Source organism: Sminthopsis crassicaudata, chromosome 1, assembly GCF_048593235.1.
Source record: "Sminthopsis crassicaudata isolate SCR6 chromosome 1, ASM4859323v1, whole genome shotgun sequence".
Taxonomy (NCBI): domain Eukaryota; kingdom Metazoa; phylum Chordata; class Mammalia; order Dasyuromorphia; family Dasyuridae; genus Sminthopsis; species Sminthopsis crassicaudata.
In genome coordinates, this window is record NC_133617.1 from 615,385,530 (window position 1) to 615,673,887 (window position 288,358).

At 33.4% G+C, this 288,358-nt stretch overlaps 1 protein-coding gene and 1 non-coding gene across 2 annotated transcripts; both read left to right on the top strand.

Moving 5' to 3' along the window:
* The first annotated feature begins 40,472 nt into the window (after nt 1-40,472).
* Nucleotides 40,473-40,580, top strand: LOC141552441 (U6 spliceosomal RNA). The gene has a single exon (XR_012485221.1). It is a non-coding gene; the product is annotated as a U6 spliceosomal RNA (small nuclear RNA).
* A 20,667-nt stretch (nt 40,581-61,247) lies between these two features.
* Nucleotides 61,248-206,321, top strand: FGF10 (fibroblast growth factor 10). The gene is made up of 4 exons (XM_074282558.1): nt 61,248-61,722; nt 61,865-62,684; nt 195,662-195,765; nt 202,696-206,321. Exons 2-4 carry the CDS (start codon nt 62,333-62,335, stop codon nt 202,891-202,893), a joined length of 654 nt encoding a protein of 217 aa, XP_074138659.1. The 5' UTR covers nt 61,248-61,722; nt 61,865-62,332; the 3' UTR covers nt 202,894-206,321.
* The last annotated feature ends 82,037 nt before the right edge of the window (nt 206,322-288,358 follow it).

The following is a 288,358-nucleotide window of genomic DNA, read 5'->3' on the forward strand; positions in this document are numbered from 1 at the left end:
AGAAAGACCTAGTGAATCCAGCGAGTAGATTGGAGCAGGGACATTGCTGGCTGCCATCACTTGCTAGGGAGTTTTGAAATTTGGCAATAATATTCCTATGTGTTTTCCACAAAGGATCCCATTCAGGTGTTATCAGTGATTTTTTTTTGTATTTCTACATTCCCCTCATATTCTATCATCCCAGAACCAATTTTTTCTGGATTATTTATTGCATTATTATGTCATTTCTTTTATTTTGGTCACAACTTTCAGGTAGTCCAATTATTCTTATATTTTCTCCTCTTGATCTGTTCTGCACATCTGTTGTTTCTGTTGTTATTGCTGAGGCTCCAGCCAAACCCAACTAACCCCAGGGCTCTCTACTTGATATTTACAGGGTGCTAGCTTAGAGATGTTTGCACTTCACACTAGTTAATCTCTGGTCTGGGGTCTTTCTTTTTATCTTTTTAGGCTGTACTAAGTGAATCCCGTTCTTTCCAAGTCTTCTTTATTTTTCACCAGTCTAGGTTCACTCTGAGGTGCAAATTTCTTCTATTTGCGGAGGAAATCTGAAGAGCTTGAAATTTATTGACTTGCTCTGCCATCTTCTCAGAATCCTACCTCAGAATGTTTTAAAATGCATAAAATAAAATGCACAGGGTTATAATGGAACAAACATATAATGAAATGTTTTTCTTTTAAGTTCATAGTTTTTATGTTAAGAATCACTGATCTATTTCAATCACTGGGGTCTAGAGAATTTCTATTACTTTCCTAGATAAAGGGTGTTAGAACTAAATCTACAAGTCAGGTGCTCTTTCAAAATCCAGTGCTCTTGACACTGATATTTCACTAGCTATTCATCAAAGAAATGAAAACCATTGTTGCAGTAGTTATAATTTTGACATGGCAATGAATGTATTGATTTTCTTTCAGAACTGAAGGGGAAACCACAAGAAAACCACAGCAATCCCCTCCAAAGTGAAAATTCAATACTTTGATTTGAAATTTATTGTTTATTTTATTTTTCTCCTTTATTTTAAGAATATATTAAAAATAACAGTATTGAAACAAATTCACACAAAAGATTGAAACAAAATCAAAAAGTAAGAAATTCTTAGAATTTTTTAAAAAACCATTTATTCTACCACCTAAATGTATCTACTTGTAATGGATTTGATTTCTTTAGATCATGACCTCATGTAATCTTGATTCCAAGTCCACTAAATTCTCCAGCAAGTAAATCACCATTCCAAGGAAAATTCCAGGACAAATACAATAACCTTGAAACTGAAGACTAAGAATTTGATGAGAATTTAAAGCAATTTATTTTCTGTACCCTAGGAAGTCCATGCTAAGATAGAAACAAACTCAAGCCAAAGATTGCTTTGACTTGGAGTATCTTGCGCTGCTGACTACATGCAGCTGTGTATAAGATTCACACACAAAAAAGAAATAACCCTAAAACTATGAAGTACCTCACAAAAAGAACTCAGGCAACTCCCCTGAAGTGGTGAGTTCAAGTTGCTACTATTTAAAGGGAAAATAGCAAATAAGAATATACCAGAAGAAACAGACCAACTGATGACATTAGCATGCCAACAAAATAATAGCAGCAAGCAATGGCTTAAGAGACAGAGAAGTGGTCCAGTTGAAATTTAACAATAGAATTATGAGTATGGATTTAGAAGGTCTTGTTGTTGTTAATTCAGATGCCATTCTATTTAATTTGATACACTTGTTCTGAGCTAATTTGCTCTCTGATTATCTAGTATAAAAAACAAGGAAGCATTGCATGGTTAATTATGGGTTAAGGTTTTGAACAGAGGCTGACCTAAGCAAAATCCTAAAGTTGAGTATAGCTTCAGAGAACAACATTAAATGGGGGTTCAGGAAAGGCTACTTTATAAGGGTTAAGAGTTCAGGAAATACAAAATATAATGAAGCTTAAATCGTTTTTAATAGGGAATTTCTTTTGGGGACATAATTAAATTAGATGGTAACTGAGATCCCATAGAATTCTAAAATTCTGTGATTCTAAGATCATTTATAATTTAATCATAATTTAGAAAAAAAGCTGTTTACCTTAAATTCTATAATTAATACCCCTTTAGAAAATAGAGAGTTTATGGAAATTAATATGGCAGAAATTAGATATGGATCCACACAACACCATATACCAAGATAAGATCAAAATGGGTCCATGATTTAGGCATAAAGAGTGAGATAATAAAATAGATTAGAGGAACAGAGGATAGTCTACCTCTCAGACTTGTGGAGGAGGAAGGAATTTATGACCAGAGGAGAACTAGAGATCATTATTGATCACAAAATAGAAGATTTTGATTACATCTAACTAAAAAGTTTCTGTACAAAAAATACTAATGCAAACAAGATTAGAAGGGAATTAACAAATTGGGAAAATATTTTTAAAAGCAAAGGTTCTGACAAAGGTCTCATTTCCAAAATATATAGAGAACTGACCCTAATTTATAAGAAACCGAACCATTCTCCAATTGATAAATGGTCAAAGGATATGAACAGACAATTCTCAGATGAAGAAATTGAAACTATATCCACTCATATGAAAGAGTGTTCCAAATCACTACTGATCAGAGAAATGCAAATTAAGACAACTCTGAGATACCACTACACACCTGTCAGATTGGCTAAGATGACAGGAACAAATAATGATGAATGTTGGAGGGGATGTGGGAAAACTGGGACACTGATACATTGCTGGTGGAGTTGTGAAAGAATCCAGCCATACTACTGGGCTTATATCCCAAAGAAATACTAAAGAGTGGAAAGAGACCTGTATGTGCCAAAATGTTTATGGCAGCTCTTTTTGTTATAGCTAGAAACTGGAAGATGAATGGATGTCCATCAGTTGGAGAATGGTTGGGTAAATTATGGTATATAAAGGTTATGGAATATTATTGCTCTGTAAGAAATGACCAGCAGGAGGAATACAGAGAGGCTTGGAGAGACTTACATCAACTGATGCTGAGTGAAATGAGCAGAACCAGAAGATCACTGTACACTTCAACAACAATACTGTATGAGGATGTATTCTGATGGTAGTGGAAATCTTCAACATAAAGAAGATCCAACTCACTTCCAGTTGATCAATGATGGACAGAGGTAGCTACACCCAGAGAAGAAACACTGGGAAGTGAATGTAAATTGTTAGCACTAATATCTGTCTGCCCAGGTTACATGTACCTTCGGAATCTAATGCTTATTGTGCAACAAGAAAATGGTATTTACACACATGTATTGTATCTAGGTTATATGGTAACACATATAAAATGTATGGGATTGCCTGTCATCGGGGGGAGGGAATAGAGGGAGGGGGGGGATAATTTGGAAAAAATGAATACAAGGGATAATATTATAAAAATATATAATAAATTTAAAAAAAAGAAAATAGAGAGTTTAGTAAAGATGTGAATCATATATATTTCAAAGATTAAAACATTAGCAAGACATTATGATGAATTCACTGCACTTCAATTAAGAAAGAATGAAGCACATTAATATTTATACACATTATATTGAGAGGAAGCATGACATAGTGAATAAAAAGTCAAGACCGGGAATCAAATCATTTCTGACTGTGACCCTGGGTAAATCACAGCATCTTAGTATTCTGGCCAGCTCTCTAACACAAAGTTGCAGATCAACTTTGATGGGAAGTATTTCTTAGAGCAGTTTTATTACACCAACCACAGGTCCAATCCAGTTACATATTAAATTCTTTCCTTTGCTTTATCATACAATGCAGATAACTCAGGGTTCTTAGAAATTTTACCAACAACTCTCAGTCCATTCATGTATTCTTGTTGTTGTATTGATTTAATCATATCCCACTCTCTGTGACCCCAATTTGGGTTTTCTTGGTAAAGATAGTGGAATGATGCACCATATCCTCTTCCAACTCATTTTATATAAAAACTGAGACAAACAGGGTTGAGTGATTCACCCAAGGTCACATAGCTAGTTAGTTTCTGAGACTGGATTTGAAAAAAGTCCTTCTTACTCCAAGGCTGGGACTCTTGTCAACTGTACCATTTAGCTATCCTACCAAACAAAAAAAGCCTCTAGCACAAGCTTGGTGATAGATAGACTGACTATTGTCCAATGGCTATTCTAGTTCATTCTGAAGTGGCTTGTTACAAGAAAGGTGACTGAAATGTGAAATACTTAGGGTTGTTGAAACTCATAAGAACCACTGAGGATAAGAAAATATTATGATTTATACCAAGAAGTAATCCCACCAATCAATTAAACTTAACATATTTTTATTAAGGATCCATAGAATACAAGGGAAGAATGAAGTTCAAAAAAACTGGGCTCAAATTTTCTCTCTAATGTTTATTATCTATGTATCTTTGGACAGATTACATTGCTGATCTTCAGTTTCCTTATCTGTAGAATTAATAGATTAATCTAGATAATCTCTGAGATGCCTTTTAGGTTTCGATACATAATCTTATGAACAACAATAAATGAGAGGTGGTATTAAGAGTTGAGAATACAAAGATACAGTTTTCTCAAGAAGCTTAGAATCTAACAAAAAAATCAATACAAAAGAGAGTAACCTTTTGAAGAGTCTACATGTGTATATACATAAATGTAAGATATGTCAAGGGCTCAGAAAAACAGACCAAAGTTATGTAGAACAAAGGTTCCAATATCACTCAGGATTATGCATGGACAAATCATCATTTACAAAAAAAAAAAAAAAATTGCATCCAAGAGAGAGGCTGCTGGGGTTATGTTAAAACAAATTCTTATCCATACTATCTCTCATCATATTTCTATTTAAGAATAGTGTCTTGAGAAGATTTATCTCAGTAAGAGAGTAATATAAATTCTAAAATAAATAATTGGTCCAAAGATAAGTGAATGTTGAACTGAGGGATTCAACAGAGAGGTCTCCTAAAAATCTGGGATGGAGTAGATGAATGTTATTCCTGAGAGTCTGACTCTCAAAAAAGATCAGGTTCTCTTTTCAGCTAATTGTCTCAAATCCAAAGTTTAATTCAGAGAAATCATTAACATAAGAACAACTTATAGGTTTCTGCAAATTTGAATAAAAAGAGTCCCTAGCACCCTACACACATTCAAGTTAATAATTGAAATGTGGATTGTGTGAGCTTTTAATACATTCCCCCTGAAAATATAGAAGACATAAAGGTATTATACAAACACATTACAGAAAACACATTAAGTACTCATACAGCCCAGGAACTCTTCTACCCTCAGAAGGAAATGAAATTTTGTGACTCATGATTATGTATACCCCTTTCCAACCTGACTGACCCTGTTCAAGACCCAAATCCAATGATGCCTTAGATTTGCTTTTCAGTTGCAAAAGGCATGTGGATAGTTTTTCCCTTTACCTGAGAAGCACTATTTCTCTGGAAATTCACTTATTTTTTCTGGTTAGATATTGTTGAGGAAATTTTCTTTCATTAGGGCAGAACTATGAACCAGAAGGGAAACAGGCTGCAACACTTATAAACCACATTAAAATGTGATTGGGAAATATTTAACAAAATACAATAAAAAATAAATGGCATTACATTTTAAAACTAAGTTAATATGTGGCCCACAGGAATCAGTATGTAGGGATTAATGGCCCTGTTTTATTTGAATTTAACACAACTGCTCTAGAAAGCGAAACCCAGAGTAATGATATGACACCTAAGGGTTGTGCTCCCCAAGAAATATCCTTTCTTTTGCAGGGGGATTGATTCTGGAATCATGCTAAGAATATCTAAGTCCCTTTCTTCTAAACAGGAAGTTGTTATTCAGGAGCATTTTTGATTCATTTGTCTTTCAGGCTGAAGAGGAATACACATTTCTTCTTTTACCATGTGCTTTTAAAAGAAATCCATTAGTGCTCCAGCTGCTTTCTCTGCTTGAAATGGAAAAAAAAAAGTCCTCTTAAGAACTTGAATCTCTGGTCCTATACTCAGAAAGCCATGAGTGAGCGCCTGCCTCGATGAAGCTATTACTGGCTCCTGAGAGAAAGAGACTGCTTCCTCTAGCATGAAGACCCTTCTGGTACACACTGATCTATCTTCTGAGCAAGGAAAGAACAAAAAGGCTGAAGTTGTTTATCATATTGCTTTTGTATGACATGAAGCTTCCACCAAGAGTAGCCTCCGAAATCCAGAAACACCCAGTCATCTTGAAAGTAGTTTAAGTAATTGGAAACCAGACAGGATATAGATGAGAACATAAGGGCAAGTCTGAAGAAAACACTGATAAGCAGAATAATTTTGGAAATTAAATTATGAATTTATTATATATCTTAAAGAAAAGTCAGGCTGATAATAAAAGCTTCATGTGTAAGTCTTCTCTATTCTACTTTATGTATAAAATTATCATTTTGTTTGTTGTTTCTTAAATTTAGGATAAAAATAAACTTAAAAAAAACAGGAACTGTATTCATCTTTTAAATAAAGTTCTAATGTTGCAGTCTCTGTTTTATACGTAGAGGTATTTCTTGCCATAGCCAAAAGCTTAATATCTGTAAGTTCACCCTTGTTGAGGGTTGTTAAGACAATATTTTTTAAATAGCTGTTGAAGTTTTAGACTACATTGTCCCCTTAACATAGTATCCAATATCAGATTCATTCTCATTTGTTCTAGAACACTGTAGACTATTCTAATGGTAACATTTTCAGTGGGACCTAAAGAGCAAGAGAGTCAGGATATTGACACATATTTATGTTATTATTACTTAGTAGCAGGATGAGATTAAGAAGTAGTAAGGCTAAAAACTTCGGTATTAGAAAATTTTGATAAAATGTGATAGAAGTATAACACATAGATTCTGCTTTCCAAACACATCCTCAGATGAATAGATTGAATCCCTAGAGAATGGCTGACTATATCTATTCACAGGCTTTTTTGGAAATGGAAATGGATGGAAACTCCAGCAGTGTGTTCCTCCTCAATATCAATTGCCATTCATGTCACTTCCATATAATTTAGTGAATTAAAATTAATTACTTTTTACAAAGGACTATTTGCTGAGAAGATACAGCAAAGACTAATATATCAATACATTCCCCCTCTGAACATGAAGCACACTCTCCCCTCTACACACCATCTTGGGCTTGGGAGAGTGGACTTAATATGATAGCTACCAATATCTTCGCCAATTAATTTTATTTTTCTAAGGGATGCATAACCAATGGATGCATCATTCTCTTGCTTATGGAATATGGTTTCATGGCTATTCAGTTAATTCACTTCTGAGTGGGATCAAGAAATTTACTTCTCAGAATTCGTTTCTCAGAAACACCAGCTCTAATAATTGATTAAGCTATGGGCAAACTACATTGTGGGCTACTGTTACTTGAGTACTAGTATCTCTTCTAAACTTTTTAACATTCCAAGATTATAACATGGTCCTTCCATCTTTGATATTCATTAACCTAAAACAAGACGATCTATCACTACAGAAATAATAAGAAATAGCAGGCAACATGTTCACTTACAAGTGGTAAAGAGATAATCTATTTGTAAGCTACCAGGACTGCTGCCTCCTTTCCCTTCCTAGAGATTTACAGTTCTTTTCTTAGCCAGTCATAGGGAACCAGAAAAGGAATTCATCTCTTTGAGCCTTCTTTTGCAGGGATACTAAGAAACCAATTAATGTTTCAGTTGCTGCACAGTAATGCTGTAACTTGACAGAATACAATTATCAAATATCTAGGCATTTTGTGAATCAGGGAGAGAAAGATTCCTCCATCAAACCTTTCTGGAAATATTTTACCAAGCATCCTTGTGAGTAAGCATACACAGAGAATATTATCCATTTTGTAAGAACTAGAGTCCTCCCTCATTTGTGGCTATACTCTTACATAAATCTTCAAATATTTAAATAATTATAATGAAAAATAAAATCAGCTCTATTCTGAGTAACTAGCAGGCAAAACTAAGACCAATGGTTGAAAGTTTCAAGAGAGTAGATTTAGTTCAACATATGGAAAAAAACTTCCAAACTAGAATAGTCCACCAATGAAACAGATCATTAAATGAAATAATGAGCTCCATGCTACAGAAGTATTAGAGACGAAGTTGGATGACTCTTTCCAAGCCATTGTAAAAGGGGATTTACTTGGAAGGGACTTTGGATTTTACTTAATTCAATGACTACCACTCCCCAAAGGAAAAAAAAAGAAAAGAAAAAGAAACTAGACATTGTCATTGTAATGACCAAGCTTGGCCTTCAAGTAAAGATATGAGAATAGACACCCCCCCACCTTCATCTTCATGGGTGGAGGACCCATGATGTGGAACAATACATGTAAGTGTGTGACATGGTGTTGGTTAGATTTGCTGAGATGTGCTTTTTATTCCCTGTTAATCTTTATAATAAGGAATAGTGTTTATGGTAGGGAAGGAGAAGGAAAATGTTATGAAATGGTCATCTAAAACCAAAACTAATCAACATTATTATTTGAAAAGTGATGGCCATTTCAGATTTTGATTCTAGGTTTCCCACAGAAATTTGTGATAATTAGAAGTGAACTGAACTGAAGTTAATTTGTATGGGGAGGAAGCAGAGAAAGAACTGCTTGGCCAATTTACTTTGTAAACAAGATTGAAAGAAACTTGTATAATCATTTAAGAGAACAAACTGTTTTTAAGGCCTTTGGACAAGAGACACAAAGGAGGAGTATTCAATTTAATTTAACAACTTAACAAGCATCTATTAAGCATCTACAGAAAGAAAGCCCAATTCAAATGCCAGTGTAAAGAATGTTGATCTTGAACTAAAGGGTGGAGAAGGAGAAATACAAAGAAAAAGGGAAGTTACTAATCTGTTTTGGGAGAACTGTTTAATATTTGTGGAGTTCATCTTTAAGGCTTGAGCTCAATGTGTACTATTCCAGAACACCAATTTACCCAGTTGTCACCTGCCTAATATATTGGGGTTGCTTCTTGTAAATTGAGCACTTCTCTACAAAGAGAAGGAAAGGGAACGAGCATATATCCTGAGTTCACAGATCCATAGAAGAATGGAAGTATCAATGCATTTTTTGTATGCAAATGAATTACATGAATCTTCTGTTCACTGGGACTGCAAGTTAATAGATAGATAGAGCACTGGTCCTGGAGTTAGAAGGATTCATTTTACTGACATTATTAGCTGTGTGACATTGGCCAACTCACTTAATCCTATTTGCTTTAGTTTCCTCATCTGTAAAATGAGCTGGAGAAGGAATGGCAAACCACTTTAATATCTTTGTCAAGAAAACACAAATGGGGTCACAAAGTTAGACACAATTGAAAATGTCTAAACAACAAAAACATTGATTCACTAATAAGAAAATTGTTAACTTTAAGGTACTTTGCCAGTCTGAGGATTCTGCAAAAGCAAATTAAATATACAAAAAGTCTATTACTAAAAATTGTAATACTCACTAACTTAGATTACTTGTTTTGCCTATCAGTTGAAATGAGTAAATTTGTACTATAGATGCAAACTTCTCTGATAGATAGATAGATTCTCTGACATCTAATCCTCTCTTAAAATTGTGCAGAGTATATTATTTGAGTTGTTCCCATATGTATTCTTACTCCTGTGTGAAGGATAGCAAGTTCTCATTCTCAATACTGAAAACTGACAATATTTAGACCTTAACTTAAAGTAGGTAAGTCAATGTTGAAGGAGTTTTAACATATGATGGTCTTTCTCCCAGATCCCTTTTCATGTACTTTCCCTTTCGCCCACCACTTTAATGAAGAAAAAATGTGAGATTAAAAAGGGGAAGTGGGGAAAATATTTAATTATTCTTTTCTGAAATAAATCTAACAAAAAGGAGATTTGACAATCACTCAAAGTCTATAGTAGATATGTAATAAATGCATGAATGAATAACAAATCATTTACACACACATATAATTTATAGACAGAAAAAGACAGAGAGAGAGAATGAATATTCTAGGGAGAAAAGGATTTCAGACAAGAAAATGAAACCCAAAGAAAGGAAGTAAATTGCCTACTCACAGAGGGATGGCCTTAATTCCTAAATTTTCTATTCTTCTGAGCTGAAATCTACTTCTATAACTCCTACCCATTAGTTGTAGTTCTTCCATTTGGAGCCAAGCAAGACAAATATAATTTCTTATTCATATAACATCAAACATTTGGAGATGTAAAACATATTTCAATTGTCTTCCCTTTTTCAGGTTAGACATTTCCAACTGCTTTTATAGATCTTTATATAATAAGATTTCTTTTTTCCTTATCATCTGGTCAATAATTTGTAGGGCATAATAGTTTTTCAATGTCCTTCCTAAAATATAGTGATCAAAGATAAAGCAATATTCTACATATAGGCTAATGAATAGGACAAAATACAGAGGGAATAGCACATCCTTAGACATTGAGACTATGCCTTTCTCAATGCATACTGAAATCATATTAATCATTGTGGCTTCTAGGTCATACTGTTTATACACCTTGACTTAAAGTCCACTTTAAATCCTTAAATCCATGTCTCATAAGCTATTTTCTAATCATACCTTCAACATTCTGTTCTTTTACAGTTGAATGCTTTATATCCCAAATGTATATTCTGTAATTCTATTAATTTTCATATTATAAAATTCATTCCAGCATTTCAATTTGAGGTCTTATTTGGCTCCTAATACTACAAACCAATGTATTCTATAGTTCTTGGTTTCCTATAAATAGTATCTGTAACTTTATCTCAGTCATTTACAAAATTTTCAATAGATTAGTGCTAAAGCATAGCTACCAACTAGAGACTTTCTGACTTAGAATAGCACAATTAATAAACACTCAGGGTCTGGTCATTCAGCAAGTCCAAAATTTGCCTAATTCTACTATTATCCAGTTCACATTTCTCCATTTTGTTCACAGAGATGTTATGATAGACTATGCAAGCTGCTATGCTAAAATCTGGGTATACAACCTATACTTATACCATTGCTTTGCTTCAATAATAACAAAAGATGACATTTATACAAACATTATAAGATTTGCAAAGCCCTTCACACACATTATGTTATCTGATATCCACAACATAGCTCTAAATGTAACAGGTATTTTTATTTACATTTTAAAAATAAGAAAACTAAGAATCTAAATGTCTTGCCCTCAATAGTATACATTATAAGTGTCTGAGGTTAAGTATGAATATAGGCCTTGCTCACTTTAAACAATGTTCTTTTTGCTATACTATCTAGCTTCTCCTACTCTGCCTAATAACTTTCTGCAGAGGAAATAAAATCAGTCTGGGTCCATCATGATTATCTATAAATACATTACCAATGATCTATACAGACAGTGAATTGTATATATAAGAGATAGTGCTTCTAGGTGGGATGATCTAGAAAAAGCTATTTCTGAGAGTGAAGTTTTAACTAGGTTTTATAGATGATTGAGATGAGATGTAATAAGATTTGTTTGGGTAAGCAAAAGACAGAAATAAGGAAGGATATTTCCTATATGAAAATGCAATGAACAAATATATAGAGTGGATGTTGGAACTTTGAGGTGTGTTTAAGGCATGACAAATCATAAATGGATGAGTTGGAAGATTTGTTAAAATTTGTTAAAAAATAAAAATGAAAAAAGAAGTCGGGCATCATCAAGTGCAGGTAAGAAAGATCACCACCTAACATGGTGGACAAACACTGAAGTTGGACTCAGGAAGACCTGGGTTTCAATGTTCTGCACATTTTCTAGTTGTTTAACTTGTGACAAATCATTGAATTTCTCTGAGTCTTTGTTTGCTTGTCTTTAACATGGAAATAATAATAATATTAAAATCACAGGGTAGTTGTGATAATGAAATGAAAGAATGTATGTAAAATACTTTAAAATCTCCCAGTACAACATAAATGCAGAAATTTATTATAAATTCTCTTAGCTATAGGATAGAAATAGACCAGAGAAATTAAACATAGCCATGAAACAGAAGGAAATGTCTTTTATTTAGTTGTATCATGTATATGCTTCTCCTGTGTTCAGTCAACCTCAAATCCATTATGCAGAATTTCCATTGATGTCCAATGGGAGTTCTGTGTGAGGTTTAAGTACAGAACACGCAATTGCAATCTGCCCTCTGGACAAAAAAGAAGAAAAAACTTGGTTATGCAGACAGCAGACAAGGGAAAGATTGTTGGCCATTCTACTTGAGACTGAGCCCACATGCTTAAAACATATATAAGCTCTTTGGGTGATCAAAAAGTGTCACACTAATAAGTCAGTCAGGGTAGTCTTCAACATGAAAGCACTTCAGTTTTAAAAGCTTCTTAGTGTTCATTAAAAAGTTCAGACAAATACTCATACGATACATAATTGGTTACACATAGTTAATTCTTAAAAACCAAAAGCATGCTTTGGGTTGTCCTGGTATAGTTTTGATCCTTAAAGGTTTGAAATTCTGAGACACTGCATGATCATTTCTCTCCCACCCTCCCTCTCTCTTCCTCTCTTTTCCCCTCTCCTTTTCTTCTCTTCCTCTCTTCCTCTCTGTCTGTCTCTCTTCTCTCTCTCTCTCTCTCTCTCTCTCTCTCTCTCTCTCTCTCTCTCTCTCTCTCTCTCTCTCTCTCTCTCTCTTCTTCTCTCCTTCTGTCTTCCACAGGTGTTAGCTCTCAAGTATGAACAAACAAGGAGAATCCTCCAATCTCAGAGTTCCAGAATTAGATAAATCATTCTGACTTCTATGTGATTTCAAAGATACAGATCTTTTGATGTATCTTTCTTCTTTCTTTTACTGTTTTCATCATCAATTATATTGGAAGAATTTCATTAAAATTTGGACTTCCAAAGGATTTAGGAGCTGGTATTTTTCATGGAATTTATTTTTTCCTATTTGAAATTTTTTTCTTTCCTTTTCTTATTCCATTTTCGTATGTAATTTTGTGAAACATAATGGAACAGAATAAACCCTGCCCTTAGGTAATTCCTTGTTCCATCCTAAATCACCATATTCTCTATCCTGTATGAATTTTTGAATTATTTTCTTAAATTTTTGTAGCAGAACTGGGATACTAAACTTTTCTTTGGACTACACTGTTGCAAATAGAGCTACTGACTGTTCCTTTAATTGTCCTATCTCATGTACTATCTCAGTGCCTAAACACAAACTGTGCAACATAGTTGGAAGTAACTTCTACCTCCCTTACGCCCTTTAGAATTCCTCTCTTCCTCAACTCAGTTGCATTATCTACAGCTTTCTCTCAATGCTACCCCCTATCCAATTGTTCCTGTCCTCTCTTCCTTCAAAAATATCTTCTATTTATTTCTCCCTCTATCTCCCTTTTCTCATCCTCCATCTCTATATACATATATGTATGTGGTATACATGTATGTATGTGTATATGTGTGTATAAAATTGCTCCCTTCCCTCACAGTAGAATGTATTTTCTAGGAATGTAGAAGCTATTTTGTTTTTGTTTTTTTATCCTCCCCTGATGCCACTCCACTGCCTTATACACAGTGGACTCAACATATTTATTGAATTGAAATGAATTTCTAGAAAAAATGTAAATTCTATATATGACCAAAGGATATTTTAATATATTAAAGAAATATGGTTTAGATTTTTCTATCTTGCTTTTATTAACAAATTATCATCTAATTCATTTCATTAATTCAGTTGCGGAATATATGCTTTTATTAAAGTGATTATAGTACACAGATGTTTATCCTAAGAGGATATGAAGCATTAAAAATTTTTATTCCTTGTCCTTGTGGCTTTTAAAACTTAAAGAAACTTATTAAAACACCTTTTGAAAGTCCACTAAATTATACTTAAATCTTCAAAAACTAAGAATTTTTTAACTTTTATGGAAAATTCTAGTAGTTTACCTTATAGAAAGATCTCATATGGTCAGCTTATTTGTTTCTGTGACTCTAGGCAAGACTAATTATCATAAAGAAAAGATTTCAATGATGAAGAAGTGGATTTCACAAAAACCTTATAAGACTTGTATGAACTGATGCAAAGTGAAATGAACAGAATAAGGAGAACATCATACACAGTACCAGCAATATTATGTGATGACCAGCTGGGACTGACTCAGCTCTTCTCAGCAATACAGTGATCCAAAACAAGAACAATGAACTTGTGAAGGAAAATGCTATCCAGAACCACATAAAGAACTGATGGACTCTGGATGCAGATCAAAGCTTCTTTGTGTACTTATTTCATCTTCATCATTTTTTTCTTTTGATCTTTTTCTTCTTTCACAACTGTGACTAATATGAAAAAGTTTTATATGATAGCACATGTATAAACTATATCAAACTGCCTTCCCTTTTTGGAAGAGGGAAGGCAAGGGAGAGAGGGAGGGAGGGAGAGGGAAAAAATTGAAACTTAAAATCTTGTAAAAATGAATGCTAAAATTTTCCTTGAAATGTAATTAGGGGGAAAATAAAATACTATTTTAATTTTTTTTAAAAAAAGGTTGCAATTCTCTCCTTAAGAGTGGATAAGAAAGATTCCAATATGTAAATAATTTTCTTACCTATCTGTGTCCTAGTACTACAATCTTTGCTATGATACTGACTCATAATACTATTTCATTATAAAGTTCATTTTTCACATAATTCTATACAGAATGGACTAAAATTCTAACCATGTATAGTTTTATTAACTCACTTATTTCCTTCAGTCAATTAGCCATAAAATATTAAGCATCACCATGTGTTCAACATTATTATATGCTGTGTCTAAGTTAAAGAATGAACTCTCCTTTGAGTTGCTTTTATTCTAATTGAGGAGAATGCATATAAAACTATTTTGCAAACAACAGACATATGTGAATATGCTTGAATATAATATAATATAGTATAGTATAATTATAATATAATATATAACATAACATAATTAAATTAATATAATATAATTTATGTATATATTAAGAGTTATAATGCTGAGACTATAAGTGCTATAAAAGATCTAAGAAGGAAGAGATAAATGAGGCCTAAAAGATTCATAGGGGAAGTGGGATTTAAACTGAGCCTAATAATGGCAAGCAGTGTTCATCATTAAGGAAAGATGATTTGGTCCTATCAATTTATATAAATTCTTTTGGTTGCTCCATAATTTCTCTTCTATTTTGTGCCTTAAGATCATTCTATCCATGACAGAGTAAAGAAGTTAGAGAACGTGTCTCTTACCCATCTTTAAAAGATGTTGCTTTTGTACAAATAGACATTTGGGATGTTCTGCTTTTATATCTTTCTTACTCTGTAAAATGAATGTTCCATTTTCTCTTAGGTAAGGCAAGATTTTTCTATGTATTCTTCCTTAATGTTTATACTTCTAAAGAACTCACTGTTTTATTATTAGCTTGTTGTTCAGTTTTACCAGAGGGCATACTTCCTTCATAGTCAAGACAACAAGGAATTTTACTTAATAGGGAAAGAATCCAGAACATAAAATGTTTTCTGAGTCAAGACTTAAACTTTTGAACATTAAATGGTGAAAATCATTAAGTAAGGGAAAAGATGGGAAATTGTTATAGTAATACCATATCAGATGTCCTTCCAGCTCAGATTGCTTTGTGCCTAATGGCCTACTGTACTCCACAACAGTGGCCAACATTTAGAGTTTCCAATGAAATTTAAGTAATCCACAATATATCTGACTACTAGTGCCCAGCTCAATAAGACAATGAATGAATCATGTTCATTGTCTGATTCCTTTGCTTTGTTCTGTTAATGTTCCAAAGACAAATACATCTCAAGTGTTACTTATTTTGTTATGCAATGTATATAACCCACATACTAACTGTGCTGCTAAATGGTCTCATCAATATTTCCAAAGATGTTACACTTAAAGAAGGAATAATTCTTCAAAGAATATTGACTTGAGGCCCATAATGTAGATTCTAGCATTAGTTCTCTCTCTAATAAGCTGTCTGACAATGAATGAATCATTCCAGTCCTCTTTAACTCTGAATTAGTCCAGTCCTCTTAAATTCAGTTTGGTTTCTTTGTAAAATAAGGAGAATTGACTAGAGGGTCTTTTAAATCCCTTCCAAATCTAAGATTTTGCAATATACATTTTTAGCTTTGAGGTAATTGACAGAAAATTAGTGAAAGGATCTTAAGAGTTTTGATCAATTTTTTTAAAAAAAGTATCGGACATTCTGCTTAGTATTATACTACATATCTGGGAGCTTATGAGATCCAAATGAATTACCTGAACAAAAAATATATGCATAACTGTTTTATGGTAGCAAAATCTGGAAACAAAGTGAATCCTATCACTTGGAGAATAGACTGTGGAAGGAATATAATGGAAAAATATTGCAGTGTAAGAATTATGAATGCACTTCTGTCTGAGATGACAACCTGAATGGAACAGTCTACACTGGTTTCAAATATATACTCCTGCAAAAATCTGAAAAATGTACCAGATCAAATAACGATCAAACATGCATTGAGATTCTATGAAGTTAATGAGTCCTTCCATTTCAGAGCTGCATTAAAAAAAGAAAGTTAGCCAGAAGCCTCTAAGTAATAGAAAAGTGGATTGTCAACAAAACCCTGTATAAGTATAGACAAACAAGCCCAGATTCACAACTCAATAAATCAAATACTCATGCAGCCTGCAAGATTCAGTATCTAGAGTGAACAAGAATAGAGTCCCCTGGGAAAGACCAAAAGACATCTGAGACCACTACTGTAGTTAAAAAAAAAAAAGACCTAGGCTTAAAACAGGACAACTCAGGGGTTCCAAAGTCCTTTCCATTTCTCTGAAGATAAGCACAATAAGTACCATAGACCTGAAGATCCAAAATTCTGGACCATAAAGATAGGATGTGAATGTCAGTGAGTGAATGTTAGGAGCGACCAGTATAAAACCAAACAGGATCAATCACATCATTCAAAAGTCCAAGAAAGGGCAGAGCCTGGCCCTGGCACAAAACTCCAATCTAAGAATTAGAGTTGAAGAGATGAATAAACCAAAGAAAACATCAGAGGTTTTAAAAAACCAGTATAGCTCTAAAGAGTTCCAAAAAGGAGTAAGTACTATAAGCAATGATTCAAAGGAGAGGTGAAAGTGTGTACACACACACACACACATGCACACACACACACACACACACACACACACACATACATATGCATACACACTATTTTCCCCATAAGAATTACAAGGACTAGAAATACAGCAAGAAAAATTTAAAAGAATAAAACCTCTAGAAGAAAGTATTGGTGGAGATCCATGTATCTTTCAACTATCCTATCCTATCTCCATCAGTGATACTTCACAGAGAATTTGGCATTTGAACAAGAATATTTCAAGATCATCCCACAAGGTTATCAGTGGCCCATAGCTGAAGGAGGTGATAAAACTGAGGTGTGATGTTTATAGGAACCTCTGTGACTTTAGAAATATATTACTCTATGTTAAAGAACTGCATGATAGAATATGTGAGACCTACCCTGTCTCCTCAACAATTTTTAATAGGTTCTTTTGGTCACAAAGACATGTGACAAAGGAATATAATTAGTGGTGTGGGGAAGCCCTCAAAATAGGTGATCAACTGATGGCTGTCAAGTGATTTTATCTTTAAATACAGAAAAATAAAACTCCATATGATATCACTCTTGTTTTCATATGATTATGATTGTGATTGTTATTATTATTATTATTATATAATTTCTGCAAGGTACTTTGGCAAGAATGTTATTATATTATATAGGAGGAAAAATAATGCATAAAGATTTTATCTATTTGTCTCAAGAAAGGGAACTTCAGGAGAACTCGGACCTTCATTCACCAAGTGAAAACCCAGTGCTTAGTTATATGCTATTTAATAGCTTGTGAACTTGATTAACTCAAAATTTTTCTGAATCTCAATTGTTCATCTGTAAATGAAGAATGAATGAACTAAATGAAAGGTAGGCTAATATCCCTTTGAGTTTTAAATGTTATAATTATCCCACTAGTTCCTCAGAACTCAAAATTTTTCTGCCCAGATGAACTGTGTCCACCATATTGTTGTTCTCAAAATTTTGCTCTTATCTCTGAGCCCACAGTTAATTATTTTGGTATTAATCTCAAATATAAAAGATTAGACCAGGGTGCAAAGGCTCCTTCAAAATGGACACAGTCATCAGAACAAAAATAATTTTATGCTCTTTTATCATTTTAAGCACACAATGTTCTATTTCATATCCTGATATGATAGGTCTAGGATTAGTGTATTTGTATCCTACTAGAACAATTTGCTTCATAGCTGAGAAATATTGGAGCTATACTCTTGGTTTTATTCTAATGTACTCTTTATTTTGCTGTGAATATTATATTCTATGAGAGACATTTTTCCAAGAACAAAACATATTCAAAATGTAGAAAATCATATAAGTGTACATTTATTCAAGGGTGTACCAGTAAATATTTAATGACAAGCTCTCAAAAAAGGGCATGCATAAACACACTTTTAAATTTAGTATGCATTATCATTTTCCACCATTTCCTTATTTATACAATCAACAGAGAAATAAATCAAGCTCTGCTTTGTAGAATGTAGTACATTCTAAGGTGTAAATGTTTACACTGAAATTTTAATAATCAGTTCTCCCCAGTAAAAACTGGTTTTATTATACAACTTCATTTATTTACCACAATATTGAACCAAAAGTTATATTGAATATAAAAATTTAGGGACTGTGTCAGTACGTGTTTCAGTCTTTTTATACTTAGTGAATAAAATGGGATACTTCTTTGTATATCTTAGAATCTAAGAATTAGAAGAAATGTCAGAGGTCGTTTAGTCCAACCCATTCTTGTGCTGCAACCTACCCAATACATGGTCATCTGCCTTTTAAAAAGATCTCTAGCAAAGGAGAGAGCAGTTCTTCCTGAGGGAACTCATTTTGGTTCGGGAAATTTTTCCTTATATCAGAATGAAATTGGCCCTTCTGAATCTTCATTACTCCTAGTTTTGCCTCTGGACTCAAACAGAACGCTCATCTACATGTTAGTCTTTCAGATATTGGATAAGAGCCATTAAGCTGCTCCTCTACACCTACCACCCTTCCCTTAAAAACAATAACTAGAGTATAGCATTTAAAGTCAGGAAGACCTGAATTCAAATGTGACTCTAGATGCAAATCACCTAAACTATGTTTGCCTCAGTTTCCTAAACTGTAAAATAAAGATAATAATAGTACCTATCTCCCAGGATTGTTGATGGGATCAAATGAGATTACATTTGTTTAAAGAAAAGAAAACATGCCACATATACTTTCTTTCATTAAGGGCTAAACACCTCCAATTTCTATAACTAAGGAGGCAACTTGATAAAATGGAAAGAACTCTGCCCCTCTAACTTATTGAATGACCTTAAAATGTCACTTAACCTCTGAATTTTGGTTTCTTCATCTATAAAATGAAGGTATTGACCTTCATTAGATAGTCTAAAGGGTCTATTGTAGATCTAAATCTAATTCTAAGACCATATGGGCTGTTCAAATTGTATGACCACAAGGTCTTAACTATTTTGGTTGCACTGCTCTGGTTCCTACATTACATCTATGTTTTCCCCCTAAATTACAATATCAAGAATTGGACACAATACTTCATATATGGTCAAGTTCCAGGGGAATTCTCAGCACACTTCCTGATTCTGCATAATTATTCTTTCTTCAGGAAGCCATATTGTACTATTGGCATACTATTGAGTCTTAATCAAAAGAACTACTTTCTAGCTATGCCTTTTTTACCTGGTCCTTGCTAAATTGAATTTTTGAGATTAAGAATAAGACTTTGAATTTATAGCTGCATCTTCAATTCTGATCAATATTTTATCTATCCAGAAAAGATTTAGAATTTCTTAAAATTCATTTTGAATTTAAGCACAATTGCACAACTTGAATCTTAACTTAATTTTGCCTTTAAAATAAGATGCCACACTTCTGTGAATAGTTATTCTGCTTCCTCTACCAACCTCAATTATTTAGACAATTGGGTGACTTAGTGTGATTAGAATAATGACCTTGGAGTATGGAATCAATTAGTATATCAATAAACATTCACTAATCCTTTATTATGTGCTAATATTTTGCTAAGCAATAGGGATTCCCAAAAAAAGGCCTGAAAGTTTTGAGTTCATATCCTATCTGACACTTATTCTGCATCCCTGGGCAAATAACTTAATCTTGTCTTAACCTCAGTCTCCATATCTGCAAAATACAGATAACAACAGCAAATATCACACAAGGTTGCTATAAGGATCAAGTTAGATAAGATATGTAAAATATTTTATAAAACTTGTGTTAGTCTCTAAACTATATATCAGTCTTAAAAGACCCTGATTTGAGTGACATTCTTCCTTTCATATCCACAAATCACAGTCCTTATATGACTTAGTAAATGGTGTTTCAGAGTGTTATTGATTTCCCAAAATATTTTCCTCATGTCAATCTGGTATTGAACTTCAACAAGTTCATCACCAAGACTGTATTTGAATTCTTTTGGCTCAATAATATCTCTGAACTTTTACTTCTGTGGTATGACCTTTGAGAACCTAGGATCACTGCTCATCATAGTGAGCCATCAGTGCATGACTTTTGTGAAAAAGACTTCAAACTCTACAGACTTTGTTAATTTATGTCCCCAAAAAGATGTCTCTTTTCATCCCATAAGAAATGTATTTCATTTAAAGTAAAACATTTGGTTTGTGGTAACCCTTTTCATAGTGGCAAGAAACTTTTTATAAGAACAAAGGTCATTCACATATGCTTCTACTGACAATAAGCAGAAAATGTGATAGAAAAATGATGCCTAATATTAACAAAGTAATAATTAACAAAGTAATAATACTAATAACTAATCCTGAAAAAATCCCATATATCAGAGGGGCTACTGAAAGTGGAAATATTTAATTTGTTTCTTTTCAGTATATATAGATTTTTTGAGGTTGGAAGAAAAAGAGGACTAGTAAGAGAGATAATAGTTAACTGTTGCTATAAAGATTTGCCATAGATAATACAAAAAATACTATAGTACCACAATTTGGGCAAATATTTTTGCTATAATATAAGTAATCATAACAAAATTACATATGTCATTAAACAGTTTAAAGATGTAAAAAAAGTTACAAGTAATATACATGTACCCATATTTATACATACATATGTGTGTGGTACGTGTGTGTAGCATATACACACACATAATTTTGTCATAGTTAATTTCCACGCCAGTATAGAAGGTGGGTTTTAAGATCAGTTTGAAAGAAAGTAGGGATTCTAAGACATGAAAATTAAAAAGGAATCTTTTCTAAGAATATAGGGCAGCCAATTCAAAGGAAAAGGGATAGAAGAAAGAGTTTCATGTATGAAAATCATTAAGCTAGTTTGGCTGTACAAATGAAAGAGAGTAATTTATAATAATGTTGGAAAAGTAGAATGAAATCATCTTGTGAATGACTTTAAATATCTAAAATAAAGGTTTGTATTTAATCATTAAAGCAATCAGGACCCACTAGGAAACAGATATTTTAGGAAAATCACTTTGGTGGGAAGAGACTAAGCCAGGGAGAATAATTAGAAATCTGTTGCTCTGGTTTAAGATGAGAGATGATAAGGGCATTCTGTTTGAGTTAAAACTGTGTGATCTAGTAATATACAGAAGAGAAAGTAATATATATGCAAGTTCTACATATTTCATATACATAATAACATATGTGCATATATGTATGAATTATAGGATTTTGCAACTGGTGCAAATATTGAGTCAATTAGAGAAGGAAAGATGACACTTTTTTTGTGAAACTGACACCTGGAAGGACAGTGGCATCCTTTATAAAATAGAGTCCATTTTGTTCCTGAATGTTCATGTTTGGCCTAAAAGCTTGTGATTGTTAATGCCCCTCTTCTGTCCCCTTTTCTGTTCATTCTGTCACTATCCTTACAGTAAACATCACAAGAATAACAACCATTTTGGATTTTTCCATGGTAACCTATGAAACCAAACATTAATGACCAAGTGATCAGCCTACAAGGAATGATATCCTTATCTTATCCATATCTATGCTTATCTTTGGAATAGAATCACAGTCTGCTATTAGAGTCACTCAAAGACATTACAACCTGGGAGAGCCTTTATGAATCTACATCCTGTTGGTATAACCTCTAGGAATTCATTTCCTCCCAAAATCCTACTTTAGTGTCTAGAACTTGTTCTGAGTTTGCAAACATATTCTTTTCCAGTTCTTTCTTCTAGCATTCATATTTCACTTATAAAATCATTTTAAACTCTTTAAAAATTCTTGGTTCATCTCCTAGGAACTTAAATTAATTTGTTTCTAAGCTGTGTTTCTCTTTGATGTTTTGCTTGCAAAAGTTTTTTTACACTTTTACACTTGCATCTTTGGCATTTTATTACAATAATACTTCTTTATAGTGGGAATCTGTTTGTTTCTATACTCATTCTTCTTTACATCCTGAATAGGGATTTTATATTAGATCCAGGTTTTTTGCACTTTAAAAGGAATTTATCTGAGTCTTGTTTGGTCATGTTTTGTAATTTCAAGTGTTGTTTCTTTCTTTGCATACTGAATCCTGGATGCTTCAGAAATCTCAAGGGAAGTTCATTCATGCCCAAAATTGTCTGATTTAGAAAAAATTCTGATTGTTGCTTCTTGATCAAAACTTCTCAGACTCATCAGAATGACAACAGTTTTGGATTGCTCCTGGTTGGCGCTCTAGTTAGTTAGTACCTTGTTGTGGTCTTCAGATTCCTTTTAGCTAGCTGGAAGGTTTGTATTCTCTTCTCTGACTTGTCAGTTGAAAGTGTTAGAATAGGACAAGGGCTAAATCCTAGACCCTCATCTTTGGTCAGAGTTTTGCAGCTGCATTTATCTTCTGTTTCTTATCCTTGCCCAGTAACATTTTATATCTTGGTCTGTTACCTATAAGTTTAGAGGATCTCCTCAGTCTGAACTGGGTCTTATGACCTAACTCTAGAGTATAAGAAATAAATCTTCCAGATGACTCCATTTCCTATTGAACAGTTTCAAGACTATTCTGGGAACTCTTCTTGTCATAATAGATAGCCACCAGATCTGCAAGGTAGCCTCCTTGTTAAGCCCTATTTTCAGTGTCTGCATATATCTATCAATTTCCCCATGTTAACCTGGACTAGAAATCTTAATTTTGATTTCTCAATAATAATTTAGTCTAGCATTCTCTCTTGGTCTTTGTTGAGGTAGTTGTGAGGGAGTGTTGAGCTATACTTTTCCCTCCTGGTATACCATCTTTGTTGGTCTCAAAATCATAATGTTATTTAAATATAAATTATATATATGAGTGTGTATATAAATTCCTTGAAAAGAAAGTACAACCTCACAGAGTTATCAAAAACATTTTTATCAAAGCATCCAAATTCTATAAACTTAATTAGTTTATGCATTATCTATAACCTTTAAAAAACTGTTTATTAGACATCTGATTTATAGGACTGCATTTTGGTAGATATTCTTATCAATCCATTATTTTCTGTGTCTACTATACTTTGAGGCTTAAATGAAATGATAAATGTAAAGAGTTTTGTAAATTTTAAAACACTACATAAATACATGTCTTAAAATTTTATCTTATCCTTATTATTTGCCTAGTTTCAGATAAAATTTCATAGCCATACATTTATAATAATTAAATTATTGAAAAACAGAATAGGGTCATTTTTTTCTTTCAGAACTTTGAAAAAAGAAATCCTGGCATTGTAATAAAATAAAACCCTCATTTAGTAAATCAAATTGGAATAACTTTCTAATTTCATAACTAAATCTTGATTTGAATAAAAATCATTTTTAGAAAAGAGGTGAACCCACTATCTCCTAAGGGAAATCATTCCATTTCAGTAGCTCTAATTGTTCCAAAGTTTTTTCTTACACTCAAGGCTAGATCTAAATACTCTATAATTTCCATCTCTTCTTTCTAGCTCGCCCCTCTAGAGCCTATCAGAATAAGTCTAATCTACTTTCCATTTGAAATACTTCATATACTTGAAGACAGCTATCATGGACCCCTTAATCTTTCTTTCCTTCTGGTTAAATAACCCCAAAACCTTCCATCAATTTTCATACAGTATGAGGTTCTTGAGACTGCTGATTATCTTGGTCATCCAGCTCTGGACTTTGTCCAAAATTTATTAATATACGTCCAAAATGTATCACCCAGAATTAAACCCTGTTAACTTGTTAGGTAACATTAGGTTAGTAAAGAAACTTCCTGATCTAAATAAGTTTGTTTGCTCTTTTGGAAAGGATACAGCAGCAATTGATTGCATCTGAGTTTATACTTTAAAAATATTTTTCAATCAACAAAAATCTTTCTTTTCTCACTTCCCTTTGAAAAAAAAAGAAAAACAAAATTTATTTTACAAATATGTATAGTTAAGCAATTTCTCCATTGACTAATGGAGTTCTTATCAAATAAGTCTCATCTAAGTTTGTTACCTCTTTGTCAGGAAATGGGCAGCATGTTTCATTATAAGTTCTTTGGAATCATGGTTGGTCAGTGCATTATTCAGCATTCCTTAATCTTTCAATTGTTTGCAGGAGCTTTCACTTTCATCAGTGTTCTATGCACCTAATTATTTTGGTCTACTTAAAACACAGCTGTGAGAGGAACAACTCCCAATAAGTCTGTTTCTTCCTTTTCATTTACCCTTCAGGTTTTATTCTGAGATATATAGTTACAGTCAGCCAAGAGGACAACTCATAGAAATAACACTTGTGCAGATGTGGTAGTTCAGATATAGACAGGGGAACACATGTAACAAAGCAAACTATATTCTAACCTGTTCCTCAAGGGGGAAGTTTAAGTCTCCCCATTATAGCAGTTCTATTAGCTGGATGTAAATAGCCCTTATTTTTCTTGTCATTCAGGAGGCATTGTTACCAATTAGGTTTGGGGAGGTAGCTCCATGATTTGCAAGCTTTAGCTTCAGAGTAAACTGCTTTTATCATGATACTTCCCCCTTTATTGCAGCAGGCTATGGCATTGGCACAAATAACTGAGTCTCTTATAGTATCCTGCTATGTACATAGCATGATGTAGCATGTAAGAATGCTCACTTTGGAATCCGGAAAACCCTAGGTTCAAATCTCACTTCAGATATTCCTAACTGTGTATTGCTAGGCTAGTTATTGAAACTCTTTTTAGCCCTAGTTCTTTTGCCTATACAATGAAGATATTAATACCTATAATACTAGTCTCAGGGACGTGATGAAAACAAAGATAAAGTGTTTTGTAAATCCAAAATTGTAATATAAAGTTCAGTAACTTGGTATTGATATGTCTTAAATATACCATTCTTAATTTTTATTTATCAGCATTTTGTAGATTAAGAGCAAAAGTTCTATTTGTAATAATTAACTGGATTTTTGTGCAGTTTCTTTGTTGATTTTTAAGTTTATTTTGAGGTATTTTGTCAGATAGAGATTTGTTGTCTATTTGAACTCTTTGCTTTGAATTGATAATTAAATTTAATTGTATGGAAATTTATTATACTTCTATTTTCTGCGTGTTTCATTGTTGTTGTTGTTGGCTCTAACTGGATAATTTGACATCCACATTTTCTGTTGTGTTTGCTTCTAGTGTTATCTTCTGATCTTTCTGTAGAGCCTTTATGTAGTTCAAAAAATTTTCTCAAAGCACTTCTTTCATGTGTTTTCTTTAATAGCTTCATCATTCCTCATGTGATTCTTTTTTCCTTTTTTATTTTTTAATTTTTTATTATTTTAAAGTTAAATCTAAAATGGGGAAAAAAACATTTCCACATACACAGCTGAACATGAGAGGACTCAATAAAAAATAATAAATTTCCATATCAAAAAAGTATATAATAAATATTACATGTCAGTTTCAAAGCTAGTCAGCTTTTCTTATATGTTTTCCTTTGTTCTATGCTGCGTTCTTTTTATTTTTGCTCTCCCCCCCTAAAGAAGGCTACAATTAAATAATTATAGATATCTGTGTGTGCATGTACATATATGCATATAGATTTATACACATATACACTCATAAACATATATGTAAGAACATACTATGCATATTTCCACTTGAGATCTTTTTTTTTTTTTTTTTTGGAGGTAGATATTATTTTCCTTCATTGACCCAAATCTTTCCATGTTTTTCTAAATCAACCAGCTCATCATTTCCTATAGCACAGCAGTATTCTATCACATTTTGTCTGAGGGATTGCCCATGAAAGTTTTTTCCCCAAAATTTTCTGCATTTCTTCTATTCTTGGCTACATTGTTTTTTTTTTCCTGCAAAACTTTTTAATTTAAAATAATCAAATTATCCATATTTCACTTTAATAATATTCTTGTATCTTCTACTATTCTTAATATGTAGTAGCCACCACACATAATGCTACATTTAAGTTAAAGATTTTTCTGTCAATTTTTATATTCTCTGTCAAATTGTGAGAAAATAAAATTTTAAAAAATTTATTAAAAATACCAGATTTTTAATTACTCTGTTTTGTTATTATTGTTTTAGGAGGTATATTTGTAATATCAAACTCAAAAAAAGAGTCTTAGAAGCCCAGTCTAACTATGCCCATCTTTTTGATGATCATTTTGATATATCCATTCTGTTTTTATAATGTTTCTTTATTAAATGAATTTCTGAAATTTGGGTTAAGGAAACATATCTTAGGACCTCAGATTATTAATATTTCCTCCTTCAGATTTCAGCTACTGTGTAATTTCATCTTTTACTGCATCTAATGGGGGTTTAGGGACAAAGTTATTTCTTTTCAGAATGAATTTTATTCGTATATTTTGTTATACCATTTAAGTTACTACTTGTATAATTTTTCCTCTTTCTCAGAGAGCCATCCCAGCTTAAAAAAGAATTTTTCAAAAAATAGAGAGAGAAGAGAAAACAAAACATTTAAAAGCATCCCTATATTCAGCCTATTTCATACCCATTTAAGGTTGACTTGAGCTACTCACCCTGAAACATTTCTGATCTGATATATATATATATGTTCATAAGTGGGAACCAAGATGGTAGAGAGGACACACATGTCTTTCTGAGATCTCCTCTACCCTTAAAATATTTTATGAAACTCAGCTTCTTAATTAGTTCTTGGCTGTCAGAACCCATGAATATTGTGAGCACAACACATTACCAATAGAAGATAATCTCGAAATTTGCCAGAAAAAGTCAGTTTTAACTCACTGCATGGGGACAGAACAGGGCTAGTCCAGGTGCAGACTCAAGCAGATAGGCAGTGAGAGCATGGAGAACAGCTCATGCTGAGCAGACCAGAGGGGGGCGGGGTACGGTCTCCACCAACAGAAAATCTGCAGGGAAAACTGTACCACAGTGTCAGCTACTCTGCTCTGGCAGCAAGCAAATAGATCAGCATAGAAGCCATAAACACAGAGGGTAAGGACTATAACCCCAAAATGCTAGAGTCTCTTGGGAACTGACCACACTCACCCAGCACCTAGAGGGACTCAGCACAATTTCAGCACTCAACCACTAATCTCAGCACAGCCACTGCTGTTCCACTGCTATTTCACTCTCACTTCCTATTGTCTGTCGAGGCAGCTTGGAAATACCTCATTGCTCCATAAGCAGACCAAAGTATTTTTGTTTGTTTGTTTGTTTGTTTTAATGAGTAAAAAGACAAAGTGGGTTCTAACTATAGATAGCTTCTATACTGAAGGAGCAGATTTCAAACCCTGAGGAGACTAGAAACAGTTTGTCTCTAGATGAAAACGCACAGGTGGATATGATCTGGTCTCCACCACATAAGGCTCTCATAGAAGAAATTTAAAAGGATCTTAAAAGAGAGCTAGAAGAAAAATGGGGAAAGGAAAGGAAAGTACTGCAAGAGGGTCTAGATAAGGCATATAAGTCATTAAAAGATAGAGTGGGAAAAGAAAACAACTCTCTGAAAAACAGAATTTGTGAATTTGGAAAAAGAAAATAATTCCTTAAAAATGAAATTGGCAAAATGGAAAAAAAATTCCATAGAAAGCATAACTCATCTAAAAACCAATTGCACAAATACAAAAAGAAATGAAAAAGTAAATGAAAAAAATAATGTATTAAAAATCAGAATTGAAAAAATTGAAATGAATGACTCAAGCAGATATCAATAATCAGTCAAGCAAAACCAAAAAAATGAAAAAAAATTGTTAAATACCTACTTGGGAAAACAACAGACATGGATCTAGGAGAGACAATCTAAGGATTATTGGACTCCCTGAAAATTATGACAGAAAAAGAGCCTAGACACTATTTTTCAGGAAATCATCAAAGAGAACTGCTCAGAGGTCATAGAATCAGAAGGTAAAATAGCCAGTGAAAGAATTCATTGATCACCTACTAAAAGAGGTCCCAAAATTAAAACTCCAAGAAATATTGTGGCTAAATTTCAGAACTATCAGATCAAGGAAAAAATACTACAAGCAGCCAGAAAATAAACAATTCAAATGTTGAGGAGCCACAATAAGGATTACTCAGGATCTATCAGCATTCACATTAAAGGATCACAGGCCCTGAAATCTGATATTCCAAAAGGCAAAGGAACTTGGTATGCAGCCAGGAATAACTTACCCAGCCAAACTGAGCATTTTCTTCCAGGGAAGAAGATGAACATTCAATGAAGTAGATGAATTCCATTTATTTCTGATGAAAAAAAAAAAAACCAGAGCTAAACAAAAAAATTTGACCTCCAAATATATGACTAAAGAGAAGCATAAAAAGGTAAAAAGAACTCTTGAGAACTGTATTTCCATTGTGATTATACATAAAGAACACATGTATAACCTGGATTTGCAGTTATAATATAAAAAAGAAACTAGAGGTGAAAAGGAAATTGAACCAGAAAAAAGGTAAAGTGGGGGTACTACATCTCATGAAGAAGCAAAGGAAACATTATATCTGAGGGAAAGAAGGGAGGGGATGAACATAGTGTGAATTTTACTCTCATCAGAATTGGCTCAAAGACAAAATAGACATATTTGGTTTACAGAGAAACTTCTCCCACTTCATTGAAAAGTGGGAGGGAAAAAGTGAAAAGGGAAGGGATAGGATAAATAATACAGAAATATTAAGGGAAAGGTTTAAGAAAAGGGGAGGAACACTAAGGGGGAAGGAAGGATTCTAAAGAGAGGGCTTCTTGAGGCAAGTGGTGCTCATAAGTTTAATACTGGGGAGGGGGATATGCGGGAAATAAAGAGAAAAACATAATCTGGGATAACAAGATAGCAGAAAATACAGAATTAATAGTTTTAACAATAAATATGAATGGTGTAAACTTCCCCATAAAGCAGAGGCTGATAGCAGACTGGATTAAAAGCCAGAATCCCACAATATAGTGTTTACAAGAAACACACTCAAAGCAGAGCAATACATACAGAATAAAGGTAAAAGGCTGGAGCAGAATCTGCTATGCTTCAGGGGAAGTTAAAAAAAAAAAAAAAAAAAAAAAGAAGGGCTACCCATCTTGATCTCAGATAAAACAAAAGCAAAAATTGATCTAATTAAAAGAGATAAAGAAGGGCACACTCTATTCACACTACATAGCACACTATGCTAAAGAATAGCATAGATTAATGAAACAATATCAATCCTAAACATATATGCACCAAGTGGTATAGTATCTAAATTCCTAAAGGAGTACTTAAGAGAGCTGCAAGACGAAATAGACAGCAAAACTATAATAGTAGCGGATCACAACTTTGCACTCTCAGAACTAGATAAATCAAACCACAAAATAAATAAGACAGAAATTAAAGAGGTAACATAGAACAATGGAAAAGTTAGGTATGATAGATCTTTGGAGAAAACTCAATGGAGACAGAAAGGAGTACACTTTCTTCTTGACAGTTCATGAAACCTGTACAAAAATTGACCACATATTAGAACATAAAGACCTCAAATTCAAATGCAGAAAGGCAGAAATAGTAAACCCATCCTTTTCAGATCATGATGCAATAAAAATTACATTCAATAAAAAGCCAGGGGAAAATAGACCAAAAAGTAATTGGAAAATAAATAATCTCATCCAAAGGAATGAATGAAGGAAACAACAAATCATAGACACAATTAAAGTTTTCACCTAAAAGAATGACTATAATGAGACAATATACCAAAATGTGCGAGATGTAGCCAAAGCAGTAATAACAGGAAATTTTATATCTCTAGAGGCTTACTTGCATAAAACAGAGAAAGAGAAAATCAATGAATTAGTCTTGCAACTAAAAAAGCTAGAAAAAGAACAAATTAAAAACTACCAATAAAACACTGAACTTGAAAACTATAAAAATAAAAAATGAGATTAATAAAATTAAAAGTAAAAAAAAAACTATTGAATTAATAAAACTAAAAGTTGGTTCTATGAAAAAAAAACTAACAAAATAGATAAACCTTTGGTAAATTTGGTAAATTTGATTAGAAAAAGGAAAGAGGAAAATCAAATTGTTAGTTTTAAAAAAGAAAAGGAAGAACATTCCACTAATGAAAAGGAAATTAGGAGTTACTTTACCCAACTTCATGCCAATAAATTTAATAACTTAAATGAAATGGATGAATACTGTCAAAAATATAGGTTGCCCAGATTAACAGAGGGAAAAGTAAATTGGTTAAATAGTCCTATTTTATAAAAAGAAATAGAACAAGCTATTAATTAACTCCTTAAGAACAAATCCCCAGGACCAGATGGATTTACATGTGAATTCTACCAAACATTTAAAGAACAATTAACTCCTAAGCAATATAAACTATTTGAAAAAATAGGGAATGAAAAACTCCTACCAAATTCCTTTTATGACACAGATATGATATTGATACCTAAACCAAGTAGGAAGAAAACCAGGTAGGAGAAAGAAAAGTATAGGCCAATCTCCTTAATAATCTCAATCTCAATCTCAAATAAAATATTAGCAAAAAGTTTATCAAAAAAAAATCATCCCCAGGATAATACACCATGACCAAGTACGATTTATACCAGGAATGCAGGACTGGTTCAATATTAGGAAAACTATTAACATAATTGACCATATCAATAACCAAATAACAAAAAACATATGATCATTTCAATAGATCCCAGAAAAAGCATTTGATAAAATCCAACATTCATTCCTATTAAAAACACCAGAGAGTATAGGAATAGACTTTTTCTTAAAGTAGTCAGTAGCATCTATTTAAAACATCAGTAAGCAGCATATGTAATGGTGACAAACTAGAACCATTAGCAATAATATCAGGAGTGAAACAAGATTGCCCACTATCACCATTACTATTCAATATTGTATTAGAAATGCTAGCTTTGGCAATAAGAGTTGAAAAAGAGATTGAATGAATTAGAGTAATGAGAAAATTAAATTATCACTCTTTGAAGATGATATTATGGTCTTCTTAAAGAACCCCAGCGAATCTACTAAAAAGCTATTAGAAAAAATCTACAACTTCAGTAAAGTTTCAGGATACAAAATAAATCCACATACTTCACCAGCATTTTTATACATCACTAACAAAAGCCAACAGCAAGAGATAAAAAGAGAAATTCAATTTAAAATAACTATCTGCCAAGGGAAAGTCAGGAACTTTATGAGCAAAACTACAAAACACTTTCCACCCAAATAAAATCAGATCTAAACAATTGGAAAAAATATTAAGTACTCTTGGATAGGTCAAGCAAATATAATAAAGATAACAATACTACCTAAACTAACCTATTTATTTAGTGCTATACCAGTCAAATTCCCAAGAAACTTTCTTACTGACCTAGAAAAAAATAACAACAAAATTCATATGAAAGAACAAAAGATTAAGAATTTCAAAATAACTAATGAAAAAAAAATCAAATGAAGGTGGTGTAGCTGTGCCTGATCTAAAACTATATTATAAAACAGAGGTCACCAAAACCATTTTGTATTGGCTAAGAAGTAGACTAGTTGATCAGTGGAATAGGTTAGGTTCACGGTACAAAGTAGTTAATAACTATGGCAATCTAGTGTGAAGACCCCAACTTTTGGGATAAGAATTCACTATTTGACAAAAACTGCTGGGAAAATTGGAAATTAATATGACAGAAACTATGTATGGACCCACACTTAACACTGTACACCAAGATAAGATCAAAATGGTTTCATGATTTAGGCATAAAGAATGAGATTATAAATAAATTAAAAGAACAAAAGATAGTTTACCTTTCAGCCTTGTGGAGGAAGGAATTTGTTACCAAAGAACTAAAGAATATTAGGATTACAAAGCAGAAAATTTTGATTATATCAAGTTAAAAAGTTTTTGTACAAACAAAACAAATGCAGACAAGATAAAAAGGGAAGCAATGAATTGGGGAAACATTTTTACAGTCAAAGGTTCTGATAAAGACTTAATTTCCAAAATATATAGAGAATTGACTCTAATTTATAAGAAATCAAGCCATTCTCCAAATGATAAATGGTCAAAGGATATGAACAGACAATTCTCAGATGAAGAAATCAAAACTATTTCTAGCCATATGAAAAGATGCCCCAAGTCATAATTAATCAGAGAAATGCAACCCGGGGGGGAGGGGGGCAGAGCCAAGATGGTGGAGAAGTTACATGTGACTTTCTAAGCTCTCTCTTATCCTAACTACCAACTATTTAATTCAGCCTCAAATATAGCGCTTGACTGGTAAGACCTATGAAGATAAGTACAACAACTTACCAGCCAAAGAGAATGTGGAATTTCATCAGAAAAGGTCTGTCCTGAGGGGTGGGGAAAAAGACTGGGCAGTGGACAGTGATAGAACTAAGCTAGCATATTGTGCAGATTGGGCTGGGGAGGCCTCTGGGATTAGAAAATCTATAGAGACAGACGACTCTGGCATAGACTGATTCCTCTACTCTGCTTGCAAAACAGCAGATCAGCAGAAAAATCAAAGCCACTTTTTAAAAATGCCAAAAACTAGTCTGCCTATAGCTACCCCAAACAGGAAGTGACTCAGCACACATCTCAGCATGGCTGTGCAGCCCCATTCTGCTGTCCAGGACTTTTCCTTGGGGCAGTTAAGAATCTGCAAGGTAGGGGGAAATAGCCCGGGGCAGCCTTTAATCTGCACAGTGGGAGGCTTGGCCTGAGGCAGTGGAACTTCTACAGCAGTGACTATACTTTCCAGGGCAGAGACACTTCTTGTCTGTGCACTGGGGCTATTCACTGGTCAGCTGCTAATATCCATAGCCCCACAGGGGGCTTTGGCTTGGGGTTGTGACACTTTCACTGTTCAGCCTCTTGCGACAGGGCAGTCACTAGGCCATACAGCAGAGGTTCTTCACTGGGAACTTCCAGAGTCCATCCCATGCTAACCAGCTCTGAATCACTTCTGGTGGTGGTGGGGGAACTTTCTCCCAGAGGACTCTCATACCTTTGCAGCCTGTTCACAAGACAGCTGCTATCCATATACCTATCCCTGTTCTGCAGAGGAAGATGGTAACCTCTTTGCCCTGAAGGCAAACTCTATAGGTTTTTAAAAATGAGTAAAAAAAATGAAGAGAATGATTGATAACTTCTATACAGAAAGAGAGCAGGTTTGCAACCCCAAGGAGACTAATAGGAGACAGTCTCCAGATAATACTCTGAAGGGGAATGTTACCTGGCCCCCATCACATAACTCTCTCCTAGAAGAGACTATTAAAAACCTCAAAAGATAGTTAGAAGAAAAATGGAGAAAAGAAAGAGAAGCTATTCAAGGGAGTAGCAATTTCCTGAAATTTGAATTGGAGAAGATAAAGAATTCACAAGAAGTACAGGGAAAAAAATTCATGAATTGGAAAAGGTTAAAAAATCCCTGGAAAATAGGATTTGTGAATTGGAAAAGATAAAGAATTCCCAAGAAAGTAGGATTTGTGAATTGGAAAAAGAAAATAACTCACTAAAAAACAAAAATAGAGAAATGGAAAAAAATTCCATAGAGCAAAATAACTTTAAAAACTCAATTGGACATATACAAAAAGAAATTTTAAAAAGTGAATGAAGAAAATAACTCATTAAAAATCAGGACTGAACAAATAGAAATGAATGATTCATTGAGACACCAAGAATCAGTCAAGCAAAACAAAAAAAATGAAAAGCTGGAGAAAAATGTCAACTATTTACTTGAAAAATCAGCAGACCTGGAAAATAGATCTAGGAGAGATAATATGAGGTTTATTGGGCTTCCCAAAAATTATGATGAAAAAAACAGCCTAGATTCTATTTTACAGGAAATCATCAAAGAGGACTGCCCAGACATAATGGAATCAGAAGGTAAAAGAGGTATTGAAAGTATTCATCAAACACCTTCTGAAAAAGACCCTAAAAAAAATACCTCCATGGAATATTGTAGCTAAACTTCAGAAATATCAGACTAAGGAAAAAATATTGCAAGCAGCCAGGAAAAAACAATTCAAATACTGAGGTGCCACAATAAGGGTCACTCAAGATCTGGCTGCCTCCACATTAAAGGATCAATCAAGGCATGGAATCTGATATTATGAAAGGCAAAAGAACTTGGAATGCAGCCAAGAATAATATACCCAACTTCCGTGGAAGAAGATGGGCATTTAATGAAAGAGATGAATTCCATTTGTTTCTAAGGAAAAAAAAAAAAAAAAACAACAGATCTAAACAAAAAATTTGATCTCCAACCACAGGACTCAAGAGAAGCGTATTTCTGTTGTGGATATACAGAAAGTACACATGAATAATTTGATTTTACTGATATAACATAAAAAGGGGAAGTAGAAATGGAAAGGGGATGGTGTCAGAAAACAGGAAAAGGGGAGATAAAAAGAGGGAAACTACAAACCAGGAAGAGGCAAAGAAAACTTATCATATCTGAGGGAATTTAGAGAGGGGGAGGAACATTGTGTGAATTTTACTCTCATCAGAATTGGCTCAGATTGAAAATAATTGACATATTTGTTTTACAGAGAATTCTCTCACACATCATTAAAAGTGGGATAGGAAAAGGGAAAAGGAAAAGAGTAATAAAGGAAGGATACAAGAAAGGGGAAGGGATTTTAAAGGAGCGAGAAGGGATATGAAAAAGGGAGGCCTGCGTGATACAAGTGGGCCTATAAGTTTAGTACTCAGGAAGGGGTTCAGGGGGGACAAGGAAAAAAGCATAATCTGGGGATAATATGATGGCAGGAAATACAGAATTAGTCGTTTTAACTGTAAATGTGAATGGGATGAACTCTCCCATTAAGCAGAGACAGAGAGCAGACTGGATCAAAAGTCAGAATGCTACAATATGTTGTTTACAGGAAACACACTTATAGCAGGGAGATACATACAGAGTAAAGGTAAAAGGCTGGGGGAAAATCTATTATGCTTCAAGTGAAGTCAAAAAGCAGTGGTAGCCATCCTTATCTCAGATCAAACAAAAGCAAAAAATTGATCTATTCAAAAGAGATAAGGAAGGAAACTATATCTTGCTAAAGGGTAGCATAGACAATGAAGCCATATCAATACAAAACATATATGCACCAAGTGATATAGCATCTAACTTCCTAAAGGAGAAGTTAAGAGAGTTGCAAGAAGAAATAGACAGCAAAACTATAATTGTGGGAGATCTCAATCTTGCACTGTCAGAATTAGACAAATCAAACCACAAAACAAATAAGAAAGAAATTAAAGAGATAAATATAATATTAGAAAAATTAGGTATGATAGATCTTTGGAGAAAACAGAATGGTGATAGAAAGGAGAATACATTGTTCTCAGTAGTTCATGGAACCTATACAAAAATTGACCATATATTAGGACATAACAATCTCAAAATTAAATGCAGGAAGAAAGAAATAGTAAATATTGTCTTTTTAGATCACCATGCAATAAAAACTACATTCAACAAAAAGTTAGGGGTAAATAGTCCAAAAAGTAATTGGAAACTAAATAATCTCATCTTAAAGAATGATTGGGTGAAACAGCAAATTATAGAAACAATTAATAATTTCACTCAAGACAATGACAAAGATGAAACATCATACCAAAATTTGTGGGATGCAGGTAAAGTGATAATAAGGGGAAATTTTATATCTTTATAAGCTTACTTGAATAAAATAGAGAAAGAGAAGATCAACGAATTGGGCTTGCAACTTAAAAAGCTAGAAAAAGACCAAATTAAAACCCCCCAATCAAATACTAAACTTGAAATTCTAAAATTAAAAGGAGAAATGAATAATATGGAAAGTAAAAAAATATTGAATTAATAAATAAAACTAAGAGTTAGGGTTTTTGTCTTCAATTTTTAAAAATTATTTTATTAATTTTATAAATATAACTTTTTTGATAGTACATATGCATAGGTAATTTTTTTACAACATTATCCCTTGTACTCCCTTCTGTTCTGAATTTTCCCCTACTTCCCTCCACCTCCTCCCCTAGATGGCAGGCATTCCCATACATATTAAATATGTTATAGTATATCCTAGGTACAATATATATGTGCAGAACCGAATTTTATTGTTGTTGTTGTTGTTGCAAAGGAAGAATTGGATTCAGAAAGTAAAAATAACCTGGGGAGAAAAAAAAAACACACAAAAAAAATACTGACAGTTTACACTCATTTCCTCGTCTTCCTTCTCTGGGTGTAGCTGATTCTGTCCATCATTGATCAATTGGAATTAGTTAGCTCTTCTCTAATGTTGAAGATAGCCACTTCCATCAGAATACATCTTCATACAGTATTGTTGTTGAAGTGTATAATGATCTCCTAGTTCTGCTCATTTCACTCAGCATCAGTTCATGTAAGTCTCTCCAAGCCTCTCTGTATTCATCCTGCTGATCATTTCTTACAGAATAATAATATTCCATAACATTCATATACCATAATTTACATCATCACTCTCCAATTGATGGGCATCCATTCATTTTCCAGTTTCTAGCCACTGCAAAAAGGGCTGCCACAAACATTTTGGCACATACAGGTCCCTTTCCCTTCTTTAGTATTTCCTTGGGATATAAGCCCAGTCAGCAGCAGCACTGCTGTATCAAAGGGTATGCACAATTTGATAACTTTTTAGGCATAATTCCAGATTGATCTCCAGAATGGTTGGATTCTTTCACAACTCCACCAACAATGCATCAGTGTCCCAGTTTTCCCACATCCCCTCCAACATTCATTATTATTTTTTCCTGTCATCTTAGCCAATCTGACAGATGTGTAATGATATCTCAGAGTAGTTTTAATTTGCATTTTTCTGATAAATAGTGATTTGGAACACCTAAGAGTTGGTTTTATGAAAAAAAATGATAAAATAGATAAATCGTTGGTAAATCTGATCAGAAAAAGGAAAGAGGAAAATCAAGTTGTTAGTCTTAAAAATGAAAACAGGGAACTTTCCACCAATGAAGAGGAAATTAGAGTAATAATAAGGAGTTACTTTGCCCAACTTTATGCCAATAAATTTGATAACCTAAATGAAATGGATAACTACCTCCAAAATATAGGCTTCCCAGATTAACAGAGGAGGAAGGAAATTGCTTAAATAGTCCCATTTCAGAAAAAGAAATAGAACAACCTATTAATCAACTCGCTAAGAAAAAATCCCCAGGACCAGATGGATTTACATGTGAATACTACCAAACATTTAAAGAACAATTAGCCCCAATGTTATATAAACTATTTGAAAATACAGCAATGAAGGACTCCTACCAAACTCTTTTTATGAAACAGATTTGGTACTGATACCAAAACCAGGTAGGTTGAAAATGGAGAAAGAAAATTATAGACCAATCTCCCTAATGAATATTGATGCTAAAATCTTAAATAATGTATTAGCAAAAAGACTACAGAAAATCATCCCCAGGATATCACACCATGATCAAGTAGGATTTATACCAGGAATGCAGAGCTGGTTTAATCTCATGAAAACTATTAGTATAATTGACCATATTAATAATCAAATTAACACAAACCATATGATCATCTCAATAGATGCAGAAAAAAGCATTTGATAAAATCCAACATCCATTCCTACTAAAAACACTTGAGAGTATAGGGATAAGTGGACTATTCCTTAAAATAAAAAGGAGCATATATTTAAAACCATCAGTAAACATCATATGTAATGGCAATAAACTGGAATCTTTCCCAGTCAGATCAGGAGTGAAACAAGGTTGCCCACTATCACCATTACTATTCAATATTGTACTAGAAATGCTAGCTTTGGCAATAAGAGCCGAGAAAGAGATTCAAGAAATTAGAGGAAATCAAACTATCACTCTTTGCAGATGATAAGATGGTATACTTAGAGAACCCCAAAGACTCTGCTAAAAAGCTATTAGAAATAATTCAAAACTTTAGCAAAGTTGCAGGATACAAAATAAACCCGCATAAATCATCAGCATTTTTATATATTACTAACACAATCCAACAGCAAGAGATACAAAGAGAAATTCCATTCAAAATAACAGTCGATAGTATCAAATATTTGGGAATATATCTACCAAAGGAGAGTCAGGAATTATATGAACAAAATTACAAAACACTTGCCACAAAAATAAAGCCAGATTTCAAATTGGAAAAATATCAAGTGCTCTTGGATAGGCTGACTGAATATAATCAAGATGACGATACTCCCTAAACTAATCTATTTATTTAGTGCTATACCAATCAGATTCCCAAGAAACTATTTTAATGACCTGAAAAAAATAACAACAAAATTCATATAAAAGAACAAAAGGTTGAGAATTTCAAGGGAATTAATGAAAAAAAAAAATCAAATGAAGGTGGCCTAGGCTGTACCTGATCTAGAACTATATTATAAAGCAGCAGTCACCAAAAACCATTTGGTATTGGCTAAGAAATAGACTAGTTGATCAGTGGAATAGGGTAGGTTCACAGGACAAGATAGTGAATAAAAATAGCAATCTAGTGTTTGACAAACCCAAAGATTCAAATTTTGGGAATAAGAATTCATTATCTGACAAAAACTCCTGGGAAAACAGAAATTAGTATGGCAGAAACTAGGCATGGACCCACACTTAACACCACATACTAAGATAAGATCAAAATGGATCCATGATTTAGGCATAAAGAATGAGATCATAAATAAATTAGAGTAATATAGGATAGTTTACTTCTCAGACTTGTGGAGGAACAAGGAATTTGTGACCAAAGGAGAATTAGAGATCATTATTGATCACAAAATAGAAAATTTTGAACATCAAATTAAAAAGGTTTTGTACAAACAAAAATAATGTAACTAAGATCAGAAGGGAAGTAACAAATTGGGAAAACATTTTTACAGTTAAAGGTTCTGATAAAGGCCTCATCTCCAAAATATACAGAGAATTGTCTCTAATTTATAAGAAATCAAGCCATTCTCCAATTGATAAATGGTCAAAGGATATGAACAGACAATTTTCAGATGATGAAATTGAAACTATTTCACTCATATGAAAGAGTGTTCCAAATCACTATTGATCAGAGAAATGCAAATTAAGACAATTCTGAGATATCATTACACACCTGTCAGATTGGCTAAAATGACAGGAACAAATAACGATGAATGTTGGAGGGGCTGTGGGAAAACTGGGACACTGATGCATTGTTGGTGGAGTTGTGAAAGAATCCAACCATTCTGGAGAGCAATCTGGAATTATGCCCAAAAAGTTATTAAAATGTGCAAATGCAAAATGACCCAGCCATACTACTACTGGGCTTATATCCCTAGGAAATACTAAAGAAGGGAAAGGGACCTGTATGTGCCAAAATGTTTGTGGCAGCCCTTTTTGCAGTGGCTAGAAACTGGAAAATGAATGGATGCCCATCAATTGGAGAGTGATGATATAAATTATGGTATATGAATGTTATGGAATATTATTATTCTGTAAGAAATGATCAGCAGGATGAATACAGAGAGGCTTGGAGAGACTTACATGAACTGATGCTGAGTGAAATGAGCAGAACTAGGAGATCATTATACACTTCAACAACAATACTGTATGAAGATGTATTCTGATGGAAGTGGCTATCTTCAACATAGAGAAGAGCTAATCCAATTCCAATTGATTAATGTTGGACAGAATCAGCTACACCCAGAGAAGGAAGACGAGGAAATGAGTGTAAACTTTTAGCATTTTTTTGTTTTCCTCCCCAGGTTATTTTTACCTTCTGAATCCAATTCTTCCTTTGCAACAACAACAACAACAACAACAACAACAACAACAAAATTTGGTTCTGTTTTTATATATTGTACCTAGGATATACTATAACATATTTAATATGTATGGGAATTCCTGCCATCTAGGGGAAGGTGTGGAGGGAAGTAGCGGAAAATTCGGAACAGAAGGGAGTACAAGGGGTAATGTTGTAAAAAATGGTATAATTATAAAATTAATTTAAAAATTAAATTAAATTTTTAAAAAATCCAACGGCAAGAGATACAAAGAAAAATTCCATTCAAAACAAGTGTGTGAATATGAATCATATAGAATAATAATATCTTGTGTTTGCTTTGGCCCCACATATACTAAAATTGGAACAATTCAGAGAAGATTAGCAGCATGGCTCCTGAATAAGGATGACATGCAAATTTGTGAATAATTCCATTTTTTTTAATTGAAGGCCATTTAATGTATAATCTGCATCTAAGTGAGTCTAAAATTATGGTCATATATTATATTTATGCCTTTAATTGAAATTACACTTGCATCAGATTCATTGATGTGTATAAGGAAGAAAAAAAGAAAAAAAAATTAATTCACATTGATACAAATTAGAGCCATGAAGTTTCCATGAGAATTGATTACCATTATTGTTAGTGAATATGTGTATACTAGTATAATTCTAATTGAGTGATATCTCAACATATCACTAGTCTAATTGTTGTGACTCTCATTTTGCTACATATTGAAAATATCTCTTAAAAGTATCCACAGATAGGATCCTAGCTTCAGTTAAGATTCACTTCAGACACTTAATTCTTCCTAGCTGTGTGATCCTGGCAAAGTCACTTAACCCAATTGCCTTACCAGAAAATAAGCATCCTGAAAGCCAATGTGACTACAGTGAGAATACTAAATTTGAGATGGCATATAACTTATTTTCAGTAATTTATTTTGTTATATTTAACTTCTATTCATATGTATAAACCTCAGATTCTTTTTTGTATAATTGGGAACATCTTTTCCTTAGAAGGTTGCAGTTCTAAAACAGGAATAAGGAAGTTAGAAAATTGTCTATGGTACTATTTACTATTTAGCAAATACTTCTTAAAAACATTAGGGGCAATTTAGTCACAAAAATTGTACAAAAAATCTTTCCTAAACTGATAGAAACAGAACTGGCTCATATTTAATTAATTGAAATTATGTGTAGCTTGGAAAAAAAAAAAAGATGGATTCATTCATGGGGGGGTTCTATGTTTTTTTGTTTTGTTTTGTTTTGTTTTGTTTTGTTTTTTGCTAAGGCATTTGGGGTTAAGTGACTTGCCCAGGGTCACACAGGTAGGAAGTGTTAAAAGTGTTTGAGATCAGATTTGAACTCAGGTCTTACTGACTTCAGGGCTGGTATTCTATCTACTGTACCACCTAGATGCCCCAAAGAAAAATCTTGTGATTTAAAGAACAATAGAATGGATGAACACACTTCAGAGACTTTTACTAAATTTATCCCATCATTCCAAATAATATTAGAAAAAAGATGCCATATCAATGCTCCACGTATCCATTTTAATCTTAAAAATTCTGAGAATTTGTTAATAAACATGTATCATGATTAAACAAAACATTTGTCTTTAGTGCATTTAGTTGGCTTCCCAGAAACAATTCAACAAAATCTCAGAAGAAAAGTAAAAAAAAAAGAATAAAAGAAAACCTTCATATATACATTGTATTTATAAGAAAAAAATGACAATCTCTGAGGTACATAATATATGCTAACATTTGAATTTTACAGTGAAATCTTAAAATGTAAGATCTTCCATTTTCTTCTTTAAATAAAAAAAAACCTCAAAAGTAATTCAAAAGGCAATATCCCTGGATTACTCACAACCTTTGTTTTCAAAATATCACTAAATATACAAGCTATAAAAATAATTTAAAATAATGCTGGACCTCATGTCAGTCTTCAATTTTGGCAGAGCCCATTTTGATTTGATGTGAAGTGGTGGTTATTGCAGTGCCTGGCATAATATAGGTAATACTTTTTTGACTGATTGACTATTATTGGCTGATTGGCACTAAAATGATAAGAATTTGATAGGTGTGATTTTTATGCACTCTGATAAAGAAAAGATATGAGGAAAAATTTCAAAATTTTTTTACTTGCCACCACATATAAACAAAATCTTTAGAACTTTGTAAGCAATTTTGGCTTCCCTGAATTCATTGATATCCTAAAACAAATCTTGTTAGAGTTGCTGTTCTCAAAGGATATAAATGTTTTCTCAGATCTATTACCCATACCAAGGGTAATTGAAGTGGAATCTAGTGTTATTAAACTTATGTGCAATAAAAGGACCTAGAAGCTAGTGTCTTAACTATCATTAAAGTCCTAGGAGCTGTCATCTAGAAAATTACTCGCTGATAACTGTATTTGAATCTTAAGTGTAATTATTAATGATTCAATTTGGAGGGTTTCCCCAGAGTTAGAGATTTATGATTAGCCTAGAGATACTTGAGATTAAATACCAGTAAAAACCAAGAAAACTTTACATGCAACAGAACATCTTCATGAGATATTATCACTAACTTCTTTTTTCTTAGGTAGCACATTGTCCATTGATTTGTATTGAATGATAGCTTACATGATGAAATCCAAAAGGCCATCTCTCCCTTTGGGAAGATTATAAATGTAGTTTGATGCACATTTGACAAGTGCAAAAGCAAAATGAAGATCTCTCAAGAAGTGCTCTTCAACTTCTTGAGCAGAAAAATCTAGACCTACCCTACTCATTAAACAGCTGCCTTCTTGGATTGTTTTGTCAATATGGCAAGATAACCAAGACCTACAGCCAAGGTCACAAAAACTGGAATGGAGTCAGTTTGACAGCATTAATTTTGTCCTTGTTGCAACATAATTCCATGGAATTGCCATGTGTAAAAAATAAATCATGGAGAATACCCAACCATTATGGTGTAGTTCTGGTACATGTGCATATTTAGAGTTTGTCATGTTTCTACCATCAGTGGTATACCATACTTGGAACTTAAATGTTGTAAGTTATATAGTATCATCTTTACTATACCGTACCATCTTAAAATAATATTGCTAGAGAATGGAAATTGACATGTCTTTGTAAAAAAATCAAATATACATTTATTAAGTACCTTTGATATACATGGCTATATTTATTAAGAAACAGAATAATCCTCAATTTTTGCCTGCAGGAAGCTTATGTCCTACTAAGGAAAAAACCTGTAAAATATAAAAAATAATAAATATAAAAATATAAAAAATATAAATATGTACAAGATCATTTGAGAGGAAAAGAGCACTAGTAAGTAGGGGGATTAGGAAAGACAAAGATCCCTGCTCTCCAGGACATGTTCTTCTGGCTAATTATTATTAATTTTATGAGAAATATATATTCTACTTTGTTTAAAAAATTAAAAAGGAAAGGAATCTCTCTCCTGCATTCGAGTGGTAAGAAGAGAGTAAATGAGAAACAAATGAAAAGTAGCCCATTTACTAAATTTTATAATCCATATTGACTATTCTCAGAAGTACAGATGTGGAAATCCCACCTGCAGCTGGGCCACATTCAGGCCAAATACATGAGTCCAACAGTTATGTAATGTAACATGAACCACTCATAAAGGACTTGATTTTGTAATCCTCACTTAGGCAGTTCTTGCTTTGAAGTCAGTGGACTGAAATCAGGAGTGGGCTATGCCTCTTTCACATTCATGTTTTCCCAACAAAAGCAGCATTTCATTGTAGATGCTGAAAGGCATGTATGAAATATTATTGAAAACATAATTTTGCCACTCGCATGGCAATTTGAAGATTGCCCGAATAACAAACTCTTATCTGAGGGATTCTGGAAAGTAAAGAAACAATTTGTATGTGAAACACTAAACCTTCATCAAAAATGATTCCTAAGGTGATAGGAGAAGGAAGAATGGAGAAAACAGAAAAAGGAAAGAATAAGAGGTAAAAAAAAATAAAGAAATTGAGAAAATAAAAAGTAATTTTTTTGAGTTTGAAGAGGAAAAGTATTCTTCAGGGTAACACAATGAAGAAATAAATGTATCAGAAATCAGAATAGGCAGTTGTGAATCACAGTCCGGTACATGCTACTTGTGTGATTTGAGATAATTCACTTAATGTAACTGAGCATAATTTTACTCATCTGTAAAATGAAGACTTGACTGAATGAATTATAATATTCCCTTCAACTCCAAATCTGGGATCTTTAGTATTAAGTTGTTGCTAATGTGTACTCACAACAATTAATCATTATTTTCCCTTTTTCCTTGCTCTCTTTATCTTGTGAGATAAGCAATATTTCTTCTTTTTTTTTTTCAAGCTATTTCTCAAAATATAATCAATTCTAGAAAGCCTTCATAGAATTATAGAATTGGAAAGAATTTCAATGGTAATTCAACTCATAAACATACAAGAATGTCTTATATACTACAAAAGTGGCCATTCTTTGCTTGAAACTCTTTTTTAAAAATTATTATTATAGCTTTTTATTTACAAGATATATGCATGGATAATTTTTACAGCATTGACAATTGCCAAGCCTTTTGTTCCAAATTTTCCCCTCCTTACCCCCACCCCTATCCCCCAGATGGCAGGTTGACCAATACATATTACATATGTTAAAGTATAAATTAAATACAATATAAGTATACATATCCAAACAGTTATTTTGCTGTACAAAAAGAATTGGACTTTGAAATAGTGTGCAATTAGCCTGTGAAGGAAATCAAAAATGCAGGCAGACAAAAATAGGGGTATTGGGAATTCAACATAGTGGTTCATAATTATCTTCCAGAGTTCTTTCACTGGATGTAACCGGTTCAGTTCATTATAGCTCTATTGGAACTGATTTGGTTCATCTCATTGTTGAAGATGGCCACGCCCATTAGAATTGATCATCATATAGTATTGTTGTTAAAGTATATAATAATCTCCTGGTCCTGCTCATTTCACTCAGCAGCAGTTCATCTAAGTCTCTCCAGGCCTTTCTGAAATCATCCTGTTGTTCATTTCTTACAGAACAATAATATTCCATAATATTCATATACCACAATTATTCAACCATTCTCCAATTGATGGGCATCCACATAGTTTCCAGTTTCTGGCCACCACAAAGAGGGCTACCAGAAACATTCTTGCACATACAGGTCCCTTTCCTTTCTTTAAGATCTCTTTGGGATATAAGCCCAGTAGTAACACTGCTGGATCAAAGGGTATGCAGTTTGATAACTTTTTGAGCATAGTTCCAAATAATCCTCCCCAATGACTGGATGTGTTCACAATTCTATCAACAATGTATCAGTGTCTCTGTTTGAAACTCTTTAGTAAGGAGGAACCATATAGTTCTTGAAGCAGACTTGTAAATAGCTCTAAATTTAGAAGTCTATTGAAGGTAAATCAAATTGATTGGGAGAACCAACTGTTAAATTTTCAGTATGAATATTTACACTTCAAAAATTTGCAATGTTAAAAATCAGGGCATGACTTATTGTTTTGTTGATTGTTTACTTTAGAAAGTAATAGAGAACATGTTAACAATAACAGATTAAACTTGAAAGTGTGTCACATGTACATTATCTTCTCAGAGAGCCAGATGTTAAATTTTGCTGGCTCCAACTGGTAAAATGTTTATCTTTACATAAAACCTAAATTTGTTCTTTTCAGATATAACCCCTTGCTCCTACTTATGCCCTCTGGAACCAAGTACAACAAATCTAATCTCTCTTCCATTTTTGAGCCTTTCTAATATTTGAAAAAAATATTCTCAAAGTATTTTATTCTGTAAGCCAGACATCTCCCAGCTCCTTCATGTTCTAAACTCGAGTCTCCATCATGCTAATTGACCTCTTAACAAATTGTAGACAATCCAGTTTACTAAAGTCAAAGTATTTCTGACTATTCAGCTATTACCCATTGTGTAAAGCTATCCCTCTCAGCTTTTTGTCACCTACAAATTTGATGATTATTTCATTAATATCTTCATTCAAGTCATTAACCAAAAACATTAAGTCAACATTAAGTCAAAAACCAAAAACACAGAACCAAGGATAGATCACTGATACTTTTTCCACTGTAGTTCACTGTTCTTGGGCTGAGTGTTAGTATAAAAGATAGGTTAAGATGAAATAGAAATAAATCAGCCTTTTAATAATATAAGAATAAATTGATGAGTATTATGGTACAAGGCACTAGGATGTCATTGAGAAAAAATGGATAGAGCCAAGAAAAATCTTGAAAGAAGAAATAACAACTTAGTGATGATTTGGATGATCAGTAAGAAAAACAAAGAAGACTTGGAACAGAACTGGGGTCTTCCTGGGACAACCCAAGAAGTCAGTAAGAAAAATCTCAAAGTGGGGATTAATTAGTGTGAAGTACAAACACTTTCGGTGCTAGCTCCAGACAAACACCAAGTAGGAAACCCTGAGGTTAAGTGATGTGGCTAGAGTCTCTGCAGGAACCACCAGACTCTGTGGAGTCAGGGGTCTGAGTTGGAAAGGCTGAATGAACCTGGGCTGATTAGGAACAACAGGCCCAGCTATGCTTCAGTGACAGGTCCTGGTTGAGAAGGAGTCAACACATAGTGGGTGCAGAAGCAGTAGGGCAGGAACTCTGCTGACTGCCAGCACTTGCAGGAGCCGGGAGCTCTTGGTTTAGGGTTTCAGGACAGAGGGGAAAGCAGAAATGATGCTAGAGACACTATTCTCCTGCCCCAAGATTAAACATGCTTACACTAATGCTTCTCATTAAAAAAAAAATTTGACAAAGTAGAAAGAACCCAATCACATGAAATTTACCATGGGATTAGGGAAGAATGGGATTCATCTTCAGGGGAAGACACTGAAGTAAAAAAAAAGTCTCTTTTACCCCAAAGAGTAACATTACATGGCTCTCTGGCCAGAAAGAATTTATAGAAGAACTCCAAAAAGAATTTAAAAATCAAATGATAGAGATTGAGGTAAAACTAAAAATATTAAAAATAAAAACCATCCAAGAAAAGCAAGATTATGTTTTAAAAGTTAAGCAACTGGAAAAGGAGATAGATTCTTAAAGAAAAAAAATAATTCTTTGAAAATTAGAATTGAGCAAGGAGAAGACCTTGAAACTATAAGAGACCAAGAAATAACAAAACAAAATATAAAGAACAAAACAAATAGAAAATATAAGAATAATTAGACTACTTGAAAACTGCAACAACAACAACAACAAAAAAAGAACATTGACACAATAATGCAAGAAATAAAACAAGAAAATTGTCCTGAAGTGATAGAATATGAGGTAAAAGTAGAAATTTTTAAAATCCATTGATCACCACCTCAAAGAGATCCTTTGAGGAAAACACATAGGAATATTATTGCCAAATTTAAAAAAAAACCCAGATTAAAGAGAAAACATTTCAAGAAACAAGAAAAAAACAATTCGAATATACTGAAGCTACAATTAGAATTGTACAGGACTTATCAGTAGGCACATAAGACTGCAGGTCCTGGAATCATTATGGCAATCAAAAGAACTAGGCTTGTGACTAAAAATATCACATCCAGAAAAATTATACATAATGTTAAATAAAAATGGATATTCAATGAAGTTGTAGATTTACTCATTTTGTCTCAACCAAACTGAAACTTCATAGAAAATTTAACAAATAAGAGCTAATTTCAAAGATTAATTTCAAGGAATTTAACGTGGACAAATTTTGTTTTTGTTTTTTTATACATGGAAATTCATATCTTACTTTAAAATGGCAGTAATTGGGTAGTTCAAAAGAAAGATTGGAACAGAACTGAGTATGATCTGATTCTAAAAAGCAAAACTATCTAGGAAAAGGTAAAAAATAGTAATTATGTTATATAAATGAGATGCAGAGGAAAAGTAGACACAGGCATTAGAGAGGGGAGGAGGGCTCACAGTTCTGAAAACCTATTTACATCAGAAACTGGTTATATAGTTTAAAATTACATATATACCATAAAGGGCATAGCATCCTCCAAAATCCATAAAGAAGGGAAGGAGGGAATAGAATAAGGTGGGGTATAAAAGGGTATGTAGAATTAAAGTTGTGGGATAAGGTGTATAAATTAATGGAAAAATGGATAAGGGGGGAAGCTAAAGATAGCATAGGATAAGGTGAGGTACAGAAGGATGTTTAATAGAAGTGAGATAAGGTGAATAAAATAATAAGAAGGAGATGCAGAAAGAAGGAAGGGGTAGGGGAGAAGATAAGGGAGAGATCTATGGATAGAAGGAAGTTAAATAATAGCAAGGAAATTTAAGGAACAGAATTAAGGTAGAAGAATTAGCAAGGATAGGAACTAAGAGATATTCACAAACTAAACTCTACAATAAGAATCAGGAATAGAATTTATTAGGAAAAAAAGTAGGGCTAGTAATCATTGATCTTAGATAAAGTCAAACTTAATGATTAAACAAGAGAGAAATCTAATATGTCAGCCACATTAATATTGCTTTAGATGTATGTTTATGTATGGGTAAATGCTAACATATATTTATATGTGTTTGTATGTCTAAGTGGGTATGTATGTATGTAGGTATAGATGTATGTGTGTAGATATATGTATGTGTGAGTGTATATATATATATATATATATATATATATATATATATATACACACACGCATTGGATAAATATGTGTGTGTGTGTCTGTGTGTATGTGTTTGTGTGTCTGTGTATATAAATATATTTGTGCTTAACGTAATCTGCTCGGGGAAGATGGGGGCATAACAGGGGAGAAGAATTAAGTAAAAAGTGCACAACAGAGAACAAAGAAGCAAAGAAAAGATAGACACTCATGAATATAATCTCTATCATATATATATATATATATATATATATATATATATATATACTTTCTTGAAATGGAAATTTATTATTATATATTTTGAATATTTCCTTATGTTCTTCTGGACACATAAAAATATTTTGTTTGTTTTTTATTTTCCTTTTCTGCCTTTCTTTTTCTACTCTTTCTTTCTTATTCTGTATTCAGTTCAATTAAAAAATCCTAACTATAAATTTATGATGTTGATTCAAACTTTTTAATGAAAAGTTGTTTTTTATATTTTCCCTGTTATCATATCTTAACCTTTTATGATTTTTCATTTCACTTCACTTGACTGAATAGACTAATTATTTATTTGTTTTATTTAATTACATTTTTTAGGAAAAAAGTCATTTTTATGTAGTTGGATTTTTAGAAATCAAATTTAGTTTTTTAAATTTTTGGAAGATTTATGAAGTCACTTTTTAAAAATTTAAAAACATTTCATTAGGTCTGCTTTTTTTAAGTGCAAAAATCCACTGGCAAAGACCAAGAATATAGAATGTTATAGAAATAACTACAACAGAGATTTATATAATGCTTCACAGTTATAAAATACTTAGCTAATTTTGTCATCAATCATGTGATACTGGATTTAAAAAAAATTGTTTCATGGATGACCAGCCAAAGAATTCATTAGTTAGTACTCAATTTTCTGGTGAAATGACTCTCCATATGCAAGTATGTACTCAGATAGCAATCTGTCCTCAAACACTTCCTTCTTAGTAATTCTTAAGAACTAAATAAATATCTGTGTCATACAATGTGGCAGCATCATTCTACATTTTAGATTGAATAACTTACTTGCTCTAAGATTTTTGGAAAGTTTGTGTTCTGTGTCCTGAAATAGGGAGTATGAACTAAATCACAGTTCTTTTACATATGTGATATATTTCTCTGAGTTGTCTCATCTACAAAATGAATTAAAATAGTTAGCCTTAAAGTTCTTCCTTTTCTAAATTCTGTGATTCTTTTAAATTAATCCATTAGTTTCAAATGACATCTTTTCTATTCTTTTTGAGAGATCCATTTTCAAAGTCCCTAAACCCTAACACTTTTCTGGAATATAGCAGGTGACATGAACCCAAGCTTTCTGATCCCAAAACTATAACAACTACAACAGTGACTGGCATTTATATCTTTCTAGGTTCCAGGAACCTTTCCTCAGAATCAATAAGAGAAATGCATTGCCTGAGGCCTGCATGCATCCAGAAGGAACTAATATTAGTCTTATTTTAGGTGTCTTTGCAAGATGTGACTCTACATCTACATGTAACTAACATCTACAACCAATGACCTGAAGAATAGGATCTATGGTACCATTGCATATTATGCACAATCTTCTGGTCTTAAACAAAACTTCCATGAGCAATTTCCAAATTGTTTCTCCATTACAAAAAAATTGAAAAACTCTGATGCTATTGCTTTGGAAAAAGGAGGGAAAAAGCAAGCAAGGTGATTACACACTTGTTAGGAGTTGGAAGTACTTAAATAACTATTCACAAAAAAGCAGATGTTAATGGTTCTGTTATCTTGGAAGGGGTTCTCCAGTAGAGTCTTCCACAAACTATGTTTCATTGTATGCCATTTAGCATTTTTTATCAATGACTTGGATACAGGCTACATAGGTGGCATATTTTTTCAAGTTTTCATGTGGCACAAAAGATGAGAATGATTTAACATATGAATGAAAGTAAGGATCTCTAAAATTCTTAATGGACTAAAATGTGGGCATAACTCCAATGAGGTAAATTTTAATAAGAATAAAGTGGATGTCTTGGATTCAGAAACTTAACTTTAAAAATATAAGATGAGGAAAGTATGGCTAGAATAGCAGTTTATCCAAAAGAGATTTAAGGGTTAAGAGGATTGAAAGCTTAATGACAATCAAAAGTGTGACATAGTAAAAGAAAGCAAAAGGCTAATGTAATTTAGGGCTACATTAGAGGTGATGAATACACCAAACATCAAAGATTGGAGAAGCAGTCTATCTACTATATTGTTCCATAATCAAATCCCATCTAGAATATCTCAGTTCTGAGTGACACTTTTAGGAAGAGCAGTATCGAGAAAAGGAGTACCAGGATGTTAAAAAATTGAAAGAGAATTAAGTATCTAAAAGAAATGCCTTTGTTTTTTTCATCTTTTTTTCAAAATAAACTGGCAGGGTTCATTGTGTAGGGATTCAAAATTTCATGTCATCTTGTTTACAATAGCTACTAAATAAATGAATTAGTATATATTTAACAGTGAAAAATTATATAATTGTTCACCATATTTTTTTGTCTATTTGAAGTCCTACAAAATAAAATGCAAGCGGATACTGGATGTGGAAAGTTGTCCACAGTTCTCATTTAAAATGTAAAAAAATTGGAAGTAGAATAGAGGAATAGAAAGAAGACTAAACTCCAGATCAGAAGATTTTAAGAATTATGCCTCAAATATTAGCCAGGTACCCAGAGGTCAAGGGTTCTTAACCTGAGGGCCTGGTTTCAGGATGTAGGAATAAATTGCAAAGGGTCCTTGAACTTGAATTTTCCAAAAAAAAAAAAAAAAAAAAAACCTTTTTTCACTAATCTTTATTTTCTTTTTTTTCCCTATCTATTTCATTATGCTTTGTGCATTTAAAAGCATAATTTTGAGAAAGGATCCATAGGTTTCATCAGATTACCAAATGGGTCCATGGCAGAAAAAAAGTTAAGAACTCTGGAATTTAGGCAAATTACTTAATCTTTCTGGATCTTAGTTTTTTTTTTTTTTTTTTGTTTGTTTTTTCCCTACAGAATAGGAACTATGAGTCTGGAGACATTTGCTTTACAGGGTCATGGTGAGGAAATTGTTCTGTAAATCTTAAAGCACAATATATACTGTTATATGCTGAGTCTAGATTTCCCTGGAAAACTACAGTAAAAATCCAGAAGGCAGAGTCATGTAACTCTTATCTTCAGTCTGTGTGAACTACACACACACACACACACACACACACACACACACACACACACACACACAAAGAGATCTATCAGTGTTTATAAAATTTAAGTAGTTAGTTGAAAACTAGTTAATTGTTTCCTTTTCTTCTTCACATATTGGAAATATCTTTAGATATTTCCAAATCTTACCCTGGTACAATGACTTTATGCTATCCTGAGGACTCTTTGAAAAGGTGTAAAGTCATAGAAAAATGATAGAAGGATGATAATATATTTATTATTTGCATTGAATTGTATTGATATTTCCAGAGGCCCAAAGAAATAAATTACAAATGGTAAACATGGAAAGTAGTTACTAAGGACTCTACTATTGAAACAGAAATGATGCAATTTTGAGACCACATGGTGAGAATAGAATGGACTTTAGATACTGTGGAAAGTCTGCTCAGAGGAGGTATTCTCTCCTCCATAACCAGTGAACCAATGACAATATCTCAGAAGCCCAGTAGAACACTAATCCTGGGTTATTAGACAGGTACAACCAGAAGAAATTTAATATGGAAACTATGGCATTTTTTACGAAGATACCAGAGAGTTTGAGGGTGTGATTCAGTGATAGAGCATGTGTAATGTCTGTAAGATCTGAATTCTATTCGTGACATCTTTATCTACTTTGGAAAATCTATTTATTTACTTTGGAAAATAGTAAGGTATAATGGAAAGGAAAGAAAACTGGATTTTAATTCAGAGAACCAAGGTTTAAATGCTAATTCAACTACTTCCTACTTTTATGACCTTAGTCAAGCTATTTAATTTCTCTGGATTTCAATATCTGCATCTATAAATATGGGATTGGTAAGGTATTTTCCAGTTCTAAGTCTGTGATTCCAGGAAAAGAATTATTTGAGCCAGAGCCAAGGCATGCCACAAAGGTGATGCATTACTGGTAGGTAACTGATGGAAAGATAGAAAAATTTTGGACGGTCACAAGGGACCTGCCCTTAACTTAAATTCCTTGAAGACCTTTGTGATCAAAACTCAAATTTTTTTTCAAGATCTTCAAAAGTCAATATGATATTTCTGACATCACATATCTATGTGAAATTCCTCCATACTCCAGGGAATAGCAAACATGATCTTGGACAAAGCAATAGCAAAAATACACAATTAAAAAAGATAAACAGGAAATTACATTAGACTTAAAGACATCATAGACAATGAATTAACATCAATACTTAACGAATCTACCAAATGGCATAGCAGAGACATACTTAAAGAAAAGTTAAGTGAACCACAGGGAGAAATGGACAGAAAACTATAGTTGCTGCAGAAAATAATTTACCCCTTTTAGGCCCAGAAAAATTTAATTAAATAAGAAAAAAATCAAATAATACAATTTTACAAAAAATTTTACAATAAATAATAAAATTTTACAAAAGTTAGATATGATAGATCTCTGACATTTACTCAGTAGGAACATAGAGGAGTATATATGGCATCCCTACAAAAATTGACTATGAATTAGGGAATAAATGTGCACAAATATCACACGCAAATGTATACATTACAAATGTATAGAAAAATAGAATGATCTGTTAATTTGATTCTTTCAGAGAGTTACCAGAGAGTTTAAGGGAGAGTTAAGAAAAAGGGGAAAGGCTAATTCGCAATAATTAAAGGAATAAGGGAAGTTATTTGAAATTATTTTGTTCAACTGTATGCAACCAAGTTGGCAATTTGAAATGTATTGAATATTTGACATATACATACATATATGAGTATATATATATACACATGTATACACATATATACATATATGTGTATACATGTACATATATATGTATGTATGTATATGTGTGTGTGTGTGTGTGTGTGTGTGTATAATGACCAAAATAACCAAATGAGAAATAAAGCATTTGACTCAATTTCAGGGAAAAAAAAGAAATTGTGAACATTAAATGAACCTCCAAAGGGGGGAAAACAGGACACACATACAAATACATACACCAAATATATGTGTATGTATATGTGTATATATACATAGATAGGCTATCTCTAGATCTCATTTTCATTTATATAGGAAACTATCAGATTAAGAATTTTTTTCCAGAAATACAAACTAGTATTTTGTATGAATTGGCACACATATTTACATATGTAATTACATTAAAGATAAAATTAATTGGGATAATCACAGTCTGATTTTAATGTATAATTACTAATTATTTGGTTGATTGATCTTATAGTCATCATAGGTTAGAAGTAAGTCTTGAACCCATGGCTTTGTGTACACACACACACACACACACACACACACACACACACACACACACACATACACACACACCACTCTAAATTCAACTTAACTCAGTTTGTAAAAGTCTAATAGAAGGGTAGCTGGATGATACAGTGGATACAGTACCAGCACTAAAGTTAGGAGGACTTAATTTCAAATCTAGCCTCAAACACTTAACCCTTCCTGGTTGTGTGACTTAACCCCAATTGCCTCAAAAAAAAAAAAAAAATGTCCAGCAGACCACATAAGGCACATGTATATTTAAAATGAAAGCATTGAATTAAGATGATAGATAGATAGATAAACAGATAAAGATAGATAAACAAACATGTATAGATAAATGAAAATTGGAGAGCATCTAACCTCTGGCACCACTTATTTTACAAATAAGGAAATTGAGTCTCAGAGGGATGAACCAATTTTTCCAGTGTCACACATGTAATATGTATATGTGTATGTCCTATATTTTAAAAAAAATGATTTTCTACAGGTAGATAGATAGTATATAGAATGATATATGAATAGTAAAACTATTACAAATCATGCATTTCCGCATAGTCATAGACAAGAGTAACCATACTCTGATTTATAAAGAATTTATTCTCTGTTTGAATAGAGGCATTTTACTAGGTTAGCTAAACTGCAATATTTTGGTATGTAAAGTATACTATGCATCATGCCTTTTAGCAATATGAAAGTGCTAAAATTATTATTATTGTGATTATGAAAACTACTTCTACTTTACTGTCTTCTTTCTTCAAGTGGTGTGGTATATATAGAGCTAATCTTAGAACCAAGAAGGCCTTACTTTTTCTTTTTCCAGTCCTAAAACAAGGAAATATTTTTTTAAAAATATGAACCCAAGTAATTTTCCAGGATACATCAAATATGTTATCTGGGAGTTTGAGTCAAAGAGGCTAGCTAAGGGATTAGGTTGACTTTAGAAGAGGCACAGGAGGATTTTAAAAATAAGAAGTTCAGATTTATGAAAAGACACCTTCAGGGAACCTGTGCTAGGACAAATCAGACTAGATTTTGAAACATCCCCTTGACATAGGTTTCTCAGCAGCAGTGGGAAAAGATCTGCTGCTGCAATTCAGCTTGGAAGTAAAATCCCACCCAGATGTGATTTTCAGTCTCACATCCCCCAGAATATCTCCCCACCTGCTGGCCAATACTCTACATTCCTTTAATAGGAGATAAAGTCTTTCATTCCACAATTAGAGATAAAAGACTTAAAATGCAAATGTTGGTTCAGATAACACATTAAACTCATTCATACTCAAGTACAATCAGTCTGATTGTACAATCAGATAAGTGTAAACCCCTGCTATCAAATCCTTTTGGTTTGGCAGTGGGGGAGGAGTAAAGAGAGTGAGAAGCTTTGGGTGTCTGAAGTGAGGGGAAAGGTTTCTATCAATGACCAAGGAGAAAAGGCACAAAAATTAGAAACCAGAAACAGAAAAATAATCTAAAATCATAGGTTTATAATGAAATTTACCCAAAAGATTACTAATATTTTATAGATAACTTAACAGAGACCCAGAAAAGTTAAGTGACATATAGAGATGAAATTAGAATTCTGATTCAAAATCATTGCTAGTTCCACCATGATATGCCACTTCATTATGAACTTAACTTTGCCAAGGCTAACTTTATTTATATTGGGAAGGGACAAATAGAAACCCTATGAGATAAGATAGAAAGATATCTACATATATATTGACAGCATGCACTTGTGTTTCTCTAATAATTTATAAAGCTTTTTCTTTTTGCTTTTTTTTTGTTGTTTTAACTATAGAGAATAGACTCTTGATCTTTGTGTGTGCCATGGATCCTTTTGAAAATTTGGTGAAAACTATGAAACCCTTCACAGAATAATGTTTTTTAACCAATTATAACTAATTATAAAATTGGTTTTCTTTAAATATATAACATTACAAAGAAAACCAATTTTATTAAGAGTTTTTTTTGAAATTCACAGAGCTCAAGTTAAGAATATAACGAAATACTGTGTTAGAAAAAATGTATCAATGTATTAGAAAAATAATAATTTCTTGTGCAAAGAGGGAATTTTTTTCACTTTCCTAGCTGTACTTTCAAGGTCAGAAAACAGTATTAGCTCCAAAGATGAAAAGCATTCAGGATGCTACAAAGCTAAACTTAATTTTAGACTTTGCAGAAACCTTTGCTTAACTATTTGGCAGAGTAGTTATTCTTTGATGAACTTTGGAACTTTATGCAAATGTGTTATTAGATGCTCAGAAATCTTAATTGGAAATCTTACCGTCTAAAGTGGCAAACCTCTGCTAACTAAGAATCACATATTCTTAAGACAAAACTTATGAAAATCCTAATCATATCTTGTATACTATCACTATCCCTGTTTGTGGTATGGAACTTTGTAGAAATTTCCTCTTCATAAAATATAGTAGTAACACTGAGGACTAATTATTCATTGTTCAATAATTAAACACTGAACAATTTTATTAATTCTGTTCAGTTAATGTGTTGTAGTAAGGATGCCTAAACTTTTAATTGAATGCAAGATAATTAACTTTCAAGAAATTCAAGGACCTATCCTTAAATTTAAAAAGTATGTATAGGGGTTGGGAAAGAAAAAAAAAGGGGGGGGATAAAGAAGAAAATAGAGGGGAATTCAAAGGAACACACTTTTCTTCTTTTGGCTGATCATAGTTATTACCTTGATACCTTAGAAAGAAAATTAGGGATGAGAAAGAAAGGAGAGCAATAGAGAGTTTTACTAGAATAAATCAAAGTAACTAGGAAACCTAGATTCTTTCAGATGTTATTTCTGTTCTGATTTCTAATCTATTTGACTTTTCAGCCTTAATTTCTTCAACAGTAAAGTGATGGGTTTGAATTAAGATTATTTCTAAGGTTCCATCCTCCTACAAAATACTACACTTCTAAAAGTAGTGTCTCAAGGTGCTTGGGGGATATTAAAATACTAAAAGAAGTAAAATTCAATATGTATATATTGCTTCAGATTATAGCACATAGAATATTGGCCTTATTATCAGGAGGGCCTGGTTTCAAATTCTGTATCAGACATTTGGTAGTTGTATAACTCTGGACAAGTAACTTCAGTTTCCTTATTTGTAAAAACTAAGGTATTGTTAACAAGTACAAGAATTGATACCTCGATAACAGGGGTTCAACTCAATGCCCTCTGCAGTCCCTTTCTTGTTTTAAATCCAGAGTCTTAAGATCTTCTACCTCAAGACTTGAACAACAAACAACTGCAATAACCATATCACTCCCATAAAATGTTAATATTTATAAAAAGGAATACCTCTTACCAGATTGCAACATGAGTAGACTATAGATCTTTGTGCTTTCAAGGAGCATTCAGCTTCAAAATAAACAATTACTATATTTTGGTACTTATATTCTCTAGGATTGCACAATTGATTTAAAAATAAGGACTGCAGACATCTACAGAGAAGAGCTTGTCTAACTTTCAACCTGTTATTTGTTGCAGCTTATTGACACTGTAACATCATAGTTCAATAAAACATACACAAACACACACACACACACACACACACACACACACATCCTTTAATTGACCCATTGATAGTTCTGTACAGCTAAAATCATTTAGGAATGACAATGCTGAAATGTCTATTTAATCAGCAGAAAAGCTACAGAACCACCTAGTAGTTTAAAAAGATTGCTTGTCAGCTCTTCATTATTTATACATTAAGGGATATTTATTGGCTGCAAAAAAATCTTCGTTGAATACATTCTAACTTCTTAAAATATAGCTTTGTAAAAAGATAGGTTTATTCTTTAGGATAACGGTTGGACACAATACTATTGAATAGTTCATGGTCCAAGGATGATACATGTATAAACCTTCCAGGATTTAAAAGAGGAAGAGGGGGAGAAAAACCAACTATTTTAGAGCAAAATAGTAGATACCTTTCTAATTGAGAGCTTATTCTGTCTTTTTCAGACTTAGCAGAGAAACAATTAATAAAGGAACCCATTAAGGTCTGATTATTGCTGCTAAAAAGGGAGGTTGAATTTCAGTCCTTTGAAGTAACTGAGAATGATTCAGGCCTCATTACAGAGATATAATCTACATTCATACATTTATGTTAGTGATTCAAATCTATTGGGAGAGATTGAATTCCGTTAAATAGTGCATCTTTCCTGTGGAACTTTTCTCAGGCTTTCTCAGGCTAACCTAAGAGGTGACCCAACAATACAAAGTAGTAGGGTATTTAGGGATTCGACTGTGCTATAAAAGAAAGGCTATACAAAAAAGAGAAAAAAGAATGAGATATAATCTAAAAAGCTATGTCAGCTTTTCATTTCAGCTGTTTTGTAAATGCCCTTTCTGTCATCACACAGCAGAGAAAAGGCTCTAAGGGCATTTTACAGAATGCTAGAATTGGAAGGGGCCTTGGAGATCACCTCTTACAATCCCCTCATCTCATCCAATCTTTTTACAGGTGAGGAAACTGAGGCCCAGGGAGATGACTTAATCAAGATCACACAATAAATCAGGCAATAAATCAGGGGAAGAGCTGATTTTTGAGCTTTTTAAAAAACTCTTCTAAGTTGTTTTTTGTTTGTGTTTATTCCAAATTGCCATCCTATTAAACACTGCATTTGGAATAACCTGATTTTAATGTTTACTTGTTGAAGATGCTTTTTGGACACTAACATTTAACTAATTGGATACTTTAGGTTGAACTTTGGGAACATAGAACTCCTATACATGTTGGAGGTGAAAGAGTTCCCCATGGAAGGAGAGGAGAGGAGATGAGGCTATCCTGCCTTAAGGAGAGGAAAAAAAATTAGGTTTTCAAGCAAATGACCACAAAACTTCAACAATATTCTTGGTTCCCAGTGCAAAGAAACATTAAAACAATAATTTCCCATGTTTTGCAACTTTTGACAGCAAGGATCATTATTTTATGGTTTCATCAAACAGAACATTTTAAAAACACGTAGTTTTGATTACTGTTGATTCAAACATTTGGATTCAACTGTGCTCCTGGGCTGAAACTCAAGTCCCTTAGAAACTCTACACTCTGTTTCAGGCATTTGTCAATCTAGGTATAAAACAGTGAACTAGGAGACTGAAATTAGCATTTTGGGTCATTTTAAAGTCACCACGCTTTAATTAAAGAGCAATATTTGGTTGACGCATGTTTTTTATTTTCTTCACTTTCCAATTATTAAACTACAAAAATCAAGTCTAATTAAATTAAAACCAACAATCTTCTCTGGTTCTTACCACACTATTGAAATCTTATGAATAAGTATTGGGAGGACCATAAACAATGCAATTAAAAATACCAATTCCAGCATTAAACTGTTTCAACTCCAGCCCTCTTAAATGCCACCCTGGAACATAATAAGCACGTAAACTAAACTTAAAACTACTTTTCCAGTCAGTAAACAATAGAATTGAAAATCATTTCAAATTTCCACTTGTGAAGTTAATGTCATTTAAATTCCATTTTAAGAACTGGATTAACATTTCTTTAGGTATATTATGTTGTTTATAATAAAAATGCTATTTCCAAGTCTCAGTAGGTACAAGCTAGTTTTGTTTTTAATTGCATAAACTATACAGATTTTTCTTTCCCAAACTTCAACTGTCCCCAAACAGCAGTCTTTTGGCACAAGGTTGACTTTTATTTAACAAATTACTCATGGTTAGTTAGTTAGGCTATCTAAATGATAAACATTCAGTAGAAATCCTGGTACTGCTGGGCAAGCTTGGATTCTATTACGAAAATAACAGATACCATGATAGCATTTCATTCTGAATACAGATCAATTTCTGGCAACAACCAAAAAAAAAAAAATTCCCAGCCTGGGATTGCATTCTTCTTTACCTAACATGTATGTATGGTAATGAATGCCTACCTTGAAAGAACTTGGGGAGGAATTGGACCGGCAGGAAAGGAAAAGGGGGTGGGGTGGGGAAGGAAAGGGCGACTCCTTTTAATGATAGAGTTTGTTTTAGTTTGTTTATTGTAAAACAGGGTTCCTTAAACATTAAATTTGAAGATGGAAAAAAAAAAAAAAGCTCCCCTTTATGGCAAAGTGCAAAGGAAATTGCATAGAAAACAGACAGCAAGGCATTCAGACAGATTTTATGGTAAAATCTTTGCAATCCCAGTAAAGTGCCATTTGCTTTGAAGTGCACGCGTGATTCAGTAAATGACTCATGTTAGCAATTAGAAATTGGTCATTTGGGTCCCTGATTTCATTTGAGGCAAGAGAGGGGCGACTTTAAGGAGGTCGATAAATCTCTTTGGGCTTAAAAGGCAGAGCGAGGCTAAAGTGTGAACTTTTTATTTCAGCAACGGAAGCGAGAAATCAGTGATTCATTAAAGCAAAGACCTCCTTGGAAGCTGGCAGAAGAGGAGGAAAGGAAACTAATTATGTCTTCGTTGTCCTCTCCCCCCCACCCCTTTTCCGTGTTTGCCCTGACCAGTGTAAAATCTGCTTTTGAGGGTTTGTCGGAAACACTTTCCCCATCTCTCCCTCACTCCTTTCTCAAAGCGAGAACGAAAAAGTCAGTAAAGAAACAAACTCCATGTGGCTCTCAAGCACTTCACTGCCCCCCCCCCAAAAAAAAAAAAGGAAGAAAAGAAAAGAAAAAGAAAAGAAAAAAGAAAATCTTACGCTAGAAAACAAGTCAGAAAGGGGCTCCCAGAGGGGATTAGTTCAGGCTGAAAGACAGCAAAATTAGGAAAGCGTGAGTATACAACGCACGCTGGTGGTCAGCGTGCAGAAGAACGCTTTAAGAGCAATTAGGAAGAGTCAAAGGAGTCTGTGGCTGGTGCCTCTTCAGAGGCGAAGAAGAATAGGCGGTACGCAACTCCTGCTTCTAGTTCGGCTGCAAAAGCACTGTTCTTTGCCTGATGCTCTGAATCTCCCTAGTTCTCGGAGTCTCTATTCCCCACCCCACCCCCTATCCCTTCTTTCCCTTTCCTCTGTCTCTCCCCTCCCTCTCTCTCTTTCTCCCCCTGGAGTTCTCCCGTCCTCGCGTTCCCTACTGCAGAGAGTTTCAGATGTCCCACCGCTGCTTGACCCCCCCTTCCCCCCATCTCCCCATCCTGGCAAATAAGATTTGACCACCAGAGGCATATCCCACCTCTGGCTTGTAATCACTGACATTTGGGCTACAGCCTTCAACCTGTTTACAAGTGGTCTGGGGAGGGGGGGGGGTGGAAACCCAATCCAAAACACCAATCACCACCACTGGAAACAAGAAGTTACTTTCTGGAGGCTTCAAATGAACAACTACCTCCACCACTAAAAAGAGAAAGAGAGAGAGAGAAAGAACGAGAGAGAGAGAGAGGGGAAAGCAACCACCGGCATCAAACTGCTCCCTTTAGAGCCCACAACTCCGAAGCAACGGGCTTCTTTATGTCTACAGCTGGCTAACTGGTTGTGGGGCTCAGGATAGAAAGAACGAACAGAAGGTGCTAATCTCCAGAGGGGCTCAGGCATCCCCCTCCCCAGTCCCCACCCCCATTCTCTTTGGTTTTTGTTCACTGTGCTGTCATCTGTTTTTTTTTTTTTTTTTTTTTTTTTTTTTTTTTTTTTTTTTTTTTTCCTTTCCAGACTTTTTCTCCCATCTAACATGGTGAAGAAAGGAGTGAAGAAGAGAACAAAGTAGCTACTGGAAAATCTGGTGTGAAGGAAGGAAGATTGCGGGCCACCAGCAGCAGCAGCTACCACTGCCACCCAAGTGACACCGCTTCCTGGGAAACTTACATAGACAGACCACAGAGAATTAGAGAGAGAGAGAGAGAGAGAGAGAGAGAGAGAGAGAGAGAGAGAGAGAGACAGAGAGAGAGACAGAGAGAGAGACAGAGAGAGAGACAGAGAGAGAGACAGACAGACAGCCGGCTGTTCATTTGTGCCCCTGAGTTATGGATGTTGATGCGTTCACTTCAGGCCAGATCAGAGCTCTGAGGAAGATAGCCAGCAGCAGCCAACAGCAGCTTTCTACTCATCTTTTACCGGGTTTTACCCTTCCAGTATGTTTCTTCTGATGAGACATTTTCTAACGCCGAGAGTTTCAGTACAATGTGGAAATGGATACTGACACATGGTGCCTCAGCCTTTCCCCACCTGCCCTATTGCTGCTGCTGCTTCTTGCTGCTCTTCTTGGTGTCTTCTGTGTCTGTCACCTGCCACGATATGGGCCAGGACATGCTGTCACCGGAGGCCACCAACTCTTCTTCTTCCTCTTCCTCCCCCTCTTCCTCCTCCTCCTCCTCCTTCTCCTCTCCTTCCAGTGCGGGGAGACATGTGCGGAGCTACAATCACCTCCAAGGAGATGTTCGCTGGAGAAAGCTGTTCTCTTTCACCAAGTACTTTCTCAAGATTGAAAAGAATGGAAAGGTCAGCGGGACCAAGAATGAGAACTGCCCATACAGTAAGTAACGAATACAATTTTGTTCTCCCTCCACCCACTTTGAAATTATTCACCCCTCCAGCCTCCACGGGGGAAAAATATGTTCCAGATGTGACCCGCTAAATATCGATGTTCTCAACCCCCTGTAAAATGATTGAGTAAAATAGTTTCACTCTGGAGACCCCTGCATATATTACATCAAGCTGAGGACACCCGCTCCCTTCTTTTTATTCACTCTCCCCACCCCATCTTCCTCAACTGGCTTGTTCAGGAAACCTCTCCTACGAGAAGGAGGGGGTTCTTGTGCCTGCAGTTATCTGTGTGTGCTTTCTCTGCATGCATCCACCCTCCACCACCATCCTGGTTGCAGACAGACCTCTTCTTTCTCCCCTGTAAATGCTCTAGAAAACAAATTTTGTTTCTGTTATCTGGCAGTCTTGCTAAGAGTTTTGGGCCGATCTACTTCAATCTGAAAATAATTACCCAATGTCAATTATAGTGGTTTTATGTGAAATTTTATTACACAGAGAGTGAAGTTTGATTCCACTCTTGTCGGTTCTTCCCGCCCCTAGCCCTACACAGACTGCTCCACTCCCCCATAGAAGGAAAAAAAATATATTTTCTCCCTGGTTTTGATTTTTCTATATCCCTCCGTGTTGGTTTGAGTGATTGCAGTCCATGAAGTTAACTTTTAAGGCATCACTGCCGCTATTTGTCTTCTTCCTGCCTTCTCTTATGGTAACATGATGCGCTTGTATGCATTGTCAATAGCATATGGGCCGCTTTGTGGTGTCCTATCCTACTCTTTTCTTCAGAAACCTCTCATATTGCACAGCTATATTACAGCAGCATTGTAAACATCTGGGGCTGTCTTCTCAGAGACCTCACACACATTTCATTGTCATTCTTTATTTTCAAAGTAAAAGGCACAAAAGTCTTTTTCCATGAATATAGTTTACCCCATAGAGTGAACTTTTCTTCTCAGAACAAATTATGGAATAGGATTTTGGTAAGGTATTTTTAATCTCCTTATTAGAAAGAGAGGGAATTAACATGTGTGCTTCCTTCAGTCACTCTGGAAATGCCATTATTATTGAATTCACTGCTTTTCCTGGCCATTTTCAAATAATGGCATTGGGAAATTGCTAATTGTTATTTGAATGTTTCCCAAATATAAAATATGATACATTGAAAACATTTAATAAGTTATGAGATCAAAATAATTTTACTAGTCACATTAGGGTAGGAGACAATGAATTGCAGATAGAGCCTTTTATTCTTGTCTTTTGATAACTCTAATTGTGAAGTTTTTTTCCAAGGTAAAATATCCAGGGTAGATAGTGGTAGTGATGATTGAAGGTAGAGTGGGAGTGATAGCTTGCCACACTAAGTAAGAACTTATATTAAAAATGTAGGTGAAAAATGTTTTTCGAAGTTGGTTTTTCCATAATATGTGTGTACCAATGAAAACATGAATAAATATGTTTTCTTATAAACTACCCCAATTGCACATTTCCTCCTTTAACTTCTCTTCCTCCTTTTCCCAAATCTAGAAGTTTTTCATGTTATTTGTAGTTTTGAAGATTTGGATTTATGGCTATTATATCAGAAATGTCAAATATTTCACTTTGATGTGTTTTTTCCCTACTTTTCTGATTCATAGAAAGTGGTTTCAGGTGATATAATGTCATAGTAAAGTTGTTTGCAGTAGAAAGCCATTTGTCATCATAATTCTTGAGATGATGTTTATAGTTTTTTTGTTTTTGACCAAAATTTTGACAACACCAGTGTGTGCTTAAAAGATAAAATAGTTGTGGTTTTGTTTACTAAAGACTCTGGGGGAAAGCTGTTCAAATATTTATTGACAACTGAGCATGGACTCCTTCCCTATCTATCCTCTTGCCCTATGTAGTACTTTTCTGAGTTTTCACCTCACAAAGAAAATTAAAGATAGAGTGTTTATCTTGAGTAAACTCATTATATTAAGGCACACTTTCTTTATTACCAACTTCAGGCATGCCAACTCTGAATGTCTTTATGATGAGATATAAGAAGATCCTAGGAAAGGTGATTTAAATTTAAAATTCAGAGCATGTGCTAAAATCAGTCTTTTCTAAAAGAACGATTTGTGTTATTAACCATTTAATGGGATGAGTCATTCCATTCTAAACAACTCTATTTTGTGCTGAACTATTTCCATGTAAGGAAAAGAATAAAATTTGATTGGCTTTTAGGGGGAAAAAAAGGGGGTGGTATTAGTACATGAAGTCATTGAAACTACCCAAAGTGTAGCCATGTGTTCTGTGATTGATAAAATTGAACAAGTTACAGGATGTATGTTATCAACTTAAGCATTTTTAAAATAACTTGTATTTTATTCTTAGTGGTACACATGAAGGGAGAGGGAAAAAAAGTTGAAAAGAGATTATTTTGTTAAATTATGCCAAAGTGCATGCTGTTTAGTCTTTCCAAGAACATCTGTATCAAAACATCACAAGTGAAAAGCAGAGGTTGTACAAGTCTTAATTTTACATGTGCTTGGATAATCAGAATGTTGCCACAATTTCCAGCTGGCCTGATTTAGCTGAAGTGCATGGTGTCATTAAGATATTGTCTAAATGTTGTGTAATTACATGTGAAGAACTAACTTGTGTCATGCCTACAGGCGAGTCAGCCAGCCCACCAAATGGTAGCCTGTTAAATATTAGGGTATCTAACCTCTGAAGTAGTGTGTCAGTTCCTTGTCCAAAACCACATTTCAGTAACATTTTCCTAAACAAGTTATTAATTACTCTCCATACACAAAGCTGATCTTTTAAGATTTGTTTATTTGAAGCTTAATTTTCGTTGTTACTTATGACCCTAGTGATATGACTGCTAAAATAAAGTCACAACTTATCTTGGAGGTTACATGCCTGTTATATACTGGATAATTAAACAACTGTTTGAATGGCTCTTTGCCAGCAAAATACTATCAAACAAAAAGCAAATAAGAAATCACCCACAAATATCTCAAAAGCATGTTTGTTTTCTACCTTCAAAGATAATTCCCAGTGCCTGAATCATGCTAAAAATACTTCATGGGCTAAATAAAGACTTATTCTGTCTAACGTTTACCGTCTTGGTGATTGAAGAGTATTAGCTTTTTTCACTTTGTGTCTCTTCATGCTTATAGAATAAGAAAATGGAGATGAATTATGTCTCTTCTGTCAGAAGTCTGGGAAAGCTTGAATAATTTAGAGTAGCTGTACTGTGTCTGTCACTAGATATGTGCAGGCTACTTTAAGGTTTGGTTTATCATTCTTTACATCTAGAGCTTTGCCCTTGAAACACAACCACTCAGCACTAGCTCTTACCTCAGAGAAATCCTGGATACAGCTGCTCACCCCTCTTGCCCCAATGCTGGTCTGAAAGGTTTATTTCCAGGAGGGAGTAAAGCAGCTGAGGACTTCTCCTGAGACAATTACTTAGAGAAAGGGATGAGCTCTCATATGAATCTTAATAAATCTATTGGCCTCTTGGAATTTCCTATTGAGGTTTCTGAATAACTGAATGCTATTGATTGTCCATAATCAGTTAAGAAGTATTGTTGGTTTCTTTGCCCTTTCTCAAAAGAACTGACTATATCCAAGAACAGAATTTCTTTTTGCTTTGAATATAAATGAGAAGCTTCCTGGCAGCATGTATAGAAAAACTGACCCAGACACATACTAACTGTACTACTGTGGGGTAGTCACCTATCTTCTCAGTGCCTTTTGGCCAAGCTACTCTCTAAGAAATTTACAGAGTTGTTGCTAATTTGTATTAGTGAAGAAATTCTCAACATGAATGATAGTAAGCCTAGCCCTGCCTACCTCCCCATCTTTCAATTTTTCACCCTGAATCTCTCTTTCCTTCAAAAACAATTCACTCACTCATTCTCATTCTATCATCGGTCAGTCTTTGATTCAATTTCTCTCTCAATATGTCTCAGTGTGTCACTGTAGCAGAAATGGCATCTCATTCTTCTATAGATGCTTTCTCCTTACTTAACAAGGCATAAAATTCAAGGCACAGTTATCTAGAGTTGGGCAAAATTACTTTGGTTTTCTGGTGATATTTTTCACTTCCATGATAGAATAGTTGGGGGATATAATTGGTCCTGGATGCACAAACAATATATCCACAGATCAATCTCACTTATGTTAACTGAGGTCATTAGGAATACATGGATACTTAAGGAAAAGCCACTAATTTCATTGTCTATAGTAATTGTTTACAGCTGACAGCCAAATGTTTAATTGTTCCCAGGTGTAATAAACTAATTTGATTCTGAATGCCATTGGGAAGTCAGGTTGTTCTAAGAATGTCTGCTGTCCCTCCCTGTGTGTTGTTGCATAAAAAACTGAACTGAGATTAGGAATCTGGATTTTAATTCTTTCAAAACAGTTTTCCCAGTCAAAAAGTATAGACAATTTTTCCAGGATGGAAGCTTTCCATGCTTCCATGATTTTTAAATTAGGACAAACACTTTTGTTGGAAGTTTACTTAATAAATGAGAAGGGTGGCAATGACTTCTAAAGAAAATACTAAATTATTACTGCTTCCTAATAAGGACTTTTGGATTTTCTGTACAAAAGGAAACTTTACATGTCTTTATGACTTTAATTGGTCTCTCATTTGAGTCCTAGTGGTTTCTAGAGTTCACTTACATAATTTATAGCAGTGTTCAGTCATGAGCATGGACGATTTATGAATGTTAAAGGCACTGTATTATTTAATGTTTACATGACACTGTTCTATTACCTTTATTGCATTCCCATCGTATAGACCCTCCACATTGATAGCACTATCATAAATCTATTAAAAATGTACAATTGGAAAGAGCTTCCTCCTTCATAAACCTGATTTATCATCTCCTGCTAAAAGAAGTCTAAGAAAATATTTGGTAAGGATGACAGTGCTGATATAAAAAAGTACAAAAAGAGCTTGCGAGAATTATTTCAAGACTGAAAAAGGTCTCAGATGTTTTCCTAGGGAAATTGCCTTTGGTTTGAAAGCAGGTGTTTTTAAAGAGATGGATCACAGAACAATGACATTAGATGTATTTCTATTTGTATACTGAACTGCCGCCAACTTTAGATTGAAAAAAAAAAAAAAAGCAAAGCCATATTGCCTAGGAAATACCGTTAAATTTCCCATGGATTATGTTAAACAAATTTTACTTTAGAGGAAGAGTTATGTCTGTCTGTGAATTTTTTAAAAAGTGCTGGGAAAGGTATGCTAGTTTATTTTAAATAAATCTCATGTTCCTTAAATTAATAAACTTCTGTTGAATAAAATCCAACTCCCGTGGACCTTAAATGTCAAACCACTCATACAAAAATCATGCTAATGATAACTTCTATTTTTATAATGGAAGTATAAATCTATACTAGTTTAAGGTGATCTGAATTAATGTAAAATAAATTCTAGAAGGTGTTTTTTTTTAATTGAAGTGGAGGAAGTGTGTAGGGAAGAATTAAAGTACTGTCTCCTACACTTAATAGTCAAAAGGCAAATCTTCTCTGGGCCTCAGTTTCTTCACTGAAGTGGTTGAACTTGACCTCTAAGTTTCTTTTTAGCTCTAGATCCATAATCTTAAAATGATCTTCTTAATTTAAATTTCATTTTAAAATATTATTAGTTGAAATTAGGATATTAGGGTTAAATGTTTAGGGGGAACTGATATCCTTCATTCAGTTAAGGAAAAAGTAATATTTTCACTAAAAAGGGTGATTTTTTTTCAGGGAGTACTAGTTCTATTTTTTTCATATTTGAGCAATGATTCAATCTTCTTTGATTATAGCATAACTTGTAAATGGATTTGTCTTCATTTTGTGACAAATCCATACTTTATCTCAATGGATATTAATCTCATATATAATACCATAGATTACCAAGCTCATAGATCATATCAGATTTCGATCTAGGCTCCATTTATTTATTTAGAATTAATATTCAATTTATTTATTTTACAAATTTTACTCATTTTACAAATGCTTTGCATTTTCCATGTGAACATTCTTATTTGTCCTCTAGGACTATTTCTTTTTACCTGGGGCTCCTACCTATCCTGCTGCTGCAAGTCAGAAAAATGTCTGAAGATGTTTTATAATTGATGACAAAACAATAAAAACAAAACAAGATAGAAAAATGATTGAAAAGAAATCAATCTGGATCATGGGAAGCCATCACTGACTATAGACCATCTAATTAATCATGAAGAAAAAATGCTGATATATTAAGGGGGAAAAAGTATTAAAAGAGTCTTTAATTTGTATCCATTTTACACAAATAGAAAATTTCAAGATATCTCATTAGGAGACAGGTCATATACTAAATAATAGCTCTAAAGGTTCCCCTGCTTTTAAATCAAGTCCCTTGTGTTCTTCTTTGAACACTGTGTTCTAATTGGAACAATAAATCAAAGAAGACACACCAAGTAGATTCCCATGTAAGGTGGACAACTGGACAGTGCTTTTCTACTGCTGCTAACATGTGCATCCAATTACTGTTTGATAGATTCATAGTGCTGGCTGTAAAGTATTGCCTTATTTTATAGTTCACCTAATAATTCTTTAGCCAAACTCTGTCCACATTTACCTATAGCTAATCTCTTCTTCCCTCCCTTCATCTCTCTCTCTCTCTCTCTCTCTCTCTCTCTCTCTCTCTCTCTCTCTCTCTCTCTCTCTCTCTCTCTCTCTCTCTCTCTCTCTCATCATAATGAGGAATTTTCAGACATGGGACATGTTTCCCCTACAAATGAATGATGGCAAGGGCTAATCTTCTGTTATAATATAGGAAGGAAAACAGCTCCCAAATCTGAGCTTCAAATAGTTGCCATCAATGTCCCCAGGTATAGCCTAACTCTGGTGATTAGAATTTTACTGCAAGAGTAAAGAGTAACTTTAAATTACCATGTAATTACTGTTTCTAATATTACTTTCCTCCAAGGTTAACATGTTTGATTAATTTAACACAGGGATTAAATTAATTTATTCTTAAAATTCTCTCGGATGTATTCCCCTTGAGTGAAAGGTCAGAATGAATGATCTTCAATATCCCCTACCAGTTCTAAAATTTGGCTCTATGATCTAAGATGACTTGACACTTTTATAGAGGCTTTAAAATTAAAGAGTCATCAACCTACTCTCTAATAGTCCTGTCTTCAAGTGCCTTGACATTAAAATCAGGAATCAGCATGCTGTGGCACTTGTATCTCTGAGTAACTAATCCAAATGTTACTTAGAATGTTTCCTCACCCTTCCCATCTCCCTCCCACTGTGAGATCATTGATTTGGAGCTAGAAATGACCTTAGAGATCATCTAGGTAAACCCTCTCACTTTATGGATAAGGAAACACAAAACTATATCTCTTCTCTGTTTTTTCTTCCTACTCTTTGAATTTTCCCTTTCTGTCCTCTTCATATTCTGCACCTATGAATTAAACTACAGTCCTAAATTGACCCAAATAATTGCTTTGAGTATTGAACAGATTGTAGAAATTTAATCAGATCATATGGACAGATTGTGGGGTAGTGAATATACAGGTCTAAAGTCGGGAAAATTCATTTTTCTTAGTTCAAATTTAGCCTCAGACACTTAACTAGCTTTGTGAGCCTACACACATCATTTAAGTCTGACTTAGTTTCCTTATTTGTAAAATAAACTAGAAAAAGAAGTGTCAAACCACTCCAGTATCTCACAAAAAAGCCCCAAATGGAGTCAACAAGAGTTAGTCACAACAGAAAATGCTGAACAACCAATTATATTATAGACTCTTAATTTGTAGTACCTAGGATTTGACTATAAATTCCTTGAAGATAGAGCTATCCTTTTTTCATCTTTGTTTTCCTGGAACCTAATACACACCTAAATATGACAATGAAACATAATTTTTCCTTTCTAGTATACTAGCTCCCTCCAACTAATCAAATGAAAAACTGTCTATGACTTAGTAGATATGTCCTAGGTAATTAGCTACCAGAGATTAAATGTCTTTTCTTGGGTTCTCCCAAAATATAAATTTCAGAAACAACATTTAAACTCATCTGATTCCAAGCCCAGAATTCTGTTTAATTTGCCACACTGATTCTAACTAGTATATAACAGGAACTTTACATCTAGTGTTTGATGTATTTGTTAAAGTGAATTGAAGTATTTTCTGTTCTTATTAAAAATCTCTAAATAGAACTTCAGTATCGTCCATCAGTGGCCTGGTTCAATTTAATCTCTACCTCATGGAAGTTTAGCTCATTTTCTTTACTGGAACTCCCATATGAAGAAATTCCCTCTAGCATTACAAGCAGGCACCTTCTCCCTTATTTATAGCCTTAGAGATTTTCTTGAAGCACTGAGCAGTTAAATAAATTGCCCAAGGTCACATAAGCAGTAAGTGTGTATATGGAAACTTGAATCTAAGTCTTCCTGGCTTTGAGGTCAGCTCTCTATCCACTACAGTCATCCCCTCTTTAGTCAATAACAATAACATATTTTATGGTACTTTATTTTGTCCAAACTCTACCTATTGGGATTGTGGTATAACTTACTGCCATCACTTTTATAGATGGGAGTCAAAGTTCAGAGAGGGAAGAGGTCAAATATTAGGAAAACATGTTCCATATATAATTTTGGTCAATCTTAGAATTCGCTTTTCCAGGCTACATTCAATTCTATTCAATATAACAAATATTTAAGTGATGGCTATGTGCAAGGCATTGTTCTGGGTTCTTTCTTGTTCCTTGTAATTTCCCTCAGGGACTCCATTTTCAATCCCTTTAAGACCTTATGTCACCTATTACATTTCCTATCATACATAGATGTTGATATTTTGCCAATGGCATTTCTGGTAATGGAACATAAATATAATTTAAGGAATCACATAAATTTTTTACCATTTTATATATATAGTCAATAAGCGTACATCAGACAATAAATGACATTCATAAAACTAATTTTAGCTCATAATTTGTAAATTGCCAGGTTTGTTTTTGTTCAGTATTTTATGTAATACTTCTCTAAGTGTCACTAGTTTGAGTCCTGTGTGGTGTATAAGGTGGAGAGTGAAATCTATTTTCTTACCGTAAAGTAATTTATGAGCACCTTTGCAAAGTAGAAATAGTGATGTATTGGAGTTTAGAGAGATTTCTGTATATAAATGCTAGCACTGACTCTTAGTTACTAGCCAGCTGTGTAAACAATCTGAGCCTCAGTTTCCTTTTTTATAACATTGAGCTAATACTTGTAGTACCTACTTCTGGGGATTGTTGGGAAGATTAAATGAGTTAATACGCATGAATTGTTTGGCAAATTTTGCAACATCAAGTAAAATGTCAGTTATTATTATTGTAGAAGGTTAGACATAGTGTGTGATCTAAGTATGAATTCCACCTTATAATTACATGTTATGTGTTAATTACATGTTATGTGTTCAAGGATCATAGAAATCTATGATAGATAAAAGGAATCTCAGAAACCATTTAGTCCAATGTCTTTATATTAAAGATAAAGAAGCTTTAATTTAATTCAGGATTTTTTAATCTGTAATCTATAGCCTGCATAAATTCTGTGGAGGAGAGTGAACTCAGGATTTTTAATATTTTGATAACTACAGATAAAGTGCTAGATTTGTATTTAAAGAAGACTTAAGTTTGAATCTTGTCTCAAATAGTTATTAGCTGTCTGACTATGTAAGTCATTTAACCTTTGATACTTTTAGTTTCTTCATCTAAAAATAGGGATATTAATAATTTACCTCTAAATGATATAATATGTAAAGTCTCTTGTGAAGATTGAAATGCTAAATAAATATTTATCAGTAGTAGTGGAAAGTGAAGAAGGAGGAGATAGTAGTAAGTACTAATAGAAGGAAGAGGTGAATTAGGAGTAGGAATAGTAAAGCTTGAGAAATGTACCAGAAGTCAGAGGGAGATTTGATTACTGAGAGCTAGGATATTCTTGGATGAGGGAGGTGATCTCCCCAAATATTTGCAATGTTATTTTGGCATTGAAGGATGAGGATGCAATAGATGAATGAAGGAATGGGTTGTGCCAGGTGATTGGACCAATTTGAACAAAATATGTAAGTGAGTATGTATTTGATGGTGAGGCTATATGAATATACTCTTGGTCAGATTAGAAGATTTCAGTTCTAATGTGCAACACATAGCAAGGTGTGCTGCCTTACAAAGAAAACAGAAACAAAATGTACTATAAATTATATGTCCAAGTTGAGTTAAGATGGTAAGAGCTTTAATTTTAGAATTTCCTGATATTTCAGACCTTAAGATCTCAGTTGGAATGTTGCATTAAACAATATTTGCATCCAAATCTCTTTTCTCTCTCTGGGGGGAAAAAGAAAGAAAAAGAGACCATCAGCATTTTTGGAAATAAAAACTATTAGCTTTGGGGATATTGAAATACCCAAAGTACATGAACTTTGTAAGAGTTCAAGTTTGGTCATTTCAAGAACTTGTACTTGGGGGGGGGGGCAGAAGGGAAAGGAAAACACTCATGGAAAGAAAGAATTGGAAAATTGGCTTCAATCTTCATTCCAAAGACATTATGTCCAAGAGCTCTTGGGTGTCAGTTCACCATTGAATCAAGAGGAAACGTACTACCTACTGTGTCATCAATCCAAATGTCTTTAGTTTAGCAGCTCAGCTTTTTCTATTGACCCATCTTTGTTTTATTTAATTTTGATAATCTAAAGAGATTAGCCCAAGGTAGTAGACTTACAACTGTTTTTTTTTTATGTTGAAGTCAAAGTCTGAAACATTTTTAAAATAGTGATGTGATTTAAAAGAGTATTTATACAACTGGAACTATTCTTTATAATAATTAACTTGATTGTGAAGGAAATCATTTTAAGTCTCTCAAAATTTACTACTTATTACTGCATTTCTTTCTATATACAGGGAGGCATAGTAGAGGTAGTAGTTAAAATTCTGACTCTAAAGTCATGAAAGTCTGGGTTCTAGCTTTGCCCCTGACTATCTGTGAGATCTTGGGGAAAGGTACCTTAGCTATTGCTGTTTGTTCTTTATACATTCAGTTATGTTTGATTTTTCATGACCCCATTGTCAATCATGTTAACTGGCTTTTATTGACAAAGATACTGGAATAGTTTGCCATTTTCATTTTCAGTGAATTGAGGCAAAAATGTTAATGACTTGCCTGGGGTCACACAGCTAATACATGTTTGAGGCAAGATTTGAACTCAGGTCATCCTGACTACTAACCCAGAGGTCTATCCAACTGAACCATCTCATACTTTAATTATACAGTATAGAGAAATTGTTTATCAGCATTAATAGGGACAGGCTGCCACCAGAATTTTGTCAGACTGAAATCATAAGTCTGGTCAAAAGAAATGTTTCAAAAAGTCTTAGAATAAGAAAGAGAGAGAGAGAGAGAGAGAGAGAGAGAGAGAGAGAGAGAGAGAGAGAGAGAGAGGAAAGGAGGAAGGAATAGGAAGAAAAAGAAAGAAAAATTAATTGCCTTATGTTTGCATGATACTTTGTGGGTTTACAAAACTTTCACATATGTTATTGCTTTTGATTCTTCCAACAGTAGAGGGAGACTGACAGAGTAGGAGTTATTCTCAGTTTGTAGATAAAGTATATGAATCCTAGAAAGGGTAAGTAATATGCTGGGAATCCCTAGCAGTCTAGAAATAATAGGGCTGAAAATTGGGCAAAGAATTTCTTGATTCCCAGTTTAATGTTCTTTCCACAATACCATGCTGCCATTGAAGGAAAATGTTGAATATTTTCTGAGATCCAGGGGACAAAAGAGAAAGTATTGAAGTAAAATTGAAAGATCCTCATTTGATGTTTAGTCCAATTTCTTCCACTTTATACATATTTTATTGTAAGCAATTCATCTAATTTTGGCTTGACTCAGATGCCTAATTTGTTTTTTTTTTAGATTACTTACAATTCTCTTTTTTATTAATTTTATAATTATAACTTTTTTTGACAGTACATATGCATAGGTAATATTTTTTTTTACAACATTATCCCTTGTACTCCCTTCTGTTCCGAAATTTTCCCCTCCTTCCCTCCACCCCCTCCCCTAGATGGCAGGCATTCCCATACATATTAAATATCTTATAGTATATCCTAGGTACAATATATATATGCAGAACCGAATTTTGTTGTTATTCTTGCAAAGGAAGAATTGTATTCAGAAGGTAAAAATAATCTGGGAAGAAAAAAAAACAAACAAAATAATAATAATGTTCACAGTTTACACTCATTTCTGGATGTAGCTGATTCTATCCATTATTGATCAATTGGAATTGGATTAGCTCTTCCCTATGTTGAAGATATCCACTTCCATCAGAATACATCCTCATACAGTATCATTGTTGAAGTGTATAATGATCTCCTAGTTCTGCTTGTTTCACTCAGCATCAGTTGATGTAAGTCTCTCCAAGCCTCTCTGTATTCCTCCTGTTGGTCATTTCTTACAGAACAATAATATTCCATAGCATTCATATGCCATAATTTACCCAACCATTCTCCAATTGATGGACACCCATTTATTTTTCAGTTTCGAGCCACTATAAAAAGGGCTGCCACAAACATTTTGGCACATACAGGTCCCTTTCCCTTCTTTAGTATTTCCTTGGGATATAAGCCCAGTAGTAGTACTGCATATTTTGACAACTTTTGGGGCATAATTCCAGATTGCTCTCTAGAACGGTTGGATTCTTTCACAACTCCACCAACAATGAGATGCCTAATTTGTAAAAAAAAATGTTATATTTATAGAAACCCATTTCTATACATATTTGAAGGCAAGATGATTTCTTGGGGTCCCATCTACATTTTATGAATCTTAAGACTTATAAAATTTGTGTAATTATCATCTGTTCTTCCCTCAGTCATATCCAGTTGAATCTGATGCATTGTCCTTGTTATGGCCTTATTCAGTCTGATGCCTCTGTGTTTATGGAGTTGGGAAGACTGGAAATCTTGCTAGTGCCAGAATTAGTTTGGAGACAGAGAAATCAGAATGTATTCAAAGGATCTGTTTTCTCAAGTAATGAGAAACTCTGTTCATTAGGCATTAGGTTCACACTGTTTTTGTGTATTATCCCTTCCAAAAACATTGATTTAGTGCTATCATGCTAACAATTCTGGGATTCTGTATAGAGAAATACTTTTATCCAGCACTCTACAAATCATTCAACCCATACAACAATCCAATAGAGATACCATCATCCTCATATTACAGGATGCTCTGTAATTGAGGAAATTGAGATGCTCTGATGGAGGAATTTGGTCAAAATCACACAGCTAGTGAGTGTCAGAACTATAATCATAGTCTTTCATGGCATGAATACACCCAAATGCAATTGGTATTGAGTGTGGACTAGATGGGCTTCTTGTCTCTGCCACATGGGATGTGGCATTTAATTTACAATGATGCTCCACATTGGAGTTCCTTGATTTCATTTTTAAGATGGACCTCTTTGGTAGTCTGGTGAGGGCTACCAAGTCACTTTCAGAATGGTCTTAAATACTCAAAATAATATGTATAACATGAAATTATATTAAAATGCAAATATACATAGATATGTAATTATTATTGTAACTTATTCACTAATTCCAACTTAAGAATCCCTTGTTAGAGGATAACCTACAGATGACTCCTTCATTGAGTATGTCCATAATAGATTATCATAACAACTTCTTATTCCAAGATCAAGAGCTTACTTTAGTGAAAGAAAAATAAATATGTATTAATTTTCCTATTATAAATCCTTCAGCTTCATGGGCTGGTATGAACAAGGTCCCTATGACGAAGTCCAAGGCTGTGCTGAACAATAGACACACCTGGTTGTCTTGATGTTACAAAAAAGGTTCAGCTCTGGTGCTGAGGCTTAATAACTTTGTGACTTTGAATCAATATCTTGAACTCCTTAGAATTTGGGTTCTTCAACTATAAAATGGGATTAATAATATTTGCTCAGGGCTATTGTAAAGAAAATGTCTCATAAGACAATGTCATCATGAATTCTCTAATTATTATACAGACACCAGAGAACATTCAACATTTTAAACAAGAGACATAGTTGGAAGATGCATACAAATTCTCCACAAAGACTTTATCACAGGAGAAGCAAAGTACACTCAAATGGTAGAGGTGGTTCAAAAATTAAAACTGCAAAATAGGGAGAGAACAGAAGAAGAAAAACAAGACTACCTCAGCCCAAGGCACTTCAAGTAGCCTATTACATTCCTTTCCTAAGTAGAACCCAGAGGCTGCTTTATTCATGAATGTGATCCTTGCTTTCCTGGCTCAGACTAGAGCAGCATGTATTCTTGGGCTAGGAGTGGGAGGGGAAGTGGGGAAAAAAAACGCTTCATAAAAAAGGGATTTTTTTTCTTTTTTTTTTCTTAGTTTTTTTTTTTAATATTATTCTTTCCAATTATATATTGAGACAATTTTTAGCATTCATATTTACAAGATTTTGAGATCGAATTTTTCTCTCTCCTTCCCTTCTCTCCCTTCTTCCTAAAATTGTAGGCAATTTGATATAGATTACACATGTGCTTTCATGTAAAACATATTTCCATATTAGTCAGAGTTGTAAAAAGAGAAATATGACAGAAGGAAAAGATATATGAAAAAGAATAAAATACATGGGAAAAAAAGCATGCTTCAATCTGCATTCAGAGTCCATCAGTTCTTTATCTGGATGTTGATAGCATTTTTCTTTGTGAGTTACTCATCTTAGATCATTGCTTTGCTGAAAAAAGCTGAATCATTCACAGTTTATCACACAAGTTGTTGATACTATGTATAATGTTTTCGTATTTCTGCTCATTTCATTTTGCATCAGTTCATTTAAGGTTTTCCAGGTTTTTCTGAAATCTTCTGGTTCATAATTTCTTATAGCAGAATAGCATTCCATTACATTAATATACCATAGTTTGTTCAACCATTCCCTAATTCATGGACATCCCCACAATTTCTAATATTTTGCCACCACAAAAAGGGTTGCTACAAATATTTTTCCCATGTAAATAATTTTAAGCCTTTTTATGGTTTCTTTGGGATACAAAGCTAATATTGGAATTACTAGATCAAAGGATGTGCACAGTTTGCTTATCCTTTGAATACAGTTTTAAATTGCTCTCCAGAATGATTGGATACACCAACAGTGTATTAGTGTCTTAATTTTCCCACATCCTCTCCATTATTTATCATTTTCCTTTTTTTGGACACATTAACCAATCTTACAAGTTAGACGGGGTAACTCAAAGTTGTTTTAATTTGCATTTCTCTAAGCAAAAGTGAATTAGAGCAAGAATCCTTAAACTTTTTTCACACACAACCTCTTTTTGCCCAAGAAATTTTATATGATCTCAGATATACAAATCAAACATTTACTGATAATAAATCATAATTTTATGACCTTCACATTCAGTTATATGATCCTATATGGAGTCATATCCCACCAGTTTAAGAAGCTTTGATTTAGATCACTTCTTCATATGCCTATAGATACATTTGATTTGAAATTTGAAAATTACCTGTTCATATTCTTTGATCATTTACCAGTTAGGGAATTGTAATATTTTTCAATCAAGATATCCCCAGATCCTGAAGTGCTTCTCAAAAAGTATGTCACTAATGGAATTAATAAATATTAAAGCAAGAGGAATAGTTGACTATCAAAGAATGAGCCAGGGATTTTGGGGAAATTTGAGAATTTATTTTGCTAGACTATACTTATTTATTATGAGGTTTTTACTTTTTCTCTTTTTATTATTTTATTTGTGGGAGGAGTTGGTAGGAAGAAGAAAAATAAATGTTTGATAATTTTAAAAAATAAATTTAAAAAGGAAACCCTTTCTCCATTGGATTTCTTAGCAGCAGACACACACACACACATACACACACACACACACACACACACACACACACACACACACACACACATAGTGGCTTTCCTGCAGAGAAGACAAAAATAGATAGAGAAATAAGTGGATGCTTGCCTCAGTCTTTATTGGATATACCTCATGTGAGACAATCTATCCAACTTTTGAGAGAGAGAAAGCACACTGAGTCTCAGTAGTTTTTTGTTGTTGTTGTTGTTGTTGCTGTTATTGTTGTTATTTGTTGTTTGTTGTTTTTACCTGCCAAAGAAAGAGAGAAACTCCATATTCTCTTGGAGCTGAGGGAGTGCAACTGTCTGCTTTTCTGTCTGTTTTTCTTATTTATAGATAAAAGAAAAGGCCTTCCCTGTTCTTCTTATTTAATTAGGCTACGTATAATAACCTTTTAGGTTCCCTTGGGGGTTTATGATCTAAATTCTATCATTTACATTGTTTTTCTTTAAGGGTCTGTCCTTGTAGAACTGAGAAGATTGGATAACAAAAACTCCATATATCAAATTGGAGTGTTGTGTTAAGAGAGTTGGGTTGCAAGTTTGGAACCAATAAGTTTGATGAGCAGAAAATTGCTTTTTTATTGCAATCTTGTGACCTATTATTGATAACTTCCCCCTTAATGAAAGCTATTGCATTGCTTGGACTGAAATGATGGGTGTACATCAATGTTCAAATTTATGAAGGTATTGAATGTAGAATTAATTATAGAAGCTTGGAGTTGAAAGGTATCTAAGATATCATTTAGTTCAATCAATGTTGGAATCTTCTACCATATTCTTCATCAACAGGTAGCTAGGACTATGGTGAAGGGGAACCCACAAAGGGCATTACCTTTGGAGATAATTCTAATTGCTTGGTAATTTTTCTGTAAGCCTAAATATGTCACTTTTTACTTCTCCTAACTTAGGCTGGTTTTATCTTCCAGAGCTAAGCAGAGTTAGTTGAATTATTGTTAATAATGCCTTTGAAGATAGCGATGGTGTACCTAATGAATTCTCACTTTTCCAAATCACACATACCCAATTCTTCTATTCATCTTCATATGGGATGGATGTTAGTCCTCTCAACAAGCAGCTAAGTGGTGTAATAGGCAGAGCACTGGACTGGAGTCAGAAAGACCAAAGTTCAAATTGTGCCTCAGTTATTTACTATTCTTTGACCTTCAACACAAGATCTGCCTCATTTTCTTCAACTGTAAAAGGGAATATAATAACATTTCTCTTTTAGGATTGTTGTAAAATTTAAATGTATGATATTTTTAAATCACTTAATACAATGTCTGGCATATTATAGAAAGGCTTGCTTTCTTCCTTAATTTCATTATCCTGATCAGGGCCTACTCTGATCTATTTTTGTAAATCATAAAATATATAATTAAGTGCTGAATATGAAATTCTAAGTATGATCTAAAAAGAGTGTCATAGAACTATTATTTGAACATTAATTTACCAGCCCAAAAAATCTGATGTCAGTTTTAAGCTCTCATAGCTTTATATTCCAACAGCTTAATAGAGCTTAATAACTCAGAACTCCAACTTCCCTGAGACTTTTGGAAAATCCTGTATATGTTCCTTAGTTTAGCCTGAATTCATCTAAGCACTGTTGCTACCATGTTACACTGATGATTCATACTAAACCTGAAGTGCACTAAAATCCCTAAATAATTATCACATTGGTAATAGAATATTACATTTATAAAGTAATTTAAAGTTTTCTAAATGCTTTCCTCCAAAAACTCTGTAGTACAAGTATAACCATTTTGGAATTGTTTAGCTAGGTTCTGTAATCTTATATTTATATGGTTAATTTTATTTTTTGTAAAACTTTACATTGATCCTTACATGCTAAGTAAATGGATCTCCCCCTCACCCTAAAAAATCACATAAAAAATTCCATTTGCAATCTACACATAAGGTCAGAACATAGAGACTGAATTTCATGGCTAGAGAGAAATGGTGAAACCATTCTCTTATTGCCTCTGGAAGCAGAATAATGGGGATCCTATTACAGCTGAAATATTGAACACTTTGTTCTATGCATAGTTTCTATCAGACAACCTTTCAGATCTAACCCTATTTCTGGGAGAGCTCTCATGTTGTGTGTCTTCTATTTTAGAGGAGATGAGGAGCCTATTTCAGGATCAGGTAGCAACAATTAGAAATACTTTTTTTTAATGAAACCAGTCTTTATTAAGAGATAATATTATTTATTTTTAAAGAGATAACAAAGACTGGTTTCATCAAAAAAATTCTCTGGAGAAAGAGGGTTCTGTGTAAAGTTTATTGTAAAAGAGAAATTGATGAGATATTTTAAAAAAAATCTTAGTAATAAGAAATTTACAATATAATATCTAGATCTACCTCAGGAAAAAAAACTTATCATTCATGGACTTAAAATTTTATCTTTCCTCATCATTCTTTTACCTCTAAAGGAAAGGAAAAAATATGTATACTGAAAGCTACCTCATCTATCACATCTGGGAGGGAAATCAACTTGTGAAAGGATTAAGTTCTCCTCTAAAAATATTATAGAGTAGTCCTTTGTCATCCAAAGAAGCTACTTTCTAATAACTTTCAGAATCATAGCATGTCAAATTTGAAAGTTTCTTCAGAAGACCACTCTCTGTCTGAATGAGAATTTCTTCTATAATATTGTTAACAATAAAAATTGCTGACATGTGGAACAAACCTCCACTTAAAAACCTCCATTAAGATAGCACCACTTCTGGAGATAGTGTGGAGCCTGAAGGAGCTTTTGATTGAGCTGAGTAGTTTTGGTTAGATTTGTGCTCTTCTTTTAAATTTTGGATTTAGAAACATGGATATCTTATTCAAATACAAGTTTGTTAAGTGAAAATGAATAGAAACGAGAATCTGGGACACAGAATACTCAGCTTCTTCTCTCTTCCTGCCCAATGGGAGTAGATGATATGTAGGTTTTTGGTCTATAGCAAACTACTATAGATAGTAACATATTATATATGTATATGTGTGTGTATTCATATATGCATACATACACACATATAAATATATATATATATATATATATACAGTAAACTGTAGTGAGGGCTCACTTTCATCAAGGGCAATAACTGCATAAGAAGCTAGAGCTTCAAGGAAAAAGTACATTTTAATGTCCAGTCATCATTAAAGTTGCATTTGGATTAAAATCTTAAACAAGGATTTCTTAGCCTTAGCCAGCTGTTCACTTAGCTGATATAATAATTAATACAATAATTCCTATAAATCGAATCTTTGGGCTATTCCTTGATATTGACTTTAATAGAATTTGCTCTCTTTGTATTAAGGAAATAGGATAGAATCTTAACTTTAGAAAGCAGATCCAGGTAATGTCAACCACATTCTTGGAAACCCTTCTGTCCATTTCTTTCATTTTTCCATGCCAGGGAGAAGAATTTTCATTAGAGAAATTTAGCTACTTAAAAAATCTCAGGAGCAGCTAGGTGGCACAGTGGCACCAGCCCTGAATTCAGGAGGACCTGAGTTCAAATCTGGTCTCAGACACTTAATACTTCCTAGCTGTGTGACCCTGGGAAAGTCATTTAATTGCCTCAGCCAATAAAAAAATCCCTTATACATAATATGGGATGATTTTATATATAAACACACACACACACACACACACACATATATATGTATATATATATATATATATATATATATACATACATACTCATATTTATATACAGACACATACACATATATCTATAGCTATATATTAGCATATCAATCACCCTGGAGAACAACTGATATAAATTTATTTTTAAAAAAGATGTTTCCTATATAGTATTATTTAAAGTTTCAAAAAGATCTTCTTCAATACTTTTAAATACATATGATTCCTTCAATGTGAGTGTTTCTTAATGTAACAGTTTATAATTGCTCCCTTATTTAGTCTTCATGAATTGCTGTGTCTGAAAAAAAGTATCATCACTTAAAATTAGATTTGTACATATTAGTAGCGGTGGTGATGGCAATGAGTGAAAAGAAGGAAAACATTTTCTGTAAAATAAATAAATAAGTAAAATATGTAGGAAAATGTCTTACCTTATTGAATATCATGTCATGGTGAACAAACTAAAATGCTTCCTCATCTGAAAAAACTGTATCCTTCTTCCAATAATGACTCACTTCATGATGCTGAATAAGTCATTTAATTTCTCTATACCTCAGTGTCCTTCTTTATAAAATGGTAATATCAATATTATGTCTTCCGCACAGGGATGTTTGGAGGCTTAAATGACCTAATACATTCTTACACATACATACACACACACACACACACACATGTATTGGGGAGCTATTATTGAAGGTTAAAGTTGCAAAAGACTTTTGGACATTGTATTTCTGAATTATTATTTTTGTCCATATGTTATTAGTATACATACTTCTGACTGATATTTTCATAACTTTCATTGCCTTATTCCCTCTGAAATTCACTGGTCTCTCTATACTTTCCAATTTATCATTCTAGATAAGGTTAATTTAATTTTATCAGAATTTCTTAACCTAAAGCCTGTGAATTTTTAAAATACTTTGATAATATTTTACTATAATTGGTTTCCTTTGTAGTCTTACATATTTAAAAATATTCTGCAAAGGATTCATCTCATAACTAAAGTGCTTCATTACACCAACCCCAAAGGTTAAGAACCTTTGGTTTTAATATATAAAATGGAGACTGAGTAACTCCTTTTTCAAATTCACATTGGATTCTTAGGTAAATGGGATTTGGCTAACAACTACGTCTTTGTTCCTACATATATTTATCAGTTATTACTTCCTGAGAAAGGGGCAGCTAAATGGTACAGCTGGGAAAACACTGGGGTTGGAATCAGGAAGACTCATCTTCCTGAGTTAAAATCTGGCCTCAGATACTTGCCAACTATGTGACCCTGGAGAATTCACTTAATCCTGTTTGCCTCAGTTTCTTCATCTGTAAAATGAAGAAACATGTAGAAGAAGAATCTGTAAAATGGACAAAATAGAAAATATCTTTGACAAGAAAACACCAAATGGGGTCACCAAGAACTAGAGACAATTGAACAACAACCCCTGTTTATTGTATTGGAGAGTCTGGATCAAATGAGGGATCTAGGCCTTTGGCCTATTATATAGTTAAATTAGCAATGTGATCTTATACATCAGTTCTGTCATCTATAAAATGAAAGGATTGGTTGACCTCTAAGATCCTGCCCAACTCTAAAATTATAAACTTCCTAGGAGGGAAATTATTTTAAAAGTATAGCCTAGGGTAGTCTTACAAATGTAGTGCCAAACTCTCTAATTAGGACTAATTGGAAGGAAGATAGTCCGAATTAATTAAAAACTAGTTAAAGTTTAGTCTAATTTTAGAGACATACTTAATTTAAAGGATTCCAATAATGAAAAGCTGTCTAACCAAAGCAATATGATACAACAAAAATAATTCTTGGATTAATATAAAAGGACCTGGATTTTAATCCTCAATCTACTACTTATTGTGTGACTTCTACTGGGTCTTTGCACATCTTTGGATCTCAGATTCTTCATCTGTAACATGACAGATTTGGACTCAGTAATTTATAGAGCTTTCACTTTGTTATCCTAAGGAAAGGAATTTGAATCCTAAGGAAAGGAATTATCAGTTTTTGAATCTTAGTTTTACTCCAATCTTTGACCAAGTTACTTGGTCTCCTCAAATTTCTTGTCTATAAATGGAGGAGTGGAAAAAATTCATATGGTCCTCCCAACATGGCTCCAAATGATATGAACCTAGGAATTCATTCTAATAAACATTTATTAAATACTGATGTTTGCTCCTGATGTTAAAAAGAAAAAAAAATCACTACTCTCAAGGAAGTTATGTTCTACTATATATTGATTGTTTTTATGTAAATGAATATTTCTCTAGATATTTTTAAAGTAGTTGCAAACATTTAGTCTGGAACATTTTAAGCATTCCTCCATTCTGTTCCCATCTCTCTTTCCTACCCTTATACCCCTTCCTTTCATCTTCCCTTTTACTTGTTGTTTTCACCTATGAGAATGTAAGTTCTTTGAAGTGAAGGACTTTACCTTTTTTGTGTGTTTGTATTTTCATCACTTACCACTATATCTGTTGAATTGTTGACATTTGATCTTGATGCAATACTGATTTGCATCAACTATAAAGAAATAAGTACTTTACAGAGCAATAATTTGTTTGGGTCATATAATAAATTTCAAATAAGTGAATTGTGAATTATTAATGCTTCACTTAAATTCAAATAATTTACTTTAGTAGACTATAATATCAAAAACTAGCCCAACTTCTGCTATCTATATAAAAGTAGTTCACAAGATGACTATATTAGCATGATATATCTTTTTTCATAGTACATTAAAAATAGTAAAAACCCATGAATTAAATAAAATAAATTCATGTGTTTGTATTTTTTTTATTTTAAAGTACTTTGATTGAGTTTTTATTATTTGTTCATGAATAACCCCAAACAACATGATTTTATAATTTGTAAAGCTATTTACTGTACATGTGTGTCAGTTATTAAATTTATTGTAAATTTTAACAAACTAGTCAATAGAAACACATACATTTGTGCTTCCAGATAAATCACTTACCGTTTTAAAGTTTTGCCAAACACTGTTCTTGTATAATTTTAATTCCTATGTATATGCAATTTACCCCACAAATCAAATACAAATATTTTTAAAATAACAAAGAGAAAAGAAATAATTTCAGCACATCAGAGGAGTCTGACTCTCAGTGCAGTGTTCCACACCCATATCATCTTATCTTCAAAAAAGTATGACAGGAACATTTTCTCACCTGTTTTCTGGGAATACAGCCAATTTTAAATATGAGTATATAAATTAATAACTGATCTCAATAGTAACTATTGAGTTAGTCTGTGGTATCATGGATGTTAATAAACTATAATGTCCATATGATCCAGAAAGCAGAGAAAATTATCTTTTTCTCTTGCTTGATTCCCATACCAGACTTATGTTGGGTCACCTGGGACTAAAGAGCAGTCCTACAACAAAAGTAGTAAATCATTATCAAGAATATTCTAGAAATTATCACCTCCTTCACACTGTTCTTACAAACTGGGTGGTACAAGCAAGACAAGTAGGATCTAAGCTGTGATTTTTAACATTTTTCACCCTTTTTTGTATATCATGTTCCTTTGGCAGGCTGATAAAACTTTTTTATCAGAAAAAAAAGTTTGAATGTATAAAAACAAAATGTTTTGGATTACAAAAGAAACCAATTTCATGGGAATGTACTTTATATACATATACATATATGTATATACATACACACATATAGATAGAGATATACAGATATAGATATATGCAAAGTTCAAGGACCCCAAAGTAGGAAACCTTGAGCTAAGGACATATGGGGTTCATATTGGGAGATGGAGTTAAAGAACTGGGGACTGAAAGGGGAACAAAGAATATGAAGAGTAGATAGCATGTTATTAGGATAGACTCCTGCTGAGGATTTCCTCTGTCAAAATGGACATGGTGCCCGTCAACCCTGGAATGGATTTATAGATTCCTGCTTCTGCATATTGAAATGGGACTAGGTAGCTAGGTAGCCAGGGTTGTTATTTTGAGGTTGGGCTGTATTACTATTAAATTTAGATAGAGATACTTAAGATGAATATCATTTTCTTGCTCTATCTGAAAATAAGATTTCTAAATAAAAAGTCCCTATTGATAAAGTGGAATGTCCATGAAAGACAAGAGCAGGCAAAGCAGATGAAGAGAGCAGAAGGTCCTGAGCCTGATAAGAGGTGAACCTGAGTAGACTTCCAAAAGAACTAAATCAAAATGCTATGGGACAGAAGTAGGAAGTGATTGGAGACTGACTCAGTTTGAATAGTTTAGAAAATTGTGGCACTGCACTCCAGCAAACCCAAAAAAATATCCATACTTTTTACAGAGAGGAAATCTAGTTTAAGAGTAAGCTAAAACATATGCTAATGTTTACACCCCGATTAGTGGTAGAGGTTTGCAAATGAATCTGAAATCAATTCAATTTTTAAATAGACGGTGAATGGGTTTTATAAGAAGAAAAGTTACCTGCTTGAACTTTCCTTCTCCCCTATAATATCTTTATTTCTCACCCCCTTGTTTACTAGGAAAATCCCTGGATGCTTCACCCAGTGATCCTTGCATAAACAAACTTTTAGTGAGTCAGGGCTCCTCCCTCATTTCTTTTTTCTTTTTCTTTTTTTTTTTCCTTTTGCTTTAAACCACAGGAATTTGTACATGAGCTCCCTGCCTCCAATGAGTATTGGCAAGAACTTATCCCTCCAAGTGGTCACTTGAGTTCACAATTAAGGCTCCCAAAACTGGGAACAAGGAGAATTATTAACAAGGTCCTAATGTCTTTTCTTTAAAAGTGTGTGCGTGTGTGTGTGTGTGTGTGTGTCTGTGTGTGTATACAATATCTCCCCAATAAAGAGGTAATCATTCATGCTTTGTGGGAAGTGAATTCTTTGTTCAATGGGTGCATGTTTAATACTGCGTTAAACTTTCTCATTCACTTTAAGTTGGGGCTGCCATCACTATGCAAAAGGATCTGGGATGCATCTTGTGTGTTCATATGTATGCAAATGAGTGCATTTTTTCTGGTGATACTGTCGGAGTTTTCCATAGTCATATGATGTAGTAGTAGATGAAAACCTACATTCCCTATACCTGTGAAAATTTTTCTGCAAAATAAGTATCTGGCATTGTTAACAACAAATTAGCAAATGTAGCACCTCCTATAGCAGTTCTATGAGACCCTACACATTTTTTACTTTTATAATATTTTTCTTTGTACTCAAGACCTCACAGTCATTTAACATGATTAAGGGAATATGCACAGATGAATTTGGCAGAATATAACAATTGACATTAACCACAATCTGCAGCTTATTAGTCTGTAACTTCCATTGTGCTGATCAACATAAAGAAATGGGGTTGGGTTTTTCAAAATCTAAAATGACTTTATGGGGTTTGAAATAATTTGTTATATCCTGCTGGGTTATGTCTCCTGAGGCAGTTGGCACAATGCCTTTTTATCCTTCCATTCTGTACTGAGGTATTCCCTGATCTTAACTGTTAAAATGCTAGAAAAAAAAATCCCTATCTTTACATTATTTACTAGGGAAAACTCATTGTGGAAGACTTTCTTTGGTGCAATTGGTTATAAAGTAAAAGCATGCCATCCTAATTATGTCTTAACTCTACTTATGTTACAGACTTTACTTTTTAGTGTTATTTACTTTAATTGACTATTAAAATTCAAGGAGTAAGTAGAAGAGTTCTTCAGTCTAGGATCAAGATGAAAAATTAAGATCAAGATGAAAAGTGTTCATTAGTTTGCACACAGTCTATATTAAAAGTGAGTGAAATATGCATCAATGACATCCTGTTTGTCCCTGAGACCTATATAAGTATATCCAGATATCTTTCTGTCATGGTTCCTTTTGTCCATCTGGGTAAGTCTATTGACACCTTATCAGAATGATGTCTTAAATGCATAAAATTAATTAATGGGATTAAAAAGGAAAGAAATTATATTGTAATCCAAGCTTACTTGGTCTTTGTTTTGGCCCACATTACCTCCGAGTGAATATAAATAGCAATTGGGCTGTTTTGGCCAGAAACCCCAAAAATCTTCCCCTCCCAAATTGATTCCTTTATTTATTTATTTTGACTAGGTAAAATGCCATTCTTTGCCTTAATCAGTGAATGGGAAGATGCCTCAGTTGAACTGAGGCTTGTTAAAGACCTCAAATTAAAAAAGCCAAGGTCTCCCATTGCATCTAGGGACATTTCTAGTCATCCAAATTTATATCTGACCACTATACCCAGGTGGCTCTAGAGGAGAAAGTGAGAATTGTGACCTTGCATATCCCTCACTCTCAAATCTAGTTCACTTGCATGTCTTGTCATCACTTCCCTGATGTCAAAGTTATCTTCCAGGACAAAAGATAAAAACAAACAATAGCAATCAAAATATAAACAACAAAAACAAAACTTAAGTTAGGAAATTTTACCCCCCAAGTGTGTGTGTGTGTGTGTGTGTGTGTGTGTGTGTGTGTGTGCGTGCGCGCGCGCGCGCGCGCACACGTGCGCATGTGCTTTATCTCTTTGAGTTTTGGCAGATAGTGCTGAGCATATTAAGACATCTGGTTGAGAGTTGGAAATGGCATCAACATCTTAGAATCTAGTGTAACCCACTCCTCTAATAGTAACAACTCATATTTATGTAGTGTTTTAAAAGTAGGATTCTAATCTAGATCTTCTTGCTTATTCCTTGCAAATTTTACATACTTGCATTATCCTTTCAAGTATCCATTCTATATAAAAAGGTAGTCCAATTTTTGCATGAAGGTATCTATTGTCAAAATATTTGCTGCATCTTGAAGCAACCTGTTTTGTTTTAAGTTAGTACAGAAGGATAAATTTTCTTTACATTAATCTAAATGGGCAGCTTTGCAACTTCATAGACTCTCAGATCTAGGCCAGAAGGGATATCAGAAACCATTTATGTTAGCCTATAACTGATTAAGAATCTCCAACACATAGTCATCTAGAGGCTACTTAAAAGTCTGTCATGAATGAAAACACACTAATTACCTTAATAATTTATTATTAGAAAACTTTTCCTTATTGTGAGCCAAAATCTGCCCATTGAAAAATGTCCACCCATTGCTACTAGAAAAACAAGTTGAATCCTCTTCCACATGTCTGCTCTTCATATAATAAAATATATTTTATTAGGCAGGACCCATAAAGGGAGCCAGATTTCATAGGAAGTGGCCCCAAAAAGTGGGGGCAATTGATTCAAAATTTCCAAGTCCATTATATCAGAGAGTTCTGTGTGTTCTGTTCTTGGGGACTAGAAAACCACTTTATCTTTCTAATAAACTTAAAATTCCTACCTCCAAAATTTCCTATCTATAAAGCATACTATAAAAAGAATATTCAGTATAAAACCACGAATTTGTATTTTACAATGTACTTTTTTGAAGAAAAAAGTGATAAACACTACACATTATTTTCAAAGCTACCTTGCTTTTCTGTGCTTCTAAGTTTTTTTTTTGTTTGTTTGTTTGTTTTTTGTTGTCTGCTGTGTGCTCTTTTTCTCCCTCTCTCCTCACTCCATGCTAGAGAAGGCTACCATTAGAAATAAATGTGTGTGTGTATGTGTGTATATACACACATACACAATATTACACATTAGTTTTATTTATCAATTTTTTTTTATCTGGACAGTATAATTCTTCATAGGTTCTTTGTAGCTTATTTGAATACTTATAATGTTCACACAACTAAGAAATTCAAAGTTGTTCTTAGAATTTATTACTGTATATAACATTCTCTTGATTCTGCTCTTTTCATTCTTCATTATTTCATGTAAATCTTTCCATGTTTTTCTAAAACTCAACCAGCTTATCATTTCTTATAGCACATTAATATTCCAAGGATTGATCTTTGATTGTAGTTGTTGTGTTGCTGTACAAAAAAACTTTTTTTTTTCTCCAAAAAGGCAGTGTGAAGAAAGATCTTACCAGCAGTCAGTTGTCCTAGTGCCAGATCTTTCTCTGCCCCTCACTTTGTGACCATGAGTAAATCATTCAACTTCTTTGTGTTTTAGTTTCCTCATCTGTAAACTGAGAGGATTGAGCTACATATTTTCTAAGATTTTATGAGTCTCTGCATATATGAAAGACACAGATGTAAGTTGTTTATATTCCTCCTAACACAGCAAATGGGCATTTCTCATTTTATGGAATAAATGCATGTCAGCAAATTAGTTTATAAAATGTTTTTCTGTCAAAAGAATCTTATTTTTCCATTTAAGTCAGTGCATCAGTTTTTATGGAAAAAAAAAAAAAAAAAAAAAAAAAAAAAAAAAAAAAAAACTTCCAGAGACGAATTTGAAAGCTTGGTAAGGAAGGAATTAATAATAGCTAATACCCTTACACCACAATGGGTATTATAGTGTGTTAATGGATTTTTCCTTCTGGGAATTGTACTCTTTATGCTTGTGATGTTTTTTTCTTTCTTTCATTTTTTAGAAGTTAGGTTTTGCAGTTGCCCAACTATGACTTTGGCCACAGGAATTTTTCCACCTCAGGGGATCTTTGTACACGTGTAGCTTCCAAAACTTCAGTCCTTTTCTTTCTCGTGTTTGGTGTTTCTGTCAACTAGGCTATAATATCTTTCTTCCACAGGGATCTTTACTAGCAAAAAAAATCAATCAATTAATGAAAAATTGTTTATTAAGTGCTTACTACATGTCAAGTACTGTTAAGTAATAGGAATACAAAAAAAAAAAAAAAAAGATAAAACTACATAGTTCCTTCCTTCAAGGAGTTCATGTTTTAATAAGGGAGACAACAGGAAAAATAACTAAATTAAACTAAACTAAACACTAGACAGCTTAAATTATATTTACAGATTAGAAAGGAGATAATCTCAGAAGGGAAGAAATTAAGAGATCTAAATGCCTTGGAAAGGTTAGGAAAGTGGGATTTACATTGAAATTTGAAGAAAAACAGGGTAAATGTGAAGGGAAAGAATTCCAAAAACAAAAATTAAGTTTCAAAGATAGTTTCTGTTTTTAAATAAATTGCTTTCAGCTATGATATTCCTACCATTTCCCCCCCACTGCTAATTGGTCCATTCATTGTTACAAGGAAAATCATTACATATTTGGGTTCCATAGAGACCTCATTCTGTTTCCTCAGCCTCCCCTCCCATATACACACTCAATTTTACTGAAAAAGAGAAGTGTTTCATCATCCCTTCCCCAGGGCCACTATTAATCGTTAAAAGATTTGATTTAGTGTTCTTTTCATATACATTATTGGAATAATTGTTTATATTATTCTAATTCTACTTCACTCCCCATCAATTCTTTTAAGTTGTCTCATGTTTTTCTGGATCCTTCACTATTCCTTAAAGCACCATAATAATCCATTATTCAGATAACATCAAGTTGTTCAGCCAATGAGCAACCACTTTGTTTCCAGTTTTGTTTTTGTCTTTTTTTTTTTTTTTTACTACTGAATATAAGAACGTACAGTATTAGAAATGTTTGCCTCATGCTATTAGAGACTTTACAGCCTTTCCTTTAAAAAGCACTTTCAAATAGAAGTTTATACTGTAAATCTAGTGATTCTTCCTGTGATTTGATCCAAGGATTTAATATTTTTGAGTTCCTTAAGGTTTAATGTAGCTCATTTATATTCTGAAAAGTACTTTATACATATTGTCTCATTTGATCTTTACTATAACCTTGTAAGAGAAGTTGTTATCATCCTTTAAAAAAGAGGAAATTGAGGTTAAGTCACTTGTCCTGGGTTAACACAGCTAGCAAAAGTCTGAGATAGGATTTGAAGCTAATTTTTTTCTACCTGTAAGTCCATTGATATTTCAAAGGTATAGTTTGATTATATTTTCCAACTTACCAAAGCCATTTCAAAGATTATATCATGACCACATAAGAACTATTTTAAAAATTATCCATGTCGGCTTTTTATTGTCTTTGCCAATAAATTTTAACCCACCCTTTTGTATATCAGATTTTAGCATGTTTCATTCTAATAGAGTTTACTTCTTTTGAATGAGAATTGATGTTCACAAATCATATGTCACAAGCCACTGCAAGTGTCAGAATCCCACAGCAGGTCCTTGGTGGCTTGTTAATCTCTCCTGTTTAAAGGAAACAGGCTAATTCACTTAAATATAATGAAAGCCATACCTGCCCATAGCCATAGCCTTGTCCCTCAAAGAGTGTCAGTTCATGCAAATCCTGCCTTCTTCACTTCCTTCTTTTCTAGATCTGACAATAAAACATTAAATTAAGAAACAATGATTTCCTTAATGTTTCCGTTTCTGAGTTTTTTTCAGATGTCACATATGTGAAAAATATAGACTAAAGGTTTTTGCATTGGATAAATATAAAAAAAGAACTCTATTCTTCTCCCCCAAGCCTTCTCAACAAAGTATAAAGATAAACCTGGTTCTTACTTGGGTAGACCAGATGTATGCATAACCTTTTGCCCTCATTATTCTAATTGGTTTACATTAAGGGATTGGTGTTGAGAGGAGGAAATTAAAATAGTAAGAAAGGAGATAGTGAATTAATCTATGATTTCATTCTTATGGAGAACTCCCATGTGGGAAAACTTCCTCTATCAGGTCTTCTCTTCAAATTATAGTCTTAAAGAGTCATGAGAAATCAAATTGTTTGCTAAGTGTCACAGAGCTAATATGAATCAGTGATAATGAGACTTAAATCCATATTTCCTGGAATCCCAGTTAAAGTAATGTAGTACTAAACAAAAATAGACTGATATTCAAACAAAATATTCAATTTTTTAAACTTCATTTAGCATGCATACCAAACTATCAGACTGTCCTTGAAACAGTTTGTGAATAATTATCTCAGCTGGATCAGGTGCTAGTTCTACTTTTCTCTTCCCCTTTTAACAACATCATCAATAATAGCTCACATTTATGCATCACACATTGTATTTCAAGTACTGTGCTAAGCACTTTACAATTGTCTTATTTTGATCTGGACCATTTCTACTTGAGAAACTCATGAGAAACATAACAGATTATGCCTAATCAAGAATATGACCCAATATTGAAAAGAGAAAATCTTTTTTGTCCTAACCCATACATCCAGAAGCATGTTTATGAAATCTATCACTTTATAAATTGTTATATTAATACCGAATATTCACATTCTAATCAAGTGCTCTAGTGAATGAAATTGGCTTACTTGGAACTTTGTTGTCTCTCCTACTGACCTTTTTTTGGTGGCTATAATTGTGGATCTAATATGATCCTGACTGGTTCTGTGCTCTGAAACATCTTAGAATCAACATGATTCTGACTGTTCACCTTCATATATGATTCAAGATTACAAAACAGCTTATAATGTGGGTCCAGGAAAAATCTACCTTATGACTAAAAGTGGAGGAAAGTTGAAAATGAGCCAAAAACCTATCATGGAACAAGTAGGATTTTATTTTAAATATATGTATTAATCATAATTCAGAATTATGAAGGAAACACTAGAATTAGCATAGAGAAAGGGAAAGCAACTTTTTCTGAAACCTACATGTTCATCATGACTCAGAGTGAAGAAGAAATCTGATAGAAGGAGAATACAAGAAGAAAAGGTTTTGAGTTTCCTTTTGTGTATTTCAATATTTCTTAAATAGTGAAGAAAAGATTTAAAACAAGGAAAAAAGATAATTAAAAGAGGCAATCTTTACAGCAAAATTGAGATGAATACCTTTAGGGCTAATGAGGCATGATTTTGTAAAGGTAGAATCCCAAATATCACCCAAAATAGAACCATTTGGCATAACCTAACAAAAACCTGCCACCTGATTTCATAGAGTCAAAGGGGTGATCCTTAAAAGGACCTTCAGAAATCATTTTATTCATGACCACTCAAGATCATGATTAAAGTATTTGAGTTGTCTCAGATAAAGAAAAATCTGTCCTGTTTGCAAAGAGGTGGAATGTTAGCCCTGAAGGTAGGAAAACAGAGTTGAAACTGAACTTTAAATACTTATTAGATAGTCACCTAATCTCTGTTCTGTATCATTTTTCTTATTTGAAAAAAAAACCTGCCTATTTTCTGGGAAAAAATGAGATGATATTTTTAAATGTTTTGCAAATCTTAAGGCACTATATAATTTCTAAGAAAAAAATAGTGATATAGTATACTTTTATAATAACCTCTTTAGGAGTTTAGATACCTTGTTAGGAGTTCCATTCTCATATCTACCCGATATCATTCCTGTTGCTTAAATTTCTTTTTATTTTTATAACCAAAGCTGATTTGATATGAACTTACATATTCAAGAACCAAAAGGTTCAATTTAATAAATAAAACCCCTAGAGGTTGTGGTTCAGAATTTCTATGTGAATCCTTTTGGATAAATAGGATGAGAGTACTGGCTGAATTCACCAGGAATAAAAGCCTTTATTCAGGAAATTGGGATATAGGGATGGCAACAGATCCAAGTTTTTCAGTGATTCTATGCTCTTCTACTTTATCGCCTCGAGATTGTATCTAGTAGACCCTCTGCAGTTGCACACAAGCTCTTATCAGATTCTACAAAAACGAAAAGATCTTAAAGATCTTCCTTGCTTTTAGTTTTTTTTGGCCTTCCCTTCCTTCTTTTATTCCTTTCTTCTTTCCCTTCCTTTCTTTTCTTTCTTCTCAAATCTCTACTACTTATCAACAACTTTTCAAAGCCTTTCAATTTCTAATTAAACTTCAAATACACTGAAATGATTTTCTTTTGGGGAAAAAATCAATAGCTATGCCATTTTGAAAGACCCATAGAATCATGGTATGGAACCATATGTACCTTTTAATATATTTTTCAATATGAAAATAAGTTCTTAGGGCTAGTATTTGCCTGCTCAGTTGTGGCAATAAAAATAGTGTATATTGAGTCACTTGGAAATGAATTTCTTGTAGCTTAGATCAAACCATTGGGCAATTTAGAATCTACTTTCTTTGTATTGAAAAGAGAATGCTATTATGCTGGTGAAAAATGTTATTAATAAGTAACTAATGTCATGTTCACCAGGCTGTTCATTTCTCATGTTCCTTTTTTAATTTGCAATGAATCAGCCAAGTTTAAAGTGTCCAAATCCTTCCCGTTACATTTTCAGTTTTCAAACCTTCAAATTTGTCAAAATTGTTCATTATTTTGTTCATCTGGTAAGATGTGAATGTCTCATGGGTTCATTCCAAGTGCTATTTAACTTTATTAAGAAAGGTCAAATATCATCTCATGGCTTTCTAATTGCTTGACTTTACCACATGGAAATAGAATGGATTTCCCTGGTGACATTACAACCTATTATAAAATGTATTTTTTTAACAGATTGATCATTTGTTTGTTTTCTGTTATAAAATAAATCTAAATATATTTACTCCTGCTGTTGAAAAGAACAAAGAAAATGGAAGATGGTCATTCTGTATTCAACTACAAGCATTTAGAAAAAAGGTATGCTCAAGAAAAAAAATTTTTAGAAGATTTAGAATTGTCTGTGCTAATAGTACTTTTTTTTTCCCTGAGGCAATTGGGGTTAACTGACTTGCCCAGGCTCACACCAGGGAAAGTATTAAGTGTCTGGGATCAGATTTGAATTCAGGTCCTCCTGACTTAGGGCTGGTCCTCTATTTACTGCATCACCTAACTGCCCCAACTAATAGTCCTTTGAATTGGAATGAAGTTCTATTTTTTTTAAAGGTTATTGGCATAAAATCTCAGATAGGCATTATAAGAACTCGGTACTAGAGCCTAAGAATTTAGCTCTCTTAGAAATAGAGAATATTATTGAACAATACACTCTCTTAGTAGACCAATCACCAAGCATTTATTAAGTACCTACTAAGTTTTGAATGACTGTGCAAGGTACCAGGAAAGCAGAATCTGTCTTCCTACTAAAATTTGAGCTTTATAGAAAGAAAGAGGGAGAAAAAGGAGAAAAAGCATTTCAGGCAATAGGAATAGTCTGTATAAAGGTAGCAAGAAGAGATAGTGTTGTCAAAAATTCATACTCCCTGAAGATCAGAATGTAAGTTGACAGAGAGACCAGTAAGGAGCATAGGGAATAGAATCAACTTGAATGAAAAATATTTTAATTTGGTTTAAGTCCCACTTCTGACATATGCTGTATATATGCCCCTGGGCAAATTATTTAATTTCTTCATGTCTCATGGAATTTTCTTTTTTTTTTTTTCTTTTCTTTTCTTTTCTTCTTTTTTTTTTTTTTTTTGGTTTTTTTTTTAAATTTAATTTTTATTTTATTTTATAATTATAACTTTTTTTGACAGTACATATGCATGGGTAATTTTTTACAACATTATCGCTTGTATTTACTTCTGTTCAGATTTTTTCCCTTCCTCCCCCAAGCCCCACCCCCAGATGGCAGGCAGTATTATACATGTTAAATATATTACAATATATTCTAGATACAATATATGTGTGTAGAACCGAATTTCTTGTTGCACAAGAAGTATTGGATTCAGAAGGTAAAAATAACAGTTTACACTCATTTCCCAGTGTTCCTTTTCTGGATGTAGCTGATTCTGTCCATCATTAATCAATTGGAATTGGATTAGCTCTTCTCTATGTTGAAGATATCCACTTCCATCAGAATACATACTCGTACAGTATCATTGTTGAAGTGTATAATGATCTTCTGGTTCTGCTCGTTTCACGCAGCATCAGTTGATGTAAGTCTCCCCAAGCCTCTCTGTATTTCTCCTGTTGGTCATTTCTTACAGAACAATAATATCCCATAGCATTCATATACCATAATTTACCCAACCATTCTCCAATTGATGTACATCCATTCATCTTATAGCTTCTAGCCACTATGAAAAGGGCTGCCACAAACATTTTGGCACATACAGGTCCCTTTCCCTTCTTTAGTATTTCCTTGGGATATAAGCCCAGTAGTAGTATGGCTGGGTAAAAGGGTATGCACATTTTGATAACTTTTTGGGCATAATTCCAGATTGCTCTCCAGAATGGTTGGATTCTTTCACAACTCCACCAACAATGCATCAGTGTCCCAGTTTTCCCACAGCCCCTCCAACATTCATCGTTATTTGTTCCTGTCATCTTAGCCAATCTGACAGGTGTGTAATGATATCTCAGAGTTGTCTTAATTTGCATTTCTCTGATCAATAGTTATTTGGAACACTCTTTCATATGAGTGAAAATAGTTTTAATTTCATCATCTTAAAGTTGTCTGTTCATATCCTTTGACCATTTATCAATTGGAGAATGGCTTGATTTCTTATAAATTAAAGTCAATTCTCTGTATATTTTGGAGATGAGGCCTTTATCAGAACCTTTAACTGTAAAAATGTTTTCCCAATTTGTTACTTCCCTTCTAATCTTGTTTGCATTAATTTTGTTTGTGCAAAAACTTTTTAATTTGGTGTAATCAATTTTTTCTATTTTGTGATCAATAATGGTCTCTAGTTCTCTCTTGGACACAAACTCCTCCCTCCTCCACAAGTCTGAGAGGTAAACCATCCCATGTTCCTCCAATTTATTTATGATTTCGTTCTTTATGTCTAAATCTTGGATCCATTTTGATCTAATCTTAGTATGTGGTGTTAAATGTGGGTCCATGCCTAGTTTCTGCCATACTAATTTCCAGTTTTCCCAGCAGTTTTTGTCAAATAATGAATTCTTATCCCAAAATTTGGGATCTTTGGGTTTGTCAAACACTAGATTGCTATTTTTATTCACTATCTTGCCCTGTGAACCTAACCTATGCCACTGATCAACTAGTCTATTTCTTAGCCAATACCAAATGGTTTTGGTGACTGTTGCTTTATAATATAGCTTTAAATCAGGTACACTTGGACCACCTTCCTCTGACTTTTTGTTCATTAGTTCCCTTGCAATTCTCGACCTTTTATTCTTCCATATGAATTTTGTTGTTATTTTTTCTAGGTCATTAAAATAGTTTCTTGGGAGTCTGATTGGTATAGCACTAAACAAATAGATTAGTTTGGGGAGTATTGTCATCTTTATTATATTTGCTCGGCCTATCCAAGAGCACTGAATGTCTTTCCAATTATTTAAATCTGACTTTATTTTTGTGGCAAGTGTTTTGTAATTTTGCTCATATAATTCCTGACTCTCCTTTGATAGATATATTCCCAAATATTTTATACTATCGACCGTTATTTTGAATGGAATTTCTCTTTGTATCTCTTGCTGTTGGATTGTTTTGGTAATGTATAAAAATGCTGAGGATTTATGTGGATTTACTTTGTATGCTGCAACTTTGCTAAAATTCGGAATTATTTCTAATAGCTTTTTAGCAGAGTCTTTGGGGTTCTCTAAGTATACCATCATGTCATCTATGAAAAGTGATAATTTGATTTCCTCATTTCCTACTCTAATTCCTTGAATCTCTTTCTCGGCTCTTATTGCCAAGGCTAGAGTTTCTAGTACTATATTGAAAAGTAATGGTGATAGTGGGCAACCTTGTTTCACTCCTGATCTTATAGAGAAAGATTCTAGTTTATCGCCATTACATATGATGTTTACTGAAGGTTTTAAATATATGCTCCTTATTATTTTAAGGAATAGTTCATTTATTCCTATACTCTCAAGCGTTTTTAGTAGGAATGGATGTTGGATTTTATCAAATGCTTTTTCTGCATCTATTGAGATGATCATATGGTTTTTATTAATTTGATTATTAATATGGTCAATTGTACTAATAGTTTTCCTAATATTAAACCAGCCCTACATTCCTGGTATAAATCCCACTTGGTCATAGTGTATGATCCTGGGGATGATTTTCTGAAGTCTATTTGTTAATATCTTATTTAAGATTTTAGCGTCAATATTCATTAAGGAAATTGGTCTATAGTTTTCTTTCTCAGTTTTCAATCTACCTGGTTTAGGTATCAGTACCTTTTCTGTATCATAGAAGGAATTTGGTAGGATTCCTTCAATCCCTATTTTTTCAAATAGTTTACATAGCATTGGAGTTAGTTGTTCTTTAAATGTTTGGTAGAATTCACATGTAAATCCATCTGGTCCTGGGGACTTTTTCTTAGGAAGTTGGTTAATAGCTTGGTCTATTTCTTTTTCTGAGATGGGACTATTTAGACTACGTACTTCTTCCTCTGTTAATCTGGGCAAGCTATATTTTTGAAGGTATTCTTCCATTTCATTTAAATTATCAAATTTATCGGCATAAAGTTGAACAAAGTAGCTCCTAACTATTGTTCTAATTTCCTCTTCATTAGTGGTGAGTTCACCCTTTTCATTTTCAAGACTATCAATTTGCTTTTTCTCTTTCCTTTTTTTAATCAGATTTACTAAGGGTTTGTCTATTTTGTTGGTTTTTTCATAAAACCAACTCTTAGTTTTATTAATTAATTCAATAGTTTTTTACTTTCAATTTTATTAATCTCACCTTTTATTTTTTGAATTTCAAGTTTTGTGTTTGTCTGGGGGTTTTTAATTTGTTCCTTTTCTAGCAATTTTAGTTGTAAGCCCAATTCGTTGGCGCTCTCTTTCTCTATTTTATGGAAGTAGGCCTGTAGAGATATAAAACTTCCCCTTATTACTGCTTTGGCTGTATCCCACACATTTTGGTATGATGTCTCATTATTGTCATTTTCTTGGGTGAAGTTATTAATTATGTCTATGATTTGCTGTTTTACCCAATCATTCTTTAGTATAAGATTATTTAGTTTCCAATTATTTTTTGGTGTATTTTCCCCTGGCTTTTTATTAAATGTAATTTTGATTGCATTATGGTCTGAAAAGGATGCATTTACTATTTCTGCCTTACTGCATTTGATTTTGAGGTTTTTATGCCCTAGTATATGATCAATTTTTGTATAGGTTCCATTTCATGGAATTTTCTAAGGCTTTGAGTTGTAGATCAGTCTCTATCTACACTGATATGCAGAGTTTCTAAACACTAGTGATACAAGCTAAAATAAAGTTCATCAAACATACAAAATTAAAATCTATATTGTTTTTGAAATTCAATTTTAATACACATTTATTTAATATACATTTATTGTGCTGGGAGAGAAAAAAACAGAATAAAAGTTAAAAACAATGAGAAAGAAAAAAAAAACATAAAAAAGAAGTGAATGTAGAATGTGTTGATTTACATTCAATCTCCATAGTTCTTTTTCTGGCTGTGGATGACATTTTCTATGCAAAGTTTATTAGGATTGCCCTGGATCACTGAACCACTGAGAAGAACCAAGTTTTTCAAAGTTGATCATTACACATTCTTGCTATTACTATATACAATGTGTTCTCAGTTCTGCTTTATTGCTCAGCATCAGTTCATGTAAATCTTTTTAAAAAGATTTTTAAAATCAGCTTATTCTTCATTTTTAATAGAACAATATTATTGCATTACCTTTCTATATTACAACTTAATCAACCATTTCCCAAATGATGGGAATTTACTCATTTTCCAATTATTTGCTGCCACAAAAAGAGCTGCTGCAAACATTTTTTGTACATGTGGATCCCTCCTTTATGATTTCCTTGAGCTACAGACCCAGTAATAGTACGCTGCATCAAAGGGTATACACAATTTTATAGCCCTTTGGGCATAGTTCCTAATTACTCTCTAGAATGGTTATTTTTTGAGCTAACATTTCACTTGAAATATAAAATATGCATTGACAACTAATAATGCTAAATTAGCTGGAACATGTATAATTTATGTAATAATTAACTTAAATAATATCACATTAATTCATACAATATCATGAGATAGAACATAATGCCCACACAGAAAAAAAGACCAAAATTTGGGTTTTTTTATTCTATAAAATAAGATGGTTACAGCTGCCCTGTAAATTCTCTTACAGCTTCAATCTATATTCAATCTATAATTGTAACCACTTAAAAATGAGGCTTGAGGTCAAGTATTTAAAGATAAGTCTTTTTAAGAAGGAAAATAAGGCAGTGTTAAGAAAAATCCTTGCATGACCTTTTTGAAACTATTTTGCTTAACATTCTCACTGCTCCTAGATATTCAGCTGGGATGGAACCCTTGAGCTTATTATCATAACTATAATGTGCCTTCCTTGACCATTCGGAAAAGCAATATGCTATATCTGTTATCTTATTTTGTTCAAATTTCTCCTATGCACTTAATTTTAAGATTGCAATTTTCTTTTTTTTAATCTTTTTAAAATTAATTTTATAATTATAACATTTTTTGACAGTACATATGCATAGGAAAAACAATTTTTTACAACATTATCCCTTGTACTCCTGTCCTGACTTTTTCCCTTCCTTCACTCCACCCCCTCCCCTAGATGTCAGTCATTCCCATACATATTAATTATCTTATAGTATATCCTAGGTACAATATATATGTGCAGAAACAAGTTTTGTTGTTGTTGTTGCTGCAAAGGAAGAATTGTATTCGGAAGGTAAAAATAATTGGAAGAAAAACAAAAACAAACAAAAAATGTGCACAGTTTACACTCATTTCCCAGTGTTCCTTTTCTGGGTGTAGCTGATTCTGTCCATCATTAATCAATTGGAATTGGATTAGCGCTTCTCTATGTTGAAGATAGCCACTTCCATTAGAATACATTCTCATACAGTATAATTGTTGAAATGTATAATAATCTCCTAGTTCTGCTTGTTTCACTCAGCATCAGTTGATGTAAGACACTCCAAGCCTCTCTGTATTCCTCCTGTTGGTCATTTCTTACAGAACAATAATATTCCATAACTTTCATATACTATAATTTACCCAAACATTCTCCAGTTGATGGACATCCATTCATTTTCCAGTTTCTAGCCACTACAAAAAGGGCTGCCATAAACATTTTGGCACATACAGGTCCCTGTCCCTTCTTTAATATTTCCTTGGGATATAAGTAGCACTGCTGGGTCAAAGGGTATGCACATTTTGACAACTTTTGGGGCATAATTCCAGATTGCTCTCCAGAATGGTTAGATTCTTTCACCATTCCACCAACAATGTACCAGTGTCCCAGTTTTCCCACAGCCCCTCCAACATTCATCATTATTTGTTCCTGTCATCTTGGCCAATCTGACAGATGTGTAGTGGTATCTCAGAGTTGTCTTAATTTGCATTTCTCTGATCAATTGTGATTTGGAACACTCTTTCATATGAGTGGAAATAGTTTTAATTTCATCATCTGAAAATTGTCTGTTCATATCCTTTGACCATTTATCAATTGGAGAATAACTTGATTTCTTATAATTTAAAGTTAATTCTCTGTTGGAGATGAGGCCTTTGTCAGAAACTTTAACTGTAAAAATGTTTTCCCAATTTGTTACTTCCCTTTTGTTTGTGCAAAGACTTTTTAATTTGATGTAATCAAAATTTTCTATTTTGTGACCAATAATGATCTCTAGTTCTCCTTTGGCCACAAATTCCTTCCTCCTCCACAAGTCTGAGAGGTAAACTATCCTATGTTCCTCTAATTTATTTATGATCTCGTTCTTTATGCCTAAATCTTGGACCCATTTTGATTTTATCTTAGTATGTGGTGTTAAATGTGGGTCCAGCCTAGTTTCTGCCATGCTAATTTCCAGTTTTCCCAGCAGTGTTTGTCAAATAATGAATTCTTATCCTAAAAGTTGGGATCTTTGGGTTTGTCAAACACTAGATTGCTATTTTTATTCACTATCTTGCCTTGTGAACCTAACCTATGCCACTGATCAACTAGTCTATTCCTTAGCCAATACCAAATGGTTTTGGTGACTGTGGCTTTATAATATAGTTCTAGATCAGGTACAGCTAGACAACCTTCATTTTTTTTTTCATTACTTCCCTTGAAATTCTCGACCTTTTGTTGTTCCATATGAATTCTGTTGTTATTTTTTCTAGATAATTAAAATAGTTTCTTGGGAGTCTGATTGGTATAGCACTAAATAAATAAATTAGTTCAGGGAGTATTGTCATCTTAATTATATTCGTTTGGCCTATCCAAGAGCACTCAATGTGTTTCCAATTATTTAAATCTGACTTTATTTTTGTGTCAAGTGTTTTGTAATTTTGCTCATATAATTCCTGACTTTCCTTTGGTAGATATATTCCCAAATATTTTATACTGTCGACAGTTGTTTTGAGTGGAATTTCTCTTTGTATCTCTTGCTCTTGGATTGTGTTGGTAATGTATAAAAATGCTGAGGATTTATGTGGATTTATTTTGTATGCTGCAACTTTGCTAAAGTTCTGAATTATTTCTATTAGCTTTTTAGCAGTCTTTCGGGTTCTCTAAGTATACCATCATATCCTCTGCAAAGAGTGATAGTTTGATTTCCTCATTACCTACTCTAATTCCTTGTATCTCCTTCTTGGCTCTTATTGCCAAGGCTAGCGTTTCTAGTACTGTATTGAATAATAATGGTGATAGTAGGCAACCTTGTTTCACTCCTGATCTTACAGGGAAAGGTTCCAGTTTATCACCATTACATATGATGTTTACTGAAGGTTTTAAATATATGCTCCTTATTGTTTTAAGGAATAGTCCATTTATTCCTGTATTCTCAAGTGTTTTTAGTAGGAATGGTTGTTGGATTTTATCAAATGTTTTTCTGCATCTATTGAGATGATCATATGGTTTTTATTAATTTGATTATTAATATGGTCAATTATACTAATAGTTTTCCTAATATTAAGCCAGCCCTGCATTCCTGGTATAAATCCTACATGATCATAGTGTATTATCCTGGGGATGATTTTCTGAAGTATTTTTGCTAATATCTTATTTAATATTTTAGCATCAATATTCCTTAGGAAGATTGGTCTATAGTTTTCTTTCTCAGTTTTCAATCTACCTGGTTTAGGTATCAGTACCTTTTCTGTGTCATAAAAGGAATTTGGTAGGACTCCTTCAATCTCTATTTTTTCAAATAGTTTATATAGCATTGGAGTTAGTTGTTCTTTAAATGTTTGGTAGAATTCACCTGTAAATCCATCTGGTCCTGGGGACTTTTTCTTAGGAAGTTGGTTAATAGCTTGTTCTATTTCTTTTTCTGAGATGGGACTATTTACACTACTTACTTCTTCCTCTGTTAATCTGGGCAAGCTATATTTTTGAAGATATTATTCCATTTCATTTAGCTCCTAACTATTGTTCTAATTTCCTCTTCATTAGTGGTGAGTTCACCCTTTTCATTTTCAAGACTAACAATTTGCTTTTTCTCTTTTCTTTTTTTAATCAGATTTACTAAGGGTTTGCCTATTTTGTTGGGTTTTTTTCCTAGAACCAACTCTTAGTTTTATTAATTAATTCAATAGTTTTTTTTTACTTTGAATTTTATTAATCTCACCTTTTATTTTTAGAATTTCAAGTTTTGTGTTTGTCTGGGGGTTTTTACATTTGTTCCTTTTCTAGCAATTTTAGTTGTAAGCCCAATTCGTTGGCGCTCTCTTTCTCTATTTTATGCAAGTAGTCCTGTAGAGATATAAAACTTCCCCTTATTACTGCTTTGGCTGTATCTCACACATTTGGTATGATGTCTAATTATTGTCATTTTCTTGGGTGATGTTATTAATTATGTCTATGATTTGCTGTTTTACCCAATCATTCTTTAGTATAAGATTATTTAGTTTCCAATTATTTTTTGGTGTATTTTCCCCTGGCTTTTTATTAAATGTAATTTTAATTGCATTGTGGTCTGAAAAGAATGCATTTATTATTTCTGCCTTACTGCATTTGATTTTGAGGTTTTTATATCCTAGTATATGATCAATTTTTGTATAGGTTCCATGAACTGCTGAGAAGAAAGTATACTCCTTTCTGTCTCCATTTAGCTTTCGCCAAAGATCTATCATATTAAACTTTTCTAGTATTCTATTTACCTCTTTGACTTCTTTCTTATTTATTTTGTGGTTTTATTTATCTAATTCTGAGAGTCCTAGATTGAGATCTCCCACTTTTATAGTTTTGCTCTCTATTTCTTTTTGCAGCTCTCTTAATTTCTCTTTTAAGAATTTAGATGCTGCACCACTTGGTGTGTATATTTTTCATACTGATACTGCTTCATTATCTATGCTACCCTTTAGCAGGATATTATGTCCTTCCTTATCTCTTTTAATTAGATCAATTTTTGGTGTTGCTTGATCTGAGATGAGGATGGCTACCCCTGCTTTTTTGGCTTCACCTGAAGCATAGTAGATTCTGCTCCACCCTTTTACTTTTATTCTGAATGTATCACTCTATTTCAGGTGTTTTTCTTGTAAATAACATATAGGAGCATTCTGACTTTTAATCCAGTCTGCTCACTGCTTCCTCTTTATGAGGGAGTTTATCCCATTCACATTTATGGTTAGAATGACTAATTCTATATTGCTTGCCATCCTGTTAACCTCTGCTTATGCTTTTCTCCTTTTCTTCCCTCTGACTCCCCTACCCAGTATTAACTTGTGAACACCACTTGCTTTTCACAGCCCTCCCTTTTTAGTATCCCTCCCCCACCCCTTTTTCTCACAATTTCTGTATTGCCTTCCCCTTAGCTTACTCCTTCCCTTTCACTTTTCAGTGAAGTGGAAGAAGTTTCACCATAAATCGAATATGTCTATTCATACATACTTTCTTCATCTACCTCCTTTCTTTCCCTCAGATATAATAGGTTACCTTTGCCTCTTCATGAGATGTAGTACCACCACTTTACCCTTTTTTATGATATAATTTCCTTTCCACCTCTAGTTTCTAGGACAAATTATACATGTGTTCTTTACATATCTTTATGGCAGAAATATAGTTCTCAAGATTTCTTTTTACCTTTTTAGAAATCTCTTGAGTTCTGTATTTGAAGATCAAACATTTTGTGTAGGTCTGGTTTTTTCATCAAGAATATATGGAATTCATTTATTTTGTTAAATGTCCATCGTCTTCCCTGGAAAATGATGCTCATTTTTGCTGGGTAAGTTATTCTTGGCTGCATACCAAGTTCCTTAGCCTTTTGGAATATCATGTTCCAGGCCCTTCGTTCTTTTAATGTAGATGCTGCTAGATCCTGGGTTATCCTTATTGTGGCTCCTCATTATCTGAATTGCTTTTTTCTAGCAGCTTCCAGTATTTTTTCCTTCATCTGATGGTTCTTGAACTTGGCCAATATATTTCTTGGCATTTTGATTTTAGAGCCTCTTTCAGTAGGTTATCAATGAAGTTTTTCAATGTCTATTTTACCCTCTGTTTCCAAAACGTCTGGGCAGTTCTCTTTGATAATTTCCTGGAAAATAGTGTCTAGGCTCTTTTTTTCCTCACATTTTTCAGGGAGTCCGATTATTCTCAAATTGTCTCTCCTGGATCTGTTTTCCAGGTCTGTTGTCTTTCCAATAAGGTACTTGACATTCTTTTCAATTGTTTCATTTTTCTGGTTTTGCTTGACTACTTCTTGGTTTCTCCTTGAGTCATTCATTTCTACTTGTTCGAGTCTAATTTTCAATGATGTATTTTCTTCACCCACATTTAAAATATATTTTTGTAATTGTCCAATTGAGTTTTTATCTTCTATGGAATTTTTTTCTTTTCTTTTTTTAAAATTTTATTTATAATTTTTTGACTATATATATGCATGAGTAATTTTTTATAACATTATCCCTTGTATTCATTTTTCCAAATTATCCCCTCCCTCCCTCCCCTTCCTCCCCTTGATGACAGGCAATCCCATACATTTTACATGTGTTACAATATAACCTAGATACAATATATGTGTGTAAATACCATTTTCTTGTTGCACATTAAGTATTAGATTCCGAAGGTATGAGTAACCTGGGTAGATAGAGAGTAGTGCTAACAATTTACATTCACTTCCCAGTGTTCCTTCTCTGAGTGTAGTTGTTTCTGTCCATTATTGATCAACTGGAAGTGAGTTGGATATTTTTTATGTTGAAGATATTCACTTCCATCAGAATATATCTTCATACAACATTGAAGTGTACAGCGATCTTCTGGTTCTATGGAATTTTTTTCCATTTCATCCATTTTATTTTTTAGAGAGCTGTTTTCTTTTTCCAACTCACTAATCCTGTTTTCCTTTGAGTTGTTAACCTTTTTACAATTCACTAATTTTATTTCTCAATGATTTGTTTTCTTTATCCACTCTCTCTTTAACTGCATGGAATGACTTCTCCAGGCTCGCTTGCCAAGCTTGCCTTTCCTTTTTCCCATTTCTCTTCTAGCTCTCTTGTGAGAGTCTTTTTGATTTCCTCTATGAGATTCTTTTGTATTGAGGAGCAGCATATCCCCTTAGGGGATTCCTCTGGAGACAATCTGCTTTTTATGTCCTCAGTATTTGAAGTCTGCTCTCTCTCCATACAGAAGCTGTCAATGGTTAGAGCACTTTTGAATTTTTTGTTCATTTTGTCAGAGCAGGACTCAAAGAAAACAAATTGACAAAAGAAATAATTGGTATGTTTCTGGGAGGATGGGGCTGGATGGTGTTAATGAGTTTCCTCTACAGACTGAGGGAGACAGCAGAGTGGCACTTACAGGACAGAGATGGCTGTGCTATGTCTGTTCTCTGAGGCTCTAAGAGCACGCTGAGTCACTCCGGGTAGTGGTGGTGGTGGTGGCTGGTCCCAAGAGAAGCTAGCTTTCTGGGGTTTTATTCTTCACCTCTAGTAATTATACATCCTGTGCTGCTCCTGGCTTGCTGACCAGAGGGAGTATCCACACTGGGGTAAAAGTCTTTTGGCAGAAACGGAAGAGATCGTACCCCTACCCCCTCCGATCTGAGCTGCGTGAGCTGCCTGTCTTGCTCTTGCTGCCTGCCCTCAGTCTGGGCCCAGTCTGTTCAACCCTCCCCTGAGCAAACACAGATCTTTTCTGGCAAATTTCAAGGATGTCTTCTGTTAGTGATTATTTGTGGGTTTCTTTTCCAGTAAAGCATTAACTCTGAGGCTTCTCATGAAGTAAGTCCTGAGAGAAAATACAGCTCAAGCAGTTGTCTGCCTCCACGCCACCATGTTAGCTGGAAGTTCTAAAATTGCAATTTTCATTCTATTTTATTTTTAATGCAATTTAACAGGAATTTGTTATCTATTTCTCTCCATTCCCTCACTAACTTAAGGACAAAGAAAACTTTTCCAATATAGTCAAGCAAAATAAATTCCCTCACATGCTGACCATGTTCAAAAATGTGTGACTCAATTAGAATCTTGAATATGCTCTCTCCAAGAGATGTGTAGCATGGTTCATCACTGGAATCCTGGTTTATTATTTCACTGGACAGACATTTCAAATCTTTCAAAATTGTTTATCTTTACTTGTAGCTATTTTAAAGTCATGGTTTTCTTCTATATTTGTGTCTTGATCTTCCCTGTGACTGTGGTAACTGTTTATGGTAAAACTTTTTTCTTGTTTATTCATTTTTCTAGCCTATTTCTTGACTTTAGAATCTGTATTTGTATTGGACTCTAACTATACTTAGAGAATATAGGTGTGGCCTGAATTTCTGATCTTTTATGTCCTTCTGATAATTTTCATACTTAGCTTTGGGGACCTAAAATTGTTTAGTTTTCTCTAAGTGATGTTATCTGGGGAAAAGTCTGTTTATTTCCCTTTTGGTTTGTGCTCTACTAGTTCCTGATCCTGTTTTCAATCTCTTAGGATTGCTAAATTCAATCACTGAATCTAAGTTCCGCAGGTTCTGGGAGGTTTTGCAGGTTTAGAAAAATTGAATTGCTGATTCCCTTTTGGTCTTCTTTCTTGCTCTGGTTATTCTATTGCAGGTCTCTGGTCTGCTCTAAAGGCTAGAACTGAGACAATGCTTTGTTCTTAGGGATTAATTTGAAGAACTTATTCTTTGCTCAGTCCTCTGTAAGTCTTTACTCACTAGTGAATATTGTGGTCTATCCTTTTTTTTATTGTTTTTTTTTAAATTTTTATGTTATTTTATAATTATAACATTTTTTGACAGTACATATGCATGGGTAATTTTTTACAACATTATCCCTTGCACTTACTTCTATTCAGATTTTTTCCCTTCCTCCCCCAACCCCCTCCTCCAGATGGCAAGCAGTCTTATATATGTTAAATATATTACAGTATATTTTAGATACAATATATGTGTGTAGAACCGAATTTCTTGTTGCACAGGAAGAATTGGATTCAGAAGGTAAAAATAACAGTTTACATTCATTTCCCAGTGTTCCTTTTCTGGATGTAGCTGGTTGTGTCCATCATTAATCAATTGGAATTGGATTAGCTCTTCTCTATGTTGAAGAAATCCACTTCCATCAGCATACATCCTCATACAGTATCATTGTTGAAGTATATAATGATCTTCTGGTTCTGCTCGTTTCACTCAGCATCAATTGACGTAAGTCTCTCCAAGCCTCTCTGTATTTCTCCTGTTGGTCATTTCTTATAGAACAATAATATTCCATAACATTCATATACCATAGTTTACCCAACCATTCTCCAACTGATGGACATCCATTCATCTTCCAGCTTCTAGCCACTATGAAAAGGGCTGCCACAAACATTTTGGCACATACTGGTCCCTTTCCCTTCTTTAGTAGTTCCTTGCGGTATAAGCTCAGTAGTAGTATGGCTGGGTCAAAGGGTATGCACATTTTGATAACTTTTTGGGCATAATTCCAGATTGCTCTCCAGAATGGTTGGATTCTTTCACAACTCCACCAACAATGCATCAGTGTCCCAGTTTTCCCACAGCCCCTCCAACATTCATCGTTATTTGTTCCTGTCATCTTAGCCAATCTGACAGGTGTGTAATGATACCTCAGAGTTGTCTTAATTTGCATTTCTCTGATCAATAGTGATTTAGAACACTCTTTCATATGAGTGGAAATAGTTTCAATTTCATCATCTGAAAATTGTCTATTCATATCCTTTGACCATTTATCAATTGGAGAATGGCTTGATTTCTTATAAATTAAAGTCAATTCTCTGTATATTTTGGAGATGAGGCCTTTATCAGAACCTTTAACTGTAAAAATGTTTTCCCAATTTGTTACTTCCCTTCTAATCTTGTTTGCATTCGTTTTGTTTGTGCAGAAACTTTTTAATTTGGTGTAATCAAAATGTTCTATTTTGTGATCAATAATGGTCTCTAGTTCTCCCTTGGACACAAACTCCTTCCTCCTCCACAAGTCTGAGAGGTAAACCATCCCAAGTTCCTCCAATTTATTTATGATTTCGTTCTTTATGTCTAAATCTTGGATCCATTTTGATCTAATCTTAGTATGTGGTGTTAAATGTGGGTCCATGCCTAGTTTCTGCCATACTAATTTCCAGTTTTCCCAGCAGTTTTTGTCAAATAATGAATTCTTATCCCAAAATTTGGGATCTTTGGGTTTGTCAAAGATTAGATTGCTATTTTTATTCACTATCTTGCCCTGTGAACCTAACCTATGCCACTGATCAACTAGTCTATTTCTTAGCCAATACCAAATGGTTTTGGTGACTGTTGCTTTATAATATAGCTTTAAATCAGGTACACTTAGACCACCTTCCTCTGACTTTTTGTTTATTAGTTCCCTTGCAATTCTCGACCTTTTATTCTTCCATATGAATTTTGTTGTTATTTTTTCTAGGTCATTAAAATAGTTTCTTGGGAGTCTGATTGGCATAGCACTAAATAAATAGATTAGTTTGGGGAGTATTGTCATCTTTATTATATTTGCTCGGCCTATCCAAGAACACTGAATGTCTTTCCAATTATTTAAATCTGACTTTATTTTTGTGGCAAGTGTTTTGTAATTTTGCTCATATAATTCCTGACTCTACTTTGGTAGATATATTCCCAAATATTTTATACTATAGACTGTTATTTTGAATGGAATTTCTCTTTGTATCTCTTGCTGTTGGATTGTGTTGGTAATGTATAAAAATGCTGAGGATTTATGTGGATTTATTTTGTGTCCTGCGACTTTGCTAAAATTCTGAATTATTTCTAATAGCTTTTTAGCAGAGTCTTTGGGGTTCTCTAAGTATACCATCATGTCATCTGCAAAAAGTGACAATTTGATTTCTTCATTTCCTACTCTAATTCCTTGGATCTCTTTCTCGGTTCTTATTGCCAAGGCTAGAGTTTCTAGTACTATATTGAATAGTAATGGTGATAGTGGGCAACCTTGTTTCACTCCTGATCTTACAGGGAAAGGTTCTAGTTTATCACCATTACATATGATGTTTACTGAAGGTTTTAAATATATGCTCCTGATTATTCTAAGGAATAATCCATTTATTCCTATACTCTCAAGCGTTTTTAGTAGGAATGGTTGTTGGATTTTATCAAATGCCTTTTCTGCATCTATTGAGATGATCATATGGTTTTTATTAATTTGATTATTAATATGGTCAATTATACTAATAGTTTTCCTAATATTAAACCAGCCCTGCATTCCTGGTATAAATCCCACTTGGTCATAGTGTATGATCCTGGGGATGATTTTCTGAAGTCTATTTGCTAATATCTTATTTAAGCTTTTAGCATCAATATTCATTAAGGAAATTGGTCTATAGTTTTCTTTCTCAGTTTTCGATCTACCTGGTTTAGGTATCAATACCATGACTGTGTCATAGAAGGAATTTGGTAGGACTCCTTCAATCCCTATTTTTTCAAATAGTTTACATAGCATTGGAGTTAGTTGTTCTTTAAATGTTTGGTAGAATTCACATGTAAATCCATCTGGTCCTGGGGACTTTTTCTTAGGAAGTTGGTTAATAGCTTGGTCTATTTCTTTTTCTGAGATGGGACTATTTAGACTACTTACTTCTTCCTCTGTTAATCTGGGCAAGCTATATTTTTGAAGGTATTCTTCCATTTCATTTAAGTTATCGAATTTATCAGCATAAAGTTGAGCAAAGTAGCTCCTAACTATTTTTCTAATTTCCTCTTCATTAGTGGTGAGTTCACCCTTTTCATTTTCAAGACTATCAATTTGCTTTTTCTCTTTCCTTTTTTAAATCAGGTTTACTAAGGGTTTGTCTATTTTGTTGGTTTTTTCATAAAACCAACTCTTAGTTTTATTAATTAATTCAATAGTTTTTTTACTTTCAATTTTATTAATCTCACCTTTTATTTTTTGAATTTCAAATTTTGTGTTTGTCTGGGGGTTTTTAATTTGTTCCTTTTCTAGCAATTTTAGTTGTAAGCCCAATTCGTTGGTGCTCTCTTTCTCTATTTTATGGAAGTAGGCCTGTAGAGATATAAAACGTCCCCTTATTACTGCTTTGGCTGTATCCCACACATTTTGGTATGATGTCTCATTATTGTCATTTTCTTGGGTGAAGTTATTAATTATGTCTATGATTTGCTGTTTTACCCAATCATTCTTTAGTATAAGATTATTTAGTTTCCAATTATTTTTTGGTCTATTTTCCCCTGGCTTTTTATTAAATGTTATTTTGATTGCATTATGGTCTGAAAAGGATGCATTTACTATTTCTGCCTTACTGCATTTGATTTTGAGATTTTTATGCCCTAGTATATGATCAATTTTTGTATAGGTTCCATGAACTGCTGAGAAGAAAGTATATTCCTTTCTGTCTCCATTTAGCTTTCACCAAAGATCTATCATATCAAACTTTTCTAGTATTCTATTTACCTCTTTGACTTCTTTCTTATTTATTTTGTGGTTTGATTTATCTAATTCTGAGAGTGCAAGGTTGAGATCTCCCACTATTATAGTTTTGCTGTCTATTTCCTCTTGCAGCTCTCTTAATTTCTCTTTTAAGAATTTAGATACTGCACCACTTGGTGCATACATGTTTAATATTGATACTGCTTCACTATTGATGCTGCCCTTTAGCAGGATATAATGCCCTTCCTTATCTCTTTTAATTAGATCAATTTTTGTTTTTGCTTGATCTGAGATGAGGATGGCTACTCCTGCTTTTTTGGTTTTGCCTGAAGCATAATAGATTCTGCTCCACCTTTTTACTTTTAGTTTGAATGTCTCATCCTGTTTCAGGTGTGTTTCCTGTAAACAACATATAGTAGGATTCTGACTTTTAATCCAGTCTGCTAACTGCTTCCTCTTTATGAGGCAGTTTGCCCCATTCACATTTATGGTTAGAAGGACTAATTCTATATTGCTTGCCATCCTATTAACCCCTGCTTATGCTTTTCCCCTTTCCTTCCCTCTTACCCTCCTATCCAGTATTAAACTGGTGAACACCACTTGCTTTTCACAGCCCTCCCTTTTTAGGATCCCTCCCCCACCTTAAAGATCCTCCCCTTATTTTACCCCTTTTCCTCGAAATTACTGTATTCTCTTCCCCTTAGCTTACTCCTTCCCTTTCAGTTTTTAATTAAGTGGAAGAAGTTTCACCATAAATCGAATATGTCTATTGATACACGCTATGTTGATCTCCCTCCTTTCTTTCTCTCAGATATAATAGGTTACCTTTGCCTCTTCATGAGATGTAGTACCACCACTTTACACATTTTTATGATATAATCTCCTTTCCACCTCTAGTTTCTAAGACAAATTGTACATATGTTCTTTACATATTTTTTTTGACAGAAGTATAGTTCTCAAGATTTCTTTTTACCTTTTTAGAAATCTCTTGAGTTCTGTATTTGAAGATCAAACCTTTTATGTAGGTCTGGTTTTTTCATCAAAAATAGATGGAATTCATTTATTTCGTTAAATGTCCATCTTCTTCCCTGGAAAATGATGCTCATTCTTGCTGGGTAAGTTATTCTTGGCTGCATACCAAGTTCCTTCGCCTTTCGGAATATCATGTTCCAGGCCCTGCGTTCTTTTAATGTGGACGCTGCTAGATCCTGGGTTATCCTTATTGTGGATCCTCCATATCTGAATTGTTTTTTTTCTAGCAGCTTCCAATATCTTTTCCTTTGTCTGATGGTTCTTGAACTTGGCCACTATATTTCTTGGCGTTTTGATTTTAGGGTCCCTTTCAGTAGGTGATCGATGAATTTTTTCAATGTCTATTTTACCCTCTGTTTCCAAAACGTCTGGGCAGTTCTCTTTGATAATTTCCTCGAAAATGGTGTCCAAGCTCTTTTTTTCCTCCCATTTTTCAGAGAGTCCGATTATTCTCAAATTGTCTCTCCTGGATCTGTTTTCCAGGTCTGTTGTCTTTCTGGTAAGGTACTTGACAGTCTTTTCAATTGTTTCATTTCTCTGGTTTTGCTTGACTCCCTCTTGGTTTCTCCTTGAGTCATTCATTTCTACTTGCTCCAGTCTAATTTTCAATGATGTATTTTCTTCACTCACTTTTTTTATATCTCTTTGTAATTGTCCAATTGAGTTTTTATCTTCTATGGAATTTTTTTCCATTTTATTTTTTAGAGAGCTGATTTCTTTTTCCAGCTCACTAATCCTGATTTCCTTGGAGTTGTTTACCTTCTCCAGCTCACCAATCCTCTTTTCCTTGGAGTTGTTTACCTTTTCCAGCTCACTAATCTTGTTTCTCAATGATTTGATTTCTTTATCCACTCTGTCTTTGAATGCATGGGATGACTTCTCCAGGCTCTCTTGCCTTTTTTCCCTTTCCTTTTCCCATTTCTCTTCCAGCTCTCTTGTGAGAGCCTTTTTGATTTCCTCTATGAGGTTCTTTTGTATTGAGGAGCAGCTTATATCCCTCCCAGGGGATACATCTGGGGACAGTCTGTTCCTAGTCTCCTCAGCATTTGAAGTCTGCTCCCTCTCCACACAGAAGCTGTCAATGGTTAGAGCCCTTTTGAATTTTTTGTTCATTTTGTCAGAGTAGGAATCAAAGAAAACAAACTGACAAGAGAAACAATTGGTCTGTTTTGTGGGGGATGGGGCTGGATGGTATTAATGTGCTTCCTCTACAGACTGGGGGTAGGGCAGCAGAGAGCCACTAACAAAACAGCAATGACTGTACTGAGTCTGCGCTCTGAGGCTCCGAGAACGCACCGAGTCAGTCCAGGTGGGGGTTGGGGGTGGCCGGGCTCTGAGAGACGCTGGCTTTCTGGGGTTTTAATCTTCACCTCCAGTGTTTACACCCTCTCTGCTGCTCCTGGCTTGCTGCCAAGACGGAGCATCCACACTGGGGCAAAAGCCCTTTCACAGAAATGGCAGAGATCACACCCCTCCCCCTCTGGTCTGAACTGTGTGAGCTGCCTGTCTTGCTCTGGCTGTCTGCCCTCAGTCTGCGCCCAGTCTGATTGACCCTCCCCCAAGCAAACACAGACCTTTTGTGGTGATTTTCTTCTCTTGGTGATAATTTGTGGATTTCTTTCTGGGTCAAGCATTAAGTCAGAGGCTTGTCATGAAGTAAGTTCTGAGAGAAAACGAGGAGCTCAAGCAGCTGTCTGCCTCCACGCCGCCATCTTGGCCGGAAGTCTGGTCTATCCTTGTTCTGTGGAACTGGGTAATGAGCAATAGACATGTCACAGGATACATATCAGAGGATACATTTCTGCTCACAGAAATAGTTTAGAGGTTGCTGGAGATTCTTTTCTACCCCAAGCTTCCTGCCCTGGTTTTCTATTTCAGCTCCAGTTCCATACTTGTTTTCCAGCAGCAACTGCTGTTATGCTTAACTCTTGGTTTTCTTCCACTGTGTACAGTGTACACACTATGTATATAGACCGCTCTTTCTTTTTAAGCTACCTTGGGCTGGAAAAATGATTCACTGTGACTTTTTTTTTCCTTGGCTCTTCCAGTCAGAATTTAATCTAGCAGGTTTCTAGACTGCTACGAAGATGGTATGCTGGTAAGCTAGGTAAAACGCTTTCTCATTCTGCCATCTTGACTCTACCCTGCCTTATTTGTCTTTATATTGTTATTATTTTATTACTGTTAATCAGTTCATACAAATCTTGCCAGGTTTCTCTGAAATTATACTTCCTTTGTTATTTCTTAAGGCTCATTATAATTTTAATACATTAAGATACCATTGTTAATCTACTTCAAGTATAATTCTTGACAGATAAGGGACCGCTGTGGACACTCTCTATACTAAGGAAATTCTTCCACTAGATCTCTATATGCTACAAGGACCTTCTTCTTTTCTCATTTTGTACTATTCCATTTGGTGATCTCCACAGCTCTAATGACTTCAGTTGCTGCTACTACTCTGATGCCTCTGGAACATCTACTAATCATACTTTAGAAGATGATCTTCCAAACAACAACAACAGCAATAACAGCAAAAATCTTCCTTGATGTAGTCATCCCTATTAGTTATGATATTCCTGCCTTTCTTTCAAATCTCAGGTATTTTCCTTGAGAAAACTACTTTCATTAGATAGTTCTACTTGTTTCCTCTTGCTAGACTTTAAATCCTTCCTAATAGGACTTCTAGTTTCATCATTCAACAGAGACTAATGTCTCCAGAGTTATCAGTGATCTCTTCATTGTCAAATCCAAAGTCCCATTTTAATTCTCACCCTTCTTATTCTCTCTTAGCTTGTAATGTTGTTGATCTACTCTTTCTCCTGACTATTTTTTTTCTATTACAATGGGATAAGTTATTTTATTAGGGGTTTTTTGGTGACATTATATCTTGATTAACCTTCTACTGTTTTCTTTTTCTCAGTTTCTTTTGCTGAATTTTTATCAAGCTTCTATTAATCTATGAGTGCCCCCCGCCAAGTGTCTGCCTTAGGCCCACTTATATTGTTCCTCTATACTAACTCATTTGACTTAGTATCTCAGCTCTTATGAATTCAATTATCATTTTTTCTGTACCAAATGCTCAGATCTATGCATTGTATCCAGTGAAGTCTCTTTATTGAAATCCAGTTCCTTTTGAATAGCTTTAGCTAGATGTGGCAGAGATGTGTCAAAGGCAGCAACTGAATTCAATAGAGTTGTGAAGATCATTGAATGAAACAGTATAAAATGAGAAAAGAAGAAGGTCCTTGTAGCAGATAGATTTCTAATGGAAGAGGTATATGAAGTCAAGGAAAATTCTAGGCCATAGAATCACTCTATTGACTTCTCTTTTCTTGCTGTGATTAAAATATTGTATGGTTCTTTCACAACTAAGGTGATTAATGCTTGTTCAAATGTAATACACTTTCTGGTTTTTATTTGCCTAAGTTATTACCTTCTACTAGCCTAAAACAAAGCACCTCTTTTGCCTTATGAATTGTCTCCTTGACCCAGAATTGAAAGAATGTATAATTTTTATCCTAGACTAACTCTATCTCCACTCACACATTTACACTCCCACTCATATACACCTTGTCCCCATACAAACACACATTTCTAGCACTCCCTAAATGATCACGTAGCTTAGGTTAGTGACCAAGAATAATTTTATGTTCCGAAGAAGATGTATTGGAATATATAAGGAGTGGAGCTGGAAGTAGAAGTTTATTAGGAAAGTGAAAGTAAGGTAGTCAAAGATAAATTGGAGTGCTGTTGGAAACAGGAAGAGCTTCCTATATGAGATATTGAAGAGGAACCCCGATTGGAGTTTTTCTTGACAAAAATAATGGTTTAGTTTTCATTTCCTTCTACAGCTCATTTTATATATGAAGAAACTGAAGGAAACAGGTTTAAGTGACTTGCCTAGGATCACATAGCTAATAAGTATCCATTTAATAGGTATACATTGAGTTGAATGAATCTAGTTAGTAGAAGTAGTAAGTAATAACTTCATGAAATTAAGATAGATGAGAAGATAAAGATAGAAGAGACAGAAGAAACTGGTTTATGTAACATGGGATTATATGAATGATTAACATATAAGCTTAAAAATGAAAATATTTAATTAGATTTTCAACAAGCTAAGTTATAGATTTATTCAGTAAAATGCAAAAAAAAAAAGTTTGTGTAAAGAATGAAGTCTCAATGTTTTACCATCATAAAAGACATCTCTTTCATCTCTGATTAATCCAAACAAAACTGTGCCTGGGGAGGTATTTCAAGATGAAGTGATCTCTTCCAAATCATTTTTCATGATCAGTCATCTGAAGAAATACCCTTACTTCTCATGAATAACTACTCTTCTAATTAATACTTTCCTAAGTACCAAGTAGCTATGAGAGCATATCAGACTTTCAAATCTGATATTAACTTTAGTAAGGAGAGGAGAGAATGGTTGGATTCTTGAGTAGCCTTCAAATGCCTCAATGTTATGAAGGATATCAATTGTGAATGAATGAAAGTCCTTAGCTACTTACATTCCAACTCCTTTAAAAGTTTTGAATCCTGAAAGCAATAAATTACAAACTACAAGAACTCAGGATTGCTTCTGTGGGTCAGCAGAACTACTTTAAACTGAACTAGCAAACTTCTTAATTGTAATCCCTCCAAGAAACATGATTTCAACACAAAGACATTAATCATGTAACTGAGTTGCATCTAAAAAGTAGTGAAGAATATAAATTAGAGTGAAATTAGAAGATCTTGATTATTAACAACATAATTCTTAACATTTCTTAACAATTAACAATAATAACAATTCTTAACATAAATTCTCTGTATTGGTTTGGTGAGTTGTATGGATATGCTTATTAATTTTTTAAGTTAAAAACTGGGCTTAGGAGTTTTACAGAATTTGTTCTAATAAAATTTGTCCGAATAAAATTATTTGAATTTAGGTCAGCAAATATTTATTAGGCATATATAAAAGCACAGCCCTATGATATGTACTAATATACAAATCATTTTTTAATGACATGATATCTGTTTCTAAGAACTTCATAGAATACTAGTGATATTGGTGAAGGAGGATACATTATAGTCATGATGATGCAAATAAGAATGATACAAGAAAGAATATAATACAGGGGGAATAGGGATTGATACAAAACAAATGAAAACTTGTGGAGAGAGAATGCTTTTAACTGAAGATTTCAACAGGTGAAGATGAGAAGGAAGTATGGTCCTGGCATGCAGATTATTCTTTGATAATCATTACATAATAATTCAAAATAGATAATAGTAATAAATTCTTATTGTTGAAAGTGTAGAATAGTATTAAATAATGCTGAAGTTGGTAGGTTGGAGTGATAGTCTCACAAATCTTTATTTTATCCTATAAGCAATAAGGAGCTACAGTAAATAGAGGAGTGGCTTTATCAGATGTGTACATCACAAAGATCATTTTGGTAGTTATGTTGAAATTGGATGAAAGGAAAACACTTTTAAATTTAGGGAGAGATAATTACCATAGTGGTTGGGGGAGTGGAGAGGAAGAGATGGAATCCAAAGGATTTGGCAGGAATATGGATTTGGGAGGAAAAAGGAATAATCAAAGATGGTTCCAAATTTTTGACAACTATTTTAAGAATCTAGAACTATTAGTCAACTGCTGAGGCAGACAGCAGCTTTGTGAATTACCAAGGATTACAAAGCTAGTGAATGTTTGAGACACTTGAGGCTGTGTAGCAGTGATACTATCAATTGAAATAGAAAATTTGGAGGAGGAGCTGAGAACAGAACCTTGGGGCACACCCATAGTTAGACAACAGGAGGAGCTACAAAAATTAAATTTTTTATTTTAAAAAAGAAAATTAATTTTTTTTTGTTTTTCTACAAAAGCAATAATTTGCTAGATATTTGTCATTAATTACATTTTTAAGAAAAGGCTATTTATGATCTTCAATTCTGATGGACATGGCTCTTTTTTAACAGTGAGGTGATTCAGTCTAGTTCCAATGATTTTTGTGACACAGAGAGCAAACAGAGAGAGGACTGTGGGGACTAAGTGTAGGTTACAACATAATATTTTTACTTTTTGGTGTTAATTGCTTGCTTTAGAGATTTCTTTCTCATTTTTTAACTTTAATATCTGGTTTTTCTTGTGCAGCATAATAATTGTGGAAATATGTATAGAAGAACTGTACATGTTTAGCATATATTGGATTGTTTGCCATCTGGGGAAGATGTGGGAAAAAGGAAAGAGAAGAAAATCTGGAACATAGGGTTTTGTGGGGGTGAATATTGAAAACTATTTATATATGTGTTTTGAAAATGCAAAACTTTTTATTTTTAAAGAAAGGGGGTATTTCTTTGTAGTGGCCAGAAACTGGAAACTGAGTGGATGTCCATCAATCAGAGAATGGCTGAATAAATTGTGGTATATGAATATTATGGAATATTATTGTTCTGTAAGAAATGACCAACAGGATGATTTCAGAAAGGCCTGGAGAGACTTAGATGAACTGCTGCTGAATGAAATGAGCAGGACCAGGAGATTATTATATACTTTAACAACAATACTATATGATGATCAATTCTGATGGATGTGGCCATCTTCAACAATGAGATGAACCAAATCAGTTCCAATAGAGCAGTAATGAACTGAACCAGTTACACCCAGTGAAAGAACTCTGGGAGATGACTACGAACCACTACATAGAATTCCCAATACCCCTATTTTTGCCCACCTGCATTTTTTATTTCCTTCACAGGCTAATTGTACACTATTTCAAAGTCCAATTCTTTTTGTACAGCAAAATAATAGTTTGTATATGTATACATATATTGTATTTAATTTATACTTTAACTTATGTAACATGTATTGATCAACCCCTGCCATCTGAGGGAGGAGGGTGGGGGGAAGAAGGGGGAAAATTGGAACAAAAGGCTTGGCAATGATCAATGAATGCTGTAAAATTACCTACATATATACCTTCAAATCTATCTAGATTGTGTATATATATATATATATATATATATATATATATATATATATATATATATATATATATAAAGAGGATATTTAGGAAAAGTGTTTGGTAATTTTGATTAAGACATTTGAGCAAACACATAGAACACATTATATCCCATTGCCTTAAACTGCTTAGGCTTAACCTTTTTTTAGCTTTTTATTTTCAAAATATATACACAGACAGTTTTTAACATTCATCCCTGCAAAACCACATGTTCCAAATTTTTTCTCCCTTCCTTCCTCCCACCCTCTCCCTTACAGCAAGTAATCCAATATATGTTAAATATGTGCAATTCTTCTATATATTTCCACAATTATTATGCTGCACAAGAAAAATCAGATCAAAAAGGGAAAAATGGAAAGGAAAACAAAAAGCAAAAATACTATGTTGTGATTTACATTCAATCCCACAGTCCTCTTTTTGGATATAAATGGTTCTCTTCATCACAAGTCTATTGGAATTGGCCTGAATTACCCCATTGTTGAAAAAAGCCCATTTATCAAAACTGATTGACATAATTTTGTTATTTTTGTAAACAATGCTCTCCTGGTTCTACTCACTTCACTTAGTATTAGTTCATGTAAGTCTCTCCAGATTTTTCTGAAATCATCCATGATTGTTTCTTATAGAATAACATTTCATAATATTTATATACTATAATTTATTCAGTCATTCTCCAACTGATGGGCATCCATTCAGCTTCCATTTTCTTGTTAGGCTTAACTTTTAGATGCAGAAAGGAAATATGTCCTTTTCCTTTCCATCTTTTTGCTGTATTTAAGAAGTTGTAAGAGAAAAGGTGAAAAGGGCAGAGTATTTGTGTCAATTTACTTTTATAGTCCATCACAAAGGAATAGTTCCTTCAATAATAATAGATATTCTTGAGTCCTAGACAACTTAGATTGTCTTAGGATCAACTCTGGTTATTGAAACTACTGAGGAATTGTCTTTGTCCTGTTAACAATGGACATGTATTTTCTTTCTATAGGAGGTGCATTTCTGATTCCAAACAAAAAATTACCTTGTAATTTTTTAAGGAACTTCCTTAATCAATCTCTCTTAAATATTTTTGAAATTTCACGTAATTTAATAACTATCATATCCTCCACACTGAGAAGATAGGATAGATTTACTATCATAAGAAGGAAGAAGATAATAGTTTCTAAGATTGAATACTTTCTGCAGGACATGGTGCTTTATACTGTGGGCACAAAAAAGTATACCATGATATTTATGTATATAGAGTTTGCAACATTGTCCAGACAGAGCACAAGTAATAATAGCAATAATAGAGTTCTAAGTATAGATTGTGGGGTGTAGGTGAAATATCTCTAACTCTAGACCTTAGTTTTAGTTTCAACCCTTTATTTCCTTGTTCACACCAATACTTTAATAACCAATTATCTAACAAAGAGTTCAAGAATAATATCATTAGATTATTGATGTGAAATTATGACAAATATGCAAGTTGAGACCAGTTACCATTGTTTCATAGAAGCTCAGTTCAGTATCAGTAAGGAGCTCAAGACATGGGAAATCAAAGGATCATACATTTTAAAGTGGAAGGCATCTCAGAGGCTGGCTATTCAAAATATCTCATTTTACAAATTTTACAAATGAGGAAACAAATAGGCAACAAATAGGAGAGCCACATTTGGGCCCTGATGACCTGATTGAAATGCAGCAATATTACCACTATTCCATTATGGCAAACTTCTTACTTGAAGGATTTAAATGGAGGATTCAAGTAGGAAAAATTGTGTGAAAAAAAGGAGAAGTCATATTTAGGGAGCAATTAAATTGAATAAGCATTTAATAAGTAGCTTGGCTGGCTAGAATAACTTTTTTATTGTTTTTATTTTTCTCCCATGTGAAGAAATAAAAAGTATCTATTTATGACCTTGAAAGACAGGCTGCAGTTAATCGGTTCTAAGAGATATTACACTTCAATTTGTATTCTGGAGTCATTTAAAACAATTGAATAGAACCTGTTTTAATTTATGATTTTAGAGTAATCATGCACATAATAGGTATTGTGTTAACTTTATTAAAGGTGTAATCATTCTCTGCAGTATTCAACATTGTATTTAAAATACAATAGATCATCTTAACAAAAGGTAGAGGGGTCTTGGTCTCGTTGTCCTAGAATATTATAATAAGAACCATTTTTCCATGTGATAGCATGGTTGATAACTGTATTTTATATTTCTCACATGTCCATGATTTTATTATTTGTTTTCTTGAGTGTTATGCATTTTTGCTTCAAATCTACCTTACACAAAGATATAGAAAGATATAATTATAATAAGAGAAACTTTAACTTTTCTCAAATAGCCTGTACTCTAAATTTTAAAAATTGTATTTAAAAAAATTGATATTTTAGTGAGCATCTACCAAATTTTCATTACTAATCTAGGTCCTAGGGAATATACAACAAGAATAACACAAGGAGCTTGCTTGCAAAGGGTTTGTGGTGTTATTGGAAAACTAAATTTAGGAAATCATTATAAAGAAGGCAAAATTCTGTGAAGGAAATTTGCAATGCTAATGCCACATAGTCTAAATGTCCATATTTTTTGGGGAGCCCAGCATTGTTAATTACATAACTAGTTTTAATCTTGGCTTTGAAGAGAAAGATAACAATTTAAGATATTTTGCATTGTATTGGTTTTTAGAGTTGTCGGGGGCAGAGCATTTGTCATTAAATGGATATGTGCAGATAATGCACACCACATGGTTTCTTACTGTCTATATGTCTGGCTTTAATCATCAGCTTCTTCATGAAATGTTGCAATCCCTTCCTGAGAGTGCTGTAAGATTGTTCTGTGGTATGGAGTGTGGATTATAGGTGAAATTGCACTAAGAGGCTACTAAGGTTAATTATGCCTGCAAGTTTCCAGCACAATTCACTGTCAATTGACACTCTCTAAAAATAATATATACAATCTAAAGGGAAATCCTAATTAAGAGAGTGAGAGAACCACTAGCTATCCAGAACCTAGAGTGTTAAAGCTCCTATCTCATGATTTTTATCATTTTATATTTATATTTATCATTATTATTATTTCATCTAGATCTGATTCTTGTTTTATAAACTTTTGTTGGTACAGACTGACAGTTTGTCTCATAGAGTTTCTTAAAGGTACCAAGAAGTTAAAGATTTGCTTATGATCACAGTCTAAGTGTATATGACAAAGGAAACACTTGAACATAGGAAGGCATGTTTATGTACCAGTTGGTAAGATTTTTAAGTGATCATTATTAGTACCCTGGGGAATAAAATGTAACCTGCTTAGGTTTGATTTCAAAACATTCTCACTATTTTATGTACCATACAGACTTTAGTCACTTTATTTAGTCTCTTATTAATCAAATGTGTGCTAATACATTAATAAACAAAATGGTTTAAAATATTTGACTCCCCAAATTGAGTTTGGAGAGAAGAAATCATAGGATTTAGCGATAGAAGAAACCTAAGAGATTTTCTAGTCCAAATCCCTTATTATACAAAGGGGAAAACTGAAGTGCCCTCAGAGACTGCTTCCTCAGGATCACTCCCATAGCAGAAACAGGTTTTCTTATTCTCATTCCACTATATTTTGCACTAATCCAAGGTATTTCTCTGTATGATTCTTGAAGATGGAGAATGTTTCATTGTCTTTCTTTAGCTCAGCATCTAGTAAAGTGCTGGTCACACAATAGACACCTAATGAATGCTTTCCAATGGTAAGATTTAAGTCTCAAAGTCCTTGAAAATCTATGGGTCTATGCAAAAGTCATGTTTATATTTTAGTATGATTTTAAGTGATCATTTTTAGTACCACAGATAACAAAATATTACATGAGTAGTTTATATTCATACAACAATACATACAAATTTAGCAGAAGAATTTACCCATGGATAATGATTTAGAAGTTCTGTTTTCACAAGAGTATGATTCCTGTCATCTAGAAGGAAGTTTTTGAGACTGAAGTCCAGTGAGAGGTAGTCAGTAGTCCTCACCTGGCACTCTCACTAACACTTTATAATGAATAAAGATTGGGAAAAAATGTTTTAGCCTAAAAAATTCAGTCCATATAAAAATACCTCAATCTTACAGTAAGTTGGAGGAATTCTTTCTCTACAGAGGAATTCTTAACCTTTTCTGGATGTCATAAATCATTTGGGAACTATGGGAAACCTATAGACCCCTTTTATGTACATAATATAAAATATATAGGATCACAACAGGAACTAAGGGTTGATGAAAATAGATGTATTATTTTTTCAAGTTCAAGGACCCCAGATTAAGAGCCCCTATTCAAATGTAATTCACTACAGTACATAAGCTTAACTTTCTAAATGTGGATTTGTAGTAGGAAAAAGAGATGAGGAATAGGAGAAAAATGAAGAATTAACACATGTGCCCTATATAATACTCATTACATTCAAATATAGGCAATAATATCTGTAGCACTTATGTCCTAAGTCTATTTTGAAGCTTATTCCACATTTCTTGATCTCTCCCATTGTTATAGCCGCACTCTCTTAGATTTATTTTGTATTTATTTGTATTATATTTTGTATATATTTATTAATAATATACATCCTATTTCTTCTGATAGAATGTAATCTTCTTAAAAGCAAGGGCTATTTCATTTTTATCTTTGTGTCCCTCAGCACAATTTTCAACACTTAGTAAGCAGTTATTTTATTGGTTGTTTGAATAAATTAATGCATGTGAAACACACATTGTGAATACATATGTGTATATAGACATAACATATGAATAAATTAATATATGTAAAGTATACATTTTATATACATATGTGCATGTGTACATTCATACATATATGTGTATATATACACATATAATATAATGTTCAGCTGTTGTCAATAATAATAATATTAATAGTTAAAAAAATAAAACTTCAATATATTCTTTTTAACATCCTGCCAAACAAATATTACCCCCCCAATTCATACTGATCACAATTTCTTATGGTTTGAGGAGATGGAAGGAGGAAGTGAAGTCCTCTATTTTAAGAGCAGAGTAAATTGTAAGCAAGGGGTTGCAAGGTCACTGAATTAGTCTTTAAGTGTAGCAATTCTCTTTTGTCTCACCTCATTCTTGCTTCTTCAGAGTACAAGAACAGCAATTCCAAATCTGTTTGAGAAGGTTCACATACCCTTCATAAACATTAAAACCATCTTGGACACCTTTTCATGGTGACTCCCTTCTTACTCACCCCTTCTTACACAAAATCAAAATGGGAAAAGTGTCACAGACATTTCAAGTTCCTTTACCAAATTAAATATAAAGTGTATCTGTGTGTGTGTGTGTGTGTGTGTGTGTGTGTGTGTGTGTGTGTGTGAGAGAGAGAGAGAGAGAGAGAGAGAGAGAGAGAGAGAGAGAGAGAGAGAGAGAGAGAGAAATTAAATTTTTTCTGGGAAAATATTTTATTGAGAATATGAAGGAGACTAAATGAAAGATAAATTTAAAATATAGTTTGTGACATCATTTTTTTTTTTTACTGAACTAAGACATGGAGTATTTCTTCTACCTATAAAAATAACTTTATAAACATATATGTGGGATGTCAAGAAAGGAGCAGACATCAGTTCCATAGCTTGTCAGTGCCAGTAAATGGCTCATTTTGTTTACAAGTTGTTACTGTCCAAAAGAGACAAGATGAGATTGTCATTATCCAAATGCTGCCCAGTGTTGTCCAACTCAGTTCCTGAATTAAAGTCAGGGTTTGCCAGAAATCATGTTTATAACATTTAGTGTATTGTGTAATCATGTGTTAGGTAGTTCAGCTAATGAAATTACTTATTTTAGATTTAGGTTTAAGTCAAATGCATGTTTAATTCTGTTCCCTAACTAAAACATTGAGTTTATTTTTTGATGAACTGAAACTGATCCAGGCTTTGTTGATGTTAGAAGACCTTATCCCTACTTTGGATATTTCTCCAGAGAAACTCTAGCCTTTTAATAGAAGTTAACCCAATTTAGAATTAAAACTCCTATGTTTCTAATAAATTTTGGTAATTAATTCATTAAAGTACAATTGATAACAAATATTGATTTTGCCCTTATTAGATAACTTATTGGCTAAAAATGGGTGGAATTGATAAAATTTGGGAGAAACAATGAAAGTGTAAGATTTTATTCAATAATTCCTTGACATAAGATTTGGCACTATAGACTATTACAAATGGAAAGGATCTTATAGCATTTAGTCCAATTTCCCTCATGTTAAAAAGTTCAAAATTTCATCCTTGAAAACTACAAAAATTTTTACAAGTTTACAAGCAATTACCTATTATACAATATTGCTTGTAAACACAATATAGTTTTCATGAAAAATTCCCTATCACCAAAAGACATATAATTAATTTTCTAGCTTAGAATACAGACAGAATAGAATCCATTAGGGGTCATTAGTATAGTTTTAATTAGGATGTCTAGTTATTCTATCAGAAGAATGATATAGCTATATTATATTACCTTCATATTTGATATTTGTATAACTTTCTTTCCAAGATATTTTATAGAGTAAAATCTATGAAATTCCCTCTTTTATGATGTTTGGTAATCATAGGAGTTTTTTTTTTTTGTTTTTTTTTTTGTTTTGTTTTTTTTTGAAGAAGGGAAACTGGATAGTGACGTAGATAGAAAATTTGGCCTTGGTTCAGAAAGACTTGAGTTCACATGAGATTTTATCTACTCAATAACTGTGTGACCCTGGTCAAGTCACTTAGCACTATCTGTCTCAGTTTGCTCATCTATAAAATGAGCCAGAGAAAGAAATGGTAAACCATAACAGTATCTTTGTCAAGAAAACCCCAAAATGGATTTACACAGTCATACACCACTGAAATGACTGAACAACAATGAAACTCTTGAAGAAAGTAATAAAAAGCTTTACTTCTTGTTCTGACACCTTCCTGAACTGTTTGAGCTTGATAATTTAACAGATCTTGCTCTTTTCTCTGCTTTCTTAGCAAATGAAGCAATTTTCTTTGGAATTAAGAGGCAACATAGAACATAGCCATTTTTAAAAGGCTTTGGCTTTCTACTTATTTCTAACTGTCTCAAGACATATTCTTTCTGGATATTCCTGAAATCCTATCTCAGATACTTTTAGCTGTATGACTTCATGCAAGTTGCTTAACTGTTAGGACTTTCAATTTCCACATTTACAAAACAGATAATAACAACAGCTATCTCACCAGGCAAGATGAATTAACAAGTAAAGCCACTCACAAATCTTAAGGTTTTACATGAATAAATTATGTTTTATTATTTCAAAAATGGTCAGAAAGAATGGCTTCTGATTTTTCTCCATTTAGGCAAATAAGTTGAACCCAAGATCATAGTGTGTTTATTGTTGATTATATTTTATTCAGTAGAAAAGAAAAGAAAACACAAGAAAATACAGCATTTCTCAAGTGGACATTTTGATATAGGAATGGAGACTTGGTTTAGCAGTCAAATAATTTATGTTTCAATTCTAGCTCTACTACCACTCATACTACCTCACAGAGTTACCTTTAAGAATGAATGGCTCTAACTTCATAGAATAGTCAGAATAAAGTATCTTGAATGCCCCTAAAATTACTGATTTATTTTTAAAGTCTCTTATAGTTTGCTTCTCAACCTTTTTAAACTTAGATTTAAATAAAACAATCTCCTGAAAGTTCCATTTTATTAGAGTTTCTTTTTACTATGAATATATATATATATATATATATATATATATATATATATATATATATATATATATATATATATAAATACTTTGTAATTCTGTCAATAATGAATAGCAATGAAGATCAGTATTACAAAGTTCAGTGAATCATCAAAGGTAATAAAAATGAGATCAGACCAAAGCAGCATCTGGGAGTGAAGTTTTAAGTAGTAGACAGGAATGTGTACTAATTATTGGATTGTTAATATGTTACATGTGTTGTGGAGAGGGTATGGTGTGACTAAGGGCAGGCAGTAGCTGAGCCAGTAGCCCTGGGTTTTATCCATCACAGATTTGGTATTAAAACCCCAGCTGCTTTATAATGTTTCTAATGCAAAAAAATCCTTTGCAAGGCTTATTACTACAACCAAATGTGACACCACTTACAGATGTCTTCCTATTTATATGTAAGACCTAGACCATTTGGATCACTAATGAGCCAGTTGAAAAGCTTAGATAGATTCCTTTTAATGCTTTACTGTTGTAGTTGTGAAGAGGACAATATTTGTGGATTTTGAAATTCATTAGATGTGACTAGATTGAAAAGAAGTTGTTAGTTTACCTTAAAACATCCAAAAAATGAGCTGGCCCATAATAGATGATAAATTTCAGGTGGTTTGATTAGGCATTGTAGAATTCTTGGGTATTTTAGACAAGCATCAAATCAAAAGCAAGAAAAGTAGTAGTTGGAAAAGAAAAACTTATGATGAAATATAACTTATTCAGTGTTCAAAATTCTGCTTAGTAGAGTATTAAATCACAGGAACATGTTAGCACAATGAAGCTGAGGAGTATATAGGAAAATGCGAATCTCCAGAGAAAGGTCAATGATAAAAATCCCTAAAATGCCTTTTACTATTCTTCTTCCCCAAATACTTCTCAAGGTCTCACTAAAATAATAATAGCTCACATTTATTAGTGCCTTGTGATTAATCACAAATAGCCAAGCAATCAGCAAACATTTGTTGAATATTTACTCAGTACCAAGCAATATGCTACATATTGGAAGTATAGTAACAAAAATGAAATAGTTTCTGCCATAAAAAGATTACATTTTATGAGGAAGGAAGGAAAAATATGTGTATATCAAATTGAAAGATGGACCTGTGAACTTCCAAACCTCCTTTTAATGAGGGACCTCAACTTAGAACATTTCCTTATTCTTACCTGGGTGCACTTGTCTGGGGTTTCTCTGATTTTGTTCAATATTTTTGTGCCCCCCCCCCAATTTTCCATCTTCCTTTTGTGCATTGTCTTCTACTATCGAGCAGTTACACATTATAGTGGATAGAGTGCAGACCTGGAGTCAGGAAGACTCATCTTTGTGAGCTCAAATCTGGCCTCAGATATTTACTAGTTGTGTGACCCTAGACAAGTCACTTAATCCTGTTTACCTGTTTTTTGTTTTGTTTTTGTTTTTTGTTTGTTTGTTTGGTTTTTTTCATCATAAAATAAATTGGAGAAAGCAAACTATTCCAGTATTCATCCCTGCCAAGAAAATCCCAAGCGGGGTCATGAAGAATTGGACACTAGTGAGCAACAATTTTCTTCATTAGACTGTAAGTTCCTTATATACAGGACTTTCTTTTTTTCCCCTTTTTAAAAATTGTATCCCCAGAATTTAGCATAGTACCTGGTGCAGAGTAGGCACTGGTTGACTGATGTATAGAGGAAGAAAGTGAAGCTTAAAAGATTTCATTTACTTGTGAATAATTGAGCCAAGTCTTAAAATAGGATATTTTATCTCAATATGATATTCTCTTTATTCTCTCAAAAGGGGTTCTTAGATGATCTCTGAGAACCTAACTCCTATAATACAATAGGATAATACATTTAAAAGCCTTTTCCTCAAGATATCCATAAAATGTTTTGGGAGAAAGCATCTGAAAATGCTAAATGGATTATTAGCACCATGTTTGTTAGTATGTTTAGAATGTGGATGTATTCACATTTTGTACTGCTTTTTATCAGTGAGCACCAATCATAGCATTGTGTCTACACAGTGAAGTATATTATGATTCTACATAAGGTTTAGATTTTATTATTATTGTTGTTATTATTAGTCAAGAAGGCATGAATTAATTTATCCCATCTATTAAACACTGTGGATCATAATCTGATTTATCCAGAAATAAGTGTATTTAATTTACATTAGATGTGAAATTTTAACTGTTGCTTAAACACAGAATTATATTATTTTTCTTTCAAGAGATTAACTATTTAAAAATTATAACTAGCTGAAGAAACTGTAGTTTCACTGGGGTTGGGAATTGTAAATGTGGGAATTCATAGAAACATTGATTTATTGCTTGAAGGGAGCATAGAGATTGTTTGTAGACATAGAACTGAAAAGGATGTCAGATGCAAAAACTAATTCCTATAGAGGTTAAATAATTTATTCAAGATTATACACGTAAATAACCTATATATTATTCATGGACTCCTTCCATTTATGCAAATAATAAACTTCCAAAGCATCTGTGATTTAATAAATCATCCTGGGAGTTGCCTGAGTTATAGAGAAGTTAAAGGATTTGTTTAAAGTCAGACAGTCATTGTTAGAAGTAGAAATTAAGCCCAAGTTTTTTATGATTACAAATCTATCACTTAGTCTTTTAAACTAGTCTGCTTTTATAAAATTTTAAAACAACAACAATAATAAAAACTATGCATATCTTAGGACTTAAAGCAAACCAAAACATTTAATATAAATAAGATGAACAATGACAAGAGCAGGAAAAGGGGATGATATCTTTCAAAGCCAATTTATATAGATTGCCTTTATACCATGATCAGAAAAGAAATTCTCTCTTCCTAGAAAAAGAAAAGAACTACAGAGGCTGAGATCTTTCTTGCCTCTAGCTTCCTAAAAGAGAAAGTAATGCTGAATTACATTTTAAAAAAGGATCATTTGTCTTCATCTGAACTGTTTTTCTTTAAATAGTTCTTGAGTCCTTGAAGATTACTTTCTTTTTTTTTAATCTTAAAAATACATATAAAATAATACTTGCAACATCAAAGGGCATAATTCAGAGAAAATGACCTGCATTCTATCAAGAGGGTGACTTCTCAACCTAGCTCTTTATCGACCATAAGAAATGGAGAATACATTTCTGCCTTTTTTTTTTCTTCTGTAGTGGTAAGAGATCAAGTTAATACCTTATAGGAGAAATTGACAGAAAACATCATATCCTCAAGGACTATTTTGCCATTTCTAATTAGAGTACTTTAAGAGAAGAGAAGCAGCTTATTTTAGAGATTGTATTGCATTGCCTCATAAGCATCTGCTTTCTGAAATACAAAGAAAAAAATCATCATAGTCCATATGGATTTTTCTTCTTACAAAGACTGTTCTTAATTACCTTATTTGTTTGGGACTGTGAAGACAGAATTTTTCCTCTTCCCCTATTTTGAATTCATTCAAGAATTTTGTGGATACATTAAGCTAATCTTTCAATCAAAAGTAGTTTGAGAAAATCAGTTCAAAAGAACCCCCTTGTCTTCAATCTTATGCAAGTGATATGTAAACTCATAACCCAAAGATTGTTCTAAATAATCTGTTGAGGTAGACAAATAAGATTTGGTACTTGAAAAGCTGATCAAAGTTATATAATATCATGAGCTTTATAAGAGAGGAGGGACATTAAAGATCTAATACTCCAATCCACTTTTTCGAAAATAAAGAAATTGTGGCCTAAGTAAGTTAAATAAACTAAGGTCACAAAGGTATGAGTTGGTCAAAACATCACTTATTAAGTGCTTAATTAAAAAGAAAGACAAAAACACTGTCCTTAAGTTTATATTCTAACAGGGAAGACAATATAAAATAATTGGTACATAAAAGGTATATATTGAATGGATTGAAGGTAACCCTGAAGGTCTAAGGTACTTGTAGCTCAGAATACCAGAGAAAGCCTTGTCCTTTAAGTGGCATTTGAGCTGAGTCTTGAAGAAAGCCAGGGAAGCCATGAAATAGAAATGTAGGAGGCAGAATATTTTAGGTGTAGGCAAAAACCTTTGAGTAGTCATGGAGTCCAGAAATGATGTGTTATGTGAAGGACAGCAAGAAGTTCCACAACAACAGATCCCAGGGGCAGCTAGATGTTGCAGTGGATAGAGCACTGGCCATGAGAGTCAGGTATATATGAGTTCAAATCTAGATTAAGAAATTTAATATTTCCTAGCTGGGTGATGATGGGCAAGTCACTTAACCCCAATTTCCCCCCCCCACCACACACACACATACATCAAATTATCAATGTGTAAGAAGAAAGATATGAAGGACAAAGTGAGCTTTAAATGGAATTTATACTTTCTTTATATTAGAAGTTTTACATTTGATCATGAAAATATTAGGGATCCATTAGAATTTATTGAGTGGAGGGTAAGAAGAACAGTCAGACTGTAATGTTCTCTTCCCTAAATTGTAACCATTTTCTGGGAGCAGATCTCTTGGGGAGCTTCTGGAGGCAGCCTTAGTTTTATTTCAGTTCAATAGTCCCAAATATAGCCAGGAGTTAAAGTCCAACTCCTTTATTGTCTCTTCCAAAATCTTATCTCTTTCACTTGAGGCTCAGCTAGCTTTCTGAAGGCCTTCCTCTATCCTTGGTTCCTGAGAGCTCTTGTCCGAATGTCTCCAGCCAGCACAAAGGTAGAAATGGGAATGAATCTTGACTCTGAATCTCCTGGAGCTTCCTTGAAGTTCTTCTGAAGTCTTCTCTCAAAGTTCCCTGAAGTTCTCTCAAAGTTCTGAGAGCTTCTCGATTATATGTCCCATACTGAGTATACACCAATCATTATATAATGAGGAAACCATTATTTGTTGTAAGATTAAATCAATGCTAAATTAGATTTAACCATTGTCTTCTCAATTCCACTCAATACCTTGTTTCAAGTTCTAGCCCATAACATCTCCTTATAGGGTCAGCTCAATCATACTGAACCATGCTAAATTAGATAATTATTGTCTCTATTCATTCCAGTGACTTAGCACCTTGTAAGAATCCTAACAACATCAGACCTGTGATATAAGAGCACTTTGGAAGCTGAATGAATAACTATATTATAGTAACCTGAGATTTGAAACAGGGAGACCAATTAGAAAACTGTTTTTTGTCCTTCATTCTCAAAGAGGACAAAAATTACATTTCTGTTTGAAAATTTAGTTATGGTATTCCAACTGTGGCTGATCAGAACAATTTGAGCTCCAAAGGCTCTATCACACATCAGTAACAGATCATCATGTGACTATTTAGGGTAAAATTGGGAAACTGTTACAATCATCTAAGTGGCAAATGATAAGGGCTTTAGTGAAGGGAGTAGCTATGTTGTAAAGATGGATTTATATGGAAGATGTTTTGAAAATAAAGAAGAACAAGATTCAATAAAGGATTGCATATATGGGATAAATCCAAGGCAAGAAACAAAGGTGACATCTAGATGGGATCCCCAGTAACTAGAAGGATTGTAGTATCTTTGAGAATAATAGGAAAGCTGGGACTAGGTAAAGTTGCTTTATTGTTGTTTTTTCTTTGGTTTTGTTTTTGTTTTTGAGACAGGAGTGAGGTGGGGTGAATAATGAATTCTATTTTGGACATGTTGAGTTTAAAACATCTCTGAAATAACTATTTGCAGATGTCTGGTAGGCAGTTGGTTATAGAGACCTGAAGCTTAAAAGAGAGATTAGAGATAGATTTGTGAGTCACCTATATAAGGTTGATTAATTGGCACAATTTAGTTTAAAACCCAGCTTTTTAGTTACACTAATGTAGAGAGGTAGTATACTTCTTATAATCCATCTACAGATCAGGAAAATAACATGCCTCTTATCCCTTCTTGTGCAGTGACTCAGAACCCTGAATTCTTCCTATACACCCTTTTTGTCCATTCCCATTCTACACCAATTGTACTTTCCAATGGGTAAATTTATTACCCATTTGGTCTAACTTGAGTTTAGCTTAGCAAGTCTTTTGGTAGTTTATGGTTTTTTTTTTTTGTTTGTTTGTTTGTTTGTTTTTTTATTGGAACCCAATAAAGCATCTGTAGGTCCTTCATAAGTTAAACAAAGATTTACTTAGTCATAATAAGACAAAGCTATTCAAGCAAAGTAGGCTTTGAGGACACCATCTATTGATGTATCTAATGTCAGGTTTCTTGTCTGAGATGACCAATCTTTTTCTATCAACTAAATATCAAATATATTAACTGGAGCTCCTCATGACTGTTTTGTATAGGCAATCAGAAAGTGATGTTTACAATCTAAGCCTATGATGCACTGAACTTGAAGATGAACTTTATTCCTTTTAAGAAAAAAAAATCTAGCCTAATCTGACTTGGGGGAAAAAGTTAGGATATTGCTCTTAATATATCACCATAGCTACTAAGTATATTGCTTAGGGGTTTTCAACTGAATCATGAATAAAAAAAAAAATAGACTGCAGTCAAATACTAAATTCACTTACTTAAAAATATTGATCCAACCTAATTCTTTTTTTAAAATTCAGATGCAACTTTATTTATTTTTTTATTATTATAGCTTTTTATTTACAAGATATATGCATGGGTAATTTTACAGCACTGAGTCTTACAATATAAGATTAAAAGGCCCACACTCATAATCCTTCATTTCTACAAAGAAGGGAGAGGTGCATTTCCTCAACTTCTTTAAAACTTTGAATTGCAGTTGTACAACATGCAGTTTGGGTTGCTCTTTTGATCTATATTGTTTTATTCATTGTATGTGTTATTTTCCTGCTTCTGTTCCTTTTACGCTGCATCTGTTTATAGATTCACTTTAAAAGAGAACATGTTACCTCCCATTAATGAGGATCAGAATACAGAGTACTAATCACGAGAAAAAGAAGGAGGAAAAAACAGCTTTAAAATCGGAGATGAAGAAATGGATTTGCTCAAGTTAAAATAACAAAAAAGGGAATATAGTATTACTTTGATGGATCTTGGAATTCATTAATATGGGTACCCTTGTACTAATGCAGATCATATTGAATCCATTCTTCCCCATCTCTGTGACCCTCATCCTTATCCTTCCTTAAATTTACCATTGACATTCCACCAATGTGTTAAAGGCCTTTCTTGGGATATTTTGGCATTTTGTAAATGCCAATGGAACATACAGTCTGTCTATCATTTATCCCTCACTTTTGCTACAAGACCACCCTTCTATTCCTAATTTCTTCAATGATGTCTTTTGTGCTATTTCTTTCATCATGTTTTGCAGATCACACCTTCCATATGCCTCTCCTTTTCTCTTTGTACCCTTTGATGTTTCTTTGTAGTGTGAAGTTGGTCCTGAGTCTTCAAAGGCTGTAGTCAGGTTTTGGCAGGGTAGAAAAGCATTGACTGTTGTCCTGGTGTAAGATTAAATCCATTTTACTTTACCCTGTTATTTTATCTACCTCTAACCTTCTTTTTGCTGACTGTGAATTTCTGTCATAAACCACCATTTAATGAAATTATTTTGCCTGTGTTCACTTCACTTCTGGTTCGATCCCTCATTATAGATTTCTTAACTTCCTTTCCAGCAGCAGTCTTCTCAAGCCAGAGATGTCACACTCCTACAGTCTTCTCCTCTAACCGGTTTCCCATTACATCCAAGGCCACCTTTGGTCATTCTAATCTACTGAATCAGATGGCTCTGGAGGGGAAAGTGAGGCAGATGACATTGCACAGCCATCCCACACTTAAATCTAATTCATTTGCATGTTATGGAATCACCTCCTTGATATCACATTCTTTTTTGAGAACAAAGTGAACTAAAGTCATTGCTTCATGAGAAACCCAGACCATCTTTACTTCACTCCTGACTCCATTCCATATTCTCTTTCTTTCCATTAGTCTTGCCACTTGCTGGTATAATATACTCCTTTTCTATCTTTCCTTGACATATGCCTTTCCTCAATAGAAGTAATTGAATGTTTGCCTTTTTTGCTTGTATTTGTATTTCCAGTAATTAGTACAGTTCCTGAAATATGGTAAATAGCTAACAAATACTACATTTCTCTATGTCTATATATGTTTATCAGCTGTGTGTATATACATATATATGTATGAGTAGTTATGTGTATGAACATATACATACAAATATGTGTGTACACAGGCATGTGTATATATATTTGCCAGGATAAATTTAAGTAAATGTAGATAAGCTTATTGTAATAGGCTGGCTACTTAATAATGAATTCTGTAGATATTATATCTCATAAAGGTTGGGCATTGTCCTAGTTTTATAAGTCAATTTGTCTCTTAATTCTTTTATAAGTTGACAATTAGGAAATGAATTAATTTATTTTTATCTTGCTTTATTTATTCACATATGGTTCTATCATACCATAGATAGAACCATAAGCATTACAAATGTAATTTCTCTAGATTTTATTTTTTAGAAACAGAATTTTGAGCTTGTTTTTTATCTGTTCAGGTTTCCTCTATTCAGATATAGTCACATATTGCTTCCTTTTTTTGATCCAAGTCTGGCTTAGCAAATTAAAAGCTTTTAGCCAGAGCAGAAATTTAATTTAACCTCAAACTTTCTATGATGCTGGAACCTGGGAGGTGTGTTATCTTGATCTTTACATAGCTAGTATCTTCATTTCCCATTGAGACATGATTGCTTTCCCAGATTTTATCAACGACATTATCTTGCTTTTCAATTTCTATGCCCTGGTATGTATCTGCCTGAGTGTTTGACCCTACTTCTTATGCTCACATAGAACAGCCATGTGAGCCTAGACACCTAAAAAAAGAAGCTATTTTTAAAAACACATACTTATAAAATTCTGAAATTGGTCAGTTTTAAGGAGGTACTTAGACATCATCATTTAAAAGATCTGTAAATCTTCTTTCAATTCTTCTATTCTTCTATTCCATAATCATATCTATGGTTTAAAGTGATTTTTTGGCTATTTCTTTGTGTGTTGATTTTTTTTGAAATGTTTATTCTGATAACTGTAAGCAAATACTAATATAAAAATATGAGAGAAGAATTACTTTAAATATCCTATTGCTAGATATAAAAGTATACTGTATGCTCTTGGATAGGCTGAGCGGATATAATAAAGATGATAATACTCCCTAAAGTAATCTATTTATTTAGTGCTATACCAATCAAACTCCCAAGAAACAATTTTAATGACCTAGAAAAAATAACAACAAAATTCATATGGAAAAACAACAGGTCAAGAATTTCAAGAGAATTAATGGGAAAAAAAATCAAATGAAGGTGGCCTGATCTAAAACTATATTATAAAGCAGCAATCATCAAAACCATTTGGTATTGGCTAAGAAGTAGATTAGTTGATCAGTGGAATAGGTTAGGTTCACAGGACAAAGGAGTCGATAATTATAGCAATCTAATGTTTGACAAACCCAAAGATCCCAACTTTTGGAATAAGAATTCATTATTTGACAAAAACTGCTGGGAAAGCTGGAAATTAGTATGGCAGAAATCAGGCATGGACCCACACTTAACACCATAAATGAAGATAAAATCAAAATGGGTCCATGATTTAGGCATAAAGAACGAGATTATTAATAAATTAGAGGAACATAGGATAGTTTACCTCTCAGACTTGTGGAGGAGGAAGGAATTTGTGACCAAAAAAGAACTAAAAATCATTATTTATCACAAAATAGAAAATTTTGATTATATCAAATTAAAAGGCCTTTGTACAAACAAAATTAATGCAAACAAAATTAGAAAGGAAGCAACAAACTGGGAAAACATTTTTACAGTTAAAGGTTCTGATAAGGGCCTCATTTCCAAAATGTGTAGAGAATTGATTCTAATTTATGAGAAATCAAGCCATTCTCCAATTGATAAATGGTCAAAGTATATGAACAGACAATTTTCAGATGATGAACTCATATGAAAGGGTGTTCCAAATCACTATTGATCAGATAAATGCAAATTAAGACAACTCTGAGATACCACTACACACCTGTTAGATTGGCTAAGATGACAGGAACAAATAATGATGAATGTTGGAGGGGATGTGGGAAAACTGGGACACTGATGCATTGTTAGTGGAGTTGTGAAAGAATCCAACCATTCTGGAGAGCAATCTGGAATTATTCCCAAAAAGTTATCAAAATATGCATACTCTTTGATCCAGCAATGTTACTACTGGGTTTATATCCCAAAGAGATACTAAAGAAGGGAAAAGGACCTGTATGTGTGTCAAAATGTGGCAGCCCTTTTTGTAGTGATTAGAAATTGGAAAATGAATGGATGCCCATCAATTGAAGAATGGTTGGGTAAATTGTGGTATATGAATGTTATGGAATATTATTGTTCTGTAAGAAATGACCAGCAGGATGAATACAGAGAGGCTTGGAGAGACTTACATGAACTGATGCTAAGTGAAATGAGCAGAATCAGGAGATCATTATACACTTCAACAACGATATTGTAGGAGGATGTATTCTTATGGAAGTGGATATCTTCGACAAAGAGAAGATCTAATTCAGTTCCAATTGATCAATGATGGACAGAATCAGCTATACCAAGAGAAGGAACACTGGGAAATGAGTGTGAACTGTTTGCATTTTTGTTTTTCTTCCCAGGTTATTTTTACCTTCTGAATCCAATTCTTCTTGTTCAAAAGAGAACTATATGGTGTTGCACACATATTGTATTTTAACATGTATAAGACTGCTTACCATCTAGGGGAGGGAGTGGAGGGAGGAAAGGGAAAAGTAGGAAATGAGTGCGAAATGAGTGCAAGTGATAATATAAAAAATTACCCATGAATATGTTCTGTCGATAAAAAGTTATAATAAAAAGTATACTATAAATAGTTTTCTTAACCTAGATTCTAGGAACTTGTATTTTTAATATTTTGGTAACTATTTCAATATCATTAGTTTCCTTTGTAGTCTTATGTATTTGATTTTATGTATTTAAAAACATTATTCTGAGAAGACATCCATAGGCTTCACTAGATTGTCACAAAAAGAGTTTTAAAAAACCCTTGCTCTACAATTTTGCTATTATTCATAGAATAATTGGCTGTTGTTAAAATTATTTCCTCTTATTATTGCTATTTGGAGTGTATAGATTGCTGTTCTTGAAATCAGGAAAGTGTGTGTTTAACTCCTACTGTAGGCACTTATTTGTTTTAAATCTTTAATCAGTCACTTAGGTTATATCAACCTTAGAAGTTTCATTATCTGTAAAATGAATATTATAAGACAGTTATTATAAGGATCACATGAGATAATGTATCCAGTAGTATATAAACCTTATAGTCCTACAAGAATCATTATTATTAGTAATTTCTCTTCTTTTTGCTTAGTTTATCTCTCCTCAGGCATGGTCTGCTTCTTGAAAAGAAGGATTATATATAATTTATACTTCATTGTATATTAGTCATCCTCTTGTGCAATTAATGCTCAGATCATTTTTGTCAAATGAGTGAGGGAACAAATGTATATTGAGAATTTTTTCTCATTATTAAAAATCACTTTTCAGTGAATTTTCTAATCAGTTACTTAATTGATGGATAATATTGCAACTTCTTCATTTGTAAGTGACCTTGTCCATTCCTTTTTAGTGTAATTTCCTTAATGTGGCTTCATTAGTGTAACTTTCTTCTTTCCAACAAATATAGAAACTCCTTGCACCAAAATCAATTACCATTACCTCTTTAACTTAGTCTTAGTGGCATCTGGTATATGTCAAAGGAAGAACCTGAATCTTACCCCAAAGCACTCTAGTCACTACACCACTACACCACTACACTTCTTTGTTAAAATTATATCATAACAATTTAAATTTATCCAGCATTTGGAGCCTTATGAAATGCTTTATTCACAGTAATGCTCTGAAAAAAAATTACCCCATTTTAGAAATGAGGAAACCGAGGTAGATCATGCAAAAAAAATTATCAAAATTGAAGTATTATTACTTGTTCTCTATAATGAAACAAGAATCATAGTAATAACATTTTATATCTAAAAAAGTATCTCAGATTCATTAGAGATTGAAGCATAAGACCAGAGATTTAGAACTAAAGGATATAACAGGTCTTTTGCGTATCCAATCCTTTTTTATAGAAGAGGCAACCAAAACCTGAAAAAGTAAGGAAATTGTCTAAGGTCACATAATGGCAAACACTGGAGTTAGAAACCAATTTTCCTGTCTTTCTTGTGCATATTCCTCCCCTGGAAGCCTCTTATTATTCATTCTTTGGAAGTGTGTTCCATGAATTGAGCTTTTGCAAAGCTTCTCTTATCATTTGATTGGTCTTTAATGGATTAGAAACAAAATAAAGTTAGTTTATTTATTGTTCTTCCACTGATCAAATAGATTCCTTATATGAAGACTATTTTTCCAAGTAGAATTAGTGAGCATTTTGTTTACAACACCTGTTAACTACTTCTAACTATAATGAGTGCTTTCAAAAGAGATACACTATACACAGCTATGATTATAATCTTCATACATGCATCTATGTGTTTACATATGCACACATATGCCTATCTTCACATATGCATGCATATATCAACACATACCTACACACACATATATGCAAAGGACATATGCACATATAAATGTGTGTGTCATCATCCTCACTTGTTTCTTTCTACCCTTCCCACAGATAATACCCTTCCTTTTGAATTCATGAGAGATTTAAAGATAGTTTTCTACCTATTCTTTTTTCTTATTTCCCCTCTTGAATAATGTGCTTCTTGGGGAAAAAAAGGATAGTATTTAATTTATACTTCATTTTAAATTAGTCAGTCTCATATGCAATTAGTGCTCAAAGGATTTATGCCAAATGAGTGAGGGAATTAATGTATATTGAGAATTCCTTTTTTTCCCCCTCATTGTTAAAAGTCACTTTTCAATCAGGCTTTTGATCAGTTACTTAATTGATGTTCTTGTGGTGATGCTTTGGGTAATATTGCATGGTCATCATTTTCAAATGACATTGCCCACCCCCTTTTTGATTAGGAGCTCTGACTTCATTAGTGTGATTTACATATGTATTCTCCTCTTTTTTCTAGACTTATTGCCTCCTTTAATGTCCATTTCTCATATCCAGAAGGAAATTCCTTGTTTTGTTTTCCTTTTCTATTTCTAGGAATGTCCTATTGCTTGTGACTAGAAACTGGAATGGGTAGAAAGAGAGGATGTCGAAATAACTTGAAAGTCCTCTCCAACTTCCTTTTGATTTCTAACTCTAAGGCAGAAAATTCATGTTAGCAAGCATTCAAATAAGAATGTATACTGGAAGAAAAGTCAGGAGAGCAATTTTTGGGAAACATACAATAAAAAAACATCAAGAACATTTTTACAACATCAAGAAACCTTTCTTATTTACTTACTCTATGCCAGGTATAAGCATCTGTTGTTTTAGCTGCTTAACATGCCACATGAGATGGTGAAGACAGCACTGTCTTTGGAGTCAGAAGACACAGATTTGAGTTTCAGTTTTATTACTTTACAAACTGTGTCCTTGAAACATACACTTAACATACACTTGTGAAACACTTTCCTCTTCTCCAAAACAAGAAAAGTTGGAGTAGATTTTTAAAAGCCCTTCCAACTCTTAAGATCTTATATTTTCATTTAGTAAGCTGTTTTTAATGAACTATATCATGTACATTCTTTTGATGTTGGTCCTGTAATTCATTTTTATTAATAAATAATCTAAGTTACAGAGAGAGAAAATCATGATGTGGGCAAATACATGGACAAAAAAAATCAAGAATTTATGGCTCATAATCCAGATCTTTCTTTTAAATAATGTTTAAGGAAGGAGGAAGAAGAAAGCACAGAAAAAATATGATTCTAGCACTTTAAACCGTTTTATTTAACTTTCAAATCTGAAGAGAAGCAAGTCCCTTTTATTCTCTCTCGTTCCTCTTCTTCCTTATTTCTCACCTCTCTTTTCCACAACCTCAAGAGGTCAGTGATTCTGGGGTTGCTGGAGAAAAAATGATTAGGATTAGGATTAGGTAAAGAAAAGTATATTACTGAACAGCATTTAACCTTTGTTAGGTCCTTTGATTTTTCTCTTTTCTCCCCCAACCCTTTGTAAACTTCAGGTCCTAAAGGCTCTTGTACTAATGTTTTTCCTACTTTACTAGCTATAGAGTAAAAGAAGAAATTAACTATAGGGAAATTTAATAAGACTTGACTGTGCTTTAGAAGATGTGTGTGAAGCTCTTGTCATAAGTCTTTAGAAACAAGAGAGGAGTGCTGATAGGAACATAAAAAGAATCAAGATATCTCTGAAATGCTAGTACTTTATTTCAAGTGATAAGGAAACTAGTTAAAAGGTCAGAAGTCTTTTGCAGGCTGGAGAAGGAAGTGAGGAGCATCTAAAGGCAAGATGGAAAAAAGGGGGAATGAACAAATGAATGGAAAAAAACACTTTGTGATAAAGCATTTGATTGTAATGAATTCTGAAGGGGGAGGAAACAAATCATCAAGTCTTAACATTGCTTCTTTGGTTTCATCTTTTCTTATACTAAATATTGATAGTAAGTTAAGAGAGTAAATTTCAGATAGTGCCAATCTGAAAATTTGTATTTTTGTTAGAATTCAGCAAAAATTAGTATTAGAAGCTTAATATATGACATGAATTAGAAAATATTTTGATTGTACCTGCCCTTCCTTTACATATACAATGCAAAAACATTTTTAAAGGAATAAAACCATTTTCCCTAAACTTTATAATTAAGGGATTTATACTACAGTTATTTCATTGTTTTTCCTACTATGTATATGCAAGTCTATATATGATAATTTTTCAATTTAGTTTATTTTTAATACACATTGCTTTATGAATGTTGGGAGAAAAAAATCAGAACAAAAAGAAAAAAAAACTATAGGATAAAACAGGAAAAAGAAGTGAACATAGCATGTAATGATTTACATTCAATTTCCATAGTTCTTTTTTCTGGCTGCAGATGACATTTTCTGTCTAAACTCTATTGGGATTACTTTGGATATGATAATTTTTAAAGTCTTTGTTCTCCCCATTCAAATATTTAAAAATCATGGTGCACATTTTTTTCAGAAATTTCAAATAAAATAATAATATTTATTTTGTTATATAAAATTGGTTATTCATCCTGAAATTTGCAAATTTTTCATTGTAGAAGTTTTCAGATGTTTTAGGTTTCTCAAAAATTTTTCTTTATTACCTTGGAAAAAAAAAATAAAGTTCTGGAAACTCACAGATGTGAGATTAGGGGAACAAGTAATATAATGAAATCATCCATAAACTAAATTCATTAATTCCCTTTCCAGGGGTTACTATTTGCATCTGACTCTCCAATCAAAGTTCCTAATCTTTTTTTAACTTCATTTTAATTAGGTGACTAGATACTCTCAACCTATATATATATCTCCAATTTATACCTTAAATTTCAATGTTATTTTTTTACCTCCTTTCCTTCCCAGCTACAACAATAAAATAACCCTTTTATTTTGTCCATGGCACATGAAACGGAACTTACTAATTACAAAACCACTAAGGACAATTAAAAGCGTTCTTCAACTCAGTCATTTAAGTATTTCTGATAAACAATGTTATAGTGAAGCTTAATGTTGCAGTTCAAAGCTTTGGGGGAAGCTTTTGTTACAAGTTAGCCCTTCATAATAAATGTCTCTTTGAACTTGTGTTGCTGTGAGGAAAGGAGAGGGGAAAACCTTGCTGATCTTTTAAGTACATCAAAGCCTTAAGAAACTAAACATGCTGGACAGATGATTTTGTCAACCTGAATGGTATCTGCTTTTTCATCTTTAGCAGAAGATAGAACGATTTAGTTAAAGGGTAGAGAAAGATTCATATGCCACAGAAATTCTACCAAGTCTCCCTAGATTTTTATGAAATTTTCTTGCCCCCATCTTTTGCAAATGATTGTAGGATCATATATAGAGAGTTGAAAAGGATCTTAGAAGTCATATTGTGCAACATCCTAATTTTACAGAAAAAGAAACAGATACAGGAAAGACTGATAATTTCCTCCCAAGATCATTTAGTGTCAAAGTTGGGATACAAACCCAATTTTTTTTTTTTTTATAGAATCTGATCCTTTCAAGGTTATTTTGGGTTTTTTTGTTTTGTTTTGTTTTGTTTTAACAACAGAAACAAACTCTTTGGTGATACAGTTTCTCTCTTCTCTCTTCCTCAGTTGATCAACAAGCATTTATTAAGTTTCTGTTTTGTAGCAGGAAATACAGTAGCAATTGGGAATACAAATAAAAAAGGGCAGCAATCTCTCCCCTCAAAAAGGTTATATCCTATCTAGGGAAGACAATGTACTCACAGTAAGTAAAGAGTAAATACAAGATACATACAAAGTATTTGGGAGGTGAGGTGCCCACTATTGGGGAACTCTGAAAGGTCTTGAAAGAGATGATACTAGAGTTAAGGCATGATTAGAACTAAGTCCAAAGTGAGAAAGAAAAAAAAAATTCTAGCTATAGGCAATAGCTTGTGCAGAGGAACAAAATTGGGAAAGGGAATGTTATGTAAAGGAAACCAGAATTAGGCCAGTTTTGCCATGGCATAAAGTGTGTAAGGAAAAGCATAATTAGACTATTAAAAAGGCTGGAGCCAAAAGAGTTTGCATTTTGTTTTCAGGAAAATGGAGATTCGGTGATGCTTCTTGATCAGAGGAATGATAAAGTCAGTCCTTCATTATAATACCATCATGTATAGGAGTGGGTTGAAGGGGAAGGAAACTGTATCAAATGAGACAAATTTCTATGATCCAGGGGAAAGATGACAAGGTTTGGATGGTGTTTGTGGTTTAAGTAGAGAAACAAAGGAGATTGATATGACAGATGTTGAGAAGAGTGAACTGACAAGATTTAGCACCTGATTTGATAAAGCAGGTGGTGAGATAGTAAATGTCAAAGATGGCCTTAAGTTATAGGCCCGTTGCTAATCTTTTTCACTAGGTTGAATTTTGTATTTTCCTACTTTCATTCTTCCAATAAAATGTTATTTCTTACACATTTTTCTTTTGTAATTAACTACATCTCTAGACTGAAATATGCTTAAAAGAAATTCCAGAAGCTTATTTCTGTATCTTTGCTTTCCAAATACCACCCTATTCCCATGCATACAGATTTCTGGGTTTTGTTTTAATTGTTGTTGTTTAGAATGGAACACTTAATTATTTATATTAGATTGCATAAGAATGGAATATTTCTATTTATTACATAGCTATAGAGAGTTAAAAATGCAGAGACATTTAGGGATAATAAACTTTACTTGGTCATTTATGCTTAAATATTAATATAGCATTCAGAAGGTTTTGATTTCAGCAAAGAAGAACTTGGGCACCTGAAATCAAAATGGAAGAGACACTCTAAAAGGAAGAAAGAAACATCACTATTGTGATAGTTATGGGCTTTATCTCTGTGTGGGGTACAGGGAATAAGGAAGGATAGATTTTCTATGGAGTAACCAAGAAGAAAAGTTCTAAAGAGCTGAAATATATCCATCTGGTATTATGCTTACAGCTAGCCTTTAATATCAGTTAGTATTTTCATCTTATCTTAGCCAATATCATTCTTTTTCTCTGTGATTATCTTTTCTCCTATCATCTTCATTACTATTTAGTTCTTGGCCTGGTTAAGTTATGGATTAGTTTAAAATCTGATTATTTCTTAAAAAGAAAAATGTTACTTTTTAGAATTGTCCTGTCATATTTCCCTCTTCTTGGAGGAAGACAATGGCAAAATAGGAAATAAAAAGCTTTAAAAGTTTGAGGATCATTGATTCAAAACATGGGATATTGTCTATGTGGTTGAGACTAGTCATCTTCCCACTAGTGCTCTAATAGAAGAAAGGAAGGAACAGGATGGAAGTAAAGTTTCATTTTCCTTTGGGCAAAATTTTAACATTATTCTCTCACCTTCTACTTTTCAGCAAATTAAAAGTAAAACTAATTTAAAAAAATAAGTTAATTCTTGTGCTTTTGGATTTATTAAATGTATTAAAATATAAATTAAAATATTAAAAGTCACATATGGTGCAAGTTAGAAGAGGAATAGCTAACTTCTTAAGGAAAAGAATAAAATATCTTCTCTAAAGTTGTATATGTTAGAGAATTTCTTCTCTATCTTCTACCAATAAGCTAAGTGACTCTATAGAATGTGTCACTTTCTCTTTCCTATTAGCCTAAGCCCACAGGGATGGCCTAATCTGGTTTTTAAAACATTTAGTTCATCCCCAAAGAAATGAACTTATCTCTGATTATAAATAAGAGAGAACTTTTGTTTACACTTAACTGCCTTGGTGATATAGGAAGTAGGTATTTGTGATTTCATTAATGATGCACAGATAAAGCTTCCAGTTTTTATGTTTGTAAAAATTCATTCTCTTTACATTATCACACAAAGGTTCATTTTGTTTCTCTCTTGACTCCTTGTTCTGTTTCACATTTATTTGCTATTGATGTCAAATATGGTATGGGTCAGAAATATAAGTTTTTTCCTTAGTTCTTTTTAGATCTGGATTGATGTCATGGTTAAGCAGTGTTTCCAAATCACATCATAACATGGCCTTTTTTTAAAGTTTTATTGATGATTCTTGCTGTTTATGTTTCAACCATTTGACACTCTACACCTCCACTTCCATAGCACCTCCCTTATAACAAAGTTAAGAAAAACTGGTCAACAAAACTGTGTTGAAGTTCTAGCCCTGTTGGTAACTAGATGTGTGTGTCTGGACTAATACTTTTATGTCTCTGGACCTTAAGTTTCTTATTAATAAATTAAGGGAATCAGACTTGGGGTCTTTAAGGTCTCTTGTACCTGGATCATACTTTGATAGAAATAAAATTATAAATATGTCTCATTTTACCATGTTATATGTTGCATTGTGTGCTTGACGGTGTAAAGATCACTTCAATTACCTCTCTAGAATTCTACATTATAAGGAATATTGAAAGGTTCATTGTGAATTGTAGGTCAAATTTGTTTTAATTATCCTGAATTCCCTCTCTCTCCTCCCCCTGTTATTCAAATTGTTTGTGATTATTTAGAAACATATCAAATGCAACACTTCACTCATCCTTTTAATAGGGAAGGTGAAAAGAATAACGTTATAAAATCATTATTTCAACACGTAAGTAATGATGATAACAGAACATAACAATTATATGATATCATGTCTACAGTCCTTTTGAGAGTATGCCTTATAATAATCTAAAATAATTTACCATAATAAGAACATTGCATTAAAGTCATGATATGATATCATTGTCAACATCTAATTAAATTTACTTTGTTCCATTAAATCTTATATCCTCCTACCTCTAAAAGTTTTTTTGTAAGTTAAAGCAGATTACATATACTTTAGCCAGTATTTTATATATAAGTAAGAGAAAATCATAATTCATATTTAGTTGCTAATATTATGAGATATGAAATAAGTGTGCCAATCTCTAATCTGTCAGGGCTTTGCCAGAATCCAGGAAAGCCTTATCTTATTGACAGAATTTCAAAAGATCTTTGAAGAAAGAATGGGAATGTGATTCCTGAAAGATGGAACATTGGATAAAAGCACTGGACCTGGAGATGATCAATTAATTTTTTAAAAAAAACTTACCTGTGCCAGATATTCTGCTAAGCCCTGGAGATACAAAAGAGGCAAAACCATTCTCTTCCTTCAAGGAGCTTATCATCTATTGAGGGAGAAAACATGCAAAAAAAAAAAAAAAAATATATATATATATATATAAACTAACTTTTATAGGATAAATACAAAATTATTAAAAGAGGGAAGAAACCAGATTAAGAGAGATCGGGGAAGACTTCCTACAAAATATGGAATTTGAGATGGAATTTAAAGCAAGCCAGGAAAGTCAGAAGAGAGAATGAAGAGTATTTTGTTTGTTAAACAACCAGGAGACCAGTATCACTAGGATGAAAAATTAAAGTGTAAGAAGACTGAAAAGGCAAGAAGGGGTTAAGATATGAAGATCTTTGACTAGAAAAGAGAGGGCTTTCTATTTGATCCTGGAGGTGACAAGGAGTTATTGGTATTCATTGAGTAGGGTAGCTGTGACATAGTAAGGCCTGAGCTTTAGGAACAATCATTTTGAAGGTGGCTTAGATGATGAATTAGAGTGGAGATGAATTTGAGGCAGGCAACCTGCTAGTAGGCTATCGTAATAGTTTGGATATGAAGTGATGAGGACCTTTATTAGCAATCATTATCAGAGAAGAAAAGGGTACATATCTGAGAGATGTTGCAGAGATAAAACTGACAGGCTTTGGAAACAGTTTGGAAATAGGAGATTAGACAATGAGGAGTTGAGGATAGCAAAGGTTACAAATTGAGTCATTAGGAGCTCAGCATTATTCCCTATAATAATAGGAAATACAGAAGGTGGTCAGGGGGAGAGACAATTAGTTCAGTTTTGGATAGGGAAGATTATGGTGACTAACACATGCTCCTTTGCCTGATGGTAGCTTGTAGAACTTTAAGATACAAACATTATGGTGAATTAACTGCTAAATTCCCCTATCCTTCATTTTCTGTGGAAGCTGAAGTTTTATTAACCAATGGATTTTTTCTGTTTACAGTTCGGGTGACTGAGTCTAGAAATTGACTCCATCCTGATGGAAAGGTTTTGCTTTGGATATGAAGATGGAAAATGTCTGAAATGTTATGATATCCCAAGTGGCTAGTTATATTTTAATTTTTATTAAACCTTCATATTTGGGAGAGGAGACAATAATCTAGGATAATAATAGCTTATCAAGGTTGAGAGGTTTAGAAAAATAGTAATAATTGTGTTACTGGAAAATTCGCTTTATCTTATTAAGCTACAATTTTTCATCTTTAAAATGAATCCTTGGACTACATAGTTTATGAAGCCCCTTGCAGCTCTTGATTTAGGTTCCCATGACCCTTTCAGTCTTGATGTTTCAAATTCATTTCCTCCCTCCTGAAGTCTATAGGATACAGGTTACCAGGATACATCCAGAAATATGTCCTATTTCTGCATACATAGATTTCAAATGCTTGAACTAAAGGAAACTCTTTAAAATCAAAGGTTTTATAAGTAAATGTTGTGGGCTAAGTAGGGAAGATTTAGTTACACCCACTAGAGGGCAGCAGCCTACATATGCCACTAGACACAATATTATACTTTCTAAATTAGGGCAAAGAATCTTTTGCTAAACTGTAGCATATTCAAAATAATTCATCATTTATTAAGAATCTATTATGTGTGAGGCTTTGTTTTAGGTTCTTAGAATTTAAAGACAAAATGAAAAATTAGACATATAAGATTAATGACATAGCTGATATAAAGGCTGATAGCAAACTCCATATTTTACTTCCTGGCTCTGATTGTCATATATGAAGGAGCCACTTAATATTTCTCTATTGGTAAGATGAAGATCATGTTCTTAAATACTATTTATTATTTATTTTTAACTAAAGACTGGATTACTTTAAAGGATTGAAAATGTTCAAGATATGTTAGAGTGTTTGTCAGTCCCCTCCCAGAGGGGTTTCTAATGTGTTTCTATAGAATTGTTTGCAGTCAACAACACCAGTTTCAAATCAGATAGAGCCAAAGTATCCCCATATCAAGAAGAAAGTCAATGTAAATGTTAATCATACAATTTTATTAACAATTATTGGGGACTACAAGGTTCACAGCATTGTTCCACATTCCTTTTTGCTCAGTGCTAATATGATTGCTGGTCTCCTAGTTGTTTTTGTGCTTTGCTTAAAGTTGCCTAGCAAGTGATTTCCATCTTTGATTCCATGCCCACATGTTTCTTGTATGCAACAATGTATTCAAAAAACCTGGAACATATACTCAAGGATATGTTAAGTAAGATGATAAAAATTAAACCATTGGATCATAATTCTTCTGAGAAAATGGCAAGATTTTTTTGTGGAAAGAATACTAATTTAACTCCAACACAACTTGCTCACACTTCTGCAAAGTGATCTTTTAAAAATACTTTAAATGTCAATGTGTTTTTAGGAGACATTGATTCACACATGTAAACCTCATGAGAAAAAAGTGTTCTGACCCTCCAATTAAAAAGCATAACAACTTAGACTTTTGTAGTTTCCTTTTCCTTTTCAACTGCCCCCACTTAGAGGTACAATTAGTTGAACAGAGCCAAAATCTCCCAGTCAATTATTTGCATCACTGGTTGGCCACTTTTTAGGAAGACTATCAACCAGAGGAAATGTTTCAGGAGAAATGCAAGGTGACATGGATTGTCGGTTTTATTGCTAATAAAATATGGCCTGAAGATGTGACTCCCAAGCAGAAAAAATTAGAAGCAAACAAACCATGCGACAATTATTTCTGCTCTGAAGTATTGATCCTTAAATTTAGAAATGCTATGAGTGGTAGCAAAAGTTTGAATTCTGAGTCTCCATTTAAAATTTTGCATGGGGACCTATAAAATATCCCCCCTATATGTGTCACGTTCCTTTCCCATACCACTATGCCCTCCCAGTGGATATGTAGTGTATTTTATACATGGACATGACATTGTTGAACTTTCATGTAACTTAAATATTTGGAACTGGTTATGCTGAACCAAACTTGTTGTTAATGGCCAAGAGTATGCAAGACAGCCAAGATTATAGTTTGTCTCTGTGGCAGAAAATAGAAATTTTATTTATTTTGAGATAGTTAACTTTACATGGTTGGCCTTTATATTACAGTACTCAAATCATCCAAGTTAAAGTCCCATGAGCATTATTATTGCTAAAAGTTCCTGAATTCTAAGTTGATAAAGTCTTTTAGTGATAACAGAAACACTATTCATATATTTATAGGAAATGTTTCTTCTAATCATAGTAATGTTGTAGTTTCTAGTAGTAAATAATGAATCATCTATTATTAGCATGCATATAAAATGTATAAAAATTGTTTCTTTTTTTAGAAAAGTGATATGCCCAGTGAGACTAACATAAATGTGTTTTAGCTAACAATATTTGATTTCTTGTTGTTTCAATTACAATAAAACTAATATCCCTTAATCATTCCCAGTATTATTAGTGGCACAATAATGTTTACATTTCAAATATGCTTTTAATTTTCCTAGTCAGAGGCAAATTGTTGGTGATATCTTAATGTTTTAAGGTAGTTAATGCCAAACTACTTGGGTCTGATCTTGAACTGAATATTTCCCAGATGTGAGGTAAGGTGAAAGGTGGAACAGTTAACAGAAACCAACTTCCTATCTGTGTAAGACTAACTTAGGAGAATTTTAAGTCAAGTTTAATTAGACAATAAGACCCCATAAGCTTTCACCTTCACAGCTCCTAGAGATAAAAACTGAGGGCTTTTGTCAGTGTAACATAATCCATATGTTGAGAAGGGAAGAAGGATCAGCTGTCATTGTCATCTTGCATGTGGTTTATGATGTCCCTGTTCACTACTTTCTTGTCAAAAAACTTGTCTTGAAAACAGTAAAAAGTTGCTGAACTAAAGTATTGGAAGATTTTTAGGCTTTGGATAAGGGTCAAATATTGAAATAATTAAATCTTATACATATGCTAATATATGCATGTATGTATATAGGTGTTTGTCTATGTGTATATATATAGATAGATAAACATCTATCTATCTATATACATATATATACAAACATATTTATATATTCAAATTACATAAATGAATGTGGTTAAAAATCCAAGCATTGATTTCATGTGATGGATTGGGTCTTGGCAAACAGTTGGGGACACCAAGACTGAAGATTTTAAATCTCAGTGGAAAGGAAGCTCTGCTGCCATTGTTAGGGGGAGGAATCTGGAGCAAACACAGACTATTTGTTCAAAGACAGCAGGGTTTAAGGATGAACTAGGGCAATTTTCTGATACTTATACAATCAATATTAAAAGTTGGATATTCTAGTATGATACAATTGTGTCCCCTAAACAACTGTTTTGTGTTGGAAATTATGGGGCAGAATGCCAGGGCTATTTAAGAAGATCACATTAGTAGAAAAGTTAGAGCAAATGTTTGTGACTGTTGCAATTAGTGCTCATTGTCTGCATGTTTACTATTGTAAATGATAAGGCTTACTTCAGGTGCTTACTAAGGATTTTCTATTGGAGATGATAATAATGGGCTCAGATAGAATCATGTTCACTGAAATAGTTTTAAATGGAAAGAGGTCAGCTAAAGGGAGATGGAAGGGACCTGTGTAAATCAAAACTTCATTCACAGGATACCAAATCTAGAAAAAGAAGGAATGTCAGACACCAATTAGTCTGAGCTTCTCACTATACTTGAGGAAACTATGCTCTTAAGAAAGCCAAGTAACTTGACCAAGTTATCCACCCACACATCCAGATTATAAATCTCAGATCCTGGTTCTCTGTCTCTGGAGCTCACCTTCTTTTCCTCAAATCATCTACCACTTCAATAAATCTGTAGTATCACCAATGTTAGTTATTCTTTTAATGATGCAGCTTTTATCTCTTAAATGCCTCCTCATCTTATGTGATCATTGATCATAAGTTTGCCACAGAAGATCTTCCCAGAGTACTAGAGACCTTCTTAAAATTTTCATTTTATGGCAAAATTGGAGTTATAATGAAAGTTGAAAATAGTCATAATGGAGATACAGACTTTGTTCACAGGAAAAGTAATACCCATCACTGAGTGATATCATCTCTTCCAATTGGAATTTCAGTATAAAGTCAAGTATATCCTAGGCCAGGGTTCTTAGTTGAAGGTTGGAATACAATCAAATATTTTTGCTTCCCTATTTTCTTATATCATTATTGCTTTCCTTTATTAAGCCATTTAGTGGATTTTTAGGTAAAATTGGATAATGTTGTCAAGTTACAAAAAAGGGAAAAGGAGGGTTATAGAGCACATGTGCTTAAGGGAATGTCAATCTCAAAGAGAACAATTGCATGTAGCCTATTCCCTATGCATCATTCAAAATATTGACTGTTGCCCTCATTTCCAGGACTCTTTGTTCCTTTGTCCCAGCTATCCCTTTGCAAAAAGTAAGTTTTTCAGTATTTTTAATCACTTATAAAGTAATGACATCCTCTGATTCCCCCTCAAGGATTAATTACAGCACAAAGCAAAATAAAATAAAAATAACAGCTGAAAAAATCATTCCATTCCTACCAATAGCCTGTTCCACCCTGTATATGATACCCAGAATATTGATGGTGTTAATGAAGGTGTGAGAGAAAATAAATATTTGATTATGTATGTGTGTGTAGGGGCATTCTTTTAAGTTTGAGTACAGAAGGTAGTGTGGAAAAAATCTCTGGCAATCATCCTGTGGAAACAGTCTATGTAACTGAACTGGACATATGGCTCGAACACCATAATTAAATCATGCAGTCCAGTGCACCAAGTATAATTATGAGTTGCTTTCTTTGTCAGGAGGCAAATTGGGGAAAAACAATAAAAAGAAAAGTTGAAAATAATGAGAGTAGAAGGGTGTGAATTGATTGTGTTCTAATCTTTAAAGTCTCTGAGAATGAAGAGTTTGTCATACAGTTTGAGGATGGAAGCATGAAATGACTGAGATAGTCTGTTGCTGTTCATTAGATTTGAATTGGGTTGGAGGGCAGGAGACAAGGAGGGGTGAAGGATGGGAAGGGTGGGAAGGAAGGAGAGTGAGAGATAAAGTATTTGTACTACAAGGTGGAACTTAGCACCTCTGGCCTTGTTAGGAAGCAGTAAACTAAAGATAAAAACGTGAGATGAGTTACAGGAAGAAAGCTATTGTTTACATTTGAACTCTTGAAACAGGTCCTGTTACTTGCTTAACATTGTCACATTGTTGTTGAAAAAGGTTGTCAAGAAGTTTGTTTGATGTGTGAGGTGAGATACAAGAGTGTGATTAGGTGATTGACATATTTTAGGGAGTCTAGGAATGTCTTATAACCCTCCAATCCAAAGACAAGATTTTGAAGCAATAAGAAAGGTGACAAGTCTCCTTGGCTTTTGTTCTTTTTTTAACCAAGTGAAGTTCAATTAACCTATTAATAAATATTTAAATAAGCACCTACTATGTTCCAAGCATTGTGTTAAGAGAATAAAACTATAGAATTCTGGGTTAAAGTGAATGGAGACTAGTTTTTAATCTTTCTGTTTTGAATAAGTGGCATGCAGTGACTTCACATAGTATGTACAAAATAAATATTTGAATGACAATACATTATATTTTTACATAGAAAAAAAAAAGAAAGGGAAAAAGGAAAAAGCATTTATTAAGCACCTACTATGTCACAGGCACTATGCTAAGTGAGTAAAACTATAGAATTCAGAGTTAAAGTGGATGAAAACTAGTTTCTGATCTTTCTGTGACCACTAAGTGGTATGCAGTCACTTCATACAGTAGGTACAAAATAAATTTTTGAGTGATTTCACAGATTATATTTTTTACTTTTTATTTATTTATTTATTGAACTAAATCTAAAACAAGACAAAACAGAATAGGAAAAAAAAAGAAAAACAGTAAAGGAAAATAAAAACAAAACAAAACATTTTCATGTAACCAGCAGAACATCAGGTAGGATTTAAAATATATAACAATAAATTTCCACTTCAAGAAAGCATATATAATAATAGAAGAAATTATATCCATGAATATGTTTTTTTCTTTGCTTCCTTATAGGTTATCCTTTTATATATATATATATATGTATTACTGAGGTAATTGGGGTTAAGTGGCATGCTCAGAGTCACACAGCTAGGAAGTATTAAGTGTCTGAGATCAGATTTGAACTTGAGTCCTCCTAACTCCAGGGCTGGTGTTCTATCTACTGTACTACTTACAGATTATATTTTAATAGGAGAAACACAAAGAGAAACAAGTATTTATTAAGCACCTACTATGTGCCAGCACTGTGCTAAATATCCACATTCATTAGCACAGTATAATGAAAAGGAGTCAATATCTGAGTTCAGTTTCTAGCTTTGTCACTTATAAATAAATTCACTCATTATCCTTTGGTCTCCAACTTTGAAAAGTTTTGAGAAAAGTTGACCACATTGTGAGGAAAATGAAAACAGTTATTCTATGACTTTGTCCTTCTTAGTGAAAGAAGCACTAAGTGGCAGCAAAAGTGGGCTATATTTCTCTCCCCTTGACCCCAAGAAATGTAAAATTCATTAGGATTAGTAGTTTTTTGTCTTTTTCACAATCTGCATTTCAGAACTTTTATGGGCCAGATAAATCATTCTCTGCACTTAGCTTCTGTTTTATCACATTTTCTATTTCTTTGCATCTAGCTTTTGTTTTACCATGTTTCTCATTTCTAGAGAGATAAGATCTGATTAGTTTATGATGGTATTCCATGATTATTATAGTTTCTTTCACTTACCTTCTTCTTATCTTGTAAAGCATGTATTCTTTTCTAAAATTTCTATACCATTCAGCAACTGTTGAAATGCAGAATATTTGGGATGGGGGGATTAATCTAGTCTGAACAGATGCAATTCACCTGACAAGATTTCTGTTTAAAAAAAAACTGTTATTTCTTTGATTGATAAAATTTATAATGTAAATATCATATTTATAAGTTTCATAAATTCTGGATTTTAGAATCTATAGTTTCTAAGAAGAATTATATATATACATATGTATATATGTATATAAATAATTTCTCTTGAATTTTCTTCAACTTTCTATTTATATGGCTGACAGTTTAACTATGACTTTGATGTGTTTCTATACCAAAATCTTTCTTTCTTCATCTCTCTATGTTTCCCCCTCATTCCCTCTCTTCCTTGCTTTTTCCCTCTCCCCCTTTCCTCCTTTTGTTGAATCCCCTCCATTCCTTTCTTTCTCACTCTCTCACTCTCTCATTCTTGTTCTCACTCTCTTTCTCTCTCAGTTATATTTGATATTTGAACAGTATTCATGTATTTTTAATAGAGTGCGCAAAGTTATTTTTAACATATAATCATGGTTTTCAAGAAATTGGCTGACTCCTTAACATGTTTCTCAGTGTAGGTATTTTTATAGAATACAAAATACCTTACATTTTCCTTTTCTTTTTCTACTATTTTAATTTTTGTTCTAATATTTTCCTCATTCATTAGTCATTGAGTTTTTTCTTTAGTTTATTCCAGTCTTCAGTGAGTCTGTTACCTGATTACAGGTTTAATATTTTTGTCTTCTTATCTATTCACTCTCCTTCCAATTCTTTCTTCTAGAAGTTTTATTTCATTTTTAATTTCTTGGTTCATTTCATATCAATGCATACATATATCTGTTTTGTGGGGAAATGTTTTTTTTTCTTTTTTCATTTTTTAAATTTATGGAGTGATTTTCCTCTTCTCTTGAGGTATTTCTGGATTTATATTTTTTTTATTTTAATATTGATTGGTCTTTTATTTGATTTACTCATATGTTCTATTTTGGTTCCTAGATTGAGACATAATTGACAGCTAAGTTCTATACCTTGCTTTGCTTTGAGATGAGATGTTTCCTGGATTTCTAATTTCAATCATTTAAGATTAGAACCTCTTGGATTTTCAAAACCTCCTCTGGCTTCTCAGAACAGAGTACTAGAAACTTTGGAAATCAAGATTCCTATGGTAGCCTGCTCTGAGCCTGAACTTTTCTAAACAACCTGGGACTTTCTGACTTCCTCTAGTATTTCTCAGAGGGCTTTTCATTTTTGCTCTTTGTCTTTTGACTCAGAGCTCTCAGGCTACATGTGTCTCAAGTTTGTTGAACTGGGAAGTTAGGCTTCCATGCCTATACTGGAACTGGATCGCAGATTCCTTTTATCTTGCCTTTGAACTTTTGGCTAACTTTTTATATTGTTCTTAGATGAAAATAGTCACTATAGTTTCTCACAGGATATTATTATTTAGTCTGATAAATATTTCTGTATTTTACTAAAGTATGCCTCCTGTTCAGGTAGTCATCTTTTTTGTTGTTGTTGTTATTTATTTTTTCTTTTTTTTCTCTATTTTATCTTTGTTTATTAATTTTATAATTATGAAATTATAAAAAAATTTGACAGTACATATTCATGAGTAATTTTTTTTATAACTTTATCCCTTGTATTCATTTTTTCCAAAATTTCCCCTCCTTTCCTCTACTCCCTCACCTGGATGACAGGCAATCCCATACATTTTACATGTGTTACAATATAACCTAGACACAATATATGTGTGTAAATCCAATTTTCTTGTTGCATGTTAAGAATTGGATTCCGAAGGTATAAGTAACCTGGGTAGAAAGACGGTAGTGCTAATACTTTACATTCAATTCCCAGTGTTCCTTCTCTGGGTGTAGTTGTTTCTGTCCATCATTGATCAGCTGGAAGTGAGTTGGATCTTCTTTATGTTGAAGATATCCACTTCCATCAGAATATATCTTCATACAGTATTGTTGTTGAAGTGTATAATGATCTTCTGGTTCTGCTCTTTCACTTAGCATCAGTTCATGTAAGTCTCTCCAAACATTGCTGTATTCATCTTGCTGGTCATTTCTTACAGAGCAATGATATTCCATAACATTCATATACCATAATTTACCCAACCATTCTCCAATTGATGGACATGCATTCATCTTCCAGTTTCTAGCCACTACGAAAAGAGCTCCCACGAACATTTTGGCACATACAGGTCCCTTCCCCCTCTTTAGTATTTCTTTGGGATATAAGCCTAGTAGAAGCACTGCTGGATCAAAGGGTATGCACAGTTTGATAACTTTTTGGGCATACTTCCAAATTGCTCTCCAGAATGGCCAGATTCTTTCACAACTCTACCAACAATGCATTAGTGCCCCACTTTTCCCACATCCCCTCCAACATTCATCATTTTTGTTCCTGTCATCTTAGCCAATCTGACAGGTGTGTAGTGATATCTCAGAGTTGTCTTAATTTGCATTTCTCTGATCAGCAGTGATTTGGAACACTCTTTCATATGAGTGGATATAGTTTCAATTTCATCATCTTAGAATTGTCTGTTCATATCCTTTGACCATTTATCAATTGGAGAATGGTTTGATTTCTTATAAATTAGGGTCAGTTCCCTAAATATTTTGGAAATGAGGCCTTTATCACAACCTTTAACTATAAAAATATTTTCCCAATTTGTTACTTCCCATCTAATCTTGTTTGCATTGGTTTTGTGTGTGCAGAAACTTTTTAGTTTGATGTAATCAAAATCTTCTATTTTGTGATCGATAAGGATCTCTAGTTCTCTTCTGGTAATAAATTCCTTCCTCCTTCACAGGTCTGAGAGGTAGACCAACCTCTGTTCCTCTAATCTATTTATGGTCTCATTCTTTATGCCTAAATCATGGACACATTTTGATCTTATCTTGGTATATGGTGTTAAATGTGGATCCATCTCTAATTTCTGCCATACTAATTTCCAGTTTTCCAAACAGTTTTTTTTCAAATAATGAATTTTTATCCCAAATGTTGGTATCTTTGGGTTTGTCAAACACTAGATTGCTATAGTTGTACCCTATTTTGTCCTGTGTACCTAAGTTGTTTCACTAATTGACTGGTCTGTTTCTTAGCCAATGACAAATGGTTTTGGTGACTGCTGCTTTATAATGTGGCTTTAGACAGGTATACCTAGACCACCTTCATCTGACTTTTTTTTCCATTAATTCCCTTGAAATTTTTGACCTTTTATTCTTCCATATGAAATTTGTTGTTATTTTTTCTAGGTCATTAAAATAGTTTCTTGGGAATCCGATTGGTATAGCACTAAATAAATAGATTAGTTTGGGGAGTATTGTCATCTTTATTATATTTGCTAGGCCTATCCATGAGCACTGAATGTCTTTCCAATTATTTAAATCTGACTTTATTTTTGTGGCAAGTGTTTTGTAATTTTGCTCATATAATTCCTGACTTTTCTTTGGTGGACTTTTCTCTGAGCATATTTTATACTCTCGAGATTTGTTTTAAATGGAATTTCTCTTTGTATCTCTTGCTGTTGCATTTTGTTGGTGAATGTATAAAAATGCTGAGGATTTATGTAGATTTATTTTGTATCCAGCAAGTTTGCTAAAGTTGTGAATTATTTCTAATAACTTTGTTATTAAAATCTTTGGTATCCTCTAAGTATACCATCATATCATCTGCAAAGAGAGACAGTTTGATTTTCTCATTACCTCCTCTTATTCCTTTAATCTCTTTCTCAACTCTTATTGCTGAGGCTAGCATTTCTAATACAATATTGAATAGAAATGGTGATAGTGGGCAGCCTTGTTTCACTACTGATCTTACTGGGAAAGGTTCCAGTTTAGCTCCATTACATATTATGATTACTGATGGTCTTAAATATATGCTCCTTATTATTTTAAGAAATAGTCCATTTATTCCTATACTCTCAAGCATTTTTAGTAGGAATGGATGTTGGATTTTATCAAATGCTTTTTCTGCATCTATTGAGATGATCATATGTTTTTTATTAATTTAATTATTAATATGGTCAATTATACTAATAGTTTTCCTAATTTTAAACCAGCCCTGCATTCCTGGTATAAATCCTACTTGATCATAGTGTATGATCCTAGGGATGATTTTCTGAAGTCTTTTTGCTAATATCGTATTTAACATTTAAGCATCAATATTCCTTAAGAAGATTGGTCTATAGTTTTCTTCTCAGATTTCAATCTACCTGGTTTAGGTATCACTACCATGTCTGTGTCATAAAAGGAGTTTGGTAGGACTCCTTCATCCCCTATTTTTTCAAATAGTTTATATAACATTGGGGCTAGTTGTTCTTTAAATATTTAGTAGAATTCACATGTAAATCCATCTGGTCCTGGGGATTTTTTCCTGTGGAGTTGATTAATAGCTTGTTCTATTTCTTTTTTCTGAAATGGGAATATTTAAGCAGTTTACATCCTCCTCTGTTAATCTAGGAAGCCTATATTTTTGGAGGTAGTCATCCATTTCACTTAAGTTATCAAATTTATTGGCATAAAGTTGGGCAAAGTAACTGCTTATTATTTCTCTAATTTCCTCTTCATTAGTGGAAAGATCCCCCTTTTCATTTGTAAGACTAACAATTTGATTTTCCTCTTTCCTTTTTCTGATCAGATTTACCAAAGGTTTATCTATTTTATTGGCTTTTTCATAAAACCAACTCTTGGTTTCATTTATTAATTCAATAGTTTTTTTTTTTTTTTTTTACTTTCAATATTATTGATTTCTCATTTTAATTTTAGTATTTCAAGTTTAGTTTTTGATTGGGGGTTTTTAATTTGATCTTTTTCTAGCTTTTTAAGTTGCAGGCCCAATTCACTAATCTTCTCTTTCTTTATTTTATTCAAATAAGCCTCTAAAGATATAAAATTTCCCCTTATTACCGCTTTAGCTGCATACCACAAATTTTGGTATGATGTCTCATCATTGTCATTATCTTTGGTGAAATTATTAATTGTTTCTATAATTTGCTGTTTTACCCAGTCATTCTTTAAAATGAGATTATTCAGTTTCCAATTACTTTTTGGTCTCTTTACCCCTACCTTCTTATTGAATGTGGTTTGTATTGCATTGTGATCTGAGAAGAAAGCATTTACTATTTCTGCATTCCTGCACTTAATTTTTTTAGATCTTTATGTCCTAATATATGGTCAATTTTTGTATAGGTTCCATGAACTGCTAAGAAGAAAGAAAACTCCTTTAAATCACAATTCAGTTTTCTCCAAAGGTCTATCATCCCTAGTTTTTCTAATGTTCTATTTACCTCTTTAATTTCTTTCTTATTTGTTTTGTGGTTTGATTTCTCTAATTCTGAGAGTACAAGGTTGAGATCTTCTGCTATTATAGTTTTGCTGTCTATTTCTTCTTGCAACTCTCTTAACTTTTCCTTTAGGAAGTTAGATGCTATACCACTTGGTGCATATATGTTTAGTATTGATATGGTTTCATTGTCTATGCTATTTTTTAGCAGGATAGGGTTTCCTTCCTTATCTCTTTTAATTAGATCACTTTCTGTTTTTGCTTCATCTGAAATAAGGTTGGCAATTCCTGCTTTTTTGGCTTTACCTGAAGCATAATAGATTCTGCTCCAACCTTTTACCTTTACTCTGTGTGTATCTCCCTGTTTTAAGTGTGTTTCCTGTAAACAACATATTGTAGGGTTCTAACTTTTGATCCAGTCTGCAATCTGCCTTTGTTTAATGGGAGAGTTCATCCCATTCACATTTACAGTTAAAATGACTAATTCTACATTTCCTTCCATCATATTATACCTTGCTTATGCTTTTTTCCCCTTGACCCCCCTGAACCCCTTCCCCAGTATTTAATTTGTAGACCCCACTTGTCAAGAGCAGCCCCCCTTTTTAGTCTCCCACCCCTTCCTTTTAAGTCCTTTCCCCGTTTTTGTACTTTTCCCTTATTCCCCTTTTCCTTTTCCCTTTTCCTCTCCCCCCTTTTAATGAGGTGAGAGTGAATTCTCTGAAAAACAAATATGTCAATTATTTACTCTGTGAGCATACTCTGATGAGAGTAAGAGTCACAAAATGTTTTTCCCTCTCTCTAAATTCCCTCAGATGTGGTAGATTTTCTAGGCCTCTTCCTGGGATGTAGTTTCCCCCTTTTTATCTCTCCTTCCCCTTTTTTTGATACAATCCCCTTCCCTTTACTACTTTCTTTTTTTATATATTATGTCAGTAAAATCAAATTATCTATGTGGACTTTCTGTATATCCACAACAGAGATACGTTCTCAAGAGTTCTTTTTTACCTTTTTCTGCTTCTCTTCAGTCTTGTGCATGTAGATCAAATATTTTGTTTGTCTGGTTTTTTTCTTAGAAACAAATGGAATTCCTCTATTTCATTGAATGACCATCTTTGTCCATGGAAGAAAATGCTAAATTTAGCTGGGTAGTTTATTCTTGGTTGCAATCCTTGTTCTTTTGCCTTTCAGAATATCAGGTTCCAGGCCCTTCGATCCTTTAATGTGGAGGCAGCCAGATGTTGTGTGACCCTTCTTTTGGCCCCTTGATATATGAATTGTTTTTTCCTAGCTGCTTGCTGTATTTTTTCCTTAGTTTGGTAGTTCTGCAGCTTAGCCATAATGTTCCGTGGAGTTCTTTTTTTAGGGTCTTTTTCAGAAGGTGTTCAATGAATTCGATGAAAGTCTATTTTCCCTTCTGTTTCTATTATCTCTGGACAGTTTTCTTTGATGATTTCCTGTAAAATAGAATGGAGGCTTTTTTTGATCATAGTTTTCAGGAAGTCCAATGATCCTCACATGATCTCTCCTCAATCTATTTTCCAGGTCTATAGATTTTCCCAGTAAGGATCTGATGTAATTCTCCAGCTTTTCATTTTTTTTTGTTTGACTGATTCTTGGTTTCTCAATGAATCATTCATTTCTATTTGTTCAGTTCTGATTTTTAATGAGTTATTTTCTTCATTCACATGTTTTAGTTCTTTTTGTATATGCCCAATTGAGTTTTTAAATGAATTATTTTGCTCTGTTGAATTTTTTTCCAATTTCACTAATTTTTTTTTTTTAGTGAGTTATTTTCTTTTTCCAATTCGCAAATCCTACATTCCTGTGATTTTTTTTAACCTTTTCTAATTCACAAATTTTGTTTCCCTGCACCTCCTGTGAATTCTGTATTTTTTCCAACTCAAATTTCAGGGCGTTGTTATTCTCTATCATAGTTTATCTTTCCCTTCCCCATTTTTCTTCAAACTCTCTTAACTTTTTAATAGTCTCTTCTAGGAGAGAGTTATGTGATGAGGGGGAGATATCATTCCCCTTTAGGATGTTATCTGCAGACTCTCTGCTGTTAGCCTCCTCGGGGTTGGATACCTGCCCTTTCTCTGTATAGAAGGTGTCAATCATTTTCTTTAGCTTCTTACTCATTGTTAAAAATCTATGGGGGTCTGCCCTTGGGGTAAGAAATTCATTTACCAGCTTCCTCCCAGACCTGATGGATGCAGCAGTCCTTTGCCTGAGGTAAGAGAGAGCTCTGGGAGAGAGTTCCCTTCCCCCATCCCCGGAAATGCCTTAGAGGTGGTTAGCAATACTGCAGCTTCAAGGAGTGCCCAGTGAAGGACCCCACTTGTGGCCTAGCAACTTCCCTGAAGTTTAAGGCTGAACAGTGAAAGCATCACAAATTCCAGCCAAAGCCTCCTGTTCGGCCGTGGATATTAGCAGCTGATGCAAAAAACCTCTGCATTCAAACCGGAAGTGTCTGGCTGGAAACCACATCCCTAAGGTTCCTCTTGTCTGGGAGTTCTGCTTCTCTGGGAATTCCGCTTCTGCTAGAATTCCACTGCCTCAGGCTGAGCCCCACACTATGTTGATTAGAGGCTGCCTCAGGCTGTGTCCCCCACTGTTCAGGCTCTTGAGTACCCCAAGGAGTAGCCCCAGGCAGCAGAAGGCCCCACAGCAGTGTGGAGATTGGTGTTAGGTTGCTTCCGGATTGGGGTGGATTTAGGATCTGGCTTTATATTTTAAAGTAGCTTGATTTCTCTTCTGATCTGCTGTTTTATAAGCAGAGAAGAGCTATCAGTCTGTGCCAGATTCCTCTGTCTCATTGGCTTCTCTGATCCCAGAGTTCTCCCCAGCCTGATCGGCACAGTGTTCTAGCACCTAACCCTGTCTGTGCTGATCTTTTTTCCCTTCCCCTTGGGACTAACCTTTTCTGTTGAAATTCCAGATTCTTTTCAGTTGATAAATTGTGCTTCTAATCCTTGTGGTTTTTATCAGTCCAGCATTATTTTTGAGGCTGATTTGACTAGTTGGTATTGAGGGAAGAAGGGAGCTTACAAATCTGTGTGTATCTTCTCTGCCATCTTGGCTCTGCCCCCACTTAGGTAGTCATCTTGACTAGAAGTCAGATCATTATACCAAATAAAAAAGCATTATACAAAATCAAATCAAATGATTAAAAAAAACATACATGCATATACTTTAAGTACCTACCACATGCACTTTGCTAGACCTAGAAAGATATACATAATTTAGAAGAGACAGTTCCATATTTCAGGTATCTTATGGTCTAGAAAAAGGAGAGGGTAAACTATTATGTAAATGCTTTGGAGAGTTTTAATAAAGATCTATTGATTCAAAAGACTTTATGTCATCTATCCTGAATATGTTTCTGGATTCCTAATTTGACTAATAATTAATATTGATTTTGCAATCATTCCTCAAGCTTACAGATGATGAGATTATGATTATAAATATATGATTTGCTTATTTGAAAGTCTTTGTAACAACTGAAATATTTAAAGTTAAGGCTGAAATGATCGTTGTCCCCTGTTAGTATTTTCTTATATCCCAAGTAATGCAGCTTTTGTCCCTGATCTTCTGGAACTGGCATTAATAGGAAGTATCAGCATAAATGGGATGAGTGGCACCTAATTAATCTTAGTTCTACTATAAATATATTTCCCCAAGATTGAGCAGGTTAATTCTAGAAAATAATTAATCTTGCTCACTATGAAACTAACCAAAGTGTCTCCATGTACTATTTTAGCGAAAGTTAGGAATAATTTAATTCAGTTTTCCTCAGGATGAATTGTAATATATTTCCCAGTTTGGGGGGATTATAATTTTCATACTGGCATCAATTGTTAGAGGCAATAAGTGATAGGGTACACAAGTTGGAAGACTTCGCTTCAAATCCTTCCTTTTGAAGAAACTGCCTAAATTCTCAGAACTACAGGCACTTTTCAAAGACATATAAGTTATAGAGAAGTATTAACATGCATTAGCAGAAGGGGTTCTCAATGGGAGCTTCTTAGGCCAATGAAATCACAAGTCCAATACTCATGTCTCCATTAGTTATCATAAACTGAATATTTTGTTCCAAGCATCTGGAGATTTCTAGACATAGTATATATTAAGGATTGGAAAATCCATTTGTAGACACTTAAAATTAATTCATTCATAGCAAATCATGCTCCCAAACACTTCATTTTTTTAAAGTTGTCAGCACTTACACATTTCAGCAAAGAATAAAAATGAAAATAGAGATATTCCTCCAACTATAACACAATGTTTTCCATTCCAGCTGAACCTACTAAATGCTGTCAAGCTTTTAAGAAAGACCGTTTCCAAAAGACTATAGTTTCCAGATCAAAAAAAAAAAAAATAGTTGTTCTGATTTGGATAAACATTGAATGGGAAGTAACTTCTATTTATTGACCTATTTTAATATAATGAGTTTGTTCCTCTTGCCCCCTACCCCAGATTTAAGACAGAAAATCGAGCCAGTTAAATTAATTTAATTTTCCTTTTCTGTTTTCTTCAGTTTTAACCTTCAAATTTGGACTTTCTAATACCTTCCATGACTTCCTTAAATTCTAATTGCTTAAAGATTCCAAAAATATAACCAAATGGAAAAGAATTCTAAAGGAGATTAAAAGTATAACTTTCAAAAAAAAAAAGAAAAAAAAAGTATAACTTTCTTTTATGGCAAAAGGATGAATAAAAATATGCTACAACATAGTGTTAGTTAAAGCATATATCCAAATGTATATCCCATAGCATATAATGCTGATCTACCATGAGTACAGCATGCCCTTATTGTGACTTTTCCTTATGGTGAGAATAGGTTAGGATCTCAGAGTTGGAACAGATTTTAGAAATTATCTATTACAACTCCTCATTTTCTTGGGCAAAGTCACAAAGTTAAGTAGCATAGTAGACATGAAATTTAAAACTGGATTCCTGATTACAAATAAGAGGCTTTCTTCACTCTATCATGCTCTTTACCGAGTTATTTTATGACCAATGACACACATTTTTAAAAACTGATAAGAGTTTGGAGCAGTTAGGAGGTAGACTGAATTAGGTGTCATCCCTGGAGTCAGAATAACCTTAGTTCAAATTTGGCTTCAGAAACTTATTAGTTGTTACATGCTAAGTAAAGAAGTCACTTCACACTACTTATCTCAGTTTTCACATCCATAAAATGAGCTGGAGAAGAAACCAAATGGGGTCATAAAGAATATCATTCAATTATTAAACTAAATAACAAAAACAGAATAACCATAACATAAAACAAAGATTACTAGCCCACAATAAGATTAAATTTCTGACCTTTGTTTTATTAGCATTTTGTTCCAATCATTGTACACATAGATTTTCTCTATATTGTCTAGGACGAGAAGACATCCTAGAGGACATCTTGTCCAATCTCTTTATCATATAGAGAAGATTTAGGCCATTGAAGTAACTTGTGCATCATAGTGAGAGTAAGTTGCATAAATAGTGTTCCATAGGTTATGATTACTATAAATTAATGTGTTTTTTAGCTCAATAATCTTTCATGTTTGTCTGTTACTGCTGGTGGTGGTTGTTAAAGCACTAAAGAATAAATAGCAAAAAAAAAGTAAATAGTCATAGGGAAAATCATCAAAACACAAACATTATTTTGTACTAATTTTTTGTTTATGATTTTTTCATTTCACCTTGATCTCATTGTCTCCGTTCTACCTCTTCTTATCCAAATAGCTTAATGAAACATTTTTCTAAATCATATACATATTCTATAGTCATACAATGTTAGAGTTTAAAGGATCCTATGAAATTCTCCATCCCTAACTCAGGCCCCTCCTTGGAAAGCTCTGAATATCATGTCAGGATAATATTAAAGTTCCTCCAATAATGTATTCACTTTTTTGGCTATTATAATTTTTTCTACTTTAGTCAAAAAGAAACTACATTTTTCAAGATTTGTAGAAGAAAATATAGAGATGGCCTTTGTGTTCTTTCTATCTCTATGGGCAAAAACAAAAAGATAAATCACTTCATATAGAACAACTTTGTATATATCAGAATGAAACAGATATTTTTCTTATCTCTTCAGCTTTGCCCTTAAGATGTCTTCGCCCATTTGCTAAACATGCAACTTAAATTTTTGTAGTCACTTGTGCTTTGCAAAGTACTTCTCTCACAATAACTCAGTGAAATAGTGAATGCAAGTTTTATTATCCTCATTTTATTGATGAAGTAACAGAGATTGTGAACTGTTAGATAACTTGCTCATGATCACACCACTGGCAAACTTCTAGGAAGAATCCAATTCTTGCATCCTGACAAAACCCTGTTTGGAATCTAATGTGCTAGGTTGTCTAAATGGCTCCATCAACCATCCAACACACAAATTTGTTAGCTTTTAAAGAAAAAGAACTTTTTTTTTACTTTGTGGCCTAATAACATTGCCAGGAAATAGAAGAAACTGAATTATTTTTTAACTGAACTGATTTAAAATTTGGTTTAGCTATAAATTCCCCCTCCTTAAATGGAAAGTTCCTTTTATGTGGAATATATCTCAAAATATAATGAGCATAATAAATAATATACTTTCCTGAAGCCATAGATGAATTAAAGTTTCAGTTTAATGAACATTATATGTATAAGACAAAAACTGAAGAACATATGCTACAACCCTCAGCATGTCTTGTAACTAGTAGGTCTTTCTCCTCTTCTGTCCATGTTGTGACTCTAGCCTTAGTCAATTCACAGACCCTTCAATCCTTCCACTCCTCAACTCCTAACAAAATAAACCAAGATCCAGACTATGGATCTCTGCTTATGGGTTTGTCAATTTTTTCAAGTATATGGTAGCCATATTAGTTTGGAAAGAAATTTAGTGAGATATGTGAGGAAACCATCACAGAAAATGGCAATGATATATTGACTATCAAGGACCCAGCCTCCCAGCTCCCTATACAGTATTGTATTATTTCCTAGGTAAAGAAACTTTAAGGGGAGGAACAAAAGGAAGATAGCTATTTCACTTCATTTTAATGCTAAAACTTCATAGATAAGCAGGGGTAGCCAGACTTATTTCAGATCAAGGAAAAGCAAAAACTGATCTAATCAAAAGAGATAAGGGGGGAAACTATATCTTGCTAAAGGATAGCATAGACAATGAAGCAATATCAATAATACATATATACATATATATATATATGTGTGTGTGTGTGTATATATATACATATATATATATATATATATATATATACATATATATATATATATATATACCAAGTGGTATAGAATCTAACATCCTAAAGAAGTTGAGAGTTGCAAGAAGAAATAGACAACAAAACTATAATAGTGGGAGATCTCAACCTTGCACTCTCAGAATTAGACAAATCAAACCACAAAACAAATAAGAAAGAAATGAAAGAGGTAAATAGAATATTAGGAAAATTAGGTATGACAGGTCTTTGGAGAAAACTGAATGGTGATAGAAATGAGTATACTTTCTTCTCAGTAGTTCATGGAACCTATACAGAAATTGACCATATATTAAGGCATAAAGATCTCAAAATTAAATGCAGGAAGGCAGAAATACTAAAGGCTTTCTTTTCAGATCACGATGCAATAAAAACTACATTTAACAAAAAGTTAGGGGTAAATAGATCAAAAAGTAATTGGAAACTAAATAACCTCATCTTAAAGAATGATTGCCTGAAACAGCAAATTATAGACACAATTAATAATTTCACTCAAGATAATGACACAGATGAGACATCATACCAAAATTTGTGGGATGCAGCTACAGCAGTAATAAGGTGAAATTTTATATCTTTAGAGGCTTACTTAAAGAAAATAGAGAAAGAGAAGATCAATGAATTGGGATTGCAAATTAAAAGGCAAGAAAAAGACCAAATTAAAAACTCCCAATCAAATACTAAATTTGAAATTCTAAACTTCAAAGGAAAAATTCATAATATTAAAATTTTAAAATCTATTGAACTAATAAATAAAACTAAGAATTGGTTTGATAAAAAAAAACAATAAAATAGATAAACCTTTGATAAATCTGATTAGAAAAAGGAGAGAGGAAGATAAAATCATTAGTCTTAAAAATGAAAAGGGAGAACTTTCCACCAATGAAAAGGGAATTAGAGAAATAATGAGTTACTTTGCCCAACCTTATTTTTTTAGTAGTAGCTCATATTTTTAAAATTAATTTGATAATTAGAAATTTTTGATAGTATATATGCATAAGTAATTTTTTATAATATTGTCACTTGTATTCATTTTTCCAAATTTTCCCCTTCCTCCCTCTACTCCCTCCCCTAGATGACCGGCAATGCCATATTTTTACATGTGTTACAGTATAACCTAGACACAATATATGTGTGCAAATCCAATTTTCTTGTTGTACATTAAGTATTGGATTCCGAAGGTATAAGTAACCTGGGTAGATAGACAGTAGTGCTAATAGTTTACATTCACTTCCCAGTGTTCCTTCTCTGGGTGTAGTTTTTTCTGTCCATCATCACTGGAAGTAAGTTGGATCTTCTTTATGTTGAAGATATCCACTTCCATTAGAATATAACTTCCTACAATATTGTTGTTGAAGTGTATAGTGATCTTCTGGTTCTGCTCATTTCACTCAGCATCAGTTCATGTAAGTCTCTCCAAACCTGTCTGAATCCATCCTGCTGGTCATTTCTTACAGAGCAACAATATTCCATAACCTTCATATACCATAATTTACCCAACCATTCTCCAATTGATGGACATCTATTCATCTTCCAGTTTGTAGCCACTACGAAAAGAGCTGCTACAAACATTTTGGCACACACAGGTCCCTTTCCCCTCTTTGGTATTTCTTTGGGATATAAGCCTAGTAGTAGCACTGCTGGATCAAAGGGTATGCACAGTTTGATAACTTTTTGGGCATACTTCCAAATTGCTCTCCACAATGGCCAGATTCTTTCACAACTCCACAACAATGTGTCCCAGTTTTCCCACATCCCCTCCAACATTCATCATTTTTGTTCCTGTCATTTTAGCCAATCTGACAGGTGTGTAGTGATATCTCAGAGTTATCTTAATTTGCATTTCACTGATCAGTAGTGATTTGGAACACTCTTTCATATGAGTGGATATAGTTTCAATTTCATTATCTGAGAATTGTCTGTTCATATCCTTTGACCATTTATCAATTGAAGGATGGTTTGATTTCTTATAAATAAGGGTCAATTCTCTATATATCTTGGAAATGAGGCCTTTATCACAACCTTTAAGTGTAAAAATATTTTCCCAATTTGTTACTTCCCATCTAATCTTGTTTGCATTAGTATTGTTTGTACAGAAACTTTTTAGGTTGATGTAATCAAAATTTTCTATTTTGTGATCAATAAGGATCTCTAGTTCTCCTCTCATCATAAAATCCTTCCTCCTCCACAGGTTTGAGAGGTAGACTATCCTCTGTTCTTCTAATCTATTTATGATCTCATTCTTTTTGCCTAAATCATGGACCCATTTTGATCTTATCTTGGTATATGGTGTTAAGTGTGGATCCATATCTAATTTCTGCCATACTAATTTCCAGTTTTCCCAACAGTTTTTTTTCAAATAATGAATTTTTATCCCTAATGTTGGTATCTTTGGGTTTATCAAGCACTAGATTGCTATAGTTGTACCCTTTCTTGTCCTTTGTACCTAATCTGTTCCAGTGATCAACTGGTCTATTTCTTAGCAAATACCAAATGGTTTTGGTGACTGCTGCTATATAATATAACTTTAGATCAGGTATACCTAGACCACCTTCATCTGATTTTTTTTTTTATTAATTCATTTGAAATTCTCGACCTTTTATTCTTCCATATGAACTTTGTTGTTATTTTTTTCTAGGTCACTAAAATAGTTTCTTGGGAATCTGATTGGTATAGCACTAAATAAATAGATTAGTTTGGGGAGTATTATCATCTTTATTATATTCGCATATGTCTTTCCAATTTTTTAAATCTGACTTCATTTTTATGGCAATTGCCTTGTAATTTTGTTTATATAATTCCTGACTTTTCTTTGATAGATGGATTCCCAAATATTTTATGCTCTCGACATTTGTTTGGAATGGAATTTCTCTTTGTATCTCTTGCTGTTGCAATTTATTGGTGATGCATAAAAATGCTGAGGATTTATTTTGTACCCAGCAACTTTGCTAAAGTTGTAAATTATTTCTAATAATTTTTTTATTAGAATCTCTGGAGTTTTCTAAGTATACCATCATATCATCTGCAAAGAGTGACAGACAGTTTGATTTCCTAATTATCTACTCTTATTTCTTTAATCTCTTTCTTGACTCTTATTGCAGAGGCTAGCATTTCTAAAACAATATTGAATAGTAATGGTGATAGTGGACAACCTTGTTTCGCCCCTCATCTTAATGGAAATGGTTGAAGTTTATGCCCATTACAAATGATGCTTACTGACGGTCTTAAATATATGCTCCTGACTATTCTGAGGAATATTCCATTTATTCCTATACTCTCAAGTGTTTTTAGTAGGAATGGATATTGCATTTTATCAAATGCTTTTTCTGCATCTATTGAGATGATCATATGGTTTTTATTAATTTGATTATTAATATGGTCAATTATACTAATAGTTTTCCTAATATTAAGCCAGCCCTGCATTCCTCGTATAAATCCTACTTGATCATAGTATACTATGCTGGGGATGATTTTCTGAAGTCTTTTTGCTAATATCTGATTTAACATTTAAGCATCAATATTCCTTAAGAAGATTGGTCTATAGTTTTCTTTCTCAGTTTTCAATCTACCTGGTTTAGGTATCACTACCATGTCTGTGTCATAAAAGGAGTTTGGTAGGACTCCTTCATCCCCTATTTTTTCAAATAGTTTATATAACATTGGGGCTAGTTGTTCTTTAAATGTTTAGTAGAATTCACATGTAAATTCATCTGGTCCTGGGGATTTTTTCCTGTGGAGTTGATTAATAGCTTGTTCTATTTCTTTTTTTGAAATGGGACTATTTAAGCAATTTATCTCCTCCTCTGTTAATCTAGGAAGCCTATATTTTTGGAGGTAGTCATCCATTTCACTTAAGTTATCAAATTTATTGGCATAAAGTTGGTCAATTTAACTCATTATTTCTCTAATTTCCTCTTCATTAGTGGAAAGATCCCCCTTTTCATTTGTAAGACTAACAATTTGATTTTCCTCTTTCCTTTTTCTGATCAGATTTACCAAAGGTTTATCTATTTTATTGGCTTTTTCATAAAACCAACTCTTGGTTTCATTTATTAATTCAATAGTTTTTTATTTCAATATTATTGATTTCTCATTTTAATTTTAGTATTTTAAGTTTAGTTTTTGATTGGGGGTTTTTAATTTGATCTTTTTCTAGCTTTTTAAGTTGCAGGCCCAATTCACAAATCTTCTCTTTCTCTATTTTATTCAAATAAGCCTCTAAAGATATAAAATTTCCCCTTATTACCACTTTAGCTGCATGCCACAAATATTGATATGATGTCTCTTCGTTGTCATTATCTTTGGTGAAATTATTAATTGTTTCTATAATTTGCTGTTTCACCAAGTCATTCTTTAAGATGATATTGTTCAGTTTCCATTACTTTTTGGTCTATTTACCCCTAACTTCTTATTGAATATAGTTTTTATTGCATTGTGATCTGAGAAGAATGCATTTACTATTTCTGCCTTCTTGTACTTAATTTTGAGATCTGTATGTCCTAATATATGGTCAATTTTTACATAGGTTCCATGAACTGCTAAGAAGAAAGTATACTCCTTTCTATCACAATTCAGTTTTCTCCAAAGGTCTATCATCCCTAGTTTTCCTAATGTTCTATTTACCTCTTTAATTTCTTTCTTATTTGTTTTGTGGTTTGATTTCTCTAATTCTGAGAGTTCATGGTTGTGATCTCCCACTATTATAGTTTTGCTGTCTATTTCTTTTTGCAACTCTCTTAACTTTTCCTTTAGGAAGTTAGATGCTATACCACTTGGTGCATATATGTTTAGTATTGATATTACTTCATTGTCTATGCTATCTTTCAGCAGGATATAGTTTCCTTCCTTATCTCTTTTAATTAGATCAATTTCTGCTTTTGCTTGATCTGAGATAAGGATGGCAACTCCTGCTTTCTTGGCTTTACCTGAAGTATAATAGATTCTGCTCCAACCTTTTACCTTTACTCTGTATCTCCCTGCTTTAAGTGTGTTTCCTGTAAACAACATATTGTAAGGTTTTGACTTTTGATCCAGTCTGCTATCCACCTTCCCTCTCCTTTTAAGTCCCTTACCCTTTCTTGTACCCTTCCCTTATTCCCCTTTTCCTTTTCCCTTTTCCTCTCCCCTGTTTTAATGAGATGAGAGAGGATTCTCTGAAAAACAAATATGTCAATTATTTACTCTTTGTGCCTACTCTGATGAGAGTAAGATTCACACAATATTTCTCCCCCTCTCTAAATTCCCTCACATGTGGTAAATTTTCTATGCCTCTTCCTGAGATGTAGTTTCCCTCTTTTTGTCTCTCCTTCCCCCCCCCTTTTTTTAAATATTATATCAGTAAAATCAAATTATCCATGTGGACTTTCTGTATATCCACAACAGAGATACAGTTCTCAAAAGTTCTTTTTACCTTTTTCTGCTTCTCTTCAGTCTGGTGCATGTAGATCAATTTTTTTTGTTTAAATCAGATTTTTTTCTTAGAAACAAATGGAATTCCTCTGTTTCATTAAATGACCATCTTCCATGGAAGAAAATACTAAACTTAACTGGGTAGTTTATTCTTGGTTGCAATCCTTGCTCTTTTGCCATTCAGAATATCAGGTTCCAAGCCCTTTGATCCTATAATGTGGAGGCAGCCAGATGTTGTGTGACCCTTCTTGTGGCCCCTTGATATTTAAATTGTTTTTTCTAGCTGCTTGCAATATTTTTCCTTAGTATGGTAGTTCTGCAACTTAGCCGCAATGTTCAGTGGAGTTCTTTTTTTTAGGGTCTTTTTCAGAAGGTGTTCGATGAATTCTTTCAACATCTATTTTCCCTTCTGTTTCTATTATCTCTGGACAGTTCTCTTTGATGATTACCTGTAAAATAGAATCTAGGCTTTTTTATTGATCATAGTTTTCAGGGAGTCCAATGATCCTCAGATTTTCTCTCCTCGATCTATTTTCCAGGTCTATAGATTTTCCCAGTAAGTATTTGATGTTATTCTCCAGCTTTTCTTTTTTTTTTTTTTGTTTTGTTTTGTTTGACTGATTTTTGGATTCTCTATGAATCATTCATTTCTATTTGTTCAGTCCTGATTTCTAATGAGCTATTTTCTTCATTCACACTTTTAGTTCTTTTTGTATATGCCCAATTGATTTTTAAATGAATTATTTTGCTCTGTTGAATTTTTTTCCATTTCACTAAATTTTTTTAGTGAGTTATTTTACTTTTCCAATTCAGAAATCCTACTTTCCTGTGATTTTTTAACCTTTTCTAAGTCACAAATTTTGTTTCCCTGTACCTCCTGTGAATTCTTTATATTTTCCAACTCAAATTTCAGGACATTGTTATTCTCTATCATAGCTTCTCTTTCCGTTCCCCATTATTCTTCAAACTCTCTTAACTTTTTAATAGTCTCTTCTAGAAGAAAGTTATGTGATAGTGGAGAGGTATCATTCCCCTTTAGAGTGTTATCTGCAGACACTCTGCTGTTAGCCTCTTTGGGGTCAGATACCTGCTCTTTCTCTGTGTAGAAAGTGTCAATTGTTCTCTTCAGCTATTACTCATTGTTAAAAATCTGTTGGGATTTGCCCTTGGGGTAAGAAGTTTATTTATTTATTTACCAGCTTCTTCCCAGACTGGGGTGGGTAGAATGCAAAGACCTTGTGCCTGAGGTAAGAGAGAGCTCTGGGAGAGAGTTCCCCTCCCCTCCTCCCTGGAAATGCCTCAGAAGTGTTTAGCATGGCTGGGCTGTGAGGAGTGCCCAGTGAAGGACGCTGCTGTGTGGCCTAGCAACTGCCCTGAGGTTTAAGGCTGAACAATGAAAGCATCACAGAACCCAGCCAATGCATCCCTTGGGGCCGTGGTTGTCAGCACCTGATGTGAAAAGCCCCTGAGCTCAAACCAGAAATGTCTGCCCAGAAACCTCAGTCTCTGCTACAAAGGTTCTGCTTCTCTGGGAGTTCTGCTTTTCTGGGAGTTCAGCTGCTGCTAGAATTCCATTCCTGTAGGCTGAGCCACGCACTATGTGGATTAGAGGCTGCCTCGGGCTGTGTCTCCACTGTTCAGGCTCTCAAGTACCCCAAGGAGTAGTCCCAGGCAGAAGGAGTCTGCACAGTCTACACAGCCTTGATGAGGATATATATTAGGTCACTTCCGGATTGGGGTGGATTTAGGATCTGGCTTTATATTTTAAAGTGGCTTGATTTCTCTTCTGAACTCCTGATTTATAAGCAGAGAAGAGCTTACAGCCTATGTCAGATTACTCTATCTCAGTGGCTTCTCTGATCCCAGAGTTCTCCACAGCCTGATCAGCACAGTGTGATAGCACCCTGTCCAACCCTATCTGTGCTGGCCTCTTTTTTCTTTTTTTTTCCTCCCCTTGGAACCGACTTTTTCTGTTGAAATTCCAGATTCTCTTCAGCTGGTAAGTTGTGCTTCTAATCTTTGTGGATTTTATCAATCCAGCTTTATTTTGAGGCTGATTTAATTAATTGGTAATGAGGGAAGAAGGGAGCTTACAAATTCGCCTGTATCTTCTCAGCCATCTTGGCTCTGACTTCACTTTGCCCAACTTTATGCCAATAAATTTGATAACCTAAGTGAAAAGGATCACTACCTACAAAAATATAGCATTCCCAGATTAACAGAGGAGGAAATAAATTGCTTAAATAGTCCCTTTTCAGAAAAAGAAATAGAACAAGCTATTAATCAACTCTCTAATAAAAAATCACCAGAACCAGATGGATTTATATGGGAATTCTACCAAAAATTCAAAGAACAATTAACTCTAATATTATATAAACTATTTGAAAAAATAAGGGGTCCTACCAAATTCCTTTTATGACACAGACATGGTAGTGATACCCAAACCAGGTAGATTGAAAACAGAGAAACAAAAGTGTAGACTAATCTCCCTAATGAATATTGATGCTTAAATCTTAACTAAGATATTAGCAAAAAGACTATAGAAAATCATCCCAAGCTTAATACATCATAATCAAGTAGGATTTATACCAGGAATGCAGGGCTGGTTCAATATTAGGAAAACTATCAGTATAATTGGCCACATTAATAACCAAATTAATAAAAATCATATTATCATCTCAATAGATGCAGAAAAAGCATTTGATAAAATTCAACATCCATTCCTCTTAAAAACACTTGAGAATATAGGAACAAATGGACTTTTCCTTAAAATAATCAGTAGCATCTACTTAAAACCATCAGTAAGCATCATTTGTAATGGGGATAAACTTCAACCATTTCCATTAAGATGAGGGGTGAAACAAGGTTGTCCACTATCACCATTACTATTCAATATTGTATTAGAAATGCTATCTTTGGCAATAAGAGTGGAGAAAGAGATTAAAGGAATTAGAGTAGGTAATGAGGAAACCAAATTATCACTCTTTGCTGATGATATGATGGTATACTTAAAGAACCCCAAATATTCTACTAAAAAGCTATTAGAAATAATCCACAGCTTTAGCAAAGTTGCAGGATACAAAATAAACTTGCATAAATCATCATCATTCTTATATGTCACTAACAAAATCCAACAGTTAGAGTTACAAAGAGAAATTCCATTTAAAGTAACTACTGATAGTATAAAATATATAGGAATCTATCTGCCAAGGGAAAATCAGAAAATATATGAGCAAAACTACAAAACACTTTCCACACAAATTAAGTCTGATCTAACCAATTGGAAAAATATTAAATGCTCTTGGATAGGGCGAGCAAATATAATAAAGATGGCAATACTACCTAAACTATTTATTTAGTGCTATACCAATCAGATTCCCAAAAAACTATTTTAATGACCAAAAAAAAAAAAAACACAACAAAGTTCATATAAAAAAACAAAATGTCAAGAATTTCCAAGGAATTAATAAAAAAAAATAATCAAATGAAGGTGACCTAGCTGTACCAGATCTAAAATTATATTATAAAGCAGTAGTTACCAAAACCATTTGGTATTGGGTAAGAAATAGACTAATTGATCAGTGGAATGTGTTAGGTCCAAAGGACAAAATAATCAAGAACTTTAATAATCTAGTGTTTGATAAACCCAAGGACCCTAGCCTTTGGGATAAGAACTCAATATTTGATAAAAATTGCTGGGAAAATTGGAAATTACTATGGCAGAAACTAGGCATTGAGCCACACTGTTTAACACCGTACACCAAGGTCAGGTCAAAATGGGTTCATGACCTAGGCATAAAGAATGAGATTATAAATAAATTAGAGGAACATAGGATAGTTTACCTCTCAGACCTGTGGAATGGGAATTAATTTATGTCCAAAGAAGAACTAGAGATCATTATTGATCACAAAGTAGAAAACTTTGATTATATTACATTGAAAAGTTTTTGTACAAACAAAACTAATGAAAATAAGATTAGAAGGGAAACAACAAACTGGGAAAACATTTTAACAATCAAAGGTTCCCATAAAGGCCTCATTTCCAAAATCTATAGAGAATTGACTCTAATTTTTAAGAAATCAAGCCAATCTCCAATTGATAAATGGTCAAAGGATATGAACAGACAATTCTCAGATGAAGAAATTGAAACTATTTCTACTCTTATGAAAAGATGTTCCAAGTCATTATTAATCAGAGAAATACAAATCAAGACAACTCTGAGATACCACTACATACCTGTCAGATTGGCTAGAATGACAGGGAAAGATAATGCAGAATGTTGGAGGGGATATGGGAAAACAGGGACACTGATACATTGTTGTTGGAATTGTGAATACATCCAGCCATTCTGGAGAGCATTTTGGAACTATGCTGAAAAATTTATCAAACTGTGCATACCTTTTGACTCAATGTTACTATTGGGCTTATACCCCAAAGAAATCTTAAAGAAGGGAAAGGGACCTATATGTGCAAGAATATTTGTGGCAGCCCTCTTTTTAGTGGCTAGAAACTGGAAGCTATGTGGATGCCCATCAATTAGAGAATGGCTGAATAAATTGTGGTATATGAAGGTTATGGAATATTATTGTTCTGTAAGAAATGACCAACATTATAATTTCTGAAAGGGCTGGAGAGACTTACATGAACTGATGCTGAGTGAAATGAGTAGGACCAGGAGATCATTGTATACTTCAACAATACTATATGATGATCAATTCTGATGGCTGTGACCATTTTCAACAATGAGATGAATCAAATCATTTTCAATAGAGCAGTAATGAACTGAACCAGCTACACCCAGCAAAAGAACTCTGGGAGATGACTATGAACTACTACATAGAATTCCTAATCCCTCTAATTTTGTCCGCTTGCATTTTGGCTTTCCTTTACAGGCTAATTGTACACTATTTCAAAGTCTGATTATTTTTATACAGCAAAACAACTGTTTGGACATGTATACATATATTATATTTAATTTATACTTTAACATATTGAACATGTATTGGTCAACCTTCCATCTGGGGGAGGGAAAGAGGGAAAAAATTAAAACAAAGGGTTTGGCAATTGTCAATGTTGTAAAATTACCCATACATATATCTGGTAAATAAAAACTATTAATAAAAAACACTTTATAGATATTCATATAGATATACCAATACTGACCCAATAGGTACTTTCTTTCCTTTTCATATTTTATTTGGGTGAAACTGTGATCTCTTTGACATGGAGATGATTTTTACTATTGTAGATAGGAACTCCTCTATACCTTCTCACACTGTATGCATTTCTTACTCCAAAACTCTAACATAACATGTTGGAGGGATGTCCAGAGGAGTCTTTTTGGGGGCTTTCTAAGGTTTCATGGATACCAGGATAATAGGTGACTGTTGTACTTCATTCTTGTGATGATATTAACAGAGTAGGCATTTGGGAGAAAGTATATAGGATCAGTTTTCAGACTTAATATTCATGTAACTGTCAGTTCTTGGGTCAGGAATATGATAGATTTAATATTGATAACCTTTAAAAAAGAATTGAAAACTGTTTTCTTGTTTGCACCAGTTCACTCATCATCACACAGTTAAAACTATCTTCTATGATTCACTCAATTGATCGATCATATGCACAATTCCAGTATATAAAGTTAATGTCTCATTCCTCAAGCTTTTGATATTGATTCTCAAAAAAGATTTTGTCTCTCTGTCTCTATGTCTCTCTGTCTCTGTCTCTGTCTCTCTTTCTTTCTCTTCCTCCCTTTCTCCCTTCCTTTCTCCCTCCCTCCTTTTCTCCCTTCTTCCATCCTTTCCCCCACCTCTCTCTCTCTCTCTCTCTCTCTCTCTCTCTCTCTCTCTCTCTCTCTCTCTCTCTCTCTCTCTCTCTCTCTCTCTCTCTCTCTCTCTCTCTCTCCTCTCTCTCCCCTCTCCTTCCATCCCTCCCCCTCCCCCTTTCAAAACATTCCAAATACTTGAAACATATCATCAAAAACAAATTATTTTGTTGTGTCAGGCATTTCACTGAGTCCTCAGAATACAAAGAAAAGTGAACATTAGTCCTCCTCTTAAGGAGCTCTTATTTTGAAGAAGAAGACAGCATATAAATAATTAAGTAAATAGGAGGATACAAAGAATAAATGTGAGGTGATCTCAGAGGAGAAAGCTGTAACAACTTTAGGGACTGGAAAAGATCTGCAGAGAAGGTAGAATTTCATTTGAGAAAAAGCCATAGGGCTTAATGGGTAGAGGGTCAATATTTGAATGAAAAAGCCTACCTGTCACACAGACCTGGCTGCTTTCAAAATAGAACTTACAGAGAAGTTGCTAATGTGCACTGGTTTCCATACTGGGATGACACCTCCCATTTGGACAGAGTTTAAAAAAGAAATTCTTGGAACTATTTAGTAATATTTGGTAGATATTTCATTGCTCTATCTTTAGGGGAAACATCTGCACTGGCTTATTTGAATAGTGCCTTGAATTAATTCTACTTCTTCAGGATGACCCTATTCCTTATCAGTGAGATGGAATGTACTAGCTTAAACAGAGCAAACTCCTCTCTGTGCATACAAGTTAAATATATTTCAGAAACAAATGTTCCAGAGATTGTAAAACTCAATCTCCGAACCTACACAGAAGCACTCTTGGAAAGAAGCACTGTTCTGACAATCATATGTCAAAATTTACTCCTATTTTACATCAATGTGTGAAAATGAGCAAATCATTTCCTTCCTGGTGATGAGGTATAGATTTGGGATACCCAAATGAAATTGAGGTCTAGGGACAGGTTTGGGGTACAGGGAGTCAAACAGAGCTTCCCTGCAACCCATTTGGATTCAGCACAAGGATAAATGAAGTCTTATAGCAGCATAAGAGTCCCCTATAAAGGAATTTAGAGACCTGAAAACCTAGTTTGATAAAAGAGGTTTATTATGGGGTTTAATATGGGGAAGTAAGGTTAAAGTCTAGTTAGTAAAATATGTTAAGTAAAGAGAAGAGGGCACTGGAAACAGTATTCTAGTGGCAGAGAGTCCTTGGTGCCAGGCATGGTGCTGGCATATTTCCACCCTCTGCAAAGAGAGGACTCCAGCTTGGCTCTTTTATAATTAGAGATTTAGCTAAAGGGGTCCGTGAGGTGGAGTCTCAAGGTGGCTCCTCAATGAGTTTCAGTGAGGGCTAGAATTTGCTTGGTGGGGGTTGGGAAACCTGAGCAGATCATTAGAATGGGGGCTGGGACAGCCCAAGTTGGCTGAGATCCGATGGGGGCTAGGACAAGCCTGGATCTCCTATTAGAATTCTAAGGGCTATTTTTAACCAGAAATCAAAGATCCTAGCTTCTTGAATTGATAATGCATCAGCTAGGAGGGGTTGGGAATCAGAAAAGAATAAATCAATCTGAAAGGACTAGTTTCTTAAAGAGACCACAACCCAATTCATTGGGACCTCATTGATAAAATAAGGGAACTCAAAAAGATGAAATCTCTGGTTCCCCATTAGCTTTAGAATTCTACAACTATTCAAGTCATGAAAAAAGATCATTATGTTCTGAGTATTTCAGTATATAGGGAAACATATTATATCTTATTTTCTATTATATTATGCTTCGAATATCCTAGTATGTAAAAAAGACAATATATCTTCTTTGCTATTCTATAACTTCATTAGTTTTTGAAGCACTAATGGAGATGGTATCTGACACTTAACTTAGTGAGCTAAACTGAAGATATGATTGAATGGTGACTTTCTCCAGTGACACACTGCACTATGCAGAATATAGTGTCAACCAGAAAGAAATCTTACCAAGCATGCTTGACCAAAACCCTGTTGTAGCAGCTTTCATTTGGCATGTTGCTTGGTTTTACTAGTTCATAACTCATTCCTAATGTTGTTTTGCCTTCTCTGTAGATTTTTCCAACAATAACATAGCTTGCATTAATGTTCTCATAGCTTTGTGCTGCTGGTATTTGGAAATTGTACATAGACAATAAATTGCACTCTCCCTTCTGGGAGAATGAAGAAGTTATTTAGTCACCAGGGGAATGCCCCTAGACATTTGGGCATGGAATATTTCCTTCCTATAAGTGAATGTAGGACAACTAATCTGAATGTGACTCAGAGTTTATGGCTAGAAAAAGAGACATGGATGCCTTTAAAGAACTGGGGAAGATTTTTTTTTTTCCATGATGCTTTTAAGGATCATTCTCTGATTTTTCCTCAGTCTGACTTTTGGCTGTTTTTATGAAAATATGAACCACATATCCTTTTCCTCGCCTGAAAATATAAGAAGGGTACTATGATTTTAGAAGTTGTATTTGGAAGTAATATTTATTATGGAGAAAGTTACAGTGATTTTCAGTAATAATCAACATAATCATCATAATAACAGCATTGATACAATGCTTTAAAATATCAGAGTACATTATAAACATTATTTATCTGACCCTAACTACAATCATGGGAGATAGGTGCTATTTATTATCCTTATTTTGCTGTTAAGGAAACTGAATTAGGAAGAGATTATGACTTCCCCAGGTAAGTGTCTGAGATAGTAACTAAACTCAAGTTTTCTTAATTCCAGATCCACACTCTATTAATTATACTATCTAGTTACCAATACAGAATATGTTTAGCAACTACTAAAAGGAAGAATGGAGGAAAGAATCAAACTCAAGAGGTATTTGTTTTAAAATAAATAAATTAAAACCCTTATGATTAAAAATTCCACCTAAAAATCTTTGCATAGCATATCTTAGAAAAACTAATATACTGTTTGTATACATTTATTGTTTTACCTAAAATTATTTGATTACTTCCTTCTAAAATGGCAGAGTTAGATTAGATGGCATCTAAAGTCTCATTTCTCCTTCCCTCCCTTCTTCCCTTCCTCTCTTTCTCTCCTCCCCTTTCTCTTTATCTCCCTTCCTCCCTCTTTCCTTCTTCCTTCTTCTTCCCTACCTCTCTCCCTTGGAATCCCCTCCCTCTCTTTCTCTCTGTCGTTCTCTCTTTCTCTCTTTTTTTTCTCTTCCTCTCTCTGTTTCTATCTCTCTGTGTTTCTCTCTTCCTCTCTGTCTCTCTCTGTTTTTCTCTCTGCCTCTGTTTCTGTATCTCTAATTTCTCTCTATCTATATACTAATATATGCAATATGTGTATATGTGTATGCCATCTTATGGTCTCAGATTTTCTGATTATTCTTCTATGTTACATTCCATATCACTTATATTCAACTATGCAAAAAAAAAAGTCAGAAGACAACTATTACTATAATAGAGACAGTAAATTAAAATAATCTACATAGTTCTTTTCCTTTAATAAATAAACAAACAAAAACTATAATATGGGAATTCCATCTCAGGGACAAAATAATAATACTATATGGGTTCACATTTTTTGTAGCAATTTGACTACACTCTTCTCTGGTATTTACTCTCTTCTTGACGTTATTGTGACACTATCATTCTCTTGGTTCTTTTTCTGCTTGTCTGACTACCCCCTTTTTTGGATTATCAAGTATAGCTGTGCTCCAAATGTAGCTATTCATGTTAGACTCAGTATAAGGTAATAATAATAATAATAATAATAATAAACTGGCATTTTATAGTATCTAATATATGCAAGATAATATTATAGCACTTTACAAATATCTCATTTGCCCATCACACACAATATCCCTTGAAAATACATTTTATTATCTTTATTTTGCAGTTGTGGAAACAGAGGCATACTTTCTCTTGAGTACACCAAAATCCTTCACTACCCTGTTTCACAACCTTGTTGAGTCATCTTCAAATCATTCTCTGTCATTCCACATATGCAAACAATTGTATAGTTTATTGATTCGACCTCCACAACATTTTGAGTCTGTACTTTTTTTTCTGCAGTTACATACCTTCAAATCTAGTAAACTCTCATATTGTACTTTTGATGCTCACTAGCTATGTAATTTATTTTGAGCCATTTAAACTCCATGAACCTCAGTTTCCTTACCTGTAAAATAAAGAGTTTAGACAAAATGATCTTTGAGGTCCTCTCCTGTTCTTAATTCTGTTTTTGTCTACTACTATTTCAATAACTTCTTCATTGTTCTCCCTTCCTCAAATCTTCAGTCTCTAAATATTTCTTTATACAGCAGTTAAAGTGATACTACTACAGCAGGAATCAGACTATGATGGTGTCTTTTATCGGTAAACTTCAAAGAGCTTCCTATTATTTCTAGGATCACTCCACATTATTTTATTTGACATCTAAAGCCTTTAAAAACTTTGTTCCAATCACCTTTTCATGTTTACTACACATTACTCTCCTTATGTGCTCTGGTCCAGCCAAACTACCCTTCTTGTAATTCCTCAAAAATAATATACTAGACTATCTCCATCCCTGGAATGTTTTTCTCTTAACCTCTGCTTCTTAGAATTCTTAGTCTCTTTCAAAACTTTTTTTAAATTAATTTATTTTTTAATTTCATAATTATAAAAAATTTTGACAATATATATGCATGAGTAATTTCTTTATAACATTATCCCTTGTATTCATTTTTCCAAATTTTCTCCTCCCTCCCTCTACTCCCTCCCCTAGATGACAGGCAATCCCATACATTTTATATGTGTTACAGTATAACTAGATACAATATATGTGTGTAAATCCAATTTTCTTGTTGCACGTTAAGTATTAGATTCCAAAGGTATAAGTAACCTGGATAGAGAGATAGTAGTGCTAACAATTTACATTCACTTCCCAGTGTTCCTTCTCTGGGTGTAGTTGTTTCTGTCCATCATCACTGGAAGTGAGTTGGATCTTCTTTATGTTGAAGATATCCACTTCCATCAGAATATATCTTCATACAGTATTGTTGTTGAAGTATATAGTGATCTTCTGGTTCTGCTCATTTCACTCAGCATCAGTTCATGTAAGTCTCTCCAAACCTTTCTGAATCTATCCTGCTGGTCATTTCTTACAGAGCAACAATATTCCATAACCTTCATATACCATAATTTACCCAACCATTCTCCAATTGATGGACATCCATTCATCTTCCAGTTTCTAGCCACTACGAAAAAAGCTGCCACAAACATTTTGGCACATACATGTCCCTTTCTCCTCTTTAGTATTTCTTTGGGATATAAGCCCAATAGCAGCAATGCTGGATCAAAGGGTATGCACAGTTTGATAACTTTTTGGGCATACTTCCAAATTGCTCTCTAGAATGGCCAGATTCTTTCACAACTCCACCAACAATGTATTAGTGTCCCAGTTTTCCCACATCCCCTCCAACATTCATCATGATTTGTTCCTGTCATCTTAGCCAATCTGACAGGTGTGTAGTGGTATTTCAGAGTTGTCTTAATTTGCATTTCTCTGATCAGTAGTGATTTGGACCACTCTTTCATATGAGTGGATATAGTTTCAATTTCATCATCTTAGAATTGTCTGTTCATATCCTTTGACCATTTATCAATTGGAGAATGGTTTGATTTCTTATAAATTAGGGTCAGTTCTCTATATATTTTGGAAATTAGACCTTTATGAGAACCTTTAACTGTAAAAATGTTTTCCCAATTTGTTACTTCCCTTCTAATCTTGTTTGCATTAGTATTGTTTTTTTTTTTTTTTTAATCAATTGGAGAATGGCTTGATTTCTTTTAAATTAGAGTTAATTCTCTGTATATTTTGGAAATGAGGCCTTTATCAGAACCTGTAACTGTAAAAATGTTTTCCTAGTTTGTTGCTTCTCTTCTAATTTTGTTTTAATTAGTTTTGCTTCTACAAAGGCTTTTTAATTTGATGTAATCAAAATTTTCTATTTTGTGATCAATAATGATTTCTACTTCTTCTTTGGTCACAAATTCCTTCCTCTTCCACTAGTCTGAGAGGTAAACTAATGTCTCCAATTTATTTATGATTTTGTTCTTTGTGCCTAAATCATAAACCGATTTTGATCTTATCTTGGTATATAGTGTTAAGTGTGGGGTCCATGCCTAATTTCTGCCATACTAATTTTCAGTTTTCCCAGCAGCTTTTGTCAAATAATGAATTCTTATCCCAAAAGTTGGGATCTTTGGGTTAATCAAACACTAGATTGGTATAGTTATTGACCATTATGTCTTGTGAACGTAACCTATTCCATTGATAAACTAATCTATTTTGTAGCCAATACCAAACGGTTTTGGTAACTACTGCTTTATAATATGGTTTTAGATCAGGCAGGCCCCCTTCATTTGATTTTTTTTTTATTAATTCCCTTGAAATTCTCGACCTTTTGTTCTTCCATATGAATTTTGTTGTTATTTTTTCCAGTTCATTAAAATAATTTCTTGGGAATCTGATTGGTATGGCACTAAGTAAATAGATTAGTTTAAGGAGTATTGTCATCTTTATTATATTCACTTGGCTTATCCAAGAGTACTTAATATTTTTCCAATTATTTAAATATGACTTTATTTTTGTGGAAAGTGTTTTGTAATTATGCTCATAGAATTCTTAACTTTCCTTTGGTAGATAGATTTCCAAATATTTTATGCTATCGACAGTTATTTTGAATGGAATTTATCTTTGCATCTTTTGCTGTTGGATTTTGTTCATGATGTATAAAAATGCTGAGGATTTATGTGGATTTATTTTGTATCTTGCAAATTTGCTAAATTTATGAATTATTTTTAATAGCATTTTAGTAGAATCTCTGCGGTTCTCTAAGTATACCATCATATCATCTGCAAAGAGTGATAGTTTGGTTTCCTCATTGCCTACTCTAATTCCTTTAATCTCTTTTTCTACTCTTATTGCCAAGGCTAGCATTTCTAATACAATATTGAATAATAATGGCGATAATGGGCAACCTTATTTCACTCCTGATCTTACTGGGAAAGGTTCCAGTTTTTCCCCCATTACATATGATACTTACTGATGGTTTTAAATAGATGCTCCTGACTATTTTAAGGAATAGTCTATTCCTATACTCTCAAGCACTTTTAGTAGGAATGGATGTTGGATTTTATCAAATGCTTTTTCTTCATCTATTGAGATGATCATATGGTTTTGTTAATTTGGTTATTGATATAGTCAATAATGCTAATAGTTTTCCTAATATTGAACCAGCCTTGCATTTCTGGTATAAATCCTACTGCATCATAATGTATTATCCTGGGGATGATTTTCTGTAATCGTTTTGCTAATATTTTAATTTAAGATTTTAACATCAATATTCATTAGGGAGATTGATCTATAATTTTCTTTCTCTGTTTTCAACCTACCTGGCTTAGGTATCAGTACCATGTCTATGTAATAAAGGGAATTTGGTAGGATTCCTTCATTCCCTATATTTTCAAATAGTTTATATAGCATTGGAGTTAGTTCTTTAAATGTTTGGTAGAATTCACTTGTAAATCCATATGGTCTTGGGGATTTTTCTTAGGGAATTGGTTAGTAGCTTGTTCTATTTCTTTTTCTAAAATGGGACTGTTTAGACTATTTACTTCTTCCTCTTTTAATCTGGGCAAGCTATATTTTTAAAGGTATTCTTTCATTTTATTTAAGTTATCAGATTTATTGGGCAAAGTAACTCAATTATTGCTCTAATTTCCTCTTCATTAGTGGAACTTTTAAGACTAAAATGTTTCATTTTTAAGAATAACAATTTGATTTTCCTCTTTCTTTTTTTAAATCAGATTTAGTAAGGGTTTGTCTATTTTGTTGATTTTTTTCATAGAACCAATTCTTAGTTTTATTAATTAATTCAGTAGGTTTGTTTGTTTGTTTGTTTGTTTTACTTTCAATTTTATTGATCTCTCTTTTTATTTTTAGAATTTCAAGTTTAGGTGCAGCTAGGTTGCACAGTGGATAGAGCACCAGCCTTGAATTCAGGAGGACCGGGATTCAAATCTAATCACAGACACTTAACACTTCCTAGCTGTGTGACCTTGGGCAAGTCACTTAACCCCAGCCTCAGGGGAAAAAAAAAAAAGAATTTCAAGTTTAGTATTTGACTGGGGGCTTTTAATTTGTTCTTTTTCTAGCATTTTTAATTGCAAGCCCAATTCATTAACCTTCTCTTTCTCTATTTTATGCAAGTAGGCCACTAGAGATATAAAATTTCCCCTTATTACCGCTTTGGCTGTATCCCACACATTTTGGTATGATGTCTTATTATTTTAATTTTCTTGGATGAAGTTATTAATTTTGTCTATGATTTGCTGTTTCACCCTATCATTTTTTAGTATGAGTTTATTTAGTTTCCAATTATTTTTTGGTCTATTCTCCTTTACTATTAGCCTTATTAATTCATAGGATCACAAAATCATTGATAAAGAATTTGGAAAAATTAGACCCAGATTAAAATTTAATTAGGAAATATTTAAGAAAACAAAAATAGAGTAAGACATGAATAACATTACATTTTAAAACTAAGTTACTACGTGCACGGATCTTTATGTATGGTTCTTGTTTTAACATTGACAGCACTGATCTAGCCAACCATCTCAGGCACAGCTAGTTAAATAGCTTATATGAGATCAAAGAAGTGGTAAGTTATAGATCCAGAATGAATGAGTGGAGACACTATATACTGGACCTCTTTATGAGGAAATTCTCTTGGGAAAATATGCCAACTGTGCTTATCAGAAATTGTATTTAAGATCTATATTACATATACCAAAGTTTTAGTATTAATAATTATGATTACAATAAGTCAAAATAATTTAGATAATATAAAACTACCATTTGTTTTGCTTACATATAATATAGTTGGTGTAGCCATTATTATTATTCATTTATTACTGTCCAAAGAGTTTAGACTATAAAAGAATATTAGAATATCTTTTGAAAACTATAAAGGGATTATGTGTTAATTCAAACTATAAAATTACAAATTAACTACTATATGAAAAGAACTGCTGTGCTATTTTTCCATGCCAGTTATGCATAATATATTACAGTATATTGGGTTGAAGTTATCTAATCTTAAATTATCAAATGGACACTAAAATAAGTAAAATATTAGAATGTATTAAATTAATAACACCCTTACTTGTCACATTCATAATAGTAGTTTAAATATCTATATCATTTTCAACCCATTATAATCTTAACTCTATATGTCAGAAATTTAGAGTATAAACTGGCATCTTCATCAATTGATACTATCACCAATTTAGAAGGAAAAAATAGAAAATAAAAGTCTATGAAATGAATAGAAACAAATCATATACTCTACTCTTAAGGGCATTTTTCAGGAAATAAGTCAGAACTTATTTGTTTTTATTTTACTTATTATTTCTAATGAGCTTGGTGATCTGATTTTCCAGCCTACTTAACATAAGGGAAAATACCTCTAGTCTATAATATCTAGATATCATAACTAGGGTCAATGTCATAATTATATTTATAATAATGACCTTTAGGTATTAAAAACAAATTACACTTTGTACCATGTACTTTGTATAAAAGGAGCAAGAAAATGGATGATACATTTTGGAAGTATTTCAACCAAAAATTTTTTCCTCTTTTATGAGGTAAATTTTAATAATTTAGAAAATTATCTTTCTTGAAAGACCTAATCCCCAAATTTCAGATAAATGGTATTTCTTCAGAATAAGTTTTATTATTTAATAATTGTTTGTATTTGTCCAAAGGTGGTTAACAAATGCTTAAAATTAGAAAAGAATTATCTCACCTAACCACCTTATCTATTTTGTGGTAATTAATTGCTTTAAATTTGGTCTAAATTTAACAGATTTTCTATTTCAGATTACTGTTATGTTTAATATTTTTGTTCCATGCATGGCTCTATGTTTCAATGCTAACTTATACTTAGAATAGAAACTCACAACATAATAGAATAGAAATTCACAATGAAAAAGCAGTTTGTGTACAGTTATCGAAGTTTATATTCATGTTAATGAAAACTCAAAATAGTGAAAAATATCAATCTCAGTAGGAAATATATGTGATCTTCCCTAGGGTTCATCCATGCTCATCTGAATAAAATGTTTTGTACCTTCTGGATTACTTTATTTTTCTCTCCATTTCCTGTGAGTGTTGAAGCATCAAATTAATCTTAATAATTTGAATTTCCAAGGAAGAGAAGTCCCATTTTTCCATTTTGATTTGGCTGATGATTAGATCAAGCATTTGTAGGACATACATGTTTATTTAGTATTTACTTAACATAGTCAAAAGCTATCTTTTTATGGTTTGCAGGATCTCTCATGAGGAGATGAGACTGATAATAATTCCAAACCACATTTGAAGTCAGCCCCATATTCTTATTTGGGACGGTCACATATAATTCCTGTGGGATAATAGTGAAAATGTGATAATAACCCTAAGGAGTTCCCTTGGTTTCATGAACTTTAGATATAAAAGATTGTTTTGGGATTCTGACAACTTTCATACACACCAAAGCAAAAAGCACAGAATTTGTGACTTGTATTATTTGAACAGTGTAATACTTTGCCATGCCTCCTAAAGCTATCAACATGTGTAACACTACAATATGTTTGATCAGTGTACTGAATGAAAAGGACACAACTGACTAAATCTAACTTTTAAAAATTTGTCACTATATACTAGATGTTTTCATATTTCACATGAAAATTATTGGAAAATTATAGGAAAATACCAGTTAGTAAATGAATTATTTCTGAATTTTAGCCTTGATAAACACCAGATAATGTGATTTGATTTAACTTTATTGTCTACATTCTAGTCTTCTAAGAGATAATAATATTCACTTTTTGCAAATCATTTTTCATTTCTATAATTTCATCTTCTCCACTTTCCACCAAGTGTATCGGTATTATCAAAAATATACTCTTGACTAGATCTCTCCTGCCCTAATCTTTCACAAATAAGAAAAATTACATGAAGCAACCTTAGATTTTCATGATTAAAAATATTTTACACACAAACCTAATGAAAGCCACAAAACCATGTTACTTTTCATCTTGGAGTCAACCTCCTCCACATAAAAGTGATTGTAGCTATAGTTATTATTTCCTGAATGAAGGGGATTCTAACAATTCAATATTTAAAAAGTATTTCTATGTGATTCATTTTGGAATAGAAAAAAAATAGGTCATGTCATCAAACTTAAAAAATGACCACTCAAGAAATTCTGATCAACATTGGGTAAAGCATGTTCCAATTAATAATCCAGGTTCAAGGTAAAAGAAATTGAGGACCTTCATGGAAGGCATTATAAATACCATATGTGTACAAAGACTTGATCTCCATGCTTTCCAAGGGAACAATGACTGAAAAGCCCTGTTATATTTGTTTCAAAAGTATGCTTCATTTTTTAAAAAAGTAATTTTTTGTGTAATAAACCTGCTATATTAATCATGGCACATAAGAATTTCTCTTGGGGATTTATCAAATGATAAAATCAATTCCACTTACACATTCCATTTCTATTCAATATTAAGAAAATTTTGACTGAAGAAAAGGAGTATTTGTATCAATTAGCTTTATCTGATTTTTTTTTCCTTTGGGGAGGAAGATCATTTTAAGTTTCTCAATTTTTTTAAAAACATATGATTTTTTATTGGTGCCTTTTGACTTTATATCACATTTAGTTTTAAATATATCCCTTTTTCCTCTTCAATGATCCATCCTTTTTCCCAAATCTTTTTTTTAATAACTAAAAATGTTAAGCAAAACCAATCAATACACCAATCATGTCTGATAGTACATGCAGAGTTTTACACCCAGAGACCATTGCCTCTGCAAAGAAGAATGTTCATTTTCCTGCATTTTTCCACAAAATAGTTTTGTTTCATTCGGTTTTATGTTTCTTTCTCTCCCCCTCTCTCTTTCCCTCTTTCTCTCATATATATGTGTGTGTGTGTGTGTGTGTGTGTGTGTGTGTGTATACTTAGAGCCAATCATACAATTGGAGCCAGTGCAAAAAATGTTTTTTCATTGTGTGTGGGGGGAGGGGATTTTCAGCCTAAAACCTACCATTGTTTGTGTTTTACTTGCTTAGTTTTCAAGAACCCAGTATCACTTCCACAGAATAATGAGGTATCACTGTAAATATGTAGTGGAGAGACAGTACAACATTACAAGTTTGAAACTTGAAATAAAATTAGTTCATTTATTGCTCCATTTAATGGGCTTCTGGCATTACAGATTGTGTATTTGTGAGTGAGGAAAGCTCAAGGTCAAATTCTACCTTATATACTTATTAGTTGTGTGTTATTGAGCAAGTCTCTTAACCTCTGTTTGCCTCAGTTTCCCCATTATAAAATGAGAATAATAAGAGCATGTAACTTCCTGGGTTTGCTGTGAGAATCAAATAAGAAAACAGATGTAAAGCATTTTATAAATCTTTAAAATATTCTGCATAGATAGTCATTATTTTTATACCTATATCTTTGGAATGATTGATTCTGCAAGTATTAAGGCAAGTAAAGTTTTCTGTTTTCCCAACAGAACAAACAGATAAACCTGACTTATAGTATGGTGGGTGACTAAAAAAAGTGCTTCTGGTTGTTAGCTGTAGTAAATCTGTGGCTGTTTGGCTCCAGTACACTTTTGTGGTAAAGGCTGACATTTCAACCTAGAAGCAATGTATTCAGCCACTTCATGGCTACAGGACACAGTTGAAAGATAGGAGGAAACTTCTTTAGTAGATGTCAGAGCAAATGATTTTTCCCCTTCTTGGTGGGAAGGACAAAATCATTGTATAGATAAGGGGTATCACTGTTCATTTTAAGAATCATTGCTTCACTTCATCACTGAAAAGAAAAGGAAAAAATAGTATATTCTTTTATAATCACCTTTGGGCTATAGCTGTAGGTCTTTTAAAATATACTCCATTTTACATACCCCAAATGTTCAGTCACCATTCTGAGAAAATTTCCAAAGCTCATTTGAGAAAATGCTACTCCTGATCCAGAAATTTAAACTTTCAAGTGGATAGATATTAAACTGTCTTCCTAGACAATTATATATATATATATATATATATATATATATATATACATATATATATAATTTTTTTGATTTAGAATTTTTTTCCACAGTATATATGCATGAGTAATTTTTTTATAATATTATCCCTTATATTTATTTTTCCAAATTATCCCCCCTCCCTCCATTCCCTCCCCCCGATGACAGGCAATCCCATATATTTTACACGTGTTACAATATAACCTAGATACAATATATGTGTGTAAATACCATTTTCTTGTTGCATATTAAGTATTAGATTCCGAAGGTATAAGTAACCTGGGTAGATAGACAGTAGTGCTAACAATTTACATTCACTTCCCAGTGTTCCTTCTCTGGGTGTAGTTATTTCTGTCCATGATTGATCAACTGGGAGTCAGTTGGATCTTCTTTATGTTGAAGATATCCACTTCTATCAGAATACATCTTCATACAGCATTGAAGTGTACAGCGATCTTCTGGTTCTATTCATTTCACTCAGCATCAGTTCATGTAAGTCTCTCCAAGCCTCTCTGTATTCCTCCTGCTGGTCATTTCTTACAGAGCAATAATATTCCATAACCTTCATATACCATAATTTACCCAACCATTCTCTAATTGATGGACATCCATTCATCTTCCAGTTTCTAGCTACAACAAAAAGAGCTGCCACAAACATTTTGGCACATACAGATCCCTTTCCGCTCTTTAGTATTTCTTTGGGATATAAACCCAGTAGTAGCACTGCTGGATCAAAAGGTATGCACAGTTTGATAACTTTTTGGGCATGGCTCCAAATTGCTCTCCAGAATGGCTGGATTCTTTCACAACTCCACCAACAATGTATCAGTGTCCCAGTTTTCCCACATCCCCTCCAACATTCATCATGATTTGTTCCTGTCATCTTAGCCAATCTGACAAGTGTGTAGTGGTACCTCAGAGTTGTCTTAATTTGCATTTCTCTGATCAGTAGTGATTTGGAACACTCTTTCATATGAGTGGATATAGTTTCAATTTCATCATATGAGAATTGTCTGTTCATATCCTTTGACCATTTATCAATTGGAGAATGGCTTGATTTCTTATAAATTAGGGTCAGTTCTCTATATATTTTGAAAATGAGACCTTTGTCAGAATCTTTAACTTTAAAAATATTTTCCCAATTTGTTACTTCCCTTCTAATCTTGTTTGCATTAGTATTGTTTGTACAGAAACTTTTTAGTTTGATGTAATCAAAATCTTCTATTTTGTGATCAATAATGATCTCTAGTTCTCCTCTGGTCATAAATTCCTTCCTCCTCCACAGGTCTGAGAGGTAGACTATTTTCTGTTTCTCTAATCTATTTATTATCTCATTCTTTATGCCTAAATCATGGACCCATTTTGATCTTATCTTGTGGTGTTAAGTGTGGATCCATATCTAATTTCTGCCATACTAATTTCCAGTTTTCCTAACAGTTTTTTCCAAATAATGAATTTTTATCCCAAATGTTGGTATCTTTGGGTTTGTCAAATATTAGATTGCTATAGATGTACCCTTTTTTGTCCTTTGTATCTAATCTGTTCCACTGATCGACTGGTCTATTCCTTAGCCAATACCAAATGGTTTTGGTGACTGCTGCTATATAATATAGTTTTAGATCAGGTACACCTAGACCACCTTCATCTGACTTTTTTTTTCATTAATTCCCTTGAAATTCTTGACCTTTTATTCTTCCATATGAATTTTGTTGTTATTTTTTCTAGGGCACTAAAATAGTTTCTTGGGAGTCTGATTGATATAGCACTAAATAAATAGATTAGTTTGGGGAGTATTGTCATCTTTATTATATTCACTCGGCCTATCCAAGAGCACTGAATGTCTTTCCAATTATTTAAATCTGACTTTATTTTTGTGGCAAGTGTTTTGTAATTTTTCTCATATAGACAATTACATATTTTTTTAACAAAAGGCACAAAATCTTTCTCCTTTCTATCATGGGGTCAACCCTCCCTAAGTATTGGGGTCCCTGGTGTGTTTGCCTAGGAATGTAAATAGATGGAGGTGACAAGGACACATTTCCAAACATAGTTGTACTAGAATTTCCAATTTATTTCACTTATTTCAAATAATCAGTTATAAAACTACTGAATTTTCTCCCTTCTGGTTTTGTCGATTCTCTCCTTATGAAATATGGATAACAATTTGGATATGTTGGGTATAAAATGTGGATAACAACTCTTTACTAATACTATGACTTTTACATTTCCCAAAAAACTTTTTCTTTTTTTGGAAGAAAATATTGCCTCTCTCTCCCACTCCCATGGCTTTTTGACATTGCAAAGACAAGGTTAATGTATTATAGGAACTAGTCTTTCTATATTCCAGAATGAATTCCAAAAATGAATTTATCAGCTAAATATAGCCAAGAGATTCAGTATATTTAAAATGTCCTATAAGGAAGAAATAATTTGCCACTATTTTTGCAGATTGAGGTAAGTCTGACATATTATTGACATATGTTATAGATTTAATTTAATGCTGTAATTCAGATGTATGTTCTGATAAATTTTGAGTGAAATCTAGACTAAGATAGGTAGAGTTGTTTTAATATTTATGGAGTTGAAAATGCAGAATTAGCAAAGGAAGTTTTTAATTAAAACAATGTTTCTTTATCAATGCTTATAAGAGAATGGAGATGAATGCTTTACTCACTGGTCATTTGTATTTTTAACTTGATTTTTTCCCCTTCGTTTTGAAGTTATTTATGTTCTCAGATCTCAGCAGAAAATATACATTCTCTCCTTAATTAATAAAAAGTATGATGCTAAATTCTTTCAGGATTTCTTCTTCTTTAATGGGCTTCTGGAAACTCATAAATATTGACCATTCCCATTTCTATTTTTCTGAAATTTTAGGTATCCTGGAGATAACATCAGTGGAAATAGGAGTTGTAGCAGTGAAAGCCATTAACAGCAACTATTATTTAGCCATGAATAAAAAAGGAAAACTCTATGGTTCAGTAAGTATACTTTTTAGTTTCAAAATTGACTTTAGTAAGTCTTTATCATCATTTCAGGATTTTGACCCAATGTCACAAATAGTTCTGTTATTAATAGATTGCTTGACAATAAAACTGCTTGGGCAATAATTCTCCAAATTTCAAGTGCTGACCTTCCAGCTTCTTTGACCAGACAAAGCTCCTGCTGTTTATCTGTTTGCTGCTACTGATCATCAGTAAATATTTTGACCTGGTAACTGGTAAGAACTCTCACAGAAATTTTTGGTTAAGTTGGTATAAGAACTATTCTTAAATTTCAAGAGAATCATTACTTTACAAAGCCATTTTATTTTAGTCAATTTGAAAAACCAGACTACAGGCATAGTAGTGTCATGGCTATTAATGGAATCTAGCTATGGATTACCAGTATTCTCTGAATACTACAAACATCCTTCTTTATTTTTAGTGAGGAAAATAATTAACATATTCATTATATTTCCTTTTTTTCTAATCAAATATCCCATTGGCTGTCTTAGGCCCTTAAAAACAATCATTGACGCCTTTCTGAATGATTACATATTGGAATTTCACACACACACACACACACACACACACACACACACACACACACACACACACACATACACACACACACATATATATACATTTGCTACTTTGTAATAGTGACCCTAAAAACGTCTTTTTAAAAAGCCTTATTTAAATTGCTGAATGAATATTCATTATAAGTGAAGTGTGACCTATAATCATAAATGATCCAAATTTTTAATTAACCTCTAAAAATGTCTTTGAAATATGTGAGTGTATGTATATGCACATATAGATAGTGAATATATGAATTTCAATGATAGCTTCTCATACATATATGTATAATTTACATGTGTGTGACACTATATATACCAACAAGTATATATTGACCACCTACTATAGGCCAGTTAACCTAGAAGATAAATAATAATATCAATTTGAAAGACTTTTTGTAGCATATTAATATTTACAAATAACTCGACTTTGATTTCATTTGATCTTGACTACAGTTTGAGAAAATAGATCATCTATTATTATTTTCATTTTATACATAGGGTAAACTGAGACTTAGAGAGGTTAAATGAATTATTTGTGCTCACCTAACATCATGAATAAAAATTTTGAAATTTGGAGCCATATTTTTCAATTCAACATTTTTTTCCCACAATGTCCTGTTTTTCCCCCAAAATGTACATGGAATTTAGTTTCCAAGTAAAAAGATAAAAGTATTTTACATGAGATAATTGTTTTAACTATAACTGTAGATGCAATTGTAATTCATTCTATACTGTTATAATTAAAGGGGCTTCAAGGAAGATATAGAACTAAATCTAGGCAATAAAAGATGGATAAAATTTAGAAAGGGGCTATGTAAGCAATTAAAAAAAGAGAATGGAGAAAAAAGGAAAGGCATAAATATCCAGAGAAATAATAAACAGAGTGTACAGGAGAGAATATCCAAAGAGAGGCTCCTACAGGGAAGCAGTAATACACTAGTTGTGTGTCACTTTCCTTATCTTTAAAATAAAGATACTCATACATCTTATATCCATGAATGTGGTGATGATCAATTGAGATTATACATATTAAGTGATTTCTAAAACTTTAAGCTTTATGTATGTCATTATTTTTTTAATTATAATAAACCAAAGAATAACTTGATCTTTATCCTTCAGATGAAGGAAAATACAGTGTTCAATTGTTTTTGAAGATAAGAAATAGGTTAAATTGCCAGTCAAATGCTAATAGATGCCATTAGAAAAATGAATAACCAGAGTTTCAGATTAGGGGGGAATTGGGTGAAGGTGCATTCCATTGTACTGGCCCCAAAGCTAAAGTAGGAAATGCGTAGTTGAATTTGAAGACTTTGAAAAGAGTAAGCTAATTGTAGCCTAGAAGCTCCTAAATATAAGGAATAGGCAAAAGGCAAATCTAAATTAGAACTCATATAAGCTGCAATATATTATTACTATAGACTATGCTTATAACTTGAAATAGAAGTAGATACTCTATAGAATGAAACATATGTGTATTATATAAATAATCAAATATATTTAATATATTTGTGCATATACACACAGTTGTATTTAAGTTATTTCAATTTTATCCAACTCTTCAGGCAAAGATACTGGAATGGTTTATCATTTCCTTCCATATATATGTACATGTGTGTATGTATGTTATATATATATACATATATATACATATATGTATATATATATATGTATACAAAGCCAATTAGAATTGAATTCAATTTTATATATTACAGGAGACAATAAGAATTCTTTTCTAAAAGAATTTTAATTCAATTTGTAGTTCAAAGTGAGAATGAATTCTTTTGACTGATTCAATATAGGAGAACTATGTTATCTAGTGGAATAATATACCCAAGAAGTAGAAGTCAAAATTTGAAGTCAAACATTTTTCAGATTTGTGATAGTGACAAATATAAATACTATTTGAGTGGAAGAAAGATTTTGCTGCCTTAAACAATACTTTCTCCTTTCCAGCTTTTCTTCCACTTCCACAAATAAATTTAGATCAGTTAAGCCATTAATAATGACTTGTGATTTCAAGTTAAAATGTTATATTAGCTTAAACAAAACACCACAGTGGTGGATTTAACAGAAGCACAATTTATTTTGTCATATTTTAACAAAATTTGAATTGAAAATGACCTCTGAAGCCAGTTAATCCAATAGCTACCTAAATAGAATCTTTTCAATACTATATATGACATATAAGTTCATCTAGGCTTGGCTGGTTTTAATTGTAAAAATCCACTGTCTGAGGGAACCCAAGTTTTTTCTTATATTAAGTAAGAATTTGCCTGTTGGAAATTTCTATTATTTCTGTTCTGCTTTTTTTTTTTTTTTTGGATCAAACAAAATAATTTTAGTTTTTCTTCTATAATATTACTACCCTTAAAATGTCTGAAGGCGGTTACTATGACTGTCTAAGTCTTCATTTCTCCAGATTAAATGGAGAATTTATTCTTTCATCTGAGCCATATGTAGCATGGATTCTTTTATTATTCTGGTTAACTTATGCATATATTGTTGTTATTGTCACTTATGGGGAGGTTATTTTGTTTTGAGGCTAAATCTCTTCCTATCTTTCCCAGACTGGAAGTAATAGTGGCCATTCAGAAACACCATCTGATTTATCACAGAAACTCTGATTTGCTCATTTTTTTACCTGGGTCAGTTTACCCCTTCTTAAATCAGTCTGGTGGCACACTGCTCTAATGGACTTCTAATATGTTCTGTGCCAAGGATGAGGACATGCAATTGGCTTAGACCTATTGTAGCTCAGAATTCCTAAATTTAAATAGTTCATGACTTGGCCTCCCCAGTAGCAAGGATTATATACCTGCATCCTTTTTAGCTTATTAATAACCTTACTAAAATGTGGTGTCTAAATATTTTAGGGCAGAATATGGAAGAAATATTACCTCCCTGGTCCTAAATACTGCCTTTCTTAATGTACCATAATGGTTAAAGTGCTATTATTTATTGCCACAGTAATTTATCAACTCATATTAAGCTTATATTTCCCTAATGTCTTTAGCTTTATATTTGTTTTTAGACATGGTGATATCTAGCAATGTCTCCTACATCTCTTTAATTTTTTTAATCTCCTTACTTTTGAATTTTTTTTTTTTTTTGGCAATTGAAATATAAGACTACTCCAGCAGTTCTCAACTTGTTTGGTCTCAGTTCCCCTTTTGGAACTTAAAAATTATTGAGAATCCCCAAATATCTTTCATTTATGTGAGTTATATAGATGGATCATTAGAAATTAAGATATTTTATTTTTCTTATGAAAATAGTTTTGATCTCTGGGGTCTCCAAGGGTATTATTTTAAGGTCATATTTTAAGAATAATGGCAATTTCTTTCCATTTCACCTTATTGGATTTGATCCAATCTTCTTGCTTTCTGAGATATTTTAGATCTTAACCCTGATTTCTATCTAATATTACATTTATTACTCCTTATCTTATATCATCCACAAATTTGATAAGCACATCATTTATTTCAGTATTTATTGAAAAAATGTCAGACAATACACAGACAGATACAGATTGATCCTTCATGCATTTACTAGAGACAACCTTTCAGGTGACAGTAAATGGTTAATGCTCACTCTTTGGATCTAGCAATTCAACTGATTCTCAAAAAAATTCTCTAAAATACAGAAACAGATAATTAAATGAACAGAGGTTTGAATTGTGGTAACAGAATTGTACCTTTTGTGTGTCCTGGCAAAATCATTTTAAGTTTATTACCCTCTGTGTTCTAGAAAATAGTAAATAGCAAATTGTTTCCCCAGATTATCATGAGGATCAAAGGAGATAACATATCTAAAGCACATTGAAAATCTTACAATGCTACAAGATATAATTTCTTATTATTATTATTATTATTATTTAATCATTAGCAATTATAAGAGTAAGAGATAGGGAGGGAGAATATTGCAGGTATGAGAGACAGCTGGAACAAAGGCATGGAGACAGGAATGTTGCCTGTGACAAGTGAGCTAGCATGGCTGGGTCAGAAAGATATACAGGCAGATAAATGTGTTATAAAACTGGAAAGATAGGAAAGGGCCATTTAAAAAACATTTTAAATGCAAAAAAGAGGCATTTCAACTCTATCAGTGATAGGATATCACTAAAATTTATTAAGCAATAGAGGGAAATGTTGAGTTTGGCTCTTCAGGAAAATCATTTTACACCACAAGTAAGTGGTGACTAGACTAGGAAGACTTAGGGTTTGAAATTGACTAAAAAGCTGTTTGTTGTAATAGTTTGAGATCAAGATAATAAGATCCTGCCTCAGGATAATAGCAACAGCAGAGGAAGAGAAGAGATGCATACAAGAGATGTTGTATAGAATGAAATACCAAGAGACAGAAGTAATAGTGAGAATCAAAAATGACAATAAAGTTGTATACCTGGGTGACTAGAAAAATATAACTTTGGTAATAGGTAAGTTAAGAAAAGACTTAGATTTAGCAGGAAAGATGATGATTTTTGGTTTGGGACTTCTTAAGTTTGAAATGCCTATGTATCTAAAAAGGCAGATGTTAATCCAAGATAGGAGACTGAAGCTAGACGTATAGATCTGCAAGTCATCTGCATAAGGATGGTAATTAGATCCATAGGAAGAGTTGAGATAACCAAATGAGAGAGAAAAAATAAAAGGATCTAAGATAGAGCTTGGGAAATGTATCCACATTAAAAAAAAAATATGATGTAGATAAAACTCTAAAAAAAGGAAACTGAGAAGGAGCATTTAGAAAGGAATGAGAAAAACCAAGGAAGAACAATGTCATGAAAACCCAAAAGAAGAGATAATACTGTTCAAGAAAGGTAATCAAAGAATTGAGAGGATGAAAAGATGAGACTTCATTAATTGCCATAAAATTAAGAGATCACTAATAATGGAGAGAACAATTCATTATTTGATGATCAGAAATCAGATTGCAAAGGGTTTAGAAGAAAGTATGAGAAAGGCATGTTGAAGGTTGGCAGGTAGAGAGATTATTTTTAGTAATGTTTATCTGAGAAAGGGAAGAGAGAGATAGTATTGATAGCTAAGGGGATAGTTTGATTTGAGGATTTTTTTGAATATGAGATAGAACTAGGCATGTTTCTAGATAGCAGGGAAGAAACCAATAGATAAAGAGAAAGCTAAAGATTACCAGTGGGGGGAAGAGTGTTTATTGAGGGAATCTGCCAAAGAAGAGAAGAGAGAAAGAGGGATAGTGTGTGTGTGTGTGTGTGTGTGTGTGTGTGTGTGTGTGTGTGTGTGTGTGTAGGCTGACAAGAAGAAGGGTGACCTCTTCATCAGAGTGAGAAAGGTCATAGTGGGGGATAATGTTAGGAGAGATGAGAAAGGGAAAAGTTGGGGATAGAGAGTGATATGACATTCTCACTTGTAGTGATGTGATTGAACATAGAAGGGTTGGAATAGCCTTTGTAATGAGTAGTATACAGAAATGATTAGAAAGAGTAGAAAGAGTTATACTTATTGATGAAAATCATAAAATAAAATACTACATTTACTTTCACTACAGACACTGCAAAGAAGGCTTATGTAGTTATTTAGTGGAATACAATGTGAAGACTGGTATACTCTGATGTTCTTGTCCCTATTTACCTGCTCTAACAAAATGAATGCCCATATGATTATATTAAGGACCTCTTAAATTTACAGAAAAGAAGATATTTTTTAAAAAGACTAGATCATACAGTTTGAACAGATTTCAGTATACGATTACACATATACTGGGATAGATTTACTTAGTCTAATCCATGGGAAGAGTTGTACTTTATAACAAATCTTCAAAAGCTCCTTTAGGGGAGATTAATGCTGATAGAGCCACAAATACCAAAACACTTTGACCTTTTTTCTCATCAGAATTCTTGTCTGTTTACTCTCTATTCATCTATATTTTCAAAATTTGCTGTGACATTGCAAACAATGTTTAAATATTTTCCCGATCAAGGCTTTTTTTCATGATCAGCTCCCTATCCCCCTGAGACATATGACTCATACTATGAGAGGAGGATGAAAATGGCATTCATTATTTTTGACCCACCATAAAAAAGTGGCACTTCTAAACAATTTAAACACTTTGCATTATAAACACATTGAATAAAATGGAGAACCCCAATTTGTGGTTATATAAACATATAAAAATGGATCTTATACTTTTAATTTTGGATGTTGCTTTTATTTGGTTTGCTGTACATTTTGTTTAATTTCTTATATGTACAACTGGCATGAAAATGGCAACAACAAAAAGCCTCTGAATCAGAATTATTTTGACAATATTGATATTATGATGGAGAAATTAAAATTCTATTTAAATATCACATCTTGGTTTTCTTTTACAGAGAGAGTTCAACAATGATTGCAAGCTGAAAGAAAGAATAGAGGAAAATGGATACAATACCTATGCATCCTTTAACTGGCAACACAATGGGAGACAGATGTATGTAGCATTGAATGGGAAAGGAGCTCCAAGGAGAGGACAGAAAACACGAAGGAAAAACACTTCTGCTCACTTTCTTCCCATGGTAGTACATTCATAGAAGAAGCATTTCTTGATACAAATGAAATCAAAAGGTCTCTTGTTGAGAATATCCAGTAATAATTGAGAAGAGTAGTCTGGAAAAGCAAAGACATTACTTATTTGAGAGAAGAACTTTTGAACATTTTTGTACTCATTGCTGGCAAAAGAAATCATTTAAAATAGTTCTGTGTCACATCTTAAAATGAAGATATAGACTGGATCAAATGAGATGGATGCTCTTCCCAGAGTGAGCAACTTGGTTGTTTTTTGTTTTGTTTTGTTTTGTTTTATTTCTGTGATAGAACTTGGAGGATGTGAGACAATTAGATGAATGATCTTTGGGGAAAGTTATTTATGGAATACTAACTCATATCAAAAACTTTCAATGCTCATTCAAGCCTGATGATCCAATGAGCAGTTAGACACGCAAGCATTTACTGGAAGCACTTGGGTCACAATGCACAACCAAAGGAGTTTTTGGTGTGGCAACGTGGAAGAAATGATAGGATTAAGAAATATAAACACATTAGTGCAAAACTGTTCTAACAAAACGAATAATATGGTATGCATTCTACCTTCATCCTTTCTATTTCTTTCTAAGTTATTTATTTAATAGGATGTTAAATATCTTTGGGGTTTGAAATATTTTCCTCAACAGCTGCCTTCTGGTTTGTCTTTTCTTTCAGTATATCATATTCATGTTCATGTAGTAATACTTTTAATATTTGGCCAACACTTGGAGAATGGGAAATGAATGTGGCTGTTAGACCATCCTAGGAAAGCAGATTTTGTTTCTAAACTGCTTTCCTTTGCTGACATTGCACTTAAGTAATAAGTCCCCAAAAACAGTGAATCTGAGAAGGGCCGGGATATGTGGTCAGTGTGAGGTGTTTGCCAGCCCCAGAATGCATTGATCCCGATACATCATATCCATGATGAAATGAGCACAAATGGCTAGATTATGTTATTGGTAAGGCATTCCTGACTCCTATTGTATCAGCTTGGTGGTTCCCATATACATAATATATATTCAAAGAAGTTAAATCTAATTGTAAAAAAAAAAAAAAAAAAGACAGCAACAACAACAATAGCAAAAAGAACCAACATAAAATTGCCTGGCCCCACATGCTTATTAGTGATTCATTGACACATATCACAGCAATAAACAATGAAAAGCCTGAATGATTGTGTAAGAACCATTTGTAACTTTATCAGCATCAACCTCCCCTAAAAGAGCTTTTGAGACATTTGTTATAAAGCACAACTCTTCCCATGAATTAGACTGAGTAAATATGTCCTGGTATATGTGTAATCATATACTGAAATCTGTTCAAACTGTATGATTTAGTCTTTTTTTTTTTAATCTTCTTTTCTGTAAATTTAAGAGCTCTGGAGAGCTCCTTAATATAACCATATGGACATTCATTTTGTTAGAGCAGATAAACAGAAAACAGTACATCAGAGTGTACCAGTCTTCACATTGTATTCCACTAAATAAATACATAAGCCTTCTTTGCAGTGTCTGTAGTGAAAGAAAATGTAGTATAATATTATTTGTTCTAAATACTTTAAATAATAACTGAGAGTATATTGATGCTGCAGTTTTATCTCCATATTTCTTGTTGTGAAAAAGTCTGTTTATTTTTATTGTTTGGAAACTGTATTTTGGTATAAAGAAGAGACTCAGTAAATGCGGCTTTTTTCTAAGGTTTAACCTTTCAGAAAGGCTGGCGTTTTGTCATCTTCTTATAACTTATTTGAGTCAATGCTTAACCAGCACTTCCAGTGTTAATCTGTTACTTAAATATTAGCTGTATAAAGCTTTCCATAAAGTTCTGAGTGGTCAGACTTTTATCCTTCTTTAAGTAAAGTTGGATGTTTAAAAAAAAAAAAAAAAAGAAATTCATTGGAAGCACATAGCATTTTGGCTTATAGATAAAGTTGTATTTCATGGTAATTAGATTTCAACGTGTTTGTTGACAAATGGAATTTAAAAAATGCTTATTCTTGAATACCTATGGTTGAAATTCTGATATTAAAAGTTAACTTGGTAGTAGAACTTTCAGTTTTGCTTTCAGCAAAAATGTATTGACCTCTATCAGGGTCAGATATTCTTGGTTACATATTTTAAAATAATAATTGAGTACGGCAAGTCAACATGGACCACCCACAACAACAATGTACCATTTGGTTAGACAAATACCTTATTGGATGACCACTCCAATAGCAACTAGGGCATAAACTGGGTTCTCATTTCATGTAATCGTTTAGATTACTGAAGAGCCTACACATAAACATTCATAATTATAGAACTCAAAACACTAAATAGCTTCTAGCTAAATGTATCAGTGCTTGCAGAGGCCAAGAATAGAAAATATCCAAATATCCTTCTTCCTTCTCCCTCTCCCCTCCTTCCCCCTCCCACGCGCCCCCCCCACCAAGTGAATGGGGACAGAGACAGGAACTATTTCCTAAGAAGTAAGAAAAAAAATCCTGATTTTAAAATAGTGATTCTTTGTCAGACAGTACCCTGGTTCTCATTGTAGCTGAAGTGCTACTAAAGATACGAAGGGTCCAATCCTGAGCCCTTCACTTTAACAACTTCCTGGAAGTTTGGGGACCTCTTCCCATGTGGAAGATGTGGACCTGGGATATGACAATGCTTCAACCATAAGCATGTGTCCATGTGAATGTTGGTAACTGTGGGGATGCCCCAAAAAGATAAAATAATTGCTCCTCCTTCCTACCTCTCCCCAAAGCTGAACCATGTACAGTATGTTACCTTTAAATAAAAACAATAAAATGCTGGGAATAGAAAATACCAAAAAAAATCGTTTTTGTTTGTTTTATTAGTCTAAAATTATACAGAGTAATAAAAGGAAAAAAAAAAAGTCTGATGGCCATGTGCACTGCAGGATGTGGTTAAGGGCTGCATAGCCTCAAACAACAACAACAACAAATCCCTCGAACGTTTGTAAGGTTTCTTTAATGTTTTGCATGTGTGAGTCAGCTATCCTTTCTCTAATAACAACCAAATGCTTTAGATTCTTCCTGTTAAGTATCCAGGTCCACCTAGTTTATATAAGGGATAAAGAAGAATGAACTGAAAACAAGCTTGCTTTATGAAAGCAGGAAAGACTTTAGGAAGCCAGTTTTAGAAGGCTCTCTAAAAGGGGTCTAAAACAATGGAGAATACCTTCTAAGGCATTGTGTAAGAGAATCTTCATGATTTTGTCATAGAGGCACAGAAAACGGTCAGTCTGGGTCATAGAGATTCTGGCATTAGAGCTCATAGGTCAGTGTGATAAGGGAAGTTATTACATTCTAGTTAAAGGAGATGGTAATAATACCTCACTAATTTGGACTCTATTAAATCAAAGTTTATGAAAATTCAGGAAAGGGATAAAACTGATATTTTCTTTTGAACTTCATAGAAAGAGAATGAAGAAGGGATATGAAAGTCACATCTGTTCTAAAGACTTCAGAGGTTCCAAGAAGTCCGGTAAAGAGAAAACAAATTCCCTGTGGCTTTTGTAACCCAAAAATTACTTATCCAAAAAATGGTATAACTAAGAATTACTCATTAGTTGTTTTTTTTTTTTTTTTGTTTGTTTGTTTGTTTTTCCCCAAATAATAGCCTAATCCCTTTTGGGGTTTGGTTGGTTATTTTATTATTTATTAGTATGGCAGTTTCTTCTGAATAATGCAAGTCACCAAGTCAGCATAAAATCTTAAAGGGTTGTTTGGTAACATTACACATGGCCATACTGTGAGTTGGATAAATCTTGTTCCCAGGCCCCAGATCTTCCAGATTGCAGGCTGACGCTCCATTCATATACCATAACACTTCTCAGTTATCTGCTTATCTAGTTCCAGTTGCTTTGATCTATTCTATACCTAAAACTGTACTAATTTCTAAGTGATAAAACTGTGCTACTTTAAAGTATGCATTTTTTAAAGTATATGCATGGATATATGCCTATTTTTTCCCAGACTGATAGTTTCCAATTAGTTCACCCAAAAAAAAAAAAAAAAAAAAAAAAAAAAAAAAAAGATTTCCTATAATTAGAGACAGAGAACAGAGATATGAATACTTGCACCTAAAGCTGGGTACTTTAAAATAATTAAGCATAGTATACTCAGCATTAAACTACTTCTAGATGATAATGTTGCCATTTATATAGCTCTATAGTGCTTACAAAGCATCTTACACTGTCGTAGATGATTTTCATCTTTTTAACTATCCTGTGAAGTAAGAACTGTTGGGATTAGACTTAAAGGTCAGGCTCTGACCTAGCTCACACTTGCTCCAAGTCTTGCATTCTTTCTACTATAAAAAACAGGCGAGAAGAAATTAATCTTTTGGTTATTTAATGATCTAGTATTTCTAGTTATAAAATCTTCCTAAGTATAAAAATTTTCTACCTTACAAGCATGTCATCATGAACTTTTTTTTGTTCCTAAATGGACTGCTAAAGGAACCATACCAAGAATGTCTAAAATAAATGGGGCACAAATAATTTCATCATTTCTAAAGAGGGAAGGTCTTGGAAATTACTGATATACAAATCCCAACATTAAGGAGTGGCCTCCAAGAAAAAGTCCTGACTTAATAATCAATACTATATCGTGGATATATTCATGAGGTAAGAGAAGAAAAAAGAAATGTTTCCTTTGAAACTGTGTCTATAAATCAACTTATGAGATAAATTAAGTGCCTAAATATTAACACTTTTTGGAGACACTGCACTTTGATTTTAATAGAAATGTTTTGTAATAAATGGAATGGTTAAAACCCATGTTTCACCATTCACTGGTTACTAATAACAGAGACACATCATAGTGTTTTCATCATCTGAGGGAAGAACTTCCCCACACAATGGCAAATACCATGTGCCCAGTATGCAGGTATATGAAGTGGATTATAATAACCAAAATGTGACCAAAAACATAAAGAGCTTATGTTCACATTGAAGTCCAGGTTTGCACATCCTGTGGAGATGAGCACTGCAAATGAAGAAGGAAAACATTCCATGTTCCTCATTAGGATCACAAATTGAACATATGCATTTGTACAACATAGCCACTGACCCCAGCTGTAGAACAGCTAGCTGTATTATGGCATTAAGCCTCCTAGAGTATGGTTTTAATTACCTTTTACACATCTTAAATGCCTAAATCATCTTATGATTTTCTAAATTATTTAGTTATCATTCTGTGGTCAATTTAAGCTGCTGACAATGCAAATGCTGGGAGAGGTCTTACACGGGGCTTAAATTAGAAACAGTTTTTTTGTTAGGTACTAAAATTGGGAAAACACTGCCATTTCTGGTTGCAAGACCCAGTCCTCATACACTTTTTGTGAGGAATGTTTTATTAAATATTTATTGCAGTGAAAATACCAGAGCACTCGGTGGGTAATTTCTGTTTCCTTGAAATAATTAGAATTGTGCTTCATCCAGTATCTATCTGCAGAGGTGATCAAATAGCAAAATGGGTCTGAAAGTCCCTAGATCAGGAAGATCAAATAGGGAAACACTGAGATGGTTTTAAATCTCCAGGTACCACCATACCCCTGCCCATTTCCCTACATGTACATTTTCAAGGGCACAAGTATTTGTGTATCCTTACCAAATCGTCACTTCTTGAAGAACAGTATAAGCATCATAACCATCCCAACTTGTTATGATGGGAAGCTTTCTAACAAACAGTAACAGAAAATAACCATATGAAGATAGGTCTTATCCTTAAAAAATAATATTGTAATCTTAAATTAGATGTTCTTAATCTTTTTTGTTTGTCCTGCTTTTGGCAGTCTGTCCAAACTGAAATATAGGTAGCAAAATATTTTTTAAAAGACCAAGGTCATAGACCACAAGTTAAGAATACTGGATTAAATCAGACAAACATTTCAATAGACAAAGAACAAGAAAAGAAACTGTATAAGAAATTTTACTTCTATTACATACAAACTTTTAAAGAACACATAGAAGTAAAATTTAAGAAGGCAGTAATGATCTTTTAAAAGTTTTCTTTTTAAAAAAGCATGTAGTTAAATATAAAAATTTCAATATATAAAAAGTATTGAATTAAACTACATTTATTGAGTTTAACACTTTAGCAACAGAATGCTTGAATTATTTGTGTCCCATCTCCTTCTGTACTCTTCAATGTGTTTTAAAATGCTTAAATGATTTCCCCACCCTTTTTTGTCACTCTCATTATCTATCAATTCCACCCCAAAGCTCTCCTTTTTGACAAAAACATATATAATTAAGTAAAATAAAATGTCTATATCTCATTCTCTGCCTGTAGTCCATCTATCACCTCTTTGCCAAAATGTCTTGTTCTTCTTCTGATACATTGACACCATTGGTGACATTATGAATTTTTCTATATTTCAGAGACTTTAAATACTAGAAAAGAAGGTGGAAGGTCTTGTTTAAATGAGAATCTGTTTTGTTACATTTCCCCTCACCCCTATGCTGATATGAATCAATTCAAAATTTACTTCAAAGACTTCAGGCTTTATTCAGTGTGATTCCTCCTTCCTTCAATGTGAATACATTTTTAATGATGTACTTAATTGTCTTTTAATGTTAAATTGAAATGCTCATCAGCCTTTAATGTAGAGCTAAGTTCATAGACTGTCCCCTCTCATAGCTTAGAAACCATTCTAACTTGGTAGACACAGTGGCAAAACATGTTCTATTGGCACAAATTCAGAAAATCCAGGTTTTGCTCTATGCCACAATGAGGTGGGTAGCAAGTAGGAATTTTGTAGATATTAATCTGTGTCAGCCCCTACTGAAAATTTCCCTAATTGAATGAGGTAAAAGTATTTCATAGTATGAGAGAGTTTGTATAGTCTGGAAATGATTGCTGACATATCTGGGATTCTTAATGACAATTTCAAGAAGCCCCTTAACTTTTACAATGCAAAAGAAATTAGAGATCTTTATAACTTCTGTGAGCCAGGTGAACTTAAGAAATTCCACTTTCTAAGAAACTCTCAAGTATCAGTAGAGCAGAAAAAAAAAAGTGAATTGTTCATAGCTTGTCCCAGATAAATACATACCTGATTCTCTAAGTATTTTCTTTTCCTTCTTGAATCAGGAAGAAAACTTCCTTTTACATTTACCCACAAAAGACTAAAATTCTTACTTCTCTCTCTTTTCCAGCAGCCTGATTTATCTCTGTTTTCATTTTGCTGTTCCTCTGATCCTTTTTACCTTCTCCATTGTAACTGAGCTGATAGGAATATGTGCATTATTTTTACTTTAAAAGACACTTGTTGGCATTTCAAATCCTATTCATTTAATTAATAAAGTTAAATGTCCTATAGCTTTTTATAATTGTATATATATATACATATATATGTGTGTGTGTGTGTATATATATATAGAGAGAGAGAGAATACGCTCAATGTGTATATGCATATATGTACATATAGTATATATAATATGAATTATATATAATATGAATGTTAAATTGATTGTTCCAAGGTAGAATTCATTCTTTTATTCCTTAAATATATATAGTGTATTCTTAGGCATTTATGTATTGCTGCTCAATAAATATTTGTTGATTGGTATATTAATTGTACTTATACTCTTAAGTGACTATGTCACCAAAAAAAGCTGTATCAAATGAAGGAAGAGCTGGACAAACAGTCCTCAGGGACCAAGCTCCCACTTTACAGGGCTTTTCTGTTACTCCACTGGCTCCTCTCCCTAAGCCTCCAAACATGAACAAATGTTTCTTGGCTTTGCCATTTCTAAGCAGCCACACCCTCCCAATTCCTTGCCCTTCAAGCAATGAACATAATGTATCTTTTTTCTTCATTGTAATTTCAATTTGTCGGCAAACAGATTTAATGAATCACAGCTAGCAGCACCAGTTGAAAGACATTTAATTGCATCATTATTCTTCCTTTTCTTACACCTAAATTGACTTCTATCCCATTTGAAAGTTTCTTTGTACAAAATGTTGAAAGCAGAATTTTAGATTATTTCCCACTGCACAGCAAATTCTGAAGGAAATTAGGATGCATTCTTCAAATAATAGCTAATTCTTCATTCATTTTTACAAATGCTTGGGCATTAGATGATGGAAAAGATGACTTACTAAGTTGTATTCTGGTTAGTACTGTGATTTTGTTTTTCCCATTTCCTAGAGAGGCTGGGATTATAGATTTATCTATACTTGGTTTAGATACATTTTAAATGCTCCACAGTTTTAGCTTGGTGTTGAGTGTTTTTTCCCCCACTTATTTACTCAAAGGAGAGAAAACTGGAAACATTACAATTTCTCTGTGATTTGTATTTCAGAATGTGATTACCAAGACCCTGGGTACATTTAAGTGGAGGGCACAAGGGAAGCTGTATTATAAAGGTTTCTTATTGCTTGGTAACTGTAGGTTTTATTTTTCACTTCATCAAAATCCCCCCTTTTCTGAGTTGATTAAAAATAATGTTACATAGCAGTTAGCTGCAGATGACTCTGTAGTAGCTACCTTTTCCATTCAACATTAAGAAAGATGGGCTCTTCTGGCATTCCAGGAAGGGAGCCTGTTACCTGAAGGACCTTTATCTGTTAAGGAAAAGTAGAAAAATCCTTCATTTTTATTAATCTTTCTTTAATTTGGAAATAACTCATCCTAGAGCTGAGGGAAACACCCACAGTTAAAAACTTCTGAATATCTCAGAAAGGAAAAAAATACAAAATAATAATATGTTCTTTGAAAGTCAATCTGGAGTTAATCACATTTAAAATTAGATGGAATGAGCAACTAGGGGATGGCATGAACGAATATCACTCAGTTAAAAAAATAGAAAAGCTCAACATGAAGATCTCCAAGAGAATGGGAACAACATGCATCCCTCACATTTACTAGAATGTCTTAAAGATGCCTATCATATAAGATGCATTTATATTGATATCTTTTGGTTTTATATTAATTTTATTTCTAAAGAGATCTCTTTTCTTTCCCTAAGAAAAAAAGCATCGTCTACGAGAGAGAGAGAGAGAGAGAGAGAGAGAGAGAGAGAGAGAGAGAGAGAGAGAGAGAGTAACTCAATTAAATCAGCCAATAAATAGAATAAAAATGAGGGACTAAGAAAAATTCCTTCATTGCATATTAGGTGAACTCCAATAACCCCAGACTTGGAATTATCCTATCAGACAAAATAAAAAACAAACAAACAAACATAAAAAGGGATAAATAAGGAAAATATATTGTGTTGAAATATAGATAATTAATTAATTAACTGTATACTCCAAATATCTTAGCATATTAGGAAAAATTAACTGAACTATACGACAACATAGTAACACAATGCCTTCCTCTCCATTTTGAAAAAGTGAAACTGGAAGAGAAACAAATGACAAAATATAGATTTGAACAAATTGCAGAAGAAACTAAAGATTCATAACAACTAAATAGGAATGCTAAAGACTCTACATTTCTCAGAATCTTATGCCACTTTTATAAAAATAAAATACCATTGGGACACAGAGCTATTGTAAACAAATGTAAATAATATGAAGAGATAGTAAAAATATCCTGTGTAAATCATAACATAATAAAAATAGTAATTAGTTTTTGGAGCATAAAGATACTGGCCCAAATGGATAGTTAAGAATGAAATCATAAATAAAGTTTGGTTCTTTATAATAATCATGATTAAACAACATAACAAAATTTCTGCAAAAGCAATCTTCAAGGGAATATATATTATGACAAACCTGTTTTAATGAAATAGAAAGTGAGGATCAGTGAAGTGAATATACATTTAAAAATATACAGAATATATGGAGAAGAGAAGATATTAAAATTAAGGGGGAAATAGATAAACTGGAAATAACAAGAGAAAAAAAAAAGCATTAAAAAGCTAAAGCCTAACAAATTGATCTATTAACCCATCTGATTAAAAAGAAGAAATCATTAAAAAATAGCAAATAAGCAAGGTGAAATCATAATGAAACCAGGAGAAATAAAGGAATAACTAGAGCTTATTATACACAATTATATGCTAACAAAATTGAGAACACAAAAGAAATAAATGCCTAAAAATATAAAATAAACATACTTTCTGAAGACCATTTAAAGATTTTAAATCACTCTATCTCAGAAAAGGAAACAGAACCATAAAAGAAGTACCAAAGCAGGGTTGAGGGGAGGGAAATGGAGACTCCTGGTCTTCATGTAGTGATAGGAAAATTCCATTAAAATTTAAAGAACAATTAGTATCTATAATATACAATTATTTTCAAGATTGAGATGTAAAGTAACCTGCCAAAATTCTTTTATGAGACAGTCTTCACACTTAAATTAAGCAAGAATAAAAAACAGAAGGAAAATTGAATATCAATCACAATAATGAATATTAATTTAATATTATTAAATCTTATCAAATGTACTATAATGAAAGAATCCAGAAATCATTCATTATAAATTAAGAATGCAAGTGGATTGATCATCAGAGAAATAAACAACATAATTAATTGTATTAAATTCTATTAAAAACAAAAAATCCAAAAACACATGATTGTTTTGATAAATGGGAAGAAAACCTTTGAAAAAATGCAACACTTATTCTAAAGTCATAAAAAGTATAGTATCTACTTTTTTTTTTAAATGGGGATACACTAGAACCTTTCCCCAAACATAAGAGAATCATGCAAGAATACCCACTTCCCCTACAATTATTTGATATAGTTATAGGAATTCTCGTAATAGCAAATAAGAAAAGAAAAATAAATTTTAGAATATAATATGCAATAATATTAAATACAATGTATAATACATAATGTGTGGATATATTATATATTACACAAAATAAATTAAATTAAAATAAATTGGAAATGATATAAAATGACCCTAATTTGTTAATAATATTTTAGTTAACTTATCAAATCCTAGGAAATTAGCAAAGGTTCTATTCTAGACAACTAATGACTTTTGCAAAATTCCAAGTTTTACAATAAACCTTTAAAAATCAATAGCATCTTTAATGAAATAAAAAAATTCAAAAAGAAATTTAAAAATAAATCTTATTCTTTAAAAGAAAGAAAAAATACACAAACGTGTGTAGACAACTCTATCAAAGTAAATAATAATAATAATAATTACAAAAATCTCCTGAATGAAACTGACTGAAAAAGTTAAAGTCATATTCAGTGTGCATGGCTGAACTATGCCAATTTAATAAACATGATAATGCAGTCAAAGTTCTAAAGCATCAAGGAAACACAAAAAATAGTATGAATGAAGGGGAAATAATCTTTCTAGACCTCAATCTATATTATGAAGCTGCAATTATCAAAACCATCAGGCATGTGTTTTGTTTTTAATGGAAATGGTAAATCAATACAACACAGAAGACAAGGGAGATTTGAAAACAATGGGGCTCTCACTAACACTGTGTTTGATAAACTAGAAAATACAAATTACTTAGGAAATAGCAGGGAAAAACTAGAAAGCAGTCTGTCAGAAATTAGGCTGAGATCAATACCATACATAATATTCCACAACATTTTAAATGATAAATGCCATAATATTAAAGATGATACTATATATAAAAAAAAACTTTACCTGAACTAATACAGATCCAAGGAAACAATAAATTTATATATTGACCACAAAAATGTAAATAGAAGGAATAACTTTACACATTAAAAAATCAAAACTGAATGTTGCAAGAATATGAAGAACAAGCATGGATTGAAAGAAGAGTTATGAGAAAACATTCTTACCCCACCCCATTGCAGTGATGTAAAGTCCACTAGCATGGGCTTATTTTTCAATTAATTGATCAATCATGCAGGGGTGTGGGGTTCTTTATCCTCTTTTTCATTTTTTGTTTCTAAAAATACTGTTTTAAATTTTTTATCTACTTACCAAAATACCTCTCTAAGAGAAGTAAAAAAAAGATATTGGGAAAATTATAATGATATTTTTAAAATATATCAATAAAAACTTTTTTTTAAAAAGAATAAAAGAAGATGTTATCCATCTTCGGAAAAAGAGGGCAAACAAGTATATTATAATCTTACATAGATGCATATAAGTATAGATGGGTACACATATATATGTATGATTACAGCAATATATGTATTGCTATATATATATATGTATATATGTGTCTGTGCATGAATATATGTGTTGGTATGTATATATGTAGATGATAGAAAAATACATACGAAAAGATAGATATATAAATATAGCCTCCTAAGTATAGAGAAGGGAAGAAAGGGTAGGGGTGGGGGAATAATGAAGTAAAAAGTTCACAGAAGGGAACAAAAGAATATCTACAAGGAAGGAAATAAACAAACAAACAAACAAAAGATGGACAGCTTGGAACACAACATGTAGTATTTATTTTACAGGTGTTCTTGAGATAGAAATTTATTGCTTTATATAAATATTTTATTTTCCATGTCAATAAATTTATTATTTCACTGATTTAGTATTTCCTTTATTGAGGAAATTACTCTTCATTCTGTGTGGTTTTGTCCATGGTCATCCATAGATATGCCATAAAAAGATTTATATAGAGCAATGGTTTTCAGAATGTGGTCCAGAGAATCCTGAATGTCTCTGAAGCCCTCTCAGAGGATTTACAAATTATTTATTTTTATTTCTAATATGGCAAATGACCTCAAATATAACCTACAATGACCACAAACATAACCCATAAATATAACAAATGCACAAATTCTTTAAACAAATCCTCAATACTTTTTAATAATATAAAGATATTGACAATTAAAGTTTAAAAACTGCTGATCTATAGATATTTTCCTACAAGTCTTTTTTTGTATTTTGTGGACACCAGTGGAACATTTGGAATATTTATTTATTGCTCATTACCTTGATAAAAAATAAGTAAAATAAAATAAACAAAGACACCTGCTTCCTTTTCTAATCATACATATACTGTCATAAAATCTAGAATTGGGGTTGTAAGGAGGACTATCTTCAATATTTTTTTCCTTTTTACAGGAGCCTAAGTCTACAGAGAGAAAATAAAAGTTGTCCAAAGTAACATGAGCAGTAAGCAAGCAGCAAAGCCAGGATTTCAACCTTAATTCCCTAATTCAAAATAGAGGGCTCTTTCCACTAGAACATGCTGCAGAGATATACCTAACATAACTTCTGAAAAGTAGATTATCACTGAAAATAACACAATCTGCCTTCACTCTCCCATGAGTCTTTTCATTATTTTTTTAATCACTTGCAATTCTGCTCAGAGATCGTGGTATTCCAGAGAGCATAGCTAAGAGATCATTGACTGTCAGAAAGAGGTTTTTGTAACTCCAAGTGTAGATTCCCCTAGGACTCAAGATGGTGGCTGCCCTTTGAGGGAAATCCAACCTACTGTGGTAAACTGAGGAGATTGGCATAGTACAGATTTTATACATATAATTTTATTATATGTTTAAGATTTGTATGTTGTAAACAATAGTTAACAAATCCTTGATTTTATTTGAATAAAATAATAAACTAAGAAATGTTTTTAAAAATATTTTTTTAAATCAGGAGTTTTAGACTACTGAAAAATTGTCACAATTTCTCAAATGAAATATAATCTACTCTTCTAGTTCTTTTATGGATGTCAAGCCCATAGGGCCAGAAGGAAGATTCTATCTTCCATATGAAAACCAAACCATTAGACTTGCTCTTTTTCTTGAGTCCATTCAGTAAGCAAATAAGTGAGCACCTGATTTCAATGGTTTACTTATGGGAATTGGGAGATAGTTTGGCTAGTGTTCAATCTGTTTCTAGCCCTCTAACACCTATTGAAGAGGCTAGGAAAAAGAGGCACCAACTTATAGGTAAAAAGAAAGCAAAATAAATTTTATCTTCAAAGAAAGTCTTAAATCCTTCTTTATCTTAAGAAAACCATGGTGACTCCTAAAGGCAGCTTTATTCTGTTCTTGCATTTGAAAACTGGTCAATTATTCATCTTAAATACATACATATTATAATGAGTTCATAAATACTTCAGTATTACATTATAATATAAAACATGATTCAAATAGAAAACTAGTAGGTGGTTTTCAGAGATTATATTGGAAACAAATCACCAGGAGACAATTTATGAATACTTTACTCAAAATCTCATATTCATCATTATGGGGGAAAATCATCTCAACTTTTAAAATAACTTTTCAAAAAATTCTGGATAACATGTAGTTTATTTTCCTGTAGCTTATTTGTTCCTATTCCTAATGTATAATTTTGCCTCTGTAAAGGAAGTGAGTTTTAATTAACTCTTGTTTTATTACCTTTTATATCTTTTGCATAAATGTGAAAGCAAGAATAGCATGTTCTATATAGTTGGTGCTTGACAAGGGCAAAGGTTGTTTCATTTGTATCTTTGTATTTCTAGCACCCAGTATGGGCCCTGGAACATAGGAATGATATTAATTTTTACATGCTTATTAAAATAGTGAGGGAAAAAAGTAAAGTAATAACCCAAAAGAAGGGACATGACTCCCTTAGGTCTTCATTTATAATGAGTATTATTGTTCTCAACAAAATATTGTTGAGAACATGCCATAACACGGTGGAGTTTTTCTTTTCTTTTACAGCATACCACTTCATACCACTTACTGTCCCTTGAATGGCTCATTTATTAACTGAGTAAGCAGTATGGCCAACCATAAGATCATCTTTCTGACTTACTGTGGCCAGAAGTGAAAGCAACATTTGAGGAACACCATAGAAAGATTTCTTCAAGTGAATAATTATTCTTTTTTTTCCCCCTGAGTTTTGGTGCTGCTTTTTTTTTTTCTTTTTTTTTCTTTTATTTTGTTTTATTAATTTTTATAATTATAAATTTTTGACAGTATATATGCATGAGTAATTTTTTTATAACATTATCCCTTGTATTCGTTTTTTCCAAAATTTCCCCTCCCTCCTTCTACTCCCTCCCCTAGATGACAGGCAATCCCATACATTTTACATGTGTTACAGTATAACCTAGATACAATATGTGTGTGTAAATCCAATTTTTTTGTTGCACGTTAAGTATTGGATTCCAAAGGTATAAGTAACCTGTGTAGATAGACAGTAGTGCTAACACTTTACATTCAATTCCCAGTGTTCCATCTCTGGGTGTAGTTGTTTCTGTCCATCATTGATCAACTGGAAGTGAGTTGGATCTTCATTATGTTGAAGATAACCACTTCCATCAGAATATGTCCTCATACAGTATTGTTGTTGAAGTGTATAGTGATCTTCTGGTCCTGCTCATTTCACTCAGCATCAGTTCATGTAAGTCTCTCCAAACCTTTCTGAATTCATCCTGCTAGTCATTTCTTACAGAGTAATAATATTCCATAACCTTCATATACCATAATTTACCCAACCATTCTCCAATTGATGGAGTTTCTAGTCACTACGAAAAGAGCTGCCACAAACATTTTGGCACATACAGGTCCCTTTCCCCTTTTTAGTATTTCTTTGGGGTATAAGCCCAGTGGTAGCACTGCTGGATCAAAGGGTATGCACAGTTTGAATGGTTGGATTCTTTCACAACTCCACCAACAATGCATCAATGTCCCAGATTTCCCACATCCCCTCCAACATTCATCATTATTTGTTCCTGTCATCTTAGCCAATCTGACAGTTGTATAGCGATATCTCAAAGTTGTCTTAATTTGCATTTCTCTGATCAGTAGTGATTTGGAACACTCTTTCATATGACTGAATATAATTTCAATTTCATCATCTGAGAATTGTCTGTTCATATCCTTTGACCATTTATCAATTGAAGAATGGTTTGATTTCTTATAAATTAAGGTCAATTCTCTATATATTTTGGAAATGAGACCTTTATCAGAACCTTTAACTGTAAAAATATTTTCCCAATTTGTTACTTCTGTTCTAATCTTGTTTGCATTAGTATTGTTTGTACAGAAACTTTTTAGTTTGATGTAATCAAAATCTTCTATTTTGTGATCAATAATGATCTCTAGTTTTCCTCTGGTCATAAATTCCTTCCTCCTCTACAGGTCTGAGAGGTAGACTATCATCTGTTCCTCTAATCTATTTATGATTTCATTCTTTATGCCTAAATCATGGACCCATTTTGATCTTATCTTGGTATAACGTGTTAAGTGTGGATCCATATCTAATTTCTGGCATACTAATTTCCAGTTTTCCCAACAGTTTTTTTTCAAATAATGAATTTTTATCCCAAATGTTGGTATCTTTGGATTTATCAAACACTGGATTGTATCATTTTTTGTCCTTTGTACCTAATCTGTTCCACTGATCGACTGGTCTATTCCTTAGCCAATACCAAATGGTTTTGGTGACTGCTGCTATATAATATAGTTTTAGATCAGGTACACCTAGACCACCTTCATCTGACTTTTTTTTTTTCATTAATTCCCTTGAAATCTTGACCTTTTATTCTTCTATATGAATTTTGTTGTTATTTTTTCTAGGTCACTAAAATAGTTTCTTGGGAGTCTGATTGGTATAGCACTAAATAAATAGATTAGTTTGGGGAGTATTGTCATCTTTATTATATTCGCTTGGCCTATCCACAACCACTGGATATCTTTCCAATTATTTAAATCTGACTTTATTTTTTGTGGCAAGTGTTTTGTAATTTTGCTCATATAATTCCTGACTTTTCTTTGGTAGATGGAATGAATAATTATTCTTAACAATAACTGTGATGAACTAACCTTCTTCTGATTATTGAATGACTGCTAAAATTTAATTCATAACATGTGTGTTCAAATAAGTCTTTTGGAAATATCTGAAGAGTCACACCAGTATCCCAGAGAATTAACTGAAGCTTGAGGGAACCACTTTCATGATTGATTTTGAGATAGATAACAATGGAAGCATATGGCTATGCCTAGTGTCTCCAATATATGTTTATGAACTCCAGCACAAGCCCAAATAATCTCACTGTCAACATCAGTCTGGCTGGGAATGAATCTTGCCTTCTTGGATCTTAGTGAATAAGCATTCTTTCTTTTTTGGAAAAAAAATTCTTATTTGTATTGATAACTTTTATCTTTTCATAACTTTTATTTCAAAATGTATATCTCCCCTCTCACCATCCCTTCTCAGAAGACCATACCTTTTTAAAACAATTAATAGAAAGAGAAAATACAATTTTAGCAAAATTAACCAATGTGTGACCTGACAGTGTTTGCAATGCTCTACACCCAAAATTTCTAGCTCTTCAAAGAAAGAGTGAAGAAAAATTTTCACAGTTCTTTTTTGAGCTCAAGCTTGGAATTAGAGAGGTAAATTATAGTTTTTTAGTTCAGTCTTCTTTAATTCCAAGCAGGTGCAAATAGAAAATTTATTATGCCTATTATAGAAAACTTGACTATAACTTTCTGTGGAGTTCTTTTCAAGGAAAAAAGTCACTAAAATGTACTCCCAGAGGGAAAGGATATAGCTAAAAAGAAAAAAAAAAAAAAAAAAGGAAAACATATAGATAAAACTCTGAGTTTTCAGGAGGAAAGCTAAAGAATAGGAGAAATTTCTTTCAGATCTAAGAAAAGCAAGAGAAATAATCTCTCTGAACAGTTTTTGGCACCTTCCTATGTATTTTTTTAAATCATCAATTGCTATTCACTATTATTTTTTTCCAATGTGTTATGTTGAAATTGCTTTACTGGAAGCTCAAACATCATTATCCAACACAATCCCCTATTATTATGTTTGAAATGGAACTTAATTTTAGGTTTCCAACTCCAAGTCCCAAAAGGGAACTAAATGTCACAGAACGAAAAGTCACGCAATGAGATAGAATGTTAAAAAATGTGATGGGCCACCAGATGTTGCCCAAATAATTACCACATAGCAAAAACCAGTCAAAGACATGATGTGCAGCACTTCTCTGGAGTCAGAGGTCACCTCATTCTATTGTTTAGAATTTGTGAATGCTTAACATTTGCCAGTTGCTTCTAGCCCTGGCTTAGTATTTCCAAAGCTGCCCAGAGTATTTTGGAAGAAAGATTTTGTGAAAATGCAAAGCCGCCCTAGTTAACAAATTGGATGGAATTTCATAGGGCTGCCCAAGGTTATAAGCATAATCATTAAGATTGAGGTAAGGCAAAAAGGAATTCAAATCATTCCACTCCCCAAAAGAACCTATATAGTCTCTTTTAAATTCTGAAAATGCCTATGTTCAACAGTTGCTTTAGGAATGGTGGGACAGGGAAAAGAGAGAAAGAAAAAAAAGAAGAAAAGGGAGGGATATTTGGCCTACATATGGGAGCTGAAGAATTAAAGCTAACCAATGGAGACTTAAGGCCCTATTTTATAAGGAACAAAGATTCTATCTTAGATGCCTGATTCTAGGGGCAGTGGGTGAAAGTTCTAAAGAGAACAATCTGGGTTCAATATCAAGAAAATGTTAAATAGAATTATCTAAAAGGAGAATAATCTGCCTAGCCAGTGCTGGATTTCCTCATTTTGGAAGTCTTCAAACAGAAGGTAGACAATCCCTTGCCACATTTATTATAGTGTGAATTTCTTTGGAGATGAGTTGACCTAGATGATTACTGAGCTCTCTACCAACTATTAACTTTGTGATTCTAATTTGTGAGTGCTGGTCCTGAGAAAAGTTCTTAACTTATCAGCTGGAACCTACCATTTAATAGAGATTACATATGATCCATTGATTTTATTGCCATAATTGTCATTTTGATTGCTGACTTGGAACATAGAAACCAAGAGTTGAAAGACTTTTTGAGCCTAAAGGTACCTGGGATACTTAACCAACTCTGAAGAAATAAAAGTAATAGGAGAAACTATTGAGCAAACAGTGAGAACCCATGAGAAGGATAGGAATAGAATTCCTTAGACTAATGATTTGTCTGTTACAAAGCACTCTCTTGTGAGGAAACTCTCCTACCAAGGTAGGTCAACTTTATAAGTGTTAGAGAATTGCTTATAGTATGAGCGGTTGAAGATCTTGACTGCGGTAACAGAGTCAATATTACAGAGCAAGATTTAAACCTAGACTATCCTGGCCCAAAGGCTGCTTTTCTTTTCACTATGTTATGTTACCTGTTGAATAGCACCCATGAACATATTTATCTAAAACAGAATTATTATAAATTCATGAATTAAAATCATTCTTAAGTCATAGAGAAATAAAGAGAAAAATATGACTTTAAATAATTATGGCATGACGTTCCTGGAGTGGAAAATTTCTTGAACAAATAGAAAATATTATATATTAAAGTCATCTTATGAACACTGTATTCACTTGGGGAATGATAATTAAGTATAAAATATATGTTGAGATAATTTTTTGTCTACAATTATGACTTCAGTAATATAAAGAATTCCCCATTAGAAAAGTTCTTTTTTATCTATTCAAATTAGAAATGTATCTGTAACATATAGTCATAGTTTCTGAGGACATTGAGATTTGCCAGAATGTCTCAGCAAGTAGGTTTCAGAGACTGAACTGGAACCTGTGTCTTTCTGATAGTTTTTTGTTTTTGTTTTGTTTTGTTTTGTTTTGTTTTGGGTTTTTTGGCAAGGCAATTGGGGTTAACTAACTAAGTAGGAAGTGTTAAGTTTCTCAGACAGGATTTGATTTCAGGTCCTCCTAACTCCCAGACTGTTGCTCTATTCACTGCCTTTCTTAATTCAGGGTCATTATTATGTCAATTCTGATATACTGCATATTGTTAACAAATAAGAACAACATTTCCAGTCTTATTCATGAGTCTGATTTATGAAATAACACCTCCAAACTTTTAAAGTATTTGTCACACTCTTGAAAAATTGCCTTAATATTATCCTCAGAAGATATCTTTTTCCATTATAGATGTCACTGAACAGAAGAAGAGTGAATTTCCTCAAAACAGGAGGATAAGAAATGACACAGAAATGTAATTCATGGGATTTTGTTTTGTTCTATTACCTGAAAATCATCAATGGCAGAATTTCTGGTGTTCTCTTTTCATTTAAAAAAATGTAACAGTTTTAACGGGTGTAATCTTTAACTGCTTTCTCCAAATGCTAAAAAGGCTATGATACAGGAAAGTCAGAATGAGCTCCTACTTCCTAAACATAAAGATCAGGGTCTGCTTTTCCATGGCCTTTGCAAGTGCCGTTATAGGTGGTTTTAGTGGGAGAGCTGCAACCTTTTCTAATAAACAGTGAGTCTGGAAGATTATGGCACAAAACTTTGCTCCCAGTCCATGGTTCTCAGAAAAATGTTTGCTAGGGACAGATAAGTGTGAATAGACTCCAAGAGTCTGTATGCATTATAGCTTCCATTTCTAACATTACCATAAGCCTTCCAGGAAATCAGCTTACTTTGAAAATATTCTGGCTCTGATCTCCTTGCTAGTGACAACTTAATAGGCTTTTCATGTACTGTATTTGTTTTACTTTATTTTTTCCCTTGTTATAATAGAAATGAGTGTCTACGAAAGGTCACCTATGCTGTCTATGAGGCAGCACAGTTTCCGATTCCCATAACAGCTGTGCATCTTACTTCTCATAGGAAAAGATTCTGAGGGTGAGTGGTCAAGACAGGTCATTAACCAATCATGTGCATTTCTCTTTAATCTTAATCTTCTGATGATCAATTTAAAATGATGTTCCTTATTTAGACACTTATCCATACTTGCAATAAAACAAGCCATCGAGAAGGCATTACGATGCATGCATTTTTGATACTTGTATGAATTAAATTGTTCTCTCTGCTATTATTTGTTTTCATGATTAAGAGTTCATGAGTAAGAATAAATTCTATCATTGCAGTCACATCCAAACAACTACTTCACTTGGACATTGTAGAAAATATAATAGAATTTCTGCCAATAAGCATTATAAACTTTTTTTTTTATCTGAGAAAGCAAACAAACCCTATTCTGTTAGATTCTGTGATATATTTTAACATTCAGGATTACTACAAGTCTATGAAATTGCAACATTTACAAAAGAAAGATAGAAGTGACTCATACTACTAACAGTCCATAATTTCAGCCTTCCAAATATAATATGTGGGGGGGTGAGGAAATGTCCTTTTTGTGGTGTTGACATAACAGAAAAATGGAATATATTCAGAGGGAAAGTTGCTTCAAGGAGTATGACCTCTGGCATTAGAGAAGAGAACCAATTAAGAATTCAGGGGGGAACAAATACTATAAGAGGGGGAGATCAAAATTACAGAGAGGATTAAGCCCAGGGTACCCAGATTGGCAACCTGGTTAGAATTTCTGAAAGAAGTTGGTTAGAGTTTGCTTTTCCTTGTTCACTCTAACTAGGATATAAAAATGCATAACCAGAAGTGAAAGAATCACTACCTTTCTACTCACTCTCAAGGCAGCCAAATTAATTATATAGTACCAATTCTCTCCCTAATCCAAAGGTGTCTCTGCCACATGTATTCCATAAACTTGTCATTTACGACCAGGACATTTCAAATCAGCTTTTTCCTTGATGTATCACTGTGTATTTGTGGGGGCATGAGACCCAGCAATGTTGTGAAGCTATTGTTTTAGCTATGCCTTCTTATTAAATGCCTTTGCTTTGAGTTAATTTTGTTTATTGGCTGCCTATGAAAGGTTCCTATGTTCCCTACACTCTAGCCAATCCATCATTTCCTGCCAGAATCTTTATTTTTATCTTTCTCTAACTCTTCCATAATGGATCTCCATAATGCATTGGAGTTTATGTTACACTTATTAAATAATTATTTGAGTCACTTGGAATTTTTATTGTATTTATGAAAAAAGACACTATGAAACTTAAGGATTCATATAGTATCCCAAATTACCCATCTGAAAATGTACTGGCTCATGATTTTCAGATGAAGAAACTGAGTCAGTTTTTTTAGAAAATAATCTCAGGGGCAGCTAAGTGGCACAGTGGATAGAGCACCAGCTCTGAATTCAGGAGGACCTGAGTTCAAATGTGGTCTCAGACACTTAACACTTCCTAGCTGTGTGACTCTGGGCAAGTCACTTAACCCCAGCCTCAGGGAAAAAAAAAATAATAATAATCTCAATTTACCAAAGTTCTACAAGAAAAAGAATAGCAGAACAGAATACCCAAATACCTGGAGTCAATAGATGATTGTTCCTTTTTCCTTTTTTGCACATTTATCTGAACTTTATTCTAATTATCACAAATTCTTGCATCTATGAAGCAGAGCTGGAAACTTTCCAAGAAAGAGGTTCTTTTTTGTTTTCTTTTCTTCTTTTTTTTCTGGTTTTAAACATGAAATTTATACCAATTCTGCCTCTTCCAGTCAGACCTCAATTACCACAAGAATAGCCTTCCCCACAGTATTTTGGCATTTCCCCTTCTGGCCATTGCCAGATCCCAGAAGCATGAAGTTTCTCCAAAAAAAAAAAAAAAAAAAAAAAAAAAAAAAAAAAAAAAAAGTAAAGAGGTAGAAAAATTAACCAAACTGTTGGACACCAGGAAATGATTGGTTTCAAATTTCATTTGCATTTTGCCCAGTATGGGAAATTAGAGGTGAAAGGAGAGGTCTATTACTTTATTCTAATCCAAACATCCAGGTCTAAAAAGTTGTTAGTCTTTTGTTCTCTTTGTTTCAATTCTGTCAGCTTCTCCTCATTGTTAACCACTTTGTTTTAATGTAGTTTTGTTTCATGTAAATTTAAAGAGGTTTTTTTTTATTTTCCTAGAGCCAGAACAAATTTAACATAATCAAGATAGTACTAATTAAATAGGGGACAGATGGTAATCTTCTGGCACATGTGGAAATCTTATGAGTTTTGACATATTACATTTTCTTTTTTCAAGAGTATAAAAGAGATAAGTATAAAGAGATACTCTTTTATAAAGAGTATCCCTCCAGTTACATGGCAAGAAAATGTTTAGCATTCATTTTCACAAGATCTTGAATTTTAAAATTTTCTCCTTCCCTCCTTCATCTCTTCTCTAACAAAGACTGTGGCAAATTGATTTAGTTTATAATGAGGGAAAGGAAAGGGGGAACCCCGTTTCTTAGCGCAAAGATCCCATGTGGCACAGTGTTTCCTGTAAATGAATTTACAAGCCCGAAAACCTAGATTGATAAATAAAAGGTTTATTGTAGAAGTTTGGAAGTAAAGCTCAGTTAGAAAGACTCCAGGACCAAAGGTGGCCGCTAGGCCGGCAGTTTGAAACCCTTACATGGCTGGAAGGATACCATGTGTTGGCTGGGAGGGCTCCTGCAAAGAGGGCTCCAGTTTGGCCCTTTTTATATCTAGAAGATGATGGGCGGTACCCCTAAGTTCTCATCGGGCTTTTCAGTTACCTCAGATCAGGTGAGGGCTGGGGGAAGTTGAGCTGACGGTGGGGCTGGGCTTGGATATTCAAAGGGTGCCTTTGACCAGGATTTGTGAATCAAGGTCAGCTATGGGTTGGGCAATTAGAAAGGAATCTTAAAGGGATCTCAACTCCCATCAGTTTATACATGTGTTATCATGTTAAACATATTTCCATATTAGTCACAATTATGAAAGAAACAGAGCAGAAAAAAAAACACAAGGAAGAATTAAGTAAGTGAAAAAATACTTGTTTCTGCATTCAGAGTTCATCAGTTCTTTTTCTGGTTATAGATAGCATTTTCTTTCATCATTCTTTGTTCTTATCTTGAATTATTGTGTCACAGAGAACAACTAAGACAATCATAATAAATCATCACACAATATAGCTTATATTATGTGCAATGCTTTCCTGATTCTGCTCATTTCACATTGTATCAGTTCAGACAAATCTTTTCAGATTTTTCTGAAACTTGTCCATTCATCATTTTTTTATTGTACAACAGGGGAAACCTCACCCGGCCTGGACACAGAAAGGATTGATAGATTGATAGCTCTTTCTCAATTCTGTTATATTCATATACCACAGCTTTTTCAGTCATTGATGGACATCCTCTCAATTTCCATTGTTTAGGCACGACAAAAGGTCTATTATGAATATTTTTCTACATATAGGTCCTTTTCCCTTTTTTATGATCTCGTAGAGATATTGATGTAGTAGTGGTATTATGGGTTAAAAGTTATGCACAATTTGGGTATCTTTTGGATGTAGTTCTGTGTGGTACAGAAATGGTGAGGGATCACCATTTAATAAAAAAAGCTGGAGAGATGTCTAGAAGCAAAGCAAAGTTTATTATATGTCCTCATGAGAATCAGGAGTCCTACCTGTGGAGCAGACAATTGAAAGGAGGAAGCACTTTTGGGGCAGGGTTAACACTTTTAATCCCTAATACAAATACCCCCTCCCACCACTGACCCTCATCCTTATTGGCTGAGGAGATTTATCCAAGAAATTGAACTTAACCAGTAAGTACATAGTTGCCCATATTTAACTGAAATAGGGAGAAAATGATGTCATGGGAGGATAGCAGGAAGGGGACTCAAGTATGCCCTTGACTTAATCCTCAAAGTCCTTCAGGCCTACTCAAATTCTGTAGATGAAGCCTTACTGGATTGTCACAACTGTCTTGAGAGATCTCACCTCATCTCGTTCAGTTCCAAATTGCTCTCCAGAATGGTTAGATAAGTTCACAACAGTGTATTAATTAGTATGTCAATTTTCCCATTCCTCTACAACATATATCACTTTCTTTCTTTTTTTTTTTTTTTTTTTTTTTTTTTTGGTCAAATTGGTCATTCTGATAGGTGTAAGATATTTCAAAGTTGTTTTAATTTGTAAATCAAAAGTGATTTAGAGGATTTCTTTATATGCTTATAAATAGCTTTGATTCTTCATCTGAAAACTTCCTGTTCATATCCTTGGACTATGTATCAATGGAGAATAGCTTGTTTTCTTATACATTTGATTCATACATATTACTTCACATATTTGAAAAATGAGTCAGAGACATTTGCTATAAAAATTGTTTCTCAACTTTTTGCTTTCCATCTAATCTTGGTTGCATTGATTTTGTTTATACAAAACAAAGTTTTAATTTACTATAATTTAAATTACCTATTTTACATTTCTTAATATTTTTTGTCTCTTGTTTGGTCATGAACTTTTTCCCTTTCCATAGATCAGAGAGGCAGATCTATTTCTTATTCTTTTAATTTACCTATAGTATCACACTTTTATGTCTCAATCATACACCCATTTTGTCATTACCTCATTACACATTGTGAGATGACATATACCTAGTTTGTGTCCTCTTCCAGTTTTTTCAGAAATTTTTGTCAAATAATGAGTTTTTACCCTAAAAGCACTGGGTTTCTCTAGTCATTGACCACTGTGTCTTGAGCACCAAATCTATTCCATTGATCTGCCACTCTATTTTTTAGCCAACTCCAGATAGATTGGATGATTACTGCTTTATAATATAGTTACAGATTTGGTATTGATAGGCCATATTCCTTTATATTTTTTCATTAATTCCCTTGATATTTTTAAGCTTTTGCTCTTTCAGATGAATTTTATTGTTATTTTCCTGTTCTTTCAACTAGGTTTATTTGGCAGTTTGGTATGCAATGAATAAGTAAATTAGTCTAAGCAAAGTTATCATTTTATTATATTGGCCCATTGTACCCATAAGCAATTGATATTTTTCCAGTTGTTTAGATCTGACTTTATTTGTGGAAAAAGTGTTTTGTAATTGTAATCATATAGTTCTTGCCTTTGTTTTGAAACATAAAGTCCTAAGTATTTTACATTGTTTACAATTATTTTAAATGAATTTATTTTTCTATCTCTTGCTGTTGAGCTTTGTTGATGAGAAATGTTGATGGTTTATATGAATTTATCTTATATCCTGCAAATTTGTCAGTTATTAATTGTTTCAATTTTAATTAATTATCTAAGTATATCATAATATCATCTGCAAATAGTGATAGTTTTATTTCATCATTGTCTAGTTGCATTCCTTCAATATTTTTCTTCTATTATTGTGAAATAGTACATTTCTAGAAACACATTGAATAATAATTAATGGGTACTTTTGATTCACCTCTAATCTTATTGGGAAAGTTTTTAGCTTATCCCTATTACAGATAATGCTTGCTAGTGCCTTTAGATAGATATTACTTATCATTTTAAGGAACACTCCCTTTATAACTATTAATAGGAATGGGTGCTGTATTTTGTTAAAAAAATTCTTCAATTCTTATTGAGACAATCATATGATTTCTTTTTATTACTGATATAGTCAATTATGTTGAATAATTTCCTAATATTTTACCAACCTTGCTTTACTAGTTTAAATTCCATCTGATCATAATGTATAATCTTTGAATTATTCTGCCATAATTGTTTTTCTGGTATTTTGCTAAAAATTGGTCTATAATTTTCCTTCTGTGTTTTAGCTTTTCCTGGTTTAAGTATCAGTATCATATTTGTGTCATAAAAGGAGTTTGCTAGGACTCTTTTTTTTTGCCTGTTTTTCAAAACTGTTTATTGTGATGTGTTTCTCTAAGTTGTAGTCATTTTCTGGGAGCAGGATTCTTGGGGAGTTTCTGGAGACAGCCTTCCTTTCAGTTCAGTTCAATTAATCCCAAAATGCATCCAGGAGTTAAAATCCAGATCCTTTATTGTATCCTTCAAAGTCTTGAATCTTTTCCTGAGATCCGGCTAGCTTTAGTAGAAGTCTCTCTCTCTCCTTGGTTCACCGATGAGCTCTTGTCAGAATGTCTCCAGCCAGCATGAAGGTCAAAGTGGGAAAGACTCTGACTCTAAGAGTGTGGGATTGTGGGTTATATCCTCTCAAAGAATGGGCTTGTGGGTACTCCCTGGGCTTGTCAGAGATCCTTAAAAGTATGCTCTCTTAAAGGTGTGAAAGGTGTGAACTCTGAACTAGAGAATTATTAAGTGCCATGCTAAGTTAGACAATGACTTAGCACCTTGTAAGAATCCTAACAGTTTATGTAGTATTGCGATTTATTCTTCTGGTAGAATTCATGTAGAAAATCATTTGGACATAGACATTTTTTCATCAGTAATTCATTAATGATCTGTTCATTTTTTTCCTAAGATGATATTATTTAGGCTTTCTATTTTCTGATATTTTGATTTAGGTAACTTATATTTTCATAGATATTCATTGATTCTACCCAGATTGTCAGATTTATTGGCATATAATTGAGCAAAATAGTTGCTAATGATTGCTTTAATTTCTTCTTCCTTGATAGTGATTTCACCATTTTAATTTTTGATCCTGGATATTTAGTTTTCTCTTTCCTTTTTTAAAAGCAAATTAACCAATGACTCATTGTTACTCTGTGTTTGTTTGTTTGTTTGTTTTTCCCCCATAAAACCATTTCATAGATACGTTTATTAGTTCAGTAGTTAGGAATTTTGTTTGGTTTTGATTTTTGTTGTGTGGTTTTTTCAGTCTTAATCTCCTTTGATTTTCAGACTTTCAACTTTGGTGCTTAAGTAGAGATTTTAATTTGTTAAATTTAAAATTTATTTTTTTATAATTTTAATTACATACCCAATTCATTGATCTCTTTTTCCCCAAATTTTTTGATGCAAGAATTTAGAGAAATAAAATTTCTAAATCCTGCTTTGATTACAACATATTGTAAGATTCTGGTTTATTATTCACTCTACTATCCACTCTACTAAATCCACTCCAAATTTCCTGTTGGGTAAAATAGATTTCTATATTCAACAGATTTTGTGTATTATTCTGTTTGAGTCAATACTGATGAGTAATGTTCAAGCAATGATTATCCCCAACCTTTCATAGTTATAGGGCTTTTGCACTTCTTCCTGTGAAAAATCTTATACTATCCTATCTCTTTCTTTCTTCTACCTCCAATATACTCTTCTTTCTTATTCCTTTTTTTTTATGTCATTCTTTCAAATTCACTTTTTATTTATACTCTCGTCATGTATATTTCTTATGGTTGTACTTATAGTGATATAGTTTTTAAGAATTACATATAATATGGGAGTGCCTGCCATCTAGGAGTGGGGGTGGAGGGAAGGAGGGGGAAATTTGGAACAGAAGGGAGTGCAAGGGATAATGTTGTAAAAAATTACATGCATATGTACTGTCAAAAAATGTTATAATTATAAAATTAATTTTTAAAAATTGAAAAATTAAAATAAAGAATTACATATAGAGAACCCCAAAGATTCTACTAAAAAGCTATTAGAAATAATCCATATCTTTAGGAAAGTTGCAGGATACAAATTAAACCCACATAAATCATCAGCATTCTTATATGTCACAACAAAATCCAACAGTTAGAGTTACAAAGAGAAATTCCTTTTAAAGTAACTACCAATAATATAAAATATTTAGGATTCTATCTGCCAATGGAAAATCAGAAGCTATATGAGCAAAACTACAAAACACTTTCCACACAAATTAAGTCTGATCTAACCAATTGGAAAAATATTAAATGCTCTTGGATAGGGCGAGCAAATATAATAAAGATGACAATACTATCTAAACTAATCTAGCACTATACCAATCAGACTCCCAAAAAACTATTTTAATGACCTAGAAAAAAAAAAACCAACAAAGTTCATATGGAAAAACAAAAGGTCAAGAATTTCAAGGAAATTAATGAAAAAAAAAGTCAAATGAAGGTGGCCTAGCTGTACCAGATCTAAAATTATATTATAAAGTAGCGGTTACCTAAACCATTTGGTATTGGCTAATAAATAGACTAGTTGATCAGTGGAATAGGTTAGGTCCAAAGAACAAAATAATAACTTTAATAATCTAGTGCTTGATAAACCCAAGGACTCCAGCTTTTGGGATAAGAACTCATTGTTTGATAAAAATTGCTGGGAAAATTGGAAATTAATATGGCAGAAACTAGGCATTGACCCATACTTAACACTGTATATCAAAAATCAGGTCAAAATGGGTCCATGACCTAGGCATAAAGAATGAGATTATAAATAATTTAGAGGAACATAGGATAGTTTACCACTCAGACCTGTGGAAGAGGAGTGAATTTATGTCCAAAGAAGAACTAGAGATCATTATTGATCACAAAGTAGAAAACTTTGATTATATTAAATTGAAAAGTTTTTGTAGAAATAAAACTAATGTAGATAAGATAAGAAAGGAAACAATAAACTGGGAAAACATTTTAACAATCAAATGTTCCAATAAAGGCCTCATTTCCAAAATATATAGAGAATTGACACTAATTTATAAGAAATCAGGCCATTCTCCAATTGATAAATGGTCAAAGGCTATAAACAGACAATTTTCAGATGAAGAAATTGAAACTATTTCTAGCCATATGAATAGATACTCCAAATGATTATTAATGAGAGAAATGCAAATTAAAACAACTTTGAGATGTCACTACACACCTGTCAGATTAGCTAGAATGACAGGGAAAGATAATGTGCAATGTTGGAGGGGCTGTGGGAAAACAGGGACACTGATACATTGTTGGTGGAATTGTGAAGACATCCAACCATTCTGGAGAGCAATTTAGAACTATGCTCAAAAAGTTGTCAAACTGTGCATACCCTTTGACCCAGAAGTGTTACTACTGGACTTATATCCCAAAGAGATTTTAAAGAAGGGAAAGGGACCTGTATGTGCAAGAATCTTTGTGGCAGCCCTCTTTGTAGTGGCCAGACACTGAAAACTAAGAGGATGCTCATCAATTGGAGAGTGACTGAATAAATTATGGTATATGAATATTATTGTTCTGTAAGAAATGACCAACAGGATGATTTCAGAAGGGCCTAGAGAGACTTGCATGAAGTGAAATGAGCAGGACCAGGAGATCGTTGCATACTTCAACAACAATACTATATGATGGTCAATTCTGATGGATATGGCCATTTTCAACAATGAGATGAACCAAATCAGTTCCAATAGAGCAGTAATGAACTGAACCAGCTACACCCAGTGAAAGAACTCTGAGAGATGACTATGAACCACTACATAGAATTCCCAATCCCTCTATTTTTGCCACCTGCATTTTAGATTTCCTTCACAAGCTAATTGTACACTATTTTAAAGTCTGATTCTTTTTGTACAGCAAAACAGTTGTCTGGACATGCATATATATATATATATATATATATATATATATATATATATATATATATATATATATATATATATATATATATATATATATATATATATATATATATATATATATATATGTGTGTGTGTGTGTGTGTGTGTGTGTGTGTGTGTATACACATACATATATATGTAAATACATATATATATATATATATATATATATATATATATATATATATATATATATATATATATATATATATATATTGTATTAATTTATACTTTAACATATTGAACATGTATTGGTCAACCTGCCATCAGGGCAGGGGGGGGGGGGGAATTAGAACAAAAGGTTTGGCAATTGTCAATGTTGTAAAATTATTCATGCATATATCTATTTAAAAAACTATTAAATAAAACAAACAAACAAAAAAAGAATTACATATAAAATCTTCCTATGTGTGGATATGAACAGTTTAGTTCTATTGAATCCCTTATGTTTTCTTTTCCCTTTCTACCTATTTATACTTCTCTTGGATCTTGCTTTTGGAAGTCAAATTTTTAGTTTAGTTCTGGTCTTCTTATGAAAGTTTGAAATCATGCTAGTTCATTACATGACCATTTTTCCTTTGATATATTATGCTTAATTTTCCCTGGTAAGTGATTCTTGGTAATATTCCAAGTTCCTTTGCATCTGGAATATCATGTTCCATAACCTCTGGGACTTTAATGTTGCAATTGCCAAGTCCTGTGTAAAACTGATTGTGATTCCCTGATCTTTTAATTGTTTCTTTCTGGCCACTTGTCATATTTTTCCATGACCTGATCATTCTGATATTTGGCAATAATGTTTTTTAGAGTTTTTTATTTGGGTTTCTCTTTTCAGAGGTGATCAGTGAATTTTTTCAACAGCTATTTTGCCCTTGAAGTTGAAGACATCAGGACAGTGTTTCTTAATAATTTCTTGAAAGACACTGTTCAAGTCCTCCTTTTGATTATGACTTTCAGATAGTACAATGATTCTGATATTGTCTCTCCTGGATCTATTTTCCAGGTCAATTGGTGTTTTTTTTGTTTGGAACATCTTTTCATATGGCTAGAAATAGTTTCAATTTCTTTGTCTGAGAATTGTCTGTTCATATCCTTTGACCATTTATCAATTAGAGAATGGCTTGATTTCTTATAAATTAGAGTCAATTCTCTATATATTTTGGAAATGAGGCCTTTATCAAAACCTTTGACTGTAAAACGGTGAAAACAATATTCTTGAATTTGCTTCTTTTCCTATAAGTAAGGTAGGAAGAGTTGGAAGTGCTTTTGTCCTTTGCTGAGATTTTCTCATTGCTTATTGATTTAACCTATTTTTTTTAATGTGTGAAAGATACTAAAATCATCTAATTGTAACAAAACATTTTAATCACTTTATTCTATTGAAGAAAGTATCTTGATTTGCCACCTGTATCAAATTTCTTTTATTTTTTTTAATTATTATTAACAGGTATATTATTGTTGATTGTTATTTGTTTTCAAAGAAGATACATAATCTCATAGGTAACATCATGACTCTTGGAAAAAATGGATTTAAGTAGGGAAGAATTACATGCTATCAGTCTCATTCTCTCTTCCAGAGCCATCAAGGTCCAGTGGCAGGACAAAAATCAAGACAAATGGCAATGGCTCATTCAGAAGATAACCTCGATATCTTCAGTGTCTGACTAAGCTCTAAGAGCTCCACAGTTACTTTTTCAGCAACTGTCATGGTCATTCGAACAAATTGTTTTCATCCACCCATTCTTCTTGGGCATATCTTTACATACTTGGCTTAGATATCCCCTAACTCACAGACAGGTTTGAAGTTAATCAATACCCTAAACCTGATGTAATCCATTTACTTAGAAGTATTTTCAGTGTGAGGCTGCTTCACAAGCTACAGCTTCTTGGGAGCCACAGGTGAAAGTTGAGTGGCAGGTGAATATCTTCAAACTCAATTATGGGTTTGAAGCGTTTTTGTTATCCTCAATATAGCATTATACCTTTTGGAGTTAGAAGAAAGTTCTGATAGAACATATCACAATGAAAACAATACTTTTAACTTATTTTCCTTTGTATGAACAAGGTGGAAAGAATTGGAAGTATTTTTATTCTTTGCTGAGGTTTTCTCATTCTGTAATGCTCTTGATTGTTTCAATTTTTTAAATAAATCTGCTAATGATTATACTGAACTAGTCACATGCAAAAAAAATGATGTGTGGTCTGTAAAGTGACTTTTGAAACAAAGTAATTGTCAACTGTGACCCATTATCTATCAGGAATTTAACCCCAAGTTCCTAGTATTAATTTTTAGATATATCTTGGTAGTTTCTATAGACAATGACAAGCCTCAAAGAGATTTTCTGAAAATTGTCAATAGATATTAAAATTTCTATTCAATTGTCCTCTTTTACCGGGCATTTACCTGATTCAACTGAATTTTTGATAGGAGAATCCTATACCACTGTTTTTATTGGTTTAGAAGTATTGGTGGGATAGAAAAAACCTTCTCCACTTATGAAGAAAACAATGCATCTAAAATTTAGTCTCTACAGTTGTCTGTGGCACTTTAGTTAGTGAGTACAGATTCTGCTACATCATAAAAAATTAATGCTTGTTTGTATTAATTCCCAAGAAAATTATCTGATAGTTATAGTAATCCAAAGGTTGGTTGTGATTGCTCTAGAAGAGAATTGATTACCCAGAAAAGATATTTTTAGGCAAAAGATGGATAAAAAATTTAGAGCAGATTCTTGTTCAAGTCTGAGTTGTAATAGATAGGCTCTAATGCTTCTGGGTTTCTGTGATGTAATATCTCCATAGTCTGCTTTTTAATGAAGGCACAACTATTGCTGGGCACTACCCAACTTGGTCTAAAGAGAACTTTGTGCTATGAGTGATGTTAACTTCACAGGAGATTATTCCCATAGCCTTAATGGAACTGCCTGGAGTTCTCTGACCACACAAGTGCCTTAAGTCCCCATAAACAATTCTTGAAAATGATCTGTTTTTCATTCAAGACTACCAGGGTGGTTCAAGTCCTTAAATACAGCTTTAATAATTTGTTACAATTCCCAAATATCTTCTAATGACTATATTTTATATGACTGGAAATAGTTTGTAAGTCTCGACCATGCTGTCTAAATAGATCCTCTACTTTATAACTGAGATAGCTTGAAATCAGTCAACTCTGTTCAGCATCCCAAATATTAATGGAGTAAGTTTGTTCATCAACTCTTACCTCATAAAATCTATTTTCCAATGGCATTATTAACAGAAGGAGAACTAGAGTCACTACTCTTTGCTCTAGATATTTGGCTACAATTTAGCCTTTGATTATTACTATAACATAACATAATCTACCCTTTTTTGAACAATGGCATTACTACTCTTTGCTGGAAAAAAACATAAAAATTTATTAAAGAAAACAAAAATATGAGCTATCCAACAAAGAAAACTGGTTTTTAAAAAGTACAAATTTCCCACAAAATGTTTCTGGGTTTTATGACCTATTCTTTCATTCGATTAATAGTGGGCAGGGACATTAATACCAGTCTTTGCCCACATAGAGATCTTAAACTTTTTGAGGAGTTTTTAAACACTGTATTTGCAGTAATGTGACAAGGTCAGGGCAAACACTGAGAAATGCTACAAAAATCTACCAACTGACTACATTCATTAGATAGATTTTCATTCTGTAGGCAGCAAATCTGGAATATATGTCTATTTCACTTCCACAGCTGCTAGAAGTCCTATTGTAGTTAGGACTTGTGTTGACTGAAGAAATAAAGTCAAAAATTGTGAACTGATATCTGTCCTTTAAAACCAATAGCATTTGCTTTTATCATTCATTCAACTTATTCACAAATATTATAAAGTATTACCATCTATATAGACACTTCAAGAGTATACAAAGACAAACTGAATCATTTGGAACCAACGTGGCAGAGTATAGTCAACAACACAGCTGAACTCACTCAATAATCTCTTCCAAATAATTTTAAAATAATTCCTCAAATCAGATTTTGCTTTAGTAACTAGAAAACATGAGAGAGAAACATTTTCTAATCTAAGACAAGATAACTTCCTAGTTCTATGTGACTAAGAAATAGGACAGCCTGGGCAGCTAGGGGCATCATGGATGGGGCCTGGGTTTGAAATCAGAAAAATAGATCAAAGCCAATCTCAGATATATATTAGCTGTGGGACAATGGGCAAGTCACTTAATCTTTTTTGTCTCAGTTACTCATTTGTACAATGACCTGGAGATGAAAGGAGAAAATCATTCCATTATCTTTACCAAGAAAACTGTAAATGGGGTCAGAGATGATTGAAATGACTGAAACAACTGAACAAGAGGAGTACCAAAAGTGGGCCTTGGAGGTAACAGCAACAGCTGCAATTTCAGACTTTCAGCCCAGTGACAATGACAGGGGTTGAATAATTTAACAGAAAGAGATTACAATGGACTATTTACTGGCATTAGATGGAGCTGGCACTGATTAGTAGCTTTATTGCCCATACACATTTATGGTTTGTAATTCAAGGTGAAGAGAGCACTTATGATCAGTCACAGGAGAACAGAGTTCAGCATTCCAAGGTAGAGGAAGGGACAGTAGTGCTCTAAACTGTAAGAGACAAGGAGTTTGTCACAATTTCAAGGTTAAGAGAGCACAAATCAAGAAAGGAGTGACTACATTCACCCATCTTGGAAAAACTGCAAATTTGTAGAACCTAGAACTAACTCTCAAAACAGCAGTATAAAAACTCTAAAGATAAGAATAATGCTTCTCCACCCTAGATAAGAAGAAAATGTGAAATAGCTTATTGGAAAAAACAACTGACTCAGGAAAATAAATTAAGGAAAGATAATTTTTAATTATTTTATACCTGAATGCCTTGATCAAAAAAAAAAAATAGTTTAGACATTCTATTTCAAGAAATTATCGAGGAAAACTTCCCTGATATGTTAGCCCCACAGGCTAAAATTGAAATAGAAAGAATCTTCCAATCACTTCCTGAAAGAGATCCAAAACAAAAAACTCCAAGAATATTCTAGACAAATTCTAACATATGCAGATTAAGGAGAAAATATTGTAAACAGCCAGGAAGAAAGAATTTAAATATCATGGAGCCATATTCAGCATCACACAAGAATTAGAAGCTTCTACATTAAAGAATCAGAGGGTTTGGAATATGGTATTCTAGAAGGCAAATAAGCTAGGATTATAAGCAAGAATATCTTACCCAGAAAAACTGAATATGGAAAGTGAATATTAATGAAATAGAGGGTTCTCAAGCATTCCTAATGAAAAGATGAGAATGAAATGGAAAATCTGACACTCAAACATAAAACTCAAGAGAATAAAAAGGGAAGCATGAAAGAGAAATTATAAGGGACTCAATAATTTAAATTAAATTAAATTAATAAATAAATAATTTAATAATATAAATTAATATAATATAATATAATAATATAAAATAATATAAATAATATAAAATAAAATAAATAAATAAAGTAAATTAATAAATAAATAAAATAAATTAAAATAAATTAAATGTATGTATATATATATATGCACACACATATGCATATAAATATATATATATATATATATATAAAACTCCTAAGAATTTTATCATTATTAGGGAAGTTAGATAGAACTTACATAGACAGAGGGCATGAGTGTGAATCAATTAGGTTAAGATGATGTCAAAAAAATAATGTAAGAAAGAGGGATATACTAGGAGAGGCAAAAGGGAGGAGAATTATCTCCCATTAAAGAGCCATGCAAAAATAGAACAGCAGTGGTGGGCAATGCCAGAATCTCATCTTATTGGAATTGGTTTGGTAAAGGAAGAACATATTATATACATACTCATTTGAATATACATATCTATCCAACCCAATAGGGAATGAGGAAAGGGCATAAGATAAATGAGAACATGGAGAATGATAAAAAGTAGGGTAGATTAAGGGAGACAGTGGTTAGAAACCAAACTCATCAGAGGAGAGACAGAGAGACAGAGACAAAGACAAGAGGACGAGAGAAGGAGAGGAACAGAGGAAAGACAGAGATAGAAATTCAGAGAAAGATAGAGAGACAGAGAGATATAGGCAAAAACAGAGAAAAAGAGAAAATATGAAAAAACAAATAATCTTACTAATAATTAAAGAAAAACAAATTTAAAAGATACCATCTCATAGCTATCAAAAATGACAAATGCTGGAGCAGATGAGGAAAAAATATCTACACTAACAAACAGTTGATGGAATTGTGATTTGATCCAAACATTCTGGAGAACCACTTGGAACTATGTCCAAAGGGTCATAAAATAATGTTACCCTTTGACCCAGTAATACCACTACTAGATGTATTCCATAAAGAGAATAAAGAAAAAGAAGTTATATGTGCAAAAATATTTATAGCAATTCTTTTTTTGTAGTAGGAAAGAATTGGATATTGAGGGGATGATCTTCACTTGAGGAATGGTTTAAGAAATTGTACATTTGATTACGATAGAGTACTATTGTGCTATAAGAAATAAAGAAAAAAAAAACCTGACATGATCTATAAAAACTAAAATAACATGAAGAGAAAAGAAATGGGAGTTCATTGTGCACAGTAACAACAATGATGTAATAAGGATCAATAATAAAAGACTTGAATATTATGAGCAATATAATGATCCAAGACAACTCCAAAATATTAATGAGGAAAAATGCTAACCACATTCAGAAAGAACTGATGAACTGATGAGTACAAATTGAAGTACAATATTCTTATTGCATATATATATATATATATATATATATATATATATATATATATATATATATTTGCTTTCTTAGTGATATGGACTATAGGAAAATATATTTTGTATGACTTCACATGTGTAATTAATTGACATTGGAGTTCTTGCCTTCTCAGTGGGTGGAAGAAGAGTCAAAAAGGGAGAAAATTCATAGCTAAAAATTTAAAAAGAAAAGAACATTAAACATAAACAAGATTTTTTAATAAAGTGAACCATTGTGATCTGACAATTTGTAATCTAATCTGAGGAACCAACATGAATTTATGGTGACATATGCATGATAAATACAATGTTATAGAAGTGGGGGAGGCATTAACATCTAACATCTAGGGTAAGAGAGAGAGTGAAGGACAATTCAAGAAAAAAATCTGATAAGTGAAGCATTATATCACAAAGTGTGGAAAACCAGGGGCAAACACCTAATGCACAATTAGACAGAAGATGCTTAATATAAATTCATTTAACTAGTGATATAGGGAGATTTATCAATGTGGCATAATGGAAAAAGTCATAGATATTAGCACCTGGAAACTCAAATTTGAATCATAGTTTTGTCACTTCCCTAACTATGTGATCGTGTGCAAATTGCTCCCACTCTTTGAACTTCAGTTTAAAGTAACTTTCTATTTTAGACTAAAGATTCTATATAAGGGTGTATTTTTGTTATTTCTTTGCTTACAAGTATAAACTTTAATCACATTTAGGAGATTCTTCAAACTTTTGAGTCATATTTTCCTTTTTTAGAACATATATCCTAATTTCCCCTTCCTTTATATATGTTCCATAAATCTTTCTTTGACTTCTCTATCCCATTCATAAAGATCTCATTCTGCTCTTTGAACTCAGAAAATTAATAGAATCTACCTCTCATTTGACTATTAGTTGTATACATAGTTTGCATTATTATCCTTTTTGTTCTTACTCTTTTGTGTATATGTCTATGTCTTATGTCCTTGGAGAGCTTGGAAGTTCCTTGGTAACAGAGACTGGGTTTTATATTTTTCTATCTCCAAATAGCATCTAGAATCGTGTTCTGCATGTAGTTATGCAGGGCAAACACTTATTTTTAAAAAATGAAGACCTCATTCAATTTATTTTTTTATTTTCTTCCTTATTATTCCAGTTCTTAAAGATCTCCCTCTCTGAGGAATGCTTAGGATTCTGCTTTAATTTGTGGAACTCAATTGATTTTACATATTTATATATATATATATATATATATATATAGAGAGAGAGAGAGAGAGAGAGAGAGAGAGAGAGAGAGAGAGAGAGTTTGTGGCTAATTTGCTGTAGTGCTGAAGTTCTTCAGGTGAGTTTACATTTAATTACAGGTCAACCAAGACCAGTTCCAAATTGAGTAGATTAATATCCCCAAAGGAGAAGATATGGTTTATGGTCCATATGAGATTATTCTAGGAGTTGCAGTAAAAATAATAGTAATGTATTTCAAATTGTCAGGGGTGGATGTTCAGTATAATTTGTGGCCATATAATCCTTTAAATAAATTTGCAACAAATTCATTTACTAACAAAATAATGCAAAGAAAATATTTCTCTTAATATCCTTCTCAAAATGAAGGTGATAAAAATGTGGCCATAAACACAATGATCGCTTTTGATAATCCAATGTGTACTGGAAATATATGCATAGCTAAACTTTAAATATTTCAACTACCTTTTTGTAAAGAATATTCATATTTTGTTTTCTCTAGCTGCATAAACATACACAATATTCAATGATTTATAATTATTTGTAGTTCTGTGTGTATGTATTTTAGATACAGAATGTGGTTGAAGGTTTTTAGTTAACTTTGGGTTTCAGACACACTGAAAACAATACCTATAGACTCCCTTTTATTTGATGGAGATATTCTCATTTGCCTTCTTAGGAAGCAGATCTGTTCATTCCTTATGTAGTGAGTCTTAAATCAGGCCCACCAATCTAAGCTATGGCATTAGAAAGCATAATTTCTCTCAAGAACTTTATAGCAGCCTTTTCTTCTAATCCATCATTATCAAAAACACAAGGTTTATAGTATTCAAGTAATGTTCTACATATAACAAAAGCTTAAATTTCTGCATGTTTATATTATGTGCATATGAAGTGTATATGTATGTGTATGCATACACACAATCTATCTATCTTAATGGGATAATAAAACTCTAGACTGGTTAATTAACAATGCCAAAGAGTTATTTCCTTACTCCATCTGAGGCAAGCCTTCTTAGAATGTAAATTTTCATTTCTCAAGAAAATAAAGCAACGACCTTTATAGTATCTATATAGGTATATTGACAAAGAGGTGATGCAGTAGTTAGATTACTGAGCTTATAATCAGGAAAACTCATCTTCATGAGTTTATAATTTAATCCCAGACAGTTATTAGCTGTGTGATCCTGGGCAAGTCATTTGATCCTATTTCTCTCAGTTTCCTTGCTGGAACTCTGTCTTCCCAAAAATCAGCCAGAGTCAGGATCACTAAGCATATTTATTCTTGATCTTTTATGGTCAAGGTCAAGGGGTTAGGTCTAACAATCTCACACACACCTTCCTCCCTCAAATGCCAGGAGAGACTGATTCAGCATCAGCGACTCAATTCCTCTTCCTCCTTCTACTCCTCCCATACACGTCACTTCTCCCTCTTTGTCCCACCAATCAAGTCAGCACAGAACAGCTGGGGAGGGTCAACCTTCAAACAAGTTAATAGGGAACTGTCCAATTGGCAATTAGTCTCAAGTGCTTCATTATCCAAGTGCATTGCTCAGTTCTAACCCTTTACATCTCCCACTTTCTTTTATTTTAGACCACAGGTGGTCGCGCCATCCCTGACTTTTCAGGGAGGTGAAAACCCCAAAAAGGAGGTGATCACGCCCCCCCGACTTCTCAGGAGGGGAGATGAAAGCACTGAAAAGGAGATAATCATGCCCTCCCTGACATCTCAGGAAGGGAGATGAAAAGCACCAAAGAGAAGTGGAGATTGCTAGCAGGTTTCTAGGTTGAAGGGCCTTATTAGAGACAAGTATGCACAAACCCATCAGCATGGGAGTTATTACATAAGCACATAGCAATAACACAGAGGCTATTAGTGATGGCTCTCCCCACTGTCAGTGCAGACTCAATGTAGTGTAACAAACAGGAATTGTACATGCAAATAGTGATATAACAAACAATATAAATCAACACAGTTTTGTAAAAGATTTCCAGAAGTTCTAGAAGTAGGGTATGTAAACATCAGTCACACAGATGCCTTCTTCAGCAACCAAGAGACAGTCCAAAACCAATCTATTGTCCATTGCTTCACATGTTAGGGAATCCAATGATCCCCACAAGTTTTTTAAATCCCATCAGTCTTTTTAAATGTTAGGGAATCCAATGATCCCTATAGGTTTTTGAAGTCCCGCAACAGTCTTTTTATATGTTATGGAATCCAATGATCCCTACAGGTTTTGAAGTCCTGAAACAATCTTATGATGCCTCAGAGAATCCAATGATTCCTGAGGGCTATCAAGTCCTACATTAGTCTTATCATGTCTCAGAGAATCCAATGATTCCTGAGGATTTTCAAGTCCAACAATTTTTGATGTCCCTGAGTCAAATGCCATAGCTGCCAGGTTTTTTCAGTGGTGGGCACAGTCAGCAACGGAACCACCTGATGTTTCTTGGGTCTTCTCCTTCATTTCAAGGGTCTGCTCCATCTCTTTCCACTGGACAAGGCGAATATGGCTCATTGGCACCCATCTGATTCCTTCTGCATCTGTGGAGATACAAGCAAACCTGTAACATTCTGTTGTCTCCAGAAACTGCCAATTGCTCTCTGGTCTAGAGGAGAGAATTCTTCCTCCACAGAACTGCCTCAAGTCTGGTCCAGACAATACTCTCTATCTCTGGAGTGGTGCCCTCTTTTATCCTCCCAGAGAATGGGCATGGGATAACACAAGGGCTTCTGGGAAAAATTACTTCAACCAATGAACTTGCTCCTCCCCAGGAGTTCACAAGTAAAACTCCCAGGAAAGGCTGGAACTAGAGAATTGTTAAGTACCAACTTAGCACTTAGTAAAAACCTAATATCTCATTATCTCATTAGCACTTAGTAAGAACCTAACATCTCCCCCTTTCTTTTGATTTAGAACATAGGGTGGTCATGACCTTGAAACATAAATCCATTAATATGGGAGGCATTACACATAATTACATAGATTACATAAACACATAGTAACATAGTAACATAGTAACATAGTACATGCTAGAAGTATGTAACAAATAACATGATCAAATAATCATAAATTGAGAATTTATAAATGTCCATAAGTCCATTGTCCATTAGTCTCATCTTGTGTTAGGAAATCCAATGATTCCTGCTGGTTTTTAAAGTTCTTTAACAGTCTTCTTATTAGCCATGCTCTTTCAATGTCATATGTTTCTTAGATTTTCTCCTTTGTTTTGAGGTCTTTCTCTTTTTCTGTCTCTCTCTGATGGACAAGGCGAATATGACTCATTGGCACCTATCTGATTCCTTCTCCATCTGAAGAAATACAAGCAAACTCTCTCCCCCAGGCAATTAACCTATCTGGTCCCTTCCATTCACCACTTTCTGGGTCTTTTCTCACCATCTGGCAATTACATTGCACTGGACACAGCCCTGTTGGTTTAAAAGACCTGTAGTCTCCCCAAGTGTAATCTATTTTTGCAATCTGATTGCCTTTTGGCTGATTTATCAGGTAATCTCTTTCTGCCACGTGATTGCTTTTCTGCAGGTTGATCAAATCAGAGTCCTGACCTTCTAAAGGTTGTTTGGGTGTAACATCAGCTGCCATCATGCCCCAAGTCTTTTTTGCCTGGGGCCCTGGACCTGGGCCCCTCATCCTGTTTCCCTGAATTATTCTACACTCTGATGCCCAATGGAGTCCTCTGTTGCATTTTGGACATGGAGTTTTAGGTCTTCTTTCACCGTGTCTTCTCACTCTATCTCCATATTTGTACTGCGCTCTTAGATGTCCATTTTTTCCACATTGAAAACATTGCTGAGTTTCTCTAGAAGTCCCTATCTTTCCATGTTCATCATAGTGCGGGTGTAAAAAGCATTTGTTCCCACTGTAGCACAGCATCTTATAATCTTCTCTAAAGGAGCATCTTTGTCTAATCCCCATATAATTATTTTGCAAATCTCATTGGCATTTTCCTTAGCCAGATGTCTGGTCATTATTTCTGTAGCTGCATTTTCTCCAATAGTTCTTTTGACAGCAATTTGCAAGCATCCCACAAAATCTGCAAAAGGTTCATTGGGACCTTGGTCTATTTTAGTGAAAGCCTCTCTCCGATATTTCTGTCCAGGGAGAGAACCCCAAGCTTTTATTGCAGCCTTAGCAATTTGCTCATATATTGTCATGGTATAATTAATCTGTTCTGAATTCTCTCCATACCGACCTTCACCAGCTAAGTGCTCAAAAGTGAATTGTGTATTAACTCCTATTTCCAAATTGCATCTGGCTTGGATTTTACATAATTCATGAAACTCCGCAAGCCATAACAAATTTTTTCCAGGTTCTAGACATGTCATTGCTATGGATTTCCAATCATTTGGGGTTAGGACTTCATAAGACAAACCATCTAGTAACATTTTAACATAAGCTGATGTAGCCCCATAAAGGGTACAACCTTTTTTCAAATCTTTAATTTTATTCAAATCTAAAGGTGCATATCTTCTCCTTTTTTGACCTACAGAATCAATATCTTCAATCACAGGATATGCATGTATAAAATCACTTATATCCTGTCCCTCTCTCTTAGCTTTAACCAATGCTTTTTCTAATCTTGTCATAGGCTTAGGCTGCTTCACAGGCAATTCTGTTTGTGTTTCTATCTCTTCCCCCCCTCCTTCTTCCTCCACCTCTGAAGGTGGAGTTGATGTGGGCCTGTCAATAATCTGCTCTCTAGGCGGGATTGAAGCTTCTTCAAGAGAATCAGTCATCACACCCTAATTCCTCATTTAAATTCCTTTGCTCTTGGGCAAGATCTTGATTTTTCCTTTTTTCCTCACACTTCCTCCTCTGTTCATTTTTAAAACTTTTCTTTCTCCTACAACTCGCTTGATAGTTTAAGGCTAATTAAACTATGTTGTAGATATAAAATACCTCTGCAGAAATTGAACGAGGCCCATTTTTTGCATGAAATTCTCTCATTTCAAATCCCACTAACTTCCAGTTATCTACATCTATCTTTTCTTCCTCTAAAAACCAAGGAGACATGTGTCAATGCAGCCAAGAATTTAGCAATCTGTACCCAGGTTACAAGTAAACTCTGATCATCAATTATCTTAATTATACTCTCTATAGTACCACTCCTGATTGGGGGTGGAGCTGAGGCTGCCGCTGAGGCTGGGGCCGAGTCAGCTTAGGTGGAGGCATTGTCTTTAGCTAACATCTGCCCCATTTCAGCTACAAGAGATTGCTGATTTAGCCCTTAACAAGTTAAGTTCCTTATTTGTCTATTAGAATGCTTACTTAATCTTTAACAAAGTTTCCTTGTTACGGTTATTTCTGTGACAGAAAGTCTTTATCACTGGAATCAGAATCATGTCTGTCCCTGTTCAGGTGCCAAATTTCAATAGTCCAGTTTAGCTCCTCTGAAGAATAAGTCCTTAAATGCAAAGGTCTGAGCTAGCTCCTCTGAAGGGCTCAGAATAAGTCCTTGTCAGGATAAGCAAAAGACCTTGCCCCATGTTGTGGACGCCAATATGTAACATGCTGTTGTCTCCAGAAACTGCCAATTGCTCTCTGGTCTAGAGGAGAGAATTCTTCCTCCAGAGAATCGCCTCAAGTCTGGTCCAAACAAGACTCTCCTTTCCTCCAGAGAGCCGCCTCAAGTCTGGTCCAGACAACACTCTCTATCTCTGGAGTGCTGCCCTCTTTTATCCTCCCAGAGAATGGGCATGGGATAACACAAGGGCTTCTGGGAAAAAATACTTCAACCAATGAACTTGCTCCTCCCCAGGAGTTCACAAGTAAAACTCCCAGGAAAGGCTGGAACTAGAGAATTGTTAAGTACCAACTTAGCACTTAGTAAAAACCTAATATCTCATTATCTCATTAGCACTTAGTAAGAACCTAACACAAACCCTCTCCCCCAAGCAGTTAACTTACCTGGTCCCTTCCATTCACCACTTTCTGGGTATCTCCACATCACCTGGTAATTATCTAAAGACAGTGGAGCTGCTTGCACTGGACACTGCTCTTCCAGTGGGTTATAAAACCTGTCTGCCAGAGCCAGTGCATCTTTGTCAAAAATTTAAAAATTAATGGATAGAAAACTAAATTTAGAAGTTCTCTAGGGTTACCCGTGGCTCCCCCTTTCTTTTGCTTTTGGAGGAGTGTCTTAATATCTCTGTTTCTTCTCTCTACTATTGCCTGCCCTTGAGGATTAAAGGGTATGCCCACAGTATGTAAAATCTTATACTGTGTACAAAAGTGTGTAAAATGTTTAGACGTATATGCACGTCCATTGTCTGTTTTTATTGCTTGTGGCATACCCATAATTGCAAATGCTTGTCAAAGGAATTCAGTGACCACTCAGGCTGTCTCTTTTGCTGCTGGCATTGCAAATGTGAATCCTGAAAAGGTGTCTACCACAACATGGATAAAAAATAGACGACCAAAAGATTTATAATGGGTCACATCCCTTTGCCAAATTTTATTAGGTCTCAAACCACGAGGATACTTCCCTGGAGGGAGTGTAGGAGCATGGAAAGGAAGGCAAGCTGTACAGGCTTTTACTATATTCCTAGCTTCTTCTCTTGTTATTCCAAATTGTAAATGTAAAGCTCGAGCAGCCTGATGATATTTAGAATGAGATTCTTGTGCTTCTTGAAATAAAGGAGTACTGGCCAACATGGTTAGAAGGCTATCTGCCTTTGAATTACCATCAAAAATAGGACCTAGAAGTCCACTATGGGAGTGGACATGCAAAATATAACTCTTACCTGCATGCTTTCTCACTTGCTCTTGAAGTTCCTTAAAGAGCTGATATATATTAGAGGCTACAAATTTTATTTGGGTTGTGGCAATTCTTTGTACCACACCTACTGAATAGGCTGAATCAGATATTATATTTATGTCTCCTGGATAATAAGCAAGAGCTAAAATGATTGCATAAAATTCATTCTGCTGAGTGCACTGAAAAGGAGTTCTGATTACTCTCTTTATAGTTAAGTCACAAGAATATACAGCGCAAATATGTTTGGATGCATCTGTGAAGATAGTTGGTCCTTTAAGAGAAACTTTAGAAACCTTTCTTCAAAAATCCATCACCAATTATGTAACAGTCTGGTTATCTTTAATGGAGACCTGTGTGTAAAATTTGGAGCCATGGCTAATAAAATTTGCCACTCTGGGATGGTTTCACAGCACACATTAACTTGTGCATTAGTATAAAAGGTGTATATCTTGTACTGCTCATTTAATGGCCTTTAATAAAATTCTAGCCACAAGTACTGGGTAAGGAATAAGGCTTTGTTATGGCTGTGCTGAGAGGTTCACCTACTCTATCACACTGTCTCCTTGATGAAGGACTGCTGTGGGTGCCTCTTGTCTAGCAAAAACAGATATTTCCAAGGGTTTTTGAGTGACTCTTTCAATCACATTAGATAAAGCCAGTTCAACTTGTCTCAAAGCCTCTTGAGCTTCTTTTGTAAGCTGGCGTGGTGAATTTAAAGCACTGTTTCCCCTTAAAATGTCACATAATGGTTGCAATTGACAGCTAGTCAAGCCTAGCATGGGACGCATCCATTGGATATTTCCTATAAATTTCTGGATGTCATTTAAGGTGTTTTAGCTTCTCTGTTCTTAAGGAGAGTTTTTGTACTGTAAGCACCTTAGGATATACTTCATATCCTAAATATTGAAAAGGAGCATGTCTTTTCTGAAGCTATGTGCAATTTATAATTCCTTAGTGTTTCTATGGTTTTTTGTAGACATGCTTCTAACATTTGTTCCTCAGGTGCACATCCCAATATATCATCCATGTGATGTAATAACATTACTTTTGGAAATGCTTTTCTTACTGCAGTAAGAGCAGCAGCAACATACATTTGACACATAGTAGGGCTGTTTTTTATTCCCTGTGGCAAAACTGTCCATTTATATCTTGTATAAGGCTCAGCTAAGTTAACGCTGGGCACTGAAAAGGCAAATATTTTCATATCCTCCTTATCTAGAGGATTAGAATAGAAACAATCCTTAATGTCTGTAACCCAAAGAAGCCATTCTCTAGGCAACTGAGTAGGAGATGGAAGTCCAGGTTGAAGAGTTCCCATAGTTTCTATCTGTTCATTTACCTTTCTTAAATCAGTCAACATCCTCCATTTTCCAGATTTCTTTTTTACAACAAATACTGGGGAATTCCAAGGACTTAGAGAAGGTTGTAAGTGTCCTTGGTCAAGTTGTTCCTGTACTATGTCTAGTAAGGCCTGAATTTTATCGCTACCTAAAGGCCACTGTTCTATCCACACTGGTGTATCAGTTTTCCATTGGATAGGAACAGGTGAAAGTGGTGGCAGGCCTTCCACAGCAGCCCTGCCTAAAAAAACCGAAGTACTCATTTTTAACCCTAATTGTTGTAAAATGTCTCTTCCCCATAGATTGATGGGGATTTTTTCAACTATAAAAGGAGCAAAAACTCCTGTTTCACCTTCAAATATCCATCTTAAAGGGGTAGCACTAACTTCAGCTGCTATTGATCCTCCTATCCCAGACATGTAGGTGCCTGCCTTAGTCTTTGGCCAGTGACTGGGCCAGTTGGCACCTCTAATGACTGTGCAATCTGCACCTGTGTCCACCAGTCCTTCTAATGCTATGCCATTTATATAGATGGTGAGCATAGGTTGGTCAGCTGTCACAGCTGCTGTCCAGTATATTCCTGGGTTTTTCTGCTTGGAGTCCAAACATGGGTGACTGTCACCAGATTGCTTATTAGGGGTCTGTATCAATAAACCCAATGCTACTACTTCCCCTGGTTGATAAGTCGCACATCGTCTACCTGTGTTAGTGACTGGGATATTATCTACACATTTCCCAGTTTCCCACATCAGTGTATGAATGAACACTGTTTTGAAATTACTCTGAGGAGGTGAAATGGTCAAGCCTACTGTCCCTGGAGGCAAGGGATCCATAGGCTGGAGAGGAACAGATTTCACCTCTCCAGGGGGTATCTCAGTTGTCCCAGCTGCATACAACTTTATCCTCCCTAATTGTAGTCCCTTTCTCCCATCATGTTGCTTCCTGGCTGATTGGTCATGTCTGGGTATTGGACTTGGAGGCACTCTCTGGGTGTGGCATAGGCTGCCATCATGCCCCAAATGTTTTTTGCTTGGGGCCCTGGAGCTGAGCCCCTCATCCCATTTCCCTGAATCATTCTACACTCTGATGCCCAATGGAGTCCTCTGTTGCATTTTGGACATGGGGTTTTGGGTCTTGTTCTCCCAGCCTGTTTTCTCACTCTGTCTCTTTGCCAACATTGAGCTTTCAGATGGCCTACTTTACTGCATTGAAATCATTGATGAGTCTCTCTGGAAGTCCCTTGCCAAAAGGGATCCTGTCTTCCTATGTTGGGATCTTGGGAAGTCTGCACCATAGCCTGGCTATAAAAGGTATTTGTGTCCACTGTGGCACAGCATCTTATGATCTCCTCTAAAGGAGCATCCCTATTTAGTTCTAGTATAATCTTTCTACAAACCTCATTGGCATTGTCTCTAGCAAGTTGCCTTACCAAAATGTCTGTTACTTCATTTTCACTATTAGTCCGTATGACAGCTGTCTGCAAATGTGGCACAAAATCAGCAAATGGTTCATTTGGTCTTTGTACAATTTTTGTGTAGGTCTCACCCTGTAGTTTTTACTGGGGAGAGAAACCCATGCTTTGATAGCAGCAGCAGCAATTTGCTCAAATGCTGTTATGGAGTAATTAATCTGTACCGAAGCATCTGCATAAGAACCTACACCTGTTAGTAGGTCACAGGTGATTGAAGTATTAACTCCACTTTGATTATTTTGTTGGGCTTGAATCCTACAGAGCTCAGTAAATTCAGAAAACCACAACAAGTTTTGTCCAGGTTCTAAGCACACCTTTGCAATGATTTTCCAGTCACTAGGAGTTAAGGCTTCCTTCATAAGCCAAATTGTGTGTTGACATCTTAACATAATCTGATGTAGCCCCAAAGAGAGTGCAAGCTTTTTTCAGGCCTTTAAGGACATCCATATTAAAAAGAGCATATTTTCTACTTTCTTGGCCTGCAGAATTATACTGTTGAATCACGGGAAAAATTTGAAGTTTTAAATCATTATCTATTTCTTTTCCATTTTGAATGGCTTCAATAAACCCTATTTGTAATCTAGTTATAGGGGGTGCTTCTTTTCTAGAGCATGATACAATAAAAATTACATGTAATACAAGTCCAGGGAAAAATAGACCAAAAATTAATTAGAAATTAAATAATCTTAGTCTAAAAGAATGAGTGGGTGAAATAAACAAATCAAAGACACAATCAATAATTTCATCCAAAAGAATGAAAATAATAAAAACAATACACCAAAATTTATGTAATGCAGTGAAAGCAGTACTTAGAGGAAATTTTATATTTCTAGATGCTTACTTATATAAAGTGGAGAAAAAAGATGATCAGTGAATTGGGCATGCAACTAAAAAAGAGTAGAAAAAATTAAAACCTCCCAATTAAATGCCAAATTTAAAATTCTGAAAAGAGGAAATTAATAAAATTGAAAGTAAGGAAACTATTGAACTAATAAATAAAACTAAGAGTTGTTTCTATGAAAGAAATCAATAAAATAGATAAACCTTTAGTTAATTTGATTAGAAAAAAGAAGGAAGAAAATCAAATTGCTAGTCTAAAATTGAAAAGGGTAAATGTTTCACAATGAAGAGGAAATTGGAGCAATAATTAGGAACCATTTTGCCCAACTGCATGCCAATAAATCTATAATTTAAATGAATGTATGAATACTTAAAAGATATAGATTGCCCAGATTAACAGATAAGGAAATAAATTACTTAAATAGCCCCTTTTAGAAAAAAAAAAGAAAAAAGAAATTGAACATGGTATTAATCAGTTCCCTAAAAAAAATATCCAGGGCCATATATATTTACATGTGAATTCTACCAAACATTCAAATAAAAATTAATTCCAATGCTATATAAACTATTTGAAAAAATAGGGAAAGAAGTCCTACCAAATTCTTTTAATGACACAAATATGGTGCTGATAGCTAAACCAGCTATTGTTAAAAACAGAGAAAGAAAAGTATAGATAAATTTCCCTAATGAATATTTATGCAAAAGTCTTAAATAAAATATTAGCAAAAATTACAGAAAATTATCTCCAGGATAATACACTATTACCACTGCACTCAGATTGACTAAGATGAAAAGACAAGATAATGATAAATGTTGGAGGGAACATGGGGAAACTAGGACACTCATACATTATTGGTGGAGTTGTGAGCTAATCCACCCTTTCTGGAGATCAATTGGAACTATAGCCAAAGGGCTATCAAACTGTGCATACCCTGTGATCCAGCAGTGTTTCTACTGGGCTTATATCCCAAAGAGATCATATGAAAGAGAAAAAGGACTCACATGTACAAAAATGTTAGTAGTAGCCCTTTTTCTTGTAGCAAGGAACTAGAAACTAGAATGGATACCCATCATTTGGAGAATGGCTGAATAAGTTATTGAATCTTATCTATAAGAATCTTATCTATAAGATTATTTATATGATTCTAAAATTATCTATAAGAATAGCATCTATAAGAAATGATCAGCAGGATGTTTAGGAAAATCAGAAAGTAGATAGAGTTATATAAACTGATGCTAAGTGAAATGAGTAGAACCAAGAAAACAACCACAAAATTATACAATGATCAATTGTGCTAATGTGGCGCTTTTCAACAACAAGGTGATTCAGGCCAGTTTTAATGGACTTGTGATGAAGAGAGCCATCTACATCCAGAGAGAGGAATGTGGGGACTAACTTTGGATCACAGACATAGAATTTTCCCTTTTTTGTTATTTGCTTGCTTTTTTTTCCTTTCTCATTTTTTCCCTCTTTGATCTGATTTATCTTGTACAGCATGGTATTTGTGGAAATATGAATAGAGGAATTACACATCTTTAAAATATATATTGAATTATTTGCTGTGTGGAGGAGGGAGTGGGAGGAAGAAAAAACTGGTACACAAGGTTTTGCAAAAGTGAATGATGAAATCTATCTATGCATATATTTTGAAAACAAAAAGCTTTAAAAAAAAAAAACAACAACAACAACAACAGATGTCCTGAGGCCACACAAATGGGAGGCAGGATGAGTGACATGTATTAGAGTGAAGTCAGCAAAGAATGCAGGTTTGAGGGAGATGATACTAAACTCTATAAACTTGGGCTCATTGATGGTAATTTTTCTAAACTCATCTATTTGGATTTTGGATTTCCCAACATTTTTGTCTTCTGTGTTTGTATCCAAAAAAAAAAAAAAAAAAAAAAAAAACCAAAGACTTTCAAGTATGAGAAAACATAAAAGCCAGATTACAGCACAAATTGCAGGCCAAACTTGTCCAAAAGGAGCATAAATTTTGACAGTGGAGATGTGACACAGCTTTAATTTTCTCTATTAGGAACAGCAAAGCGATTTTGTGGGTTATGATTTCAATCCATCAGCCACAAGGAGCATCAGGCTTAACAGCTAGTCTTGGCTTTATTCCACATGCTTTACAGGACCTATTTTCATCTATCATCTGAAGTCCTCTTTTCTGTCTCCTTATGTTTATGGGGGTAAGAAGAAAAGGGCAGTGGATGAATTGTAATGAATATGAGGGGATGATATTGACCAATCCTAGGCTCACTGGGGAGAGAAAGCAAGCTATTTTAAAAGAGTTCTTTCTAGTTTGAAGAACATTTTTTTTTCTAACATTAGCCTAACAGGTCTATAATATGGGGCTACTTCCCTGACTCTCATTCCTCAGTATAACTCCATTAATTACTGGCAACTCCACAGTATTCAACACACCTGGCTTGCAGATGAGATGTTTTAACAGAAGCAGACAGCAGCACACCCAGGCTGCAATGTGCTGGAGGGTTGGCTACTCACTACTTAGTTTTATGTGTCTATGGAAAAAAACAGCTCTGGATTTCACCCAGCTGAATAGGGTTATGTTTTGTGGTTCCTTTGCTCCATCTCGGTATTACTCTGCATAAAGCAAGAATGAGAAAGTTGGATAGTCACAATATGAATCAAGTCCATGTGTGCCTAAGGTAGACATATCACCATAGATTTATATGTGAAAACAAGACATCATTCATTCCATATCCTTTGCCTATTAATGCCCTAGTATATTAATGTTTAGGTGAAAACTTGTCTCATTCAAAAGGCTAAAAGTCATCCTCTCCTTTGTCCTCCATGTGTCAGATTCAACAACACTACATAGAAATGTAAGTGCTATTCCTATGTAACCCTATGCAACCCTATTTCTATATAACTCCTGTACATCACTAATGTTTTAGAAAAAAAATAAACTTAAAAGAATGAATGTTAGTACCCTTAACATAAAATCAGATCTGTTTCTTCCCTGAATGACATGAAGTACTTTTCTATCAAACTAGTTTATTCTGTCAAACTCAAAAGGAGAATCTATTTTTATATTTTATTTGCTTTCAACTTGATAACCAAAGGCATAAATAGTCTATATGGCTCTGCAGGGGTAGGACTCACTGTTTTAGAGCATTCCATTTAGCTTTCTGGGTGGCTGAGTTGGAAGAGTTGAGAATTGCATACAATATTAATCACCTATAACACATGAAGTCATCTTCTCACCTTACTACACTACTGACATGCTTACAGTGAATCCAAGAACAATTTAGAAAGAAAAAGAAGGTTGGTATAGATTACACTTAACTAGTCTAGTGAAGTTTAAGATTGGTATTCATAACATCTTTGGCTCCATTATGGAAGAATCTGTTCAATCTAGCAAAGGAATTAAACAAAGGCATTATAGGAAAACAAGTCTGAGGGAGGTATCCTAATCTTGTATGTGATGGAAGAAATCCTGAACCAGCCAAAGATAGTTTTATTGACAAATACAATGCATTCTGAAGAACTCCCAGAATCATCCCATTTTGGCTTTGCATTCCAGATATATATATAATTCAGTTTCATTTCCCTAATGTTTAATGCAGTACCTAGTACAGAGTAAATGTTTAATAAATACTTATTCACTAATTTCTTACTCTGAAGAAAAAGGCAGAGTGGAGGTTCCTTTTATAGTTGGAAGCTGAATAAAATCTGGAATGACTGCCTTATATAGATAAATATATTGTAAACTTGTAAAACTAAAAGTTTGGTCCAAAACATTTCAACACTCAATAACAAATGTTTATATTTTTTGTTGTTCTACCTATTATTGGAACAAATAATGAGGAGATTCTATACTTTAACTAAGATGGGACTTTGCTATGTTTCAAAATGAGACCTATGTGTCTTACTCTAACATAAGTTTCATAATCAGAAGGGTAATTGGAACTGTTCTGGAGAATATATTTTGATAGAAATGTCAAAAGATTTTGCAAACTTCTATCTTTTAATCTTGGTCTTTGTTGCAATTATTCCCAGACCTCATTGTGGTTTCCTGCACAAAATTACGCCCTCAAGCAGAATAGCCCTGAATTTACTACAGGCATAAGACAATAAAAAGTCAACAGCAGGAGAAAATATGTTTTATATGTGCAGTTAAATTTACACAGAACTGGAAAATATTGGCAAGTGGTACTTAATTATGTTACCCCAATTTCTTAAACATATCTCCAAAAATGCCATATTAAAGAATAGAGAACTAATTTCTTTGTTATTTTTAGACAATGACTTTAGGCCTTCAAATATTGTATTTGCAATTGTGATTTAAAGATTTCATCTTGATTTCATCTATTAGAATTGTTACTCTTTGTTTACATTCTTTGTTTAAGTTAAATTACTTTCAATTATTAATTGATGGGGAAGTGGTTTCAGTTGAGACACATTTTTTTTTCAAGTGAGCCAGACAGATGTAATTACAGTTTATTTAGCAGGTTGGTTTGAGGCTTGTAAGTTTTAAGTGGCACTTATATTGAGGCCTTTCCACTGGACAGTAGAATATCTACTTCAGGAGAGAAACAAAACTGTGATGGAAAGAAAAGGTGTTAACATGAAAGACTGATAGCCAGGGCATTAACAGTAGGAGGTTGCAGTGAGTGGTGGGTTGGCACAAGCCAAGAATGAATTATTTCTGGAAATATAGCACAGTATATCTGTCAAGAGATATTAATATTTGAAAATGGAAGCCAGATGCAATTGATCAAAATCATGTGAGGTCCAAGCATTACCACCTGTCTTTTTATTTATTTAATTCAATTTTTCTACTCTTGAGTTTTTCAAGACTGATACTTCATGCCCTCCCCTTCTTACCCTCTTTTGATTCTATCTCTCATCTAATTATTACTAACTTTTCTTTAAAAGGTAAACTCTAAGGAATAATAGAATATGAAAAGAATAATGAAAGGATTCCTATCAAACATAATGGAGGGTTTTTTTTTTCCTAATTACAATATTTTGCTTTGACACAACTTACCAGCAAATATTTTCCCAAATACTGGATACAAAATACATTCCCCCAAAATATTTACACAAAACCACCTAACCACATGTGATGCATGTGTGTGTGTGTGTGTATGTGTGTATATATGTTTGTATATGTGTATACATATGTCTTTCTTTTTTTAATTTACAAATTGTCAACATATATGTTGTCTGGTGTATTTATTTAAATTTATTTGTCTTTTAGTGTTGTCATTATCTAAATTGTTATTCATTGTGAATTTAGTTCTTTTGGCTCTGCCATTGTTCTGTAACACATTATATGAGTCTTTCCAAGTTTTTCTGAATTCTTCATCTTTATAATTCAGGGTGTTATTCCATTTGCATTCACATATCACAGTCTATTCACATTCTGTTCAAGCTTAGGTTAAATATTTTCTCCAGATTTTTTTGTTATAAAAATAAACTTTAGAGATTCTTTTCTTGCTGTCTATATTCTAATAGAGAATAATCCAAGAAATGAGATCTTAGCATCAAAGGAAATGAACTTTAGTAACTTTTCTTTTATCATGTAAACATTGCCCAGTCTGGTTAACCAATTCTCAGATCTTACAGCAATAAATCAATGTGTCTATTTTGCAACCCTTCCAACAATGAATTTTCCCATCTTTTAACAACTATGCTAATTTAATGAGTATATCATACTTCAGAGTTAATTATTTTGTATTTCTCTTATTGAAGTTTTGAACAATTTTTCAACTGGTTGTTGACAGTTTAAATTTTCTTCTGTATGTATTATTTGACCACTTGTCAGTTGAGAAATGATCCTTAATCTTTTAGAGTTTACATACAGATGAGGCTCTTAATCTTATATATTGTACAATATATTACAATGAATCGTTTTTAAAAATGTAAAAACTACTCAGCTTATAAGCCAGATAAAAACATTGGCTGGATATGACCAATGGAATATAAGTTTGCCAACCTCTGTTAAATATTACTAATGATACCATTTAAATTTTGTCAGGATTCTGTTAGAGATATTTAATGTAAAAATTTTCCTAATCTGAATCTTTTTTCAATTTCTATTTACATTGATAATAATGATATCTTGTAATATTCGGGCTAGCTTTCTGGAGGTCCTCCAGAAGGGCCTTGATCTCAGCAAGAGACAAGAATAAAGTCCAAAGTCATTATTGTCTCTTACACAGTCTATGTCCGTCATAGTCTGACCCAGTCTCATCCAGCAGTCTGCCACTCAGCCAGTCTCAACCAGTTCCCCCCCAGTATGATTTTGTTTAAATACCAATTTATTTTTTCCCCTCTTTTTATTTTCAATAGTATTTTACTTTTCCAAATATGCATAAAGATAGATTTTAAGATTATTTTTGTAATATTCGGTGTTCCAAATTTTTTCACCTTCCTTGTATACTTCCTCCTTTCTCAGGACAGTAAGTAATCTGATATAAATTAAATATGTGCAATTCTTTTAAACATATTTCCATGAGATAATACTTTCTTTTTTATTTTTTAATAATAACTTTTAATTTTCAAAATATATGCAAGGATAGTTTTCAACATTTACCTTTACAAAACCTTGTATTCCAATTTTTTCTCCTTCCTTTTCCTCATCCCTTCCCCTGAACAGCAAGTAATCTAATATATTTTAAGCATGTGCAATTCTTCTATACATATTTCCATAATTATTATAATGCACAAGAAATATCAGATCAAAAAGGAAAATAAATGAGAAAGAAAACAAAAACAAGCAAACAACAACAAAAAAGGTAAAAATAATACTCTGTGATCAATTGAAATTGACTTCATTGTTGTTGTTATTTTTATTATAACTTTTTATTACAATATATATACATGGGTAATTTTTCAGCATTGACAATTACAAAACCTTTTGTTACAACTTTTCTCCTCCTAGCCCCCCACACTTTCCCCCAGATGGCAGGTTGAACAATGCATGTTAAATATGTTAAAGTATAAGTTGAATACAATATATGTATACATGTCCAAGCAGTTATTTTGTTGAACAAAAATAATTGGACTTTGAAATAGTATACAATTAGCCTGTGAAGGAAATCAAAAAGCAGGCTGACAAAAATAGAGGGACTGGGAATTCTATGTAGTGGTTCATAGTCATTTCCCAGAGTTCTTTCCTTGAGTGTAGCTGGTTCAATTCATTACTGCTCTATTGGAACTGATGTAGTTCATCTCATTGATGAAGAGGGCCACGTCCATCAGAATTGATCATCATATAGTATTGTTACACTCAACATCAGGTCATGTAAGTCTCACCAGGCCTTTCTGAAATCATCCTGTTGGTCATTTCTTATAGAACAATAATATTCCATAACCTTCATATACCACAATTCATTCAGCCATTCTCCAATTGATGGGCATCCACATAGCTTCCACTTTCTGGCCACTAAAAAGAGGGCTGCCACAAATATTCTTGCACATACAGGTTCTTTTCCCATCTTTAAGATTTCTTTGGGGTATAAGCCCAGTAGTAACACTGAGTCAAAGGGTATGCATAGTTTGATAAATTTTTCAGCATAGTTCCAAAATGCTCTCCAGAATGGCTGGATGTATTCACAATTCCAACAACAATATATCAGTGTCCCTGTTTTCCCACATCCCTTCCAACATTCTGCATTATTTTCCCCTGTCTTTCTAGCCAATCTGACAGGAGTGTAGTGGTATCTCAGAGTTGTCTTAATTTGCATTTCTCTGATTAATAATGACTTGGTGCATCTTTTCATATAGCTAGAAATAGTTCCAAATTCTTTGTCTGAGAATTGTCTGTTCATACCCTTTGACAATTTATCAATTGGAGAATGGCTTGATTTTTTATAAATTAAAGTCAATTCTCTCTATATATTTTGGAAATGAGAACTTTATAAGAACCTTTGACTGCAAAAATGTCTTCCCAGTTTATTGCTCCCCTTCTAATCTGGTCTGCATTAGTTTTGTTTGTACAAAAACTTTTCAATTTGATATATTCAAAATTTTATATTTTGTGATCAATAATGGTCTCTAGTTCTTCTTGTCATAAATTCATTCCTCTTCCACAAGTCTGAAAGGTAAACTATCCTATGTTCCTCTAATTTATTTATAATCTAATTCTTTATGCCTAGGTCATGAACCCATTTTGACCTTATATTGGTTTACAGTGTTAAGTGTGGGTCAATGCCTAGTTTCTGCCATACTAATTTACAATTTTCCCAGCAATTTTTGTTAAACAGGAAGTTCTTTTCCCAAAAGCTAGGGTCTTTGGGTTTGTCAAACACTAGATTATTAAAGTTATTGCCTGTTTTGTCCTTTGAACCTAACCTATTTCTCTGATCAACTGGTCTATTTCTTAGCCAACACCAAATAGTTTTGGAAACTTCTGCTTTGTAATAAAATTTTATATATGGTACATCTAGGCCACCTTCATTTTTTTTTCATTAATTCCCTTGAAATTCTTGACCATTTGTTTTTTTCATATGAAGTTTGTTGTTATTTTTTCTAGATTATTAAAATATTTTGGGGGGAGTCTGATTGGTATAGCACTAAATAAATAGATTGGTTTATTGTCATTTTTATTATATTTGCTCGCCCTATCAAAGAGCATTTAAAATTTTCCAATTGCTTAGATCTAACTTTATTCATGTAGAAAGTGTTTTGTAGTTTTGCTCATATACTTTCTGATTTTCCCTTGCCAGATAGATTCCTAAATATTTTACACTATCAGTAGTTACTTTAAATGGAATTTCTCTTTGTAACTCTTAACTGTTGGATTTTGTTAGTGATATATAAGAATTCTGATGACTTATATGAGTTTATTTTGCAGCCTGCAACTTTGCTAAAGATGTGCATTATTTCTAATAGCTTTTTAATAGAATCTATAGGATTCTCTAAGTATACCATCATATCATCAGCACGGAGTGATAATTTGGTTTCCTCCTTATCTACTCTAACTCCTTTAATCTCTTTCTCAACTCTTATTGCAAAAGATAACTTTTTTTTTTTATTGACTTAGTGTTAGCTTTATTTTGAAAAAAATAAATATAAAAAACTAAAAAATTCAAAAGGGCTCTAACCATTGATAGCTTCTGTATGGAGAGAGAGCAGACTTCAAATACTGAGGAAACTAAAAATAGACTGTCCCCAGAGGAATCCCCTAAGGGGGATATGAGCTGCTCCTCAATATAAAAGAATCTCATAGAGGAAATCAAAAAGGCTCTCACAAGAGAGTTAGAAGAAAAATGGGAATAGAAAAGTAAAGCTTGGAAAGAGAGCCTGGAGAAGTCATCCAGAGTGGATAAAGAGATCAAATCATTGAGAAATAAAATTAGTGAATTAGAAAAGGCAAACAACTCCAAGGAAAACAGGATTAGTGAGCTGGAAAAGGTAAACAACTCCAAGGAAAACAGGATTAGTGAGCTGGATAAAGAAAACAGCTCTCTAGAAATTAAATGGATAAAATGGAATAATATTCCATAGAAGATAAAAACACAACTGGACATTTACAAAAAGATATAAAAAAGTGAGTGAAGAAAATAGATCATTGAAAATTAGACTTGAACAAGTAGAAATGAATAGCTAATTTTTTAAAAAAATATTTTTTTTATTTTATACTTAAAATTTTTTTTTAGAATTAGAAGAAGAACAACAACAATGAAAAAAAATTCTCCCAGAGGGGCCTCTGATCATTTTTATTTTTTTTGATAATTTTTTTATTAATTTTTATAATTATAACATTTTCTTTGACAATACATATGCATTGGTAATTTTTTTTTTTTGCAACATTATCCCTTGTATTCCCTTTTGTTCCGAATTTTTCCCCTCCATCCATCCACCCCCCCTCCCCTAGATGGCAGGAATTCCCATACATATTAAATATCTTATAGTATATCCTAGGTACAATATATATGTGCAGAACCGAATTTTGTTGTTGTTATTGTTGCAAAGGAAGAATTGTATTCGAAAGGTAAAAATAATCTGGGAAGAAAAACAAAACAAAACAAAACAAAACAAAACAAAAAAAAAAAAAAAACAATGCTCACAGTTTACACTCATTTCCCAGTGTTCCTTTTCTGGGTGTAGCTGATTCTGTCCATCATTGATCAATTGGAATTGGATTAGCTCTTCCCTATGTTGAAGATATTCACTTCCATTAGAATATATCCTCATACAGTATCATTGTTGAAGTGTATAATGATCCCTTAGTTCTGCTCATTTCACTCAGGATCAGTTGATATAAGTCTCTCCAAGCCTCTCTGTATTCCTCCTGTTGGTCATTTCTTACAGAACAATACTATTCCAAAACATTCATATACAATAATTTACCCATTCTCCAATTGATGGACATCCATTAATTTTCCAGTTTCTAGCCACTGCAAAAAGGGCTGCCACATTTTGGCACATACAGGTCCCTTTCCCTTTTTTAGCATTTCCTTGGGATATAAGCCCAGTAGTGGCACTGCAGGGTCAAAGGGTATGCACATTTTGATAACTTTTTGGGCATAATTCCAGATTGCTCTCCAGAATGGTTGGATTCATTCACAACTCCACCAACAATGTATCAATGTCCCAGTTTTCCCGCATCCTCTCCAACATTCATTATTATTTTTTCCTGTCATCTTAGCCAATCTGACAGGTATATAGTGGTATCACAGAGTTGTCTTAATTTGCATTTCTCTGATCAATAGTGATTTGGAACACCTTTTCATATGAGTAGAAATAGTTTCAATTTCATCATCTGAAAATTGTCTGTTCATATCATTTGACCATTTATCAATTGGAGAATGGCTTGATTTCTTATACATTATAGTCAATTCTCTACATATTTTGGAAATGAGGCCTTTATCAGAACCTTTAATTGTAAAAATGTTTTCCCAGTTTGTTGCTTCTCTTCTAATTTCATTTTCATTAGTTTTGTTTCTACAAAGGCTTTTTAATTTGATGTAATCAAAATTTTCTCTTTTGTGATCAGTAATGATCTCTAGTACTTCTTTGGCCACAAATTTCTTCCTCTTCCACAAGTCTGAGAGGAAAACTATCCTATGTTCCTCTAATCTATTTATGATCTCATTCTTTATGGCTAAATCATGGACGTATTTTGATCTTATCTTGTTATATGGTGTTAAGTTTGGTCCATATCTAATTTCTGCCATACTAATTTCCAGTTTTCCCAGCAGTTTTTGTCAAATAATGAATTCTTATCCCAAAAGTTGGGATCTTTGGGTTTGTCAAACACTAGATTGCTATATTTGTACACTATTTTGTCCTGTGAACCTAACCTATTCCATTGATCAACTAGTCTATTTCTTAGCCAATACCAAATGGTTTTGGTGACTGCTGCTAGACCACCTTCATTTAATTTTTTTTTTCATTACTTCCCTTGAAATTCTCGACCTTTTCTTGTTCCATATGAATTCTGTTGTTATTTTTTTCTAGGTCATTAAAATTGTTTCTTGAGAGTCTGATTAGTTTAGGGAGTATTGTCATCTTGATTATATTCACTCGGCCTATACAAGAGCACTTAATGTCATTCCAATTATTTAAATCTGACTTCATTTTTGTGGCAAGTGTTTCATAATTTTGCTCAAATAATTCCTGACTTTCCTTTAATAGATATATTCCCAAATATTTTATACTATCGACCATTATTTTGAATGGAATTTCTCTTTGTATCTCTTGCTGTTGGATTGTGTTGGTAATGTATAAAAATGCTGAGGATTTATGTGGATTTATTTTGTATCCTGCAACTTTGCTAAAATTCTGAATTATTTCTAATAGCTTTTTAGCTCTCTTGCCAAGCTTCCCTTTCCTTTTCCCATTTCTTTTCTAGCTCTCTTGTGAGAGCCTTTTTGATTTCCTCTATGAGATTCTTTTATGTTGAGGAGCAGGTCATATCCCCCTTAGGGGATTCCTCTGGGGACAGTCTGTTTTTCGTCTCCTCAGTATTTGAAGTCTGTTCTCTCTCCATACAGAAGCTGTTAATGGTTAGAGCCCTTTTGAATTTTTTGTTCATTTTGTCAGAGCGGGAATTGAAGAAAACAAATTGACAAGAGAAACAATTGATCTGTTTCTGGGGAGATGGGGTATTTAGTATTATAGCATCAATATTCATTAGGGAGATTGATCTATAATTTTCTTTCTCTGTTTTCAACCTACTTGGTTTAGGTATGAGTACCATGTCTGTGTCATAAAAGAAATTTGGTAGGATTCCTTCTTTCCCTATTTTTTCAAATATTTTATATAACATTGGGGCAAATTTTTCTTTAAATGTTTGGTAGAATTCACATGTAAATCCATCTGATCATGGGGATTTTTTCTTAGGGAGTTGATTAATAGCTTGTTCTATTTCTTTTTGTGAAATAGGACTATTTAAGCAATTTACTTCCTCCTCTGTTAATCTGGGAAGTCATCCATTTCACTTAGGTTATCAAATTTCTTGGCATAACGTTGGGCAAAATAACTCCTTATTATTTCTCTAATTTCCTCTTCATTGGTGGAAAGATCCCCTTTTTCATTTTTAAGACTAACAATTTGATTTTCCTTTTTCCTTTTCTGATCAAATTTACCAAAAGTTTATCTATTTTATTTTTTTTCATAAAACCAACTCTTAATTTTATTTATTAATTCAAGTTTTTTTTTTTTTTTTTTTTTTTTTTACTTTCAGTATTATTCATTTCTCTTTTTAATTTTAGAATTTCAGGTTTAGTATTTGTTTGGGGTTTTTTAAATTTTGTCTTTTTCTAGCTTTTTAAGTAGCAAGCCCAATTAATTGATCTTCTCTTTCTCTATTTTATTCAAGTAAATCTCTAAAGATATAAAATTTTCCCTTATTACCATTTTGGCTAAATCTCACAAATTTTGGTATCATATCTCATCATTGTCATTATCTTGAATGAAATTATTGTGTCCATAACTTGTTGTTTCACCCAATCATTCTTGAAGATTACATTATTTAGTTTCCAATTACTTTTTGGTTTATTTACCCCTAACATTTTGTGGAATATAGTTTTTATTGCATCATGATCTGCAAAGAAAGCATTTACTACTTCTCCCTTCCTGCATTTGAGTTTTTTTTTTTAATTTTTTATTATATATATATTTTTTATAATATTATCCCTTGTATTCATTTTTCCAAATTATCCCACCCTCCCTCTATTCCCTCCCCTCGATGACAAGCAATCCCATACATTTTACATGTGTTACAATATAGTCTAGGTACAATACATGTGTGTAAATATCATTTTCTTGTTGCACAATAAACATTAGAATCCGAAGGTACATGCAACCTGGGCAGACAGATATTAGTGCTAACAATTTACATTCACTTCCCAGTGTTTCTTCTCTGGGTGTAGCTACCTCTGTCCATCATTGATCAACTGGAAGTGAGTTGGATCTTCTTTATGTTGAAGATTTCCACTTCCATCAGAATACATCCTCATACAGTATTGTTGTTGAAGTAGTGTACAGTGATCTTCTGGTTCTGCTCATTTTACTCAGCATCAGTTGGTTTAAGTCTCTCCAGGCCTCTCTGTATTCCTCCTGCTGGTCATTTCTTACAGAGCAATAATATTCCATAACCTTCATATACCACAATTTACCCAACCATTCTCCAACTGATGGACATCCATTCATCTTCCAGTTTCTAGCTACAACAAAAAGAGCTGCCACAAACATTTTGGCACATATATGTCTCTTTCCGCTCTTTAGTATTTCTTTGGGATATAATCCCAGTAGTAGCGCTGCTGGGTCAAAGGGTATGCACAGTTTGATAACTTTTTGGGCATAATTCCAGATTGCTCTCCAGAATGGCTGGATTCTTTCGCAACTCCACCAGCAATGTATTAGTGTCCCAGTTTCCCCACATCCCTTCCAACATTCATCATTATTTGTTCCTGTCATCTTAGCCAATCTGACAGGTGTGTAGTGGTATCTCAGAGTGGTCTTAATTTGCATTTCTCTGATCAGTAGTGATTTGGAACACTCTTTCATGTGAGTGGATATAGTTTCAATTTCTTCCTCTGAGAATTGTCTGTTCATATCCTTTGACCATTTATCAATTGGAGAATGGTTCGGTTTCTTATAAATTAGGGTCAGTTCTCTATATATTTTGGAAATGAGACCTTTGTCAGAACCTTTGTTTTTAAAAATATTTTCCCAATTTGTTACTTCCCTTCTAATCTTGTTTGCATTAGTATTATTTGTACAGAAACTTTTTAGTTTGATGTAATCAAAATCTTCTATTTTGTGATCAATAATGATCTCTAGTTCTCCTCTGGTCATAAATTCCTTCCTCCTCCACAAGTCTGAGAGATAGATTATCCTCTGTTCCTCTAATCTATTTATTATCTCCCTCTTTATGCCTAAATCATGGACCCATTTTAATCTTATCTTGGTATATGGTGTTAAGTGTGGATCCATATCTAATTTCTGCCATACTAATTTCCAGTTTTCCCAACAGTTTTTTTCCGAATAATGAATTTTTATCCCTAATTTTGGTATCTTTGGGTTTGTCTAAGATTAGATTGCTATAGATGTACCCTTTTTTGTCCTTTGTATCTAATCTATTCCACTGATCTACCGGTCTATTTCTTAGCCAATACCAAATGGTTTTGGTGACTGCTGCTATATAATATAGCTTTAGATCAGGTACACTTAGACCACCTTCCTCTGAGTTTTTTTTCATTAGTTCCCTTGCAATTCTCGACCTTTTATACTTCCATATGAATTTTGTTGTTATTTTTTCTAGGTCATTGAAATAGTTTCTTGGGAGTCTGATTGGTATAGCACTAAATAAATAGATTAGTTTGGGGAGATTATCATCTTTATTATATTCGCTCGGCCTATCCAAGAGCACTGAATGTCTTTCCAATTATTTAAATCTGATTTTATTTTTGTGGCAAGTGTTTTGTAATTTTTCTCATATAATTCCTGACTTTTCTTTGGTAGATGGATTCCCAAATATTTTATACTCTCAACATTTGTTTGGAATGGAATTTCTCTTTGTATCTCTTGCTGTTGCATTTTGTTAGTGATATATAAAAATGCCGAGGATTTATGTGGATTTATTTTGTATCCTGCCACTTTGCTGAAATTTTGAATTATTTCTAGTAGCTTTTTAGCAGAGTCTTTGGGGTTCTCTAAGTATACCATCATGTCATCTGCAAAAAGTGATAGTTTAATTTCCTCATTTCCTACTCTAATTCCTTGAATCTCTTTCTCCGCTCTTATTGCCGAGGCTAGCGTTTCTAGTACTATATTGAATAGTAATGGTGATAGTGGGCAACCTTGTTTCACTCCTGATCTTACTGGGAAAGGTTGCAGTTTATTTCTATTGCATATTATACTTACTGAAGGTCTTAAATATATGCTCCTGATTATTCTAAGGAATAGTCCATTTATTCCTATACTCTCAAGAGTTTTTAGTAGGAATGGATGTTGGATTTTGTCAAATGCTTTTTCTGCATCTATTGAGATGATCATATGGTTCTTATTAATTTGATTATTAATATGGTCAATTATATTAATAGTTTTCCTAATATTAAACCAGCCCTGCATTCCTGGAATAAATCCTACTTGATCATAGTGTATTATCCTGGAGATGATTTTCTGAAGTCTTTTTGCTAATATCTTATTTAAGATTTTAGCATCAATATTCATTAAGGATATTGGTCTATAATTTTCTTTCTCAGTTTTCGATCTACCTGGTTTAGGTATCAGAACCATGTCTGTGTCATAAAAGGAATTTGGTAGGACTCCTTCATCCCCTATTTTTTCAAATAATTTATATAACATTGGGGCTAATTGTTCTTTAAATGTTTGGTAGAATTCACATGTGAATCCATCTGGCCCTGGGGATTTTTTCCTGGGGAGTTGATTAATAGCTTGTTCTATTTCTTTTTCTGAAATGGGACTATTTAAGCAATTTATCTCCTCCTCTGTTAATCTAGGGAGCCTATATTTTTGGAGGAAGTCATCCATTTCACTTAAGTTATCAAATTTATTGGCATAAAGTTGGGCAAAGTAACTCCTTATTATTTCTCTAATTTCCTCTTCATTGGTGGAAAGATCCCCCTTTTCATTTGTAAGACTATCAATTTGATTTTCCTCTTTCTTTTTTTTGATCAAATTTACCAAAGGTTTATCTATTTTATTGGCTTTTTCATAAAACCAACTCTTGGTTTTATTTATTAATTCAATAGTTTTTTTACTTTCAATATTATTGATTTCTCCTTTTAATTTTTGTATTTCAAGTTTAATTTTTGGTTGGGGGTTTATAATTTGGTCTTTTTCTAGCCTTTTAAGTTGTAAGCCCAATTCGTTAATCTTCTCTTTCTCTATTTTCTTCAAATAAGCCTCTAAAGATATAAAATTTCCCCTTATTACTGCTTTAGAAGCATCCCAAAGATTTTGATATGATGTCTCATCATTGTCATTATCTTGGGTGAAATTGTTAATTGTTTCTATAATTTGCTCTTTCACCCAGTCATTCTTTAAGATGAGATTATTCAGTTTCCAATTACTTTTTGGTCTATTTACCCCTAACTTTTTACTGAATGTAGCTTTTATTGCATTGTGATCTGAGAAGAGGGCATTTATTATTTCGGCCTTCCTACATTTAATTTTGAGATCTTTATGTCCTAATATATGGTCTATTTTTGTATAGGATCCATGAACTGCTGAGAAGAAAGTATATTCCTTTCTATTGCCATTCAGTTTTCTCCAAAGGTCTATCATACCTAGTTTTTCTAATGTTCTATTTACTTTTTTAATTTCTTTCTTGTTTGTTTTGTGGTTTGATTTGTCTAAATCTGAGAGTGCCAGGTTGAGATCTCCCACTATTATAGTTTTACTGTCTATTTCTTCTTGCAGTTCTCTTAACTTTTCCTTTAGAAAGTTAGATGCTATACCACTTGGTGCATATATGTTTAGTATTGATATGGCTTCATTATTTATGCTACCTTTCAGCAGGATATAGTTTCCTTCCTTATCTTTTTTAACGAGATCTACTTCTCCTTTTGCTTGATCTGAGATAAGGATAGCTACCCCTGCTTTTTTGGCTTTACCTGAAGCATAATAGGCTCTGTTCCAACCTTTTACCTTTACTCTGTATGTATCTCCTTGTTTTAAGTGTGTTTCCTGTAGACAACATACTGTAGGGTTCTGCTTTTTGATCCAATCTGCTATCCGTCTCCGTTTGATGGGATCGTTCATCCCATTTACATTTACAGTTAAAATTACTAATTCTGTATTTCCTGCCATCGTATTATCCCCAGATTATGCTTTTTTCCCTTGACCCCCCTGATCCCCCTCCCTGATATTTAATTTACAAACCCCCCTTGTGACGCACAACCCTCCCTCTTTTTTTTTTTTATTAGGATCCCTCCCCCCTCCCTCCAAGTCCCTTCACTTATTCTCCTTTTCCTTTTCCCTTTTCCTCTCCCCCCTTTTAATGAGGTGAGAGAAAATTCTCTGAAAAACAAATATGTTAATTATTTACTCTTTGAGCCTCTCCTGATGACAGTAAGATTCACACAATGATTCTCCCCCTCACTAAGTTCCCTCAGATATGGTGTATTTTCTATGCCTCTTCCTGGGATGTAGTTTCCCTCTTTTTATCATTCTTTCCCCTTTTTCTGAACCGACCTCCTTCCCTTTACTACACCCCCTTTTTTTTCTTTTATATCAGTAAAATCAAATTATCCTTGAGTACTTTTTATATACCCACAACAGAGTTACAGTTCTCAAGGGTTCTGTGTACCTTTTTCTGTTTCTCTTCAGTCTTGTGGATGTAGATCAAATTTTTTGTTTAAGTCTGGTTTTTTTCTTAGAAACATATAGAATTCCTCTGTTTCATTGAATGACCATCTTCTTCCATGGAAAAAGATGCTAAACTTAGCTGGGTAGTTCATTCTTGGTTGCAGTCCTTGATCTTTTGCCTTACGGAATATCAGGTTCCAGGCCCTTCTATCTTTTAATGTGGAGACAGCCAGATCTTGGGTGACCCTTATTGTGGCACCTTGGTATTTAAATTGTTTTTTTCTAGCTGCTTGCAGGATTCTCTCCTTTGTGTTGTAATTCTGCAGCTTAGCCACTATATTCCGTGGTGTTCTTTTTTTAGGGTCTATCTCAGAAGGAGTTCGATGAATTCTTTCCACATCTACTTTCCCTTCTGTTTCTATTATCTCTGGACAGTTCTCCTTGATAATTTCCTGTAAAATAGAATCTAGGCTCTTTTTTTGGTCATAGTTTTCTGGAAGTCCAATAATCCGCAGATTATCTCTCCTAGATCTATTTTACAAGCCTATAGATTTTCCCAGTAAGTATTTGACGTTGTTCTCCAGCTTCTCATTTTTTTTGTTTTGTTTGACTGATTCTTGGGTTCTCTGTGAATCATTCATTTCGATTTGTTCCATCCTGACTTTTAAGGAGTTATTTTCTTCTTTCACAGTTTTTAGTTCTTTTTGTAAATGTCCAATTTCGTTTTTAAATTAATTATTTTGCTCTATTGAATTTTTTTCCATTTCCCTAATTTTTTTTTTTGAGAATTATTTTCTTTTTCCAATTCAGAAATTCTATTTTCTTGAGACTTTTTTATCTTTTCCAATTCAGAAATCCTACTTTCCTGTGTTTTTTTAACCTTTTCTAATTCACAAATTTTGTTTCCCTGCATCTCCTGTGAATTCTTTATTTTTTCCAACTCCAATTTCAGGACGTTGTTATTCTCTATCATTGCTTCCCTTTCCTTTCCCCATTTTTCTTCAATCTCCCTCAATTTTTTAAGAGTTTCTTCTAGGAGAGAGTTATGTGATGGGGGGCAGGAATCGTTCCCCTTTAGGTTGTTATCTGCTGTCTCTCTGCTGTTAACTTCCTCGGGGTTGGATACCCGCTCTTTCTCTGTATAGAAGGAGTCTATAGTTTTTCTAGCTTTTTTGCTCATATTTAAAAAATCTTTTGGGGTCTATCCCTGGGGTAGGAAATTATTTATTTACTTCTTTACCAGCTTCCTCCCAGACCGGATGGATGCAGCGGCTCCTGCACCTGAGCTTAGAGAGAGCTCTGGGAGAGAGTTCCCCACCCCCTCCCTGGAAGTGCCTCAGAGGTGATTAGCACTGTTGTGCCCGAGGGCGTTGAATAGTAAAGACAGCACAAAGCCCAGCCTATGTGTCTGGGTGGGGCGTGGATGTCTGCAACAGGTGATGTGAAAAGCCCCTGTGCTCAAACTGGAAGTGTCTGCCAGAAACTGCGGTCCCTAGTTCAAAGGTTCCGCTTCTCTGGGACTTCCTGGAGCTGAGTTCCACTCCCTCCAGCTAAGCTAGGCAATGTGTGTTGCCTTGTGCCGTATCCACCCACTTGTCAATCTCTTAACTATTCTCAGGAGGTAGCTGAGGCCACACCCCCTGGTGCCGAGATCTGCTGAGTCACCTCCAGGGTCCGGGTAAAATCTAATCTGAGTTTTAAAATATTTTGGCTTTCTCTTCTGAACTGCTAAATAATTAGCAGAGAAGAGCTAACAGCCTGTGCCAGATTCCTTTACCTCAGTGGCTTCTCTGATCCCAGAGCCCTTCCCAGCGCAATGGGCGCAGTATGCGAGTACCCAGCCATCTGTGCTGGCCTCTCTTCTTCCTCCCCTGGGGACTGACCTTGTCTGTTGAAACTCCAGATTCTCTTCAGCTGGTAAGTCTTGCTTCCAGTCCTTGTGGTATCTATCAGTCCTGGGCTTATTCTGAGGCTGATTTATCTAATTGGTTGTGAGGGAGTGAGGACCTTTACAGAGTCGTGTGTTTCTTCTCCGCCATCTTGGCTCCACCCCCCCTGCATTTGAGTTTGAGGATTTTATGTCCTTTTTAAAAATAATTTATTAATTTTATAATTATAATTTTTTGACAGTACATATGCATGGGTAATTTTTTTTTTTTACAACATTATCATTTGTATTCACTTTTCCAAATTTTCCCTTCCATCCTCTACTCCCTCCCCTAGATGACAGGCAATCCCATATATATTAAATGTGTTACAGTATAACCTAGATACAATATATGTGTGTAAAACCAAATTTCTTGTTGCACAGTAAGAATTGGATTCCGAAGTTATAAGTAACCTGCGTAGAAAGAAAATAGTGCAAACATTTTACACTCCTTTCCCAGTGTTCTTTCTCTGGATATAGTTGTTTCTGTCCATCATTGATCAATTGGAACTGAATTTGATCTTCTTTATGTTGAAGATATCCACTTCCATCAGAGTATATCTTCATACAGTATTGTTGTTGAAGTGTATAGTGATCTTCTGGTTCTGCTCATTTCACTCAGCATCAGTCTTTCCAAGTCTCTCCAAGCCTCTCTGTATTCATGCTCCTGGTCATTTCTTAGAGAGCAATAATATTCCATAACATTCATATACCACAATTTACCCTATCATTCTCCAATTGATGGGCATCGATTCATTTTCCAGTTTCTAGCCACTGAAAAAAGGGCTTCCACAAACATTTTGGCACATACAGGTCCCTTTCCTATCTTTATACTTTCTTTGGGATATAAGCCCAGTAGTAGCACTGCTAGATCAAAGGGTATGTGCAGTTTGATAACTTTTTGGGCATACTTCCAAATTGCTCTTCAGAATGGCTGGATTCTTTCACAACTCCACCAACAATGAATCAGTGTCCCAGTTTTCCCACATCCCCGCCAACATTCATCATTATCTTTTCCTGTCATCTTAGCCAATTTTACAGGTGTGTAGTGATATCTCAGAATTGTCTTAATTTGCATTTCTCTGATCTGTAGTGATTTGGAACACTGTTTCATATGAGTGGATATAGTTTCAATTTCATCATCTGAGAATTGTCTGTTCATATCCTTTGACCATTTATCAATTGGAGAATGGTTTGCTTTCTTATAATTTAGAGTCAGTTCTCTATATATTTTGGAAATTAGGCCTTTATCAGAACCTTTAACTGTAAAAATATTTTCCCAATTTGTTACTTCCCTTCTAATCTTGATTGCATTAGTTTTGTTTGTACAAAAGCTTTTTAATTTTATGTAATCAAAATCTTCTATTTTGTGATCAGTATTGATTTCTAGTTCTCCTTTGGTCATAAATTCCTTCCTCCTCCACAGGTCTGAGAGGTAGACTATCCTCTGTTCCTCTAATCTATTTATGATCTCATTCTTTATGCCTAAATCATAGACCCATTTTGATCTTATCTTGGTATATGGTGTTAAGTGTGGGTCCATATCTAATTTCTACCATACTAATTTTCAGTTTTTCCAACAGTTTTTTTTTTCAAATAATGAATTTTTATCCCAAACATTGGTGTCTTTGGGTTTGTCAAACACTAGATTGCTATAGTTGTACCCTATTTTGTCCTTTGTACTTAATCTCTTCCACTGATCGACTAGTCTATTTCTTAGACAATACCAAATGGTTTTGGTGACTCCTGCTTTATAATATAGCTTTAGATCAGGTACAGCTAGACCACCTTCATCTGACATTTTTTTCAATAATTCCCTTGAAATTCTCGACCTTTTGTTCTTCCATATGAATCTTGTTGTTATTTTTTCTAGGTCATTAAAATAATTTCTTGGGAGTCTGATTGCTATAGCACTAAATAAATAGATTAGTTTGGGGAGTATTGTCATCTTTATTATATTCACCCAGCCTATCCAAGAGCACTTAATGTCTTTCCAATTATTTAAATCTGACTTTATTTTTGTAGCAAGTGTTTTGTAATTTTGCTCATAGAATTCCTGACTTTTCTTTGGTAGATGGATTCTCAAGTATTTTTTACTCTCAACAATTGTTTTGAATGGAATTTCTCTTTGTATCTCTTGCTGTTGCATTTTGTTGGTGACGTATAAAATTGCTGAGGATTTATGTGGATTTATTTTGTAGTCAGCAACTTTGCTAAATTTGTGAATTATTTCTAATAACTTTATATTAGAATCTCTGCGGTTCTCTAAGTATACTATCATTTCATCTGCAAAGAGTGATAGTTTAATTTCCTCATTTCCTATACTTATTCCTTTAATCTCTTTCTCAACTCTTGTTGCTGAGGCTAGCAGTTCTAATACAATATTGAATAGTAATGATGATAGTGAGCAACCTTGTTTCACTCCTGATCTTACTGGAAAAGGTTCCAGTTTATCTCCATTATATATTATACTTACTGACAGTCTTAAATATATGCTCCTGACTATTTTAAAGAATAGTCCATTTATTCCCATACTCTCAAGAGTTTTTAGTAGGAATGGATGTTGGATTTTATCAAATGCTTTTTCTGCATCTATTGAGATGCTCATATGGTTTTTATTAATTTGATTATTAATATGGTCAATTATACTAATAGTTTTCCTAACATTAAACAGCCCTGCATTCCTGGTATAAATCCTACTTGATTATAGTGTATTATCCTGGGGATGATTTTCTGAAGTCTTTTTGCTAATATTTTATTTAAGATTTTAGCATCAATATTCATTAAGGAGATTGGAGTATAGTTTTCTTTCTCAGTTTTCAATCTACCTGGTTTAGGTATCAGTACCATGTCTGTGACTCTTTCATCCCCTATTTTTTCAAATAGTTTATATAGCATTGGGGCTAATTGTTCTTTGAATGTTTGGGAGAATTCACATATAAATCCATCTGGTCCTGGGGATTTTTTTCCTGGATAGTTGATTAATAACTTGTTCTATTTCTTTTTCTGAAATGGGACTATTTAAGCTGTTTACCTCCTCCTTTGTTAATCTAGGAAGCCTATATTTTTGGAGGCAGTCATGCATTTCACTTAAGTTATCAAATTTATTGGCATGAAGTTGGGCAAAGTAATTGCTTATTATTGCTCTAATTTCCTCTTCATTTGGTTAAAAGATCCCCCTTTTCATTTTTAAGACTAAGAATTTGATTTTCCTCTTTCCTTTTTTTGATCAGACTTACCAAAAGTTTATCTTTTTATTGGCTTTTTTCATAAAGTCAACTCTTAGTTTTATTTATTAATTCAATAGTTTTGCTTTTTTTTTTAAACTTTCAATATTATGGATTTCTCCTTTTAATTTTAGAATTTCAAGTTTAGTTTTTGTTTGGGTGTTTTTAATTTGGTCTTTTTCTAACTTCTTAAGTTGTAAGCTCAATTCATTGATCTTTTCTTTATCTATTTTACTCAAGTAAGCCTCTAAAGATATAAAATTTCCCCTTATTACCACTTTACCTGCATCCCACAAATTTTGGTATGATGTCTCATCGGTGTCATTATATTGGGTGAAATTATTAATTGTTTCTATAATTTGCTGTTTCACCTAGTCATTCTTTAAGATGAGATTATTTAGTTTCCAGTTACTTTTTGGTCTATTTACCCCTAACTTCTTGTTGAATGTAGTTTTTATTGCATTGTGATCTGAGAAGAATGCATTTAATATTTCTTCCTTCCTGCATTTAATTTTGAGATCTTTATGTCCCAATATATGGTCAATTTTTGTATAGGTTCCATGAACTGCTGAGAAGAAAGTATACTCCTTTCTATCACCATTCAATTTTCTCCAAAGATCTATCATACCTAATTTTTCTAATGTTCTATTTACCTCTATAATTTCTTATTTGTTTTTTGGTTTGGTTTATCTAATTCTGAGAGTGCAAGGTTGAGATCTCTTACTATTATAGTTTTGTTGTCTATTTCTTCTTGCAATTCTCTTAACTTCTCCTTTAGGAAGTCAGATGCTATACCACTTGGTGCATATATGTTTAGTATTGATATTGCTTCATTGTTTATGCTTCCCATTAGCAAGATATAATTTCCTTATTTGTCTCTCTTAATTATATCAATTTTTGATTTTGCTTGCTCTGAGATCAGGATGACTACCCCTGCTGTTTTTACTTCTCCTGAATCATAATAGATTGTGCTCCAGCCTTTTACCTTTACTCTGTATGTATCTCCCTGCTTTAAATGTCTTTCCTGTAGGCAACAAATTGTAGAATTCTGACTTTTGATCCAGTCTGCTATCTGCCTCCGCTTAATGGGCGACTTCATTCAATTCACATTTATAGTTAAAATTACTATTTCTGTTTATTAAACCCAGATTATGCTTTTCTTTTTCTTGCACTGCCTTTCCCCCTTTCCCATTATTATACTTCTAGGTCCCACTTGTGTCACTCATCTCTCCCTCTTTAGGATCCCTCTCTCCTCCCTTTGAATCCCTTCCCCTCTTTTTACTCTTTCCTTATTACTCTTTTCCTTTTCTATTTTACTTTCCCACTTTTTAATGAGGTGAGAGAAGATTCTCTGTAAAACAAATATGTCAATTATTTTCTCTTTGAGCCAACTCAGATGAGAGCAAGATTCAACAATGTTCTTCCCCCTCTCTAAATTTCCTTAGATATGGTAGGTTTTCTTCGCATCTTCATGGGATGTAGCTTGCATCTTTTAATCTCCCCTTTTCTCTTTTTCTGACATTATCCCCTTTCCATTTCTACTTCCCTTTTTTATGTTATATCAGTAAAATCAAATTATACAGGTAGTCTTTATGTTTATCCACAACAGAAATACAGTTCTCAAGAGTTCCTTTTACCTTTTTCTGCTTCTCTTGAATCCTGTGATTGTAGATCAATTTTTTTTTCTTTACATCTTTTTTTTTTTCCTTAGAAACAAATGGAATTCATCTGTTTCATTAAATGCCCATCTTCTTCCATGGAATAAAATGCTCAGCTTAGTTGAGTAGTTTATTCTTGGCTGCATTCCAAGTTCTTTTGCCTTTTGGAATATCAGATTCTAGGTTCTTCCATTCTTTAATGTGGAGGCAGCCAGATTTTGTGTGATCCTTATTTTGTTACCTCAGTATTTGAATTGTTTTTGCTTTTTTTTTTTTTCTGGCTGCTTATAATATTATTTCTTTAGTCTCATAGTTCTGAAATTTGGCCACAGTATTCCTTGGAGTTTTGATTTTAGTGCCTTTTTCAGAAGGTGTTCAATGAATTCTTTCAATGTCTATTTTACCTTCTGATTCTATTACACCTGAGCAGTTCTCTTTGATGATTTCCTGTAAAATAGTATCTAGGCTCATTTTTTCATCATAATTTTCTGAAAGTCTAATAATCCTCAGATTATCTCTCATAGATCTATTTTCCAAGTCTACTGTTTTTCCAAGTAGATATTTAACTTTTTTTCTCATTTTTCATTTTTTTGGTTTTGCTTGACTGATTCTTGATGTCTCAATGAATCATTCATTTGTATTTGTTCAGTTCTGATTTTTAATGAGATATTTTCTTCATTAGCTTGTTTTGCTTCTTTTTTGTATATGTCCAATTTAGTTTTTTAATGAGTTGTTTTGCTCTATGGATTTTTTTTTCCATTTCACTATATATAGTGAGTTATTTTCTTTTTCCAGTGCAGAAATCCTACTTTTGTGGGAGTTCTTTATCTTTTCCAATTCACAAATCTTACTTTCCTGAGAGTTCTTTATCTTTTCCAATTCACAAATTATGTTTTCCTGCACTTCCTGGGAGTTCTTTACCTTTTCCAATTCACATTTCAGAAAGTTATTACTCTGTTGCATAGCTTCTCTTTCCTTTCCCCATTTCACTTCTAGCTCTCTTTTTAAGATTTTTAATATTTTCTTCTAGGAGAGATTTGTGTGATAGGGGACAGGTTACATTTGGAGACTGCTATTAGTCTACTCAGGGTTGATAACCTGCTCTCTTTCTATATAAATAATCCTTTGGATTTTTTTACTCATTTTTTTAAAGACAGTAGGGTCTGCCTTCAGGGCAAGGAGGCAGCTTCCTCTATAGAGCAAGGATAGGTATATGGACAGTAGCTGTCTGCCAATGGGCTGCAAAGAGCAGCAAAGTAGGGGAATGACCTGGAAAAAAGTTCCCCATCAATAGTGACTCCGGCCTGCACAAGCTCAGCTGTGGAAGTGCCCGGTGAAGAACCTCAGTGTATGGATTAGCAATTTCCCTGGGACTAGAGACTGAGCATCAAAAGTGTCACTACACCAAGCCAAAGTCCCCTGTGGGGCTGTGCGTATTAGCAGCTAACTAGCAAATAGCCACACATGGCCTGAAGTGTCTCTGCCCAGGGAAGCACAGTTGCTCTGTGGAAGTTCTATTGCCCCAGTCTGAGCCCTCCACTGTGCAGATTAAAGGCTGCCCCAGGCTGCATCCCCATGCTATGCACATTTGTGACTACCCTGGCCTGTGCTGAAGAATGCAGCTGCACAGCTGTGCTGTGCTGTGTGCTAAATCACTTCTGGTTTTGGGTGGGTATAACCAGATCTTGTTAGATTATGGAGTATTTTTTAAGAGTATCCTCTATCTTTGGCTTTAATTTCTCTGCTGGTCTACTGATTTGCAACTAAGGCAGAGCAGAGCCTATGGCAGAATCGTCTTTGTAAATTTTATAATTACAGAGGTCACTCCCGCTGGTCTGCTCAATATATCAGTTCCTAGTTGTATCCCTGTTTGACCTGGTCTGTTTCTGCTGCTCAGGACAAATCTTTTCTGGTGATCTTCAAGATTATCTTTGGCTGGGAAGTTGTTGCACTTCTAATCTTTGTGAATTTTACCAGTCAAGCACTATTTTTGAGGCTGATTGTAATAATTGGTCATGAGAGGAGCTTAGAAAATCGTGTGTCTTGGCTCCCTTCCATTTCATTTAAGTTATTGACTTTTTTGGCATAAAGCTGGGGAAAATAATTCCTAATTATTGCTCTAGTTTCCTCTTCATTAGTGGTGAGTTCTCCCTTTTCATTTTTAAGACTTTCAATTTGATTTTCCTTTTTAATCAAATTTACTAAGAGTTTATTTCGTTGGTTTTTTCATAGAACTAACTCTTACTTTTATTAATTAATTCAATAGTTTTTTTTTTTTTACTTTCAATTTTATTAATCTCTCCTTTTATTTTTAGAATTTCAAGGTTAGTGTTTGACTGGAGGTTTTTAATTTGTTCCTTTTCTAGCATTTTTAGTTGCAAGCCCAATTCATTGACTTTCTCTTTCTCTATTTTATGCAAGTAGGCTCTAGAGATATAAAATTTCCTCTTATTACCATTCTGGCTATATCCCACACATTTTGGTATGACGTCTCATAATTGTCATTTTCTTATGTGAAGTTATTAATTACGTCTATGATTTGTTGTTTCACCCAATCATTCTTTAGTATGAGTTTAATTTAGTTTCCAATTATTTTTTAGTCTATTTTCCCCTGGCTTTTTATTAAATGTAATTTTCATTGCATCATTGTTTGAAAAGGATGCATTGACTATTTCTGCTTTACTGCATTTGAGTTTGAGGGTTTTATGTCCTAATATATGGTCAATTTTTGTATAGGTTCCATGAACTGCTGAGAAGAAAGTGTACTCCTTTCTGTCTCCAATTAGTTTTCTCCAAAGATCTATCATAACTTACTTTTTTAGTATTCTATTTACATCTGTGACTTCTTTCTTATTGATTTTATGGTTTGATTTATCTAATTTTGAGAGTGCAAGGTTGAGATTTCCCACTCTTATAGTTAGATGCTATACCACTTGGTGCTTATATGTTTAGTACTGATATTGCTTCATTGTCTATGCTACCCTTTAGCAAGATATAGTTTCCTTCCTTATCTCTCTTAATTATATCAATTTTTGCTTTTGCTTGCTCTGAGATCAGCATGGCTACCCCTACTTTTTTGACTTCACCTGAAGCATAGTAGGTTCTGCTCCAACCTTTTTACATTTATTCTGTATGTATTACCCTAAGTGTGTTTCCTGTAAACAACATATTGTAGGATGCTGCCTTTTAATCCAGTCTGCTAACTGCTTCCTCTTTATGGGGGAGTTTCCCAATTCACATTTATGCTTAAAATGACCAATTCTGTATTACTTGTCATCTTGTGTACTGCTGTTTATTTTCTACTTTCCTTCCCCCTTACCTCCCTCCCCAGTATTAAACTTGTGAACACCACACGCTTCTCACAGCCCTTTTTTGTATCCCTCCCCCAACTTTAGAGTTCCTCTCCCTTTCTTACCCCTTTCCTTGAAATTTCTGTATTCCCTTCTGCTTAGCTTACTCCTTCCCTTTTCACTTTTCCCTTCCCACTTTTCAATGAAGTGGGAGAAGTTTCACCATAAATCAAATATGTCTAATATCTTTCTCTTTAAGCCAATTCTTATGGCAGTAAGATACACACTATATTCATCTCCCTCATTTCTCTCAGATATAATAGGCTTCCTTTGCCTCTTTTTGAGATATAGTAACCCTCTTTACCCTTTTTCTGATACAATTTTCTTTCCACCTCTAGTTTCTAGGATAAAGTATACATGTGTTCTTTATATATCTTTATAACAGAAATATAGTTCCCAAGATTTCTTTTTACCTTTTTAGGTTTCTCTTGAGTTATATATTTATAGATCAAACTTTTTGTTTAGTTCCATTTTTTTTTCATCAGAAAAAGATGAAATTCACTTATTTTGTTGAATATCCATCTTCTTCCATTGAAAAAAATGCTCATTTTGGCTGGGTAAGTTATTTTTGGCTGCATACCAAGTTTCTTAGCCTTTCAGAATATCAGATTCCAGGCCCTTTGATCCTTTAATATGGATGCTGCTAGATCCTGAGTAATCCTTATTGTGGCTCCTCTATATTTGAATTGATTTTTTTTCTAGCAGCTTGTAGTATTGTTTCCTTGGTCTAATAGTTCTGGAATTTAGCCGCTATATTTCTTGAGGTTTTGATTTTAGGGTCCCTTTCAGTAGGTGATTGATGAATTCTTACAATGTCTATTTTACCCACTGTTTCTATAACATCTGGGTAGTTCTCTTTGATAATTTTCTGGAAAATAGTGTCCAGGCTCTTTTTTTCATCATATTTTTCAGAAAGTCCAATAATTTTCAAATTATATCTCCTAGATTTATTTTCCAGGTCTGTTGTTTTCCAAGAAGGTATTTGACTTTTTTTCCATTGTTTCATTTTTTTTTGGTTCTTCTTGACTGACTTTTTGTGTCTCCTGGCATCTGTCATTTCCATTTGTTCAATTCTGATTTTAATTAATTATTTTCTTCATTCACTTTTTTTTATATATTTTTCTAATTGTCCAAATGAGTTTTTAATTGAGTTGTTTTGTTCTATGGAATTTTTTTCCATTTTGCCAATTTTATTATTTTGGAGAGCCATTTTATTTTTCCAATTCACTAATTCTATTTTTCAAGGATTTGATTTCTTTATCCACTCCACCTTTAAATGAGTGGGATGACTTATCCAGACTCTCTTGCCAAGCTTCCTTTTCCTTTTCCCATTTTTTTCTTCTAGCTCTCTTGTGAGAGCCTTTTAAATTTCTTCTATGAGAGTCTTGTGTGTTGAAGGCCAGATAATATCCCCCTTTGGGGATTCATGTGGAGACAGTCTGTTTTTAGTCTCCTCAGGTTTTAAAGTCTGCTCTCTATCCATTTAGAAGCTATCAATAGTTAGAGTTCATTTTAATTTTTTGCTCATTTTGTCAAAGAAGGATCAGAGAAAACAAATTAATAAAAAAATGCAGTCTTTTTTTTTTGGGGGGGGGGGAGCTGGATGGTGTTACCAGGCTGCCTGCCTTATTCTGTCTGCTGTGCTGTCACTGCCTGTCTTCAGTCTGTGCTTGATCTAAGCATCCCCATCCTCAAGCAAACAAAGACCTTTTCTGATGAATTTCAAGGATATCTTCTCTTGGTAGTTATTTGTGGTTTTTTTTCAGTCAAGCACTAATTTTGAGGCTTGTCATGAAATAAATTATTCTGAGAGAAAAGATGGAGCTTAAATAGATTTGTGTCCTCTCTGCCATCTTGGCCAGAAACCCACCACTTTCCCTTCTTAAAGTATATTAATTTTATTTGAGCAAAATATTTTCAGTTTCAGGTAATGGGAACTGTCTAATCTTTTGTAATTACTTCTATCCTTTGTTTCATGAAGAATACATATTTTTCCTTGAGTTGTGAAAGCTATATTTCTACTTCTTTTTTTAGGGAGTCTTATTTAACAATATTTAATATTGTTAACATTAATTAATAAAATATTTTTTACAATTTCAATGTATTTAATATTCAGATGAAATACTAATTGTAAAATTAATTTCAACAAGAATAATTTTTCATTTTTTTTGCCTTCAGTTCTTATAAAATGCAATTTTTCTAAATATTTCTTGTTTTGAAGTTTATTGAAAAGTAATTTATTAAATTCATTGTTTTTGATTGTTGCTTGCCAAATCTATTTCTTTAAAAATGACTTCTCCATTTTTAACATAATTTAACATGAATGCCTTCATGTATATCTTTTGTTTCTCCAAATGACTTACTGCTTTCATCAGGTTTTGTGAAGTATGCAATGGATAGTCATATTTTTAGAGTATTAAAACTATAAATTAATTTTGAAATTGTATCATTTCTTTTTCTATTGGAATAATCTACCCATAAGCACTGAATGTTCCCTACAGCTATTTAAGTCAATCTTTATTTCTTTCAGAAGTACTTTGTAAATGCACATAAATATTGGGTGGACTTTGATTAAACCGACTCCAAAATACTTTATGCATTTAATAGATTTTTTAAAATAATGGATTTTGCCTTTCTGTTAATGCCTTTTGAATTTTGTTATTAGGTAGAAATGTGGTTGATATTTTTGAGTTTATTTTGTAGTTTGTAATTTTGCCTAAGTTGTTTTAATTTCTTTGTAGATTCTGTAAAATCATTAAACAGGAATAGTTTTTTTCCTCCTCTTTGTTCATAGTTGTTTAATTTATTTCTCTTCTCTTAGTAATTATTATAATTATAAGCATTATATGAAATAAAACTGGTGGAAATTGGCATTTTAGTTTTGCTCCTTTTATTGGGATTTTTATTTAATTCATTTTATACATTTTAATATATTCTTATTGAATGGAATGTTTGCTCTTGATGTTAGATACTTTATATGGTATTTGAAAAATCCTTTCTTGCCTATATTTTATGCCATTTTTTAGTTTAAATTAGTGTACTTTGTTAAAAGCTTTTTCTATTTTTATTGAATTCCCAATTTCTTTATTAGGGCAGGTAGAAGGAATATACATAGAGAATGCAGGTATATCTTAACTTTGATGTGGTGATATTAAAAATAAATAAAATTAAGGGTGAAAAGAAGACTGCACTTGGAAAAGAGTGATGAAAAAGGTAGAATGGAATAAATTATTTCATATTATCTCACACTCAGAGTAAAGGGTAAAAGGGGTATTGAACAATGCTTGAACAAATTAATTGGGCATAGAAATCTATCTTACCCTACTGGGAAGAGAAAAGAAGTTGAGAGAAAATGGGGAAGTGAGGAGCTAATAGAAAGGAGAGCAGTTTGGGGGAGGCAATGGTGAGAAGCAAACTACTATCGGGAAGGATAAATTGAAAGAGGAGAAAGAAAGAGGGAGAGGGAGAGGGCGAAGGAGAGGAATGAGGGACAGGGAGAAGAAAGAAGGATAGGGAGAGGGAGAGGGAGGATAGCCACAGAGAAAATGAGTTGGAGATAAATCCACAAGTAGTAATAGAAATGCAAAATTTGCATGGGATGAATTTATCCATAAAATAGATGTGGATAGTGGAGTGGATTAAAAAAACAGAATCTTACAATATAGAATTACATATTGCACATTACATATTACAAAATGAAACACATTTAAAGCAGAAAGATACACACAGAGAGAAGCTACAAAGAGTTAGAGAAGAATTTATCATGCTTCAACTGAAGTAATAATAATAAACAGGAACAACATTCATAATTTCAGACAAAGCAAATACAAAAATAATCTAATCAAAATAAATGAGTCTTCTTTCAGTGCCAAGATGGTGGAGTGAACCTTTTGAAGTGCTCCTAAATTCTCTTCCAAACAACTAGAAACTACCCCAGAAATTATCTAAGAGCACAGAAGCAGCTCAAACAAAAGAGTTCTCTTTCCCTGAAGTTGGAGGGAGGAACTCAGTCCAATTACAGTAGCAGTGACCAAACTTAAAATAGGGGGCCTACAGCAAAGCTTTAAACCTGAGGTAATCCACCAGTAAGGCCTCTTCTGGAAACCAGCAGAACCCTTTGTTGACCAGGAGTCAAGACCCACCTCTGGGCTAGCCAAGAGTGAGATCCCATTTGGGGCTTATAAACCAAGAGACCCTGTTTCCATAGCAGCCAAACAGCAGAATCCTACCTCTGGAACAGGCCAGCAGATAAACCCTAAACCCAGAGGAGGCTAATAGTTCCACTGAAGCTTACCCTCCATATAAATCAAGCAGATGAGGTCTGAAGCTCAAGGAAAGCCAGCAGTAAAATGTTGGGCTTGAGTACAAAAAGCTTCAGAAAGGGTAAGTCTAAAGCCCAACTTTCACATAAATATACCAAGTCACAAAATAAGAAAGAAAAAAAGAGTAAAAAAAAAAAAAAAACCTCCCCCAGAGAGAGAGACAGACATACAGACACATGGACATATATATAGAGAGAGAGAGACAGACAGACAGAGGGGTTGACTATAGAAAGTTATTATGTAAAATTATTATATTGATAGAAATAATCAGGGCATAAATTTAAAAGAGGACGATTGTATCAAAATAGCTACCTGTGAAGCCTCCAAAGAAAATGTAATTGGTCTTAGGCCTAAAAAGAATTCCTAGGAGAGTTAAAAAAAGTATTTTAAAAGAAAATTAGAGAAGCAGAATAAAAATTGGAAAAAGTAATGAAAGAGTAATGAGCATGGGAAAAGATTAAAAAAAAAAAATACTGAGGAAAATCACTCCCTAAAAATAAAATTGACCAATATAAAAGGAAATACAAAAGTTCACTAAAGAAAACAATTCCTTAATAATTAGAATTGAAGAAGTAGAAAGTAAAAACTCTGAGTTGAGAAATCAAAATAAAATAAAACCAAAAAAAATATTTTTTTAAAGAAAATGTGAAATTTCTCATTGGAAAAAAAATTGACCTAGAAAATAGATGCAGGAGAAATATTGTAAGAATTATATCATTATATATTCTATATGCTAAAGTTATGATTAAAAAAGAAGTGTACCGAACAAAATTAAATATAAACATTTAGGGGGGAGGAATGAATATTTAACAAAATAGAGAACATTTAAACATTTTTAATTAAAATAACAGTTGAATAAAAAAATTGACATCCAAATACAAGACTCAAGGGAAAAAAAGAAACAAAAAAGAAAAAAATTCAATAGAGTTAAACTATATTTCTATATAGCAAGTTAATATTTCTAACCCTTAACAATGTTATTACTATAGGAGCAATTAAAAGGAGTTAGGTAAATAGAGAGTGTGGATACAGGTGACTTTGATGCGATGACACAAAAAATGGTGAGAATGAAAATGGCACTAGAAGAAGGAAGGGGGAGATGAATGAGGCAAATTATTCCACATGAAAGAGGCAGAAAAGAGCTATTATCATGGAGAGAAAAATGGAGGCAAATATTAAACATTACTCATCAAAATTGATTCAAAGATGGAATATATACTTACTCAGAACACTATAGAAATCTACTTGACCCTATAAGAAAACAAACAAACAAACAAAAAACAGGGATAATAGAAGGGAGAGGGGGGATGATAAAAAAAAAAAGAGTGTATATTGGGGATGGTGGTAATCAGAAGTAAAATATTTGTGAGGAGGAAAAGGGTAGGAGTAAGATAGAGGAGATTAACAAGCAAAAAATAGCATGGAGGGAAATATAGTTAGTTATTATAATTACAAATGTGAATGGAGGAACTAACTCAAAAAATGGAAGTACATAGCAGAATGGATTAAGAAGCAAAATCCTGCAATGTGTTTGCAAGATTTACAGCAGTCTTCCTTAAAATAAGTACAAAAAGAAGAAAACCAAATTACCAGTTTCAAAAATTAAAAGGGTGAATTCACCACCAATAAACGATATATATATATATATATATATATGTGTGTGTGTGTGTGTGTGTGTGTGTGTGTGTGTGTGTGTGTGTGTATGAATATATGTATGTATGTATGTATTTATGCATGTATTAGGATCAGGATGATTGGCTTTTGTCACAGGTTGCCACAATTGAAGAGGGCAATGAGTAAAACTTATAAAGTGACAGATTGAAGCTCATTTTTAAAAAAGGAAATACAAATAATTAGCATGTCCTAAAATGGAATGTGCTTCTTCAATATGTAATGTATTTCTCTATATTAAATGTCTTTAGGCAAAGGCAGGATGAGTGTTTAGTGGAGAGATTTTAGAATTGAATCTTGGGTAGCTGTAGGTTGGATTCACCAGTTTGTGAGTACCCTTCCAAATACCAAATTCTGTGACAAAGATTGTATATATATATATACATATATATATATACATATACATATATATACATATACAATACATATGTGTACATATATATGTACATATATATACATACATATACAATACATATATGTACATATATAATATATTCCTTATTTTGTTATATATTATATTTCATGTTAATACATTGTGTTGTTGTTTCAGTATTATTCTATCATATTAAATAATAGTATATATAGATATAGTTTTGCTTACAATTTAGGAGAAGAAATAAAATACAAAAAAATCCATTTGTATTTACATACATAGTGGAAAAAAGTATATACAAATGGTGTGAATAGGCTGCAGAATTATAAGAAGAAAAGATAACTAGATTAATCAAGAAAGCCTAATGAAAGAGGTGATGCTTGAGTTGGTCAAAATTAAAAGATAATAATGTCTCATACATATAATATCTATTTTACAGTTAGGGAGACAGAGTCATAGATGGTAAATAACTGCCCTAAATAACAACTGCAAGATATTTATGGCAGTATTAAAACTCAAGAGTTTTCTTATTCTAGTGAAATGCTCTATCTACCACATCATACTGCCTTTCTAAGTTTTGAGGCAGTTTTGAATGTTAATCAAACTTTTTATCCTTTAACTGAAACTAGAGCCTAAAAGCACAACACTATTTTAGTTTAAATGTAGAACATTTTATCTGCAAGCTTCAAGCATTCTCTTATAGCACTTGTTTTGTTGTCCAGTTAAAAATATCTTAGATTCATCTAGCAATTACAATTTTTCAAAAAGCACCTGATATAATAGAAGGGGTACTGGCTTTTGAGTTCACTTAATGACAGCAAATTCTATATGTAAGATTTTAATCGAGTAAATTAACTGTTATGAATCTTAATCTCAGGAGCAGTTTGATGGCACAATGGAGAGAGTGTTGGAGTCAGCAAAACCTGAGTTCTAATTCAGCCATAGATACTTACTAGCTATATGATCCTGAGTAAATCACTTAACTATCTGACTCAGTTTACTTAACAACAATACCATCTATCTCAGATGATTGTTGTGAGGTTCAAATGAGATAATTATAAATCACTCAGCAAGGTGCTTGGCACATACTTGGCATTACTTAACTACTTAATCTCTTCCCCCTCAGTCTCCTTACCTAGAAAATGAGGAAATTGGATGAGATAAGCTCCAAAGTTCTTTCTGGCTCTCATCCTGTTCTTGACTTTTGTTTCTGTCTTTTCTGACCTTTATAATGCCCCTGTCAGGTAATTCAGAAAAGCATTTTTATCTGTTTTTACATCTGTATAACCTAGGCCTAAAAAAGTAAAGAGGTAAAGAGATGCTGGATAGTCACAGAATATTAAAGTGTATATATATATATATGTGTGTGTGTGTGTGTGTGTATGTGTGTGTGTGTGTGTGTGTGTGTATTCAATTATATCTTCATTGAGGATTCTCCTATACAAACATTTTATTCTAGTTCCACTTAAATCTGACATCAGGAAATTAAGTTCCTTGTGTTTATATAGGTTAATAATATTGATTCCTTAGAGCTTTCAGTTATCTTTCAGCATTGAGATGTTATTCCCCAAATAACCAAATATCCCAACACTCCATAAAATCACAATATTGCTATCTCACTTATTTAAAATTCAAGGTTATCTCATACTTGAGACTACAAATCACTGTCAGCTTTGATCTTCTAAGATGTCTGTATTTATGGAAAAGATACACTGACAGGTACAATTTCCATGAGAGGGCATATCTTGATAGATCTGTAACTATTAAGAAGGAACTGTTTAAAGTATGGAATCTACATTTTGGAAGAGGGAAAAGAGCACTCTTAGTAACTATCAGCCAGAGACTGACCTTAATGATACTGCTAATTTTCTTAGTTAATACATAACAAAGTCAAGTAGAGATAGGAGCACAGACTGATAAAAGACATTATAGATGGGCTATGTTTGTGTCTCCATTTATTTTTTGGGATGTGATCCCATAGCAGCTTATGTACACTAAGATATCCACAGGTCCATCAGAGAACTCGTATAAAGTACAAAAAGGCACGACTTTTCCCCTTCAATGGAGAAACATTGACTTTGATACTATTTAATGATGTAATGTCAATTCACTATATGTCTTCATCCCAATTGCCACATGGATGGCTGAGCATAAATATCAATAGATCCTAAATAGAAACACAACATCAATCAGAAACTTCTACAACAATCCACTTTCAACTCTGCTAAAATTGACAGAAACATGTAGTATCCTCAATAATAATGGAAGAACTATGAGCTTAGAAATTCTATTCTTTGATGCAGTGTGTGAATACTTAGGAAAAAGAGAGCTTTGGAGATGGTTTGTTTTATTGGAAAAACAATCTATCCTTAACTTCCCAGTAGAGCCCAGAATTATTTCTCATAAAAGGTAAATATGCATCAACAATAGGATCTGTCCTTCGTAGGCTCCTGTGACAACAGTTTGGACAAGTCTTGATTTTCATCTCTTTTGTTTATATACTTCTCTCTGAGCACTAATCAATTCAGAAATAATGAATCCCAGTAGGAAAATATTAGACTAGGAGTCAGGAGGGCTAGACTTTAGCTCTTGACTTCAACTTCTTAAAGTAGGGACTATTTCCTTTTTTTATCTTTATACCCTCACCACTTGGCCTGGCATATAGTAAGTATTTAAGAAGTGCCTAATGATTAAATGACTTTAGGATCTTCTCAAGTCACCTTAACTTGTGTTATATGAATATAGC

What these genes read in the sequence shown, in the direction of transcription:
- FGF10 (XM_074282558.1), top strand. Translation starts at nt 62,333, where the DNA reads ATGTGGAAATGGATACTGACACATGGTGCCTCAGCCTTTCCCCACCTG. An exon ending in GAATGAGAACTGCCCATACA is followed by an intron (nt 62,685 to 195,661) that starts GTAAGTAACGAA and finishes CTGAAATTTTAG; the next exon opens with GTATCCTGGAGATAACATCA. An exon ending in AAGGAAAACTCTATGGTTCA is followed by an intron (nt 195,766 to 202,695) that starts GTAAGTATACTT and finishes TTTCTTTTACAG; the next exon opens with AGAGAGTTCAACAATGATTG.